General features: G+C 55.2%; 5 protein-coding genes and 1 pseudogene across 7 annotated transcripts in view; 3 read left to right on the forward strand and 3 right to left on the reverse strand.

The window, feature by feature from the left end:
- Positions 1–495: 495 nt before the first annotated feature.
- Positions 496–110398, forward strand: DNAH17 (dynein axonemal heavy chain 17; the record flags this gene model as incomplete). 2 transcript variants are annotated; one of them, XM_079725332.1, is made up of 80 exons in its annotated part: positions 496–840; positions 2005–2198; positions 2957–3149; positions 3329–3428; positions 3709–3794; positions 3998–4123; positions 4891–5043; positions 5167–5256; positions 6987–7154; positions 7563–7679; positions 14033–14298; positions 15043–15238; positions 17540–17686; positions 22256–22364; positions 22683–22786; positions 24636–24776; positions 27104–27247; positions 29101–29283; positions 31869–32123; positions 33664–33833; positions 34362–34584; positions 36226–36342; positions 36438–36524; positions 37935–38087; positions 41048–41296; positions 42974–43096; positions 44004–44351; positions 44451–44542; positions 44939–45065; positions 45849–46001; positions 47346–47471; positions 47613–47720; positions 48662–48793; positions 49126–49286; positions 49897–50053; positions 51137–51241; positions 52858–53015; positions 53479–53617; positions 53801–54028; positions 54456–54593; positions 55457–55589; positions 57147–57274; positions 57987–58135; positions 61710–61992; positions 62093–62266; positions 62506–62713; positions 63148–63313; positions 65751–65853; positions 66533–66680; positions 67054–67145; positions 68150–68311; positions 68808–68972; positions 69073–69264; positions 74670–74936; positions 75637–75798; positions 77711–77944; positions 78944–79108; positions 80786–80881; positions 81025–81242; positions 83612–83819; positions 84044–84159; positions 84944–85136; positions 85423–85658; positions 86197–86319; positions 87781–87985; positions 88574–88738; positions 89372–89512; positions 89723–89893; positions 91518–91640; positions 92215–92408; positions 95455–95603; positions 96403–96530; positions 98532–98759; positions 101747–101938; positions 105794–105973; positions 106339–106524; positions 107614–107796; positions 108107–108250; positions 108747–108972; positions 110040–110398. In XM_079725332.1, the coding sequence occupies 80 exons, from the start codon at positions 496–498 to the stop codon at positions 110285–110287; spliced, it is 13395 nt and encodes a 4464-aa protein (XP_079581458.1). In that variant the 3' UTR covers positions 110288–110398. The 2 variants fall into 2 exon arrangements, with proteins under 2 accessions (XP_079581458.1, XP_079581459.1); XM_079725333.1 differs by having other exon boundaries at positions 4891–5040.
- Positions 109499–148799, reverse strand: PGS1 (phosphatidylglycerophosphate synthase 1; the record flags this gene model as incomplete). Its single annotated transcript, XM_079725334.1, has 10 exons — positions 109499–110221; positions 114821–114949; positions 119369–119517; positions 129764–130285; positions 132296–132474; positions 133476–133665; positions 134467–134566; positions 136679–136756; positions 139675–139864; positions 148660–148799. 9 exons carry the CDS (start codon positions 148797–148799, stop codon positions 114830–114832), a joined length of 1668 nt encoding a protein of 555 aa, XP_079581460.1. The 3' UTR covers positions 109499–110221; positions 114821–114829.
- A 13291-nt stretch (positions 148800–162090) lies between these two features.
- SOCS3 (suppressor of cytokine signaling 3) lies at positions 162091–162804 on the forward strand (the record flags this gene model as incomplete). The annotated part of the gene is made up of 1 exon (XM_079725734.1): positions 162091–162804. One exon carries the CDS (start codon positions 162091–162093, stop codon positions 162802–162804), a length of 714 nt encoding a protein of 237 aa, XP_079581860.1.
- Positions 162805–241223: 78419 nt separating this feature from the next.
- Positions 241224–241605, reverse strand: LOC307067871 (transcription initiation factor TFIID subunit 13-like; annotated as a pseudogene). Its single transcript has one exon. The product of its transcript is annotated as a transcription initiation factor TFIID subunit 13-like (transcript).
- A 2722-nt stretch (positions 241606–244327) lies between these two features.
- LOC307067872 (uncharacterized protein) lies at positions 244328–248611 on the forward strand (the record flags this gene model as incomplete). Its single annotated transcript, XM_079725504.1, has 6 exons — positions 244328–244631; positions 246260–246343; positions 246948–247036; positions 247477–247662; positions 248346–248483; positions 248576–248611. Exons 1-6 carry the CDS (start codon positions 244430–244432, stop codon positions 248609–248611), a joined length of 735 nt encoding a protein of 244 aa, XP_079581630.1. The 5' UTR covers positions 244328–244429.
- A 13-nt stretch (positions 248612–248624) lies between these two features.
- BIRC5 (baculoviral IAP repeat containing 5) overlaps positions 248625–248721 on the reverse strand; it is a gene marked incomplete at both ends in the record, with an annotated part of 4034 nt that continues 3937 nt past the window's right edge. The window contains one exon of the mRNA XM_079725505.1: positions 248625–248660. Within this exon, the coding sequence (XP_079581631.1) occupies positions 248625–248660 (36 nt within the window). The remainder of the gene's footprint in view (positions 248661–248721) is intronic.

The raw sequence follows: 248721 nt of genomic DNA on the forward strand, positions 1-248721 counted from the left end.
TCCACCCCCTCCTGTCTGAGTTTAGCCCATATCCTGGGGGTATGATGTCACCTTCCTGGGATCTTTCAACCTGACCCTTTTGTTGCCTCATTTCACCTTTCCCCACCCCGTCACCTTCAGACTATCTTGCTATGATCCTTTCCTTTTCTCCTTTTCCCCAGAGCCCATCTCAACCTTTCCCAGCCTATTAACTTCCTGGTCACAGTTAACACAAGCACACACCACTGCCGTGTGGCCCTGCTCCATGGTGATACCCACAGCGGGGCAGAGGGCAGCCGTCCAGCCAGAGCAGATAGACACAGCCCCCTGGTCCTCCCTCACCCGCAGCCCACCCACAGCTGAAAACAGTATATTCACGCTGACCCTTTCGTTTCTCGATTGGTTAGAACAGGGATTTCAAATGGTTCCAGGGACAGGCAGGAAATGGAGATTCCCCAGGAGACTGTGCTGTGTCCGTGTCTCTGTTCATTTAACAGGTGTTAAGTGAACGTCAAGATGATGAGTACACCAGACGTCAGGTTAGAGTATTTGGAGAGTGTCGCTTCCATCATCCTAAAGTTCAAGCCGGACAAGTGGAGTAAAATGGTCGGAGCAGAAGAGAACATGGGTTTGTTCACCGAATTCTTTGAGAAACCGGACGTCCTAGTTCTGGTGCTGACCCTCAACCCCGCCGGCATGATCGTACCCTGCCTGGGCTTCCCGGCCTCCCTCAAGTCCAAAGGGATGTACTTCATCAAGAAGAAACCTGAGAACATCAGCAAGGACAACTACAAGGACCGTCTGGTCTATGGGGACATAAGCCCCACTCCCGTGGACCAGCTGATCGCCATCGTGGAGGAGGTGGGTGCATCTAGGCCTTGCTGGGGCGGGGCAGAGGGCCTAGGAGAAGCAACACCTGTTTCTCATACTTTGAGTGAGTGGCCTTGAGCGCTGCTACTCAGGGAGCAGGTCCAGGGGCCAGCAGCATCTGCATCACCTAGAAGGCGGTCAGGTATTTGAGAGCTCAGGCCCAGCTGCCCTGACCGCTGAGACAGATCAGCTTTCTAACATGGCCTCCAGCTGATGCTGTGCATGGGAAGGCTGAGTGGCCCTGGCCACCACCTGTCCTCTCTCGAAATCATTAGAACCTCCCTACTGCACTGGGGACATCCCTGCCTGTAGCCTCAGAAGGCATGGGCCAGTTGAGATCCAGTAGATGGGTCTCCTAGTTCTGAGACTTCAAGCAAAGAAAGGGAACAAGCAGGTGCTGCTCTACGTATCTCTCCACTGTTGGCAGGCATGGCAGGTGCAGCTCCCTCTGGAGAGTCAGACCAGCCAGAGTTCCAGTGACTTAGCCTTCCTAGTCATCGTTCTCCTCATCTTTGAGATGGGGCCGTGCGTCCCTGCCTTGCGCAGACTCAGGCCACAGGGGCCGCTCAGCCAGGACCCAGGCCAGCCTCCTCTCACATCCACCGAGGCAGCTGGCATGGCCCAAAGCTGGAGCACACGGGTGTTTGTCATTCTCTGCTCGGGCTGCCCTAACAAAGCACCACAATCTGGAGGCTGCAAGTCCCAGATCAAGGTGTGAGCTGGGCTGGTTCCTTCTGAGGCCTCTCTCCTTGGCGTGTGGATGGCTGACTTCACACGGCCTTGAGTCTTCATGTGGCCTTCCCTCTGTGCATGTCTGTGTCCTCATCACGGTCAAATTGGGTTAGGGCCCCCCTTAATCACCTCTCGAAAGGCCCTCTCTCCAAATACAGTCACATCTGGAGGTGCTGGGGCTCCCACGTGTGAACTGGGGGCGGGGGCACAATTCAGCCTATAGCAGCACTCTGAGGCAGCGCGAAATGTTTGCTTTCAGCCAGGAGTGTGTGCTCTTGGGGTTTCCCTTCATGGAGATGGCACAGGGGCTGGGCTGTCGTCAATGGCCTCAGCACCTCGACAGGCCCCACCTCCTTCTGCAATGAGAGAAGGGCTCGGTTCCCCCCAGGACCCGGGCACTGAGGACCCTGCTTCTCCTTTCAGGTCCTCTATTCCCTGTTAAACCAAAGCGAAAACATGAACGGATGGCCCCGCGTGGTCTCAGAGGACATCATGAAGCAAGTCCACAAGCTGAAGAACGAGATGTGTGTGATGGGCGGCAAGATCAAGGGGAAGACGCTGCTGCCCACCCCGGAGCACCTGGGCAGCCTGGATGGCACCCTTGAGTCCATGGAGAGGTAGGGACCCAGCCGGGGAGCTGGCTGGAAGGAGGGGCATCTGGTCCCCGACCACCAAGGATAAACCGTCTCACCGAAAACTTGTTTCGGAGCTGATGAAACCAAGGAGGGCAGGATGGTGCCTTTAGGTGCTGAGTCTGAGATCGAAGGCACAAGGTCAGAACAGGACAAGACACTGGAGCCCCCGAGACTCCAGCTCTGGCAACTGCTGGACACCTGTGCTCCAGCCCCTCCTCCATCAGACACAAGAACTAGGCCAAGCACGTCACATTGTCACATGTCACACAGGAAAGGGGATACCCAGCTTTAGGACATGGGTACTGAGGGACAGTGAGGGGCATGGAAGGGATTTTCAGCAGGTGGAGGCTGGGCTTCTAAATCGAGGCTGTGGCATCCCATCGGCCCACAGAAGCATGAGGACTCCAAGGTGTCGCCTTGCACCTGCCTGAGCGCCATTTGCAACTGCCTAGCGTGTGCGACGCTTGAAGCAAGTCACAGTGACAGTGTGTTCCCTTACTCCCATCAGAGGGCGACCGCTCCTGCAGGGCTTATCACCTGGCAGGTCCTCTGGGCCCCCAGCACGTGCCGCAGGGTGACCCCCATCAGAATTGCTGGAGGAGCCGTCATGAACGTGGATTTTGTTCCAGAGCTGGCCCTCCTCATCCTCTTTCTTGGGGGCACTGGCATCCCTGGCAACACCCAGTGTTGGCGCAGGTCTCTCCTGGCTGACAGCCTCTCCCCCCGACTCTGCCCGGCAGGATCCCCTCCTCCCTGGACAACTCGCTGCTGCACGCCATCGAGACCATCATCATCGACTGGTCCCACCAGATCCGGGATGTGCTAAGCAAAGACTCAGCCCAGGCCCTGCTGGACGGGCTGCACCCCCTGCCCCGAGTCGAGTTTGAGTTCTGGGACGCCCGGCTGATGAATCTCAAGTGCATCCATGAGCAGGTGACGCCTGTTCTGCCCCTGGTGACCGGGCGCCCACTGGAGTCCTGAGCGCCCAGCCTCCCCAAGGGGACCCCTGCGGGGACCCGGGTAACCTGCGTAGATCCCTCAGCACCGGCGATGGGGTCAGGCAGCCCCGTCTAGAATCTGTTGAAAGGCTAACTTTCTTCTTTCCTTCTCAGCTCAACAGGCCCAAAGTGAACAAAATCTTCGAGATCCTGGAAAAAGCCAAAAGCTGCTACTGGCCAGCCCTGCAAAATGTGTATACGAATGTCACTGAGGGTAAGCGGGTGGCCCTATGAGAACACCTCCCCGCTCCAAGAGGAAGGTATCAGCCCCTCCTGGGAGGGGCTGGGCAGGCCCCTTGCTGACCCTGGGGTGGAGGCGCCTTCCGCCTCCCCCATCAGCAGCTTCCTTGGGCCCTGCCTTTTGAGGAAGACCCATTCGTGAGGCAGTGGGTGTCCATAAACACACAGAGCTGCCTGTCACCATTTCTGACCATCGGGAGTGGGGTCCGGCTTCCGCTCCCCTGTGGATGAGCCCCTGTTCCTGTTTGGGGCAGGCCTGAAGGAAGCCAACGATATAGTTCTGTATCTGAAGCCTCTGCGGATCTTGTTGGAGGAGATGGAACAGGCTGACTTCACGATGGTATGTTAGCAAGAGAAAGGTCACTGGGCAGGGGCTGGGCTTGTGTCTTGGGGGAGCAGGGGCCGCGGGCTTCCTGGCTGTGGTCGGGCACAAGGACCTGACGAGTGCCTCTTCCTTCCCCTTGGGGGTCCCCTCCTGGAGCCGTGGGGAGGGGCGTGCTGAGGTGCTGAGACAAAGTGCCTGCCCGGCCCGTCTCTCCCCAGCTCCCGACCTTCATCGCCAAGGTGCTGTATACCATCTGCTCCATCTGGGCCACGTCCGAGCACTACAACACGCCCTCCAGGGTCCTCGTCATCCTGCAGGAGTTCTGCAACCAGCTCATCGAGATGGTAGCCCCCCGGCCCTGGCCACCTTCCCTGTCTCCTGATTGGTGCCCCCCCATCCCGCCCCGTGTTCCCCAGCAGTTTAAAAACAGGCAGAGATGCTGGTGCAGGGATTTATAGGCTCCGGGCTAAGGCTGGGCCCTCTGGGTGGCCACCCAGGGTTCTCCCAAGACCTGGACAGTGCCAGCCCAACCTGTCCCATGCCGGGAGTGGGGAGGAAAGAAAGTGGGGGCGGCCCACTGAATCCCGGCACCCCAAGACTCGGCCGGGGGCTTTGTAGGGTTTATCTGCTCCGACACCAAGCCTCCTCCCGTCTCCCTCAACACCGATTCCCTTTCCTTCTTCCGTTTCACAAGCACAGGTTGCACAGCCTCCAAGGTGTGAGTTGCAGCCTTGCCCCTCTGGGCTGCCTGCGTGTGTTAGAATCATGCTCGCAGCCCTGTCTGTAGGCCCAGAGGGACCTAGTGGCCCAGGATCCCGCAGCCATAGCAGGACTGCGTTTCTGGACCCCTAGAGGGCCCCTAGTCATCTACCGTCAAAATCTGGTTGTGCTGTGGCCTTAGCCCGGGGTGAGGGTCCCGGTGAGAGAAACAGCTCGGGCACCTGCAAATGCCCCGCAGTCAGCGGACGGGCTGGGACAGCGGATGTGTCAGAAGAAGTGGCCCAGGGGCCTGGGGTGGGTCATTCTAACCAGTGAAACAGATGTGGACAGTGCACCTGTATGTCACCCCTCCGGCTGGTCCAAACTTGGGGACACCTTCCTTTCTGCCCAGACTCGGACCTACCTGAGTCCCGACGAGGTGCTGAAAGGCCTGCAGGGTGAAACTGAGGAGGTGCTGAGCGGCATCTCTCTGTCTGTGAGCGTCCTAAAGGAGCTGTACCGAGCCTACGAATTCTGCTGCACAAACATGAAGCTTTTCTTTAAGGTACGGCCTGGTTGTAGAGAGTGAACCAGCGGAAAGAGGTCAGGGTGATGTTGGCCCCAGCGTTGGACCCCATGGACGTGTCGGAGGCAAATGCAGCCTTTTCTCTCTCTCTCTCCCCCCTAGAAAGACAAGGAGCCGGTGCCTTGGGAATTCCCTTCTTCCCTTGCCTTTTCCAGAATAAATTCCTTTTTCCACCGCGTCCAGACCATCGAGGTAAAGGTGGAATTTGGTTCACCTCCCCCTGCACCACTCCGGCTGCCCTCACCTTAGGAGAGCTGTGTCTTCCGTCCTTATCTCGCTTGCAAGTAGGCTGCCATTAGGGAAATAAAAGTCACACCCAAACGTCTGCGTCATGGGGAAACCGAGTCCCTGGGCCACCTCTGCCAGGCCCGGAGCTGCTAGCCCAGAACAAAGCGACCCATTTTGCTTGCTTTTCCCCTCTCTCCTGCTTTCTGTCTATGAGCAGGTTCATGACAAGGTCAGTGACCCTGGTCAGGAAGCCTGCAGGCCAAGGGAGAGAGTTAGTGGGACTAAGTTAGCCCAAGTGAAGATCTAAGAAGGACCCTATTTGGATACATGGAATGACACATGGCAACTTAAAATTTTTTTAAAGTTTCAAAATGTTTTCCCCTGGGGAGAAGAGGTGAGGGGTGAAGGCATGGGTAGGGCAAAAAAGCTTTCCTTTTTGTTTTGTAATCTTTACGTTCTTTTTATTTTTTTTTTAACTTTGTGCACATTACATCCTTTAAAAAAAAAAAAAAGGCGGGGAACCATTCATTCACTGGACAGTGATTTTATGATGGGTGCCATCAACAGTGGCTCCAGGAAGGCGTGTCTAGTTCTCATCTACACCCTCTGGGAGGCAAAGCAGGAAGGCCCCTTAAGACTCCCAAATTCCCATCATGGAGTGTTTCTTCATGCCTGAAGGCTCGAGCCCAAGAACTGGAAGGTCCCAGCCAAGTTTCTGGCCAAGTAGCCACTGGTTCCTACATTATAGATTGTGAATCAGGATGATGCTTCTAGGAAAAGGGGCTTTTGGGGGTGGGGGAAATGGCCGTGCCAGCCACCCCCTGCCTGAGGGCTGTGCCACCCATGCCGCCCTCCTTGGGTGTAAGGGCCCCAGAGCTCAGGGCATGAGGATGCTGTTACTTTGCGTTAGGTTTGCTTGGGTTATAGCTGGATACATCTTGGACATCTGGGGGGGAAGTGGCATCAACCTCGGCACTGGCTTAGGGGAGGGACACGAGTACCCTACAAGCATCTTCCGTCTAAGCAGCAACAGGCACTGGGTCAGGCACCTGGGGGCTGCTTGTCATCCTCAAGAAGCCTTTGGGGTCTCAAGCGGGGAATAAGAGCTACACACAGAAGCGTTAGATAACGTGATAGAACTGAATGGAGTTAAATGCCAAAAGGAAGAGCACAGATAGCAATTGGGGATTCTGGAAAAGAAGGCACCACCATGGGCTAAAATAGTTGGGACGGCTTCCAGGAGAAGGCGAGGTGAGACCCACACCTCGGAGGGAGTGAGGGAGTGGGATTTACATGCAAACATCCGTCAGGCACCCTGTACGTGAGGCCATCAGGAACCACCGCGTGCCTTTCCAACTGCTTCATCCCACAGCTGAGGAAGTGGGGCCCCGGTAAAGTGTGATTTATTTAGAGGCACATTTCGCCCAGTGTTGGGTCAGGACAAGAGCCCAGCCTTCACCTCTTCCTCCTCCACAATCACAGCTTGGAGATGACTCATGGGACCCTTCCTTCCATCTCCTCTCTGCTACAGCAACAGCTTTAGAGAACATTAACACCAATCCACAGAGGGCCCCTCCAGACTGCCGTGTGGCCCCGGGGCTCCTCCCTGCCGGGGTCAGAGCTGGGTGAGTGACTGAACCGTTGGCGTAGTTAGGAAGATGAACTGACGAGGGTGCTGGGGTTTCCTCCACCAGGATCTTTATAAAACAGCCATCGAGTTTCTGAAGCTGGAGAAAATTGAGCTCGGGGGCGTGAGGGGCAACATCCTCGGAAGCCAGGTGACTCAGATCTTTGATGAGGTCTTTGAGCTGGTGAAGGTTTTTGCCGACTGCAAATACGACCCCTTGGACCCCGGAGATTCGGTAAGTCGGGGGCCTTGGCAGGATGGATGGCAAATGCCCCGAGAGTGGGAAGGCACACGGAGGGAGCACGTGTGGCAGAGAAAAAATGGCGCAAAAGATCTGCCCCGGGACTTCCCTGGTGGTCCAGTGGTTAGGACTCTGTGCTGCCAACACAGGGGGCGAGGGTTCGATCCCTGGTCGGGGGACTAAGATTCCACATGCCGCATGGCAAGGCCGAAAGATAAAACAAACAAACACCAAAAAACTCTGCCTGTGGAGCAGCCTCCAAGACGGTGAGCTTGCTCACCCCAGATGTAACCTGAATCCTGCCGAGGGGGTGGGGGGTGTCTATGGGTATTAGAGTGAGCCCACCCCCCTGCTTTGCATGCTGGTTACGGTTACAAGGTTGGTGTTTTAATTCGCTTTCAGAGTTTTGATGACGATTACGCTGATTTTGAGACCAAAATTCAAGATCTGGATAGGAGGCTGGCCACTATCTTTTGCCAGGGGTTTGACGACTGCAGTTCTATTGAGTCCTGTGCAAAGGTAGGATGGGCGGGGACTCTGCATCGACTGAGAGTTTGTCACAGCAGCACTGCGATGCCCAGAACGATTGTAGAGATGGTCTAATCATGCAGCCTCATTCATAGATGAAGAGCTAGGCCCAGAAAAGCCCAGGGACCTTTCTCAGGGCCTTAGAGCAAGTCAGCAATCATCACCTTGAGTAGCACTGCCACATCTTAGAGTAAGAGAGGAAAGTGAACACGAGGTGATTCTTTTACTGAGTCCTGTTGTGCTCCATTTATCCTTATATGATTCAGTTCCCCCACTACTTATAAGGAACAGAAGTTAGAGAGAGGCAAAGTTGCTATAAAAATAAAACACATCCACATTTTGAGCCACTGAGCCACACTGACACTTTCTTCAACATTTGAGACCCAAGAAATAAACACAGTATCATTACGGGGGGCCGTCTCTAGGTGGTGGGGTGATGGCTAATATTTGTCTGTCTTCTGTGTACTTTTCTACAGTTTCCGAGTTGTGCGCACGAAGTGTGTAGTACTTTTACGGTTAGAAAAAAATAATGATGTTATAAAAACATTTTAAAAATAGATTGCAGAAAAGCACTAAAACCCCTAGAGAGTGTCAACTTGAAAGAGAAACGTAAATGTCCAATACAGACATAGGTTGTTGGTTTAGCCTCTCAGATAATCAGGAGAGTGCAAGTTAAAACAGCAAGGTGCCTATTGTTATGGGTCAAGCTGGCTGGAATTGTGAGGAGCTAGACACTCGTCCCCACTGCTGGTTGGCGCACCCCTCCCCGAGGATCCCTCAACAGCAGGCACATTGGGGGGCATGGAGACGGGCCCCTGGACCTGCTCGGTCCAAGCTCACAAGGCAGCCAACATTCAGTGCCAACACACCAGTGCCAGTTCACCAACTTGCAGGCAGAACACTCAACACCAAGCACACCTGTCTCTGCAGACAGACCTCTTTCCCGAGGGCACGCTCACCCTGCTATTCCCAGGATGGTTTTGAAACAAAGTCTAGCATTTCAGAGACACCCCCCCCCGACTTCTGTCCCAGGCAAACCAGGACCCTCACCAAGCAGTCAGGAGGGGCTAAATAAGCATGGGTGAGAATAGAGTCTGTGTGGTAATCAGATGTTTCGCAACATCAGCCTGTGTTACCTTTCCACTGCTGCCATAACAGATTACCACAAGGGAAGCCAGCTAATTTAAATAGTAAACTCAGAAGAACATAACGAACAGGGTAAATTTGCAGACCCCTTACTCAAACTAGCAGTGTTCAGAAGTCAAGCAGACATGGTGATTCTAGGACTTTCCAGTGTTTTGCATACATCACCGTCTCATCAAATAATTCAGAACTCGGGCATTTACACCCATTCGTCAGGGTCACGAACAGATGGTTTGGGCTGCAGAGATCACTGGTGGGTTTCTCCTGGCTCACGTGGGACTCTTGAGATATAGTTCACATAGCCTACAATCCACCTGTTTAAGGTGTACAGTTAAATGGTTTTTAGTGCATTTAGAGTTGTACAGCCATCCACAATCAATTTTAGAACATTTTCATCACCCCCAGTCATTCCCCGTTTCTCCCCAACCTCCCCAATCTTAGACCATCACTAATCTATTCTGTCTCTCTAGATTTGCCTATTCTCACATGGCACTCCTCTAAAACCTTGAATTAGTCACCAATTTTTAAAAATTGAGAGAGTGCACATAAAAACCCAGGTTTTCACTCTCTCTTGGAAAAACAGATCTGACCCCACGGGACACACAGTCCCTCATGGTAACAAGTGGCTGCAGGGAAGGAGCTGTTCCTCACGATAGACAGCACGTCAGTGCTTCAGTTTGCCCCACTCCTCACCACTCCTTATTGTCCTAGCCCAGCATTCGTCATGCCTTTATGTGACCTGCCTTGCCCCTATGATTGAGGGGGGGGGATCTCTGCAGGATGTAGTGGGTGTAGCTACAACTCATCTGGACAATAGATGTTGAGTATTTAAGTGGGCAATATATGTATATGCTTGGGCAGCTTTTTCATTTCTCTGTCTAGTTTTATGCATGTTTATCATCCATGACTCTCTACAGGTCAGAACTGTCTCTTCCCCTCACTTTGCAAGCCTCTGGGTTGCTGCCAGTAATGCAATGCCTGGAGGAGATGACCGATAATGAGCACATTACCTCATTTAATTCTCACAAAACCCAAGCTCTTTGTTAAATTCATTACCTACATTGTTTATCCCATTTTACCAGCTCAGACAGGTCAAGAAAGCTACTCAAGGTCACAGGGCTAGCCAGCAAGTAGGGAAACCAGTGCTCCACACCAGCTCCAAGGTTCACGGCTGGCAGGATCCCTGTTCTAAACCACTCGTTTGGACGGGCTCCCGTGGCTGGGAAGGCAGTCGGGTTGGCCTAGGTAGCATAGGGCAGTGGCTGCTCTTCCAGAGGATGCTGGGGCTGGGGTTGAGTTGGGGACCCAGGAAGCCCGCCACCCCTGAGCACAAAGATCTCTCTCATGCCAATGCCAGGCTGTCCTTTGCCTTTTAGATTCTTTCAAAAAATGCAAATGCTTGGGGATTTGAAGCTCTGCAAATGTAATGATCAATTAAGTCTTGGATGGAGTTGGTGCTCCAGGCAAAATATCAGTGAATGCAAATTAATACAGTGCCCCCATGCTGTTCCCTTCTGTGGAGCACCCTCCCCTGGAGCTGCCTCAGGCGCCTCTTTGGAGAGGCCTCCCTCACTTCCTCCTCCAGGCAGGAGCCCTCCCCTCACTCCGTGCTCCCCTCGCTGCCATCGCAACACTGACCTGCTCGGTTTTTCTTCTTCGTGCTTGCCTGACCCCCCGACCCCCGCCGCCGCCCCGGCATCTGTGGTGTATTGATCTCTATGAGTTTGTCGTCTTCCGAACTAGAATATAAACTCCCTGAGGGCAGGCGCTTGGTTTGGGTTGACTCAGAACCGAGCCTAGCACACAGCAGGTGCTTTGGAGCTTTCCCCTTGGAGGGAACTGGCCCCAACCGAGGAAGTGGAGCTGTTACCACTACTCACTCCCAGGGAAGACCTTAGGCAGAACAGAGAGGCTCTTACCCCCAGGGCTACCCAAGTGCAGAGAGTCCCAAGTAGGGTTTGCAGCCAGTGCTTTAATGTGGAAACACCAGGTCCTCCTCTATGGTGGGGTCTCCGAGAATTAAGACGATGCTGGAGCTGACGGACCGGGGTGCCAGGCGGTTAGTCCCTCTTGCCTCCTGTGCAGATGGAACCAGGAGAAGCACCCCCAGACCTTCTTCTGGCTGGGTGCCACGTTGCACTCTCTTCCAGTGATGGGGAAGGAGGTGGGTTGATGTATCCAAACCGAGACGCCTATTCCCCTCGCGATCGAGGGACTGTAGGTCCCCCCTCGGAGGGGAGGAGCTGGTCCAGGAGGAACTCCGGGTGGCACCTGAGGGACTGAAGTCCACCCCCAGGTGCTCAAACTGGCAAACGCCCCTGTTCTACCCCCGGGCGTTCTGGTGGGGAACTTCCCCGCTCCTGCCGTGGCCTAAATGGGCTTCTGCACTCCACAAGGTGAAGTCCGCTTCTAACGTGTAACTCTATGTCTGTGCTAGATTAGAAAGGAAATAAGGCAGAACACTCTTGTGAACCATTCCCGTCTCCGTCTGCTCATCTTCCTCTCTGCACCAAAGAACATTTCCTTCCCCCTTGACAACCCTGTACTCTAATTAGGACAGGCCCTTGGGGTCCCCTCCCTACCGTCCCCTTGATCCCCTGCATGTTCCCAAGCTGTCTGGATGCTCTTTCTCACTGTCAGTAATTCACACGCAGCCGGGAAAGTTCTAGAGCAATTTTCCACATGAACTCCTCCTGGCAGAAAATGAAATTAACCTCCTTCCTAGAAGCCAGAGGCCAAAAAACATGTAAACGTGAAATAAAAGGAAGAGGAGTGGGAAGGAAAAAAAGTCAAGAGGGTCAGCAACCTATAAGAGGAACATGTTTTTCCCACCTGTTACATGTCAGTTTTCAGAGAAATGACGCTGGTGACCTAGTATGTCAGGAGCCTCTCCACAGGTATCGGTGCTTAGCAACTCGGAGTTGCGGGGTCTTCCCGGGAGTCCGTGGCCGTTCCATCTGACTTTTGGGGACCTGAAAATCTTTCCTCCTTTCTCTGCAGCCATTATTCCACTGTTTCCCCAAAAGGCCATTTTTAGGGACAGTGGTCTTAGTTTTCGTACCAAAAACTAGGACAAATCTGAGACTTGGGTCCAGCCATTCCAGGCACCAAGGGCTGCAGCCCATATCCCAGAGAAAATAGGGCCGTGTGGTCTGAGCCCTGATGAATCCTCCCCGTCTGTCCCCTCTGCCGCGGGCACCCCCAGGCTCAGGTACCCCTCCCCTGGTGACCTCAGGCTGGCACGGCCTCTCTCTCCAGGCTGCAGTAAGGGCCCCTCCCTCACCACTCAGGCTCAGCCCCAGCCTGCGCAGCCCCTGAGGCCTCCCTGGGCACCCACCGCTGTGAGAGGATCTTTTAAGAAACTCTCCTCTATGGCCCAATTTGAGCCATCCTCTGATTCCAGCCAAGACTCTAACTGAAACACCCAGGTAACTCCACCTTATTCTCTTCTACTAAGCTTTTCTTTTCTTTTTTTTTTTTTTTTAACAATTGCCAGTGTGTAGCATCCGCAGACCACAGGGTGATGAGCTCATTACTTGCAAGGTGCTAGGGCATGTTTATGGTTACCACCCTCAGATATGTGAAGTGATGTCCCCCACTGGAGTAACCAGGTCAGGGCTCTCGGACTGACAGGCCATGGAAATGACACATTGAAGGGGACCCGGGCTGTCCCGGCTCCTGGGGGAATCAGGCAGCCCACGCTTGAACCCCTGGTGTCACAGCCTGGGAATGTGCCAAGCTCTCCCTGTACTTTACTCAAACCTCCAGGAGCTGAGCTCTCCCGGTCAGCGCTTCCTGCTCTCAACACCTATGCACGATGTATGGGCCCTGTCCCCACTGCCACCTCCACCTGGTCAGCCCAAGGCTAAACACGGGCCCCCAGGGGCTGGGACAGTCTCTCCTCTGGAGCCTTCAGGGTAGCACAGCCCTGTCCACCTTGATTGTGGACTTGTTGCCTCCAGGCTGTGAGAGAATAAATTCAGTTGTTGAAGCTGCCCAGCTCGCGGTGCTGTCATGGCAGCCCCCGGACGCTCCTACAGACCCTTCCCCACACCCAGCACTTGGCGACTTCAGTGGTTTGGGGACCCCACGTGGTTAAGATTGGCCTCCCTCTCACCTAGTTTGTTCCTGTTTTCCCCAGAGCATTTTTCAGAGCAAAACAAACTTCCCCATGGCAGCTTTTCTTGCCTGGGTGGGTCCTTGAGAATCAGTGCTCTTCCTAAAAGGAATAACTCTCATGACTAAGATATTTCTCCAAAGTGAGAGAGTAGCACTGACATATATACACTACCGAGTGTAAAATAGATAGCTAGTGGGAAGCAGCTGCATAGCACAGGGAGATCAGCTCGGTGCTTTGTGACCACCTAGAGGGGTGGGATAGGGAGGGTGGGAGGGAGATGCAAGAGGGAGGGGATATGGGGATATATATATATGTATAGCTGATTCACTTTGTTATAAAGCAGAAACTAACGCACCATTGTAAAGCAATTATACTCCAGTAAAGATGTTAAAAAAAAAAAATACAGAGGGCTTCCCAGGTGGCACAGTGGTTGAGAGTCCGCCTGCCTATGCAGGGGACGCGGGTTCGTGCCCCGGTCTGGGAAGATTCCCACATGCCGCTGAGCGGCTGGGCCCGTGAGCCATGGCCGCTGAGCCTGCACGTCCAGAGCCTGTGCTCCGCAAGGGGAGAGGCCACAGCAGTGAGAGGCCCGCGTACCACAAAACAAAAACAAAAACAAACAAAAAAAAATTCAGAAAAAAAAAAAAAGACATTTCTCCATCCAGTTACTTACGCTCCATCCAGCATAAGCCCTGGTTATATAAGTGCAGTATTGTGGCGGCTTTTTCTTTTTTTTTTTTCAGTTTTTGAAATGGTATTTCTTAAATGTTTAAATCTTCTTTGCCCAAACCCTGATTTCTCCTGGGCCCAGAATAAAATTTTCCAGACCTTGGACCTAGTTTGTACTCTTGGTTTATCAGCTAAGTATGTAGGGGACCCAGCGTACATCAATGTGGAAATCATTGAGGCGCCCGGTTAGCTAGTTGCCACACAGAGAAAAGCTTCGTTGTCTGGAAGGCGTGTAGCTTCCTGCTCCTGAAGCTGGGCTGCACATGTCGTCCCAGACACGCAGCTGGGGGTGACGCCGGGGATGGGGCAGGTGGCGGGCCCCGGCAAAGGAGCATCTCTCATTTCTCCCCAGCTCCTGCACATGTGTGGCAGCCTCTTGGAACGGCCTCTGATTCTCCCCGAGGTGGTGCCCAGGTACTCAGTCATGCTGGAGCTGTTTGACGCTGAGCTGGACAACACCAAGACCCTGTATGACACCCAGATCGCAGCCTCGGCAGACGGGAACATCCCCCCTATCCATAAAAACATGCCCCCATTGGCCGGGCAGCTCAAGTGGAGCCTGGAGCTGCAGGAGAGGCTGGAGGCACCCATGAGGGACCTCAAGCACATCAAGCACCCGTGAGTGATGGCCCCGGGTGGGCAGCGCTCCTCCACAGCTGTGGAGTTGGCGGTGGGTTGTGGGGACGTCTGTCCCAGCTCTGAGGCAGGCCCATGCTTACCATTGGCCAAGGCTTTCCTTCCCAGGGCACGGTCCCAGGAGAGACCCTGACTGCACTTCCCCCTCCTCTGGGTGCCTTCCCAGCGGGCATGTCGGGAAGGTGACCTTGGTGGTCACCCTCATGGAAATGAACAAAGACACCCAAATGAGAACAAGCAAAGGCTACTTCTTCGGTGCTGGCCAGAGCAGGGAGTCGGCCACTGTCGCTTGTTTTTAGCAGAGGCTGGAAAGCAGGCAGAGGAGTGGAAGAACCCACAGCAGAACAGAGGAGGCTCCAGGTCTCCCGGACTGGAGGCCATCAGCATGGGGACTGGAGGAGGGCGTCCTGTGTGTTTGGTCAGGAGGCATGTCTGGCTCTCTGGTTGGTCCTCAGTTGGAAGGGAAGACAGAAATTAAGGAAGGTGGCAGTTATGAATCAAGTCCTGGCCATTCAGGGCCAATATTACAAGGGTTATCATTTGACTTTCTGGGCTGGTTGCTGCCTGTGAGGGGCGTCATCCATGTGTATGTTCAGTGTCTCAGCCTGGAAGAAACAGAGAGCTGGCTGCCTGCTGCATCACCCCAAGGTCTGGCAGGCACAGTTGGGGTGCTAGTGAGGCCCCAAGGGAGACGGCACCTGACCCTCCTCCTAACTCTGATTCCAGGGTCATGTCCAGCGTGGAGGCCAAGCTGATCTACCAGAAATACGATGAGATGGTGGAACTGCTGAGGAGCTACCGTGAGAGGATCTACCAGCAGTGGGCGGCAGGGGTGGACCAAGACTGCCAGTTCAACCTGGGGCAGCCCCTGATCCAGCGGGACCCCGTCACCAGCCTCATCCACGTCAACTTCAGCAAAGCGGTGGGTGTTGTCTGGCCGCAGCATCGGGAGGGCAGCTGGGCCAGAGGCTGTCCCGGGGACCTAGGGTTACCCATGGGGCAAGCCCACGTGACCCTGAGGCTGACCCCCCCCAACACCAACAGCATGGACTTGTGGGGTTGATGTTTATGTCATATTTAGCTAAAGCTTTATTATTCAAGTGTTGCTTAAAGTATGCCCAGGATATATTTAAGTTATGAGACAGTCGTAGCCTCCTTGAAAATAGCTGGAATGAGTATGCTGTTTTAAAGCTGGGCCACCTTTCATGGGCGCTCCCAAGAGGAACTATCAATTTGAGAATTTAAAAGGAAAAAAAAAAAAGGTCTTTTTCAGGATCTGAATAAGTGGACCCTCTGGTCAAGTCGGGAAGGCTGGAGGGAATCCACACCGTCCAGGGCTAAACCCCAGGTAGTTAACCATGTACGCAGGCAGAAGCTGGAGCAGCCTGCATCTCTACAAGCACCTGCCTTACAAGAATGCATCTGCCCTGCTCTGAAGTCAGCGGTGATACCAGGAAGGCAGGGAACCCAGATGTGACTTTTCCTCTGAAACCTTCTTTCACCCAAGTTCGTTCTTTCATTCAACAGATAGTTACCGAGCACCTACTTTGTGTATGTGCTTGGGATAAATTAGTGAACCAACAAAGATCTCTGTCCTTCTGGAGCTTGCCTCCTACAGGGATAGGAGGAGAGAGAGAGACAGAGAGAGGGGGGAGAGTGGTGGGGGCCCGGTGGAAGGGCCAGGAGAAGAGGGGGAGGGGATGGTGAACCAGCATAACGTGTAACACATGAGAACGTGATGGTCGGTACCTCAAAGAATGGGAAAGGCAGGTAAGCGGGGAATGGAAAGAGCTGGAGGAAGGGGGCAGGTTGCGGCTTTGGATTCGAGCAGAGACTTGCAGGAGGTGAGGGTGTTGGCCAGCAAAGATGGGAGGAAAACCTTCGAGGAGAGCAAACAGCTAAAGCAAAGGCCAGGAGGTATGCGTGTGCCTGGCATGTTGTGGCAGCAGCGTGGAGACCAGTGGGGCCGGGGTGGAGTGAGCAGGGGAGGTGCAGGGAAAGGGGGTGTGGAGACGACAGAGCACAGAGAGCCTCTAGGGCCCTGAAAGGGACCTGGGTCTTTGTTCCGGGCAAGATGGCAGCCGCTGCAGGGTTTCGAGCAGAGGAGGGCCCTGATCTGATGGATGCTAGGGTCCCCCTAGATGCTGTGTGTGAGTGGACTTGGGGGGAGGGCAAGTCCAGAAGCACAGAGACCACTTAGGAGTGTTTTGCTGGAATCCAGGTGAGGGATGATGAGAGGGTGCTGGCCTGGACCAGAGCAGCAGCAGTGAAGGTGCGCAGAGGTTAGATTAGATTTTGATCACAGGGCCGATGAGATCCTAGATAGGTTGGAAATCACGTGTGCAGGAAGAGAGGGGTCAGCCCCAGCATTCTGGGGCTGGGCAACTGGAAGCGGGGAATGGTCATCAGATGAGACAGCGGGTGGAGGCGGCCGGTGGGCAAGACTGCTCTGTTTCAGTCACGTTGAGCTGGACATGTCAACTGGACATCCACGTGGAGACGCTGAGTAGGCAGGTAGATACAGGAGTCTCAAGTCAGGAGAGAGACCCGAGTGGGGACATGAGCATGGGAATCATTCCCACATAGATGGTTCTTAACGCTGTGACGCTGGGTGAGGTCGCCAACTTGAGAGCAGATCGAGAGGGACCACATCCGCGGTTCTCCAACACTTAAATCTCAGAAGCATCAGAGAGACTGGTAATGGGGACCAGGAGAGCCTGGTGTCCTGGACGCAAAGAGGGGACCATGTGCCCAGGAGGGGGAGGGACCAGCTGCTGAGAGGTCACGTGAGACAGGGTCTGTGAAGTGACCCATGGATTCAGCAATGAAGGTTACTGGGGCCTCTACAAGAATGGTGTTGGCTGAGCAGCGAGGGCAGAAGCTCTGTCGGAAGGGATGCCCTGCTGTTGGCCTCCTGGGCTGTAACCAGGGGGTGGACAGGGACGAGGGAAGGTCAGACCCTAGGGAGGAGCCTTTCTTTAGACACCTGGGGGGTTACAGTGATGGTGTCCACCACGATGGTGATGCCAGCACTTCTAGACATCAGGACCAGTCAGTAGGGTGAAGGCATCGTAATCTGCCAGTGGAGCCCATCCCCAATCAGACCTCCCCCCAGCTTTGGGGGCTGTAGAAGCATCCCAGGGACAGACCCTCACTTGTGCTGCTAAGTGCCATGCCACTGAGGCCACCCCCTGACCTCTTCTATTCTCTTCATTCACCTTAGCTGGTGGCAGTGCTGAGAGAGGTCAAGTACCTGAACTTCCAGCAACAAAAAGAGATTCCCAGCAGCGCCCAGAACCTGTTCTCACAGTACGAAACCTTCCGGAAGTTCGTGGGCAACTTGGAACTCATTGCCGGCTGGTACAATGAGGTGAGCTGGTGTTGCTTTGTTTTGTTTACCACGTTGGGGATTTTGTTTAGAACAAACACAGGTGTACGATCCCCACACAGAGTAGAACTGAGAAGGTTTTCCTATTCGAAGGTGGTTGGAGCCACCCTCTGGGGAGAATCCATGTCCTCACCTTTTCCACCTTCCAGAGTTGCCCGCGTTCCTTGGCTCGAGGCCACGTCACGCCACCTTCAGATCACAGCACCTTTGCTTTTGTTGTCATGTTCCCTTCCTTTGCTCTTCTTGGCTCCCTCGTATAAGGACCTTGTGATCGCATTGGGCCCACCCGATGTCAAGGTCCTTAACTGAATCACGTCTGCAAATTCTCTTTTGCCAAGTGCAAGGTGACATAGTCACAGGTCCTGTAGATTAGAACGTGACGTCTTTGGGGGGCCATTATTCAGCCTACCGCAGACACCTCATCCAAAAGGGGCCAATGAGATTCCCTCTCCTTGAACCCTGGGAATTTGGAATTGGGTCCCAGCATCATTCACACCGGAGTCTCAGGGGGAGCAGAGAAACCAGAATGAGCAGAAACATGGGCCATAGAAGGAAGGGAGCAGGCGGGTGGAGCAGACAACTGGAGAGGCCCCACGAGACAGAGGGGAGCCCGGACATGGGCTTTGTGGGTCCAGTCCCCAGGGCTCCACCAGCGCACCTCCACGGGACCTGAGCCAGCTTTAGTGGGCTTATGTTTCTTGCAGCCAACTTGCCCCCAACTGGAGCCACTGTGTGGAACCTGGAATATTTCTGTTTCTGGGTTTTGCATCTCGATCTGTTGGAGAGATGCTTACACGCTCCCAAATCCCTGATGTGACGGCCCTGAAGAGCATGCCTCGGTCGCCTTCCCTGGCCTGTCTTGTAGGGGCCTTGAACTTAATGCCCGGTTCCAACCAGAACGTGGAGAGGGAGGTTCCTGTCCTGCCCCTCCCCTGCCGGCTTGTTAAGTACCCTCTGAGTCAGTAGTAACTGGAGCACAGCTCTGCCATGCACCTCCTCCCTACGGTGGCCAGATTTGACCAAGCCCAGGAATTCCCTGCCAAAAAAGAGAACGTTGGAACATCAAAAGATTCAGAGCAAGGCCTTTGGGACACTGAGGAAGCCTCCCGATCTTGCTAGAAGTGACCGCCTCCTACCTGAACGTGAAGTGAAGCACGCCAGGTCATGCCATCACGTGGATTTGTCAAAAAGTATCACTCCCCCACCACTCACCCCGACACACCCACCAAAAAACCAACCATAGACCCATTCCTTACTCTGTTCCACAAATTAGAGCATGGGGGTGACGTACCCTGAAATGTGTTCAAGATAAACTGGAGTAAGCGCCTTTTCACTAATTTCATTTTTTAAGATAAAATTTTAGTTGACTCACTTATTGGTGCTGCGAACTGTGAAAGCCCAGGGCCCGCCTTAAGTGCGTTTCCTTGAATTAGCTTTCTCCAGAACCAGCTCTCTTCAGGTTCAAAGAACACTGTGTCCATCCATTCCCTTGAACGCCTCCCAGACACGGTGTTTAGGAAGAATGGAAGCCTTAGAGATACAGTCACGTGGAAAAATGTTTGTGGGTTACTTTCAATGCAAGAGCTTTTTTTTTTTTTTTTTTTTACAACGATGCAATCAGAAACAAACAAATCCAACAAACGTTATTTAGAATGAAACAAAAAAAATTGATCTTCCACTTCTGAATTTCCAAACAAAACCCAACCAGTCACATACGGGGAAAGCGTGTTAGCTTCCGCTGTGAATGACATTGTTCTGCTAATAAAAACATTAGACAGGGATGGGGAGTCGGGGAGTGAGACCCAGAGCTCAGCGCCTGCAGTGACCCTTATTACTGATGCCAGCTCCCCTCTCTGGAGATGCTCCTGGTCCCTTAGATGCGCTTCTTATTCTTAATGTACTTTCTGTTGCCGAGAGAGACCCCAGGCCCCCAAACTGCTAATATCTATTAATGTTTGAGCTAGGTGAGTGTTGGAGTGGGGCTTTAAGGAATCTGCTGGGGGGTCTGGGAAAAATGCCCTAAAGGTGTGGATTTATTACATAGGCTGCTGAAAAATAATAAACAGGGCATATTAAATGGATCTCATCGCTGTGAGCTTTGTTTACTCTGGGCAATCACAAAGGCATAATAACATTTAGCTCTTGTCTGGGCTATTCGTGTAATTGTTTAATATCCAAACTCTGATAAATGGAATCAAGATTTCACATTGACTCCCTTTATAATTCCGTCAGTGCTTTCTTTTTCTCCTGTCAGGTTTCCACTGGTAATAGCTGTTAAGCTTTATTTCTCTGCCATACCGTACCTTTTCTAAGAGTTAATTGTCTGAAAAGGAGGACATGGGTGGGGAGGGGGCACCATTTAAAGTACCAAATATATGTCAAGAATTATTGTGAGTGGAGCTGGGAAAACTGGACGGCTACGTGTAAAAGAATGAAATTAGAACACTCCCTAACACCATACACAGAAATAAACTCAAAATGGATTAGAGACCTAAATGTAAGGCCAGACACTATAAAACTCTTAGAGGAAAACATAGGCAGAACACTCCATGACTTAAATCACAGCAAGATCCTTTTTGATCCACCTCCTAGAGAAATGGAAATAAAAACAAAAATAAACAAATGGGACCTAATGAAAGTTAAAAGCTTTTGCACAGCAAAGGAAACCATAAACAAGATGAAAAGAAAACCCTCAGAATGGGAGAAAATATTTGCAAGCAAAGCAACTGACAAAGGATTAATCTCCAAAATACACAAGCAGCTCATGCAGCTCAATATCAAAAAAACAAACGACCCAATCCAAAAATGGGCAGAAGACCTAAATAGACATTTCTCCAAAGAAGATATACAGATTGCCAAAAAACACATGAAAGGATGCTCAACATCACTAATCATTAGAGAAATGCAAATCAAAACTACAATGAGGTATCACCTCACACTGGTCAGAATGGCCATCATCAAAAAATCTACAAACAAGAAATGCTGGAGAGGGTGTGGAGAAAAGGGAACTCTCTTGCCCTGTTGGTGAGAATGTAAATTGATACAGCCACTATGGAGGACAGTATGGAGTTTCCTCAAAAAACTAAAAATAGAACTACCATACGACCCAGCAATCCCACTCCTGGGCATATACCCTGAGAAAACCATAATTCAAAAAGAGTCATGTACCGCAATGTTCATTGCAGCTCTGTTTATAATAGCCAGGACATGGAAGCAACCTAAGTGTCCATCGACAGATGAATGGATAAAGAAGATGTGGCACATATACACAATGGAATATTACTCAGCCATAAAAAGGAATGAAACTGAGTTATTTGTAGTGAGGTGGATGGACCTAGAGACTGTCATACAGAGTGAAGTCAGTCAGAAAGAGCAAAACAAATACCGTATGCTAACAGATATATATAGAATCTTAAAAAAAAAATGGTTCTGAAGAACGTAAGGGCAGGACAGGAATAAAGACGCAGACATAGAGAATGGACTTGAGGACACGGGGCGGGGGAAGGGTAAGCTGGGACAAAGTGAGAGAGTGGCATGGACATATATACACTACCAAACATAAAACGGATAGCTAGTGGGAAGCAGCCGTATAGCAGAGGGAGATCAGCTCTGTGCTTTGTGACCACCTAGAGGGGTGGGTTAGGGAGGGTGGGAGGGAGACGCAAGAGGGAAGAGATGTGGGGATGTATGTATATGTATAGCTGATTCACTTTGTTATACAGCAGAAACTAACACACCATTGTAAAGCAATTATACTCCAATAAAGATGTTAAAAAAAAAAAAGAATTATTGTCAAAGGCCAATAACATCTAATGTACGATTTAAATTCTATGTACATCCCTCACTTTAGAGAGTAGACCTGTCCTTGAAAACTTACATGTAAATCAAAATGTTGCCAGATAGGAGAGTATTCCAAAGCACAACTGGTGCTTGTTATTTAAAGGAGTAATTAATAAAAACTGTATACACACTCTGTCTTTTTTTTTTTTTCTGTTCTGTGAATTGAGGTTTTCGAGTGTTACATGAATTTCTTAGCTCAGGGTAGACCCGTATCAAGGCTGTATGGAACCTACCCTACCGTTCACTCTGATGCTTTAACAAGTGAAACAGCTTCTCCACAGATCCTGGACCTCCTTTGTATAATCACGTTTTGAGCCTTAGATCATAGGCAAGGCGATGCTCTGAGAAATGTTCCAGAAGCATCCCAATTACCAGTGTGTATTCCTCTGATTTTCTTTTTATGATTCTAAGCCAGATATTTTAAGTTTTGGATTATGTACACACTGTTTTTGCATTAGTGAATTTCCTTCTCTTTCTACCCCATAACATGGGTGATTAGGAGTTAAGTATATGCATAAATCCTTGGTGATAAAAAATAATTTTAAAAGTTGGAATCTCCTGAACTTTGATGTACACATAGTTCCCAATTAAATAACACTAACTGTAATTGGTTTGGTTGGTACTGAGTAATAAACACCTTTACCAGGAGATGATTTTAAATCTGCTTGGATTTGGAACAAAGGCCCTGAAACTGTAGCCCTTGTTTTGCAGATAATGACCACTCTGAAGGACGTAGAATTTCCACTGATAAAGTCAGAATTGGAAGCAATCGATGTCAAATTGTTGGACGCTGAGACGACCTTATTCTGGAATGGCAAAGGTACAAAGGCGACATTCATTTCCCCTTAGGTTAAACTTGGGTGAGCGGGATGGAGGGCCGGGTCCAACCTGTCGGCCGTCTGGAGTTCCTGTGGAATTAGTGATCCGCCTGCGTGGGGATAGGGAGGCCCTGTTTCCGAAGAGACACGAAGTGCTTTATTCCTCAGCATTGCCTTTTAGGAAGCTCTCCGCGATTTCCTCTGCTTCAGGCTCCAGAGAAGCGGACAGACTCACCGAGCACTGTGTTGTAATAATGAGTGTTAAGCCAGCCCTTGCTAAATCGTTCATTTTGTAAGATCCCTTTATGCTTCTCTTTTAGGAGTGTTTGAATATATTCAAGAGATGCGAGAAATGCTATACAACTTGCAGAACAGGATACAAAAAGCAAAGCAAAACATAGAGGGGATTTCCCAGGCCATGAAGGTGAGTAACCTGCAAAGCACAGAGCGGGGCTTAAATGGGGACCCCGGAGAGCGTCCTGGGGAAACGGGCCCCCTCGAAGATGATCACGGAAAGTGCCCAAGGCAGTGGGGGCCTGCTGTGTGAGGCTCTGGGCTGTACCATGGTGATGTCAGGGTGGCCCCAAGGCAGAAGAGCCCCTGGTCACTCTGCAGAGCTCCATTCCATTTGGGTCTCTTGAGCTCAACAAGTGTGTAGGCAGGTCCCTCTGCCAGGTGGGTGCCAGGAACGAGGGTGGGGGTGGAGACGCGCTCAGACTCAGCCCCACCGGGAACACACTCATCCCTCTATGCAGAGCAGCACAGGTCCTTGCTCTCAAGCCTGATCCAGAAAACTGGGGGAAAGCCTTCACTAGCACTACCCTCCCCCACCATGGTTTGTCATCAGTGCCTGAATTTGCAGACACCTGCCGTGGGCCAGCACTAGTTTGTTCATTAGAAAACACCTCTTCTGTTTTGAGACTCCTTTGGCTTATCATGGTGTGAAACTCTTTCCTTCGTTACAATTGACGTTCATTTCATCACCATCCACTTAGATTTAACTCAATACATTGTAAGCAAAAGCCATTGCTCACCCCACTTTTTTTCTGATTTGTTTTCTGATTCAGTTTTCTTTCAGATTATTTCCTCAAGTAATTGCCTCAGAAAGGGTGCGTTGATGACCTACTTTCTGAGTCCTTGCTTTCCAAAACTATCTTTCTTTGGATCTCACCTATAGCTGTCTTGTCCAAGTAAAGGATTTTTTGATATGGTCCTTTTCTTTCAGTAGTCTAGAAGCATCCCTGTACTCGTCTGCTCTGGCTGCCATAACAAAAGACCAGAAACTGGGCAGCTTAAATAGCAGAAGTTTATTGTCTCATAGTCCTGGAGGCTAGAAGTTTGAGATCAAGGTGCCAGCAGGGTTGGTTTCTTCTGAGGCCTCTCTCCTGGGTGTGTAGACGGCCGTCTTCTCCCTGTGTCCTCGCACGGTCGTCCCTCTGTGTCTATGTCCTAATCTCCTCTTCTTATAAGAATACCAGCCGTATCAGATTTAGGCCCACCCTGATGACCTCACTTTAATCACCTCTTTAAAGACCTTCTCTCCAAATGCAGTAACATTATGTTAGAGGTTAGAACTTCAACATATAAATTTGTGGGAGGAGGCACAGTTCAGGCCACAGCCACCCCTGCTTAGGGCCTCAATGTTGAAAAAGCTGACAAAGGTATGACTTCCCTTTGCTGATATATTTGATATTTCCTTTGAATGGTATTTTTTGACTTTCCTGTTCTCTCCGTCCAGAGGTAGGTAGAGTCCTTGGTCATCTTCAGGGTTCAGACATGTCACCAGAGTGTATCCAGACGTGTGTCTCCTTTTGTTAATGTTCCCTGGATCCATAAAGTTCTTTCAATCCGAAAATGGCAACCTTGCCTCAGCCCCCGGGCACCTTCTCCAGTCACTCATTCTCTCCTGTGTGTCCCTTTCTGTCCTGGACTCTGAGCATCTCCACACGTGTCTCCGGATCTGGCTGCCATGTCCCCTCACCCCCAGCTCCTGAGGTTCCCCGACAAGAGGGTCGGATGCTCCTTCCCCTAGAGGGGCTCCTTTGGGGCCTGACTGGGGAACATGCACAGGGGTCTCTCCGTGGTCCTCCAAGGCCCTGGTTGGTTTTGAGTCACATCACTGGAGGCTCTCTGGCCAACAGTCCTCAGCGGCCCCTTGGCCTCTGCGAGGCCAGCCTAGGATGGGGACACTCAGTCTAAAGGCTGTGTAGGAGGGAGTAGGGCCAGAAGCTTTTTCTCCAGACACTTTTCTCCCGCTCGCCTTTTCCCTCCAGGACTGGTCGGCCAGCCCAATGTTTGAAAGGAAGGACAACAAGAAAGAGGCCCTGTTAGACTTGGACGGGAGGATGGCCAACCTCAACAAGCGCTACACCGCGGTCAAGGACGCCGGCCTGAAGATCCAGTCCATGGTCATGGTAAGGAGCTGCCCAGGAGGGCCTTGGAGAGGCCATGGGCTCTCAGCAGCCGGGGGGGGAGGAGGGAGAGCTCGAGGCTTCAGAAAACGTCAGGCGTCTAAGACCTTTAATCCAGGAGTCCGATCTTACAGTAGCAAACCCTGCTAACTGCTCACCCGGAAGCCTGATTCCTCTTCTCACGTGTCTGCCCTCCTCCCCTAAGGGTGTCAGAGCCCCCTCCCCCACCCCACATGAATCGGTGTGGACAAGTGACACCTTCGTACCAAGTCCCTGGGAGAAGCTGTATCACGGCTTCCCACCCCTGAGTGTGAGGAAGGCCCAGCAGCACGAGGAGAGAGAGGAGCACAGGATGTGGGTGCCCTGTGGTGTTTGGGTGCCAACACGTTGAAACTGGGATAATGTGCGGACACGTGCCCTCCGGGCTACCTGGCGTGCAGGTTATTCCTTTCTGCCAGCCGTCTCAAGGGTCCATGGGCCCAGGGCCCCACGGGCACGGGCACGGTTGGAGGGGGATGCAGAATGGGAGCCTCATGTCCCTGACAGCTCTGCCTGATTCCCGGCAGCATGGGGTTCTCACGCCTTCCTCCATCCGTGGCCACTTTAGCCAGCTTGCATTTTTGCCTGTTTCTGAGGCAAATGTGCAAGGTACAGCTCTGCGTTGGCCTGGAAAGGAGAAAACTGCCCGCCCTCCCACCCCACCGAGCTCAAGATATTTTCAGGACAGTTTTTCGGGGTTTCCCAGTGGATGGTGCAAATCATTGCTATGGCCTTAAGTGATGGGTCGCCACATCCAGACAGACCAGCAGGCCCCCAACGAGGAGGGTCTGTGCTGGGCTGTTCTCATGGTCAAGTCATTGATTGGAAGGTCTTTGCCCCTGTGGAGTGACTTGACTGGACCAAGAAATATTTTGTCTTGTTTCCAGATCCTTTTCCTTTCCCCTTTGCCCTGGTGCCAGAAGGTCCAATGAAATTAACATGTTAGACTGCAAAAAGGTTATTTGGAAGAGTTAACCGATTAACCTATTAACATTACCAGATGTGTTGGAAACAACATGGGAGAGATAAATCTAGCATAGCATTGGGAAGAGGTTCACAGCACACTAGCCCAGCTGGAGAGCGAGCCAGGAGGGATCAGGAACCCCAGTGAGGCAGAGGCCAGGGAGCAGTTGACAAGGCTTTGTAATCGCAACATTTGTCAGAGTCCTCTATTCCCATAATAGTCATTTGAACCATTGTTACACTGAAGTTATTTAAGCCTGTGTCTTCTCTCCCCTATTAGAATATAACTGCCTGAGGGTACAGACTGGGTCACAGTCATCTTTGTGTTTTCCTGTAGCACTCAGTGTCTTACAGTTTCATCTATCCACCCACCCATCCATCCATCCACCCAACAACCCATTCACCCATCCACCCACCCATCCACCCACCAACCCATTCACTCATCCACCCACCAACCCATTCACCCACCAACCACCCATCCATCCACCCATCCATCTACCCACCCATCCACCCACCCATTCACCCACCCACCCATTCACCCATCCATCCACCCACCCACCCATTCACCCACCAGCCCATTCACTCATCCACCCACCCACCCATTCACCCATCCATCCACCCACCCACCCACCCACCCACCCATCCACCCACCCACCCATCCACCCATCCACCCATCCACCCACCCGTCCACCCACCCACCCGTCCACCCATCCATCCGTCCATCCACCCGTCCATCCACCCGTCCACCCACCCACCCACCCATCCACCCACCCACCCATCCATCCACCCACCCATCCACCCACCCACCCATCCACCCACCCACCCATCCATCCACCCACCCACCCACCAGCTCCTGCTCTGCTCCAGGCATACTGCTTAGTGCTGGAGGTACAATGGTGGAAAGGACAGTCAATCCCTGTCCTTGTGGTGCTTGGCATCAGGGGAGGTACAGACCAAAGACAACATAATTCAGAATTGTCATCTGTGCCATCACAGGCACAAGTAACAAATTGCTAGAGGGAACACAGGTCGGGGGTCAGGGACAGGAACCAAATCTGAGATGAATGGGGGGGGTGTCAAGAAGGGCCTTTGTGAGGAGCTGACATTTGAGCTGAAACCTGAAAGATGAGAAGAAGCCACACCTGGGGTGAACGGGCGAGAGCAGCCTGCAGGAAGAGCCTGGAGCATTCAGGAAGCCAAAAGCAGACCCCTGCGTGTGCAGGGTGTGAACAAGGATGAGGGTCGCCCAGGGCGTTGCTGAATAAATTGCCTAAAGAGGGAAGAGGTGGACCAGTGAAACAACAGCCAGCCACGTGGTTCGTTTGCAGGAAAATGCGGAACTCTTCGGAGCGGATACGACGAGCCAGTCCTGGAAGGATTACGTCAGCTACGTTGACAGCATGGTCTTGGATGAATTTGACCATTTCATTCGCAAGTCTCTAAACTACCTAATGGACAACATGGTTGTAGATGTAAGTTACAAATGTGAGATACATATACGCATATACATGTATGTGTATTATGATATTATAAATATGAGAAAGGTTTACGCTGGAATCTATAATCTGTGGTTTCCTGATGAAAGAACGGACTGTCATGTTACAAATGAACAGACTTATTAAAGTCTTCCCAGGGTGACCAACTCATCCCGATTTTAAACCTGAAAGTCCTGTGTCCCGGGACCCTGCTCAGTCCCAGGTGCTCGGGACCTCTGGTCCTTAAATATGCTGCAGCGTAAGTGGGCTATAGCACACCTACAGGGATCTGAGTTGTCCTGTGCTGCTGCCAGGTGAGGAAAAGCAGGTACCACTGCCCCCTCCTTATGCTGACTGGGGGTGGGAGGTGCCCTCCTATCGGCAACATCAGCCATCAACTCACTCAGCCCTCTGCTGAATTGAGTAGAAGCTTAAACCAGGTCAGCACAGTGGGTTTGCTGGTTAATGGCATCCCAGCCTGTTCTCCAAGAACTATTCCCTGCCCATGTCCTTTTCACTACAGTGGTTCCCAAGTGATTTTGAATACTGCCAGGAGGGCAAGATGAAAGACACTCTCCCCCCTGAGCCTACCCGCAGGAAAGGATGGTGGGCACCGCAGTCAGATGCCCTTACACAAGCGGCAGAGGGCGGTTGTCCCCAGAAAATCACAGACCCCAGATTCTGTTGATGAAAGTAGTCGGCATTACCAACTGTTAAGTCTCACCAAGCAAGGCACAGTGACACGGTGTCAGCAATGAAGGTAGCTAATTTATAGTAAACTTATAAACTAATTTATCACTACAGAGAGAGGAGAGTCACAATCAAAAGCATGATGAGACCCTGATAACAAAGCATCCTCAAAACATCCCAGGGAGTCCCCGTATTTGCAAGTGACCAAGCAGCGGGAGCGGACCCCTGAGTCAGAGGATTTAGAAAAGTCTGGTCCCCTGAGTTTGTGACAACTGACCTCTCCCACTTAGCAACTCACTCAGGCACTAGTGCAGACCACCCCCCCTCAGTCATAGAACCAGGGGTCTCTCAAGCCAGCCACCCACAGGGCCAGCATGGGACTACGTTTGCAGGAAGATCAGTGGCCGGGGAGCAGGTCCCGAGGCCACCCCTGGGCCTTGGCCTGCACTTTGAGACTCGCCGGTATGTTGGGCGAGCCTCTACCCTGTCCCCTTACACATGAGGCTGCACCTCAGCCTTGCAGCCTCACAAGAGGGAGCCTCACAAGAGGGAATAGACAGGTTTATGGCACGTGTGGTTTAGAAACAGAACCTCCAAGGGACATGAGGGCTTGTCCTTTCTGGAGCTCAGAGGAGACCATCCTGCCTGTCTGTGACACTCTCTGCCCCTGCCCCACTGAGCACTGAGGCCACAGCTGCTGACACTTACACCTGAGACAGCCACCACCCACGCGCTCTATGTGTCAGCCATCCCTCTAGTCCTCACGGTAACCCAAAGAGATGGGGACAATGATTGCCTCTGTTCTATAAAGCAGCTATACTCATTTTGTATATTTGGGGAAACTGGGAAGCCGAGGGTCTCACCCAAGGCCACGCAGCTAGACAGTAACAGATATGGGCTTTGATCGGAGGTAACGGGTCTCCTCAGCACTCACGATCACTGCTGTATCCCGCCCTGGACACCCAACCTGTATTTGGCCCGATGGCGTTGCATTTGGTTGTGTAGTTCTCGCTCAAGGGCCCTCAGGAAGTGTGTTCTCTGCAGTGGCCCCAGCCAGCAGGAGTTAGCCATCTACCTTGTCTGGTGCTGGGGTGAACATCTGGGCACTGAAAATGGTTCAGCCGAGGGCAAGGCTTTGACCCCATGACGGCCTGTTTCAGGAGAGCATCGCACCGCTGTTTGAGGTCCACATGGAGCTGGACGAGGATGGGCTGGTCTTCAATCCGTCCCTGGAGGTGGGCGGGGACCAAGGCTTCCTGACGCTGATCGAGAGCCTGGTCACTGACATCTACAATGCAGCCAAGCTCATCCCCAGGCTGGCCAAGGGCAGGATGAGCTACAAGGTCAGTCTGGGCTTGGGATGGCCCCACCCCTTTCCCTGCCACCAGCTGCTACCCCTAATGGGTCCTGAATGTGAAGAGGAGCCCAGAGGCTTCCATTCCATCGGGTTCCCCAGGACGGTGGCCCGGATTTCTCTCTCCACTCCTGAGATCCCGTCTTTCTCCCCAGAGCGGCTTCTCCTCAGTCAACCTGGTTTTCATTCCCCTGACGCCTCCCCACCACCAATAAGACATCAAGTGTGCATCCCCCACCCCATGGCATTTCACTCCCTCCCGTAATTTAAACCCTGTGACCCTCTGAGCATGCAGGCTCTTTGACAAATGTGCCTTGCATGGGCTCCCGCACCCATTTGCCCTGAATGCATTAAACACCTAACGTGCACCTGACACATAAAATGCAGTCAGATCAGATCCTGGGGATGCAAAGGCGTGGGAAATTCAGCCCCACCCCCCGCCAAAGGGAGGTCTGAGAAGGTGTGTTTGTCAGAGCATGGTTTGTGGGGCAGTTAAACAAAAATTGGAAAAGACCTAAATGACCATCAAATACAGGTGTCCTTCAGTAGATTCCAGCCCATCCAGACAAAGGCATCCAGATGAGTCCCAAAAAGGAGCCCGGGATGGAAAGCTGCTCGTGACACGTTTGTTATTAAGTGTTTAAGTTGTGGAACAATGTTTAGAATGTGATTTCATTCGTTTAAACAAAACAAAAGCCTGCCCTCCTATGGATACACTCCAAACTGTTAAGAGTGCTTGCTTCTGGGAAACAGGATGGGGGTGAGGATGGTAGGAGGACAGGGGATGCCAAAGGAACTTTTTATTTTATATGCTTCTGCCTCATTTGAACTTTTTGATAATGGGCGCGTATTATTTGTAATAACAAATATTTACAGCAAGATGCTCTGTGCTATTAGGGACAGAGGTATGTGTGCATACGTGTGCATGTGTGAGTGAATGTAGTGATGTGAGGACATGAGGAAATACCTGGCAAGGTCAAGGACAGCTTCCCAGAGGAGCTGACGTGCGTTCTGAGTCTTGAAGGGTGGAAGGGGATTTCCAGGCAGAGAGAATGTCTTGAGGATTCCTGAGCTGCAGAAAGGTGGTATTTCCGGCCCAAGTGCACGCAGCAAGCTGTTCCACAGCTCAGAATAAAGTGAACTATGTCACCAGTGGTCAGCTCAGGAATAGACCCAACACAGAACTGGACTCCCACGTGTGCTCCAGAATCTGACAGGATGCGCGTCCGGGGCTCCTGCACCCACCCTGGTGTCCTGAGGGGCTTGGCATGATGAACAGGACAGAACAAAGCAGAATAAGGATCCTGGTGATCAGACCAAACCCCAGGCTGTGCACGCCCCGCTCTGGTCTCATTTGTATCCATGAGATTTTAATTTACAGAAGTGACCGAGTGACAACATGGAGAGGTCAGTGCCATTGATAGAAAACGTTAATGTTGCTCACAGTTCCCCTGGAAAGTAGAAGCATGACTGGCTGCTCAGGGTCTCGGGGGAGGCAGCAGGTCTGGTCAGAAAGCAGAAGCAGGACGGAGGGCGAAGCCCAGGCCAGAGGCTTTGCTGGGGTTTCTGCGGGAAGGCAAGACAGGACCAGGGAAACAGCTCGGGGCCAGCCAGTCTGCACATGGGCGGCTCAGGGCTATGGAGGTCGTCTCCAGTTATCTGGTACCTGGCCCTGGGTGATGGGCCAGGCTGGCAAAGGGTTAGTTAGGGTTAGTTAGATAAGGTAGGCGGTTGGGGGATTGGCTGGTTTTCACGTGAAAGGTGTGCTCCCACCCCAGCCCTTTGCTCTCTTAGAATTGGCTGGCCCTCCGAGGGGCAGTCCCTCCCCAGCCAGCAAGATTTTTTAAGATGCCAAAGCTTCTTAAGATACAGGAAATTTTAAAAACATGATTAATACACACCCTCCACCTTGAGATTCTCCAGTTACATAAGACAGTCGCTGCCTTTTCGCTAACACCAGTTTGGGTTGGGTTTTCTGTCACTTGAAACTCAGAACATCTTGTCCAGCCCGGGCCTCCCATGCTCCTACTCTGGCCATCCATGTGGTCTCCACTCAGGTCCTCACACATCTGCTTCCCTCCCAGCACAGGGCCTTTGCATGTGCTTTGTTGCTACTCTTGCTCTTTACCTACAGTCCATCAGCTCTCAGACCACTGGTCACTTCCTCAGGGAGTGTTCCCCAACCTCCTCCCTGTTACACCTGAATGCAAGGGTCAGAGTCAGGATGTCTCGTTTCTGTGATTTTTTTGATGAACATCTGACCCCACTCCTGGGCTGTCTACATCCCCATGAGCCCTGTCGACACCCCTAGGGCCCCCTCCCCCTGCGTGCACACAGCAAATGCTGAGTAACTACTTCATGAATGAAGCCATGTGTGAGACGTCCTGGGGTTTGCCTGGCAAAAGTCACATCCAGTGTATCTTCTCACGGGAGAACATTGCAAACATTGTTTGCAGATGTCCCCACATCCCATCTTGAGAGGTTAGCGACACGCACCAACAGGGAGCCGCTCTCCAGGGCGGGGAGACCACGGGCGAAGCGCTCACCCATCTGCGCCCCTCCTGCCCCTCGCAGACCGACCTGGAAGACATGACCGACCTCATAGAGATGCAGGAGGAGCTGTCCAGCCTGGTCATCAGTGCCATAAATGAGGCTGAGGAGTACCAGGACTCCTTCGAGCGCTACGCCTACCTGTGGATGGACGACCCCCGGGAGGTCATGAAGAGCTTCCTCACCTATGGGCGTGCCATCAGCCCGGAGGACTGGGACCCCCAGGCCGCGGAGACCCTCCCCAAGATGGCGCCTACCCTCGCCCAGTTCCAGCAGCAGGTGCGTGTGAACCTCGCCCACCGGCTTCCTCACCTCCAGACTCCCTGCCGTGGCGGGGCACTGGACTTGATTTAAAACTTGGGTGAACATGTTTTCTACGTTTTTATTTATTTATTTATTTATTTATTTTTGGCTGCATTGGGTCTTCGTTGCTGCGCGTGGGCTTTCTCTAGTTGCGGTGAGCGGGGGCTACTCTTCGTTGTGGTGTGTGGGCTTCTCATTGTTGTGGAGCACGGGCTCTAGGCGCGTGGGCTTCAGTAGTTGTGGCACGTGGGCTCGGTAGTTGTGGCTGGTGGGCTCTAGAGCACGGGCTCAGTAGCTGTGGCGCACGGACTTAGTTGCTCCGCGGCATGTGGGATCTTCCTGGACCAGAGATCGAACCTATGTCCTCTGAATCGGCATGCGGATTCTTAACCACTGCGTCAGCACGGAAGTCCAGGGTGAACATTTTTTAAATGTAAGTTTTATTATAATTCAAGTATGGAGAGACCAACAGATCAGCAGACTCCTGCTGTGAAAAGAGAGGTTGTGACTCACGGCTCCCAAGAGGAGGGGGGCACTCCATGCCATGCAGGGCCAAGTAGAGCCACGCGGGGAGGCACCAGTGTCGGGCAGGAGGCCGAGGGAATGAGGGGAAAGCGTGGCTGAGAGCCTGAACTGTGGTCTTCATGGGGAAGAATGGGCAAGGCGGGGCACGCAGGCTTAGGATGGGCTAGTTTGAATTATTTCAGTGATTCAGGGGCGTACTGGCAGTCCCGGGTTGTCAGGAACCTGGCCCTGGGGTGATTAGGGCAGGTGGACAGTGGCCTGGAGTGTGAGAGCCCCAGAGAGGAGGCGGTTGGGTTGTGAGCTCTGGTTGGTTGTTTGCATATGAAAGGTGTGGTCCTGGGGGGTTGTCTGCCATCTCTAGGACTTAGCCAGCCAGGGGGCAGGGGCAGTCCCTCCAGGGTCAGCGAGGCCCCCAGTACCAGAGCATCAATAATATAGAGCATGATGGGAATTCCCTGGCAGTCTGGTGGTTAGGACTCAGAGCTTTCGCTGCCATAGCCTGGGTTCGATCCCTGGTCAGGGAACTACGATCCCGCAAGACGTGCAATGTGGCCAAAAAAAACAGGATATAGGACATAAGAAAACATAGCGAATTTACAAAACTTCACCTCTTTTCCTGAAGCTCAGTGAGGGTGACCCAGCCACAGGGGAGATGCACATGGGGTGGGGGGACAGCTGGCTGGTGGAGCTTGAGAGCCCGAGGACGTGCAGCAGCATAGATAAGGGATGCCCCATGGGCGCCCGGGACCCCATTCACCCCTTGAAACTTTCAGCCTGCTCTTTTCAGAAGCCCTGCTGGCCTTGCTTGATGACATCCCTTTTTGACAGGCTGTCCCGTGTCGGGGATAGACTGCTGGGCTGCAGGGGACCCCGGGGGTGCTGGGAGAAGGAAACTAGTGCCTCGTAAGGGCCTCCCCCCTACACACGTGCTGTGCTGGCCCCAACCCCTGGCCCTGGCAGCCCGACAGGTGAACGGGGTTGTGTCTTCCAGATCAACTCCTATGAGAAGCTGTATGAGGAGGTGTCCAAGTGCGAGCACACCAAGTGGTTCAACGGCTGGCTGCAGTGTGACTGCCGCCCCTTTAAGCAGGCCCTCCTCAACACCATCAAGCGCTGGAGCCTCATGTTCAAGCGGCACCTGAGCAACCACGTGGTCAACAGGTGGGCACCAGGACCGCTGGCCTGACATTGATCATGCCCCAGAGAGCCATGTGCGAGGCGCACCTGCAGACGACCTTCCATGAAGTGTCGGTTGGACACCTCCTCCCCCAAACTGGGTGGGTGTTGGGGTGAAGGTCAGGCTCAGAGGCCGGCAGCCCCACGGAGGGTGGGTCCCAGCAGGAAGGTGTCACCTGGCAGGGCGTGGAGGCCCTGGTCCCTCGGTCATTGCTTCTTTACTGAGCACTTACCGTGTCTGGGCAAAAGATGCCAAGGAACCCTTCAGGAGCCCTGAGTCGGGCAGGGAAGCCTGGCGTGAAACGTGCGGGTGATACCCGTGCAGTTACAGGTGGGGTCGGGGCCGGGAGGGGCGTGGAGCCAGGAGAGCATGTAATCCAGCTCTTCTGTCCGGGAGGCCCAGCAAAGGCTGCCCTGAGACGTGGCCCCACGCGGGACTCGCCGACCAGTTGAGCCAGTGAGGCACGGCGGTGCTGGGCAGGTACCCATCACAGGCGGCCTCTTGCCCACCAGCCTCGCAGACCAAGAAGCCTTCATGAAAGTCTCCAGGGCGGGCTTGACGAAGCCTCTCAAGGAGGGGGATTATGACGGCCTCGTGGAGGTGATGGGGCATCTGATGAAGGTCAAGGAGAGGCAGACGGCCACCGACAACATGTTTGAGCCCCTGAAGCAGACCATCGAGCTGCTCAAGTCCTATGGGGAGGAGATGCCCGAGGAGACGCACGTGAAGCTTCAGGTAAACAGGCCTGGGGGGCCCCCCCGTGGGAGCTGGAGCTGGAGCTGCGGGCAGGGCCAGAGGAGGGCGGGCTCTTGTGACCCGGAGCCTGCAGGCTAGACCTCCTCTTCTAGACATGGGGTCCCCGTGGAATGGCAGGGTGGAAGGACAGGGCTCTCTGGAGACGAGGGGACGGTGAGGCGGCCTCCAGAAGGGGGGTGGGGCAGTAGCTCTTCCATTTGATTGGCGTTTCAGTGGATAAAAAGTGCCTTCAAGTCGCACACCTCCTCCTGAGTGCAGCAGGAGCCTGGGCACGAGGGATGGAGGACCAAGAATGGGGTCAGCAGAGACCTGACCGGGTGAGGGCGCCCCAGTAGGGCAGTGGGGCAGCTGCTCTGGGAATCCCCCAACCCAGAAGGCCTGCAGCCGTCCCCGTCCCCGCCCCCACGTGGGACAGGTGGGCCACAGCAGGGAGGCTGAAGGGGACTTCCAAAAGCCCAGTGCTTTACAGCTAATGCGCAGAGCGTCAGCTGTCGGTGTCAGAACAGCTGTATGTGCAGCTGGGCTGGGGCGGTGGCAGTGCAGAAGCTGGGTCCTGAAGCCATGGCCCAGCCACCCCCCTGGAGTTTGTCTCCTCCCAGACCCAGCTGCCCCCCCTCCTCTTCTCTGCCCTGGCTCTGAGACTGGTCAAACAGGCCTGACTCCCCCTGCCGGGAGGCACTAACTCCAGCCAGCGCCCGAGACCCCACAGCACAGGGGTGACAGGACTGTGTGTCGACTGTGTGTCCGTGGCCGCGGTGATCTCCGCGGTGATCTCGTGCTGCCCAGGCCCTGCTTTAGAGCACGTTGTATTTTGCCCCAGCTGCCCCGCCCGGGGCTCAGCTAAGGGCCAGGATTCAAGTGTTTGTGGCCGGGCCCCAGGGGCTCCAGGGCCATGGACAGGGCGAGTGGTGAGATAGAAATTCTGACAAACATTTGAGGTGTGTCGCTGCCAACAGACGGTTAGTTAATCGTAGAAGAATGTGAAACAATGTCTATTTGTGGGTAAAGAATTTGGGGGCTGGGCTTTTTTTCTTTAAAATATTTTATAATAAGTACAATATTTGCCCAAGTGTGGAGAACTTGGAAAATACAAAAATTCGTCTGATTGCTAAAGCCATCCTTGCCATGACAAAATCGTAGAAACGGAGGACAGGTTAGTGGCTGCCCAGGTTGGGATGGGGGGCGGTGCTGGGTTACAAGGAGGTAACACAAGACAGTTCCCTCACAGTGATGGACAGCGAGGTATGTGGATCACGGCGGGGGTTATGGGAATCTATACGTGAGATAAAATTGCCTAGGACTGCACACGCCCACGACGCATGCACTCACGCACACACGTGCATGCATGCACACAACACACGCACACATGGATTCAGCTTAAAACACAGGGTGAAAACCGACAAGTTCCATCACCTGCTAACAGAAACGCCCCATTGTCGGATGCCGGTTTGGGTATCAAGCCTCCGCTTTGTGAGATGCCACCACCAGGGGAGGCTGGGGGCAGGCACACAGGACTCTCTGTGCTATTTTTGCAACTCCCCCTGAGTCTGTAATTATTTCACTGTAGAAAATTTTAAAAAGAGCAGGAAAAGGAGTGGTCCTTGGCCTTTGCCTGTGTAGGAACTGCCGGAGCAGTGGACAAACACCAAGAAGCTGGCCATCCAGGTGAAGCAGAACGTGGCACCCTTGCAGGCCAACGAGGTCAGCATCCTGCGACGGAAGTGCCAGCAGTTCGAGGTACCACGGCCTCAGGGGGCGGGGCGGGGCGCAGCATGCACCGCAGCTGGGCCCTGGGGCCGGAGCCTGATGGTTTCCACGTGGTCCTCCTGCAGCTCAAGCAGCACGAGTTCAGAGAGAAGTTCAGGCAAGAAGCCCCATTCAGCTTCAGCGACCCCAACCCCTACAAGTCCCTCAATAAGGTACTTCTGCTTAAGGAGGAGATGGGGTAGTAACTCTGGGGACCCTGATGCTTTCTCATCCTTCTTCAAGCTGTCATTCTCATGAGCCCAGAAACAGGGCCTTGATGGGACTGGGCTCGGGGCCGTACACGTGTGCACGTGTGTGCACATCCTACGAGCCTCACAAACCCACCCTGCGGCTCAGCCCCCTCCCCCTTCTAGGTCCCCAAGTTCAGCAGTTTGCTGTCCCCTCGGGCTTTGCACTCACCCTGCTCCCTGGCACCTTCTTCACCCTGACTCGCCACGTGCAGCCGGTGGCCAAGCCTCACCTGTGTCCCCTGGTTCCCACTGCCCAAGTTCATGGTCAGTGTCCAACGTGCAAGCTCCATGGCCCCGGACCTGGCAGCCCATTCAGGCTCAGGCCCCATGGACTTCCACCTGGCAGGGGCGTTTGGGGTACATGGGGCCTAGGGGGCCCCCAGGAGCACAGGGGGGCACCGCAATGCTCCTGGCACAGTGCTCAGCCCCCACTGTGCCCGGGCCCCAGCCCACACCTCGACCACACTCTGCAGTACCACAGGCGTGAGCGCAAGGGAACCCCAAGATGTCCTTTAGGGCCACCCCACAGTTCCCCCCGAGCCTCTGCTCTTTCGCCTGCTCAGCCTCGAAGCCCACCCTTCCCAGAGGCCAAGATCCTGCCCTTTGTCCATGGGCATTTTCTCAGTCACGCCCCCAGTCCACAGCATAGACGCCACCATTCTCTCCTTCGAGCCTCCCAAGCACTTAGCCATGGATGCAGGCTAGGTTCTTTGAACAGCTCCCCTGTCAAGTCTGTTTAGGAACCATGTCCATGGTGAGAGAGGCCTGCAAGGCAGGGTGCAAACACTCGGGACCCCCCGGTGTACCCAGTCTAGCATGGTACACACTCCACACGAAAGCTTTCGCAGCTGCCCGCACTTAATATCCTACGAGCCTCACAAACCCACCCTGCGGCTCAGCCCCCCATGTGGCTCAGGACGAATCTTTTTTTCCTCCTCAATGCTTATCTAGATTTTTCTAGTTTTCAAAGCCATCAAGCATTACTTATATACATTTTAATACAATACAAATATATACAGTGAGAGAATGGGGGAGATTCTGGGAAGTCAGAAAATGTTAGGAGGAAGTCTGGCGTTCATGCAACGTCCATTAAGAGTCAGTCCTCACACCTGAGCTCGCCGAGATGACCCACCCTCCCATCAGAGGAGAAGCTGGGGGCGGGCCGGGAGGCAGCTGCCCTCCCAGCTGGAAAGTTTGCCGCCACCCTGTGTGCATGGTATTGGCTCTGGCAGCGTGCTGGTGGCTCTGGGCTTCACGGGGACGTGGCGGGGGAGACGGGGAAGGCTCCCCCGAGTCCCGGCACCCTGTTCACCGGCTTCTGCGTGCCCCCAGCAACAAAAGAGCATCGCGGCCATGGAGGGCGTCATGGAAGCTCTATGCAAATCCGGGAGCCTGTTCGAGGTCACAGTCCCAGACTACAAGCAACTCAAGGCTTGTCACAAAGAGGTCCGCCAGCTGAAGGAGCTCTGGGACATGATCACCATGGTGAGGGGGGCGCCAAGCCTCGGGGTGGGATTGGGGGGCGCTCCACGGGCAGCATCCCAGCACCAAGAGGGGGCGCTCCCGTTATCCTTCCGTAACAGCCACCTCTGATGGTTGATGGAGGCAAAAAGAAGAGTAGGAAGCTCACTGCTCCTGGTATCAAGGCTGTGTGTCCGCAGTAGATGTGCACGTGTTCACTCCCCAGTCTCACCTCTTGGCTCCTGTATTTCCAGAGATATTTTAGCTCCTCTCTCTTTTTATTTTTTATTTCATTTTATTTTGTGTTGGAGTATAGTCAATCAAGTGTTGTGTTAGTTGTGTTAGTTTCAGGTGTACAGCAAAGTGGTCCAATTATACACATACATGTATCTATTCTTTTTCACATTCTTTTCCCATTTATCACAGAGTATGGAGAGGAGTCCCCTGTGCTAGACAGTAGCTCCTTGTTGGTTATCTTTTTTTTTTTTTATAGATAATGGCTTAATTTTATTTTTTAAATTTTTTTTTTTGGCCATGCCACAAGGCATGCAGGATGTTAGTTCCCCAACCAGGGATCGAACCCGTGCCCCCTGTAGTGGAAGCACAGAGTCCCAACCACTGGACCGCCAGGGAAGTCCCTGGTTATCTTTGTTTTTTTTTTTAGAGAGAAATTAAAGTATTTATTCCATATACAATTCAGGGTTTTTTTTAACTTTTTATTTTATATTGGAGTATAGCCGATTAACAATGTGGTGGTTTCAGATACGCAGCAAAGCGACTCAGCCATACATATACATGTATCCATTTAATTTGTTTTGTTAATATATTTATTTATTTATTTTTGGCTGCTTTGGATCTTTGTTGCTCTGCGCGGGCTTTCTCTAGTTGCGGCGAGCGGGGGCTACTCTTTGTTACGGTGCGCAGGCTTCTCATTGCGGTGGCTTCTCTTGTTGCGGAGCACGGGCTCTAAGCGCGCGGGCTTCAGTATTCACGGCGCTTGGGCTCAGTAGTTGTGCCTCTCGGGCTCTAGAGCGCAGGCTCAGTAGTTGTGGCACATGGGCTTAGTTGCTCCGCAGCATTTGGAATCTTCCCGGAGCAGGGCTCAAACCCATGTCCCCTGCATTGGCAGGCAGATTCTTAACCACTGCGCCACCAGGGAAGTCCCTACACATATCCATTTTAAATACAGCAGTGTGTACCTGTCAATCCCAAACTCCCAATCTATCCCTCCCCGCTCTTTCCCCCTGGTGACCATATGTTCGCTCTCTGAGTGTGTTACCTCTTCTCTCTTGTGCTCTTGAACGAACTTCAGAGTCTCTGACAAATCCTCCTCCCTCCAAAAGAAAACCCTTACGACTGTAGCTAGAGTTAAATCTACTCCATGAGCTAATTCGGGGAGAATTCCCCTCTTGAGAACCATATTCACTGTCCCCACCCAGGAGCAGGCTCTGTCTTGTCAGTTATCTTATTTTTTTTTTTATTATATCATAGTAAAATGCTGTAAATGTCTTCATCCTGACCATGCTGAATCTACCTATTTCTCACAGAGAGGCGGAAAAAAATCTTTGGAGCCCCAGGCTACCTCACAACCACCCCCAAAGAGAGAGAACCCATCGATGCCTCTCGATGTTTTATTTTTTTCGCAGTTCACTGAATTCAAGTCTCTTTGTGCATGAACGACATTACTGAACAGTCGGTGAAGTCAGAGCAGGATGCTGCACTTTCCCTCGATAAACAACACTTAGCGCAGACTCAAGAATACAGGTTACTTTTCCCAGGAGATAACGATAAGCATTTCTGGTCAGGGTGTTGCAAGAAAATTTCTCCAAAACAAACTAGCCGGGACAATTTTATGATAACAGGATACAGAGCAGCTTAAACCCACCAGAAAGGGCCATCAATTCCTGTGGGGATTAAGGTTTCGAGTCTTGGGATTTGCAAGGTAAATCTCTTGTAAACACCCCAGTTGTTTGTCTTTATCTGACACGGATGTCTGTCAAGACCGCGTCTTTCCACCCCAAGCCTGTCTCAGCAACTTCTGACCCCCTCCAGGACCGGCCCATCCAGCTTCACAGCTGTTCTCAGCCTACCCTGAATTAAAGACTGTGGCTTCACAGGGTTCTGTCTCCACTCTTGGTAGGGTTGTCCCCCAGTAGTGCCTGTGTCTTGTTTCATCCTGTCGTGAGTGAAACATCTTCTAGTGTTTGTTTTGTTTTGTTTTGTTTTTGGGGTACGCAGGCCTCTCACTGTTGTGGCCTCTCCCGTTGCGGAGCACAGGCTCCGGATGTGCAGGCTCAGCGGCCATGGCTCACGGGCCCAGCCGCTCTGCGGCATGTGGGATATTCCCGGACTGGGGCACGAACCCGTGTCCCCTACATCGGCAGGTGGACTCTCAACCACTGCGCCACCAGGGAAGCCCTCTTCTAATGTTTTTAATCAGTCAGTATCAGCTAGGTTACTGTGCAGTGACACACAGCCCTAAAAAAAAAACCCAAAACTGTGTGTAGTTAACCACAGACAGGTATTTCTCGTTCACGCAAAGTCCACACTCCAGTTCCAAGCAACCCTTGGGCAGCTCAATGCACGCATCCACCATTGCCAAGGCAGACGGAGGGAACTGTGGGTCAGGCGTTGGCAACCCAGTGCTTCTGCCCCTAAGTGTCGGGCGTCACCCACATTCCATTGGTCGAGGCAACTTACGTGGCTGCACCAAGAAGTGGGACAGAGCTAGATCCTGGTGAGCAGTGACAGGGCCCACGTTTTGCCAAAATATCTCGTAACTGCTGACTTTTAAGTTGAATCTTTCATGATAGAACTGGGTTGTTGTTGTTTTTTTCCCCTGGTATCCACCCACTTTACCAAGCTCTGTCACTAGTTCTCAAGACTCATTGGATTTTGCTCCCTGAGAGCAATGGCAGGAAGGTGGCACAGGTGCCTTCCTGAACTGTCCCCAGTAAAGGAGACAGTGAGAGTTTCCATCTCAGGTCAACAGCAGCATCGGTGACTGGAAGACCACCAAGTGGAGGAACATCAACGTTGAGCAGATGGACATAGACTGTCAGAAGTTCGCCAAGGATGTGAGGTCCCTGGACAAGGAGATGAAGGGCTGGGATGCCTTCGTGGGGCTGGACGACACCGTGAAGAACATGATCACGTCCCTGCGCGCCGTGAGTGAGCTGCAGAACCCCGCCATCCGGAGCCGCCACTGGCAGCAGCTCATGCAGGCCACCCAGGTACCGCGCGTCAGGGGAGGAGGCCCTGCTCCTTGGGAACTCGCTACAGGATGGGCGGGGCTGATGCTGAGAAAGCCGGCTTTGAGCATGCTCGGGCTCTGCGCTCAGAGGGGCCCCGTTCTGGGTTGGATGCTCTACTGTCACCACGTTGAAGTCCTTAACAATTTTTTAGCAAGGGACCCCATCATTTTCATTTGCACCAGCCCCCTCAAATTATGCAGCCAGTTCTGGTTGTAAGGTGAATGTCCCTGGGGCTCAGGAAGTTTGGGGTGGAGGAATAGCTCCCCGGGTCCCCCATGCGCCACAGGAGCACAGAGTCCTAGCGCCCAAATTTTCCCAGGGATATTCCCCAGTGGGGGGTCACTGGCCTTGACACTCACAGAAGGCAAATAGGAACATCCCCACTGTCAGCAAACATTGAACAAAACTCTGTGGAACGGCTGTTCTGCAGAGGCCCCATGTAGATGCCAAGGATGCAGAGAGACAGAACACGGGCCCTGCTCTCAGGGAAGCAAAGGAAGAAAGAACAGTGTGGGCCACGGTGTTTGGGATGCCGAATGGGATGCTCAGGGGTGGTTCTAGGGGCATCGAGTAGGCAGTCACCTCCATGGCGAGGGAAGGGCAGGAACGGCTTCAGGGACACACGGGATGTGGCCTGGGTCTTGGTGGGGAGAAACAGACGAGCAGAAGGGTTATCCTGAGTGCTGAGACCACTGGCCAGCAGGCTCATGTACCCCATCCAAGGCCTGGGAGAGACCCCCGGGCGGTGATCAACAAGCAACTAAAACGTCCCAGGAACTGGGCATCACCAAGGACTGTTGAGACCCGGGCAGGTATTTTTCCAGCCATGATTGAGAGACGCTCGATTCTATCACTTGATTAAACCAGTTTCCATGGCAGGCTTGGAATCGGGGCCTGGAAATGTCTGTCTATGTGAGCAGCGAGAAGGATTTGAGGACTGGGTGACACCATGAAAATACCTGGTATTGTTACTGGAGTAATAGTACCCGTGACTTGGCCACAACTGTCACTAACACGGCAGCTTCCTGAGGTGGTGGATCAGGTCCTGCGACTGCTGTAACAAAGCCCCACACCATGGGGGACTTAAAACCACAGAAGTGTACTCTTCCCTGGCTCGGGAGGCCAAAACGCTGAAATCAAGGTGTCGGCAGGACCGGGATCCCTCTGGCAGTCTAGGCGAGGGCCCTTCCCTGCCTCTTCCAGCTTCCGGTGGCCCCAGGCGATCCTTGGCTTGTGGCCGCATCCCTCCAATCCCTGACTCAGTGGTCACGTGGGCTCTTCTGCATTTCACATCTCCCTCCCCTTTCTCTGATGAAAACACCTGTCATCAGATTTAGGTTCCGTGCAGTTGATCCAGGACGATTTCATCTCAAGATCCTTAACAGCTGCAAAGACTCTATTTCCAAATAAGGTCACATTGTGAGGTCCAGGTGGACATGAATTTGGGGGGGACACTACTCAATCCCCTATCAGTGGACTCTGCTGTTACCAGTTTTACAGGGAGGAGAGGCGAGGCCTGGAGAAGTCACAGAGCTTCCAATGCCCCCGCCATGGCCTGGGTTCCTCCCTCCCCTGCCTCTCCATGAAGGACAAAGCTGTCCCTCAACTGGAGAACATGTGACCTTACGTGGAATGTGCCTATTTTTTTTCCCGTAGGTGAAATTTGAAATGTCAGGTGAGACCACCCTGGCGGATTTACTCCAGCTGAACCTACATAAATACGAGGACGAGGTCCGAAACATCGTAGACAAGGCTGTGAAAGAGTCTGGCATGGAAAAGGTATCCTTTGTTGACAGCAGAGTGCGTTTTGTAGGGGATGATTCTGAACCCGATCCACCTGCCTGACCCTGCTGAACTCTCCTCTCCTACGAAGCCCCCTCATTTGTGGTCCATCCTGCCTCTGCCTTCTGAGAAGCTGAAGGGGGGGAGAGGGCAGGAGGGCTGGCGATCAGCCAGTACCTGGGGCAGTTCCAGGACACAGGGAAACTCTGGATGACTCCTTTGCAATTCAGACCTCTCTCCTCCCCTGTTTTTTGAGTTTGAATTGTCACATTTTGGCTTTCTTTTTTTAACAGACTTATTGAGCTCTAAATCACATACCATACCATTCACCCATTTAAAGTGTACAATTCAATGGCTTTTAGCATATTTACAGATATGTGCAACCATCACATATTAGGATTAGTCAATTTTAGAACATTTTCATCTCCTCAAAAAGCAATGAAACCCAGATGCTTTAGCTATGACCCCCCCATCTTCTCATACCCCCCACCCCAGCTCTAAGCAACCACTAACCCACTTTCTGTTTCTGTAGGTTTGCCTTTTCTGGACATTTCATATAAATGGAAACATATAATATGTGGGCTTCAGTGTCTGGCTTCTTTCACTAAGCATGTTTTCAAGTTTCCTTAATGTTGTAGCATGTGCCTGTGCTTCATTCTTTTGTATGGCCAAATAATATTTCATTATATGAATACACCACATTTTGTTGATCTGTTCATCCATTGAGGGACATTTGGGTTGTTTCCATCTGTTGGCCATTGTAAATAACATTGGCATGAACATTTTGGCTTTCTGAAAAGCCCCTCCTTTCTGAAGGGGTTCCTTCCATGTTCTAGGAAATTCTGGGTCCTTTTCAGCCCCTCATACCAGACACTTGCTGACCCGATTTCTGTTCCCCCAAAAGGTGCTGAAAGCCCTAGATAGTACCTGGTCCACCATGGAGTTTGAGCACGAACGGCACCCGCGGACAGGCACCATGATGCTCAAGTCGGATGAGGTGCTGGTGGAGACACTGGAGGACAGCCAGGTGCAGCTGCAGAACCTGATGATGTCCAAGTACCTGTCCCACTTCCTGAAGGAGGTGACGAGCTGGCAGCAGAAGCTGTCCACAGCGGACTCGGTCATCTCCATCTGGTTCGAGGTCCAGAGAACCTGGAGCCACCTGGAGAGCATCTTCATTGGTTCCGAAGACATCCGCGCCCAGCTGCCGGAGGACTCCAAACACTTTGATGACATCGACCAGGAGTTCAAGGTGAGCACAGCTCTCTCGCTCCTGCCTGGGCAGTTTCAAAAATGGCTCCGTTGGAGAAAATGGGCTCCTGATGCCATGGTGGTCCCTTTCTCTTCCCAGGCCTTGATGGAGGAGGCGGTGAAAACACCCAACGTGGTCGAAGCCACCAACAAACCTGGTCTCTATAACAAACTTGAGAACCTGAAGAAGAGGTGGGTCCCACACTGTCCAGGGGAGGGGCTTCACTGTGGCAGAAACCCGAGTCATGCGCCCCTTGTTGGCCAGGATGGGGAAAGCCCCAGGTTGTGGGTTAACACATCCCCTTCCTCAGAGTGCAAGCTCTCAGGCCACATCCTGCCACGCCGGCCACAGAGCAGGCCTTCAGCCTCAGGAGAAGCATTGACTGCAGAGATTAAACTATACCCCATCATACCTGGGGACACCCACCAGGTCAGGGGCTAGCAGAGAACAAGTGTGGAAGATTTGAATCAAACTGGAGCTGTGAACAGCCTGGGCGTCTCTGGGGCTGTCCGTCTAGCGCGTGGAAGGGTGGGCTGGAAAATACCCTCTGCTGAGCAGGACTCAGCAGCCTTGTTTCCTCCCCCAAGGTTGGCCGTGTGTGAAAAGGCCTTGGCCGACTATTTAGAGACAAAAAGACTGGCTTTCCCAAGGTTCTACTTTGTCTCCTCAGCCGACCTCCTGGACATTCTCTCCAATGGAAATGACCCCGTGGAGGTAGGTGGGCCCCTGGCATTGTGAAGAGAGGCCGACCTCAGGTGCGGCCTCCAGGCTCCAGGCAGGTCCCTGCTTGGCTCCATGTCCAGGTGGCCCTGGGATGTTGGAGGAGTGTCCACAGGTGTCCCCGTGGCACCTCCACGAGGTCATCCACACCTGAAACCACCCAGAGGCTGGGCCATGACAGAAAGACCTGGGACTGGTCTCAGACCCTGCGCTTCCCTCCCCGAGCCTCATCCGCGTCCTCTGGAAAATGGGTGAGATGCCCGTTTCTGAGAGACACGCCCGCTCATCCTAATACATCCCAGCCGCCAGGAAGAAAAGGTCCCTTGAGGTTCCTCTTCTAAAAGAAAAGGTCCCTTGAGGTTCCTCTTCTAAAAGAAAGGAGGGTTAGCTACCCCGGCGAAGGGAAGTGACTGTATCTTATTTTAAATCATGAAGTTCCAGACGCACAAGAAAGTAGCCACAGGGTGGCCCACAATTTAGGTTCTGAGCGTCTGACCTAGGGACGCGGGTCCCATGCCCGGGACAGAACCTTCTCAAGGAAAAGAAATCTTCAGGAACAGACATTCGGAAGGGTCCGCCTGAGAGCAGTTTTTGCCATTTGTTGGCTAAGTGCGTTCAGTCAACATCCCAGAGGCGGGGGTGGGGGGGTGGGGGGGAGTATAAGCCAAAAAAAAAAAGATGCTTAAAACCACCCGAGGAAGACCCAGGCTGCGTGTCTCCCGCCTTTGCACCCCTTGGCTGCAAAATCCAGTGATCCCCCCGCCCCGCCCAATCCAGGTGAGCCGCCACCTGTCCAAGCTCTTTGACAGCCTGTGTAAACTGAAGTTCCGCCTCGACGCCGACGGGAAGCCGCTCAGGTTTGGCCTGGGCATGTACAGCAAGGAGGACGAGTACGTGGACTTTGACCGGGACTGTGACCTCTCGGGGCAGGTGCGTGCGTGTGCGGACGGACGCCCCCGCCCCCACCCAGGACAACAGTGCAGCGTGTATAGGGCCACACGGCCTCAGACAGGCTGTCACCCCCAGCCTGGGACCACCCCTCTCTCCTCTTCCCTCTGCCTCTCAGAACAAATGCTTAAGGGGCTTCTCTATAGAATTTCCAGCACAGCCTTACCCACACAGTATGAGGTGCATTGTGAGGGAAAAAAAAGAAGAGAAAGGAGGGGAGGGAGGGGGAGAAAAGGTGTATTAATGCCACTGAGTCTTTATTATTTTATTTATTATTATTAACACCAAGGGGTTAGTGTTAGCGGCACCCGCCCCCCGCTTTGAAGGGGGCCACACACACCTGAACCAACCAGTTCTCATCCCTGCTCAGCATAAGGGGCTTTACTGCTTTGATTTAGCAGAGGGGTCCCTTTACCTTGGGCAGCCCGGCCCCCTTTCCAGCTTCCCCCCACCCCAGGAGGCTGCTCCCTTCTGCTGACAGCAAGCTTCCTGGCTGCCCTCCACACCCCCCGTCCCCCAATCTCTTTGCCCAAGTATTGATCAAGCCTCCCAGTCAATCTTGACATTAGCCTAAGCAAAATGTAATTCAGAGGTAAGTCAGCTTGGGGGGTAAAAATCTCACGCAAGAAAACCCGAGCTCCCACAACGTGAATTCAGAGAACCTGGCCAGATGGGGTTGGCGGGCCGGTGGCAGGATCCAGTCCTCAGTTTGTTCAGATGCTTCCCACACGTAACTGCTTACAGACATAAGCACGTACTACAGCGAGCTCTGCCTGCACTGACTTTGTAGTTTAAAAGAAAAATCAACCCAATTATCTCATTTGGGTATTTTCCCCCCGGTTGCAGTTAGCTGAAGTTTTGTATTTTAAGATAACACAGAAGGCTCGTCAGCAGGTTTGTCCACATGACAATCTAAGACCCTGAGATGATGCACCTGGGGAGCTAGTGGGGGCTCCACTAGTAAGGGACACGGGGCAGCAGGGCTGGGGAGACAGGCCCCGCGTCTCTGCACATCAGCACCACTTCATAGGGTCAGACATAGACTATCTTCTCCTCTTGATTTTTCTCTGGTTTCCCCTCCCTTCTCTGTGTAGAAACAGTTAATGCACACGAATGCCCAATGCAACTAGTTTTGCGGGTACAGCTGGGCTTGCTGACCACATTTTTCAAGCTGGTCATTCTTACTGCTCTGAAAACCTGGCTATTTCTACCCCTGGGATGATGAGGAGGAGGATGACAAATGGTCATTTAATTTTTAAATGACAAAGCAAGCCATCAGAATGAGCTGTGCTCACCCCTCTCTGGTCCCTGTGGCTCCGTCCCCAGGTGGAGGTCTGGCTGAACCGGGTGTTGGACAGGATGTGCGCCACACTCCGCCACAAGATCCCAGAAGCCGTGGTGACCTACGAGGAGAAGCCAAGGGAGCAGTGGATCTTTGACTACCCTGCCCAGGTCTGAGGCTGGGTGAACGGAGCTCATCTGTCCTGGGTTAGCCACAGTGGGTGGAGAACAGCCACCTTACTGATGTGAACTCTTCTGTCACACTGAACGATGCTCACGTTGGCGGGGGGCCGGGGGCCGCTCTGTTTTCAGGTTGCGCTCTCGTGCACCCAGATCTGGTGGACAACCGAGGTGGGCCTGGCGTTTGCCAGGCTGGAGGAAGGCTACGAAAACGCCATCAAAGATTACAACAAGAAACAGGTGTGTGCCCCCAGCCCATGTCCATCCAAAGCTTCTTGCTCTGAGGTGCCCCCTTGTGCCACTGCCATTTCTGTGGGTCAAAAGCAACCAAATACTGGCACCCCCCAACATCCTTCTGCCTGAGAGTAACTGCTTTAGAAGTACATGACTTTAATTCTCTCATTTTTAAATTAATTTATTTATTTATTTTTGGCTGTGTTGGGTCTTCGTTTCTGTGCGAGGGCTTTCTCTAGTTGCAGCAAGTGGAGGCCACTTTTTTTTTTTTTTTTTTTTTTGCGGTATGTGGGCCTCTCACTGTTGTGGCCTCTCCCGTTGCGGAGCACAGGCTCCAGACGCGCAGGCTCAACGGCCATGGCTCACGGGCCCAGCCGCTCCGCGGCATGTGGGATCTTCCCAGACCGGGGCACGAACCCGTGTCCCCTGCATCGGCAGGCGGACTCTCAACCACTGCGCCACCAGGGAAGCCCTGGGGGCCACTTTTGATTCAACTTTTTAAAAGATTCTTGGTTAGAAATTTAGAAACTAAAGATAACTTTTAAAATAAAAGCGAAAGCAACCAAAAACCCCACCACCCATATATAACCCCGTCAACAAATTCTTATCTAACATTCTAATCTTTTCGTGTGCATATAATCGATTCCTAGGCAAAGATACATAAACTGTCCACACAGCTTTAAAATCCTGGTTTTACATAAAGTCCGCCATCTTTCACGGCATCCGATCTTCTTCTACACCATTTGTAGTGGCTCCTTGATATTCCGTGTGGGGACCTGTTCCCCAGCGTTCCCCACCCCCAGTTGGGGGACAGCGAGAGCTTCTTTCTGTGTCTCGTTGTTGTGAACAAGAGCACGGGGGTCTTCCCTACCCAACCGTGGGGGACCCCCCAGCCCGGAGTGTGCCCCGCGATCGGTGTCCCAGCCGAGGCGCCTTCTCTCCTGCAGATCAGTCAGCTGAATGCGCTCATTACCCTGCTCATCGGAAACCTCAGCGCCGGGGACAGGGTGAAGGTCACGACCATCTGTACCATCGACGTCCACGCCCGGGACGTGGTCGCCAAGATGATCACTGCCAAGGCACGGGCGCCGGGAAGGGCCGGGAACCCCGCGGGGGGCTGGTGCCTGGGACCCCAGCGCACGCCCCCATCCCAGTTATCGCTGCTTCCTCCTGGGTTGAGGGAGGTGGGCGACATGACTCCAGGTAGCGGCTACCGCCTCCTGCATCCCTTCTCTCAGCCCTGGTAAGCGACTGGCCAAGCAGCCCAATCAGGGGTGCCCACGGTTCAGTGAGACTCAGTGGCGCACGGAGTTAGGCTTGACGTGGGCACCACGGGAGGGGCTGGAAGCCGGGGAGTAGTACCCCCAGGGCAGGGGCCAGCAGGAGGCACACCGGCCTGCCCCTCCCGCAGGTGGAGAGCGCCCAGGCCTTCACCTGGCAGTCCCAGCTGCGGCACCGCTGGGATGAGGAGAAGAAGCACTGCTTTGCCAACATCTGCGATGCCCAGATCCAGTACTCGTACGAGTACCTGGGCAACACTCCACGGCTGGTCATCACCCCGCTCACCGACAGGTGAGGACGCACCGGCCACCTTCCTGCCTGGCCCTGAGCAGTGCAGCGGGGGACTCACACTGTTCTCTGGGCCCTTCCCCGTGAGTCCTCGTGCTGTCAGACCCGAACGTGCCCTGCTGAGGCTGACGGGTCTGGGCATTTGGGTCAGATTCAGTCCTGCTACCAGCCAGGCACCCAGACTCGGGGGCCATGATCTTATTCCCTCCCTCCGACACTGGCTGTATGGCCTTGGGGGTGTTGCTCAGCCTGTCTGAGGACCTGCGCAGTGGGGACGTTACTTTATAAATCCTCAGCAGCTCGTTGAGGGTCAAGCGAGTCATTTAACAGCAAAAAGCACTCAGACCAGCAGCTGCTCAGAGCGAACCGTCAGTGCCTGTGAAGTGACTGTTAGGTTAGGCAGGGAGCCCTCCTCTAACGCCCTGGTGGGTACAGCCCCCACGTGGCATCCACCCCGGCAAGACGGTGTCTGCTCTTTGGTGACATCACAAGCGCTTCCCACCGGCTCCCTTTGGTGCCTCCTTGGGGCTTGGGGGGTGTCACTGAACCACAGTGAAAGAAAGCGGGCGGCTGTGGGGTTGCCGCCCGCGAGGTGATCGGAGGTCCTTTGCAGGTGCTATATAACCTTGACCCAGTCCCTCCACCTGATCATGGGCGGAGCCCCCTCTGGCCCCGCCGGAACTGGCAAGACAGAGACAACCAAGGACCTGGGCAGAGCCCTGGGCACCATGGTCTACGTCTTCAACTGCTCCAAGCAGATGGACTACAAGGTACGCATCCCAGGCCCCCCTGTCCCCAGGGAGGACCACCCACGGCCCCTCCCTCAGAAGGCACAGCCTCCTCGCCCCAAGTGAGCTCTAGATGTGTGGACACTGCAGGCCGGACCCAGGCAGGAGGCACCAGCTCCCCAGTTTGCTGACGGCGTCCACCAGACGGACAGACGGAGTAGTGGTGCCCCCACTGGCGGCCTTGGCCCTCCTGGGAGGCTGGGCCTCTGCAGCATGACCAGCGTGTCTGGTAGAGGCTCTCAGGGTGGGCACAAGCATCCCCAAACGTCCTGCTTCCCCCGGGGAGGTAACCCCTCCCAACCTACATTCCAAGCTTGTCCCCGGCAATTGGGGGCACCAGACAGAGTGAGCACCTTTGAGAGCTTGGGGGGCGGGGTAGCATGAGGGGCGGGTATAGGGTAGGGGCCGCGTCCTAGCGGTCACTGGACACTTTGCAGTACAGCCACAGCTCTCAAAGGGCCCGGAAGAAAGGTGACCATGGAGGTCAGGTCAAAGCAGCCCCTGGGGGCCGGGGGGACACTGAGATCAGGAGCTCGGGCCTGCAGGGGGCCTCCCTGCCCCACGCCCATCGGAGCCCCACAGTCCAGGGGACCCCATCTTGAGGCTGAGGGTGGGGACAGCTGCCCCTTCTGACTCAAGGCCACAGCCCACACTGGCCTTCTGTGTTTTAGTAAAGTGAAATCTGAAGCTGGATCCTCCCAGAAGGAATCCTGTATATAAACGTTGAAGAATCATCCTGATTATCCAGCTGGGGCCTGCTGTCCATCCCCCTACCTTAGAGGGAAGCCCCCTCTCTTGTGTGCTGGTGGAAAATGCAAGGGCTGAACTTTACACAAACTCACTTATCTGAGCCCAGGCAAAGCCCCCATGCCAGGGAGGGTCTGGGCTCTTCCTGGCACCCAGCCCCGGGCAGGATTAACCCTCCCAGGGAGAGAACGTCCTGCCTCTAGACTTCTGAGGGCCCCAAAGTTCCCAAGCCGGACCCTCAGCCAGGGGGCTGATAGGGCAGGTAGGGGCTCCTGGCAGGGCTCTCCACATGTGCTTCTCCCATCTCACCCTTTCTAGTCCTGTGGCAATATCTATAAGGGCCTGGCCCAGACTGGAGCCTGGGGCTGCTTCGATGAGTTTAATCGAATCTCCGTGGAGGTCTTGTCTGTGATCGCCGTACAGGTAGGGCCCACGTGGTCTCTGGGTCACGTACGGGAACTCACTGCCCTGATGGCTTGGGGCTCGTCAGCTTTCCTGTAGGCTCAGGTCAGCCTCACTGAGTTGGGGGTGTGGCACAAAGGTGAGCGGGACCCCAGCCCTGTCCTTCAGGGGCCCACAGTCTGGTGGGGCCCACAGAAGGGAAACAGTAAGGATCAGGCCCAATGTCACATATGTAACTGAATACAGACGAGGAGATAATCAGTTTTGCCTAGGGGACCAGGACAGAGAGGGCTTTGTCTCAATTACCAATGGAGCTGGGCATTGGAGGATGTCTAGGAGTTTATCAGTTAGACAAGGGCGCTGGGAGGGAGAGAAGGAGGAAATGAGCCTGAGTAGTTTGGGAACACCCATGACAGAGCGCAGGACTGCCTAGTTCTGGGCTTTATTTGAACTCTCTGTGCCTTCATCTTCTAATCTGTAGAATGAGTTTGCTGGCAGGATTAGGGGTGAGTGCAGGTAGCTGGCCTCCTCCACTGTTGTTTCCCCACCTCGGCATAGACATGGAACTATCCCCAAGCCCTGGGGCTGGAGGCCAGTACGGCAAAGAGAGGACGAGGGCAACCAGCGCCCCCTGGACCCATGGGCAATGCTGACGGCTGCCTTGGGGACCCCTGCCCCCAAAGTCAGTGCACAGACCCCAGGATAATTACATAGAGCTCTGTTGACTCAGATGGAGGAGCAGGAACTGGAACGGAACATTAGGAGAGGCTCCATGTGGAGGGGAGGGGTCCCACCGCCAGCCCCTGCCCTGCTGGGTTGTGAGCAGCAGGCTGCAGACCAGTCTGAGAGGGAAGTCCTGGACAACTAGGCGTGCGCTTTGCTCCAAAGCCCCAAGCCCCTAGGTCAGGGCTTAAACTGTGGCTGCAGGGCGCCCTCCAGTGGTGACATGGAGGTTTGCAGCTGCTCAGCACCACCGAGGGTCAAAGGCAGCATATGGTCCCTGAATTCAGATTTCACCTGGGGCTGACTTTCTGATGTGGGGATGGCTACCAATCAGCCCTCCCACGGGTCACACTGCCTGAGCAGGAACGGGACACACAGAACAGCTAGGGGGTGGAACGCCACTCAGTAATATCCAGGAACAGCCACAATCTGGAGGAATCCCCAGGGCGTCTCGCTGAGTGACCAAAGCCCGTCTCAGATGACACACTGTACCATCCCGCTTACTAACGTTCACGAAAGACAGAATCACAGAAACGGGAGAGGATGAGTGGTTGCAGGGGGTCGGGGAGGGCAGGCTGGGAGAACGGTGGGGGTGGCTATAGAGGGTGACAACACCTGAGGTCACAGAGATGTCCCATCATCTCCACGTTGCTGTCCTGGTGGTGATGCTGCACTACGGTCACCCTTGGGGGGCGCCGGGGAGGGGCCCATGGGATCCCCTCCACGTTCGTTCTTACAACTGCATGTGAATCTACAGTTGTATCAAAGTTTAAGGTTTAATTTTAAAAAAGAAAAAGAAATCAGGAAGGTCCTCTGCAAATTCACAGCCACACGCTTTAGCACAAACGAAGATCTGTCCAGCCCGTCGAAGGTGGTCATTCCCACGTGAATGCGTCTGTGTACCCACTGTTTAGGTAAAATGTATCCAAGATGCAATTCGGGCCAAGAAAGAAACGTTTAATTTCCTGGGAGAGATGATAAGCCTCATCCCCACCGTTGGCCTCTTCATCACCATGAACCCCGGGTACGCCGGACGTGCGGAGCTGCCCGAGAACTTAAAGGCCTTGTTCAGGTGTGTGGTGGGCGGGGATGGCATGAGGAAGTGCCCAGGAGGGGGCTGCGGAGGGCAGAGGGCGAGGCCGACCAGAGGGGGCTGTGGGAGAGGAGTCTGGAGACGAGGCCCGAGTGAGAGGGACCAGCCAGCCAGGGCCTCTGACACCTGCGGTGGAGGTCCCGTTTCAGGCACAACCGGCCAGTGAGGGAGCACAGGGCTCAGGTGAGTCTCAGAGGAGTTGAGTTAAAGGGATGCAGGGCCTGGAGACGCCCCTGTGCGGGGTGTAGGAGGAACAAGTGAGGTGGGGAGCAGCGCCAGGCGGCGGGAGGGGGCCTGGGAACCCGGCTCCGCGCCTAGACTCTCAGCCAGTGACGCTGTGCTCCTCCTGGCAGGTGAGGTGTGCCCCGAGGTGACCAGGGGCAGGTGGGGGCATGGTTGGAAGAGGGGGAGAAGCCAAGGCAGACCCCTCTGACCCCCTCAGGCCCTGCGCCATGGTGGTCCCCGACTTTGAACTGATATGCGAGATCATGCTGGTGTCTGAGGGCTTTCTGGAGGCCCGCCTTCTGGCCAGGAAGTTCATCACGCTCTACACCTTGTGCAAAGAGCTGCTGTCAAAGCAGGTGTGTGACAGCGTCCTGGGCCCGCAGAGCTGGGGTCGGGAGGGGTTACAAACGCAGGTGGCCCACATGCCTCCCAGGCAGCCTGGTGGAGCCTCCACACGTCCTAGCGGCAGGCTGGCCTCGGTCCCAGGCTCCCCCGCACCGGGGCGCTCACGCCCGCCCGCCCCTGCCCTCCACTCGCAGGATCATTATGACTGGGGCCTGCGAGCCATCAAGTCTGTGCTGGTGGTGGCCGGCTCCCTGAAGAGGGGCGACCCCAGCCGAGCAGAGGACCAGGTGCTGATGAGGGCACTCAGGGACTTCAACATCCCCAAGATTGTCGCCGATGACCTGCCCGTGTTCATGGGGCTCATCGGGGACCTCTTCCCCGCACTGGACGTGCCTCGGAAACGGGACCTGAATTTTGAGAAGGTGGGTACAGCCAGGGTCACACCGGTCCGGGAAGCCACACCCCCGCCTCCTTCCTGCCGAGGATGCCTATTTCCGCCACGCGCCGGATGGGTATCTGCCTAAGTGGCAGGTACCACACTGGGGTGGTGGTCACGTCTGCCAGTGGGTAATGGCCACACATGCACGCGTCCCTCTGCCCCGAGGAACGTCCTGAGGCCACGGGTTGCCTCTCCAGCCCCTCTTGCCACGCTGGGGGGTCGGGAGAGGAAGGGGAGGTTGCTTTGGGCAAACCCATTCTCCGCCCGGGGTTCTCAGCAGCACCCACGGCAGAGCACGTAAACATCCCCATGGGCAGGGCCGCTATTCCCTTCTGATCTCTCCGCTGGGCAGGGGGCTCCCTCGCCCTGCATGGTGGGCCCAGCGCCCCGTTCCCGCACGCCTTCCCCAGGTCATCAAGCAGAGCATCGTGGAGCTCAAGCTGCAGGCGGAGGAGAGCTTCGTGCTGAAGGTGGTGCAGCTGGAGGAACTGCTGCAAGTCAGGCACTCGGTGTTCGTCATCGGGAACGCGGGCAGTGGCAAGTCCCAGGTACATGCCCAGCCGGGGACCCAGCCCAGTGCGTCCCGGTAGGAAGTGTGTCACGGACCGGGAAGGAAGCTGTGACGGGGGGCCGGGGACGGCGGAGGAGGCGCGGAGTGGCCAGCGGACCCTGGTCCCACCGATGAGGCCCTTCTCCCAGATCCCCCTCTCTTCCTCCTCCTTCCCCCTTGAAATCAGTCACCCCGCCTCTCTGCAGCCAACCCGCTGCCCTCCTGTCCCCCGCCCCCTACCACTGCCTGGGCACAGTGGAAAGCAGAGGGCGGCGGCCAACATGACTGATACCCATAACATCGGAAAATTCTAAACCAGCCGAGTATTCAGCTAGCCACCCACAGGATGGACTATTACGCTATTATTAAAGATCATTTCCAAAGACTATGTAACATGAGGGGCGCTCACTGCAAGTTATTTTTAGAAGGCAGAAACTGTAGGAACCAGTTTTCTAAAAAGGAATGTGTGTATATCTGTCTACACACATACCCACGGGAAACATCCCCAGATGTCCTCAGAAACCCTTTTCTCTGCAGGGGGAGGAATTACAGGTAGTTTCCTTCCTTTAATTTTTCTTTCAGCGAGCGCGTTACTTTTATCATCAGGGAACTAGCATGAACTTTACCCCGTCTGGGCACAAGCAGCCCTCCTCTGTGCACAGACAGGAACAATCGCAGGGTGTCTTCCTGGATGTTGTTTGGGGGTCGCAAAGTCACCCGCGTGTCACCAAAGCAAAGCAGGCCCAGAGCAGGGATTCTGCCTGTGGGTCTTCAAGGGCCCTTGGAGCTCACACAAGGGCCCTAGCTCAGGGTCTGGGTGCGGGATGTGGCCCTGAGTGAGCAGCCCCCGCCTCGGTGCAGGTCCTCAAGTCTCTGAACAAGACCTATCAGAACCTGCAGAGGAAGCCGGTCTCTGTGGACCTGGACCCCAAGGCCGTCACCTGTGACGAGCTCTTCGGCATCATCAACCCGGTGACCAGGGAGTGGAAAGATGGTAATGCAGGCGGCATCCCCGGCAGGGCCGAGAGGGCGAGGGCTCGGAGCAGGCATCCCAGGCCTGGGTCCACGGCGGGCCCGCTTTGCCGTGGCCGCTCGGCCGGCCTCTGTGCAGTGAGCACGTGGCTGAGCCCCCGAGGGAGGCCCTCAGCAGGTCCAGCTGTGGTGAGGGGGCCCACACGTACGCGTGGTGCACAATGATGGTGCTTGCGGAGAGCAGGGAGACCACAGAGGGGGGCTGCTGCACTCTCCCGGGCGGGAGGAACCGGGGGAGCCATGGACACCGGAGCATCAGCACACCTGCCTCAAGCAGGGCTGAGGGGAGACGGGCCCCCACCCCATGGTCCACAGGAGGAGAGCCCTGAAGTGCAGGCTGGAGCCTCGGGTGCTGGGAATGGTGTTTCTCTGGGGAAGGGCTTTGATGACATCTGTGCCTTATATACAAAAAAAACAAAACAACTCGGGACATTGGAGAAAGGACAGGTGAGGGGCTGGGGGAGATGGGGGGCCCCAAGGGTGGCCCAGGCGGAGGAAGGGGCGCTGGAGGGGTTGGAAGAGGCGGGTGTGTACTGCTTGCCAGGGGCCAGCCCCACCCCCGCCCCACCCAAGCTTCCATGCATCCCCCTCCCGGCACAGGAAGCCGGGGAGGTTCTGCTCCAGTCTCCTCTCTGTGAGAGGACCCTGCCCGCCACATCCCCCTCTGCCCCTCTCCCTGCTTTCTTTTTGTGACTTGGCATCTATTTCCACACGTGTATCTGGCGTCATCACCCCCTCCACTGGGATGCTAGCTCTGTGGGGTGGGCAGGGGCTTCAGTTGTCCCCACGCCCCCTGCTCTGAGCCTGACTTTTTTTTCCCTGTTTTTTTTGTTAATTAATTAATTTTATTTATTTTATTTTTGGTGGCGTTGAGTCTTCATTGCTGCGCGCGGGCTTTCTCTAGTTGCGGCGGGTCGGGGCTACTCTCCGTTGTGGTGCGCGGGCTTCTCGTTGCGGTGGCTTCTGTTGTGGAGCGTGGGCTCTAGAGCGCAGGCTCAGTAGTTGTGGCGCACGGGCTTAGTTGCTCCGCGGCATGTGGGATCCCCTCGGGCCAAGGATCGAACCCCTGTCCCCTGAATTGGCAGGCGGATTCTTATCCACTGCGCCACCAGGGAAGTCCCGGAGCCTGACTCTTTAAGACCACTCAGCAAACCTTTATTGAGTGAATGAATGAAAGAGGGAAGGGGTGAGTGAAGGGGTACAGGGCGGGGCAGTGGCCTTCCACGTAGGGCTGTTGAATCTGAGAACTGGACCAGACTTGAGGGGGATGTCGGGGGGCAGAGGCAGGGGTGGAGTCACAAAGGTGGGTCCTCGGGGTCAGGAGAAGGGCAGGAAATGAGCCAGGTCCCCTCCAGTCTGAGGGCCTCCACTGTCCCTCTGAAGTAGGGCACTGGCCACCTCTGAGAGAGAGGCCAGTGTTGGCCCAGAGGGGACAAGAGGGTGCGAGCTTGGTCTCAGCCCCTGTGGCCCCAGCGAGAGCCGCCCAGAGCTGGACCTGACAGAGCCCCACCACCCACAGGCCTCTTCTCCACCATCATGCGGGACCTGGCCAACATTCCTCACGATGGCCCCAAGTGGATCGTCCTGGATGGGGACATAGACCCCATGTGGATCGAGTCCCTCAACACCGTCATGGATGACAACAAGGTACAAGGGACCCCTGGATCCCAGAGCTGACCCCCCAAGAAAGGCAGTAACGTGGGGGAGGGGAGCATATGGGACATGCCACATGTCTCGCCTGCCGCACTCAGCAGACAGGACCCGCTGTGCGTGGGGACTCAGGAGGGGGCCTGCCCGGAGTTCTACACAAAGCGTTATGGACGAGGGAAAGCCCCCCTCCCCCATCACAAGACGCGTTCCTCGCAGGATGCAGGCCCGCGTGCACCCGGCTCACCTGCTTTTTGGCCGCAGAGTGGGGGAAGGATGCAGGCGTAGTGTTCCTGTCTGACTGACGCGTGGCACGATGTCGGAGGGGTAGCTAATATCTTGGAAGGCGCGGACGGCGTTGAGAATTATCTAGAAGCAGCTTAAGAAAGTGATTCTCAATTGGGTGGAGGAGGGAACCCCAGAATTCCTGGGGAGGGGTCAGGGTCATGGTTTGAAAGGCAAATTTAGCCTCAGAGTGAAGTCCTACGTCATCCACACACGTGTGGACGCTCTCCATGGCCCTGGGGTGGGAAGGGCCGGGGGGGCTGGCATCGAGTACGGCAGGGAGACGCTGGATTAGGGAAGCTGGTTGGTGGCTGGCGGGGATACGGGGAGTGTCCCCGACCTCCTCCTCTTCTGAGATGTGACCTGTGAAACCCTCAGGACGAGGGTGCTTTGGGGCTGAAACCCACAGGCCTGTGCCCCTCACTAGGTCCTCACCCTGGCCAGCAACGAGCGGATCCCCCTGAACCACACCATGCGGCTGGTGTTCGAGATCAGCCACCTGAGGACGGCCACACCGGCCACCGTCTCCAGAGCCGGCATTCTGTACATCAACCCGGCGGATCTAGGGTGGACCCCGTGAGTTGGGCTTTTGTTCTCATGCTCCAAACTATGCAGAGAAAAAGGAGGGCGTTGGCATTTCAGAACTTCCTGTGTATGCATTCATTCATTCACTCACTCACTCGTTCATTCATACGGTAAGTACCTTGTGCTGGGCCCTCCCCAGGCAGCAGCGTGGGGGCAATGAAAGGAGGTGAGACAGATGTGTGAATAAGTGATGTAATGCATGGAGACTCTGCATCATGGCAGCTAACGAAACAGAACTTTGTACCACATGCAGGGAACTCTGAGGAGGAGGGAGGGAGGGAGGGTCTGGGCCTGTTGTGGAGACAGGAAGTCTTCCTGGAGGAGCTGGAAGTTTGGGCTGACGCCTGACAGCAGAAGGAGCTTTCTGGGTGGACAGATAGGGGAAAGCATTCCAAGTGAGAACCAACATGTAAGGGGCATCAGGGCGAAAGTGTGAGCTTCCCAGGAACTGACGGTGGTCAGGTGTTCGTGGATGGAGCGTGAAGCGCGAGGATGCTCTTGGCAGGAAGGGACTGACCCTGGACCAGCCTCCAGGGCCGGCACAGGGGCCCTTTCTGACGTGACGAGGAGAGCTCATGGCAGCAGATGACGGGTGGCCACTGGGGACGGGTGGAGCGATGGATGTGAGAAATGTTTGAAGGCTTGCCATTGATCCTGGAGACATGCTTTTGTACTTGGACACATGGCTGGTAATTTACACGCCAGGACATCCTGCGTGGTCTTGAGTAGAAACCCCAGTGCAACATTCTGGGACTGACAGGCTCAGGAGAAACACCTCGGCTGCATTCATTCAGTTGTCCACTTCATTCATTCATTCACTCAACCAGTGCTTTCTGCCACCTGCTGTGTGTCTGACCCTCGGATGCTCCGTGCTGGGGAAACTGGGTCTCCCGGAGAGATGTGGAGAGTGGTAAGAGATGTTGGGAGGAAGAAGAATCCTTGAAGGATTCGAGAAGGAACAGGTAGAAGGGAAACCAGGGAGGTGACACCCCACATAGCCAGGGAGGAAAAAAGCTTCAGGAGGGAAGCAGCGTCGAGAGGGTCGCGTCCGATGGTCAAGGAGCCGAGCGCAGAAAGTTGCCACTGGATTTGGCAGCTGGGAGCTCACCATTAACTCAGGAAGAACAGCTTCCTGGCGCCACAGGGGCAGAAGCCAGATGGCAATTCACGGAGGAGGAATTGAGAGGAGGCCCTGGTGATGAGGGTCTTTCTGGAAATGTCTCATAGCAGCGGGGGCGAGATGAGCAGGCGTGGGTGTTTCCAGGCACAGGGAAGTGTGCCTGTGGGGAGGGGGGGGAGGTGGAGAGTTCCCGCTCGGTGCGTCTGTGCACCGAGTGGGAAGTGAGGCCGCCGCCTCCCGATGCAGCGAGGCCGGGGCTAGGCGGGTACCCGAGCGCAGCGACCCTGCAGGGACAGAACCAGAGCTGGCCTGACCCACAGGGGCCTGGGGGCCGCTGAGACCCAGCACCACTATGCCGCCTTGTCCAGCAACACCTGTCATCCTGCTTTGTTAGGGTCCTGTAGCCACCATGACAAAGGACCACAAACCGGGCAGCTTCAAACAATGGAAGTTTTTTCTCTTCTGGTTCTGGAGGCCAGAAGTCTGAAATCAGGTGTTGGAAGGGCTGGTTCTTTCTGGAAGCTCTGAGGGGGGATCTCTTCTAGGGCTTCTCCCCCAGCTTCTGGTGTTGCTGGCAGTCCTTGGCTTGTAGACACGTCACCCGTCGCACAGCCACCTTTCTGAGTCTCACGTGGTCTCCCCCTGCACATGCCCCTTCAGCCAGGAGTGGGTCTTGGGGCTCCAGAGGGATAACCAAGAGAGTGGGTGGCATCCTGGGGACCAGGAGGGGACCCGGGTTTTGCTGGAGAGAAGTGGAGAGGCTGAGAGCCTGCTCAGGCCCCCCCAACCCAGAGAAAGAGCAGCCCTCCAGCAGGGGCAGCCATGACTCAAGGCAGGGGTGGCTGAGCATATCCAGGAGGGGGAGGTGAAGCAAAGCTCCGGGGCCAGAGGGACCCCGTGGCCTCTGGGGACAGGGCAGGAGCCTGCAGGGAAGCCACTCGTCCTCCCAGGGTCTGGGTCTGGGTCGGCTTTTCAGATCAAAGCCAGCGCGCACATTTGCATGCCCTAAATGTCTCTAGCAAGGCAAAATTTAAAATTTGATATATCCGCCTTCAAGATAGAAGGCAAATGCAGCAGTCTATTTATAGGTTTGCAAATTGGTCTCCATTCTGAAGACCAACTGTATTTGGAATCCAGTTCTCAGCTGCACTGTGTTTGCTTGTGGACGTAGAGTGTTTAAAGGTTTCCTCTGTTACCTAGTGAGCCCAGGGGCAACGGGGCAGAGTTTTTGAGCCCTTGGTTCTCTGTTCTGCTAGGGGTGCAGTAATAGGCAGAGCTTCCAGAACGTGCACTCACTTGCAGAAAGGCATGTCTGCTGGGGCTGCGGAGGGCAGGCAAGCTGCGTCGGGTAACGCGAGCTTCCTGCTTACGTTTTGGGCATCCTAGAAAGGACAGCTCACTGAGCTCATCAGCCCGCAAGGGAGCCGGACGCTCTTTCCACTTTTAGCAGGCACTTGTTTAGCACTGACCGTGGACCAGGCTCCCCTCTATGAGCTTTAAAAATATCAGCCCAGGGCTTCCCTGGTGGCGCAGTGGTTGAGAGTCCGCCTGCCGATGCAGGGGACACGGGTTCGTGCCCCGGTCCGGGAATATCCCACATGCCGCGGAGCGGCTGGGCCCGTGAGCCATGGCCGCCGAGCCTGCGCGTCCGGAGCCTGTGCTCCGCAACAGGAGAGGCCACAGCGGTGAGAGGCCCGCGTACTGAAAAAAAAAAAAAAAAAAAAAAATATCAGCCCTGGTAGTCCTTCAAATATGGGAGTGATTATCATCACTCCCATTTACGGATGAGAAACCTGAGACCCAGACGTGTTGAGTAACTTGCCCAAGGCCATAGCTGGCCACACTAGAGCCCATTCAAGCCAGGCAGTCGGCCTCTAGAATCCACACCCCTCACAGCCGTGGTGGGCCACCTCTGTACAACCCACTCCAGAGATGTATGTGTGCCAGACAACCCAACGTGGCTCCTCAGGAATGCCTGTTGTATTGGTTTGGACTCTTCCATTGAATGTGTCAGTTGGCTCAATTCACCATGTATGCTTCAGGCATGGCTGGATCCAGGAGTCCAGCTAATGCAATGATGTGTCCCTGCTCCTCTCCTTTCCTTTCCCTTTTCTTCCCTTCCCATCCCCTCCCTCTCTCTCCCCCAGACGATGTTATGAAACTTCCCTCTCCTCTCCTCTTCTCCTATATCCAGCTCTACTGTCCTCAGTATTATCTGCATTTGGGGGCAGGAAGGATGGCTCCCGTTTGTTCTAGGAGGTCAGCACCCCACCGCTAGAATCCCAGGGAAAGAGCACACCCTCGTCAGATCCTCTTAAGGTCTGGGACCGGCCGCATCACCAGGCAGGAGTACCAGAATCACGTGGAAGCGTTCACCAAGCGGAGGGTCGCCAGGGGGCACCCAACTTGGTGGTCCAGTCCTCCAGCACCTTCCGTCTTCCCCAGGGTGGTGAGCAGCTGGATCGAGAGGCGCACGGTGCAGTCGGAAAAGGCCAACCTGATGATCCTCTTTGACAAGTACCTGCCCACCTGCCTGGACAAGCTTCGCGTCGGGTTTAAGACGATCACTCCGGTGCCTGAGATCACGGTCATCCAGATGATCCTGCACCTGCTCGAGTGTCTCCTTACCAAGAAGAACGCACCACCCGACTCTGCCAAGGAGCTGTACGAGCTCTACTTTGTGTTCGCCTGCTTCTGGGCCTTCGGAGGGGCCATGTTCCAGGACCAGGTGAGCAGCCGGCCGCGACGGGTGCCTGGCCACCCAGACTCGGTCTCCTGGCATCGCTCTCAGCTGGGCCGTTTCTGTGCTTTATTTTGTTTCCCAACAGCTTGTAGATTATCGGGTCGAGTTCAGCCGATGGTGGATCAACGAATTTAAGACAATCAAGTTCCCCTCGCAGGGAACGATCTTTGACTACTACATAGATCCCGACACCAAAAAGTTCCTGCCGTGGACGGACAAGGTGCCCCGCTTCGAGCTGGACCCTGATGTCCCACTGCAGGTAACTGCCCAGAGCGGTGACGATTTAGGAGCAGGACTCAGAGCCCCATCCCACTCGCTTCTCAATGGGATGTCCAGCCGCAAACGGTTTTCAACAGTAGGACCTTTCAAGTAAGACTGGGGATTTGACAAACTGTCCAGGTCTGCAAGTTTGTTCGGAAGGTGGGAATTGGAGGCTCAGGTGTGTCTGGGGTTACAGCTCCTCCCTCTTTCCCCCCATCCTCCTGCCCCCTCCCCCAGGCCTCACTGGTACACACCACGGAAACCATCCGCATCCGCTACTTCTTGGACCTGCTCGTGGAGAAGTCATGGCCAGTGATGCTGGTGGGGAATGCAGGGACGGGCAAGTCGGTGCTGATGGGGGACAAGCTGGACAGCCTGAGCACAGACGACTACTCAGTGCAGGCCGTGCCCTTCAACTTCTACACGACCTCGGCTACACTGCAGGGTGAGGCTGAGGACAAGCGTGGGTCCTCACAGCCCGGCCTCGACATATCCCATCACTCTCATCCGACGCGACTGCCCCCCAGTCCCACCCTGACGTTCCTCACCGCGCCTCCTTACTGCAGACCCGGGAGCTTGCCAGCTGCCTCTCCACTTCCCATGCCCCCACCCACTGCTCCCTATGCCCAGAGCAGGGGGACGAGGGTGGCAGATCCCACAGGGAGCTCCCCTCATAACCAGTCTCAGGTGGCCCCGAGGTCGATGAGCACACGGTTCCTGTCTCCGTGCCTGGAGCCAGTGGTGCCCACCACCCTCTCCTTTACTCCTGAGGTGGCTGGAGTCCAACCCACCTGTCTTTGGTGCCCCAGGGCTACCCTTTGGGCCACCGCCTCTGAGATCTACCAGGCACCGTGGTAGTCACCCCATTCCCTTCTCTAGGTGTTCTCGAAAAGCCGCTGGAGAAGAAATCAGGGTGGAATTACGGGCCACCAGGCACCAAGAAGCTGGTCTACTTCATCGACGACATGAACATGCCCGAGGTGGACAAGTACGGGACAGTGGCCCCGCACACCCTCCTCCGGCAGCACATGGACCACAGGCACTGGTGAGTGTGTGTGTGTTGTGGGGGTTGCCACAGGGAGGATGCAGGGCTGGGACACAGGACCACGCTGATGGGGTCACAGGTCTGGGGAGCGGTGGGGGGTCAAGGTCTCCTCCTCTACATTCCGCAAATACGCCCTGGGCATCTGCCAGGCCCCGGGCTAGCGGCTGTGGCCTGCAGTTCCATGGATCAGGGACAGACAGGTACCCCTCCGACTGAAGTGTCCATATGGCAGAGAAGACAGAGGGGTGCAGTTCCAGGGTGAAGGGAGCAGTCACAGAGGACCCCAGCGGCTGGGTCAGAGACCCAGGATGGGAGGAGGCAGCTGGGAGCTCCATTACTGGCCTTAGTGTCAATACTTTGGCGGGAGATCATCTCGGGCACAGCAGATGCCATGGGCAGAGGGAGCGTGGCCCCTCGAGGGGGCCATAGGAGCCCAGCGTGGCTGGAGCATGAGAGCCAGAGGGAGAGGGTGACCAGGGCAGGGGCGGCCAGACCCCAGGACTCATGGACCACTGGACAGAGAACACTTTCTCCCAAGGGCAACGGAAAACCGAGGGTGGCCTGTTTACATTTGCAGTCTGGAAAGGTCAGAACATTCAGTGTGGTTAAAACAAGTATCACTTGAAAGAAGTGTGCCATGGTGACCTGGCAAGTGGCCCAGGCCAAACCTGGGGGTTTTGAGACCAAAGGAACCTGAGAAATCTCATCAGGGCTCAGTGAGGGGATGCGTGGAGCCTGCCTCTTACTGCCGAGAAATAGGGCACAGAGGGGATAAGTGGCCTGCTGGCGGTCACAGCCCTGATGAAAGGCCCAGCTGGAGGTCAAGCCCACATGTCTGACTCCATGGCTGGCCTTTCCCCGTGACATGACACTGACTCCAGGGCTCACGGGCTGTAGGAACCCAGCAAGGACAGCAGTGAAGCCATGGGGGCTGTGGGCTGTGACGTGGAAACAGGGTGTTAGGGATGGCTCCCTGGGGAGGTGACAGAGCTGGGCCGGGGCGGGGCACACTTGAAGTGCAGCCCTGCGAGAGTTCGACATCTGTGAGGACATGGAAGTGGTGTGGGATGGTCAGGGCCCAGGACAGGTCTGGGGAGGGACAGGGCAGGAGGCCGAGGGCAAAGCAGGAGGGATGCGTGAGGACTGCCCGCGCCCCCACGGGAGGATCTGCTGGGAGGCCCAGGAGGGCCCAGGGGTGGCCCCTCACTCTCCCGGGCCCTGGTTGCATGCTCTTGAAATGGCTCACCAGGTCGTGCATCCGTGCAAAATTTACAAAACTAAGATGCATTGTACTCTTCTTTAAGAGGGCCCTAAGAGCTGTGAAGCTTCAGCCCTGGGTCCACACCTGCCCTTGAGTTTGTCCTGAAGAATCTCTCTAGGAGGGGGAGGCATAGTCAGATTTGGAAGATCCCTCTAGAATTTCAGATGAAGGGGCCCCACAAGCAACAGGGAAGGCTGGACTATTCAGAGGCTCTGTCAGCAAGGGCAGAAAAACAGCAACACAGACCACCCCCTACCACATAGATCAGGCGGGCCCCACGTGGAGGGCAGACCCACAAGCCAAAGGAGAAACTGCCACGTTGGTGGAAAAAAGTGTGACCCGGGGAAAGGTGGGGAGTGGGAAGGACTTCTCAAACCTAGGTTTCAAAAGCACAGACCAGAAGGCCGAAGAATGGTTACTTTGACTTACCTGAAAACTGAGGAACATTGTTTGCCAAGAGACACCATGGACGAGCACGGTGTGGAATTAACGGGAGAAATTACTTGCAATGCCTGACACTGGCAGTGGATTGCTATGTGGGGCATACAAGGAACCCCCACAAATCAACAAGGGTCAGCACCAACTCCCAACAGAAAACAAAACAATGGGGGGAAAAGCCAAAAGGTAAAAGGCACATGAAAGATGCACAAGCTCTTTATAGCCTTGGACCTCATCTGAGCCCCTGGAAGTGTCAGCAGTGCCCTGGCACCGAGGAAACTCTTCAACTTATTTGATCATCGTCACCATCACCATCCTTGATAATTAGAGTGATGATGGGGGTGGTGGTAAACATTTATGGAACCCTTGCTCTATTTCAGGTGCCCTTCTAAGTTTATTTTCATGCATTAGCTCCATTCATCCTCATAATGACCCATTGCACAGATAAGAACACTGAGGCACGGAGGGGTTAGCCAGCCTCCCCAGAGTCACGATGCTACTGAATGGAGGAGCTGGAACATAAACCCAGACCTGAACACTGAGCCACTCTGTTGCCTCCTGTTTCAAAATTTTTCTTAAGAGCATGAAGTACAATTGGCCATTTCACATGTCATTGTTATTTTGAGGTTTTTTTTTTTTTTTTTTAACCATATGCAGGGCAGTACTGGGGTGGGTGGGGAGCCGGGGGTGGCTCCTGGGGGCGGGCAGCAGGACTTTACGCTGGCCTTGCCTGCGCAGGTATGACCGACAGAAGCTGACACTGAAGGAAATCCATAACTGTCAGTACGTAGCGTGCATGAACCCCACTGCTGGATCCTTCACCATCGACCCCAGGCTTCAGGTAGGTAGGACCCAGACTCATCTCGGTCAGCTGCAGGAGCCCAAGGCTTGCTTTGGCAAATGAGAAGGAAAGCATTGATTTGGGATTGTGGGGCTGCGGGCTGGCATTCCCCGGAGGACGCCCCAGCCTTTCAGAAGATGTCAGGACATTCCCAGTGGGTGGGGGGGGGCTGTTGAGAGGCTAGTCAGCTCTCCCTGTGAGCCCATAGGGCTGCCAGACTTAGCAAATAAAAATACAGATGCCTGCTCAAATCTGAATTTCAGATAAACAGAAAATCATGCCCCATACGATGTTTGAGACATATCTGTACTAAAAAAAAAAAAAAATTTCCCATGTGAAATTCAGAGTTAACAGGAAATCCTGTACTCTATCTGCAACGCCACCCAGGCAGGACCTCACCTCTGAATTCCCTAAGCAGATGGAGACCTGGAATTTAAATCCAGGCTGCGCTATGAGGCATTCTTTGGCCTCCTCCAAGTTTTTTCTGAAGAGCATTACACGACTTTGGCTGTTTGAGATGTAATCAATATTTAAGGGGGCTTTACCTCACACATGGCATGAGGAGGGAACCTGTCCATTCTGACCATGCCCACGAGACATTAGGCCACCAGGAAGGTGGCCCCGCCCCAAGCTGGTCCCTACGAGCAGCCTAACGAGGGTCCCTGGTTGTTCCGGGCAGCGCCACTTCTGTGTGTTTGCCGTGAGCTTCCCGGGCCAGGAGGCTCTCATGAGCATCTACAGCACCATCCTGGCCCAGCACCTGGCCTATCGCTCGGTCCCCATGGTAGTCCAGAAGATGAGCAGCCATCTGGTGGCGTCCGCCCTGGGTAAGCTGACCTGCCTTGCCCCCTCTCCTGTCAGTGAGGCCCGCTGCTTTTTGGGGCTGACGGAGGCTTCATATTTTCCCCTGGTGAATGTTTTGTTTATACTTCCAAGTCAATATTTTTTTTTAACGATGCTGTTGAGGTATTGTGAAATCCAATTGCTTGAGGGGGAGGCAGAGGATAGGAAATTCAGTATACAGAAACAATTTACACATCAGTAGAGTAGCTAACTTCCTCCTTCCTCAGCTCTGCAGATTTCTTACTTAAATTGTCACCATCTCACAGTCCATTTGCTTTAGAAACTATAGCTTAAGCTTTGCACTTCCTGAGGCCATTAAGAGTGTGCAAGAATCGATGTGTCTTTTTCCTGGAACAGCCCTGCACCAGAAAGTGACATCAACGTTTCTGCCCACAGCCATTAAGTTTCATTATGTCTTCAACCTCAGGGACCTCTCCAATATTTTCCAGGTACTGCTTTTAGCGCTATGTCATGTCACCTTATGGCCAAGGCCTGACCCACAGATGTTCTCCTCCTCTGCTGCTCTCAGGAGAGAAAGCAAAGTGATCTGTGGACTGATTACAGTGATGATGTTGATGATGATGGGGACTGTGGTGATAGTGATAATGATGGTGATGATGATGGTGATGGTGGTGGTGATGGTTGTAGTCTTGATGGTGCTGATGGTGGTGATGATGTTTCCTCTTATGTATTGACTGAGCTAGCTGATGGGTTTGGCCACTTACATCCCCATTTTCTCCTCCAAACAACATGTAACGCTCGTATATCCCCATTTTACAGATGGGAAGTCTAAGGCTCCCTCCACTTCGAGCGCCAGCTCAAATGTCGTGCCCTCAAGAGGCCCCTCCTCATCCCCACACACTCTGTCTCACTGTCCCTGTTTATGTCACTCATAACACACATCACAATGTGTAATTACCTTGTGATTTTGTCTGGTTACATCTCCCCACTAGAAGGCAAACTCCATGAAGGCAGGGTCAGTCCCATCATCACTGTGTCCCCAGAGCCCAGAATAAGGGCCTGGAAAAAAAGCACCTGTTGAACTTGCCAGGTCACTTGCTTAGTAAACGGCCAAGCCAGGACTGGGCCTGGGCAGGCTTGCCGCACAGCCCAAGCTCGCCGGCCACTCCATGGCCTCCCGTAGTCGGGCTTCTGCCTGATCAGCCCCCTTGTCCCTTTCCCCACCGTCCACCCCCTTAAAGGGGGCAGCCCTTAACCCTGTCTCATGAGGAGAATCCCCCCACGTCTCTCAGGCCACAGACACAACCTCCAGCCTCCAGGATTTGCGCGGCCTTGGCAGTCCGTGGCTTCCTGGACCTCCAGTGGACACTGTACCACAGCCTAAAGGGTCATCCCCTGGGGAAGCGGCCACTTTCTCGTTTAATCCACACGCGGTGCTTGGCTTGCCTCCCAGACACAACTAAGGATGCCGACCATCCCGCATCTGGGGCAGGGGCTCTTGTTCTCCACCACAGAGATCCTCAAAATCCCACTAGACCTTGTCCGCCTCTGGCTGCACGAAGCCGAACGTGTGTACGGCGACAGGATGGTGGATGAGAAGGACCAGGAGATGCTGTGCAGAGTGGCCATCGCTTCCACCAAGAAGTTCTTCGACGTACGTCAGGCCGCCATGTCCCCCTGCCAAGCCCAGGAAGGCTCCGAGGGGCAGAGTGTCGGGACCCTGTGGCAATCCCCGCCCCACTGCGAGGGCCCTGGGCTGGGCATGGGAAGGACCACGTTGGGTCCCACGAGATGACTCTGCCACGTGGGTGTGGCCCGAGCGAGGAGAAGTGGAGCCCTCAACAGGTTAGGATGTGAAGACCTCCCTCCAGCCACTGGGCACAGACAGCTCTGCTGGGGTCCACGTGCTCCGCTGGTGTGTCCTGGGTTTTCGTGGTAGAATCATTTTTCTGGACTCTCCGTTTATTCCTGATGTGGCAGGGACCAGGGGATTTTGCCCAGTGGTTTGCAGGGCCCCTGGTAGCAGCAGCGTGGGCCCCTGCAGACGTGGCCTGACATTCTGAGGCCGCCGGGCAAGGTGCTCGGGCTGCTGTTCGTGATGTGTGTGCCCGAGGCAGCGACAACAGGAGCATCTTGTCTCTGACGTCTAGGATCTTGGTGACGAGCTCTTATTCACCAAACCCAATATCTACTGCCACTTTGCTCACGGGATCGGCGATCCCAAGTACCTGCCGGTGACTGACGTGGCTCCCCTGAGCAAGCTCCTGGTGGAAGTCCTGGACAGTTACAACGAGGTCAACGCAGTCATGAACCTGGTGAGCGGGGCTCAAGCAGGCAGCAGGGGGGTGGGGAGGGACGAGGGAGGTGTGTCTGCACGGTGAGACGCCCGGGGTCTCTCTGGTCTGGTCTCTTCAGGTGCTGTTTGAGGATGCGGTGGCCCACATCTGCAGGATCAACCGCATCCTGGAGTCCCCACGGGGCAACGCCCTGCTGGTGGGGGTGGGCGGCAGCGGCAAGCAGAGCCTCTCCCGCCTGGCCGCGTACATCAGCGCGCTGGACGTGTTCCAGATCACCCTCAAGAAGGGCTACGGGATCCCAGACCTCAAGGTGAGATGTCGCCTTTCAATAAGCCGCCCTTCGGGAGGGGGAGTGGAGAAGAGTCTCCCCACTCCCATTCCCCAAGCGAAGCATCCAGCGCAGAGAACATGAAGGTCACCAGCAGGGTATTTATCTTAGACGGTAAAGGCCAGGGACATATTCGGCCGGTGCCCACGGCCATGTGACGAAGGTAAAAGGAAGTGTGGGTTTCCAGTAGATTAGAGCCAGTAGAGAGTCACCTCAGATAACAGTGGCAAAGGGATTTGGTTCTCGTCTCTGGTCATCAAACCGTGCCGCATCTTTCCCAGTTTTCCAGATTAAATAATTCAGAACCAGTACTCACTAGCTGTCTAACTACCTGCTCAGGGTTCTGGGAGGCTGCTTTTTTGTTTGTTTGTTTGTTTTTTGCGGTACGCGGGCCTCTCACCGCCGTGGCCTCTCCCGTTGCGGAGCACAGGCTCTGGACACGCAGGCTCAGCGGCCATGGCTCACGGGCCCAGCCGCTCCACGGCATGTGGGATCTTCCCGGACCAGGGCACGAACCCGTGTCCCCTGCATCAGCAGGCGGACTCTCAACCACTGCGCCACCAGGGAAACCCCGAGGCTGCTTTTTTGAATTAATCAAATAAATATAAGCTTGACTCAGGTCTCCCATCCCCAAGATGTGCCGCCGAGGCTTTTTATTGATTTCTTTTTCCTGAAGATTTGCTCTCTTGGGGACCTGTGTGCTAGTCAAACACGATCAGTCTAGAGCTTACCATTGTTGTGTCTCGGATTAGAGCTGAAATTGATTGGACCACGTTACATGGCTCATCTCTCTTTGCCTTGGTGTCCAGGCTGCTTCTGTGGGCCAGGACAGTGCCAGACCCAGGGGACCCTCCCCTCCGCTCACGGCTCCGAGGCAGTTGCTGGCCAGGTGGCCTTAGGGGGATGGCCTGGACCCCTGCCAGAGCCTGGCACCCTGGGACCTCAGCAGGAGGGGGTGGTCTGCGGGTAGAGGCCCCAGGAAGGACGATGGGGACGGTGAGCTAGTTCTCAGCCCTGCTCTCCCAACGATGCCAAGCAGGCTGTGCCAGGGACAGCGGCCTCCAGGTAAGCGTCCAGCTTGTCATTGCCCCCAGTGCGTTCTACTCTTCCTATCAAACGACTAGCCAGCTGGCTGTATTTTTAAAATCCCAGCCTTAAGGGAGAGGTCTCCCTAATGTAGGTTCTGCCAGACCCCGCCTCCTGAACTGAACTGGCGCGTCGTGGGTCTTAGCGGTGCTCAGCCAAGCCGAGCGAGTGGGTTTGCACTGACTCCCTGAGGGCACTCAGGGTGGTTAGAATCCTCACATCTGGAGCTGTACAGTTGTACTGAGTTGTCTCCACTGGAGAAGTTTCTAGTCTGTTAGCTTCATCGTGTTGCTTTATCTTCTTGATTGCATCATACTCTTTGCTCTGTCCTTGTGAGGATTTTGTTGGCCTCACTTTGGGGCCGACTGTGGCAGCTGCTGTTTCATCCCCTGGCATTAGCTGCAGCAACTCTGTGATGTTTCATCACAATTCATTGCTCCTACGCCCGTGATGAACTGGGTTTGTACTCCTCATTTGTTATCATTTATTAGGTATTTATTATTATATTTGTTATTTATTAAGTAGCTTCTGTGGATTCGGAAGTAAGGGCAGCCCTAAACAGGGCTGTAGGACCTTGCGTCAGACCTTGCGTCATATTAGGGGAAGCAGACTCCTGAGCAGTTATAAGATGTATTCTTATTGTTCTAATGATAGTGTCACAGTAAGAAGTTAACAATGTATACATTATTAGTGTAACAGATGCGTACGTGATGATGTAACATTATTATAAAGTCGTACCATAAGCCACGAGCACCCACTGGAGTTTGGAGACGCGGCGGGAAAAGGGTCAGGATCCAAACCCAAGGGCCATCGTGTGCCTCATGGAAAACCCTGGACTTGGTCCCAAGAAAACAAGATCCTGTCAAGGTCACTTGCGCAGAGGAGGGGCAGGATCTGGTGGTGTTCTGGGACAGAGCGGAGGGTGGCTTGAAGACAGCAGAGATCGCTCAGGGGTGACGGGTAGGGGGGTACCACAGGAGCCCCGGTGACCCCACGAAGGCTGCAACCGGGCAGTGCAACAAGAAGGGAGGAGGGAGAGCCGGAGCGAGACCCTCGTCGTGGGCGAGCGCTCTGCCCTGCACTGACCGGAGGAATGGGACCTTAGCTGGACTCCCACCTGCTGGGTCCCCCGGCCAGGCAGTGGCGTGCTTTTGACTTCTGTGAGCCCTCTTCCTGAGGCCCGAGTAGGAGCCCAGAGAGCTGGGCCGGACCCTCTGGAGAAATGCTTTAAGCTGAGTGAGGGGCCAGGCCCGTGTCCCAGCAGCTTGGGCGGCCCCCTCGACCTTCAGCAAATGCTGACTGGAGAGGGGCAGGCGGGGCGAGCGCTTGCCTTCCTGCAGCCGGCAAGGCAGGAGGAGGAGGGCGCCCCTGGCCACACCTCTTCAACCCTCTTCCCTGAGACTCACCCCCAACCTGGGCTCCTGGTTCCTTCGTCTCTGCCGGCAATGACGACGGCTGTGAGGGGCCCCGGAAGTGTGTCCCGGCTAGAGAGGGGAGTGTGCACCCCGCTCTGTTACCGCCGGTCCCGAGATGCGCCCAGACGCAGGCGGTCTTTAACATCCTCGGGTGCCGCTGTCCGGACCCGCTCCTTCCTCCTTGATGGTGAGTGAGGAGGGGACCCCCGGAGCTGAGCTCGTGGGGCTGACCGTGACGTTGGCAGCTGGAGCAATTGCTCACACGATGTCTCCCTCGAGCAGACAGGAGCTGAGGACGGGGGGACTGGGTGGGGGGCGCGGGCGGCCAGGACTCCAGTGCAGAGAAACCAAGATAATGTGCGGCCTCGTGGGCGTGGGCGTCGGAGGAACTGAGGGGACGCCTGGCAGGAGACGGCCACGGCGCACTGGGACCTGTGGGGCGGGGACGTGCAGGAGAGGGCGGCAGGTGGAGATCTCGGCCCCTCAGCCTGAGCGCGTGGGGGTGGCAGAGTCCATGCCAGAGAGGTGCAGAGGCTGAGGAGAACGGGATCCCGGGGCAGGCAGGACGAGGACCGCGGGCCGGAGCAGCGGTCAGCAGGGACGGAGCAAGCGCCACAGCAGGAAGGCCAGAGAGGGCCGAGCTTCACGACAGTCGAGGCCGCAGAGGCTCCAGGCAGGACAGTGGGCTGCGGCCGAGGAGAGGCCCTGAGGTCTCGGCCGGAGGAGGTTCCCCTGGGGGTCCCAGGAGAGAGCCCGGGAGCAGAAGCCAAAGAGAAAGGGCAGCGGCCAGAAGGCGCGGCGAACCCCGATTCTCCAGGAGAGGGGCAAGCGGGATAGGGGGAAAAGCAGTGCTGCAGGCCCGGGGCCGCCACGCTGGCCCTCGGCCTTTAGGGACCATCGGTCTTTCCAGAACCTTCCGCTCTGACCTGGGTCCCTGCAGCAACTAGCTTCCCTCGCTCCAAGCAGATCCCTTGCCTCAGCCAGTCGAACCGGATTCAAAAGCTGAACCTGGTGGAACTTCGCGGCCCTTCCCAAATTTGTTCATTCCCAAACCACAGGAGGGAGCAACGCTCAGGGGTCAGCATGACAGCAGTGCCAGTTGAGCCTGCACCAGCCAGGAGCTGCCCTCTGTTGTACAATCTCCACACTCGCCTCCCCCAGGGCGACCGCCGGGCTCACGCACGCAGTGAAGCTCCCGCGTTTAGATACGTACGGCTGATTCTGGCGTTGTCGGCCCCCAGCCCACATCCATGATGGACTGTAAAATGGGAAGAGTGATGTGTCTCAACACCAAGGCCCCGCCGCCTCTCCAAGTAGGACCTGCCTTGGAGGCCACGCCCAAGGGCGCAACCAGGGCTCGGATCCCACCTGAGGCCTCTGCTCTCCCAGGCTCAGGGCTTCCCTTTGATTTGTTTTTTAAGCTTGTCCAAAAAACCTGGAATTTGGAGCTTGCCTTTTGACCCCAGTTATACCCCTGTCAACTCCAGCTGAGGGACCTTGGTGATGTTTCTCTCTGAACAGATGTCAGGGAGGTGTGCTGCTTCCAAAGGGCAGAAGAGAGCTACTCGGGATGCCTACAATGGACATTTTAAAGCCTTTAAAATAATTACAGAGGCTCTCAGGTCTTCTTTAAAAATTAGACAGTAAAGGGCTTCCCTGGTGGTGCAGTGGTTGAGAGTCCGCCTGCCGATGCAGCGGACACGGGTTCGTGCCCTGGTCCGGGAGGACCCCACGTGCCGCGGAGCGGCTGGGCCTGTGAGCCATGGCTGCTGAGCCTGCGCGTCCAGAGCCTGTGCTCCACAATGGGAGAGGCCACAACAGTGAGAGGCCCACGTACCGCAAAAAAAATAAAAAATAAATTAGACGGTAAAGAAAAGCAAATCACCAAACCCCTGAAAATTCATATTCATACTTGGATGACACTGACAGACGTTTTAATATATATTTACAAGTTATACATGTAAATTGGCATACTTTTCAAACATAGCAAGCTATTCATACTGCTCTGTAACATGCTTTTTTTTTTTTTTTTTTACTATTCTCCTTCATTTATTCATCCAGAATTACCATGCAATTGTTTTGTCAAGTTATTTCTTTAAAACCTACTAGTAATGTGGTAGGAGTTATGAGAAGCAGAGGCAATACTTCGAGGCTTATTCATTCTTTCCAGCCTCCCCCTCCCAGCCTGTGGTGTATTTATTTGGGGCCTCTTCCAGGGTCTTCATTTAAGCTTTTTATTCCCTTTTTTGCGGTAAAGCTTACACAACACAAAATTTACCATTTTAACCACACCATTCAGTGGCATTAATACGTTCACATAATTGTGCCACCATCCCCACCATCCATCTCCAGAACTTTCTCATCTTCCCAAACAGAACTCTGTCCCCATGAAACACTAACTCCCCCTGCCCGCTCCCCACAGCCCCTGGCACCCACCGTCCTATTTTCTGTCTCCATGAATCCGACTCTGCCAGGGACCTCATATGAGTGGAATTGTACTCACATGAGGACAAGTCCTATTTGTCCTTTTGTGACTGGCTGATTTCACTCAGCATAATGTCTTCTAGGTTCCTCTGTGTTGTAGCACGGTCAGAATTTCCTTCCTTCTTAAGGCAGAATAATATCCCACTGTGTGAATGGACCCCATTGTATTTATCCATCCATCCATCAAGGGACGCCTGGGTTGCTTCCCCTTTGGACCTGTGGCGAGTAGAGCCGCCACAAGCCTGGCTGTCCTCCACTGAAGGCCCTGGGTCTCCATCTACGGACCCGGCCCATTTCTTACGGAGCTGATCTCTGGGTGCCCCCGTCTGGGTGGTGGTGGAAGATGCTTCTACACGAGCACCTTCTTGGCAAGACCTCTGAGGGTGTCCTCCTCGGGTCCAGCTCGACCTCGGTGCCCAGTACATCAAGTCAGCCGTAAAGAACGTTCCCTCGGTGTTCCTGATGACGGACTCCCAGGTGGCCGAGGAGCAGTTTCTGGTGCTGATCAATGACCTGCTGGCCTCGGGGGAGATCCCGGGGCTGTTTACAGACGACGAGGTGGAGAACATCATCTCCTCCATGCGGCCGCAAGTGAAGTCCCTGGGCCTGACGGACACTCGGGAGGCATGTTGGAAATTCTTCATTGAGAAAGTGCGCAGGCACCTGAAGGTAGGGGGTCCCGGGCTTGGGGTGGGGGGGTCCCGGGGACTGTCTAAGGGCTGGTTCTTCACTCGGTGGGGAGTTAGGGGCTGTTTCCGCAGAGGAAATGGAAAACTGTTAGGAGAGTATGGTGGACTGCCTGATGGAGGTGTGCTGTTAGAAGTGCCTTGTGGCCGAAAGAAGTGATTTCTATATGCACATCCCCGCCCCAAAGAGCACGTTTAAATAGATTAGTTCACCCTGACCTTCAACATTCCCCTTTGGGGAAGCTGGCTGAGCTACCCAAGTTAGACCGAGAGCACTTTGGGTACTTCTCTCCCTCCTCATCCGTGACCAGTAGGACAGCTGGCCCTGCTCTCGTTCCTCCCTCCCCCACAAGGACCAGACCTGCTAAAGGACCATAGTCCTCCCTGTTCTGGGACCTCACCTACCCAGTGTGGTTGCCCACGCCCCACTCCCTCCTGCACCCAGCCCTCCTTCCCCCTTTGTGGGGCCACCTCAGGAGGGCTCGGGGCTCCCCTGCACCCTCACATCGTGATGCAATGGCCACACTGCCAGCCCGGACCTGGGAATGTTCTCCCCACCCCCGCACTTGGAGACAGACACCATGCAGAGAGCTTTTCCTTCTAATGGGGCTTTCTGCAAAAGCAGCGCGATTCGGCCCCAGCACCGCCGTCCCCCAACCAGCAGCAACTGTGTCCACTTCTAGGTAATCCTGTGTTTCTCCCCCGTGGGCTCCGTCCTGCGTGTACGAGCAAGAAAATTCCCTGCCGTGGTCAACTGCACAGCCATCGACTGGTTCCATGAGTGGCCAGAGGACGCCCTGGTGTCCGTCAGCACTCGCTTCCTTGAGGACACCGAGGGGATTCAGGTGAATCACGGGACACAGAGCCGGGAGGGAGGGGCCCCCCTCGGGCCGGGAGTAGGGTGAGGCAGCTGAGGCACTCGCCTTGGGTGCAAAACTTAAGGGGGCACCAAAAACTTAATCAAGATCGGTGATGTTTTAATTTTAATGTAGTATTTTAAAAAATCAACATTAATGCTGAAATGCTCAAAAGTATCAAAATTGTAAACAAAGACAGGCTGCCGTTTGTTGGTTTTCTGGCCCCGAGTTACTGTGCCAGGGAAATGGTCGTTTCAATCAGCTGGGTGTTCCGGGCCTCATGCGGCCACGGGCCCACAGGGCTGGTTCCGAGGGATCCCACATGCAAACAGATTGAGTAGCTCGGGCTTTGAACATAGTCCCTGACTGGAGCCGACTGTAGAGCCCGTATGTACTTTGATAAGTGTATACGGGCGCACACTTTTTCCTCTTGCCTTGGGCTCCAACATGGCTCTGCCCCCAGGGCTCTGCCCAGGGCTGCTGCCTCACCTTTGACCTGCCTTTTATAGGGCATGACAAGTAAGACGGGGTGATATAAGCCTTCTTTTCTTTTTTTTTTTTCTCTTTTTTTTTTTCCTTTTCCTTTACAGTGTCTTTATTTTTTTTTAAAGGCTCTTTTTTTTTAACATTTTATTTATTTGTTTGTTTTATTTTTTGGCTGGGCCGTGTGTTAGTTGTGGCACGCAGTATCTTCTTTGTGGCCCACGGGCTTCTCTTCAGTGTGGTGCACGGGCTTCTCTCTAGTTGTGGCATGTGGGTTTTCTCTCTCTAGTTGTGGCCCACAGGTTCCAGAGCGCATGGGCTCTGTAGTTTGCGGCTCGCAGGTTCGCTAGTTGAGGCGCACGAGCTCAGTCGTTGCCTGCGGGCTTAGTTGTCCCGTGGCATGTGGGATCCTAGTTTCCTGACCGGGGATCGAAGCCACGTCCCCTGCATTGGAAGGTGGATTCTTTACCACTGGACCACCAAGGAAGTCCCTACAGTGTCTTTCTTTTATTGAAAGACGGTGCCCGCATTCATCGTTTGTGCTCATTGCCGGCCTATAAATGGGCATTAACCTGTGACCCAGCTGATGCAAGTGATACACAGGCCTAGAATAAATCCCACGTGGTTATCGTGTCTGCTTTATTTTGAACACATATTCAGTTATTAAGTGGAATAAAATAAGCCTGAAATTAACCTCTAACCTAGTTTTTAAAGATGGGTAAAGCCCCCTGCTTATCACTGTTAGAGCATTCAGTTGCAGGCCGAGCCTTTCCCAGAAATGCCGCCATCACGTGTCCTCCACACCCCGAGTGCCTGTAGAGGCGGGGGCCTCCTGGGACCGGCGAATGGCCCCACCACTGGCACCAGCGAGGGCTGCAGAGTAGATGCCAAAGAAGCATGTGTCAGATGAACACATTCCCAAATTAACCTGAATTACTGTTAATATCCCTTGAACAATTCCTGGGGCAAAGCTCCCAGTGCCTGTCTTCGGGCAGGTGGGGCAGGCCCAGGTGGTGGGGCTGTGACCCTGGAGTGGACGCGGGCCAGAGGGGGCTGGGAAAGGAGTTACTAAAACCCCAGGGCCTGGAACAGGAAATGTCCGATAAATGCTTGCAGAAATACCTGGTTATTCAAGCATGTTGCATATGCAAGTGTGTGAGTCAGAGAGAGAACAGTAACAACCTTGGCTCTGACTGGGCCCCTTGGTGGTGCAATACCACCATCGCCCATGGGAGCCCTGTAGGCCTTGTTGTCTTGAGCCTCATTTGACAGCTGAACTGCCAAGGTTGACAGAGGGGGTACCACTCATCCAGGATCCTCAGCGAGGAAGGGAACCCACCTTGTGGTCCACTGTGGCCAGCAGCCTCCTCTTCCATCAGGGCACTGGGGAATGAATGGTTCTGTCTTACCTTTGTAGCCAGAAGTTAAGGCCTCCATCAGCCTGTTCATGTCCTACGTGCACACGACCGTCAATGAGATGTCCAAGGTGTACCTCGCCACCGAGAGGCGCTACAACTACACCACGCCCAAAACCTTCCTGGAGCAGATCAAACTGTACCAGAACCTACTGGCCAAGAAGAGGATGGAGCTGGTCGCCAAAATCGAGAGGCTGGAGAACGGGCTGATGAAGCTGCAGAGCACAGCCTCTCAGGTAGGAGAGCTGGGGCCTCGGGATGTGCTTCCAGAACCTTCCCCTAGGCATGTGACATAAAGTAAGGGGACTGGGACCCCTGCCTCGGAGAAACTTCCACTGGCAAACCACAGCAGGTATACGTGTTTTAACCTAGACGGTGGATCCCAAACGCCTTCTGGGTGCCAATGTTACGTCGGGTGCTTCCCGGGGGTCCCGCATCTGGTGGGGTTTGCTCATCCAGTCAAGTGCAGCCCGTGGAGGCGGGTCCATCCCGGAGCCCCGTTCACACTGCGGTGCCCAGATGGAAGAGCATCTGCCGTACTTTCACGCCGTGTTAATTTTTAAGTTTTCTGCGTGGTTTTAAATATCCTCCGTGGTGTAGCCCCGGCTCCCTCTTTACTGCCCACTGTTGCCGTCTCCGTGGGAGCCTGGTAAACAGCTGCCGCAGGCCTTGGAGCTGCAAAAGCACAGGTGGAGGGTGGCCCCTGACACAGGCTGCTGCACGGAGCCAAGGCCACCCCACGGGGGCGGAGAGGGGAACACGGTGGTGGGGCTGTCCATTCCTTGGACAGAGCTTGCCGGAGCCAAGAAGCAGCCCATCACTTACCACTTCCCAGAACTCCCTCCACCTGGCTGCCTAGGGCCTCACCCGAGTGCCCGAGGGAGCTTTTTATCCCCGGCTCCAGACTCTCACAGCCCCGCCAGCCTCCCCAGAACTCCTCAGCACCCTGCCTCTGCTGACATTGTTTTTATCCGGCCACCTTGATTGCCACCCCCTTGAACAACAGGAATGGGTCTTATACTTGCGACCCTGTGTACACAGTCGGTGCTCAGTAAATACTTACCTTGGAGAAGCTGAAAAAGCACTTAGAAATGCGTCACAGGGAGTGGTAAGCAACCGGCAGGCCTGCTGTTCTGCTCGGCCCCGCGGCTCCCATGGCCACCAGCCCGGCCGAGTAGGGGGCAGCGTGTGGTGGCCGGGGCCCCAGCCTGCCTGTCTCTTACATCCTCCTCTAGGTGGATGATTTAAAAGCCAAGCTGGCAATTCAGGAGGCTGAGCTCAAGCAGAAAAACGAGAATGCGGACAAGCTGATCCACGTGGTGGGTGTGGAAACAGAGAAAGTCAGCAAAGAGAAAGCCATTGCTGATGAGGAAGAAATCAAGGTGGAGGTCATCAACAAGGTGGGCAGACGGGCAGCGGCATGTGGCTCTGCTCAGCTGGGCCCCTTCCCCTGGTGGCCAGTATCTCCTATGGGCCTGGGCAAACCAGCAGGAACCCCGCAGGGAGGACATCTCTCCCAAGCGCAGGGCCCCCAGCTAGGCAGAGGGCTGCCCTCCCAGGCCCCAGCAGTAGCATCTCCTGATCTGGTAAGAAATGCGGGTTCCCAGGCCCCAGCTCTGCTGAATCGGGTCTGCATCTTAGTGAGATGCCGGTGGCCTGTGAGCATGTTAAGGCTTAAGAAGCCTTCCTTGGAGCCCTGGTCCTCAAATTTGTTGCACCTGGAGCCCCGAGATGTTCCAGTGCCACTGGCCCTGGTGGGCTCCACGCTGAAGGTTCATGTGCTTGGGTTGATTTCTCATCGCCTTTTCCTGCATGCCTTTTTTGTCATTAGTCATGCACCTGTGTGAGTGTCTAAATTAAGAGTCCCAGTAATTGTCTGCTGTCTCTTGAGAGGGAGGACAGCAGCAAGTCATTTCTTTGCCTGAGACGGCCTCCTTCCAAGGCCAACAGGAGGGGGACCTGAGCCCTTCCCTTCCCACCAGTGCTGGAGTGCGGACGGTCCCGGGCCAGGTGGGGTGGCCAGGAGCTGTGCTCCATCCCTCGTTGTAACCTGCATGACCACAGCCCTGTTAGGGTGGTTGGCAGTGTGCCCGAGGTCTCAAAATTAGCAAGTGACATAGTCAGGATCCAAGCCAGGACCCACACCTGCACCCTGAACTCAGGGACCTGCCATCTGATACTCACATGCAGCTGTTAACATCTGGGTGCCCACCCCTCTCCAACCCCTGATCCAGAAATGGCCCAATCAGGCATGCTCCAGGGAAGCCTGGAGCTTCCCAGCACCACTGGCCAAGTCCGTGCCTTCCATGCCCTGTTCCCTGAGTCGCGTCCCATACGTCCCTAATGTAAGGTACGGAATGGGCTTCTCCAGGAGGTTTTCTGCAGAGAGACCCTCTTCTTTCTGTCCTCCTCCCTCCTTGCCCAGCAAAAGCTCCCAGCCCCGGCTGGCTTCTTCATCTCTGTTGTCACGCAGATGCTACTCCTGATTGATAGGTACCAAGCTTCTCCCGGTCTCTCTGCCTGGTGCCTGAAGGCTCAGAGGGGTTCTTCCTGAGCCAAAGAGCGAATGCATGCATGAATGAATGAATGCGTGCATGCGTGAATGAAGATGTTCTCACTTTAAGGGGAGGATGGGCTGTACCTCTGAAATGGTCCATCCTGGAGGGGTGACACAGTGGCACCAAGAAATAAGGCCTCAAAGCCAGGGAGTGGCCTGTGTGGCCCCAGGTTCCCCCTCTGGTCCTGGAAGCTGGAGCCAAGAGAAGGAACGGTTCCCCTCCCTGAATCCCAGGTCAGCTGACACCCAGCTCCTTCTAACCTGAGTGTTTTGGGGCAAAGGAGGCAGGGCGGGGAAAGGCGGGCTTCACATGGTGACCCAGCAAGCGAGAGCGAAGGGCGACTCCCCTCCTCCCCCCTCCTCTCCCCTCCTCCCCCCTCCTCCCCCCTCCTCCCCCCTCCTCCCCCCTCCTCCCCCCTCCTCATCCCTCCTTGCCCCTCACACCGCCCAGGGCCCCCCCTTCACACACGCCACCCAGATGGACCCCTGCATCCATCTTTCCCATCTGTCTTCCTTCCAGAATGTTGCTGAGAAACAAAAAGCTTGTGAAACAGACCTGGCCAAGGCAGAGCCGGCCCTACTGGCCGCGCAGGAGGCCCTTGACACTCTGAATAAGGTGAGGGCAGGAGAGGGAAGAAACGGGGATCACGACACCTGAGAAGAGAGGAAGAGAGGAGATGCGGTGGGGTCATCACCGGGGGCCTCCTGGTCCTGCTCGGGGCTAAATCCCCGTTCTAGTCTGTCCGTCTGTCTTTGCAGAACAACCTGACAGAGCTGAAGTCCTTCGGGTCCCCCCCAGACGCCGTGGTCAATGTCACGGCCGCCGTGATGATTCTGACTGCACCCGGGGGCAAGATCCCCAAGGACAAGAGCTGGAAAGCTGCGAAAATCATGATGGGCAAAGTGGACACCTTCCTGGACTCCTTGAAAAAGTTTGACAAGGAGCACATCCCCGAGACCTGCCTGAAAGCATTTAAGTGAGTTGGGGCTCGGCTCCCCACATGGGGTCAGCTCAGTCCTCATCCTGTTGGGAGCACGTCACGTCCAGGCACTGTGTGGTCTCGAATCTTCTCCCGCCTGCCTCTGGCCCCATACCGCATGGTCCCAAGGGAAGTCTATGCTTGCTGGAGTGGGCAGGGTCTTGGGCGGCACAGGGTCTTGGGTGGCACAGAGTGAGGTGTGACCCCCAAAGACAGCAGGCAGCAGTCTGGGCGAATCTGCCTGCCCCTGAGCTGCCCAGGCGTCAAGGTGAAGCATGATGCCAAGTTTGCGGGGAGCCTCATCACCCTCTGTCTCCCCAACCTTGCTTGGGGGGTGGGGGGTGAGCTGATCCCATAAATGGGGGGAGGGCAGGGGTGGATCAATGGGTGGGGTCGGAGCGGGGGCTTAGGTGGCCTGCCCACCCCCTTGGTGGTGCCGTGTGCAGGGATCATGCATAGGACCCTGCTTTTGCTCCAACACCTCAGAAGAGGCAGTTGGGTTTTAGCTTTTTTGTATCTTTTTGTTCATAATTTGCCCCAACTGTGCATGCATGTAGTATTTTTAGTCCCTTATAGCTTCTTTGTATTTTGCTGCTTGAGGAGATATTTGTCCAGGTACAAGCACTCCAGCAAAGGGTCCTAGTGGGACTTGGAAAGGGTGTACAGGGGGGACCTCCACGTTTTGCCCCATAAATCCAATGCACTAGCATTGGTGAGCACTGCACTTGTGAACACTCTTTGCCTGGCCATCCCCTGGCAACCCGATTTCAGGGCCGACCTGACCCCAACTGAGAAAGGGAGCCCCTCGCATGACCCCAGGTGAGACTCCAACCTCTCTCAGCTCCATCTGTTGAGGAAGAGGGCTGGACGATCGAAAAACATTTGATGACTAAGGAGTAGTTTAAAGTTTAAGAGAAAAGACAAGAAAAACACAGGCACACCTCCAGAGAGCGGCCTGTGTCAGCATTTGGCCTATTTCCTTTCAGTATTTTTTTCTCAAGTTTTTTTCCCCTGTAGTTGAAAGAATACTGTGTATATGCAATTATCTGCTCTGCTTTTTATCTTTTACTTAACATCGTGGGGGAAAAAAGACTTTTCCCTATGTTGTCAAAACACTTGATCAGCTTGATTTTTTTGCTGCAGATGAACCGTAATTTACTTACTATACCTGTGTTGCTGAGGGTTTAGGCTGTCTCCGTTTCTGCCGTCATAAATAATGCCATGATAAATGTCTTCTCCTTGTCACCCACCAAACTTCTCAACTGCCACCTCCCCATGCTGTCTGGAGTGTGCTTAAAAGATGCAGACCCATTGTACTCTTTGCCTAAATGAAGCATAAAATATGCCAGAGTGAGGAGGTGATGGGCCATGTTCCCCACCTAAATTCAAATCACACTTCAATTATTATTTTGAATTGTCCATTTAGAATTCTTCCTGCAGATAGCTCAGTCTGTTGTGCTCAATGACGTTGCCATTATTTTAAAAACTCTAGTTAAGATGCTCTAGTTTCTAGAGCATCTTAACTGCATCTACGGGCATTTTTCCTCATCCCTCTTGTACAATAACACCTACATCGTCACCCCTTTTTTTTTTTTTAACATCACCTCTTGTAAGTCTCATCCTTAGAGTCTTAGCCTCACTGGTGATCCCTGAAAACTGGGCACTGAGCTGAGGGGACGCAGAAGTGGCCCATTGTGTGTGGGGGGTGTGGGGGAGCGGGGGTGGCCTCTGGGGCAGCCTGGCTCCGTGTGAATTCCCGCACTGCCCAGTCCAAGCTGTGTCACCTTGGGAGAGACACTCAGCCTCTCTGGGCCTGTTGCCCAGAGTCAGATGGCGTGAGGACATGTGCCAGAGCAGGGGCGGCTCCAGGACCTGACATATGGGCAGGGCTCAGAAAAGCACCTGACACGCGGCCCCTGATGTGAGAACTTGGTGAAGAAACCCTGGTTCTGACACTTCCTATCAGCGTTACTCTGGGCAAGTTGCTGACCCCCCCGAACCCCAGGCTTCTTGCCTAGGACTGGAGTCGTTGCAGAATGAAAATGAGACCAGCCATATAAAGCAGCAGGAACAGAGAGATTAAAAAAAAACACAGGTTTTCTTCCATCATCTAGAATATAGGACTTGAAATCACTACTTCCATTGCCCTTCACCTTCCAAATTCTACTGCAGAGGCCAGAATTCTGGGTTTCATTCTTTTCTTTCTTCTTCTTTCTATAATCACTAAGATACAAAAAAACAAAGTTAAATGTGCTCCCGGTCCTGTTGCTGGTAACGGGGACTGGAGCCGCGGACGGATGCGGAGCTGGAGGCGGGACGGGGGTGGCGGGAGGTCTGCGTCCTCAGCACCCGCCGTCCTGCTCCAGGCCCTACCAAGGCAACCCGACGTTCGACCCCGAGTTCATCCGCTCCAAGTCCACGGCCGCCGCGGGCCTGTGCTCCTGGTGCATCAACATCGTCCGCTTCTACGAGGTCTACTGCGACGTGGCCCCCAAGAGGCAGGCCCTGGAGGAGGCCAACGCGGAGCTGGCCGAGGCGCAGGAGAAGCTCTCCCGCATCAAAAGCAAGATCGCTGTGAGTGCCGTCGGCAGGCGCGGCTGGTCCATGTCTCCGTTTGAGAGGGGTTGGCACAGCTGCTGCCATGAACTATGGAGCAGGGCAAGAGCACACGGGCCGATGTGGGGGCCTGATCGCCCCGGAGGCTGCCGGCGTCGGCCGTGTTCCCGGCCCTCCCGGGAGGAGAGCTGGGAATGCCCAGCGTTGCCCGATTTCAGGGCCTGTCTGTCTTGTTCCTTCAGGAGCTCAACGCCAACCTGAGCAACCTGACGTCAGCATTTGAAAAAGCGACAGCCGAGAAAATCAAGTGTCAGCAAGAGGCTGATGCCACCAGTAGTGTGATCTCGCTGGCTAACAGGTGCCTTACTCCCTCCGAGGGACCCCTCCTGTCCTCAGACACCGCCCCCCGAAAGGGATGAGCCCACAGAATGGCCTTTCGGGGGGGATACGCCCCAGGTGGAGGCAGCAAGGCCCCCAGCCCCCACTTTCTGAGCACAAAGTGATAAGATAAACCCTGGGTAGACCCCCAGGCTGCGTGCCTGGCCTCCCGTGGGATGTGGACTCACCTCTACCAAGGTAAAGTGGTCTTTTGGTCCCTGGCAAGGAAGGCTGCTCGGAGGATGCTAAAGCCAGACCTCAGGCTAATCAAGCACAAACCTGTCAACACTCTCAGACTCCTGGTGTGCCATTTAGGGTCAGGGACCAGCCCTCGAGCCGGTGGCCTGAGAAGCATGAGGCACACCCTGGAGTCCCCACTCCACACAGGGCCAGGTGGCTGCCTCCGGACTTCCCGCTGCCCAAAGCGTGTGCTCAGTGGTGTCCAGGCAGCAGCCTTGGCACATGGGTGATGTGGTCAGATAGCGTCAGCATCCACATGACGTCGGCACCTTGGGGAAGGGAAACTCGGCGTTCCCAGCCGCCTCCAGAAAGCATTAGTTTTGCTTCCCTCAAGCATTTATTGCCCAAAACTTCCCCCAAAGCATGTTTTTTCCTGAACCGCTGAGCAGGGTAAGGATTTGAAACTGGAAGGTCCCTGGCGTGTTAAAGGTGGAGGCGCGCCTTTCCTGGTCCTCCAGTCCATCCTCTCTCCCACCCGACACACATGCTTCTCTTTTGCCCACTGACCCCTGTCCCCATCTCAGGCTGGTAGGAGGATTAGCGTCAGAAAACATCCGCTGGGCCGAATCGGTGGAGAACTTCAAAAGCCAGGGGGTCACACTGTGTGGGGACGTCCTGCTGATTTCCGCCTTCGTCTCCTACGTGGGCTACTTCACCAAGAAATATCGAAATGAGCTAATGGAGAGGTTTTGGATCCCTTATATAAAGCAGTTAAAGGTAGGAGGTCCTGTCGCATTCATCACTCAGCACCTTTGGGGAGGTCCCCGGCAGGGCAGCCCCAGCCAGATGGCACCTTTGTTCTTGCGATGGGGGCTCCAGCCACTCAGGATATAGACGGTGGCCCTGCAAGGCCGACGCCGACATCCCTTCTGGCCGAGCTCCAAGCTGGTCCTCAGGGCGATGCGAATGGCTGTCTTCCCCCACGCAGCCTGGCGGCCCACGTGGTGCTCGGAGAGCCGCTTTCAGCTGAGCAGTGAGTAAGGCCACGTCGCCCCCTCGGCAGGTCCCCATCCCGATCACAGAAGGTCTGGATCCCTTGAGCCTGCTGACCGATGATGCAGACGTGGCCACTTGGAACAACCAGGGGCTCCCCAGCGACCGCATGTCCACAGAGAATGCCACCATCCTGTGCAACACGGAGCGCTGGCCCCTCTTCGTGGACGCCCAGCTGCAGGGCATCAAGTGGATCAAAAACAAATATGGCAGCAAGCTGAAGGCCATCTGCCTGGGACAGAAGAGGTGCTTGGCCGTGGCGGGTGGGGTAGGGGCTCTAGAGGTGGCGGCCGGCCAGGCCACGGTGCTGGGAAGTCCACCTGGGGCCTTTCATACTCGCTAAATGGATGGATGGGTCTTTGAAAACAAACACTGACCCACAAGTGGATTTTTTTAGTACTTGGCCCTGGGCAACAGCACTGGCAGTAAAGAATTACACTCGGGGCTCCTCTCTCCCCTGTTCCCTGCCGCTCCTGCTGGGGGACAGCACTGGCCTCGACTCCTGCTTGCGTTGGTCCTGCCTGGTCATTTGCCAGCTGGGAGGCTGCGGGCGGTCATCTTCCCATCTCTCATCGTCATAGATGAGAAGGAATGGCCGTGACACAGCTGCATGGGGAGCCTGGGGGTGATTGACGCAGAAGCCCTGAGCTCCTCTCGGGAAGGAGGCGTTTGGGAGAGGAATGAGCTCTTGGCCCCTCGGTCACCTCTCTCGGTCCCTCTGGGGCAGGCAATTGCGCCGTCACCGGGCCCCAGGGCGTTCACGGCCCCTGTGCTGTGCCCACAGCTACCTGGATATCATCGAGCAGGCCATCTCAGAAGGGGACACCTTGCTCATCGAGAACATTGGCGAGACCGTGGACCCGGTTCTGGACCCTCTGCTGGGCAGGAACACGATCAAAAAGGGAAAGTGAGTGGCAGCATCCACCTCCACGGGTTCACCCACGTGGTCGTCCTCAGTGGTGAGGTCTGGCCTCTGGACTGAGAGAAAGGGCGGGGCATTTCCTTTCCTGGGAGGCAGCAGGGGCTTCAGCAAAATGCGCGAAGGGACCCCCCAGCTCCCAGGGGAGAGACTGGCAACTTTGGGACCACATTCCAATTAGGAAGGAAGACCTACACCAACAGTTTATTAGCAACTGCCTGCAGGTCGTGATCCTTAATTGTCATCTTTTTTTTTCTATTTCCATGCACTTTGCAAATCTTGAGTCTATTTCTTTCTATTCAGGTGAGATTCACATAACATAAAATTAACCAAAAGTGACCGGTTCAGTGGCATTTAGGACCTTGGTGCCTGGCTTCTTTCACTGAGTATCTTTTCCAGGTTCATCTGAGCTGTAGCGAGTATCCATACTTCATTCTTTCTTACGGCTGAATAATATTCCATTGTGTGGATCTGCCACATTTTGTTTACCCGTTCATTTATTGATGCATTGAGCTTGTATTACTGTTTTTTCTTTGGCTGCACTGTGTGGCTTATGGGATTTTAGTTCCCCGACCAGGGAATGAACAACCCGGGCCCTTGGCAGTGAGAGTACAGAGTCCTAAACACTGGACCACCAGGGAATTCCCTGTATTGCTTTTCTAATATAAAAAATTAAATCAACTTTAAAAATGTAAAGGTCGGAGTTGATCTGAGCCACCTATAAATGCCAGGGTGCAGGCGGAAGCCCAGAACAGAGGTGACATAAATGTGCTGATGTCCTAGACTCTGAGAAGGGCCTGGCGTGAGTAGTGATACCCAGGGCTGAAGTTAGAGGCCCCCCAAAATGTGAGCTCAGCCAGAAAGGGGAGAGCAGAGTGGGGAGCCGGAGAGAAGCGACCCCCCGAGTGGGTGAGCCGACCCGGGTTCCCACCCTGGCCTCTCATCAGATTCACCTGGGGAGCTCCAGGGATGTTCCGGTGTTCTGAATTGGGGTGTCAATATCTTTCTAATGTTAATGGCTTTGGGGTGGAGCCCAGGCCAGAGTGTTTCTGCAGAGGCTTCCAGCCAGGGTCAAGTAAATGCTCCTAAAACATCAGAACCGGCCAGAGAGAGAGCAGGTGCATTTTCTAGAAGGGCCGGTCACAGTCCAGAGAGGGATGGTTGTGGTTGTTTTTTTTTTCCCAAGTTTCAGATTATTTATTAATCAGGGTAAACCCCAGCACAATATGCCAAATGATTTCGTGCATTTAGAGGGGAAATACTTCCCGGTTAAGTGGAAAATTGTGCCGATGGCTTCTGGAAGACCTTTATTCTAAGCAGCTTTATAGTGAAACATTTCGTTGAGAAGTCTGGACCTTCCTCCCGGGCTGGCGGGAAAGGCGGTCTGTCTGTGCTGCCACCCCTTGGTCGCCGGGAGCCCTCCTAACCCCTCCCTCCGCCGACCGCCAGGTTCATTAAGATCGGCGACAAAGAGGTGGAGTACCACCCCAACTTCCGCTTGATCCTGCACACCAAGCACTTCAACCCCCACTACAAGCCCGAGATGCAGGCCCAGTGCACCCTGATCAACTTCCTGGTCACCAGGGACGGGCTCGAGGACCAGCTCTTGGCCGCCGTGGTGGCCAAAGAGCGCCCAGATCTGGAGCAGCTGAAGGTATGTGGAGACAGGAGAAGCAGGGCAGGCAGCTCAGGACAGCAGGGGGCAGGCCACCGGGACCCAGGCGTCTGGCCGCTTTGAAGGTGCCCTGCGTGTCACACTGAGTGTGTTTGGTACGACAGAATGAGTCACTCCTCCTCCCCGCTGCCTCCCGCATCTACTTCTAAATCAAGTGATGGCTTCGCTGAAAGAACAGGAGTCACAGCAGTGCCCGGGCTGCCCTAAAGCACCGAACTCCTGCCCCACGAGAATGTCTTTGCCGCCGGCCCCTGTGTACCAGGCCCTTCCTTGGTTGGCTGAGCCATACACATGGGCTCACAGGGGTCCCGGGCCCCACTCATGTCCCATGGTCCCCACGTCCTTGCTGCACAGCTGCCCATGACAAGCAGCTGAAAGGCCCAGGTGCAGGCCCCCTACCCCACACTGCTTGGGGGCCTCCACTCCGGCCCCTTTCCTCCAGGCTTGCCGTGTTCCTCCCGTTCCAAGTCCCGGGGCCTTGGCCCTGAGCCCCCCCAGCCCCCCAGCTGGGGGACCAGGCCGTGCCAGTGACTGATTTCCCTTCCTGGGTCTCTGCCTCTCCTGCAGGCGAACCTCACCAAGTCTCAGAATGAATTTAAGATTGTTTTGAAAGAGCTGGAAGATTCTCTGCTGGCCCGTCTGTCGGCCGCATCGGGGAACTTTCTGGGAGACACAGCCTTAGTTGAGAATCTGGAGACCACCAAACACATGGCCAGCGAGATTGAGGAAAAGGTAAAAGACCATCTTGGGGGCTACCCCCTTGCACCCCCAGCCGGAGCACACAGGGGGCATGGGAGCTGGGCAGATGGTCACTGAGAAGAGAAGCCGTAGCCACATGGGGGCCCCTGGGGGCCTGGGGCAGGGTCAAGGGGCATGGATGCCCGCCAGGCACATCTTCATCCATTCATCTGTAGATGGACATTTAAGTTATTTCCATGTCTTGGCTATTGTGAATAGTGCTGCCACGAACATAGGGGTGCACGTATCTTTTTGAATTATAGTTTTGTCTGGATATATGCCCAGGAGTGGGATTGCTGAATTAGACGGTAGTTCTATTTTTAGTTTTCTGAGGAACCTCCATACTGTTCTCCATAGTGGCTGCAACCACCAACTTAACATTCCCACCAACAGTGCAGGAGGGTTCCCTTTTCTCCACACCCTCTCCAGCATTTGTTATTTGTAGACTTTTTAATGAAGGCCATTCTGACTGGTATGAGGTGATACCTCACTGTGGTTTTGCTTTGCATTTCTCTAATTATTAGTGATGTTGAGCGGCTTTTCATGTGCCTGTTGGCCATCTGTATGTCTTCTTTGGAGAAATGTCTACATAGGTCTTCTGCCCATTTTTTGATTGTTTGTTTTGAGGTGCAAGAGGCAAAAATCACAGAAGTTAAAATCAACGAGGCAAGAGAGAACTATCGGCCGGCTGCGGAGAGGGCGTCCCTGCTGTACTTCATCCTGAACGACCTCAACAAGATCAACCCCATCTACCAGTTCTCGCTCAAGGTGCGGCTGCATCCGGGCCTGGGGTCTGGAGCCACTGGGGCCCAGGCTGCAGGTGGGCTTGGGGGGTGGGACCCAGGGCACCAGGTCTGATCAGCACCAGCACCCGGGTCCAAGCGGTGCCCCAGAGCCCGCATGGGCAGCACGGAGCAGCCTCGCAGCCCACCCGCAAAAGCCCCCTGCATTCGGTGACCGCCCCCCACCCCCGACCAGGCCTTCAACGTGGTGTTCGAGAAGGCCATCCAGAAGACCGCCCCCGCCGACGAGGTCAAACAGCGTGTGACCAACCTGACGGACGAGATCACCTACTCCGTGTACATGTACACGGCCCGTGGGCTCTTCGAGCAAGACAGACTCATCTTCCTCGCACAGGTGGCATTTCAGGTAACATCTGGCCTCGATGCCCCATGTGTGGTCCTTGGACCCGCAGCACCGGAGCCCCGTGGGGTGAGGTGGGGTGCTGGGGGAGAGAGAGAGTGTGTGTGTGTGTGTGTGTGTGTGTGTGTGTGTGTGTGTGTGTGTGTGTGTGGTGGGGGGGTTGTTGGAAATGCAGATTCTCAGGCTCCGGCTCAGACCCAGTGGATCCAAACCTGCATTTTTAACAATATGCGGAACACACCTGGGCTCTTGAGCTGGTACCAGGAAAGGTGTCCCAATGGGAGCCATTGAAGGGGAGGTCAGTTAAAGAGAGACGTCATTCTAGTCCCTTGAAGTCATGCCGAGCCAACAGTCCCGCCTTAGCGGTTAGCCCGCTGTGGATGGGAAAGAAAGGTACTAATGAGTAAACATCCCCCCTGTTTTTACAGACCTGCTGAAATATTTAAAGATTCTGGTTCCACTAAATTGATTAAACAGCCTCTCCGCCCCTTTGTTTGCACCATGTTATAAGTGTTACTGGGAACACGGATTTCATAGCTAGCTTGGGCATCGATGTCAACCCAGCTTTCCATCCAAACTCCAACTTGGAATTAGGGGTCCAGGTTAAGGAGGTTACTTTTCCATGTGAACCTCTGAGTAACGGGTTCAGTTTCTCTCCCTGCTAAGAGCACATCAAGATAAGTTTCCTTGATGCTCCCCCTAATTTTCCAGAGTAGAATGTATTCTTTTCAGGCCCAAAGAACTTTTTATTTTACTAAGATAAAAAAAAAGAGAGAGAGACCCTGACTCAGGGGAAACTCTCTGTGGAATCTGAGAAAGCAGCTGTGTGAGATCCTGGCTGGGGAGGTTACAGTGACTGCGGCCCCGGCTCCCCCGCCGTCCATCTGAGATGAGGGGCTGGGCCAGTGGCCCAACAAGCCACTTCAGTGACCAAGACAGGGCCTGCTAGAAGCCCAGAGAGCTTGTGCGCACAAGTGGCAAGGTGACTTCGAATGTGACCAGAAAACGTATATACCCCAAAGAATTGCAAACATGTATTCAAACAAATACATGCATATAAACATTCATGGCAGCATTATTCACAACAGCCAAACGGCAAAAACAACCCAAACGTCCAACAACGGACTGTTGGGTAAACAAGATGTGGTCTTGCCATACACTGGCCCATTATTCGTCCATAAAAAGAATGAAGCCCTGACACACGCTACAACATGGATGAACCTTGAAAACACGCTCAGATGCAAAAGGCCTCATGTTGTATGATTCCATTTACTGGAAATGTCCAGAACAGGCAAATCTGTAGAGACAGAGAGTAGACTGATGGTTGCCTGAGGGTGGGACTGCTGAAGGGTAGGGGCTTTGCCTCTGGGGTGATGAAAAAGCTCTGCACCTGGACAGTGGTGATGGTTGTACAACAGTGTGAATGCACTAAATGCCACTGGATTTCAGACTGTAATAGGGTTAAAATGGTACATTTTTATGCTGTGCGTATTGTACCGCAATTTTAAAACAAGGTGCTGACCAAGCTTTGGGCTGACCCCAAAGGGGGCAGGGCAGTGCTTCCCCTGCAGGCAAGGGGTACGAGCCCCTGTTGTAGGGCAACATCTAAGCGAGCCCCACGGCCCCTCAGGTCTTGTCCATGAAGAAAGAGCTGAACCCGGTGGAGCTGGATTTCCTTCTGCGGTTCCCGTTCAAGGCCGGGGTCATGTCACCCGTGGACTTCCTGCCTCATCAGGGGTGGGGCGGCATCAAGGTTGGCCTTCAGACTTGAACACTGTGTTCTCTCCCCACCTCGCGGCCTTTCCTGCTCGCCCCAGACACGTTTACAAGGTGCTCCCGGCCGTAACATTCAGTAGAACGAGGAGGCCTCAGAGGTGGGACCAGGCACTGATGGGCTGCCTGCCAGCTCACGGGGACTGTGCTGTCCTACTGGAGCGCAGCAACTTCATCATCACGTCCCTGCAGGCGGCAAGCTGAGCCGCGATGGGCCCCAGGGTGGGTCCAGGGGTCGCCCCTCCGCCGCTTCCCCTCACTTCCAGGAAAATGCAAAGTGTCAAGGCTATTCCTCAGAATCCTGGGGCCCTCACTGTGTCAGTTCAGAAAGATCAGAGGAAGGCGGCCCCCTGGGATGAGCAGGGCCCCTGTTCCAGAGCCCCCAGAGAAGCAGCCAGGAGTCACATCCCTAATCAGATTCCTCCCTCGTCCCAGCCATTCATCCCCAGCAGCTCATCGTTTGAGCGACAGGCCCTATGGTCATGCTTTTCCCGGAGCCCGCGGGGAAGGCGCCCACTGGGATGGGGGAGAGCTGAAAGGCCGTCTGTCCCCAGGCCCTCTCGGAGATGGATGAGTTCAAGAACCTGGACAGCGACATCGAGGGATCCGCCAAACGGTGGAAGAAGCTCGTGGAGTCGGAAGCCCCTGAAAAGGAGATCTTCCCCAAGGAGTGGAAGAACAAAACGGCGCTGCAGAAGCTGTGCATGATGAGGTGCGTGCGGCCCGACCGCATGACCTACGCCATCAAGTGAGTGCCCCCACCCCACCCCACCCCCGCTCCAGCCTGGGCCTGGGCCTCAGGGCTGGGGAGTGCGAGCCTCGGTCACATAGTGGATGGGATCCCATCCCACCCACCAATTCCCGTTCTGAGTTCTCGTAGCTCTGGGGTCTCTGAAGGTGGCCAACAGGAACCCCCGCCTCCCCTGACCCTGGCCGAGGAGAGGCACCCCGAGATAAGCGACGGGAAGATAAAACTCCCCAGGTTGGCCACCAAGATTTTAAAAAAGCCTGGGCACGCTGCCAGTACAGGGGACACGGGTTCGAGCCCTGGTCCGGGAAGATCCCACATGCTGCGGAGCAACTAAGCCCGTGCGCCACAACTACTGAGCCTGCACTCTAGAGTCCGCAAGCCACAACTACTGAGCCCGCGTGCTGCCACTACTGAAGCCTGCACGCCTAGAGCCCGTGCTCCGCAACAAGAGAGGCCACTGCAATGAGAAGCCCGCGCACCGCAACAAAGAGTAGCCCCCGCTCGCCACAACCAGAGAAAGCCCGCACGCGGCAACAAAGACCCAATGCAGCCATAAATAAATAAATAAATAAATATTTTTTAAAAAAAATCCTGGGCGCTAATGACCTCCGAGGCCACGACCACGCAGGGTCCTTTAAGGATGCTGTGCGAAGAAAACAGTGGCAGAGCCATCAGCATCCGAGGACGTTCATGGCCTCAGTGGCTGGATTTAGAGTAAATCTTTTATTTTTATGGCTTGTTTGCAAAGAGAACCATTCTGCTTTCGTGAACAATCTCTCTGGATCTGAAACGCCTCCAGGACTGGAAACTTAACCATCGCGTTTCAGCGCCCGTTCCTTTCACTCGCCAAAGCACAGAAAGACTTCAGGAATATCAACAGCTGTAACATCTGCACGGCCGGCCCGGGCAGGCCATGGTGTCATGGGGGAGGGAGGGAATGAAACAGGCCCCATCCTCAGAGGGGCGTCTTGGTTCTCCGTTTGTCCTCGTGGCCTGAAAGCCACCAGATTTCCCAAAAGACGCCCACGTCCGTAATAGAATTCCCCTCTAACAAAGCAGAGGCCTGACTCACACCCACTGGTTGTTTACAGACATGTGTTTCTGTTTTGCTTTGTTTTCTCGGGACTGAAGAGGAAAGGGACCACGAGGGGCTCTGGGTGCAGGAGGGGAGCGGGCGGACTGAAGCAAGAAATCCCGTCACAAGGGAGAGTCGAGCTGGTCCAGGGAGAAAGGAAGTCATCCGGGAAGGTCGGACCTGGACACAGTGTGGGGAAGGCCAGGCGAAGGGCACTGAGCATCCAGGGGGACACCGCCTGCGGGTGAGCTGAGCACGTGTGGGTGTCCAGCCCCAAGGCCCCCAGAGCACCCTTGAGAGCCACCCGAGTCACCACGGCAGAAAACGCATCGGGACCACGTGGGCGACCGCAAACGCCAGGCAAACCCAAGTCATGCTCTGCAGCGTTTGCGAGGAAAGCAGACTCATCTCCCGAATCAAACAGGGCGGTGGAGCTGAAGAGCAAGGAAGTTCAACTCCAAGTCCACAGCGAATAGTAATGACACACAGTCGTCAAGAGCGTGGGTGCCAGGCGCGCTCAGAGCCTTCCCCCCACAAACCCCGGGTTCACTCCGCCCTCCGCCAACCTCTCGAGCCGGGCACCTCCCCTCCTCTGGGTCCACAGGCCCAGGGAGGGTAACTCGCCCATGGCGGGGCGGGGTGCTGGCAACGGGCTCCCCAGAACAGCAGCCCGGGTCTGTAGCACCTGCCAGCGTGCAAGCCGCTGGGGGCGGCTCCAGCACCCCTGTGCCCAGGACACAGCGCCAGGAGCAGCGGAGCCCGACCGGAACCAGGCGCCCTCTATTCTGCATCATCACTTCAGCCACAGAGAATGACCACATGGCCTGGCCACGTCAGGAGCAGCAGGGAGCTCGTGACATTCCTGCCCCAGGCAGGACCTGTACCTTCTAGAATTCCTTCCCGGGCAAGGACTCCAGCACTGACGTTCCGGGTCAATTCCAAAGGCCAGAATCAAGCACAACCAGGGGCCTTGCGCAGGAGCCCTCCCACCGGCTGTGGTCAGCGCTGGCTCAGGGGTCTGTACAGAAGCCAGCAAAGGCCAGACCCAGGAGCGAATGACAGGTATCACTCTCACGGGAGTGGGAAGGCCCGCCTGGCAACTGCCCGCAGACTCCCCGTTGACTCAGAGGGAAGCTTCTATGTGAACAGGTCCACCCACGGGTCTTCACGATGCTCAGAGCGCTCAGATCGCCGACTCCTTGGGAATAAGTGCGTTCGCTCCCAGGGAGGCTGCCGTCGGCCTTCTGTCAAAGGCCACACTGGACATAAGTTTAGCTCCTGTGGTTCATTCAGATACAGTGAGCTCAGCCACCTGTGGTCAAGGGAGAGGGGCAGAGAGCTGAGATCCCAAGGTCACCCTGAGAGGGGCCTCGGCTGACCCCAGCCTTATCAGGGTCAAGATAGAGTTTGGGGCTTGGAACAGAGGGGTGCTTATGTAAAGAGAAGTTTGGGTTTTTTCTGTGACTTTCCTGATGATCCATGTTTTGCAGTCCATGGAGCTCACCAAAGCAACTGTAATGCACGCGTCCTTCCTCCTCAGAGCCCCCGTCGGGGGAGATCCTCAGGACGCAGAGGCCGATCTAGGCTCTGTTGCTTGTTGCTGCCCTGGTCTGGAGAGCAGATAGGAAGTGTGTGGGAAACAGGAAGCCACTAGAAACATCCCTTCCTTGGGAGCGTTGAGATGTGGTCACCTGGAACCCTTGCAGCCCGGGTTCCCTCCCGGTTGACCCTGCACGCCTTTGAAAGCTGGCTGAGAGCCTCTCACCTGTCTGTGCACAGGTGGACGGGAGCAAAGGGTGCCCAGCGCGAACACCGCCAAATACCGCGCACGCTCCCCTCCACACCCTCCCTGCCTGCAGGAGGCCCCTGTAGAGACCGACTCTCCAGCTAGAGGCCCTTCTCTGCCTAAGAAAGTCCCCCAGAAAAACAGTCCCTTGCCTCGGGTCTGACCAGGCGTGTCCCCCTCAGGAACTTTGTGGAGGAGAAGATGGGCAGCAAGTTCGTGGAGGGCCGGAGCGTTGAGTTCTCCAAGTCCTACGAGGAGAGCAGCCCCTCCACCCCCATCTTCTTCATCCTCTCCCCGGGCGCTGACCCCCTGAAGGACGTGGAGGCCCTGGGTAAGTGCGGCCAGATCTGGGGAGAAGCGAGTCCAAACCGCAGTGAGACGGCCCCTCACACCCCCTAGCAGGGCAGGTATCAGACACACGGAAGTGACAGGTGTCGGGAGGGTGTGGAGGGACGGGGCCTGTGAATCGCTGGTGGGAATGTGAGCAGGTGGTCCCTCCCTAAGTCACACATCGAGTCACCACATGTCCCGGCAATTCCACTCCTGGGGACGTTCCCAACGGAGCCGAGAACAGGTGTCCAAACAAACAGGTCCCCTCATGACGGCCAAAAGGTAGATCCAACCCACACGTCCATCAGCTGATGAATGGCTGATGGCAAAGTGGTAAATCATAAAAGGGAACGGAGCACTGACACAGGCTACACCGTGGACGGAGCGAGAAAACACTGTGCCGAAGGCAGGAAGCCAGACACAAAAGGCTCCACGGTATACGATTCCTTGTATCTGAAACGTCCAGAACTGGGGAATCCATAGAGGCAGAAAGCAGATTAGTGGTTGCCAGGGGCTGGGGCGGGAACAGGATGCAGAATGACTGTTTAGTGGGTACAGGGTTTCCTTCTGGGGCGATAAAAATGTCCTGGAACCAGATAAACAGTTGCACGACACTGAATTATTAAATGTCCCTAAATCGTACACTTTAAGATGGCTTTTAAAGTGGTACATTTGATGTTATGTGTATTTTACCACAATTTTAAAAGGGGGAGGGTGTGGAATTCCCAGCTGTGGATCACAGAAGCTCCATTTTTGTCATTCAGCCGTCCCCATGCTTTTCCTGTTTTCCTTTCCTTTAGGGAAAAAATTGGGATTTACCATAGACAACGGGAAACTCCATAACGTGTCCCTGGGGCAGGGACAAGAGGTGGTGGCGGAGAATGCCCTGGACCTGGCTGTGAAGAAGGGACACTGGGTCATTCTGCAGGTACGGGGGTGGGCGGCACCCGTGCCTCTTGGGTGAGGGCTCCCAGCGTCAGCGCCCGCAGGGCTTGGCCTGAAGGCCTGAAAGAAAGCAGGTTATGGGATTCGCATTCAGAAGCGTGGCTGGGAATCCTACAGCCCCTGAAGGAGGGGGCAGGAGGCGCCCACACCAAGCACAGCTCTGCCTGGGTTGGCAGGTGGTGTGAGGCATCACCACGGAAAGTGTGGATTCTTCAGCAGTGAGAAAGACACCCCCTCCTCCCCCTTGTTGGCTCGACTGCCCCTCGTCGGTCCTGCAGCCTCTCCAAGCACAACCCCCCACCACCGACCACCGCCAGGTCCCGGCTGGTCCCACTGCAGGGCCCCCTCGGCTTCCGCAGACCCACGGCGTGGCTGACCTCAGTCCACAGGGCCTAGCCTGGTCCCATGCGGGGACCTCAGGTTCAAGTCATTTCTTTCTGTTCATTTTCTTTTACAAAATGATCGCCATGACGAGTCCAGTTACCATCTGTCACCAAAGACATGACCTCATATTCCCCACACTGTACATTTCATACCTGTGACTCTTCTATTTTGTAACTGGAAGTTTGTACCTCTTAACTGCCCTCACCTATTTCTCTCCTCCCCCAACCCCTCTGGCAACCACCTGTTTGTGCTCTGTATCTGTGACTCTGTTTTGCTGTGTTTATGTGTTTTGCTTTTTAGATTCCACGTATAAGTGAAATCATACAGTATTTGTCTTTCTCTGTCTGACTTATTTCACTTAGCATTATATTCTCTAGGTCCGGCCATGTTGTCGCAGGTGGCAAAGTTTCTTTTTTATGGCTAGTATTCCATTGTGTATATACACCACACCTTCTTTACCCACTCACCTGTTGATGGGCACTTAAGTTGCTTCCACATCTTGGCAATTGTGAATAATGCTGCTACGAACATAGGGGTGCACGTATCTTTTGGAATCAGTGTTTTCATTTTCTTTGGATAAATACCCAGAATTGGAATTACTGGATGACACAGTAGTTCTATTTTTCATTTTGTGAGGAGCCTCCAAACTGTTTTCCATAGTGGCTGTGCCAATTTACAATCCCACCAACAGTGCATGAGGGTTCTCTTTTCTCCAAGCCATTTCTTTTTTTTTTTTTTTTTCGTTATGTGGGCCTCTCACTGTTGTGGCCTCTCCCGTTGCGGAGCACAGGCTCCGGACGCACAGGCCCAGCGGCCATGGCTCACGGGCCCAGCCGCTCCGCGGCATTTGGGATCTTCCCAGACCGGGGCACGAACCCGTGTCCCCTGCATCGGCAGGCGGACTCTCAACCACTGCGCCACCAGGGAAGCCCTCTTTTTTTTATATATAAATTTATTTGTGTATTTATTTATTATTTTTGGCTGTGTTGGGTCTTTGTTGCTGCGCGCGGGCTTTCTCTAGTTGTGGCGAGCGGGGGCTACTCTTCATTGCGGTGCGTGGGCTTCTCATTGCGGTGGCTTCTCTTGTTGTGGAGCACAGGCTCTAGGGCGCGTGGGCTTCAGCAGTTGTGGCACATGGGCTCAGTAGTTGTGGCTCACGGGCTCTAGAGCGCAGGCTCAGTAGTTGTGGCGCAAGGGCTTAGTTGCTTGGCAGCCTGTGGGATCTTCCTGGACCAGGGCTTGAACCCGTGTCCCCTGTACTGGCAGGCGGATTCTTAACAATTGCACCACCAGGGAAGTCCCTCTAAGTCATTTCTTTTTACTCAAGCCTCTCAGAGGAGGGGTGGGGACCATATAATCTCAGCCCTTATGCCGGTGGAGGGTGGGAAGGACTCGCCACAAGGCTGGAGGTCCTGAACGAACTGAGAACAAACTTCAACTCTGGGGGCTCAGTTGCTCAGTGAAATTATCAAGCGTGGCCAGAGCCCCGGGAAGGGCGGACAGCAGGGTGGGGAGTGCAGGTGCCATTGGGGAGGGGCCTGCCCTGTGGGCCCGGGGTGGGGAGGAGTGTGCAGGCACTAAGCCCTGGTCTTGGCCGCAGAACGTCCACCTGGTGGCCCAGTGGCTGAGCACCCTGGACAAGAAGCTGGAGCAGTACAGTGTCGGCAGCCACGATGACTACCGCGTGTTCATCAGCGCCGAGCCAGCCCCCAGCCCCGAGTCCCACATCATCCCCCAGGGCATCCTGGAGAATGCCATCAAAATCACCAACGAGCCACCCATGGGCATGTACGCCAACCTGCACAAGGCCCTGGACCTCTTCACCCAGGTAGCGTGGCCTCCCCCCGTGTCCCGTGCCTGGCCCAGCGTCAGCGCCTGCCGGTTCTCTCCCACTCACGCCACCCCCAACGCGCACACACTCCTTGAGCCACAAAATGAACAGATCCCCGAAGGACTGTGCAAAATGCAAATGACCTAAAGTGCCTGGCGCACAGCTTCATAGAGCAGAAATGTGTATTGTCCATCAGTTTCATGACCTGCACGTCAGCCCTGGTAAGTGCGGGCCGGGTCCTCGGCTTGTCCAAGCACCTTAGGAAGGGGCCAAGCTCCCGAGGTGGTTCCCTGAGGGTCACTCAGCCTTGCTGGGGCCACAGTGCTGCCCAGTCCACTGCTCTCACTCCCCATGAGACGCGATGCTGTGGGAAGGCCGGGTGCGGAGGGGATGGGGCCGCAGCGCCCGGCTGGAGGGCGGTGGTGACAGACGGGAGGGAGGTAGTGCCCGCTGCACAGGGCTCCGTGCTCTGGTCCCAGGCCCAGTCTTCCTCCCTCGACAAGTAGGCCCCACTGCCTTGTGGAGGGACGCCGGGTGGCCTGGCCCTGCAGGGTGGGTAGGGGGGCCTTTGTTTACGTGACTCCTCCCCCATCCAGACCTCCCAGCCCCCAACCTGCCAAGTGTGTAGCCTTCCCTGGCACCCCCTCCCCTCCGCAAATCCCCAGCATCTGCGTCCATTCTTTTGGTACCTGATCTTCATCTGTTCTATACTAGAACTTTCTGGGTGCACGCATGTGGTCTCCCAAGTGAGTCTAAAACCGTTTTCAAGAAGGAACCCCGTATTCTCTGATAATACCCAGCAAAGATCTACGTATGGAGCACATTGTGCCAATGTAGCGTAATGTCTATATCTGATTTCTTTAATTTATGTGACAATATCTGAGTCATCCACTAACCTCTCCCTATGGGCTGAAAGGACCCACCAAGGTCAGAGTGTAAAGTCACAGAGAACGGAAAGCAGGAAAACAGATGTGCAGACTGGGTCCTTCCTTCAAACAGTATGTTCGTGTGCCCAGGACGTGGTAGGCTCAGGGAACAGACAATGAACAAGATCCGTTACGCGGGGGACTGGCCTAGTCTGGTGAGGGGCGTGGACACGTTCACAGGAGTGAGAACAGGGTGTGATGAACATGTGGGGACATGCACGGAGCCCCAGGGCGAGGCAGCTCACACTGGGGGCCGCAGGCCAGTGCGGGTTCCCGGAGCTGTTTGCTGCTGTCTGTGCTGAGTCAGTACGGAGGTGGAGAGGAGGCATGCGGTGAATTCTGTAGCATTTCGACATCGCTGTCAATCCAAGCACGTGATCCGTTTTTCATTTCTATCATATTTTGCTAAAATATCAGTCAGTGATGGAGTGGGGGAGGGTGGCGAGGTCGGCAGGGAGCTGGTCCCCCACTTGCAGGAGTCTGGGGCCTGCTTCAGGCCGCAGAGTGGCTCCCGAGCCAGGCTTGGCCGGGGGGTGGGTGTCGAGGTGGAGACAGCTGATGCGCGACGGGCAAGCAACAGAAAATGCAAGAGCCTCTGAGCCCGGGGAGCAGCTCCCCACGGCGCGTGGAGCCCGCTGGGGCCTCTGGCAGGGGACATGGGGGCCGGGAGGACGCGGACGGGCTGCTGGGCTTTGGGGAGATGCTCTGGCTGCTTGGAGTCAGCAGGAAGCGCATTCGCTGTCGGGCAGAAGCGAGGTGGGGCTGCCCGGCTGAGGACAGGTGAGCGGGGACGTGGCTGGGGCTTGCTGAGGTGCTCGAGGGCTCCCTAACTTTGTGCATCACCTAAGGCGTCTGCAAAGATCAGAAGGGAAGCTATGAGGAAAGCTGGGCCCTCTTGCTTCCTGAGGGGACCCTCCCAAGTTCGGGGGCCCACTGCCTTCACAGAGTTTCACAGGAAGAGGCAGTAGTGGCTGGGACGCGCCCAGACCATCCTCGGGCACATCTGTGACCACAGAGCCCAGAGGCCCAGGAGGCCAGTGATGAGCGGTCCAACCAGAGGGAAGTCTCTGGAGGCAGACGGAACCTGCCAGGCCTTCCCTCAGCCTCGGGCCTGGCGGGTTCCTCCCTCTGGTTGGTGGTCTCAGTCTGCACCCTTTCACAGCCGATGTCTGGAAGGGTCCAGCCAGGCCTGTCTCCTGGGCCCACAGCTGACAGGTGACGGCGCCATCTCTAGGACAGGCATTGAGGAAGGATCTGGGGGGGATGTTGGGGTGATGGAGCCCCCATCTGCGCCCCTCCCTCTCCATGTTTGCTGGAGGGGACCCCAGCCGGGCATCTGTGTCAGGGCTCCCATGGAATCAGGACAGGGCCCCTCCCTTGTTACACCTGGTGCATTTTTTCCTGGCACTTTTCCCGACGATGACCATTTGATAGGTGTCTGTCCCCTGGTCCAGCTTTCTGGCCGCCGTGCCTGCTGCCCCTGGCCACTGGGAGGCACTCATAGGGCTGAGTGGGTGAAGAGGAGCCCAGCTTAACTTCCAGAAGCCTCTGTGTTCAGAGGCACCCACTTAGCAAAGACTAACCCGTTAAAGTCGCACAAACCAGAGAGAACTGGGCTTCAGAATTTGGGCTGGGCTGGCCTTTCCGTGGGGCCACCTGCTTTCAGAAGGGGTTTGCTCAGCATCCCCTCCTCCCTTACAGATCGTTTTTGGCGCGTTTGGGGTACCGCTGGCGTGCAGATGATGAGGAACGTTGATAATTGCGGGGGAATTATATTGGGGAATATTTTCTTAGGAAGATGTATCAATAATTTGACTTGTAACCAATACTTAGTGATACAGCTGCATTTCTGCAGGAAGCAAGGACAAGAAAGCGCCCTCCACCCGACTCTACAGGTCGGGAGAGACTCGGGAAACCGGCTCAGAGCAGTCGATGGCCTTAGGCCCCACCCCTCATCCCCACCTGCACCCCCAGCGAAGCAGCTGGCAAAGACGGCCCTGGTCCTGCCGGGGCCGTCTGTGCAGACCGTGCTGACCCGGGGTGCTTGCCCTCCTGCAGGACACACTGGAGATGTGCACCAAGGAGATCGAGTTCAAGTGCATCCTCTTCTCTCTGTGCTACTTCCACGCCGTGGTGGCCGAGAGGCGCAAGTTTGGGGCCCAGGGCTGGAACAGGTCATACCCCTTCAACAATGGGGACCTCACCATCTCCATCAATGTGCTCTACAACTACCTGGAGGCCAACCCCAAGGTAAGGGCCCACCTGGAGCCCAGCTGGGTGGTCCTCCCGCCCTGCCTTCCTTTCAATTATTCTGTCTCACGTTTTAAGAGACACTGAATAGGTTTCATAGGCCAAAGAAAATCTGAAAACGTGCGACTCTTCTGTGACCCCAGCAATCTGATATAATGATTACCACCCAGGCCCTGGCCACCACCTCCAGCAGTTCTCAGCCGTCTGGCAATTTTTCTGACTCCACGGGAGTCAGTATCTTTGGGGACCTGCCAGTCCTACACCCGAACAGGGACTCCCCCAGAAAGGCCAGCCCCCCCGGACAGCATGAGCCTAGAGAAGACACGAAAGGGCTGCCTGGGCTGCAGGCCTTGCCGACAGAACACAGGTTCAGAGGGAAGGCCAAAAAAAAAATCTCCCTGGAGACACAGAGCGCTTCCTTTCATTTGTGTTGAAAATTAAAACCAGAGTGTCCGGTGCTGTGTGAGCTGTTGCGAGGGCTGCCGCGAGGCGGCTCCGTGGCCGGGAGGGCCTGTCTGCGGGCCCAGAAGGGAGACTCGCGCCCCAGGTGGGGTGAAGCCCGCTGTGAGCCCCCATCCAGATGTGGCCACCCCCTTGGGAACTGAGAGCCAGCCGTTCTCCCCACCTGACGTGGCTCCTCTTCGGATCTTACGTGAAGCATGGCGCTGGCACAGGACCCGTCTCCGTGACCCCCAGGGGGAGGCAGAAGGGAACCCCGTAAGCCCAGGGCTCCTCCGTGCTCCTGCGGCCGGCGCCTTCCTACACCGACAGAGCTGGACGTTCCGCTTACCCAGGAGGCTCCCGAGAACCTGCCCAGGGCGTCCGGACACACCCCTGCATCACCCCCTCCCTGTCCCAGCGCCCCAGGGCCAAGGCGCCCACAGCTTTGGGGCACGGTGGGCGCCCCAGGGGCATGGCTAGAGGCCTGAGGCTCACACACCCTCTCCAAGCTTTGGGGACTGAGCGACCAGGGGCGGAGGGTGTCTGGCCCATTGTAACAAAGCTCAGACGCGCTGGGAGGGGAGACCTGGGCCAGCTGCCCCCAGACCCCGGAGGAAGACAACCCCCCAGGACAACCGCCACCCCAGCCTGAGCCTGGAATATTGTTGGCTTAGTTCCTGGCCAAACACCGGAAGTCGGCCCTCCTCGGGGGAGGGTGACAGTGGTCTCCGTGGGCAGGTGCCGGGGGTCAGTTCGCCTATGACAGGGTCTGAGCTGAACGCCGGTGGCACATCTTACAATAAACGCACAAGTAAATAAACGCAAGAAGATGTGAAGAAAGAATTTCCTCATCACAGCAGCTTCGTCAGAGCAGTTCTCTCCAGGGAGATTCCAGTGGGAGGAGCAGTCTTGCTAGAAGTTTCTAACGACATTTACGCAGACGCTTCCCTCGTTACACACCCACAGAACCCTAGCTGGGTAAGAAACTGCTCGAGAACGCACACCGTGTGCCCCAGTGACCAGCACAGTGAGGCGTGAGTGACGCTCGGTGTCCGCTCATCAGTGTGTGATCAAGCCGGGGCCCCAGGCCTGCGCAGCCTGACCTTCCCTTTGTCCCAGCTCGCAGCAGGGAGGCAACGTTGAATAACCTCCTGTGAGGATGTCGCCCTCGGCCCGCGACGAGCCAGTCTATCCTCCCAACTCTGAGGAAGTCGACTCAGACTCTGAGGGCGAGGCCTGGCAACGTGTCTCTGACAAACGCTCTGGGGACTCCATCCGGCAGGTGCGGGCACACGGACGGCACCCGTCCCCCGGGGGTTAGTCCCACTACCCTGCATCCCAGGAGGCAGCTCACGGGGGCCGGAGAGGCAAACTGAGGTGTACCCAGCCCCACTTTGCAGGAGAAACAGAAGCTGTCCCCAAAGCAAATACGCAAAATGCAGAAAAGGCAGCTCAGCACATACCCAAGATAACCAAGCAGAGAGAAAAAGTGCAAGTCACAAGATGATGATCAAGAGGATATTAATGGTTTGTTGATTTATTTATTTTTGGTTGCGTTGGGTCTTCTTTGCTGTGCGCAGGCTTTCTCTAGTTGCGGCGAGCGGGGGCTACTCTTTGTTGTGGTACGCGGGCTTCTCATTGTGCTGGCTTCTCTTGCTGTGGAGCACGGGCTCTAGGCGCGCGGGCTCCAGTAGTTGTGGCATGCGGACTCCAGTAGTTGTGGCTCGCGGGCTCTAGAGCGCAGGCTCAGTAGTTGTGGCTCGTGGGCTCTAGAGCGCGGGCTCAGTAGTTGTGGCACGCAGGCTCTAGAGCGCGGACTCAGTAGTTGTGGCACGCAGGCTCTAGAGCGCAGGCTCAGTAGTTGTGGCTCGCAGGCTCTAGAGCGTGGGCTCAGTAGTTGTGGCGCACGGGCTTAGTTGCTCCACGGCATGTGGGATCTTCCCGGACCAGGGCTGGAAGCTGTGTCCCCTGCACTGGCAGGCGGATTCTTAACCACTGAGCCCCCCTGGGAAGCCCCAATATTAATGTTTTAAGTCAAAGTTCATGAGAGCACATCAGACACTTGATAAATCAGCAAGTTCTTATCCAATTAACTTCAACTTGCCCGCATTTGGTAAACAGCGGCCATCCAGGCAGGGCACTGCGGGAGTTACATAAATGCCCACCTTGCCCTTAAAGAGCCACAATCCTCAGAGAAACTCGCGTGTGTGCTGTGCTGCCCAGCGCATCAGCCGCCACCACATGTGACATGCAGCAAGTCCCAGCCGAGGGGAACGAGACACTCTGGATTTCAGAAGCTTGGTCTAAAACAAAAGAAGAACATAAAATACCTTATTCATAGTTTTTATGCTGAGTGCCTGTTGGAACAATCTTTCCACTTGAGTGGCTGCTGGCAAATCGGAAGTTACGTGCATGGCTGCCCTGTGAGGCTCCTGCTACCGGACAGCGCCGTGCAGGAGGTGCAGCTACGTGCTGGGACCGGGGCAGGAGAATGGGTTCCTGGCTCTGTGGAGGGGCTGCGCTCGAGCCGCTCTGGAGAAGGAGCACGGTCATGGCCATGTGATGGCCAAAGGAGCGGCATCCCAGGCTGAGGGCACAGCGTGGAAGCAGAGGCAGAACAGAGGGCAGTGAGAGTGGCCGAGGGTGGGATGCACGGAGAGGCCCAGCCGCCAGGGGGCGCACTTGTGTGCACTGCCCGGTTTGGTCCGGTTCCCTCGGGCCCGGGAGCCAAGGTTCTGGCGGGGAGGCTACTTGCCAGAGCTGGCTGTGCCACCGAGACCTCAGGGGCACGCGTGGGCAAGGCTACTGGAGTATAATCGGAACCAGGGCCCTTTGGGGGATCACAAAGTAGACCCACTCGATAGATCCTGAAGGCACGACGAACTGGGCGTGATTCATGGCCAGAAAGATCTATGGTGCCCAAGAGCCAACACCCCATCCACAAAGAGTTACCGCCCTTGCTGGAGACGGCGGTGAAGGGAGAGGTCACAGGTGGCTCCACACTTCTATTTCCAAGCGTGGGGAACAAAGTGGGGGGGCACGGGCAGAGGGAGCGTGTGGGAGCTGGTGGGGGGGCGGCCTGCGGGGTCTGCAGTGCCGGTGCTGGGGTCGGGGAGGTCACGTCAAGGGACAGCGCAGAGAAGCGGGGCGGGCACAGGGCCGGGCCGGCCTGGCTGAGGGTGGGGTGGAGGCAGGGGAAGCTGGCAAGCCCCTCACGCGAGGAGCCCGGCAGGAAGAGGGCCAAGGAGGAGCTGGTGGCCGAGTCAGGGGGCAGGAAGGGCCAGGCTTGGGTCTGGTGCCCGAGGGTAGCAGGTGACCCTGCAGACCTGGGGGAAGCAGGGGTGACAGGAGGGGCTGGCAGACCCAGGAAGGGGTGGGGCACAGGGTCCCCTGACGGCCACCACCCTTCTGAAGGTGCCCTGGGACGATCTCCGCTACCTCTTTGGGGAAATCATGTACGGCGGCCACATCACCGACGACTGGGACCGCCGGCTCTGCAGGACGTACCTGGAGGAGTACATCCGGGCGGAGATGCTGGAGGGAGAGATCCTGCTGGCCCCGGGCTTTCAGATCCCCCACAACCTGGACTACAAGGTGAGGGCTCCTTCCAGGGACGGGTAACACATTAAACATTAGCTCCCTCTGTGACGCAAAGCAACAGAGGTCAGTGCCGTCCCGCGGGCTCCCTGGCAAGGACCTCCATCGCAGATGGACCACCAATAATCAAGCAAGTGGACAGGCAGCCCAAATAAGAGGGCTTGAAAGACAGCCTCCATGGAGGAGAGTGCAAACCCTGTGTGGCTGGGGAGCAGCCCCAAAAGGGGGTCAGGGAAATGAGGTTCGGTACAGAGGGTGAGACGTGGACAGAACGTTCTGGGAAGCGACACTTAATAAACGGAGGACACGGGTTCCGGCCTGCACAGCTCTCCCTGCCTACCCAGCCCCCACCCCTTTTGCAGGGTTACCACGAATACATCGACGAGAACCTGCCCCCCGAAAGCCCCTACCTGTACGGCCTGCACCCCAATGCAGAGATTGGCTTCCTGACGGTCACCTCGGAGAAGCTGTTCCGCACCGTCCTGGAAATGCAGCCCAAAGAAACCGAACCGGGAGCCGGCGGCACCGGGGTATCTCGCGAGGAGAAGGTAGGAGCCTGACTACCCATCGGGCAACAGAGGAAGGGCAGGGCCTGGGGCCTGGGGGCACAATGACCGGCAGCAGCCCCTGGGAGCTTGTTAGCAACCTCATCGGGCCCCACTCCAGACCTCGGGATCAGGAACGTGGGGGTGGGGGAGGCTGCAAGCGGGCTGCTGCAGCCCAGACGGAGCACCAAGGGCTGAGCTAGAGAGAGGCGGGGCATCTCGGCGTGCTCGCCCGAGCAGCCTCCCTCCCTGCGGCTCCTCACTCCCCTGGCTGGGCTCCCGAGAGGGCCTGCCCCGCGAACACAAGGGCAGCAGCCGAAGTCCTGGGAGGGCAGCGCATGTGGCTCAGGCAGGGCAGTCTAGACGCTGAAACCAGTCCCCCCAAGATGTGCTTAGGTGAGCACGGGGGAAAGATCCCATGAACACTCACCGCAATAGCACAGCGCAGACGACGCAAGAGCATTTAACAAATTCCCAGCTGCCAGGGTTACCTCTGCCCTCTCAAAAGGCATTGGCACCTTGGCACTTCTTAAAATATTCCGGACAAGCTCTACTAAAACTTAGCTAAGTATTGGGCTTCCCAGTTAAGTAGACCAAATTCTTGACTGGAAGACTCTCAGTGCTCTGAGGCCCCTTGACCTTTTCTTTGTCTAATGACTGAAGCCAGAGATCTACTGATGGTGCTCTGGTGGCAGTAGTGCTCATGACCACCATGTGGGCCGCCCCTTGAGAGGGTGTGCCCAGCACGGTCCCTGCAGACAGCCCACACCAAGCACAAGGTGATCTGATGGGGGAGGGAGGCAGTGCATTCAGGGATGTCTGAAGGCACCAGGCTAGGGCCGCCTGATGCTCCCGTGGCCAGAGCCATATGGCCTTGACAAGGAAGCCAGAACACTAAAGCCTGCTGGCCAAGACTACCTTCCCCTGATCAAACGCGAGGCTGCACCTCCGTGATCCCATTTTTCTGGCAACTCCGCCTGCCTTGCCCCTGGGCTCGGAGTTGAACGTCGGGGCAGCACCCAGGCCCTGGCGCTGGGGGAGGGCTGGGGGTGCGGGCGCAGTGACATGGGCTGGCTGGGGGCTGGCTTCCAGGTGAAGGCCGTGCTGGATGAGATCCTGGAGAAGATCCCGGAGACCTTCAACATGGCCGAGATCATGGCCAAGGCCGCCGAGAAGACCCCCTACGTGGTTGTCGCCTTCCAAGAATGTGAGAGAATGAACATCCTGACCAACGAAATGCGCCGCTCGCTGAAGGAGCTGAACCTGGGGCTGAAGGTAAAAACGGGGGTGGCAGGACCTGGGGTGTGACTTGGGACACGGGCTGCCCACCGCAGGCTGACTTCCCTTGGCCGGCCGCAAGACCAACAAGCCCCAGGCCACTGGGGGAGGGCGGCACCTCGAGTTCCCCAGTCTGGAGGAGTGGGCCCCTCAGGGCATCTGCAGGGGCACTGCACAGACCCACATCAACTCACGACACGGGGAGGGGGGTGCTCGCCCACCTGAGAGCAGGTGAAACAAGGCATAGGACTGACCGGGTCTGCGTCTGTGCCGAGCGCCCCAGCACCCCTGTCTGCGTATCCCTCAGGGAGAACTGACCATCACGACCGACATGGAAGACCTGTCCACGGCTCTGTTCTATGACACTGTGCCCGACACGTGGATGGCCCGGGCCTACCCCTCAAGGATGGGCCTGGCGGCCTGGTACGCCGACCTGCTGCTCCGCATCAGGGTAAGGACAGGCTTCTGGGGGAGCCGCTGGCCTGACGCTCAGCAAACCTGCCCCCAGGGCCTGAGGAGTGAGGCTGGGTTGGCGGGGGAACATGCATCCCCGTCAGAGGCCTGGAGGCCCCTGCTGGCCTGGTCTTGGTCGGAGCACAGCCGGAAGGGCCTGGGCCACACCACGAGCACGCAGGCCCGACAACGCAGGAACTTCCTCCCCGAAGGAGAAAAGGGCGAGCGCGAAGCAAGAGCTGCTTCTGTGGCCGCAGGTGCAGAGGCCCTCCCAGCAGAGCCCAGGAGGCTCCAGGGACACCCGTCAGGGGAGCCACCTCCTGGGGGAGAAAGAGCGCAGCAGCCTCTTTCAGACCCAAATCCTCTCAATTGTGAGCCCCGCTCCTGGACCCTGCTCTCCCCGTCCAGACCGTGAAGGGGCGTCTCAGGCAGGCGGCCGTCCTCTGTGCAGAGGCGGGGAGGCTCTAGCACGGCCCCGCTCCCGTCCCCTGCAGGAGCTCGAGGCCTGGACGACGGACTTCACACTGCCTACCACCGTGTGGCTGGCCGGCTTCTTCAACCCACAGTCCTTCCTCACGGCCATCATGCAGTCCATGGCCAGGAAGAACGAGTGGCCACTGGACAAGATGTGTCTGTCTGTGGAGGTGACCAAGAAGAACCGGGAGGACGTGACCGCGCCCCCCCGGGAGGGCTCCTACGTGTACGGGCTCTTCATGGAAGGTAACGGGCACTGGCAGGGGAAGCACTGGGGGCACGTGGGTTCACAGTGGCCTGAGGAGCCCAACCACGCGCCGGCCTCCGCTTGGCTCTGCTGCGGTGCAGGCTCGTCCGCAGACCTGAGCCCCCGTTTTGAGGCCATAAGGAGCTCAGCCCTGGAGCCCAGGACAGGCATATGTTCTGGGGGTGAGGGTCCAGGAGCCCACCTCTGTCAGGGCTACTGTCCAACCACCGCAACCCCAAGGCACAAGTTCAAGGGCAGGGAGGCCCGGCCGGCCCCCTCCCCTGAGCCCAGTGCGAGGCCATCCCATGGCCAGGTCCCAGCAGCAGGGGTGGGGGTGGGGGGCGAGGCTGGCACTCATTCAGTTCCGCCCACGTCACCCCCGTCCTGCACCTGGCAAGGTCGGACAGGACCGGACGGCAGGCCCACTCTGAGTTGGGTGCCAGCGACTCCCCCACCCTCCTTAGCGACTGATGTCACCCCTTTACCCCCGCCCCGTGCCCACATCACCCAGACAAGCACAGCAGCACCCGTTCTCCATGTTTATTTTGGAATTACAGACAGGAAATGTAAGCATCATTAAATAGGGTGAGTAGAAATAAGTCTGGTTCAAGGCAATAACAGTTCTATGTGCATATACGTATTTATACTGTGCAGGTACACATAGGACAGTCGCTACATAGGGAGGGAAGCAGGGAGCTTTAGTCTGTCATTTTCAGCTAGAGTTGTTATGATTTCCTGCCACTGAAATGAACAAGGCTGACACATGAGGCTCTGAAACCACCAGGCACGTAGACAATGGAGCCCAGCGCTTTAGGGCTGATCTGTCCCTCAGAGGTGCACAGCGAGACACACAGGCAGTCACGCCGTGCACACGACCCCCACCCCGTCCTCTGCCTACAGCGCCCCCTGCAACAATCCCTGTGCGGTCCAGGCCCTGGCACCTGGCCTATCCCTGCAGGGGTGCGGGTGCAAGCCAGGCCCCCCACTGCCAGCACGACAGATGGGAACTGGGAACCAGTCACCTCACCCTGGGCCACCCTGACCCTCGGCCGTGCTGTCCCTGCAGGAGCTCGCTGGGACACCCAGACGGGAGTCATCGCCGAAGCGCGGCTGAAAGAGCTGACGCCGGCCATGCCCGTCATCTTCATCAAGGCCATCCCTGTGGACCGCATGGAGACCAAGAACATCTATGAGTGTCCCGTGTACAAAACACGCATCCGCGGCCCCACCTACGTCTGGACCTTTAACCTGAAGACCAAAGAGAAGGCAGCAAAGTGGATCCTGGCAGCCGTGGCGCTGCTCCTACAGGTCTAGCTGGAGCCCCGAGTCCCGCCACGAGGCCCATGCTGCCCGGGGCCAGGTACTGACTGCAACTTCAAATTTACAGTTAGTTAGGAACTCAGCCTTGCAACTATCACTTACTTTCACAGGAACTGATGATTGCTTTTTTGTTCTCCTAAATAATCGAGGCACTTTATAACCATGCACATCTAGACTAGCCAGAGGGTGGAGGGCAGCCTGGGAGAGGGGTGTGGATTGGATTAAAACAATGAAGCCACTTAGCCAGGTTTGTCTGATTCACTTGAGCCGGCCTGATGGCCACCAGGGGCCTGGCACAGGCTTGGGGGTGAGGCCCCAATTCCCAGCAGCCAGGGGAGCATCCCAGGAACCAAACCCCCAAATCCTGACTTCCCACAGGGTCAGTTGGGTTTATCTTTTCCCACCGGTGGCATGTAGGGTTAGAGCTGGAGGCAGTCACACCCTTGCCTGATGCTACCTGCAAACACCCACCACTAAGGGCCAGGGTGTTCCATTCCCGTACAAACAGGAGCGGCCGCTGCCACAGGCACTGTCCCCTAAAGCACTATTCCTTCTCTCAAGCAAGAAAACCTCCTTCGATTATGGTAATGCCGCCTCCCTGCCCCAGAATTCTGAAAAGCAAACTATTCCACGGAGGGGCCATTTCCATACAGCTCAAGTGCTTCCCTGTCAACTGCCCACTTTCTGAAACTGCTGGGAGCAGGAGGGACCACTTTAAACACGTCTGTGTCCCGGGAGGCTGCGATAAGCGGTCGTCCCCTCTTGGTTCTGGGCAGCGTGTCCGTTGTCTGTTGTCTCCCTCCCTTCTCCCCCGCATCAGTTCTCACTTCCTGCCACCAGACAAAGTAGACTTTAAAACAAAGTCTACAATAGTAGACAAAGAAGGGCATTATGTAACAATAAAGGGATCAATACGAGAAGACAATATAACGTTCATTAAACATATATGCACCTAATATAGAAGCACCTAAATGTATAAGGCAAATATTAACAGATGTAAAGGGAGAAACTGACAATAACAACAAAATAGCAAGGGACTTTAACACCCCTTTAAATCAATGGACAGATCATCCAGAAAGTCAATAAGGAAACAGTAGTCTCAAATGACATATTAGGTCAGTTGGACTTAATAGATAACTAGAGCACATTCCATCCAAAAGCAGAAGAATACACATTCTTTTCAAGTGCACATGGAACATTCACCAGGATGGATCATGTGCTAGGCCACAAAACAAGACTTGACAGATTTAAGAGTACAGAAATTATATCAAGCATTTTTTTCCAACCACAACAGTATAAAACTAGAAAGCAATTCTAGGAAGAAAAATGGAAAAATACATACACACGGAGACTAAACAACATGCTACCAAAAAAAAAAAAAAAACCAATGGGTTAATGAAGAAATCAAAAAGGAAATCAGAAAATACTTCCAGACAAACAAAAATAAAAACACAACTGTCCAACATCTATGGGATGCAGCAAAACCAGCTCTAAGAGGGAAGTTCATAGCGATACAGGCCCACCTCAAAACAAGAAAAATCTCAAACAACCTAACCCACCATCTAGGAATTAATTAGAATTAGAAAATGAAGAACAAACAAAGCCCAAGTCAGCAGAAGAGGGACAGGTGCTCAGCAGCCAAGACACCCTGACTTCCATCTGCAGGCACTGCGCCCCAGGGCTGAGCGCTGCAGCACCGCAGTGGGCACAGGGAGGCCAGGGCACGGGCGACAGGGCTAAGGAGAGGTGGTGTGTACACACACACACACACACACGCACGCACGCCAGCAGGGACAGGCCCCCATCTGACGGACCTAGGTAATGGGTGCAGACAAAATGAGACGATGATGAACTAGAAAACCAGGGGTACAGGAAGGCAGCTAGCAGGGCCCACAGACTGCAGCGGGGGCCCATAGGCTGGCACCTCGGTGTTTTCTAGCTTCAAAGCAGAGTAAAGCAAGCACCACCCCGCCGCACCCCCCCACACCTGGCCTCCTTCTAAGTTCAACTTGATGCTGAAGTAGTTTTGTGAAAACTTTTTTCCAAGTATTCACCCAATCCATGGGTGAAGAAGAGGTCCTAGAAGCCCTAACTCCAAGGCCAATAATTTACAACAATCCTGGGGCCTGGTGGGGCTAAGAGGGAGAAGGAAAAATGCCCCTCAAATCCTCCCTTCCTGGGGCCTAGAGACTCCACCCCTTTGGAAGGCAGGAGTCCTGCCCCCAGAGCCTGGCCACCGGGCAACCACCTCTGCTGGCCAGGAGGGGTCACTGTAGCCCTTTGTGTCCAGGCTGGAGGGCCAGGAGAGCCACCACTCTGCTGGAGGACATAAAACTGCCAGTGGCCACCAGGCAACTCATTTTAATCCCTGGTAATAAGCACAAAATGGGGAGATTTTCCAGTTTTGCCTAAAGCCTGAAATAAAACATTTATTCCACACTCTACACATTGTGGGTAGATGACAAAATTCTCTTCGAACTTTGCGAAAGATGATTCACCTTGCTTGGAGTTGCAATCCAGCCTTGGGGAGACAGAGCCTGGGACAAAAGCTATGCTGCGTCTAAAGGTGCCGTGACGCCTGCAGCAGTCCTGGTGGGTGGAAGGGTAGGGGCCCTGGCTGGGGCGAGTGCCCGGGGGAAGAGGGAGGGCCCCGCCCAGGACCATCCCAAAGGCAACCGGCAGAGACAAAGCGAGCAGCTCGCAAAGGGGGCAGCCGCGGATTGCTCAAGCCCAGCCGTGGCACGGCACAATGCTCACAATGCTCACTCTGGCCCCACAGCATCTGCAGGAATGCAAACACTGTTTACTGAAAGCCTCTCTCCAAACAGAAACCCAGTGCCCCGGCACAGGCACATTCTTTTGGCTTCCCTCCTCTCACTGTCCCACAGGACAATTTAATAACTGGTTTGGAGGCAAACAGTGTTCACTGATGGGCTGCTGCCCCCAGGCAGCGTGGCGTGGCCACTGCTCCACCCAACTCCCCACCACGACAGCCTGCAGATCTGCCCAGGCCCAGGGGAGGGGCTGTGGCGCGCTGTCTGACGGGGTGCCCCCCGGCGCCCCACGCACACAGCAAGGTGGCGCGGGCTAGGCCAGCCACGGCCGCCCAGGACCCACGGACGAACGCCACCATCGGAGCCACCAGCCCTTTGGAGGGAGACAACGAGAAGCTGCCTCCAGAGCAGATGGGCAGGGATGGAATCCCGTCTGCTGCCCCCAGCCCCAAGGATGAGCTGCCATGCCCTGGGGCTGCGAGGCCTTCTCTCTGGGCAAGGTTCAAGGACCTGAAGGTCTGGGGACTGGGCAGGGAGGTTCTGAAATCTGCTCCTGGAGACACTGGGGGCGGCGCAGGAGCACACGGGTAGATACCAGAAGAAGCAGGTAAAAGAGTCAAAAGTGGCTGCTAGGGGGAAGGAAGGGCCGCTGCATCTTGCTGGCCTGTCGGTTTTACTCTCTAAATTCGCAGGTTATCTGAATGAAATTTAAAGTAATTAAAATGCTGAGGAAAAAATGAAACCAATAAAATTTTTTAAAGTGAGGCTGAAAAGAGAACAATGGTACCAGGCCGCAGGGGCCGCGGGCCGCACACAGTGCCAACGCGGACAACGCTCGGCCGCTCAATCCTTTATCCTTGTCCTCCCGCCTCCTCTCTCCCTTCCCCACAGGCCAAAGGCCCAACCATTCCCATCCCCCCCCACCCCCTAGCGTGGGCTGGACCAGCAAAGTCTGGCCCAGAACATCTCACCCGGGAGACTGATCCCATCTGGGGCCACACGGGGGGAGGTCAGGGTCTAAAGTGATCTGGAACCCACAGAGTGACTCAGGAGAGACCCCACCTCCGACAGCAGCTGCACCCTGGACGGCCTCCCGGGGTCCGAACAGCCAAGGGGCAGCTCAGGTGAGGCCTCGTCTCGTCCTCCCGTGGGACACGGCCAGAGGCCCGGCCGCTAGGGGGAGGCTCCTGGGCAGGCGGAGCACGTCCTGCTACCAGCTGCCAGCACGACAGCATCTCATCTCCGTAAGCGCACGTCACAGAAACGTCAGGGAGATGAGGCAGCAGCCCCGGGGCCTCTCATGCCGGCAGCTGCGGCGGCCCAGGGCAGCAAGCCAGGACGCTCCCGACCAAGAGCGCTGCCCCTCCGCTCCCACTGCCTTCGGAACGGCGTGCTCAGCAGCGAGGAGGGGGTGCAGAATCTACCTCTGTACCCGGTGGCCACCAGGCCCTCACGCCAGGGCCGCCTCCGGCCCCCGGGGACGGGAGAGCATAAGCGGGCCCCACAATGCTGACCGCACCACAGCCCCAGGACGTGGCAGAAGGTAGAAGGGCTGCCTCACTTAGCACCAGGCTTCCAAAACCTCCACACCCACCCACGAGCCCAGACATACACCCCTGGACATGTAACCAAGAAAGGACGAAAGGGCCCTGGAGTCCCTGCGAGAGGCCCCGGGGACCCCCACTGGGGGGAGCCCCCTGTACCCCTAGTGACCCCCTGGGAAACCGCACTGGGCCGGCCCGGTAGTCAGTACCTGCTGTTCTCAGAAGAAGTTCTTAATCAGCGGAGTCACCATCTTCACCCACAGCTTCACCTGCCGGCTCGGCTGCTCAAAGGTGGCAGAGGACACCATGCCCGACCTCAGGTAGAGCTGCTCCTGCTCCTGGGGAAGAGGAACAAACAGGAGTTAGGGGTCGGCTCCAGCACCAGGTGACGCAGCCTGCCGGCCCAGGGGCTCCATGGGGGCCCCAGCGTAGGTCGCCCCTGTACACATTCCTTAGAAAAGCCAAGAAGCCAGTGTGTTTCAATTTTTAAGACCAAGCAAGACGTGTGTGGGACAGGCAATTTAGAGTTGAAGAAATACAGCTGGTGGAAAAAATATTTAAAAGTTCGCCCTCACTAAATGAGGTAGTGCCAATTAAAATAATGAGATTTTCTTTAAATGAGACACAGTTTTTTCTTCTCTCAAACTGGCAAAGAGTTGTTTTGTAACATCATCGCCCTCTGCTGATGAAGGCCGAGGGAACAGGCACTCTCGGACACTGCTGATGGAATGAATGGAAAGGGGGCGCGAATCATCTGTCTGTAGAGCAATTTGGCAACAAGTACCAAAAGCCTTAAAAAGCTCCACTTGCAAGAGTTTGTCCCAAGAAAATAACTATGCACTAAGATTTTTGTGTACTGATATTTATCACACCAACATTTATGACAGAGAAAACCTGGAAACCCCCTAAATGTCCACCAACCAGCTAATTAAATATAATAAACACACAAGACAAATCAGCATTCACCATAAGATAATCATACTCTAGAAAAACATTTACTTAACCATATGGGAAAGTGCAAATATATTAAGTGAAAGACACTGGATATGAGTTAACATACACAATATAATCCTACTTTCGTTAAGAAGAAAAAAACAAGTTACACCTCTCCATATGCACACAGAACAAGACAGACAGGAGCAATCAAAGCGATTTCAGTGACTCTCTCTGGACGAAAGGGTTATAGCGTCCTGTAACTTTTCTCGATTCTTACAATGAACGACTATTACTTACATATTTAAAAACAGGTTAAAAAACACTGATATAAGCCTCGTCTTAAATTGTGTTTAGAATCTTTGAGAGGAGAAACTGTCTCTTTTTAAAACATTACACCCTACAAGTGCTGTGTTTCCCTAATAAGGTATCGAAGCTTTCAAAGGGCAAAAGGCAGCAGTCAGGGGATGTGATTCTGTGTCCACCACCAGGAGTGGTGACATCCCTCTCTGAACCTTGTGTCCCTTTAATCTATAAAATACTGACTTTACCCACACTATGGTGAGGATCCCCCAACGCTGGCTTTGCAAACACCCTGTCCACTGCGGGACCAGGAGCCCCAAGGGGACAGTGGATGCCACCGCACCATCCCACTGGGAGCTGGACACAGGAATGGAAGCCACGTCCCTCCCCAGGGAGGACAGGGGATGAAGGACACCGCGCCCTCCTGGACATTACAGAATCTGTCCACAGCTCTTCCCGTCACGGGCTGGGGAAATCTAGTGCCCGACTTCACATCTTCCTGCACAGTTTTTGTGCTCACTCCCTTGTGAGTGGTACTCCCAGGGCCGGGGTCCCTGGCGCTTCAGGTCTGAGCAGACTTTGCCGGCCGCCCGCTGACCACGGCTGGATGGGCCTCATGGAGGAGCCAGCCTCGGTCTCGGGGGGCTGCTTTGCAGAAGTCTCCAAAGACCCGGCTCCAGCTTTATGTTTTCCAATGAATACACAGCCAAGATTTCAATTAAATTACCAGAAACACTTAAGTTTCCTCACAGACTCCACACGGGGATGGAGAAGGAAGTCAGCTGGTCAAGGTTACAATGCTGTTCAAGGGAGTCTTTCTTAGGTCACAAGTGGTAAACCGTGTCCTCTGAACAAAACCAGGAAGCTTTCAGTTTTTATTGTACGTACTAAGTGAAGGGAGGGACTTCGGATTCGGATAAAAATATCTCCCCACTCCGGTGCCCAGTGTGACATGAACAGGGCCCTTCCCTGGATCCCCAGGAGGACTCCAGAGGCAGCTTCTGAGAGCAGGGACCCGGGCAGCCGGGGTTTCAGGGACTTTCTGGGCTCGGGGAAGGTTGTGTGGCTGGGCAGTCCCAGCATCGGGCACCGTATGGGCCTCTCCAGAGGGTGGCTGCAGTCCCAGTATATAAATACACAGGTGGAGTTATCCAGAAATGCATTTTTGCATTTCAAAGGCACAGAAATCAACGTGCCTCTAAAGAAAGGAAGGACTGCAGTGGCATGAACTGCCACCCTCCCACCATCAAAAGCCGCTGGGATTCAGGTTTGGGAAGAAAAACAAAATATCCCAAATATGTCATTTGGGAAAGCAGCTCCTGACCACAACCGGCCTAGCTTTTCTCAAGATCCAGGATGTGGGTTCAGTCCCCTTACTCAGGAAGTGGGGGAGAGCGGCCAGCACCGGGACCCTGGGCAGAGACTTGCTCCCCCAAATCAGTCCAGACCCACAGAGACCTGGTCCTCGCCAGAGGCCACGTTCACACTGACCACTCGCTACCGTCTGAGGAAACCCGGCTCTCAGCAACCGAGGCGAAAGTCCAGGAGACCCCACTGTTCCTCTCAACCCAGCCCGCTCTGAGGCCGGCCGGCCCCTATTGGAACCTCCTCGGTCATTTGCTGGAAGCCTCACCATAGCATCTGTGATCTGCTGAGGAGATCAGATTCTCCCGCTGGCCACCCAGAGCCCGACCGCTGCCACTTCCTCTCGGCCTTGGTCGTGAAGTCCTTCCCGGCACCAAGGCCCCACTCAGTCACTGACAAGATTCCCAGATCGCAGGAGGCAGATCCCAGGGAACAAGGCAGTTACCATTTCCTCGTCCATCAACAAAGGCTCCAACAATTTCGCAACAGTAGTTCCCAAACACAAGAATAAAAGCTTAACTCAGTCTATATGCTTCTGAGGGCTGGCCTACGGCAGTGTTATCTACATTCCCATGACTCAGGAGGGAAGCTGGCACCTTCCCTGGAAAGGCTTTGTTGTCAAGGTCACAAATTTGTGAGCCCAAAGGATCACCTAGGTTTCACATACACAGGTGCTGTGCTTGCATTCTCGAAAGTTCATCAGCACTGCTGCAGGTGCTCAAATGCGAAGATTCACACAGAAGCACTAACTTTCAGTTATTCTCGACTTTAAACAGAAAGACCATCACGAAAGGAGGCCGAGACCGCTGCCCCTTGGGGAGTCACTGCCACGTTCCTATCCCGGGGAGCAAAGGGCGCTCTCCCCTGTACCCCCTCCCCGACCTGACCGTGGGTTTCCAGCAGCCGGCAGCAGAGGCTCAGGGTCCCGTCCCCCGGGACTCTCCAGCCCCACCTCAGAAGAAGGGGCCGCTCTCCCGTGAGCCGTGCCGGGAAGTCTCTTCCCAGGGGAGCGAGAGGTCCTTGGTGGGCCACGTAACGCGCCCACCGAGCCGGACAAGGCAAGTTCTGTGTTCTCTCGGGCTCCAGGTCCCTGCTCTCAAGAAAAATGCCTGCCTTCCCCTCTCATAACTGTAAGGAAAGAAATCCCATTACAACTAGGAGCGTGACAAAAACAACACAGAAATTCCAAGACACCTTGGAAACAGGGGCCTGCCTCGCCCAACCTCCGTCCCCCGACACGGGCAGGAGGCGAGGCAGCCACAGCCTTCCACTGCGTCCCGCCCACCACCGGCCCCCACAAACATGCCACACGGGGCCCCTGCGCCTGGCCAGGCACACCTCTGAGCAGTCCCTCCACCATCTCCTCTGTAGGTCAATCCCAAACCAGATCATTACCAAGTGAAACAATCTGAACTAAAATAAATAGAATTCAAGTCCTCGGCGCAACAGGATCGTGCATGCCGACTCAAGGGCACAGACAGAAATCTGTGAGCGGGACTGTCAGAGCGCTCGCGATGGCTCAGCTCCCCATGAACCACCTCTGCCTGCACGGGCCTCTAAGTTCATTCTAAGGTTTGGCTCTTTTTTCCAGGTTCTCTGTCTCCACGTGCAGAGATTCTGGCTTCCTGCGTGCCCCTTCCGCCTGGGTGGCAACCCTGCCTCCTGCCTCTCCCTCCCCCGGCTCTGAAGCACCTCCTGGGGAGGGTCTTCATCAGAAATGACCGAGGCCACTTGAGGCTCTTCCCTAACGGACCCAGGTCCTGTGTAACCCTGGCTCCTTACCCCCTCTCATAGTTGATCCGCAGTCTCAGAAGAGGTTGGGAACCAGCGCTGTATTCACATGCCAGTGAGAACAGTGTTCTCTTCCCGTGCAGGGAAAGAAAATGTCCTCCAGGATGTAAGGGGTGGGGGTGGGGGGAGCCCCTACAGGGCAAGAGCGAGCCCCGGGCTGGAGGCAGAAGGGCCCGGGCTTCAAAGGACAGCCCTGCGGCAGGTGTCCCTCAGGACCGGCCACCAGGACACGCGAGAGGACCCCGGTTCTTTCCCACTCTGCTCAGCCCCCGGCAGGAGAGGACGGCAGAGGCAGCCCTCGGGGACCTGGCACCCAGCTATGCCGCCCCCACCCCCCCGGGGAGGTCCCACCTGCCCCAACCAACCTGGTGAAGCTGCTGCTGCAGGGCCCGGCTCTCCGTCACAATGGCGATCTGGGCCTCCAGGTCCCGGTGAACTGACCTGTACCCAAAATTAGGAGAGCCAATCAACGTGAGACAGGGCAGGCTGCTCCCTGCCAGGTACAGCCAGAGGCCTGCAGGGAAAAGGAAACGTGCAGACAGGAAGTGAGCACAGCAGCTGCCATAGCCTCTCCAGTCGCGCTCCAACCTAAGAGGAAAGCAGCCCCCCACGGGGTTTGCGTGAACAAGACACCGAGGGGATGGGCTAAGCTGGGGCCACGTCTGCCCAGCCCAGGGTGCTGCCAGGAGGCACAGGGACCGCAGTGTCTGCGGGGCAGCCCGGCACTAGGGACGCTCACTGGGACGGCTCCCCTTTCCGCCGCATGGCACGCTGTGGCCTCTTTTCCCGACAGGGCGAGAAGTGGGTTCTTAAAAGGACCCTGGTGATGCCCATGCTCAGGCTCTGTTCTCACCCCCACCCACCCCGCGATGCTACCAGAGCCCCTCCCAGAGAGCGCAGGACCTCTAATCCCTGCTCTCTGAACTGCCTCAGCCACGTCCTGGCCACCATCCAGCCTCCCATGTCCTTCCGCAGGCCCGGAGGGAAAGCGGCCCAGCAGAGCTCAGGTCACACCTGCTTCAGGAAAGAAGCCAGCTGACCTGTGGGCTCGGGAACAGAGATGCTTTCACCCAAGCCAGCAGACGTGGGGCGGTTACGGGGTGACAAAGGACTGGGTTTAAGAGCGGGTTACATGGCAAAGCAGGCCGTAAGCAGCCTGTGGGGTGGAGGGCATCTGTCCTTCCTCCTAGAACTGGCGTGAGGATGCCCCCACCAAAACCCTTGCAAGAGCAGAGGGCAGAGATGCGAGGGGACTGGTCCAGCTCCCACCTCCTCCCAGAGGAGCGCTCCGTGGGCCCCTGAGTCAGAGCTCTCGATGTCTGGGCTCCTATGGGATTTTGTCCCAAATCTCTTAAGGTGGAGCCTAGGTCTGACCGAGCTATTAAGGGTCCCTGCAAGGGGAGGAGCAGCCCAGCACGGGCCCTTTAAGAGGGTTTTGGGGCGGGGGACAGCCGATAGAGCCCCAGCCTGAAAACAGAGCTCAGGTTACTCCACTGCTGCATCTACCTGCTGCATCTACCTGAAGACGAGCTGGGCCCTGCCTCCCCAGGGCCACTCGACTCTCCCTCGCTCAGACTGCTGACTGTGAAGCCCACCAGGGCGCCAGAAATGAGCCTGCTGGGGGCTCGGGGCTTTAGGCCAAACAGACAGACGAAAGGTCACGAGAGGCCAGCACACGAGAGAACCTGGGAGGCCCTGTCCGTTTCAGTCCCACCCCAGAGAACACTGCTTCCCCCTTTTTTGCTAGAAAATGAGCCAGTTAATACCACAGACAGAGGAAAAAGCAGGGCTCGGTGTGAGCAGCCATGTGGTAGTGGCTCCTGCCTTGCCCGCCACCCTCCCCCAGCACTGGGAACTCGCCATCTCTGACACCACGGTGACATCTCTGTAATGAAGGTGATGGATTCTCTCAGAATCCTACATGTCACCTGAAACACAGCAGGCAGGTCCTCTGCTTTGCACCCCATTCCATCCCCTCCGAGTTCCAGGCCCCATAAGGACTACTTCTCCTAAAAAGACTATTCCCCAAACCTAACCTCTCAAGGACATCTGCTGCCCAGACTTCCTTCCTCCTACAGCGAGCCCAGGCTTGCATCTGGCCTCTATCTTTCCCTCCACGCTGCACCAAGAGCGCCCAGGCCAGGACACCCAGTGTGGCCACGTCAGTCCTAGGCTTCTCTGCAGGCCACCCCGCACAGGGCCGGCCTCCTCGCACCCTCCCACCACCACGGGTCTCTCCCCTGCCAACATGACCCTTTCAAAGGGCACACAGGCACGCAGGAGCAACGCAAGCAAATCAACAACATGTAACACACACCACACTCCTAAAATAGAAGGCCATTTCCTAATTCTCACTCAGACCAGGAGCATTTCCAAGAACGTCTTGGGTAAGAGGTGATGACTCTCTGCTGCCTGTTCCTGTAATACGTCTGCCACCCCCCCCAACACACACACACGCAGGGGCCACATCAAAGCCACTGCTTGCCCGTGTGTATCGCTCGATCAACTGCAGCCCGCTCCGCTGGGCCGCTGCATGTAAGCAACCGTGTGGCTCACCTTAGCACGCGGCCAGACCACGCGGGTGGGCAGGCTGGCCCTGGCACTCTGCTCCAGATGCCCAGGGAGGTCCGAGCCTCCTTCTCTGCAGTAAAGGCCCTCCATCTGCACTAGGCTCAGCCGCCCTGCCCCAGCCCTCCATAAGCCCAGGGCTGGGCGGGACAAGGCGAGATCTCCACCTGTTGTTACTGTTCCAACTCTTCTTTTATTCAATGTATTTTATTATTTCATATATTTTTTTTGGCTGCACCACGCGGCTTGCAGGATCTTAGTTCCCCAACCAGGGATCAAACCCGTGCCCCCTGCAGTGGAAGCTCGGAGTCCTAACCATTGGACTACCGGGGAATTCCCTGTTCCAACTCTTCTGATGCCAAGATTGGCCCCTTAAAGACACTGGGGGGCTTCCCTGGTGGCGCAGTGGTTGAGAGTCCGCCTGCTGATGCAGGGGACATGGGTTCGTGCCCCGGTCCGGGAAGATCCCACATGCCGCGGAGCGGCTGGGCCTGTGAGCCATGGCCGCTGAGCCTGCGTGTCCAGAGTCTGTGCTCCACAACGGGAGAGGCCACAACAGTGAGAGGCCCGTGTACCGCAAAAAAAAAAAAAAAAAAAGACACTGGGTCTGCTTGGTGCTACCTGTCCAGCTGGCTTGCCCAAGCCCACTCAGAGAGGGGACAGGTGAGAGCCAGGACTAGGGAGGCCCAACACCCACATGGGTGACGTGGGATTAGGCTGGTGTAAATCACTTGCCACCATGACCCTGTGTCCCTCCAAGGCTCCCAGACCACAGGGTCTGGCAGGGAAGGTGGGAAGGGCCTGGTCTTACACGTACTTATTTGTAAAATCTGCCTAAACGCAGACCACTCCCTCTCAAGGCAACCTATGCGTCAGCCATCAGAGCCAGGCAGCCCATCTCAGCCTGGCCCGCAGCTCCCCAGTATGGACCACTGCTTCTCAACCTGTTTTCATTCCTGATCCCTGAAGGAGCTTTTTAGCCCCGCTGAAGACTTTTTCAGCACCCTCCCCAAGAACCAGTCTCTGCTCCGTGGGGCAGCATCAACCCTGTTGGTTATGTACGACATACACCTATTTCTTCTCTTTTCTCTCTTCCCTGCCACCTCTGCCTCCCTCAGCTTCTTTCTGCTCTGGCCCAGGGTGGACTTCAGGTGAGTGCTTGGATTAAAGAGGCAGTGCTTTTTTACCTACTGACCACTTTGGTGAGGCCTGCAATCACCCAACCAACCTCCCCTGTAGACTCATTTGCACGGTCTTTCTCCATCAAAAAGAAAATAAAGACCATAAATGGCGCAACGGCCACCCTTTGGCGTGCCGTGATGGGGCGGGGCTTAGTGCAGCGTGGGAAGCCAGAGGGGGATGCCACGTGGTGCCACCAGCAGCTCCACACGATGCCCACAGCCTCAGAGAGCCCGGGACAGGGGGGCTGCTATGAACAAGAGTCCTTCTAGACAGAAGATCACCAAGTCAGGAGTTTTCAGCTATTGGTCTGTGCCCTAGAGACAACTGGGAGACTCTCACTCAGGGAGGGGAACGCACCACCCCCCCAAAAGGCCCTTTGAAGCTCCCGAGCCGTCAGAACCTCCAGCCAGACACACACGCCACTCAGGATGTCGGGGTGAACACACACACACAAAGGGTGAGACTGCCGGGCAGGGACTCACTGTCGGGAAACACAGCACTTCCCAGCCCGGCCATAAACCTGTTATCAAGCCCCAAGTCCTCATCCCAGGGCCCGACCTTTGGGCCCAACACCTCCAGCATTCCTGGAACCAGTGGATCAGGGAGAGACTCTGCAGCAGCAAGGACAGCACAGCGGGGGAGAAAGTGCCTTTGCGGGGGTGGGTGGTAGGGGGGGCGGGCACTGAACTTCAGCACCGGGGACAGCGGGTCTCACCACAAAGGGAGCATGCCGTGGGTACAGAGATGACTGGACTTGGAGGCCAGCAACTTCCGCTGCCTCCCAGCTCTGCAATGAGACATCCTGCCCCACGCCCTGGCCTCCTCTTTAGGGAGAGAGACACCTGCTTCCGCTCTGCTCGCGCCGACGGTCCTTCACAGTCCCAGCATCATGCTGAAGGGTAAACCAGATAGTCCCAGGCTGCCTGCAGCCCTGGCTCACCCTGGCCTCCAAGCCCCTTCCAACCTCAGTGCCCATCCTCCACTCTGACCACCCTGGCCCAGGGGGTGTCCTTCAAGCCTAGTGTAGCCTCGGGGCTCCACGCTTCTGTTCCCTCTGCCCAGACCTCTCCTGCCCGGGGGTCTCTGCTCAGTGTCACCTCCTCAGAGAGGCCCTCCCTGACCCCCATCTAACAGACCGCCATTCACCTGGAGCCCCCGCCTGCTCTGGTCTTCTTCAAAGCCCTTTCCACGACCTGACATTGTATTTGGATAGATTCATCCACTTATTATCTGCTTCCCAGTAACCTACACCTTATGAGGGCAGGGAGTTAGTCTAGTCCCCAGTGATTTATCCCCAATGCCCTGAATGCTGCCTGGCACATAGCAGGCCCTCAATAAATACTTGTTTGAACAAAATAAATAAAATGTGGATAAAAACACCTCTTCCAGGGCTTCCCTGGTGGCGCAGTGGTTGAGAGTCCGCCTGCCGATGCAGGGGACACGGGTTCGTGCCCCAGTCCGGGAAGATCCCACATGCCGCGGAGCGGCTGGGCCCGGGAGCCATGGCCGCTGAGCATGCGCATCCGGAGCCTGTGCTCCGCAATGGGAGAGGCCACAACAGTGAGAGGCCTGCGTACCGCAAAACACACACACACACAAAAAAAACACCTCTTCCGGGGCTTCCCTGGTGGCGCAGTGGTTGAGAGTCCGCCTGCCAATGCAGGGGACACGGGTTCGTGCCCCGGTCCGGGAAGATCCCACATGCCGCGGAGCGGCTGGGCCCGTGAGCCATGGCCGCTGGGCATGCGCATCCGGAGCCTGTGCTCCGCAATGGGAGAGGCCACAACAGTGAGAGGCCCGCGTATCACCAAAAAAAAAACAAACACCTCTTCCAACAAATGATTAAGTATAAAAAGGCCTTGGGTTCTACAGCAGGAGCACGTGAACATTTCAGGTTAGAGACCTTCTCTGAGCATCTCTCCACGAAAAATTCAAAATTATGCACCCCTCCCTCTCCTCCCCCCACCATATTCTGCAGTAAATTTCAGAGGGCTCTCAGATCCCTGTAAAAACAAGAGGGAACAGAAGACATCACAGTCCTAACCTCAGATGAATGAATAAGCATCACCTATTCTGAGGCCAGAACAGAACCAAAACACTCCAAGAGGCCCGGAGGCTGGTGCCTGCTCGGTCCAAGGTGAGCAGCACTGGCCCAGGCACACCCCCATCCCCAGGTGAGAACTGCCTCACGTGGGCCCCACAAACAGGGTGGAGCTGCCCTGGTTCTCACTACAAGTTCACCTTTGGGCGCCATGCCAAGTGGCCTATCGGGAAGGCAGTAAAAATAGTGACAATTCTCACAATCATTAACAGGTTCCTCTGTCAGCAGGAGCCAGAAATCTCTTAATCCAGTGGCCCTGCCCCGCCCTCGCCACACACATCGTGCTGTTAATGCTGGAATATTGCATCCAGACGAAACCAAAGTCAACATCTCAACAGCAGGCAGAGCCCACGTCCCCCAGCATGGATGTGGCCCTTGCTCTCACAGCAAGAAATCCCATGATGGTGCATACACCACCTCTCAGCCCCCTCCTCTCCATGGAGCAGAAAGCTAGGAAGATGCGAGAACTAGGTTTGCCTCACTTCATACTCACTCAGACTCCCCTGAAGTTGCTGCCTCTCCAAGCCCTAAAGAGGTTAGTTCATCGGCACAAGGTAGACACAGCACGCACAACCGCTGACACAGCCATCCTGCTTCTGGTCCCCTGTACCCTACTCTCAACCAGGATCAAGTTTAAAAGGGGAACCCCTGGAAGCAACTGAGATGTTGTTCAGTAAGCGAGAGGATAAACCATGGTCCATCCATACAATGGAATACATTCAGCGCTAAGAAGAAATGACCTATCAAGCCATGAATAGACGTGGAGGAAACTTCAATGCATGGCAAGTGAAAGAAGCCCATCTGAAAAGGCTTCAGGCTGTATGATTCCAACTATATAATATTCTGGAAACGGCAAAACTATGGAGACAATAAAAAAAAATATATACGGTTGCCCAGGGCGGAGGCTGGGGGTTGGGAGGGAGATAGGCAGAGCACAAGAACACAGAGCGGGGGTGTCCCCTGGTGGCACAGGGGTTAACAACCCACCCACCAATGCAGGGGACACAGGTATGAGCCCTGGTCCTGGAAGATCCCACATGCCGCAGAGCAACTAAGCCCGTGCGCCACAACTACTGAGCCTGCGCTCTAGAGCCTGCATGCCACAACTACTGAGCCCACGGGCCACAACTACTGAAGCCCGCGCGCCTAGAGCCCGTGCTCTGCAATGAGAGAAGCCACCACAATGAGAAGCCCGCATGCAGCAACGAAGAGTAGCCCCCACTCACCACAACTAGAGAAAGCCCATGCGCAGCAACAAAGACCCAACACAGCCAAAAATAAACAAGTAAAATAAATTTATTAAAAAACAAACAAACAAAAAAAGAGCACAGAGGGATTTTAGGGTAGCGAAACTAAACTACTCTGTACATTTGTCCAAACCCACAGAACGTACACCACCAAGATGAACGCTGATGTAAACTGTGGACTCGGGGTGACAATCACGCGTCTCTGGGTTCATCAATTATAATAAATGTAGTGGGGGGGCTGTACATGTGTTGGGGGGCAGGGAGAACACGGGAACTCTCTGTACCTTCCTCTCAGTTTTGCTGTGCACCTAACACTGATCTAAAAAAACTAAGTCTTTAAACTCCAGCTAAGCTGGTGGTGCTCCCCATTAGGTCGGAATGCTCCCCCACTCCCAGAACCCTGTCTGACCTCACCCACCAGGTGAGGAACGAAGGCCGGGCAACAGGAAGCTGACAAACCATCAACCAGAAGAGCTGCCAACTGACGGATGTCGAAGGTGGACCCCTACCCTCCCACACCCCCAAAGCCCTCCTGAGGCCAAGCAGATGCTGGTAATAAGACTTTCGGGTTCAGTGTCGCCCTTCACTGAGCCACAGGGAGATCAGCAACAAAGCTACAGGTGAGGACGATGGCTCTCCTCGCCAGGGGCCCCAGCCCTCCAACGCCACGCACGGCGTCCCCGCCACCACCCCTGGGACTCCACTCCTCGCCCATGAACCGCATGGTCATTTCACAGAAACTCCAACGCATGCATGTCACCATTCCCTCCTGAGTACAATCCAAAGCCATCGCCCCAGTTGACACGGAAGTTGAACCTGGTCCCTCCACTTGTGCCAAAGGCAAATTTGGGCTGAGAACCAGGCTTCGAGACTCCCATCCTGGTAACCTCTCCACCACATCATGCTTACCCAAGGTCTCCTTGGCATATCAAATACGCGCCCTTTGCAAAACTCCAAATAAAAACTAACCAGATGGGACCACATTGCCAAAGGGGTCTCTAGTACATGCCTTTAAAGAGTGGAAGGTCCCTCTGGTTCTTTGAAGCAGCTCAACTTATTAAAATGGGATATATATTCAAGTCTGCTAGGAATCAACAGAGTAGTCAGTAAGGCGGCCTCCGCTCAGGCCACTGGGCAGAGCCAGCGCTGCTCCAGCCGAGCACGCACCCCTGCTCCATGTTCCTGGCGACACTCGGTGAGCAGAAAACAACAAAGAGTACACCCCAGCCCTCGGGGCCTCCCGTCACCAGACTGCACTGCTATCCACTAGCACCCGTGGACCGGTGTGGCCATTGCCCACGAGAAGGCTGTTTCTCCCCACCCCGCCTGCCAGCGTCCACAGGCCTGGACCGAGCGCAGCTTTCCTGCATCGCCTCACACGAGGCCACCAGCAGGTTCAACACATAGTCAGGACCCAGAGCCTGGGGGTGCCTGACTCCCAGAGGCGTGCGGCGCTGACAGCGCTCTCGGAGGGCAAGGATCTGGAAGCAGGAACACGGTGTCCCCATTCCCCCTCATCGCCCAAGGGCTTCTGGGAGCAGGAAAAGCCGCGATCAGCCCCGGCCTGCCCTGCAGGAGCCCGGGGAAGGGAACTGTAGTATAGGCTACTCAGCCATGGGGAAGAATTTTCCAGGGCCCAAATGCAGACACACCGCTTGCACCCAGCATGGCCCCTGCACAGGGCAGGCAATCAGTAGCTGGTCCACCACTCCACAGTCCAAATCCAGCGCCACCTGCGCTGCCTGCTCCTTGTCCTAGGTTGCTTTGGGGGAAGTGACCATCAAGAGATGAGCCAGAAAGGGGGGCTGACTTAAGACCCCCCACTATCGAGCACAGCCACTAAGCAGGGAAGGGCCTGGCCTCTCATTTCAGCGCTGAGTGGTCTGACCTTTGGCTCCTGCTGTTAGGGTGAGGTGTCTTCTGCGCAGAAGCCCCTCTCCACATGCCCCGTCGTGCTCTCCCCCTCCCCCTCTACTGCACACACCCTGGGATTCCTGGCCTTCCCCACTAAGCCAGCTGCCAGGTGGCAGGGCTCCACCCAGGCGGGCGTGCGGCAGGAGGGAGCGGCTGGATCACGCCAGTCCGGGAAAAGGCGAGACACTGGAAAAGCCGGTTGGGTGTTTCTGTTTCAACGGTAACTGGGGAGTCACTGCACGTTTATCAGCGCAGCTTCACGGAAATAACCCACAGCACACTCAGAACTGATGGGCCAGGCTACGCTGGGGGCCCCAAAGTGACAAGGGACCCCCCGCACCGACCCAGCCACAGGGCAGACGAGGAGCGAGCGCTCTCGATGTGCCTCTGCGCAGCTCGCCAGGCACACAGGTCCCCTCAGAGCTCAAAGCTCCTCCCACTATCCAGCTCTCTGTCTCCACTACCCCCACCCCAGGCACCACTGTTATTCTCAGAAGTAACAGAGCCAATCCTAAAATACCTTCCACACCCCCGTGGGCTGACCTGCCTGCCTGGAGACACCTAACCACCGGCCGGGCTTAGCCCATGACACATCCAGGATCGGTACAATGGCAGAGCTCACTTCCCACACCAGACAGTGCCACCTGCCCGAGCAGGCACGCAGGCCTCACAGTAGCAAGTGGAAACCACCCAATCCCAGAGGGCTGGACCCAGGAGACCTAGGGTGGCCTGGGGGGATTTCCTAGCATACCTCCAGATGGAAACCAATGGTTTAAGGAAACAAGAGTCCAACCTGAGGGTTCAAAGTGACCTCAAGTCTAAACAACACAGATGAGTGGCCGTGACAACACCATCCCCCTCCCGCCTCGCTCAGGCTCTCTGGAAGCCCCCAGGACCAGCGCAGGAGCAAAATGGGTCTCTGAACCGCCAGCAAGAAGTCAGGAAAGCCAGGCACTTCAGTCGGGGCTTGGGGTCCCCACGCTGTCCACTATTCCTTTAGACACAGGACTAACCGAGTTGGCCATGGGGTCTCCCGGAGCACAGAAAGGAGCAGTCACACTCGAGAGGCAGGTGCCCTCGGCATGGAGAAGGCACAGGGTTCTAAACCCGTTTGTTCACATCGTGGCTATCCCCTGGGATTGTGCCACATGTGGGCTGCTCCACGGATGCACACAACTGTACAAGAGAGACCATTACAATATGCAATTCACACTCTGACCCATCCTGGGGCAGTCCTGTACATATAAACATTCTAAGTAGATAGCCTCAGTTTTCTCAACTATTAAAAAAAAAAACAAAACACGAAGGTTTGGCACATAGGGGAAAAAACAGGACTGGTGAGGAAGGGACTGAAAAAGTGGGCTGATGCCAAATGAATGATCCCTAACGAATCCTCTCTGTCCCCAAGAAGGGCAGGGCCAATGCGGGAGAACTCAGATGATCACAGAAAGACTAAAGCACGTGCCTTTTCATCTACCTGAGGGGAGAGCTTACGTGTACATTTTTTAAAACAGCCCCCCAAATGATCTGAGTTTACAAGCTTGGGGAAGAGATCTTGCATAACTGAAATGCACATAAATGCGAAGACTGTGATGCGCCCGCAGGGCTGTCATGCAGACAGACGGGGGAAGGGGCAGGGCTCTACCAGGCAGGCACCGGCACCACGGGCGCTAACAAGCGGGCCAACTGCCCCATCCCCCGGCTGTCCCGCATGGGGGCCGTCCTCTGGCCAGCCGGCTGCCACGTACCTTTGGCATGAAACGTCCAGCCCCTCCGCCAGTACTCCTGCAGCTGGACCCGCTCCTGCTGCCCCAGGCTGCACACCTCACTGTAGAACTGCCGCTCAATGTGCACGTAGGCGGCCGGGATGGCACCTGCCACCCCCTTGGCCCCGAAGAAGCCGTTCACCTCCGGCGAGGCCAGCAGGATCTGGTACTCGGCTCGCGTGCCCAAGACCAGGTCCATGTAGGCCTGGGTCAGGTTGAAGTAGCCGGTGGTGAGGTAGACCTTAGCGCCTCGCTCGGCCTCTGTCAGCAGGGTCTCAGTGACAATCTCATCTATCTGAATCTCAAAGGGCTTCATCTGGATCAATGGGTAAATCCAGGTGTCTGGGGCTGGCCTCCGGTCTCCAGCGGCTGCTGCGTCTTCCTGGGTTAAGAGGGAGTTGCTGTGGAAGGTCTGGGCATGCAGCATCTGCTGGCGGGTCCTGGCTGAGTTGATCACATCCATAACCCTCTTATTGGCTGCCTTGCAATACGCAGCCCGGTCACCTAGAGGGAGACATGGCAAAGGGGAGTCAGGAGCAGAGAAGGGAGGCTCTGGACTCCCATTCAGCACGGGAGACACACCACATGGCACGTGACAGGCAAGCACAGATGCCACAACTGATCCTTCACCAAACACGTCTCGATTGAGCACAAGACACCAGGCCCATGTGAGGCTCCCCTGTGGACAGAAATGCCCGGAAAAGGGTCCTGCCACAAGAAGCCTGCACTCAGGGGGAAATGAAAAGGCCTCTACCAATCCACTTACGAAAAGTTCAAAAACAGGCCAGACTAGTTGAGGGCGACCGTGGTCAGGATAGCGGGCACGCTGGGGGCTCAGGCCTGGCTATAGGGACCCGAGGGGGCTTCTGGGAGCCAACCCACTATGAACACGCACATAAGCTGCACACCCGTGGCTAGCGTGCATGTTACACATCAGAAAGAACATGTGTCCGACAGAGACACGCTGAAGTCTGACCAGAGAGCAGGAGAGCGAGCCACAAGGGTCAGAGGTGAACGGGCAGCTCTGGGCCTTGTTTCCACACGGACACCAGTGACAAGTGGCTGCATGGACACAATGAAGGGAAAAGAAGTGAGTCTAAATTCTATCACTAGATGATAAGAGAGTTAATGAGCTAAGCATCCAACTCAAGAAGTTAGAAGGAAAAACAACAGGAAAAGCCAAAAAATACAGTACAAGGAAGGACGTTATATAAAGCAGAAATTAACAGAAAGAAAACAACAATATAAAAACAGGGAACTTCAACACTGTCCGAAGTTGATTCTCTGAAAAAAACTGACAGGATAGCAAGCCTTGGGCACGGCTGACCAACAAGAGAGAGACGGGCAGCACGACTGTCCTGGTCACCCCTCACGCGCTCTGGGCTGGGAACAGGCGCACACGCCCGAGTGCCTTCCAGGGCTGGGCAGCAGCCCAGAGAAGGACTGCTGCTTGCGGGGATCCCTCCTAGCCGACGGCGGCCACCACCGGGGCCGCTCACTCACTGCTTCTCTTGAGCTGCCCTGGTCCCGGACACGGCTGTGCCCAGCCCCCCACGCCCTCTGAGCGTGCTGACTCTCAATTCTTCCCCGAATGGGGGCCCTTTTTTCTGCATATTCATGCCAGGCCTGTTAAGTTAGATCAGGGGTCAGCCAGTGTTTCCTGTACGGGCCAGACAGTAAATATTTCAGGCTCTGTGAGCCAGAGGGTAAAATTGAGAACACTATGTAGGTACTCATATAATAAAAGAGAAAACAGACTTCCATAAATTTTTCTTGTTGAAATTTAAAACATAATAGTAATTATCATACTACTCTATAGCACATAGGCGTAGTGGCAGCAGGCAGGGCAGGCACACAGATCACGGGCTGGCTCCACAGTGCACAGATCCCCAGGCCCCAGGGACAGGGTTCCCACCAGACATCCCCACTCAGATGCTTCCTTTCTGGCTCTTCTCCTCACATGGGCTAGGTTTAACCCGTTCCCCACATTGCTGACACGGTTGCAAATTCAGCAGCAGCCCTCCTTAAAGGCCACCAGGAAGCCACGGCCACAAGAATCACAGGAATGCAAATAGCCCGGGAATGCTAGCTGCCAGGGTTTGCCTGTTTCCAGTGAGCAGGATCGAGGACTCTCCCATTTCACGTTCCAGGCAGGAGGCCGCAGACCTCAATGGAGCCGAGAGCCACAGACCCTCTGTGCTCCAGAGTCACGGGAGGTGGCCCTGAGGGGGGTGGCCATTTAGCAGGCCGCTTCCTGTAAGTGCAGGGCAGGCTCCCGGCTCACTCCCACGGGCACCCAGACCCGAAGCCCACAATCCCACCTTCCCCGGCGGCTCCCTCACCCACAGAGCATGACCGATAGCCAGTGAGTCACGTCTGTCTGGCTCCAAAGACAAAAGCAGAACAAGGCTCTGCCACCCAAGTCTCCTAAACCCGTGGCAAGGCCCCCAGAGGCGCGCCCTCCTCACCCTCACCACCCCCAGGCTCAGGAGGCCGAGGAGCCCGGGACCCTACCTTTGTAAGGATGCACCATCCCCTCCACCACCTGCACCGTGTCGTCCCCCTGCAACTGCAGGGACACGTCCCCCACCGCGTCCACCAACTCCGTGAAGAAGTCCGCAATCTCAGGACAGTCCTGCAAGAACACGTAGCGGTCCTGCCGGTTGGTGAAGTAGGAGTCACTCAGGTTTGCGCTACAGGGAGGAAAGCGGCAGGTGAGGACTCAGGAGATTGGGTGCAACAGCAAGTGCTGGTGACCCCGGTCTCAGGGTGCACCAGCAGCAGCAGCCAGTTAACAAACAGCTACTGACGGGCTTCCCTGGGGGCACAGTGGTTAGGAATCCACCTGCCAATGCAGGGGACACGGGTTCCAGCCCTGCTCGGGGAAGATCCCACATGCCGCGGAGCAACTAAGCCCGTGCTCCACAACCACTGAGTCTGTGCTCTAGAGCCCGCGAGCCACAACTACTGAGCCTGCGTGCCACAACTACTGAAACCCGCGTGCCTAGAGCCTGTGCTCCGCAACGAGAAGCCACTGTAATGAGAAGCCTGCGCACCGCAATAAAGAGCAGCCCCCGCTCGTCGCAACTAGAGAAAGCCCGCGTGCAGCAACGAAGACCCAATGCGGCCAAAAATAAATAAATAAATAGATAAAATAAAATAAAACAAACAGCTACTGAGCCTGGCTGCTCACGAGAGGTGGGCAAGAGTGACACTAAGGTGACACAGAGGAGCGACCGCAAGGCCGTCCCCTCACCGAGCTGACCACCGAAAGGAGATGCGGACACTTACAGAGCCAAGCACCACTCGGGCTCGGCCCCAGTGTCCCCCAAAGGGCTTGGATTCCCACCCGGCCCTGCCTGACAAAGTTATTTGTCCTCCCGGGTTTCTTGTGTACAAAGTGAGGGAAAGACCACGCGGGGTGACAGCGAGCATGAGCTGAGACAGTACACGAGGGGCGCACCCAGGAGCAAACACAGAGTAAGGGCTCAGTAAACCACGGCCAGCTTTCAGTCGCCCTTCGTGGCTTCCAGCTTCCGTGGCAGACAGGACACCGGGGAGACGCCGGGAGGGCCAGGCAACCAGACTGAACACGTAGCAGCAGGCCCTCGAAGGCTTGCAGGGACGGACCTTCCCTTCTCCGCGTCCTGCTGGTCTCTGCCCTGGAGACCCCGAGAGAAGGGAGCCACCTCACCCGCTCAGGATGACGCTGTTGTCGAAGAGGTACACCTTGATGTGCTGCAGGCCGATGGTCTCGTTGAAGCGCTCGGGGATGAGAAGCCGGAAGAGCCCACGGAGGTTAGGCGTGTGGAAGAGGGACACTCGGACCTGTTCTGGAAACCTCTGCAGGAGTGGGAGCAGCATCGTGCGAGAGTTCTTCCTTCCTGAAGATGCGGGCGAGCAGGAGGAAAAGGACGGCAGAGTCACACCAGGAACAACACGCAGCTCGCCAGTGCAGCGCCACCCACCAAGGGCCTGCGCAGCCGTCCAAGTCAGACCGCCGGGGGCTGTTTTCAGCCAGAGGGGCTCCAGGACAGCTTCTACCCGGACACCCACCACATCTCAGGGCAGGACTGAGCAGCCCGCATAGCGGACATCCGCTCTTCCAGCCCCACAGCACCCATCTACCCGCCTCCTGGTAACTGCGCCCAGTCTCCTCCCGGGGGCACCATCCAGCCCCGCTCTCACATTTCTGCTCTGGGTGAAGATGGCTCTGTCCACCCCGGCTCTGGGGAGGCGCGCAGGCCCAGGCTGGGCCGGTCAGCACACTTGGGAGCCCCGGCACGGAGCCCGAGGCAGGCTGCGCAGGAGCTCCAGGCTGACCGCGAGGGGAGCAGACGCTCTTCCAACAGACAAGATGCGGCAAGACGGGCCTGGGACTGCCAGAGGCTGCCGCAAGGAGCCAGAGGATGAAGACAGCCCCGAGGTCCAAGCCCCAGATCACGACCCACCCGAACCAGGTCAGACGTGGAAGTCAAAACAATCCTCTTTTTCCCAAAGTCATTTTTACTTGGACTGTCGGTCACTTGCCGCAGACAGAATCCTGACGGACAGGCCGTCCTGGGCCAGCCCAGATGGGCTTCAAATAGCCTTGCTGCTGGCTGAGGACAGGGCAGTGAGGGTGTAATTCCTCGTTCTTCCTGAACGAGGAAGAATCAGGGGGCCAGGGAGGGCGTCAGACCTACCTCTTGAGCCCCGCGTGAAGTCTAAGAGAATGGACACCCTGAGGTCGGAAGGAAACTTCGCCTGGAGTGACTTTTCTAGAGTGCTTTCCAGGCAATCCACCTGCCAAGAAAAGACCCCAAAAGAACAGAGATGAAAGATCTGAAAAGATGGTTATATATTAAAGAAATGAACCAACCTGTCAGCAAATGCCCCCACGGTCCTCTTTGAACACACACACATATACACAAGCACGTACACGCACACACCAGCCACGCTTGCCCAGAAGCCAACGCTGCAGAACCTCTTCGCCTGAGGCCACCGCGGGAACCGTAATCCGAAGACACGGCGTCTGCGGCCCGGGCCTGGCAGGATGAGGGCTCTGGGGGTCAGGGACGCGGTGCCCAAGGGTCTGGACCTCGCCGCTCTTGAAAACACTAAGACACCAGCTCCCACACACGTTCCAATGGATCATCCTTACAGGCACACAACAAACAGCACCCCACACACGGACAGCACTCGGTAAATATTTGCTGAATGAACAAATCCAAGACACAACCTGCCCACTGCCACTCTCCACAGGCTGGACGTGGCATTCTTCTCCCAGGAGAACAAACACGCTTCCCAAGCTGGCAGCTAAGAGCACGTCCTGAAAGCGGGGCAGCCTTTCCTCAGACAGGAAGGGAAGGGGTGGGCTCTCTCCTGCCCCCCACCCTTCCCCCTCGCCCCTACACAGTCCCTGTTCTCTTCCAGCTATGCCCTGGGGGTTTCTGAACAAGGCAAACCAAGAAACAACACTTGCCACGGGCAAGGGTCCATCTCACTCCCTCAGAGTAGAAAGCCATCCAGGGACTCCGACAACACAACGACCTCATTCACACTCACTTCAGCTCAACCTACAGATTCTGCGCTGGGCTCGTCCTACAGGAAGCACCCGCTGCACAACGGGTGACGTCTGCTCCTTCCCAGCCCCGCATGTCTCGTTGGAAGGGACAAGCACGGCATGACAGCAAGTCTAGGTGGAGCCAGGCTGGCCGCAGACCCGCACCCGACACCAGCCCTGGGCAAAAGCAACGGCCAGCTCGACCTGCAATGCTGGTTCCTCTGTCTAATACAGACTCAGAAAGCCTTCTCTATAAAGGACCAGATAATAAATATCTTGGGCTTTGCAGGTCAGATGGTCCCTGTCACAGTTACTCAGTTCAGCCACTGTAGCAAGAAAGCAGCCATAGACAAAACAAAAATTAATGAGAGTCACTATGTTCCAATAAAGCTTTATTTATGGACACAGAAATCTGAATTTCACATGCTTTTCATGTGACGCAATTACTACTCCTCTTTTATCTTTTGCCAAACATTGAAAATGTAAAGCAGAGGAAACAGGTTTGAGCCCTGGTCCAGGAAGATCCCACATGGGGGAAGATCTAGGTGTACGGGCTTCAGTAGTCGTGGCTTGCGGGCTCTAGAGCACAGGCTCAGTAGTTGTGGCACACGGGCAGAGCAACTAAGCCCGTGCGCCACAACTACTGAGCCTGCACTCTAGAGCCCGCGAGCCATGACTACTGAAGCCCGCGTGCCTAGAGCCAGTGCTCCGCAACAAGAGAAGCCACTGCAATGAGAAGCCCACGCACCACAATGAAGAGCAGCCCCCGCTCACCACAACTAGAGAAAGCCTGAGCACAGCAACAAAGACCCAACGCAGCCGAAAATTAAATAAATAAATAAATTTATTTTTTAAAAAAGAGAGAAGCCACCACAATGAGAAGCCCACGCACCACAAGGAAGAGTAGCCCCCACTCGCTGCAACTAGAGAAAGCCCGCGCGCAGCAACAAAGACTCAACGCAGCCAAAAATAAATTAATTAATTAATTAATTTAAAAAAAAGAAAATGTGAACACCATCCTTAGCCCATAGGCCACACATAAATAGGCGGTGGCCAGATTTGGCCTGCGGGTCACAATTCTCGGAGCCCCAGCTTGGCAGACAGACGGCCTACGGCCCCTGTGCAGGGTGAGGACGACACGGGCCAGCGAGGTCAGAAGGCCCAGGATCACATCTCCCTGCACCCCTGGCTGATCCTCCTGATGTGCCCAGAATCTGGGGCAACAAGAACAAAACCTGGCCTGAGACGCAGGCCGAGAAGGGCGGCTCCACCCCAGCTCCACGGCTCTGCGCAGCCCGAGGCTTTAGGGTGACTCACTACTGCCAGTAGGACCACCCCTGCTTAAACCTTACCAGTTCCTGTTCCAAAGGACCTGTCCCCAGGTAGAGGGACGCCATCACGACCCGCCTCTTGGCTACTTTTATCTGCCCCTGAAGAGAAGAAACAATTCAAAATTCATAATCACCATTTTCACAGTTCACTGAGAAAGATACAGTCCTTTGGTATTGGAGGCAAATAACACTCCAAGCTGAACTATCCTGTATCTTCACCAATTAATATTTAAAGCAAGCCCCAAATGTGTGTGGTAACCTACCAGATAAGGACCCACAACCCTAATTTAAAATACTCAGCCTGAAAGGAAGACATGATCTAGCCATGCTATAAGATATGGCACAGCCACGAAAAGAATGAAGGTCTGTGCACACTGACCTGAGCGGATGTCCACAGTGCACTGCAGGGACAGAAGAAAATCACTGAACAGAACGTAAACCATGCTCCCCCGTCACCACCCCATGCACCCCTGTATGGGTGGGTGGGTGGGTGGGTGTGTGTGTGTGTGTGTGTGTGTGTGTCCAGGGAGCAGAGCCCGATGAGGGAGTGCGGGGGCAAACTTGCACTCCAGCCCCGTCTGCACAGCTGGGGTTTTATAATGAGCGTGTAATTTTTTTTAATAAATGTATTTATGTTTATTTTTGGCTGCGTTGGGTCTTCGTCGCTGCGCGCAGGCTTTCTCTAGCTGTGGAGAGCGGGGGCTACTCTTCATTGCGGTGCACGAGCTTCTCATTGCGGTGACTTCTCTTGTTATGGACCACGGGCTCTAGGCATGCGGGCTTCAGTAGTTGTGGCACGTGGGCTCAGTAGCTCTAGAGCACAGGCTCAGTAGTTGTGGAGCACAGGCTTAGCTGCTCCGCGGCATGTGGGATCTTCCCGGACCAGGGCTCGAACCCGTGTCACCTGCATTGGCAGGCGGATTCTTAACCACCGTGCCACCAGGGAAGTCCCAAGCATGCAACAGTTTTGAGATGCAGGCAGACAGGTACCTAGCTAGACACACAAACAGAACACACCAACATTCAAAGATGATGTGTCAGTCCCAATAGCCAGCGTCCTCTCCCTAGACCTGCTCCAGCCAGGGGAGGACACCGGACCCCTCACACACGCGGCCAGGCCCCAGAGGAGGTCAAGAGCAGGAAGAAGGGCAGCACCACCCTCAGGGCAAGCTGGCGAGGGCACCGGGGAGGCAGGACACACACACTTGCTGGCTTTCCCACATGGCCCCCACAGCCTGCACTGTCGACGGAGGAAGAGGGGCATCTTGACTAGATAAACACACCAACACACCACTGGGAAAGGCTTATATGCAAGGAACAAATAAAAGAATTTCCTATGTTTGCTGTTGCCTTCGTTTTGTTATTTATTCAGATGGCTGCTTGTGGGGAAAGTGAGTATGAAGACAGGAAAGAGAGGAAAACAAGTAAGGTGTGAGGCAATCAAGTTCGGGCAGCAAAAGTCTATGCAATTGTTTGCCATGGCGCCAGGTCCTCTGGTACAAGCTCAGCTGTCACGAAGGCCTGGGCCCAGGCAGAAACCACGCTGCACTCTCTTCTCAGGGAACACAGGCCACTCTGTCCCAGGAAGAAACACATCCCGCTCCACACAGAACGTGCCGGAGAACCCGCCCATGACTCAGTGCAGAAGGCAGGGAACGGTAGCCTCGGCTTCTTCCTGGCCTGCTGGGCTGAGCCCCTCGCGCGTCCCTCTTGGCTGTCACAGCTCCACCCACCCCGGGCAGGTGCGCCGTGTGGGCTCACCTCCAGGCCAGGGGACCCCCACGTGGAGACTCAGTCCATCCTTCACCCGGAGTTGATTGGGACACTAAGAACCACCTCCTTTGAAAAACCTGTTTCTTCAAGCCAAGCAGAGAACCAAGCAGGAGTAAAGAGCAAACAGCCTCAGCATCAGTTCTACACAAACAAGGACACACAGGAGAGTCAAGCAGGGCAGGGAAGTGAGGGAGAGCATGCGTGCGTGCACACGCACACACGCACGCGCACATGCGCACACGCACACACCATACTGGAATAAGCCAGCCGGAAATTAAGCTAAGAGTGGATCTACAGAACAACAGGGCAAAGGAGAGAAAATGTGCAAGCATTCAAATGAACTAGAGTTTTTTGTGCAGAAAAAGGAACATCTACATATATTTCCTGTTATGTCCCAGCACTTCTCCTGACCGCATCATACCTTAATTCTAACATCACTGAATTAATACAAACTCAGAATTCATGTAACTAAAAATTAATTAGCGTTTAATTACTTCATTCCGATGAGCAGTTTTACCACAAATAACTAGACGTGGCATGAACACCTGACTAATGTATTGAAAGTTGAACCCCCCCACCAAATGCAAAGTTTAGCATCTCTACCAAGAGAGAGAAGGTACAAACTTTAGACAGAGTTACGGAAAAGAACCAGGATCACGAGACCTAAAACCAGACATCCAGACTTTCCAGTCACCTGTAAATACTCTCCACTGAATTGAGAGGCTCCCGGCCACTTCCTACATATCAAATCCCATCCATAGGTCATTATGTCTCCATTTCCTGTCGTCTACTTTATGGAGCTACTGTGTGTTGGAGACATTGCCAGGGCAAGAGTGTGCCATGCCCTAACCAGAATGAGGTTCATTCCCTCCCAGACGTCCTCAGCGGGGAAGTGCCTGCTGAGGTCCCCAAGCTCTCACTAACCTCCCGTCTAGCCTACATCTCCAACATGGAACGAAGGGAATTAATCTGTCACAAGAACCAAAACCCAGGACCTGACCCTCAGTGCCCGCAAGCTCTGAGCTGCTCCACCTGAGACATCAGCCACCCAGGGGAGCTTCTGATCACGGCTCAACTCAGCCATCTGTGAAGCTGAAACCTAACAGGTGGAACCCACAGGAATAAACTGAGCAGCCATCAAAAGTTTCTAGAACAGAAGGTGCTTCAGCCCAGGACTCGGCCAACCTTATGCCCCCAAACCTCTAATCCCATGTCTGACTCTCTCTCTCTTAGACACAACTTACCTTCATGAGCTCAAAAAACTCTGCAGGTGAAGAAAGCACCCTGACGTGAGAGCTGGAGACTCCGAACTCTGGAACCAGGTTTCTGATCCACTGGAAGCGATGCACGGCCTCTGGACACAGGCAGCAAGGAGGCGAGGTGACATGGGGGACAGCTGGAGACAGCAGAGGAGCCAACAACAGCCATGGTGGCCTGGGGAAAGAGACATACAAAGGGTCACACTTCTCAGATACTTCCTCACAAGTCTCTCTCAGCTCCTGTGGGCAAATAAGAATTTTTCGGTGGCGGGGGCAAACTTCAGATTTCCTAGACCATCTTAAGTGAGCCCCAGTCAAACTCTGTAAAAGAATTTTTCAGCCCCTACAAGTTGAGCAACTTAAGAATTGCCAAAGCCTATGGATAAACCCCAAACTTTACGCTGACTCCAAACAACTCAAAATTTAGAGCAGCCACAAGTAAATTCAGAAAAGCCATTGCCTGGTTAATGCCCCCAACGAACCCACCCGCAGAAAGCCGCCAAAGGTTGCCTGCAAGGGCAGGTCTGGTCTCAGTCTGGTGAGTACAACCCAGACCCCCGGTTGTCTGACTGATGAGATAAATGGGCTTTTATTCAAGGAAGGACCCAGAAAAAATTAAGTTTTCTCTTTGACACTAGGATGCAGAGAGAAAAGCTGGCGCTGGAAGAGGTCACCTCAAGAGGGGCCAGCAGTGACGACAACTGCCCCTTCACCCCTGGACACATTCTCCTCAGAGGTCACACCCTGTCTCTGGCTGGTTCCCGTTCACTGAGGCCAAGACCGCAGTAAACAGTCCCCTGCCCGCTGAGCCTCATCTTTGTCCAGATGACAAGACACCTGCGGGGGCCGGGGGAGGGCAGTGCACACCCAGAGCCCCACACCGACCAGCCCCTCATCTGACTTCCAGCAAAGAGCAGCAGGAAAATCCTTTCCAGCGTGTGACCTTCACCACGACCTCAAGAGGGACTCTAGGGAAAGGACGCTTAAACACCCCAAGGCCTGAAGGGCCACAAATTCCAGGAAGATGATTTCATTCACTTGCCTCCTGATAAAACGCTGAATCTTCCCAGGGTTCCTGAATGTCCCTACACACACGCCAGATGGCCCGCAGCTGTGCTTCCCAGAAAGCCCACCGGGCTGTCACGGCGACTCATTGCCAAGAAAAGTTTAGTCAGCGGGTGGAAGACACCGGGTCTGGACCCTGGGGAGCCAGGGTTCACCATGGGCCTCCGGGCAGAGGTGGGGACCACACTCCCAGGCATCAGCTTGCTACACTTCTCCTCTGGCTTCCGGGTAACAAGCAGCAAATGAAAGGTCTAGACGTGTAAACAAGGGATTGCGGCCTCGATTTCCCCAAAGTGGAGGCCATGCTCCTGCTGTGCTCAAGGCTACCTTCCAGAGGGGAGAGGGAGCGCCTTCAGTCCAACGGAAAACCATGAGAACGGGAAAGGTGCGCAACAATCTATCAACGTGAAGCCGCAAAGGGGGCCTAAAGTCTAACGTTCATTAATTAAACATAGTCTGTTTGAGGAGGAAAACCCCACAGCACTGTAAGATCAACTGATCTCCCAATCTCACAGCACTTATCGCTCAGACCATATAAAAAATATCCAGGGTGTCGCCTGCAACCCAGGCCATGCAGTCAGTCCCCACGCGTTCTTCAGATGAGCCAACAGACTCAGAGCCGCTCCCAAAAAGGAAGATGAGGAAACACCTCTTTGGCACACAGCAACCCAGGAGAGGGCAAGTGCCAACCTGGGCCTCAATCCAAGTGGTCATGTGAGCACCGATGGTGTACGGGGGAGGCACGGCCGGCCTGGGCACCACTGGCGGGCACCACTGCCCACAAACCTGGTGGCCTCACCAGCGTACACACCTGAAATCATCTAAGAACACAAAAGAAAATGCTAAGGCTAATGAAGGAAAGGTCAAAATATACATACGGTGGATGTGCTTCAAGTGACCAAAAAGGGGAGCTGCTGATGCCTGAGCTGCTGGTGAGGCCTCACAACACCCTCCCTCCAAATGGGCTTTGACCGCCCGGTGGGGTTCAGACAGGAAGTGCGGGGGGTCCAGGCGAGGAGAGGTGCGAGCAAAGGGAAGAGGCAGGAACTGCCAAAACCCACCAGCGCCAGAAAAACCCAAGAGGGGCTCAACAGGCAGTCCAGAGAAGACACACAGCGATTGTACGGGGGTCGGGCCCCGCCACCCAGGAGAGGGGCTCGGCAGGACAGGCTTGGCCTTGGGCCACTGCGGGCAGGTCGCGGGCCTGTCGGGCAGCTCTCCTGGGAAGCTTCAGTCCAAGTCCAGGGCCTCAGTCCAAGATCTGCTGAGGGCTTTTTTATGTTGCTTCCTGTTTAACCTGTGTACTGACAGGTTTATTTTTGTTAGAGAGGAGAAGAACTGAAAGCCAAATAGGTTTCAGGGATTCATCGTGGAGGAGACCCAACCCTCGAGGGGTAACCTCACATTCCAAAGAGGAAGGTGCTTGGAAAAGGAGCACAGAGTTTTATAAAGGCCCCACAAGGTCGGCAAAGGTGGGGAGACCACATCCAGACCCCAGACACTCAAAATCTAACTGCAGCACCTGGGCCGGGGCAGAAGCAGCCAGTCCCCGTGGGAGCCAGCGCAGGGGCCCACGTTCTCCGTGCATCTCAGCCAGATCCCCACGGGGGCGAGTTCCCGCTTTCCATGACGGACGCCTGGGAATCTTCTCAGAAAACACTTCTCCCCGTGCCAGCCACGGCCCCTGCTGCACAGTAATCCCAGCCTCCAGGGGCTGACCACCTGCACAAGCAATTCCCCCCTCCAGGCAGCTGTCCCAGGTCAAAACCCTAACCCCCAAGAGACTGGAGGAGGCAGGGAGCTGTGGTTACTCTACAAAAAAAGCAGGGCTGTCACACTCACCATTTAGAGAACTAAACAAACACACACACAGTTTCCACATCTAGGCCTGCACTCCCCTGAATCATCTCTTTCTAGATAACAACTAGCTCCCATTTCTAGTTATAGGGAGGAGGAAGTGGCAGGGGCCGGGGGGCCAGATAGTAAGGTTCTGCTGCCCTCTCACTCCCTTACTCCGGATTACCAGGGAAGTTTGGAGGACAGAGCTAGGGCCCGGGCAGGGGCACGCCCTGGTACTCGAACTCAGGCAAGCCTCACTACTTTGCTACAGCCCTCAGCTGGTGGCAGAGGCGGCAACAACAGTGCAAAACAATCCTCAGCCCACAATTCTGAAGGTGAAACTGACAGCATCCTCTCCAAAGGGTGGGCTCCAGCCACCACCCACACAGACACCTGACTCTGGAGAAAGGTTCAGCCAGATGATTTAGGGCTTCTGTGAAATTTGCAGACAAATTCCCTGAGCTGGAGAGTGGGCTGGGCCTAAATGCTGAGGACCCCTGACCTGGGGCCACTCCCTCCACCTGGAGAGGGGCCTGGGGGAATGGGATGAGAGGATGGGGGGGTGACGCTAGGAGAGCACAGTGAGTATGGAGGGGGAGGGCAGTGGGGAAGAGAGGGAAGTTTCTTCCCAGCATCTCTAAAAGGAATCTGTATCTGGACTGCCTTGACCAAGAACAGCATGCAGTAACACTCTTGCCCATGGTCCGGGGGCCACCATTAAAGCAGGGACAGCAGAAGCCTGCCCTAGACAGGACGATGCACCCAACCTACTCATGAGAGGCACAGGACAGCAGCGGGACTTGAGTTCAGAGTGCCAGCCAAACCGAAAGAGCGAGAGCAGAACAGCTGCTGAGAGGCCGCGAACACAGCTATGTGCAAGGGAAGCTTCAGGAAACGGGAGAAGGCATTTCTCCTTTGTGTGCAGAGACAGGAGTCTTCCATTCCACCAAACATTCTGAAGCTGCAAGTGCTCCATGGAAAAATACTGCCACACCTTGCATTCTCCGTTCGTCAGGATGCACAACAGTGCGCCTGGAGGTCCAACCGAGCTCTCACGGGGGCAGTGGAGGTGCTACTAAGGAAAGGCAACACCAGAGAATTCCACCTGGGTCTGCACTTCACCTCCACCAGGCCCCGCACAGCTCTCGTGGCTTCAGAGGACACAGGTGCTTCTCCCGGGGCTACAGTGGTGTCACCCACCCTATGGGACACGAGGAAGCAGGCCCACCTCCTAGCGTCTTTTCAAAACAGGGTCTGCAGGGCTTTGAAGGAAGAAAACGGTGATGCCGAAGGACTATCTCCTACACTAACCACATATCCACCGGGGACGGCACAAGAGTTCTGTCCCCTGTACCATGCCAGGGCACTAATTAAGTGTCCTGCACTCAGGGTCATGGTCTAAAGGTCCACGAGCTCTCTGGGGACTATAAGATTCGTGGTACACACTCTGTGGTTTGTATCCCACCCAAATCTGTACAAAACGACGAAAAAAGAAAGCAGTTTTTAAAAGAAACTGAGCTCTCCGGATTGCAGTATTTTCAGAAACTACTTTTTAAGAAAAACCCACCCTCCCCCCGTCACACACATTTAAACGTAAAGAGGTGAAGTGATGAGAAAAGACCAAGTCATAACACTTCCTGAAAAAGGCTCGAAAAACTACACGAAAGGACGAGACTTCCTGCAGCCCCGGCAGCAGGCAGCCCTTCCTGACTAACGCAAGACCTAAACCCAAGTAAGGGAAATGAGTGTGAATTCCCGTAGGTCACAGAAGACCAACGGCCGCTGAACTCCCTCAAGTCCAGCACGAGGCCAGGGCTGCCAGCATGTGGCAACACGCTGACTCTCCTCTTGGCTTGTCCAAAAGAAAGTCGATTACATCGAGGGGCTAGAAACCTAACATATACTTATAACCCACAACACACCTCCACAGCCAAAGGCACCAGGCATAGCCAAGTGCCTGCCGAGAACCCACTCACACGTTCTACTAATCCAAACTGCTGCAACCAGCCTGACTTTCCCGGCAGTGAAAATGACTCGTTTACATTACTCGGCTCACATGTTTACAAGGGAATTATCTATCAGAGGCTTCAATCCCAGGCTAGTTTCTATCTACGAGCACACAGCTGACTGACGAGCCTAATTCAGCAGCAGCAGCAATGTGCTCAGAGGGTACTCAGGTTAATATGAACCTAATAAAGCTACAATTTACAAGTCAGTCAGCTGCAAATCTTATTTTAATTCTCTGCAAGATCAAATTTGAATTATTTGGGCAAATCATGCTTTGATTCTAAATATCCCCCCTCCCACCCATTCTACTGCTATAATACAAGAGGTGGCGCTACTGAACTCTAATGAATAAGGAGGACTGGGTCCCAGCATCAGAAAACTCAGAGAAAAAGTAATTTCTGGAAATCTGGTGGCCCCTCAGAGTAGAAACCACTAAGAAGTTGAATAAGAGTATGTTGAGCTGGCATTACAAGGTAAGGAAACCTAATAAAAAGAACAGTTTGCTGGTTATGTTTCCCTCTTACACTCAGGAAAGTTAGGACACCCCACCACCACCACCACCACCCCCCACACACAAATACACATATACACACACACACACACACACACACACACATACATACACACACCTAGAATAAAGAAAATAGAACTTGGGTTTCAAAAATAAAGACTTTTCTGCACACATAGCTCAAACTGAAAATAGTTTTAAAAAAAGAAAAAGGAGACCACAGAGAAAATATTTCCTTGTATGGCAGCAAACTCAGTTAGGAACTAACGCCCTCTTGACACATTTTCCACCAGGTCTCATACGTCAAATAACAAGTCAGTTCTGTGTAGTCTGATGACTCCAAGAAACTACCTGAAGTTTCTGTCTTCCTCGCCTGAGCACTGGATCTGCCCTTCACCTGAACAGGGAGCGCCTCCACTTGGGCCCACCTGGATACTAACGGACATGCCCCGGACTCACCTTATCGGCACCCCCCAAACCTGGTCCTCTTTCTCGCTCCCTGTTTTAGTGAAGCAAGCCACCATCCATGTGGTCACCCAAGTCAGAAACATGACCTACCTCCTCAGCAGCCCCCTACACAACCCCCACCAGAGCTGATTCCAGTCCAGCCCTCTCTTCTCTTCCCACTGTCCATGACTTCATACAAGCCCCACCCCCTCAGGCCTAGACCATTATCAGGAGAAACTGTACAGGGACTCTCAGAGCTTGCCTCACTCGGTCTCAGTCCAGCTGCCCTCTCCCTCCTGTCCCTCCTCTGTACCCAGTTGGCTCCTGGAAACGGTTTGAGTACCTGTGGCACCTCAGAGCTGCTTTCCGCTGCTGCCACCATCAACCTACATCACTCACTATCCTTCCTTGAACACTGGCTCCCCACCCACTTCCTCACCTAGCCTACTCCTACACGCCTCCGAAACACAGCTCCAAGATCATCACCGCCAGGGAGCCTTCTGTGACTTCCAGGCGTGCCTTAGTGCTGCCATGACCTTTCCTACCTTACTTTACTATTGGCTGTTTATGGGTCTGAGCACCATGAAGGTGGGACTATGTATGTTTCCTTGGTACCTAGCACAGCACAGCAGTGCTCCATACACGCATGCTGAATAAGTGAATGAATCCAGCTGTCCATGATAATGAGTCAGATGCCTGCTTAAGAAACAACAGCAGTCTTTCCAAATCACTAATTAGAAGTAATTTTTTAAAATTGATTAATTAATTTATGGCTGCTTTGGGTCTTCGTTGCTGCACGCGGGCTTTCTCTAGTTGCGGTGAGCGGGGGGCTACTCTTCGTTGCGGTGCACGGGCGTCTCATTGCCGTGGCTTCTCTTGTTGCAGCACGGGCTCTAGGTGCACGGGCTCAGCAGTTGTGGCTCACGGGCTCTAGAGCGCAGGCTCAGTAGCTGTGGCGCACGGGTTTAGGTGCCCCGCGGCATGTGGGATCTTCCCGGACCAGGGCTCGAACCCGCGTCCCCTGCATTGGCAGGCAGATACTTAACCACTGCTCCACCGGGGAAGCCCCTAGAAGTAATTTTAAATAGACTTCTCTGTCACTATGGCTGTCTCTATAACTGAAAGGAAACCACTGCAGTAAAGAACTGTTCCCTCTCACCACTCCCCTTGCTAGTCACGAGGATTCACCAGGCACTGAACAGTTGAGTCAGACTGGCAAGCTAAAATCTAAAATAAGTTCATGGCTACACAGAACTATTATCAATGAATCAATGATCAGAGTTACAAGAAACCACATCATTCGGGGAATGAGGAATTGGTTGGTGCAACTGAACAATGGAGAAGAAACGAAAGTCAGCAGCCACTGGAGGTGAGTGGCCATACAGACATGAGTAACCCCAAACACCCAGGCCACAGACAAGCAGAAAAAATCTGCAAACCAAATAAGGCAAAGAAAGGGTCAGAACCCCACAGTACTGTAGTAATACTGCTCAAAACATTTATCCTCTGTCCTAGCATAGGCATCACCTCCAAGGATTGTAAGACGCAAATTTCAGACATTTGTGTTTCTATGTCTGTGATTTAACTGAGTTCCTGGTTTAATTTTTGACCCAGAGCCTTAACCAACTTAATCAAGAAGAAATATGGAGCCACAAGTCCTGCATCCACTAACGCTATTTACAAAAAAGACTTTTAAGAAGTCAATTTAGACTATCCCCACGGCCACACTGCCCTCCCCTCCCCACAGAAAAACACTCAAGAGAAATGTCTTTCTTAAAAGAATTTGTGGCGATTGCCCCAACAGCCTTTAGTAATCAACGCCAATGTTAAACAGTGATTAATCATGAAGTGCTTTTCTGTATAGTTTAAATACATACAAGGGAAATGACAAAATGGCCTAAACATCTCGTCCTTGAGAACATTTTTTGAAACTTTAAACCAAATTTCTCAGTGGTTTGATACCAGGACGTAGAAGTCATCTGACTTCACTACCCACTGGAATAAACAGGTCTTTGCTAAGCACCAGTTACAGAGAACAGAGGCCACCTCTTCTACACGCCACTCCCACCGGGTTCACTGATGTGAAACTTAAAGCCGTTCTGATCAGTAAGCTTCCAAGAGTTCCGTCCTGGGCTGATTCTATCACAAAAAGTTCCCCTAAGTCAAACCTGAATTTTTGCTGAAAATCTTCCAAAGTAACCCAATAAGAAGCAAGTTCCTTTCCATACCTAGAATCAGCACACATGACTGGACCACAGATCTCTCTACCAAAGGCCAGAAGATCACATCTCACCCTAGTAGCAGATAAAAATCTAAGGCGCAAACTGCAAAAAGACGCAGTTCCAAGATTTTTTTTCTCAAGAAACAAGTGTAAGGCCCGAGTCTCTCCAACAAGAAAACTATTTGCACATAAGTCTTTTTTTTTTTTTTTTAAATATTAGCAACAGCAGCAGGCCTCTTAGGTCAGCATGTACTTGGCAAATGTTTACTTCGAAAGACCACTGCCTGAACGAACTGCTTCAAAGCCTACTTCACTATTTCCATAACTCACTTCAGTTCTTTTCCAGAACACAGGCCCTTTGCAAAGGGTAAAAGGGGTTTCAAGTGGTTCCTCTTCCCTGGCCTGAGTGTTCCTGACTCAGGATTGCTTCACAGCCCTCTCTGGCAGGATGTGAGAAATGCTGCAGGCACAGAATCCCAGCAGGGCTGATTCACTCCCGTCAAGTCACCTCGCTGCTAGGATTACTTAAGGAAAAGACCCCTCCGGACCCAAACAGTGTCTCTCGCGAAGACTCTCCAACACACACACCCCGGGGCCCAAAGCAACGCACGAACTCATCCCCCCGCCCCGGGTGTGCACACACAGCCCCTTCGCGCCAGCGTACGAGTACGGAGGCCGGAGGCCGGAGGCCGGGCTCAGCCCCCGCAGGCCCGACCGACCTCGGGCGGGGTCCCCCTCCCCTGGAAGGGGAGTCCCGGCGGCGAGGCGGGACTGCAGGGGCCGGGCGGGCCCGCGCGCGGGGACACGGAGAGCTCACCGCGACGCCGGGAGCGCGGAATGAGGGTCGGGGCCGGGCGCGCCCTCAGCCCCACCGCTCTCTCACCTCCTGCGCCGGCGGTCCCGGTTCCTGCCGAGTCGGTCGGACAGGCGCCCCAGGAGAGCGGCCAGCCCGGGGCGGCCAGGGAGGAGGCCCAGCAACCGCCTCCAGAACACGGGCCCCGCCGCCGCAGCCGCAGCCGCCATGGAGACTCGCCGCTTCCGCTTCCGGCGCGCGAGAACTTTATTGACAACCGCGCGCGCGGACACGGGCTGCGCGCGGGAGCCTCGAGGGGAGGCGGACCCACCCCGCAGCCTCCGTCTCCCGCCAGGGGGGCGCAGGTGTGCTGCGCGTAGGGGCCAGGCCGTGGAGGAGCAGGGCGTGGGCACCAGCATCCCCTGACTCGGTCTCGATACCGGATGGGGGTGGAAAGTGAGAGACATCACCTGTCAGACCCCACGACCAAGTTCAGGCTGGACCTGACAGGCCGAGCCCCTGCTCGAAGGTGTTAGCTAAGATGTACAGAAGTGGGTGTCCGTTGACTCACCCGGGCGCACTGAGAACGGAAAATCCCCACCAGACCCAGGCGGGACCATCCTTCACCTTGTCAGCCCCGGGCCTGCAGCTCCAGGGCACAGAGCAGCTCACCCAGTCTAGGTGCAGTAAAGACCCCTCCATCCTCCCCATGCACCCAAATGCATACACATGCTGTAACCCGCCCCTGGGAACTACGGCTCCATGGCCAAAGAGGCTGAAGGAGCTCATTCCTACAGCCAAGAACACTTTTTTTGTAGCTGATTTTAAAAGGTAACGGATGACTCTCATTTGTATCACGTGGTTCCTTGGCAGGCTCCACATAGGCTGGGACTTGGAAACTGGAAAAGCTGTAGGAGATAATTGTATCCTACTTATGGCGGGGAGGGGAGGTGTTGTGTGGTTAAAAGGATATGGACACACAGGATACAAAACATTCCGAATTCTGCTTTCAACAAATTACCCGAGGAAATGAATTATACATTCCCTACAAGAATGTTCATCTCAGCATTGTTCATATCAAAAGTCTGGAAGCAATCAACACTGGGGAGTTGGTTAAATAATGGTAAATCACTATGTTGGAAGACCATGCATTCATTAAAAAAAAAAGTATGTTCGGGCTTCCCTGGTGGCACAGTGGTTGAGAGTCCGCCTGCCAATGCAGGGGACCTGGGTTCGTGCCCCAGTCCGGGAAGATCCCACATGCCGCGGAGCGGCTGGGCCCATGAGCCATGGCCACTGAGCCTGCGCAGGCGTCTGGAGCCTGTGCTCCGCAACGGGAGAGGCCACAACAGTGAGAGGCCCAAGTACTGCCAAAAAAAAAAAAAAAAAAAGTATGTTCTAGAAGAGTGGTTAATGGGAGTTCCCTGGCAGTCCAGTGGTTAGGACTCTGTGCTTTTACTGCCATGGACCTGGGGTTCAATCCCTGGTTGGGGCACTAAGATCTCACAAGCCGATCCTGCAAGCCATGCGGTGTGGCCAAAAAAAAAAAAAAAAAAAAGAATGGTTAATGAGGGCTTCCCTGGTGGCACAGTGGTTAAGACTCAGCCTGCCAATGCAGGGGATGCAGGTTCGAGCCCTGGTCCAGGAAGATCCCACATGCCGCGGAGCAACTAAGCCCGTGCGCCACAACTACTGAGCCTAAGCTCTAGAGCCCGCAAGCCACAACTACTGAGCCCACACACCGCAACTACTGAAGCCCGTGCGCCTAGAGCCTGTGCTCCACAACAAGAGAAGCCACCGCACTGAGTAGCCCGCGCACCACAATGAAGAGTAGCCCCCGTTCGCCACAACTAGAGAAAACCCGTGCACAGCAACGAAGACCCAATGCAGCAAAAATAAAATAAATAAATTTTTAAAAAAAAGAATGGTTGGGCTTCCCTGGTGGCGCAGTGGTTGAGAGTCCGCCTGCCAATGCAGGGGACACGGGTTCGTGCCCCGGTCCGGGAAGATCCCACATGCCACGGAGCGGCTGGGCCCGTGAGCCATGGCGGCTGAGCCTACGCGTCCGGAGCCTGTGCTCCGCAACGGGAGAGGCCACAACAGTGAGAGGCCCGCGTAACGCAAAAAAAAAAAAAAAAAAAAAATGGTTAATGAAATTAAGAGTAAAATCCAGATTTCAAAGAGTAGTATAGAGCTTATCCCATTTTGTTAAAAATTTGAGAGTGTGGGTACAGACAGACTGAAACTAAATACACCAAAATGTTAACATTGGTTATTTGGTGCTATTTAAGAGTTTCCAAATTGTTTACAATCAGAAAGTACTTCAGATTTTAATTTTTCCTTTAAGTTCAGATAGCTTTACAAATACAGGGCAGAATTTGATTCAACTCTTCCAAGTTAGAAGTGGTGAATCATCAAATTGCCTAATTTCCAGGAACTAGAATGAAACTATCCCTTGCTTGGTTCCACTTTTGCACCATGCCTGGCACAGGGTAGTTGCAGGGTCAAGGTGCTGAATGGCTGCACCATGATGCTGGGCAATGAGTACCACGTGGACCACAGGAGCATCCTAACCATCCTGAAAAGAGCTGGCAGCTTCTTTGCGCAATGTGATGCTTTGCTGGGTGAGGTATTGAGACAAACAACCATAGTACCATCCCACTGGGAATTTCTGATCTCAAGTAAACTATAGTAGCACACAGAGATATTGACAGTACCGTAAGTTAAACTAAGGAGTATTTACATTAAGTATAAACAGCAGACAATGACCCCAGTCCTTTCTGAAGCCACACACCGAGAGCCTCTGGCCTTCCTGGCTACTTTGAAACACTCAGAGCTACAACCAGAGTGAGGCAATTATGACTTTGCCCTACAACACACACATTTAGAGTTGCAAAAATTTTAAATAATGGTTTTCAGGGATTGAGCAATTTTTTAGATGGTTACATTTTTACATGATGACAGCACACAAACACTGTTTCCTCCAAGAAGTCTCATCTGGGCTAGTTAGGGAGAATAAGTAGAGGAGATAAGTCATGCTCAGCTAACACAGGTGGCCCAGAAAGTCTGCCTGGGAGCACCCCCAAGCTGCTTGGAGGACAGGCAGTCTGGACAGACATGACGACAGCTGCTGGGGGTTCTCAAGTCACACCTTGATGACCCCAGGCGAGAAAGCATCTGTCCTCTGAAACCCCTCGGTGGCTCGGAAGCCCATCCGCTGAGTCCCCCTCATCCTCCTGTCTGCACCCACTGCCTTCTCGTTAGTCTGCTTGCTTCTTCCCAAACAGGAGGTGCCAGGGTGAGAATGACAGGGTCGATGGACTGATGACCGAGATCATCCAAACGGAAAAGGAAACCCATTCATGAAAAGGAGAGTTGACGTCAGGGAGTGGTGGGCTGCTGCCCCTGATAGTGGGGCTGCTCTCCCAGGCAGGAAACACCAGGAAATCCTGAGCCAAGGGCCCGTGCCTCACTGCCTGTGATTCACTCCCTGGACCGAAAATCACACCAGTGTAAGAGGAAGGCCCCTCCTTCCAGAGCTTGCTTTGTGAGCGAGGGTCTTCCAGCAAGCACCCAGAAGAGGACCTGGCACCAGAAGCCGACTCATTCATGCTGGTTTGGTAAATGCATGCATGGCAGGAGGTGTGAGCTCTGGAGCCTCCCGGCTGCAGGAGGGAACCAGCCAGTTTGTGCTTTTCCACCAAGGGTGGGGCGACGGTGGTTTGGCCTCCTGGGATTTTACTGACCTGCTGCCACAGATCACTTTGCAAATGTGGCAGCTCACAGAGCCCTCGGTCTCCCCTCAGGCCATCAGCCCTTTTCCTGCCTTCATTCTCCCTGGGATATGCTCTCCCCACTGAGCTGTTACCCTGATCTTTTCCAGCTCTTGATACTCTTCCTCCCCAAAACTAAGACCTAACCCCAGTCCTCCCTGGCATGAGACAGGCTTCTGTTCCCCCAGAGCAGAGATTGCCAAATGTTGTCTTAAAGGGCTCAGTGGTAAATATTTCACACGTTGGGGGCCAGTCTCAGTGGCAACTACTCAAGTCTGGTGCAAAAGCCACAAGCAGTAGAAATGAGTGTGGTTGTATTTTCAATAAAACTTTATTTACAAAAGCATCCTGCCAGCCCTGCACCATAGTTTGCCAACATCTGTTTCAGAAAATGGCTTTTCCCTAGGCTGCAGCAGTGGACCTGGCATGGGCCCCACCGGGCTTGTATGGCCCTAAAACAGGGAGAGATGAGGTCTTCTGGCACCAGGGACCTGAGAAAGTTGGAGTTGCGGGTTGTGAAGAACAAACTGGCCAAGCACTGAGTTCAAACCAGCAACCTCGCTGGTAGGGGTGGAGAAGCGGTCAAGGTTCTTGCATTTGTCATTTAAACTTTTCAGTGTCAAAAATCTTGTCATCTGCAAAACAAAATACCTATTGCTCAATGGCTCCCTTGCCACAAAGAGGCCCAGGATAATCTGGCATTTCATCAGCAAGAAGTCAGAGCCCAAATTTCTGGAAATGCCTCCTGGGCAGAGCAAGCCAGTTTGCTTCTCTGTCCCGGTGAGAGATAAATGCAGCTCTCAGCTTCAGGGGAATCTCAGCCTCTTGTGGTGTGGCAGGCAGCCAGCGCCACCCCAACCAGGAGCTGCGGGCCTCCTTGTGATCCAGCAGCCCAGCCCGTGGGGAGACACGGCGGCCCGTGGCCAGTTATGTCCCAGGGAATCCCAGGCTCCCCGGGAGCCACTTGGGTGGCGGAGGTGAGCTGCTGGGGGTGGGGGGCTTCCTGGCAAAACCCCACCCTGCCCCACCTTCCTCTGCTTCTCCCTGCCCAGCCCTCACGATGCTTTGAAGCAACAGGCTAGGTGTGCCCCAGGACTGGCACCAGAGTCTCCAGCACGACAAGTCTCCTTGTTGAGATGAGGCCAAATCAGACCAGGCCCCAGCAGGTGGGAGAAGAGGCTCCGGACTCCCAGGCTCAGGCTTGATTTACTTCCAGTCTCCTGGAAGTTAGGAAAGAGACTCAAAGGAAATCCCCCAAAGTCAATTGTCCTTCTTCCCCCTTAGCCTAGAGAGGCGGGAAGACAGAAGCCAGGTAGAGTTGCCACATCCACGCCTGCAGCTCCTGGCAGGAGGGGAGTGGGGGGAGGGCAGCCATCCTGGGTGGTGGGCTGTGCTGAGCTGGAGAGCCCAGGTCCCAGCTAGAGGGCCCACCAGACCTGCCAGATTGTTCCCCCAAAGCCCCCAATTCAAATGTGGATGTGAAATTGCCAGATTTTTAAATGTTGTCTCAAAAATGTTAAATTCTGTACAGGTCAACCAATGCATCTGTGGGCTTCGTTCAGCCTGAAACTCACCACTTCACAGGCATCTTTTGATCTGTAAAAAAAAAAAAAAAAAAAATGCCCCAGATACCACAGGAGGAAGGGTAACTGTAGAAGGTCACAGTTCATCTGTACCTTTTGCCTTTTGAATGTTGAACCTTGAGGCTGTCCTGCCTGTTCGTGAAACATCTTTTCGCTTTACAAAGTTCCAGAAGTCAGAGGTTGTGCCTGACCCACCTCCCACGGTAGAATGGAGTAGAATATTCCATCTTCTCTGCTCATAGCTGCCTCAGGTTGAGCTCGGAAGCTGGGGACTAAGGCCTTTAGTGGGTGGGAGAGTGAGAAATGAGACAGAAGTGGACAGTGGGAAAGATGCTTGGTGGCAGAGCCCAGGCGCCCTGATGCTGGTGGCGCACCTGTTGCGGACTCTGCTTGCTCCTAGCACCTACAAGGTGGGAGACGTGGGGAGGTGACCTCTCCAGACCTCGGCTTCCCATCACTCTGCACGTGTCCCTTCCTCAGGGGTTCCCTTCAGATGTCCCCCCCTATAGACTGGGTGTCCCCATAATATGCTCACACAGCCCCTGAAACTTCTCCTGCAGAGTACTTGGCACAGTCGAAATTAATTAATCATGACATCAACTGTGGGAGAACCTTGTACTTCTGGAAAGAGTCTAAGCTCCATGAGGGCCCAGAGTGATAAATTCCAAGCACCCAGACCAGTCTCTGACACATAGCAGGTGCTCAAAAGTTACCTCTTAAAGAAACGGATGAATGGGGACTTCCCTGGCAGTCCAGTATTTAAGACTCCACGCTTTCAATGCTGGGGACACGGGTTCGATCCCTGGTCAGGCAACTAAGATCCCCCATGTCGTGGGGCATTGTCAAAAAAAAAAAAAAGGAATGAATGAACGAATGGTTTTGTAAAGTAAGTCTTGCAGGAGCAAGAAGCGACTCTGAGTAGGTCCACTTACCCCAGAAATCTGGACTGCCACCAGCATTTTGTTTATAATTATCGGGGTCTTATGAAATCCTGGGCAGGGGGCAGTTCATGTACCCAGGTGAAGACACTCTGAACTCCACTCATGTGAGGCCAGGTGAGTGCAGCAGGGGCAAGAGGCAAGGTGGAAAGCAAGGGACTCGGAGAGCCAGCCCCCAGTGTCATACCTTAGAATCTCACCTCTGTCCCTCCTGGAGACTCCCACCTCCCACTCCTTCCGAGCCACTTCTCTGCCATCCCGGCTGGTTCCGGGCCTTGGGAGCCTGAGAGAGGATACATCACATCCCTTTGAACTTGTCCAAGAATCAGTGCGTGCCACTGTGTGCTTCAAATTCAGAGGAGCCAGGGACCTTCCTAGGGGTGTCACACACCTTGATGGGGAACTCAGGAGGTTTTCGTGGCAACCCTGCCACTGCAGGGAGCCTGAGTGCAGGCCCAGGAGGTCAGTTCAGATGCTGCGTGCACGCCCGGGGAGAAAGGATGAGCAACACCTGACCCAGGAGGCTGGTAGGTCGAGGGCTGCCCACTGCCGTGCTCCAGCAGCCAGCCCATCTGGCTACTGTGGGGCAAGCCGGACCCTTGCATCCACCTGGCCCCCCACCCATCCTGGCTCTCCAAGGACATCTGGAGCCCAGGAGCCTGCCTCCATCCTCACCCCCCTGCCGGCTCTCCCTCTCGGGGCACTGCCACTTCAGCTCCAGGCGCAGGGCCAGGCCTCATTTGCATTACAGCCCAGATGGTTCACCACAGCCTCGCTTCCCAGAACTGCCCGCTACCCCGGTGTCTGTTCCCGGGCGCAGGAAAGGGCACGGGTGCGTGCACAGTGGCCGCTTCAGAGCAAACAGAGACTATTCCCATCCCAGCTCAGGACAGAGCAGGGTTGGTCCGTTTGGGGTCAGGGGAGATAACTGGCTAGATGCTAACGCCCCTCCTTTTCTACCCCCGACTCGGAACTTGGAACAGATGTGGATTCTTCTTCGAGCCGGTGGAAGAAACTTCTCTCCCCTCCCAGATACCCCCACACACACTTCGTACTCTCCAGGCCCTCCTAGAGTCACCCTCCCACCCCCTACCCCCTACCCCTTACTCCCTCTGTGGGTGGAGGACTGGGGCCCCCGGGCAGGGGTCTGAGCTCAGACCCAGCCCGAGTGCCAGAAGGGAGAGGAATCTGAGAAGGCAGGGTGGGTAAGTGGGTGGGTTGGTAAAGTGTTTTCTTTCCCTCCCTCGGCACTTTTTCTGGGAAATGCCAGAGGCCAGCTGGGCCTGGAATGTCAGAAGGAACTCCTCCACTGCTCACAGACATCTGAGCCATAAACCTTTTCATTAGCTCTGCCGCCCCTCCCGGCAGAAACAAAGGCCTGCAAACTGGAATGGCTCTTCCGGCTGCGGGCCATTGTCCAGGCCTCCCCCGCCCGCCCCTCAGGATTGTCTAAAGCAGGAGAGAGGGAGGTCGGGGTCAGCCTGGGATGCGACCCTCGGACCTTTCCTCCTGCACAGGAAAGGTCAGCCCTGCCATTGCCCTGCGGCCAGCAGTCCTGGTGGGCAGGGGCTTCAGCTAAGAGGGGCTAAGATGCCCAAGGAAGCCCAGCCCTGGGAGAGACTCACTGGGGCAGCGAGGGGCAGGGCTTCCAAGAGGTCAAGTGAGACACTCCCCGCATCTTCTCCAAATTGTCCAAGAGAAAGGGGGGCAGGAGAGGAGAGACCTCATTGCCTCCTGCCTATTTCCTGTAACCATCGGCACTAGCCTAGAAGCTCCAGAGGGAAGGAAGCACAGTCTTTTCCCCACCATTGTATCCCCAGGCTTCCCCAACTAACTGGCATGTAGTAGAAGCACAATCAACGTGGGATAAGTAATATCAGGCCACCGGGCAGTTGAACCCAGGGTGCCTCCATCTCTATCTGCTGTAGGAAGCCCATCAGTCTTGAGACAGAGGGAGGCCTTGGGCTTGGTGTTGAGCAACTCCTGTGGTCTGAGGCCAGTCTCCTAACCCATCTGGCTGCAAAGCCACCAAACAGAACAATGGCACCATTAGTGCCCACGCCCAGGCTGGCCCCGGAGGCTATGGAGATCATGCGTGCAAGGATGGGACCTTGTGATCACCAAGACGTGCCAGAGCTTCCTGCGACCATCCCACAGGCACCAGCATTCCCATCTAAGAGGCTTGGGCAAGAGCTCATCATCTGTCACACACCATGAGTAAGTGAAGCCCCACGGGCCGCTGAAACCGCTGTGTACTTCCCCCCCATCATGAATGAATGTCTTTATTATCTTTATGACCAAGCACCTTTGCCTGGAAATGGGATTCTGACTTCATAAGAAATTCTGCAAAGGGAGAGATTCTGAAAAGGCAGGAGGCTCCTAAATCCCTTAGCCAGGGAAACAGCGTGGAGGGGCAGAGGGGCCAGACCTGGATGATGGTTTCTCACCTCTACCCATCCCCAGCAGACAGGGAAAGTGCCTTAGGTCAGGTCTGCCCTGGTCTGGGCATCTCTCTTGCCTGGAAGAAGGTGTCTGGGAGTGTGCCCTGTATTGTCTCGATCTCTCCTCCCTGACTTCTCCAGCAAAGTTTGAGTCTTCACTCCCTTTGTCTTCTGATTAGCAGGCCTAATATTCTCCACCAACCACACAGGGGCTTCTATACCCTCCTTCCCAGCTAAACAGCCGCTCTTGAGCCCTTCAGGGAAAACACCAAAAGCTACTCGAGAAGAAAGCAGTCAGTAGTATCTAAAAATGATGGAAAACAGAAGTCAACACAATCCCTTACTTTAAGAGCCATTGAGCACTTTCTATGTACCAGTTTCTAGGCTTCCATAGGAAAAAAAAAAATCAACTATAGTCCTTTTCCTCTAGGTTATCAGTGGATGAGTAGGGCATGTTTTTCAGCATAGAAAGAGCTGGAAGTTTAGACTGATCTCTGTCAAATCTCAGAGGAAAAGTAGAAATCAGCCAAGGTGTACAAGGTAGTTCCACCCAGAGGGAAGCAAACATGCAAAGACCCAGGCCTGGGGAACGTTTTGGACACAGCCTGGAGCTCCATGTAGCTGGAGCTTGAAGTGTCAGTGGGGCAGAGGCAGCTGATGAAGCTGAGAGGAAGCAGAGAGCCTTAGACATATACTCACTGAGAGGTTTGGGTCACCACAAAGGCAGTGGGGACCCCCTGGAGATATTAGAAAACCAAAGGGAAACTTGGTGACTGGCTGAACCGTTTGAAGACAAGCAGCTTTTTGGAATATATCTTATATAGGAGATATATAGCTCTCCAAAACATAAAGCCATTTATAGCCATATGCATCTCCTAGTAGCCCAAGCTGCAGCAGCTCAGCCCTCCTCTCCTCCCTCTCCCCAAAGACTCCTCAGTGCTTTCAAAATAATTACAGCTAACATAAATTGAGCATTTAATATGTGCAAGGCACTGTTCTAAGCATTTTGCATGCATTGGCTCAGTCCTCACAACCACCTGATGAAGTAGGTACTATTATCAGCCCGTTTTACAAATAAGGAAACTGAGGCACAGCTGGGAAAGTCAGTGGCCCAAAGTCATACAGCTACTGGGTTGTGGAGCCCGGACAGCAGTTCAGTCTCCTGAGTCAGTATGCAGGGAGCCCTGCCCCTCTCCAGCAGGACAGCTTCTTTCCGGCCCCTGGGCATGCATGATGACCCTGCCCCTCCTCTCTGCTCTTTAAATCATCCAGGTACTCTTGGGCCCACTCTATGCTCCCCGACAGTCATGCAGCCTTTGCTCCTGGCCCTTGGCAGAGCCCTGGCTCACTTAGGTACCGTGCTGTTGACATTAGGACTTACCTATTTCAGAGCTATGAGTCTCTCCAACCAGACCGGGGAATGCCAAGCTCAGGGGCTGTTACTTCCTCCTTATCTCTCCCGCCCCCATTTCTGACCCCCTCTCCGCCCAAGAATGAATTATCACAGTCTCATAGGATCATAATTACAACCACTTCTTTCTCATGATGCTCAACACTTGGGGGTCCCATGTCCCCTCACCTCCCCTGTATCCCTGCAGGATTCACCCAGCACTTCTGTGTTCCCAGTGCTTTGCCCCATGCCTGGCAAAGGTAGGCACTCAATGAGGGTTTTTGGAATGGATGAATGAATCTAACTTGTGTCAGAGCCTTATAACTTACAAAGCAGTTTCTCATCCATTAACTCAAGGGCTATTCCTTGTGAGTCTTCCTTGTCCTCCACGGGGCTCAGCACAGAAGTGGATGGTCATGGTGGCAGCCTCCTAAGCAATGGATGAGAAAAAGAATGAACTCCTGACTCTACAGAGAAAGAGAATCCATTTCATTAGCCCGCAAGTATCTGGAGGGCAAAGACTAGGTCTTATTCGTCATTATATTTCAATGCCCAGCACAATGTCTGGTACATAGAGTCCAATATTTGTGAAATGTGTTGAATAAATCAATTTCCCCCGCTGCAGAAGTAACAAGACTTCCTCCTGACTACCGCTCTCCTAACAGAATCCAAAGGGAGAACTGGACTGAATTACATCCATGTCTAGCACATTTTGATGTGCAGAATCTTTTCTTGTCTTTTTAATGTCAGATCTCTGATGGGAAAAGATTATTATTCCTACTTTACGGATGGCAAAGCTGAATTCCAGAGAGACTGGGTGTCCTGACCACATCTCACTTAGTCCCCTGACATCTGTGGGGGAGAGAAGTGATGGCACAGACCGAAGACACAGCGGCAAGTTGGGGGCACAGTGAGCTGCCTATCAGCTCCTAGAGAAGCAAAGGAGCCAGGTCTCTGAGTTCTAAACCCCCGAGAATCTCTCCCTTCCTTTCTGACTCCTTATCTTCTGTGGTATGGCATCTGGGAAAAGGGCAGCGTCCACAGCTCTCAGCCCCTGCGTCCTGAGAGCTGACAATCTAAGTGCCACTTAAGCTAGTTCTCAGGTGTCTCCAGCACCCCACTGCCTGTTTGGGGACAGATGGCAAAATTTTCCATCCTTTGTAAAGCTGGCCCTGGTTAGCTCAGACCACCCACATCCACGCCGACGTGACCAAGAACAGGTCCGTTGTTCACCTCAATCACCTCCTCTTCTCACCCCCGGGGAGAGATCGGGCCCCGACACTCAGAGGAGGCGCACATTCTAGGCGATCCCGGGCTATCTGAAAGCGGGCTGAACTGAAAACTGCTTTCCGGAAATCCTCCACTGCTGGACTTTTATTCCCAGGTCTAACTCCAGACTGTGATGTGAATTCTCCTCGGTCCCCCGAGAAGGTTCCCCCCGCCCCAGCTCCTGAGCCAGCCTCCCCACCGCCCCTTCGGGTTCCCGTTCCAGGGCTTGGGCGGGGGGTGGGGGTGGGGGGTGAGCGAGCAGCACCAAACTCCGCTCCAACTAGCAGACCCCAGGGCGCCCTCTAGCGGACGCGGGGCGCGGGGTGGGGCCATCGCTCGCCCTCGGGCCAGTCCCGCCGCGTTAAGAGCACCTGGCCGGACCCACACCTCACCTCGCAGGTTTGGAGACCCAGAAGTGCGAAAGCGGTTGTTCTTTGCGTTTGTGTTTTTTTGGTGGTGGGAGGCGGCACCCGTGTTGCGTCGGCAAAGAACCTAGCAGTGGGCCGATGGGCTGAGGCCGGACGGCAGCCACTCAGGCTGCGTCCCCTCCACCCTTAGGACTCCCGGCTTCACCTCGGGGACATGCCCACAGGTGACTGTCGCGCATCCCCACCCCCCTGGGCTCCCAGGTCCGGTCCCAGTTTCGCGGCCCGGCCTTGGGGTGTCCCCAGTTCCCCTGAGGCAGGCATGGGCCTCCTGGGGCGCGGGAGGGGGGTCTCCCCGCGAGGTCCGAGAAAAGGGAAGGGGAGCCGGGAGCCTCTCCCGCTCGGCCTCCTGGAACTGCCCGCGCTCCGGGAGCGGCGCCCCCGCCTCTGCCAGAAACTGGCCTTCTTAGAAGGGAGGGGGAAAGTGTGAATGAGAAGTTGGGGGCGGAGCGCGCGCGGGGGAGGGGCCGCTGCCAGGAACGCGCCGCCGGGGCTGGCGCCTAGCCCGCCGGCCGCCCCGGCTGCCTCGCGTTGCGCTTTGTCTCTGCGCGCGTCTCTGCGGGTCTCTGGCCCTGCTCGCGGCCCGCCCTCGGTCGCCCGCGGCCCCTCCCTCCCATCCGCGCACAGCCTTTCATTGCTGCGAGTAGTGACTAAACATTACAAGAAGGCCGGCCGCGCAGTTCCAGGAATCGGGGGGCGGGGCGCCGCGGCCGCGTATATACCCGCGAGCGCGGCCTCAGCGCCGGCTCCGACTCGGACTCCCCGCGCCGCCGTCGCCGCCGCCGCCGCCGCGACTCCGGCCCCGCACACCGCCCGCCCGGCCCAGCTCCCGCCGCGATCCCTCGCCTCGCCCCCGCCCGGCCAGCCCGGGGGCGCGCAGGGGGCAGGGCGGGCGTCCCGGCGAAGCCCGAGGGACGCGCGCGCGAGGCCCCTTTGTGGACTTCACGACCGCCAACATCTGGGCGCAGCGCGGGCCACGGCTGGCCACCGCGCCGCCGCCGCGCCTTGGGGACCGTAGGAGGGGCAGCCCCAAGGCCAGAGACTTCGGTTTGGGACCAGGTAGGAAGGAGGGGCGCGGCGTGGAGGGGGGGGGCGGTTCGCTAGTCCCGGGAGCTTTTCCCGGTTTCCCCTCCCCTTCCCGGGTCATTCCCGGCAGGGAGGGGACGAGATAGGGGGCAGAGCGGATGGAAGCCGGAGATCCCAGGTTCCCGGAATACCCAGGCTGGGGCCCTCGGGCTTCTCGTGTCCCCTCCCTACCCCCATGCCTCGGATTTCTTTCTCCGTCCCTGCCGCCCGGGGCCACCGGACTGAGCGGCGCCCAGAGCGTCCCGGGAGCCCTTCTCCCGCTCCCCACCCCGGCCACTCTCCGGGAGACCCAACTTCCGCGCCCGAGTTTCCCACTCGGCGCCTTCCCAGTGCGCGCTGGGGAAAGGGCTGCCTGGAGGCGGGGGCTGGGCGGGCTCCGTGGGCTGTCTGGGTCGGAGCGAGGGCCCAGGCGAGCGCCTCCGGGGCAGCTGGTGTCCCGGCCGCTCGGCGGAGGCAGGGGAGCCGGGGTGGGCCGGGCGCGCTGGAGGGTTCCGGGTACTCACGCGGCGCGCGCCTTCCTCCCCGCAGCCCCCCGGGATGCGGTAGCGGCCGCTGTGCGGAGGCCGCCGAGCAGCTGCAGCCGCCGCCGCGCAGATCCACGCTGGCTCCGTGCGCCATGGTCACCCACAGCAAGTTTCCCGCCGCCGGGATGAGCCGCCCCCTGGACACCAGCCTGCGCCTCAAGACCTTCAGCTCCAAGAGCGAGTACCAGCTGGTGGTGAACGCAGTGCGCAAGCTGCAGGAGAGCGGCTTCTACTGGAGCGCCGTGACGGGCGGCGAGGCGAACCTGCTGCTCAGCGCCGAGCCCGCCGGCACCTTCCTCATACGCGACAGCTCGGATCAGCGCCACTTCTTCACGCTCAGCGTCAAGACGCAGTCGGGGACCAAGAACCTGCGCATCCAGTGCGAGGGGGGCAGCTTCTCGCTGCAGAGCGATCCTCGGAGCACGCAGCCAGTGCCCCGCTTCGACTGCGTGCTCAAGCTGGTGCATCACTACATGCCGCCCTCCGGCGCCCCCTCCTTCTCCTCGCCCCCAACTGAACCCTCCTCCTCGCCCCCAACTGAACCCTCCTCCTCGCCCTCCTCCGAGGTGCCCGAGCAGCCGTCGGCCCAGCCGCTCCCGGGGAGCCCCCCCAGGAGAGCCTATTACATCTACTCGGGGGGCGAGAAGATCCCTCTGGTGTTGAGCCGGCCCCTCTCCTCCAACGTGGCCACTCTCCAACATCTCTGTCGGAAGACCGTTAATGGCCACCTGGACTCCTATGAGAAAGTCACCCAGCTGCCTGGGCCCATTCGGGAGTTCCTGGACCAGTACGATGCCCCCCTTTAGAGAGCAAAGGGCAAGGGTAGGGGCTAGGGGCCCGGGTCCCCTCTCCTCCATGGCACATGGCATAAGCACAAGAATCCAGCCGTGAGAGTCCTGCAGCTCTGGGTGAGCTAGGGGGCGGACAGGCCCCGCCCTCCGGTCCTTCCCCCGCAGAACTGGGCGGGTGGTACCTGGAATGTGTTTGAGGGGAGGGGGAGAGCCACCTGAGCGCCCCTCCCCAACGCCAGCTTCTCCAGAGGAGCCGGCTGGCCCAGGGGGACCACAGCAACGACCTCAGTGGATTCTCTCTCCTCTCCCGCTTTCTCGAACCCCCTGCGCTTCCAAACAGGGGACACTGCGGGCGTGTTGAACTGGTGAGAACTGCCGGGGAATCTTCGAACTTTCCAACGGAACTTGTTTGCTCTTTGATTTGGTTTAAAACAGAGCTTTAAACCTGAGCAGGTCGCGGGCCTGGAAAAGGGTGGACGAGAGAGAGGGCGCCTCAGGGGCCCAGGGCTACCGGCTGGCCAAGGAAACGGTCACCCCCATCGCGCAGCCCAGGTGAGGAGGGTGGCTGCCTGCTCCACCTCTGGCACTGGGGAGAAGGGCAAGGGGTGGCCTGAAGGGGAACTTTCCACTCCCCCCTCTTCCTCCCCCGTCGGGTAGCCACCAGAAACACAGGTCCTAGAGTCCATCTAATGCGGGAGAGCCCAGGGCCCTTCCCCCGTTTTAAGGGGGGAGTGGCATTTGGAAGGGGATGGACGGCTGGTCAATTCTTCTTTCCCCACCCATGCTATACCTTTCGGCACCTGGGGGATGGGGCTGGAGGAGATGGAGGAGATGAGCCACCTTTGACCCCAGATCCTGGACAGAGAAGATGGGGGATTCTACTTTGTGCCTCCTGACTATATCTGGCTAGGAGATTTGCCTTAAATGCTCCCTGTCCCATGGATAGGGACTGGCACACAAGAAGCCACATACTCAGCCAATCCAAGCAGAGGCCAAGAGATTCTCAGAGGGGCATACACCGGCCACACACCATTTGGCGGAGGAGGTCGGAGATGGATGGGGGGGTGGGCAGAGATCCATGCCTTCCACCTGAGCGCAGGAAGAATGGCAGCCCAGTTGGTACTGGCCGGCCAGTGGTGCCTGGGCTCTGGCCAGAGCAGAGCCACCAGGCTCCACAGCGCCCCAGACCCTGCACAGCCCTCCCTCCTCACCCTGGGGGACTGGCACAGGCAGGAAGTCATCGAGAGGCCCTGCCACCCAGCTGCTCCCGCTCTGCAATAGCACTGATCAGTGAAAACTTACAGGAATGTAGCGGGGATGGAATTACCTGGAACTGTTCTTTTTTGGGGAAAACTAAACACACAAAGTTTTCTGTGTCAGGTATTGGGCTGGATGGGGCAGCTGTGTGTTGGGGTGTTTGGTTTTTTTTCCTGTTATTTTGTTTGGGTTTCGTTTTTGTTTTTTAATAATGTTTACAATCTGCCTCAATCACTCTGTCTTTTATAAAGATTCCACCTCCAGTCCTCTCCCCTCCCCCCACCCAGGCCTTCGAGGCTGATAGGAGATGCTTGAAGAACTTAACAAAATATCAATCCAAGTCAAACTTTGCACATATTTATATTTATATTCAAAAAAGAAACATTTCAGTAATTTATAATAAAGAGCACTATTTTTTAATGAAAAACCTGACTTGAGCCTTTCTCCCCCGCCCCTTCTGCCTTGCTTGCTCTTTCACCCACACCTACACTCTACATCAGAGGGCGGTGGCTCTACCGCCTTGCTGCCCTGGCGCTCCTTGTGATGGAATCAAACTCGGCTTCACGTCACTGACAAGCTAAGGCAGCCACCTAGACTGTACCGAGATGGGTAATTCCTGCTAGTCTGATTCAGATCTGACCAGAATATGCAAAGCAAGTTCGAAGGAAGCGCTTCAAAGGGCTTCAGGGAGTATAAGCTGAGCTGTGGTCAAAGCTTTTAGAGGCTCCAAGCTATTAGAGACGCTGGGCTCCTTGGCAGGGAGGTGTTCCGAGAAAGCCCAGACTATGGGGTCCTGGCGGTGACCCGTGACCTCAGCACAGCGGGGTCCATGGGAGGTGGGGGGAGGGGGAGTCCCGATGCAAACCCTGCATGCAGTGGGGCCCTCCCCAGGAGTAGGAGCCCCAGCCTGAGAAGTGGATGGGGCCACATGCCTCCCAATAAGAGCAGCCATCTATTCACCTATTTTCAGCCACTCCCACCCTCCAGGCACTCAGAGACCACCTGGGTTGGTGGTCACCTTCCCAGCCACCCCCACGAGGCTGGTGTTATCACCGCATATTCTCAGGCCCAACTGTGTGCTCCATGGGAGCGGGGACTTGGACTGGTCACTTCCGATGCCTAGAACGGTGCTCAGTAAATATTTGTTGGCTGAGTGGGGGCAGCATCTCGGGTTCACGGAGGTTAAGCAACCTGCCCAAGGACACACCTCTTGGGAATGTGGGAAAGACACAGGTTAGGAATCCGGTAGCCTTTGATTTTTCCAAAGCCCAGGAACTCTCTCTGCTTCCCTTAAGTAAGCACAAAGTATATGCCCGGGGTTGCCCCTAGGTAGGTCCCCCCTGCAAAGTCAAGGGTTGGTAACCGCCCCACCGCCCCCCCCCCCAGTCGGCACTAGGGTTCTGCTAAAAAGACAAACTAAAAGTGCCTGCTCTGTGACATTTTCCTTCCATGCTGGATCAGTGTTCTCCCCAAGTCAGGGGCCCCATCCCCTCCTCTGCCTCAGATGCCTGAAACAAATGCCAGAGCCCTCTTCCTGGCCCCCGATAAGCTGCTCAGGAATCAGTGTCCAAAAGGCAACTGAGAGTAAATAAACAAAGTCGTTTTTCTTTCCCATTTCCTGGACTTTTGGGGAAAATAACCTAAAGTGACGAGAAAGGGCCAGGCCAGGCGTGAGACCGCTGAGTAGACAGAGCACGTTAGGAACCACACCAGAGAGACTACCACCTCTGGAACTGGGAATGCAGACCCAGGCAAGGTCACCTTCCCAGAGCACAGGGTCAGGTAAGGGGACCCAGTGGGGCCTGGCTCCCCAGCGCCTCATAGGAGGACGAGAGCCCGGGAGACTTTTGGTAGGCTCTTCCCCACCCCACCATCTGCTGGCCTGACAGCCTCGATGGAACCTTGGAACCCAGAGCACACGAAGGCCCCGTCCTTGGCCCAGAAGGCAGCTGTTTAGCCAGGATGTCTAGTGTTTAGAGGGTGCTAACGAAGGGGCTTGCAGGGGGGAAGTGGCTCTCCCTACCCCTTGGAGTTGGAACTCAGAGGCAGAAGACCCCTGACTCCTTTCCCTCGCTGCCCACCCCACACTTCTTCCTTCCCATAGGTCTCTCCATTTTCAGACCACAGACCGGACCAACCTTCTTGTTTGCAGACAAGTCAAAGTGACTCCCAGAGAAGGACAGCAACTTACTGGACTTCACACAGCAAGCTATCGGCAACATCAGGACAAGAATCTCTCAGACTGGTCTGCTCACCAGCACTTGTCCCTGTTTTCCCTCCTCATACCAACCCGTGTTGCAGAAGTCTTTCTGTACTTCTCAGTCCTTTCAGAGGCAGACACCGCTCCTCCAGAGGACTTTGTGGGCGACCCTCTGTCCTGGCCGCCAGAGGAGGGGTGCGCCTGGTTCCCAGATTTGCTAAGAAGCGTCCTGCAAGGCATAGGGAAAATACTTTGCGGCTTGAGCCTCAAAGGGGGTTAAGCCCAGCTGGGGGCCCCTGGCCAACAGAAAGGGAGGAGATGGAGCTCCCCAGACCGTGGGCCCTATTACCCTGCTTCAAGCGCTGTAGGAATCCACCCCCAAGAGGTCCTTAACCTCTCCCCGGTGGTGCTGTCTTTGGGCAGGCCTCCTGATGAGTTAGAGCCAGGAACGGGAACTCTGAGGCCTGCTCTGGGGGAGGGAAGGAAGGAGGCCACAGACAGGGGAGCTGGAGATGGAAAATAAGCGGGCACGTGTGTCCTAGTCTAAGGATGTTTGGGAGGGGGCACTGCCGGAGTACCAGGCAGAGAGAGAGGGCAGAGTCAGATAGCCACAAAGGGAGTCTAAGCTGAGACAGAAGCCTGCGGGGTGGGGGACAATGTGCACAGGGGCGGACCGGGAAGACCGAGGCCGAGGTGGGAAGAACCCGATCCCGGGCGCACCTTCCCGCGCCGCGTCCCGCCTCCTCCATATCGGGCGGCCGCCGGGCGAGCGGGCAGGCGGGCGCGTCGCTCTGGAGGCCGGCCTCTGCCAGGAAGAGTCACTTCCCGGACACCGCGGGAGCCCTGACGGAGCTATGCGAAGAATGTACGCGCGGAGCCTGGCGGGTGGCATCTCCCGGCCCCGCGCCGCCGCCGCCGCCGCCGCCGCCGCAGCGGCCCAGCCGAGAGTGAGCTCGGAGGGCAGGCCCCGCCGCCCGCCACGCCCCCGCCGCCCGCGGAGCGGTCGCCATGGCAACGGAATTACAGGCGCAGAGTGCTGTTTATTCTCAGACGAGTGCCAGGAAATTCGGCCGGGAGGTTGCCAGGCGCACCTCCCTGGGGTGGGGGGCGGGAGAGGGAGGAGAGAGGATGGACCGGCGCGCCCGGGGCTCCTGGGGGTAGAGAGGGAGGGAGGGAGGGAGGGAGGCAGTCCTTCGTCCCTGGGGGTCACTGACCCCTCCGAGGGGAGGCTGCTCAGAAAACCCTGACTCTTTGCCGGCCATGAGTGGATCAAGTTTTCCCAGGGGAGCCGAGATCCCCCTCCAGGCCGGCAGTCCCTCTCCCCCAGACCACTGTCCTTGGAGCCCCCCAGCCCCTGCCTGTCAGTCACTCATTCACTGACTCATTCATTCATTCACTCAGCGGGTACCCATTAACACATCCTGTGTGTCAGGGGATTAAGTGTGAACAAGACAAGGCCCTGCTCCTCCTGCTCTCCAGAGATTTAGTGGAAGTGACAGACACTAGTTAAAATGTAAATAAAGTGAACAGTCTGCTATTTGTGCCGCAAAGACTCATCTTTAAGTCACATTTCCAGTACCTTGAACATCCACAGTCCTGTCTCATCCTCAGGTACGGTGACCAGCTTGTCCTGGGTTGGTAGCCCTGAATGTCCAGGACATTTGATCACCCTTCCCTCGGGTCACACATCCATTTCAGTGATAGTGAAAGTGAGACTTGGATTACAAGGGCAGCTATTCCAGGGTCATGGAGCTCATTAGAGAGAGCCAGAGGTCCTACCTGAGAATACAGGGCGTTTTTGGCTCAACCCTTCTCACCTCCCAGAGCTGCCTCCCTCTCAAGGCTCATGAAAGCCAAAGAACCACCTGCGGCTAGCCCCCAGGGAGTGGATGAAATTGCTGATTCCCGGACTCCAAGCCCAGCTTTTCTGAATCAGAAGCCCCAAGGAGAGTGGGGAATCTCAATACTCAACACCTCCTCAGGTGACTCTGAGACCACTCGCTTCCTTTGCGGAAGACAAGCCTGGATCCTCCTCGCTTCCCGGGACAGGGAATTTCCTCCTTGAACCTTGACTAAGCCAGAGCTGGGAAATCAGCAGGGAGGGAAGGCCCAGGATCACTGCCCGCACTGGGGCAAGTGCAGACAAGTGCAGCCCTTCCCTCTGCTGGGCTCCAGCCCCTGGGCCCCAGCCTGAGGATGGCAGGGGGAGGAGGATGGTGCTCCTTCCCCCAGTGCTGAGCCCTCCCAGCTGTGCTGTGCTGGGAACAGGCCAGGCATTTGTGAAACCCTGGGTTAGCCTGACCCACTGTCATGAGGACTGCCTGTGGAAGCTGGCGCGGGGAGGGGGATGGAGGGCTGTTCCCAGAAGTGGGGAGAACTCTGGACTTCCCACTCCTGAGTGCTCCAGATTGCAGCACAGCCTTAAGCAACAGCAGTGGCCTGGAAGGCTGCATTGCAGAGAGAATCAGAGGCCCCCGGCTCTCATCTGAAGAGAAGCCAGGGCTCTGAATACTAAAACTGCGCGCTTTCCTCGTAAATACGATCACAGCTGCTATTCGTTGTAATAATCAGGCCCAGCCTTAGAGAAAGGTGGAAAACCTAGACTTAAAAGAAGAAGCAAACAATGCAAGTTCGTTATTTACATTACACAAGAAAATGTTTCCTCTCTTTCACCTCCCCTCCCCCAAATCTCAAATCTTCTTTTCATACAGAAAATGCTATTTGGTATCCATAATGTATAGGATGATGAAGGTATAAAATAGGATGATGAAGGTATAGACATGAAACATAAAACCCATGAGGGGGGCTTCCCTGGTGGCACAGTGGTTGAGAGTCCGCCTGCCGATGCAGGGGACACGGGTTCGTGCCCCGGTCCGGGAAGATCCCACATGCCGCGGAGCAGCTGGGCCCGTGAGCCATGGCCGCTGAGCCTGCGCGTCCGGAGCCTGTGCTCCGCAACGGGAGAGGCCACAACGGTGAGACGCCCGTGTACCGCAAAAAAAAAAAACAACATAAAAAAACATGAGGGGGCTTCCCTGGTGGCGCAGTGGTTGAGAGTCCGCCTGCTGATGCAGGGGACACGGGTTCGTGCCCTGGTCCGGGAAGATCCCACATGCCGCGGAGCAGCTGGGCCCGTGAGCCATGGCCGCTGAGCCTGCGCGTCCGGAGCCTGTGCTCCGCAGCGGGAGAGGCCACAACAGTGAGAGGCCCGCATACAGCAAAAAAAAAAAAACCATGAGGATCCGGTCCTCCAGGAGGCTGATGTGATGTGTACACAACCACAGGGGGCGCTATTCACAGTATGATCTTTGTGGGTGGGGGTCCCACGAAGTTGTGTGATGGGGGCTGCAGTGTTTCTGAGCTTTAGGGTGCATTAGTACCCGATGCTTACCTGCCCAGTGACCCAGGTGATATCAGTGCAGGTGGGAGCCCTGTTCTGGGCACCGTGACCAATGCTGGAGAGATCATTGCCAGCCAGGAAACATTCAGACTTCAAGAGGCTTACAGTCTGAAAGGGGAACCAGACGTGAAAACCAAGAAGTATCCTAAAAAGGAATGAGTATAAAAATAAAATGGTATACAGGGTACAGCTGGAGGCCCCCAGGAGGAAATGACCTACAGTGGTTTCCCAGAAGAGGTGACTCTGATGATGGGAAACAGCAGGTGTTCCCTTGGCAGGCGTGGGACAGTGGGGCATTCTAATGATCAGAAACAGGGAAATAGCCAAAAAAGGGAAAAGAAGACTTTGGGGAACTTCAAGAAGTTTGGTGTGTCCCCATCTGGCACTTCCATGCCAGGCTCATCTTCTAAAAATACTGCTTTCATCATCATGTCACACACACAGCCCTTCCCCATAGGATGCACACTGGTTCCCATGGCACTTTCCTCTAAGCCGCTTCCAGCTTCCAATACATTCAGACTCTCACCCTAGAGGAAAGCTCATTGTCTTCAACTCCCCCACCCACTCCACTCCACACTGGGAGACTTACTTCCTCCCATCAAGGTGGTCTCCTTACCTGCCCACCATAGGCTTCACACCTGTGCTCACCTGTGAGCCCGTTTCACATTGGGGTTATCCCACCAGCCCAGACAGCCCTCCTCCCTCTTCCAATTCTGCCTCTCGTTGGTGGTTGCCAGTTTCCTCCAGACTGGACTATGAACTCACTTTTTTTTTGCGGTACGCGGGCCTCTCACCGTTGTGGCCTCTCCCGTTGCGGAGCACAGGCTCCGGACGCGCAGGCTCAGCGGCCATGGCTCACGGGCCCAGCCGCTCCACGGCATGTGGGATCTTCCCAGACCGGGGCACGAACCCGTGTCCCCTGCATCGGCAGGCGGACTCTCAACCACTGCGCCACCAGGGAAGCCCACTATGAACTCTTTGAAGGAAGAACTCTCTTATTCATTCCTTCGATGATAATTTATTGAATGCCTACTCTGCACCAGGCACTGGATCTTCCAGCTTTTTATATTCATCACAAAATCCGACAAAGTCGGTGGTGCCCAGTGGAAGCCCACCAAATGCTTGACCCCTGACTGTACAAAAGAAAGAAATGTCTTTAAATAAAGGGGTTTCTGGAGTCGTTAAAATATGATTTAAATCGTTTACAACTTTTACTTCGGGAAGCAAATAGGCATCTTTTACTTTTAATACCTTGTGTTGGCATGAATAGCACTTTTGGGTTTTTGAAAACACATCCTAATATCTCGCTCTTCCCTCCTGATATAACTCAGAGGTAAGTGAGGCAGCTCAAATGAAATATGTTGCGTTTTCCAGATGAGCAAACTAAGGTGTCAAGGGATTTAGGCGTGCCTCAAGTCACACAGACGGTTAGTGGAAGGAACAGACTTAGAACACTGATCACCTGCCCTTTCCACCACTACCTGCACCTGTGTGTGGGTCCCCACCATCCAGGACCTCCACTTAGCAGCTACTGTGAAGGCTCCCCAAGGGACCCAAATGGCAGCTGGATCCACACTTGGCTCTCATCAGAGACCAGTCAGCCCTAGGGGACAGTCCTGGGGCTGCCATTCCATCCATAGGGACTTTGGGTGGTTGCAGGGAATGCCAGGGTCATCCCATCTCCCAGCGTCTGGGAGCCTCAGACGATCAGGGCTGGTGTTCCCAATGGACATAGAATTGCCAAGGAAACTCCAGCGAGACCTCTGGCCAACCCAACGTGCAGAGTTTTGCGCAAAGCCTCAGAGAACCCCAATATCACTCTAAACTATTCCTTCTGGAAGCCGGCGGGGGGGATGAGATGACCCCTATATCCCCTTCTGTAATACAATTCTATGAAAAGGAGGCTGGAGGGAAAGGAGCCAGCTTGGGAGGAAGGCAGGCTAGCTTTGGAGCGTGGTCCCCTAGCCCTTCGCTGCCCTTTTCAGTGTTCCTTGGCACCTGGTGAAAGTAGGCAAGGGGGTCTGGCGGGAAGGCCACCCAGAAGCTATTCAGAGACCAGCCAGCATTGCCCAATCAGGGGGTGGGGACAGTCAATGGAATACTGCCCTACACACTGGGGTTTCCCCACTGGACTCCTCAGGCCATCACTCCAGGGGTTGGCTGGGAACTCAGCAAGGACCCTGACCAGGCTCTGGCCAGAGTCCTGGAGTGGAGGGGAGGAGCCTGCAGGCATCCTGCCAGGCCTCTCCAGCCTTAGAGAAGGAGCGGAGAAGGTCAGCCAAGGGGCCCAGCTGCAACAAGAGACCTTGTGCCCACACCAGGTTAAGGACTGAGCTGGTCCATCCTGAGTGCGCGAGGGGACCCTGACAGAATATACAAGGCCCTGGGACCATCAGGCCGGACTCTGTCACTGGTAGGAGAGACATCTGGAGGGGAAGCAATTAAAAGGGCCAGAAGACCGGCAGAGGCTTCAGGCCCCCGAGAGAAAGATGGAGAAATGGCCAGAGATGCCTGGAGGACTTCCTGGATGTGCCCGGGCTGGGCACGTTGCTGCGCGCACAAGCCGCTCAGCACATTTTGAGCTCCGTCTGTAAACGCAACGCCCAGTACCATCCCTCTGACGTGCGCTGTAGATGAGCTTTCCATGGGGTGATGCGTGACGGTGAATCACCCCAGTCTAGCTTCCCACTGTGAGCAACACAGTTAACTGGCAGATCACTGACCAGGATTCAGCGGCGAGGTGATGGCAGGGGTCCAAGCTTTCCTCTGGGAGGAGAAAGCTGTCCGGAACCAGGATCACAGGTGTTCTTGGCCTTGGAGGGAGGATTTGAGCAACTGAGTCAGCCTGCCCAGGACTCTGCTCTCTGGTCTCAGGGGCCCTCCCTGCTGGTCTCCGGAGGGTTCAGTGGGAAACAGACAAGGACTGCATGAGAATGCTTTTGGCCTTGGTCTCTCCCTGGCCTGTGGAGTAAGAATAAAGAAAGGTTCACCGTCCCATAGGCCCTCTTCTTGGCCCCGACCCTTCAGGGAAAGAAGCTTCACCCACATATTTTATTTATTTCACATACTTTCGTGGCCTGCTTCTGATGCACTAAGCACTATTCTAAGCACGTGGAAGGTAGGAACGCATTTAATTCTCCAGCAACTCCAGGAGTGAGTTGCTATTATTATTTTTTTTAAATAAATGTATTTATTTTTTGTTTATTATTTTTGGCTGCATTGGGTCTTCGTTGCTGTGCGGGCTTTCTCTAGTTGCGGCGAGAGGGGGCTACTCTTTGTTGTGGTGTGCGGGCTTCTCACTGCGGTGGCTTCTCTTGTCGCGGAGCACGGGCTCTAGGCACACAGGCTTCAGTAGTTGAGGCACGGGGACTCAGTAGTTGTGGCTCACGGGCTCTAGAGCGCAAGCTCAGTAGTTGTGGTGCATGGGCTTAGTTGCTCTGCAGCATGTGGGATCTTCCTGGACCAGGGCTCGAACCCGTGTCCCCTGCGTTGGCAGGCAGATTCTGAACCACTGTGCCACCAGGGAAGCCCGTGAGTTGCTATTATTGTCCCCGTTTTTATAGTGGAGGGAACTACAGAACAGGGATGTAATGTGACGTGCCTAAGGTCACACAGCGAACCAGAAGCAGAGCTGGGTCCAAACCCAGGCAGTTGGGCTGCAGCATCCCTGCCCATGGCCAGCATCTGCCAACCCTTCCAAGACACCGGACATGGGCACAGGAGCCCCGGACCGGCAGAGGGCAGAGCGCCACTGTGTGGCAGGAAAGCTGGGTGTGTGTCCCAGATCACTGCTTCCTGGCAAATGACCTTAGGCGGGTACTTAACAGCAGGGTCTCCCTGGGACCAGCAAGATTCAAAATGACCTCCCACATTCACCCCCATCCAACCCCCCCACAGCCCTGCTCTGAGGAAAGTGGAGCCTGGCAAGGCTTGGCCACCATTTCCTGTCCCGGGTGGGAGGAGGATGCCTAGGAAGTGTTCCTTCCTGTCTCCTCCTTGGTCTCATCCAAGCCTTTCCTTTCTGTGCCTGCTGCATTTCCTCCTTGTTTTCCACAACTGCCCTCTGTTTGACATTTGGTGCTCGTATGAGTTTCCTGGGGCTGCTATAACAAAGGTCCACAAACTAGGGGGTTTAAAACAACAGAAACAGATTTTCTCACCGTCCTGGAGGACAGAAGTCCCAAATCAAGATATCAGCAGGGCCATGTGCCCTCTGAAGTCTCTAGGGGAGAATCCTTCCCTGCCTCTCCAGCAATCCTTAGTGTTCCTTGGCTTGTAGACTCATCACTCCAGTTTTTGCCTCCGTCTTCACATGGCTGTCTTCCCCATGTGCCTATGTCTAAATCTCCCTCTTCTTGTATCCAGTCATTGGATTAGGGCCCAAACAAATCTAGTATGACTTCATCTTTAACTACATCTGCAAAGACCCTATTCCCAAATAAGGTCACGTGCACAGACTCCCCATGGACATGAATTTGGGGTATACTATTCAACCCTGTACTGCTGGTTGGTCCTGCAGGATCTAAAATTAAGAACATTTTTTTTTTCTTTCCTTGCATTTTCCAGGAAGAGCCTAACAAATGTGTCTTTCTTTGCTCTTGGGCAGAGGAACAAGAGGAAGGCCCCTTTATACTCCATCCAAGACACCTTGAGCAAAGGACAGGCTTCAAAGGTGCCCAGGGATGGGCTCAGCAGATGGCCTGGCCAAGGGCAGGGCTGAGAGGCAGTCTGCACAGCCAAGGGCAGTGCCTCTTGGGGAGGAGGGAGCATGTGTCTGTAGCCTGCTTGGCATGGCCTGGTCCTCTACAGACATTGCCTCATTTAGCTGCAGGGATGCTTCCTACGTTTCTCTGGTGAAGAGCTTCAGTATTAGCAAAACCTCAGATGACGCTACACACAAGAAAGAGCAACCTCTAGAAAGCTTATTCTGAGCTTCCATGGGCAAAAGACAGGGGAAGGTGAAGCCTCGGGGCTGGGCGTGGGAAATCTGGCCAGTGCCACAGTTCCTTGGCGACGTCACCCAGGGAAAAGTCCAGGGGATGCCCAACAGCCAGCTCCTTGCAAAGCCCTGGGTTATCTGATGGTGAAGTGGACACAGGAGCGTGGCAGCCTCCATCCCTCAGATGATCCAGACAACCAGGTTAGAGAGAGCTGGGGATACAAAGTTAAGGGACTTTCATCTGCATCTTTCATCCCTGCATCGCTATCATCATCAGAGAGGAAGCGTGAAGAAGAAAAAGCTCCAGGTGGTCTGTTAGAGCTGAAAGGAGAGTTCTCAGGTCCTCCCCTCAACCAGGGCCTGCAGCGCCTTCTCTCTGCCCCCTAGGCCCCTCGCCTACATACAACTGGAGACTCCGGACAAATCTCTGGCCCTGAGAGGCTTTCTGGGGCATCCAGTTCTGTCTGACATCTAGAGCCTGGGAAAGGAGAGAGGGAGGACGCCAAGAAGACATGGGGTTATGCTTTTACCTGAACCACAGGAAGGGGACTGCCCTACCCCAGCATACCCGCAGCTGCTCTTCCAGGGACAGGAAGTCAGCTGAGTACCCAGCAAACAGCATGTCTGGGGGGAGGGGTTCAGACATCTGGGCGGTCCGATGGGCCATCCACTACTCTTCCGGGCCACACTGGTTCCCACACTCAGGAGGCCAGACGGAATGGGGATTAAGAGCCTGGGTTTTCATCCTGGTTCAGTTCACCTCCTCAAAGTTAGGAGACCTGGGCAGGCCTCTGAATCTGCTCGCCATCTGTTATAATGGGGATAATAATGGTCCCCACTTCCTAGGGTTGTTGTCATAGATCAGTGAGTGAACACCCACGTTGCCCGGGACATAGCGAGTGCTGGGCCACTGGCTGCTCTGATGCCCCTGGGAAGGGGCTGAGCCCTGGACCAACTATTTCTTGCAAATAATCTGGCATTTAACTAGCGGCCTGACCTGTTTAGGGGAGAAATGGCGCCCTCTTGGCACTCCCACCTGGTCTAGTAACTCTCCTTGGGAAAGCAGTCATGCCTATCTCCACTTCACACACTGCATGAGCTCTCCCTACACCAGGGCCCCTCTCTGGCTGGCCTGCCCAACCACAGGACAATCAGGCTTTTAGCCAGGCAGTTACAGTAAGCCAGGCCCGCCCTTCCTTACAGGGGGTACCACTGCTCCCCTGCCCGAGCCTCGGTTCCCAGAGAGGAGACAACAGGGGATCAAGAGCCCCTTACCAGCCTGGTATGCTGGGGTTGGCTCTTAACCCCACCCCCAGGACATGCTGGTTTTCCCAGCGATTTCCAGGGGCCACTTAGTCCTGGCAACCAACCGGTCCAAGCTGCAAAGGGCAGCTGAAGCAGCAACTAATGTTCAGGAGAGGCTGACTCACTTCAGCCAGGCTGGGCCCTCTGTTAATATTCTTGGACCTCAGCCTGGGATTCCTGCAGGTTCCGACAGCAAGTTGAACCATCCTTTTGTATAAGGCGGGTTCCAAGGTAACCCTGAGGGGAAAGGAGGTGGGGAGAGCCCTGGCAAGGGTGTTGATCCACCCGAAGCTCCAGGCCTGGGGGACGGGATGTTGACAAGGAGGACCTAACTCATCCCAGGCCTGATTGAGGAGGGAGGGGGAGAAGGGAAAGAGGACCCCATCTACAGCGCACAGGGCACATTACATAATTATTCTATTTTAATCACAACCACCCTGTATGGTAGATATGACTAATCGCTGGTTAATAGATAAGGAAACTGAGGCTGGGAGAGGTTAAGGAGGTAAGCGGGTGGGTGGAGGTCGGTGAGGGCTGGTGGCTGCATGGGCAAAAAGTGAGGTCAGGCACCTTTTAAACTCTCAGCCTCATGGTCCAAGGAGGGTAACAGCGGGCAGCCTGTGTTGGTCCCCACCCTCCCCCCGCGAGGCGCACCTCTTGGTGGGCAGGGCAGGCACAGAGCCTCCTCAGGACACCCTGGTCCAGGACTGCATCTGCCTGGGACACCGCGGGGGCGGGGGGCGGGCTCGGGTTGGGGTGTCCCTGGAGGCGGGTCCCTGCCACCCTTCCCCCGCCGGCGGGATCTCCCGACTCCCCTGCCCCGGGCGGGGCCCCGCGCCACGACCCGGAGCAGGACCGGACCGAGACCTCGGTCCGGGCGCGCCTCGGTTTCACCACCCCCCTTCCCGGTGCGTGCCCATGGCAACCGCTCCTCTCCGGGCCACGTTTAAAGGGGAAGTCTACACACACGCACATGCCCCATCGCGCCGCCAGCTGCGGATTCCTCAGCCCTTCCATCAGCGCGGCCGGCCCCCGACGACGGGCTTCCTCGCGGACTGTGAGGTCAGCGCCCCGCCCCGCCACCCCGCGGCTGGCCCCGCGCCCGTCATCCCGGCCCCCGGTCCCCGATCCGTGCCGCGCACCCGGGTGCCCGTTCCCCGGCGCGTCCCCGAGCCGGGGCGGTCCCTCGCGCCCGCCGCCCCCGGGCCTCCAGGCCGAGCCCTATTTCGGGCGCTGGCGCCGCGGGCCGGGGCAGCCCTGCCCGGAAGGGAGGCTATTCTGGGCCGGGCAGCCCGAGCAGCTGCGGCCCCAGGGCTTCCCGGCAGGGTGCGCGCCCGGGACAGAGGGCACTCTGGGGCAGGGCTCCGCTCCCTCCCCACCGTCCCACCTTCCTCCCAGGCCGCGCCCAGCTCCCTCCTCTATTTTGGCCAGACCCAGGTCCTTCCCTAGGCCGGGTACATTCTCTGGTGCCAGGTCACTGACAGAATGTCCAGAGCCTGTGGCCACGGTGCTCCCTCATCCAGTGTCCACCACGCAGGTAGGTGCTGGCGCCTGAGCCTCTCCACCCCTCTGCTCCCATCTCTCGGTCTGGGGTGGTCTTCCCAGCACCCTGTGCTTGCCTGGGCACAGCCAGTGTCCCCATGTGTCCCATTTGCCTTCCCTTCCTGACTACCGCCCATCACCCATGTGTCCATATGGTTCAGTGTTGAATTCCCAGTGCCCAGCACAAGGATGGGTGCCCCCCAAATGGTCATTAAATGAAAGTTGTTAAACTGTCACATCGAGGACACCAAACTCCAGCCCCTTGGGATCTTTTTACATCCTATCCAGCTAACCCATCAGATGAGCATATGCTCCAGCTGGCCCCTGGATCCCTTCCCCCACCAGAGGGAGTGGCCGCTTCCATGGGTAGCCTGGGCTTGGTGGTTGAAGCCTTGAGCATCTGCACATGTGGCCCTGGTGCCCTTGGGTCTACTCTGTAACCGTAGGACCCATTGCTGGACTCATCAGGGCCACACTCTTCCATCTGTGAACCAAGATAAGAATATTTGTGGCCTATCCCACATCATGGTTATAAGGAGACAAAATATATGCGACACCATCAGACCGCAAGTCACATTCATTATCTAACCTAACCTAAATCCCGTCTGAGCACACTCAGGGAAGAGGAGGGAAACTAACATTGCCAGATTCTCTGCTAGGTGCTTTATTTATTTAAAAAAATTTTCTTTTAGGTGTTTTAAATACGTCATGTTGTTTAGCCCAGCACTAATCAAACTTTGTCAGCAGAAGCCACTTGGATCTTGTTAAAATGCGGAGGCCCTGAGATGCTGCATTTCTAACCAGCCCCAGGTGGTCTTCATCCTGCCAGCACCGTGTGCACCACGTTAGAAGAAGGGAGGGGGAATCCACACAGGGGCCCACACAGTGGTCCTACTGGTGTTCAGATGAAGCATTTGAGGTTTAAAGAGATTAAGTGGCTTGCTTCAGTAACGAGGCCAGCGCCCAGGCCCAGCTGGCCCACAGAATGTCCTCTGCCCCTCGAGCCTTAGGTGCTGGGTCCTCAGATGCCCCACTTTTAGCCCCAGACTTTTCCCCCCTGCAGTTTACGCCCCACAGCTTTTCTTTCAAATTATCGCACTAATACCTGTGAGTAAAACACATGTACCAAATGTATACTTAAACTCAGTGAAAATAAATTAAAAAATCAATTGTATGTTAATAAAAAATAAAACATCCCCATGCCCAATTCCTCTCACCTCACTCCCCAGAAAAAGAAGTATGGTCTACAGGACTTCCCTGGAGGTCCAGTGGTTAAGACTCCGCGCTTGCGATGCAGGGGGCACGGGTTCAGTCTCTGGTCGGGGAACTAAGGTCCCACATGCCACGTGGCATGGCCAGAAAATAAAGTAAAATAAAAGTCATCTTAAAAAAAAAAAAGGAGGGCTTCCCTGGTGGCGCAGTGGTTGAGAGTCCGCCTGCCGATGCAGGGGACACGGGTTCGTGCCCTGGTCCGGGAAGATCCCACATGCCGCGGAGCGGCTGGGACCGTGAGCCATGGCTGCTGAGCCTGCGAGTCCGGAGCCTGTGCTCCGCAGCGGGAGAGGCCACAACAGTGAGAGGCCCGCGTACGGGGAAAAAAAAAAAAAAAAAAAGGAATATGGTCTACAGTTTACCACCAATGCTTTATGGTGCCATATAGTTTTGTTTACACCTTGGGTTGGCCAGGGTTAACACTGTGGGATATGGGTAAAAGGTCAGGCAAAAAGCCACCAGACCTGGGATGGAAATCGTGAGAGAGAGAGAGAGAGAAAAAGAGAGAGAGAGAGAGAGAGAGAGAGAGATCAAGCGAGGGAAGAAAGTGTGGTTCAAATATGGGCCCAGGACGAGTCAGGAAACCACTTTCTCCCCAGGGCCCTTTACTTCCATCTTTCAGGGCAAGCTGGAACAGGTGAGGGGAAACCCAGCTACAGGGGCACCCTGGCTCATGAATAAGTAACGGTCACCAGATGCTTTGACTCACTCGTCAATAGATAGTTGACTTCCTGACAGAGAGGCTAGCGCCTTCACACTGACACATGTAAGTGAACGGGGAATCAATTGACAATTAATTACAAGCGGAAGTTACTGGGAATCCAGAACTGCTCATTCGAAACTCCGTGGGGAAGGAAGGCTGCGTTTTCCAGATGTGCATCTGTGTCAAAGGCCAGAGCTGCAGCGGAAATACTCCAAGTGGTGTCCTAGTTTCCTGAAAGAATAGCATTTGCCCAGTCTTGAGGGGGCTTACTGTCCGGGGGGGGGCAGTGGCCCTGGGGCCAGAGTGTGTGGGAACTTGGCTGGCGAGTGGCGAGGTCAGGTCCTGGTCCCAGCAGCCACTCACTGCCAGTGAGGGTGGGGACACCCTGCAGAGGGCCCTGGATCCCTGGCCTGATACTTGGTAGGTGCTCAAGGTGGGGGAGGGGGAGGGGGGTTACTCCTTTGCCCCTCCTTTCACCTGCTCAGCCCCACTGGGTGCCCCAAATCTATTCCTCAATCCTGGGGCTGAAAAGAGGCTTACAAGTCTAGTTTCCTTTCAAGACAAACATTTCCTCAGGCTTGGGTAACTGGGGAAAAGTCACAGGTCTCATTTCTGAGAGGGAAGGAGGCCCACACCATGGGGGCAGGGCTGGGGGAGAAGGGGAGGGAGGACTGGGAAATCTCACGGCTCTCACTTCTGCTTTGCGGGTTATGGGCGCTGAGCTGCCCATAGCCCTCTCCTCTCATAACTTCCTCTGAAGAGCGCACTGACCATTTGCATATGTCTCATTGAAATTCCCGATCAGAGCTCACCGTCTCCTCCCCTCGGCCCCCAGAGGGTAGCTGGAACTTCACTGGGGAACCAAAGACTGGGGACAAGTGGCCCTGGGACAGCGCTGATAGCCCCAAACCTTCCCCGGCTGATTCACCCTTATTCAGTAGACGGACCATTTTTCCTAGAATGTTGCAACAGGGGTATTAGGGTTTTTCCAGAACTTTCCACCCTTGATGACCCAACTCTGAACCCCTCAAGTGGAACTCAAGATGACTGTCACTGGCAAGGGCTGGGCACTTGCCCTCTGACCTCGGTGTCCCCTCCGTTTTATGCTTTCTCACAGAGCAGAGCTCAAGTCTCCTGAGAACGGCCCCATTGTGCATCCAGCCATGCACACAGCAGGCTCTTGGCCTGTGTTTTGCTTTCTTAATACATATTTGTTTAATGGATGGGATGACTGGAAATTACTTACTCCTGATGAAGAAACAGGAAGGCAACACCGCTTTAAAATTCTTTAAAAAAAACACAAAACTATCCTGATTTTACCTGCTTCATCTTTTTGCTCCTTCATTTTAGGTTGTAAGCTCTCCAATTCCAAACCTAAGTTCTTAGTCATTAGATTCTAAGCTCTTTGAGGGCAAGGCCAATTCTCATCTATCTTTTCTCTCCCCAATCCCCGGTTCATAGTCACATAGTCAGTGCCCAGTAGATTTTGTTATATTGAATCACGTTGCCTTTCTTAGCCATTATTTAGAAAGCCAACCCCTTATAGAGCCAGGCATAGCATCAACAGTTAATCTTGGGCTGAGTTGACGGATCACAGTGGCGGTGGGGATGATGATGGTCTTTATTCCAGTGAAGAGGCTGATGTTTGAGCTCCAGGAAAGGAATTTTCCTTCTTTCTTTCTTTCTTTTTTTAAAAAAAATATTTATTTATTTACTTGGCTGCACCGGGTCTTAGTTGCGGCATGCAGGATCTTCATTGCAGCATGCAGGATCTTTAGTTACGGCATGCATGCGGGATCTAGTTCCCTGACCAGGGATCAAACTCGGGCCCCCTGCATTGGGAGCATGGAGTCTCAACCTCTGGACCACCAGGGAAGTCCCCAGGAAAGGAATTTCATTGTGGGGGGTCACTTGCAGGTGATTTCCTGTGGGTTAATGATAGCTAAGGGGAGAGACACTGGGATTTTTCAGATGGGTTCCCTACACTTTAGGGGACGTTTTTCCAGAAAGTTCAGGGAAACTCTGGCCCAAAAAAGCTATAGGCCCTAGGAGTGAAAATGGGTCAAGGAAAATCATGAACTAGGAAAAAAACCCCACAGATCAGACAATCTAATCGCAAGTGAGCTCTATGAGAAAAGAGTGCTGGTGGCTGGGTTACTAAAGAAAACACTTCTAGGGACTTGCCTGGAGGCCCAGTGATTAGGACTTGGCGCTTTTCACCGCCAGGGCCCGGGTTCAATCCCTGGTCGGGGAACTAGCTGCATGGCGAGGCCAAAAAAACAAAAAACAAAAAAACCCACACTTCTAGTGAACTGAGGTCATATTTCAAAAAGATGAGGAGAGAAGGGAGGAAGGGATGGAGGGAGGGCCCTCCACCAACAGTGATCCCTCAGGGGCAGACCCAGTCCTTAGGGGAGAAGACTGAATTGTGTCCAGTAAAGGAAGAGGAGAAGAGAGAAAACTGCCTTGATTGAGCACCTACTGTGTACTGGCCCACCCCCAAACTCTGTCAGTCTCACCCAAGCCCTAAAGAGCAGGGGCTTTTGTTACTTTCTCACTAGGGAGCCACGCAAGGCAGCCACAACCTCACCCCTTCCCCAGATGGCCTCCCAAGTCCATGCGGACCAAGCTTACCTGCTACTCAATCAAATTCAGAAAGAAAGGAGGGCCGGGGGAGGCTAGAGAGAACTGAAGTCCGAGAGAGGAGAGGAGACCGACCATGAGAGTGGGCAGGGAGGCTCTGAATCAACTTGTGTCAGCCCAGGGCAAGGCCATCACCATCCTGAGACCGTGGGGATGGGAGGGGGGAGCTCACAACCCTGGCTGCACTTTCTCTCATCCCTGAGATTGGGCGAGGGACCAGAAGATGGGCAAACCAGGCCCCACTGGGGCCGAAACCAGACTTGGGAAACTAGAAACCAGCGAGTATGATGTTAATCACCAGCAAAACTCTAGACTGGATCATTAAATAAATTCATTTACTCATGCCCTTAGTCAACAAATATTTACGGAGTGTGTCTAAGTACAAGCTACTGTGTTAGGCATTAAATTGGGGTGGACTGTTCCCTAAAGGATCTTAGCGGCTACGAGCAGGGAGAAGATTGTGTATCATTTTTGTAATGGAAATAGGTTCACATGAGAAGTATAGATAAACACTGTGGGGATCCAGAGGATACTTAGAAAAGGCAGAGTATAAGATCTGAACTTAGTTTCAGGGAAGGAACAAGGCATGTTCATAATAGGTTTATGTAGCAAGGTTTATAAAGGCAAAAAAATTGGAATCCAGTAACGTAGGGTCTGTTGAATAGATGTCCTGATAATGGAATACGACACAGCCGATCAAAATAGTTTACCTGTACACTTATTCATATGTGAAGATATTCACAAAACATTAGTAAGGTAAAGAAGCAGATAACAAAAGAGTATTTAGGTATGATGGCATTTTTATGAGTTTTTTGGCATACATACTTCTAGACGTTTTTAGAAACTTGTAGAAATACATACCAAGTGTATGCTTATCTCGGCCTACGGAGATTTGGAATGCTTTACAATTCTTTTTCATCTATCTGGAAATGATAATAAAATGAATACTGACTATCCTTTTTTCGAGGATAAAAAAAAATTGTAACTTACTATTAGCAACTCAGGCCAAATAAGTCCTTTCTTCTTTGACAGGATTGTCAGATCATAGAAATATTATGGATAGGGAATTCCCTGTTCCCTGGCAATTCAGTGGTTAGGACTCCACGCTTCCACTGCAGGGGGCCCGTGTTCGATCCCTGGTCGGGGAACTAAGATTCCGCAAGCTGTGCAGCTCGGCCAAAAAAAAAAATTGCTATGGATATAGAATACCTTGATTCCATTAGAACATTCAGCTTTCTGTGATCGCCTTATGGAAGACATTGAAACAGTTAGCCTTGAAAATGGCATGGTTAGGTTGTAGCAGGTAGAAAGAATTACTAAAAACAAAAGAAAAAGCATAGGACTTCCCTGGTGGGCCAGTGGTTAAGACTCTGTGCTTCCACTGCAGGGGGTGAGGGTTTGATCCCTGGTCAGGGAAGTTCCGCATGCAGTGGTGCAGCCAAAAAGGGAAAAAAAAAAAAAAAAAGGAATTGTATGGGACTTCCCTGGCCATCCAGTGGTTGAGACTGGGCGCTTCCACTGACAGGGACATGGGTTCGATACCTGATGGGGGAACTAAGAGCCCGCCTGCCTCACACTGCGGCCAAAACACAAATAAACAAACAAACAAAAAACCAAACAAAGCAATTGATTAGGAAACAATGTCCACCTGGAGGTAAGTCTTTAGAGATGTGCCACAAGTCTCTGGCCTTGCGGAATATTTTCATCCGCAACCTGGATGAAGACCGTGAAAGCGTATGACCAGATTTTCAGATAAAACAAGGTCGGGGGGTGGGGGGATAATCCAACTCATCTGGATTCAAAAATGATGACAGGCTGGAACACTAGCTTGAAAGAGGCAGATGAGATTGAAAAGGATTGAATAAATAGTCCTGAATCAGATGCCCCAGGGGCCCTAGAACTGGGGGGTCTCGGAGGAAAGTCGTGGAAGTATGAAAACTCACATTCTGTGAGGGGCAGGATGTCTCCCTGAGAGAAGAGAAGGATGATGAGTTTCACCAGCTAGTTGACAGTCATGGGGAGATGGCTTCCCCCCAGATCAAAGAACAAGGGAAGTATCCAAGAGGCTGATTTCAACTCAGTACAATGAAAGGGGAAACAGTGTTCCTCTGAACGCCAGGTACTCAGAGCACTGTCTCATCCAGCTGTCCCAAGAGCGCACCCCATTGTCCCTGCAGGAACCTGGGGCTGTGAGGGTCCGGGAGCCTGCCATCGACAGGACTGCTCCAGCAGAGGCCGGCTCACCCCCGGGAGGCTGGACCAGAGGACACCCAGCTCCCTTTCCAACTGGGTGGGAGCACCTCCCCTGGGTCTGCTGGCACCAAGGAAGTGCCGAGACGGGGCCCTTGAGTGGGGGTGGCCCTAGGGAAGCCACCACTGGCCCACTGGCTGTTGGAGAAATGACAATAGCCTGCCTGATGACAGCACAGAGGAGGGCAGGCAAGGGAAGGAGAGAAAACAAAAGAAACAAACAAACAAAATTAAAAAAGAAAGAAAAAGAAAGGAAAAACACAAAAATTAAAAAATGAAGAAACAAACAAACAAAAAAACAGAAAAAAAAGGGAAGGAGCGAAAGATGGAACAGAGTGGGAAATCAAAGGAGAGAAAGAGAAGCAAAGGTGAACACACAGGAGAGGGACAGTCGGGAACAGGGGAACAGATCCGGGAAGTGAGCGGCTAGGAGGCTGCAGAGGAAGCCAGAGAGAGACTGGCCTGGAGGTGGGCACCGGCACCAGGCAGCCCCGGAAGGGATCTCTCACCCACCAAGCGGGGTAAGAGGAACAGGCGCAGGGTCGGTGTGGGTGGGGTTTGGGGCCAAGGACTGGTCCTGGGCCTGAGTCACCCTCGATCACACACTCGGTCTGCCTGAAGCCATGCCCGAGCACCCGACGTGTCAGGGAGTGTGGAGTGCTGGGAAGCTTCAGAAAATAAGGAAACCCTCCTCCCGGCCACCCTTCTTGATCCACCCTGGAGCTGGTAGACAAAGTGTGGACACAGGAAAGACCATGAAGAGTCAAGGAGAACGCACAGCCCACCTCAAGGAGTGATAAAGGCGGGGTGGACTCGAGAGTCAGGAAGACGTGAGTTTGAACCCAGACTTGGTGCTGTGTGGCCTCCAGAAGTTCCTTAACGTCTCTGAGCCTCAGTTTCCCTCTGTGTTATGAGGATACATGAGACAGCAGATGTGCAAGCACTGGGTCACTTTTATGACTACCCTCATAAATGTGGTCATGCCTTAATTTTGAAGTGAGTAATCCCAGCCCTGAGTGAGAAGAAAAGCTGGAATGGTCAGGGTGTCTTGGAGGGAAGACACAGCCTGGGCCCTGAGCAACCTTCATTCACTAACTAGTCCAGGTGCTGGTTTTGAACCCACCGATCAGAGAGTAGACGGTTTCCCAGCACAGGTGTCTCCAAGGCAAGCGGGAAATGCCATAGAGCTTGAGCCTTCGCAGGCTGGAAGGGCCTGGGCCCCGGGGACCCGGGCACCTGGGTGTCTGTGTGACTTCTGGGTGCTAACGAGGTCCCTGGTGAAGGCACCTGGCTGGGGCATCTGGCAGGGTCGGGGACTGTGGCAGCGGCTGCCAGCTTTGCAGACAGTGGGGAATCCTTAAGGAGTGTCCAGCATTGCCTATATGCCCACAGATGGCCATGAAACGCCATAGGCTGTGGGCAGAGCTGGAAGAGGGCAAGTTCAGCCAGCCCCCAGGGGGCCCGGCTGGTGGAGTGCTCCAGGCCCGGCCTCTAGAGTGGCACTCCCTGGGCGCATCACTGTGGGGTGCAGACCCCCCTCATTGGGGGCCGTGTCTGACCTGGGGCATCAGCTGCTATCCCAGCCTCCAGGTGGGAGGGGGCAGAGCCCTCTGTGAGTCACTGTGCCCACTTCCTGCCACATGGAAGCCATGGCTGAGTCACCGGCCCCCCAAAGGGAAAGACTGGCCACAAGGCCGGAAAGCTGGAGCCCGATGGTAGCAGGAGTGGTGCGGGGCCGGGGCGGGGGGCTGGCACTGTGGTGCCACTGCTGCCCTGTCCCACGGCCGAGGTGCCTCCTGCAGAACCTGGGGTCCTCCAAGTAGCACCGACCCGCAGCCAGCAGGACTAGCTCTTTGCTGGTATTTCCACACCCCCAACCCCCCCGCAGTAATAATTGTATCATGCCCTTCAAAGCAAAACAAAACAGAAAAGCCCAACTTTTTGTTTTGAAATAACTTCAGGCTTACAGAAAAGTTTCAAAAATACTACAATAAATTACCGTATACGCTTCACTCAAATACCCCAAATGTTAACATTATACCACGTTTGTGTTACCATTTTCTTTCCCCCTCTCTCCGCATTTTTCCCCTAGGCCATTTGAGAGTAAGTTGCAGACACGATGCCTCTTTCCCCTGAAACACTTTGGCGTGCGTGTCCTAAAAACAAGGGCATGTCTTACAGAATCAACATCAATGTCAGGAAAGGGACTTTGCATCAGATGCTTTTTATGCGCCTTCTCAGATGCTCCTGGCCTACAGGGTCAGCCGTGGTGGGGGTCTCCACCTAGCCACACCTGGCGGGGGGCCAGCACCCCGAGCTCTTCCCTCCCACCACGCCTGGAGTGCTGAAGGACCACTCGGCATCCGTGAGGTCTGGGACGTCAATTTGCTGGAGGGTGAAGCCGTGTATAAATTCTCCCTTCCTCCCGGCATCTGTGCTCCGGTCCATGTTATTCAGTCTCTTGGACGACATCCCAGGAGACAGCAATCAGTCACATTACATTCTCAGGGGCAGGCTGTCACACAGGACCTCGCACTCAGAGGAAAGCCCCGTGCTTGGGCTTTAGTGCTCTCTAGTCACCTTGAAATTCTTCATAATTTTATCTTTCAATCTGTGTTTTCTACAGACGGGACGATGGAGCTTGCACTGGGGATTGCACCTCGGCTCTCAGGTGGTCCTGCCTCCTGCCTTCCAGGGATGGGTTCTTGGTCACGGCTCTCCCACCCCCCACCGGCGACCCCTGCCACCAGCATCCCAGCCTTACTGCTCCCCGAACCCTTTGTCAGCATCCCCCTGAGTGGGTACTGTTCTGCTACCCATTTTACACATGAGATAACAGAGTCTCAGCAAGGTTAACTTGCCCAAGGTCCACCGGCAATTAATGAATCTGGATTCAAACCTAGCTCTTCCTGCTCTGAAGCCCGGGCTGTCACTCAGCCATTGACCTGGTTGTTTATGAGGTCTCTCCTCTGATCATCTAGAAGCAGTGTAATTGATCTCATTCTGTGCACCACGCTGGGACTGTAGATGCAAGAAAAAGCACGGGACTTGGAGCTGGGAGTTAGGTTGCTGAGACCCATGGGAGTGCCGCTGGCACTTTAGGCCACGTGGGGCCAGGACAGGCTCTCCGAGGTGGCCGAGCCGGGGGCTGGGCCTGGGCCAGTGCTGCGTTCTTTCCTGAGGCCCAATTCACATCTCTACCAGCTGCAGAAAGCGGGTCTGAGTCATCGGAGTCCCTGTCCCTGACTCCTCATCCATACATCGTGCATTCCGGTCCCTGGATCTCGGCAAAACCCCACTAATTTCTTAGTTCTCCCCACCCTCTTCCCTGAAAGAAATCAAAATTTCAAGCTGGGGAGGAGGTCACTTGATCCAAGCTCTTCAGTCTGCAAACGGAAGACCTGGGTTTCAGACGCTTGCATCTGGGTGGAATCCCAACCCTGCACCAATCAACCTCTCAACATTCTCCCGACTGGGGCTGATAATAGTAGTAAGTTATAGGAAGAATCCCCGGGACCATGAAATACAAGGGCCTTCTTGAGAGAGCTCCAGTGATTGCACCTGACACTTTGTGACACCATTACCCACTGGACAGATCTGTTAGGGAGGCACTATTAGCTTCCCCACTTTACAGAGGAGGAAACAGAGGCTCAGAGAGGTTAAGTAACCTGTCTAAGGCAGCCCAGCTAGCAAAGCAGAGCCAAGGTCTACCAGACAACTGTGCAGAGTAGCCCAGAGTCCAGGGCTGCAGCCATCCCACAGCAGCCAGCCTGAAGGAGCAAGGAAACTGACCCCCTCCAGATAAACAAAACACTTCCTCCCCAAAGCCTGGGCCCAGAAGGAGGAGGTGCCCTGCACAACTGTTTATAGAGACAGATGTTTGGGACGGAAAAAGAGAGACAGCCCTCCTCCATCCCCATGGAGACAGAGGAAGTTTGCAACTTGGGCAGAGGCAACTGGAATTGAAAAAGGAGAAGGGGAAAGAAGGGAGGGAACCAGAGCTGACCCGCTGGAAACAGTCTGACATTTTCAGATGCTGGTGCCTAACAAAGAGGCGTTGCCATGGCAACCAGGCCTGCGGGCCCCGGGGCTGCCAATCCCAGCTGGACCTGGGGCCAGAGCCAGAAGATAAATAAGCACACGTGGGAGAAATACCGCCGAAGAGCAAATAAATAAGCACATACCCACCTAGGGGCCTCTCAGCCCAGGGGCCTCCCAGGGACCACCACAAAGTGGGGAGGCTGCTCAGGGCCCCCTCCCCTTCTCTCCTTCCCTCCTCTCTCCTTTCATCCCTCTTTATTTTCTTCCATCCCTTCTCTCTCCATCTTGCTATCCCTCCCTCCCTCCTTCCCTCTCTCTCTCTCTTTCCCCACCTCCTTCCTTCCTCCTGCCTGAGCCCCTCCCTTCTTTCCTTCCTTCCTTCCTCCCTAGGTCTTCAACCTTGCTCCTGCCCCCGCCTAGGAACCACATCCCCATCTTCCCGGTGGCAGTTGGCAGATGGTTTCCAGCACAGCTGAGAGCAGAGGACTGCTTTTGCAGTAGAGTGAGGCCCCCGGGGGGCCCAGCATAGCCATGTCCTCTCTCTCTCTGGCTGGAGACCCTGGGCATTTCAGGCTGTAGTTATGGGGAAGGAGCGGGGAGAATGGGAAGAGAGCTTCGGGCTTCTCCTAAGGGATCTGGTTCCTCAGAATTCCTCTGCCTGGCTCCCCAGCCCCTTCTTCTGCACTCACTCCCCGTTGTCATCTCACTGCCCCCAAAGCCGTGATGTCCACTGCGGGACCTACACTGTGGCTACCAGCAAGCCGACCTCTCCCAAGACCCTGCTGCCTCACTACACCCCCCTTCACCGGAATCCCAGGCTTCTCCTCCTCCAGCCCCGCTGGATGATCCTGGGCTCTCTCCTCCTTGCCTCTCTCCGGGGGAGAGGGGAGGGGGCGGATGGGGGGGATGTCTGATGAACTCTGGCCGAGGTGACGGGAATCCCTGAGGCCAGGATGTTCTGTGGGAAAGAGCTGGAAGGGAGAGCTGAGCTGCAGTGGTCCCGGGGCCAGGGCCTGACAGTCCAAAGGAGGGGCCCGTACCTTCCTGCCCTCAACCTCAGAAACCTCCCGAGATGTCCCATGATGGGGAGGCAGGCCACAGCTGGACCACACGTTTATCCAGCCTGGCCCGCCCAGGAGTGCGCCCCAATTCCCAGGCTGACGATGGGACTGGAAGGTGTCGTGGTAATCATCCCCCTTTGATATATGGGGAGATTAACACTTGGCAGTAAGGACTGGGCTGGAGGCCGAGGAGAGGCCTTGGCCAGTGGGGACGTGTCCACAGCTGGTGGGGAGGGGAGGACAGCTGTTGCAGGCTGTGTTACGGGTGGCTCAGATGGGAGGCTGTGGTGGGGCGACGGGTGACTACGGAATGGGATCCATTGTTCCTGGGTCTAGCCCTGAGAGGGAAGCCCGGAATCGAGTCACAAAGAATGCCACCATACGGAAGGACAGGGGCCTTTGGGAGGACAGAGGCTGTTGGGAGCCTCCATCAGCTGCCGAGCAAGCCTGGTACCCAGGATGAAAGGTGGGCTGGGCTCCCTGATGTCTCGAGAAGCCTGGCCATGCCTTCTAGAAGCCTAGCTTCAGGACAAGAGGCCCAGGACCAGGCCCCTGCTGCCCGGCCACCCAGGAAGCAGTCTGCAGGCTCAATTCCTCCTCTGTCCCAGCTACCTGGGTGACCCTGGGCAGGTTACTTAACCTCTCTGGGCTTCAGTTACCTTGTCTATAAAATGGAGATGATAGCTATGTCTCACTCAGATGTTGTGAAGATCAAAAGAGACAATATGTAGGAAGCACGCTTAATTGTCAAACACTCACTGAGCACCTACTGTGGGCCAGGCTCAGTGCTGGGCTGTCTATTAGGAAAGAAGTAGTGCAGGGCATTGTGGATATGTCCAACCGGATGTTCCCACCTGGTCAGGGAAGGGATGTGTGAGCTGTGGCCTGAGGAGGATTTAGCCAAGGGGGCAGCCTAGAACAGGGGGCAGCAAACTGTAGCCCACAGGCCAAATCCAACTTGCTGCCTGTTTTGGTTCAGCCCATGAACAAAGAATGTTTCTACATTATTATTATTATTATTTTTTTTTTTTTTTGCGGTACACTGGCCTCTCACTGTTGTGGCCTCTCCCGTTGCGGAGCACAGGCTACGGACGCACAGGCTCAGTGGCCATGGCTCACGGGCCCAGCCGCTCTGCGGCATGTGGGATCCTCCCGGACCGGAGCACGAACCCGTGTCCCCTGCATCGGCAGGCAGACTCCCAACCACTGCGCCACCAGGGAAGCCCTGTTTCTACATTTTTAAACAGTTGAAAAACAAACCAAAAGAATACTATTTCATGACATGTGAAAATTATATGAAATTCAAATTTCAATGTCTATAAATAAAGTTTTATTAGAACACAGCCACACGCATTGGTTTGTTAATTCCCTATGTCTGCTTTTCATGCTACAATGGCAGAGATGCAAATAAGGACCACCTGGCCCTTTTCAGAAAAAGTTTGCTGACCCCTGGCCTCGGGGAAAGCATGTTCAAAGGCCAGGGGGTGAGAGAGAGAAGAACTTCCTGGGCCCTGGGAGAAGCCCACTGGGGATGGAGTGGAGCGATGGAGAGACTGCAGGTTGGCAGTAGGGGGAGGGAGGCCACAGAGATGACCCGTCCACCATATCCCACCCAGGAGAGGACAAGAGCTGAGGGTGGGTAGGCTCTGCTCAGCTGCCACCAGCCGGGTGCCAACCTGCACTAGCCTGCTGGGAAGGGGCAGGAGAGGAGGGAGGGGGAGGAAAAGAGGGAGGGGAAGAGAGCTCCCTAGTCCTGTATCGGCAGGAAGCAAGGAGCTGCCTATGGGGCCATGGGAAGGCTTGGAAATCAGAACATTCCCTATCCTTTCCAAGGAAACTGGGAGAACTCTCTCCTTCTGTAGAGCTCGACTATGCCTTCCTCTCTCAGGAGGCCAAGACTGGGCTCAGGGCTCAGGGAGGGAGGGATGGGGAGGGTACCAGAAGCTGCTGTCCTTATTCCAGGGGGCCCCCAGTAAGGCCCGGGGGGTATTCCCTCTACCTTTCTCCACTCCTGCTCAGCCAGAGCTGGAGGGATGCTGACACAGCAGATGAAGGGCTGTCCCAGGGGCCTGGTGTGGGCCCACATCTGGCCAGGGGATGCCGAGGTCACATGGCCTTCGGATGAGGGCAGAAGGGAATCAATGTTCAAGGATCCCCTTAGGAGGCTGGGACCATGGGGGGCTCTCAGGGTACCCTGGGTATCTATGGGGCAAACCATCTAGCTGGGGGAGAGTGCTGCCTTCTGCCACCCCAATGCACTTGGGGGCTGCAAGACTGGGCTTAGGCGGGAAGAGTGGTACAAGCCCACGAGGTTGGGTGGAGGTGCTTCTCCTTTGCGTGGCGTCGGGAGCTGGCCTTTCACTGGAGTGCGCGGGAGAGATGCATTCCTCCAGGGGTCTCCCCTCACCCCACACAGAGCTGCAAACCAGGGGTGGCGGGGGTCAGGCCTCCTCAAGAAGCCGCCTTTGTGCATTTGTCTCCGAGCTCCCTTCCAGAGGTGGGGCCCCTGGGTACCTGCCTGAGGACTAGACCGCAGGCCACCTCCTCCCCTGAGTATCTGGGACCAGTTAGAGTGACCCTATCAAGCCCTGACCCTCAGTAGTCTCAGGCGTCTTCGCTGCAGGCAAAGGGACTGGGGTGGGGGCGAGTCGCGGGACATGCAGGTCCATTCCTGCGACAGGGCTGCAGGAGAACAGAGTCCTCCGGTTAGACGGAGAGAGCTGGCTGGAGGCAGGGATTCCTGCTGCTCGGGCTGAGCCTGCCTCCGGGCCTGACTTCAGAGGCTCCCTCCTCCTCCGGCCTCCTCAGCAGCACAGCTGCAAGGAGCGGAGCCTGCGAACTCAGCCCTCTTGGCCTCGCCCCACCGCCCCGTCCCGGGCAGCAGGCCCTCCCCAGGCGCTGGGAGGCCTCGATCGGCAGGGCCGAGGCTCCAGGCCAGGTCTCCCGCCCTCTCCTCTGCGCCGTACCCAGTGGGCTCCATCACCCGGGGGAGCCCCACCTCCCGCCATCCTTGGCCGGGGAACCGGAACGCTCAAGTCCCTAGATGTTGCCTCACTCTTCGCAGCACCTCCCAGCCAAGGTCCCCACCCTGGCCCTTTCCCACTCCTCCCTCCCTCTCTCCGAACTTCCTAAAGCCCCTCCCCTGCCTGCCTGCAAGTCACCTGACTGGGTCGCTGAAGCCCAGCCCCACCCGGAATCCCCACACAACTCTCCCAGCTCTGGAAACGCCTGAGAGCCGCCCCAGTGCTGCCAGCCCCCATCCAGTCCCAGCTGCACGCTCGCCCTCCAAGAACGTGCATACACCCACACAGGTGCACTTGCACACGTGTACATAATGCACGCACGGTGTGCACAGGAGTGCACACGCGCCCACCTGTGCACATGCAATGCACGGTCATGGGTGCAATATACACACATAGACACGTGCACACGTTCACGTGTGCCTGCACATGCATGCGCGCACACACACACACACACACACACACTCTTGCACCATCCAGTTGGTTTCTCGGCCCATGCTCCTTCCTCCCAGGCTCCTGCAGTGCTCCTTCTTGCATCTCGAATCCCCTCCAGGGGCCTGCACTTGTGACTTGGGGTCAACGTTAGCTCCCCAGGGCTCTTTCCAAAACGGCACCCGCCTCAGCCCTCAGGACAGTTGCACTCTCCTGCTCCCAGGAACTGGCATCTTAGGCTACAATCCATTTTTTGCAGCTGAGATGAAAAGAAACAAAAACCAATCCCCTGTCCCTGTCCAATATTGGTGAATGACTGGGGGGAGGGGGAGAGCCCTGCCCACAAGGCTCAGCTTCACTGGGAAAGGGACTTTCCTTAGCAGGAGCAGAGGCATCTCGTATCAGCTCTCAGCGATTTGGGAAGGGAAGCTGAATAGCTCTTTACTGTAACTCGAACAACTAAATTATTCATCGACAGCGGCTGCCAGAGATTGGACAGTGACCAGAGAGCCAGGAGACCCCGGCCCAGCCCCGTGACCCAGGCCTGTGGCCGCCTCCCTGCTCCTGAGGGGCTAGTGAGAGGGGTCTGGGAAGACGGTGGCCCCAGGGGTCCTGCACCGATTCCATCTGGGAGGTGGGGAGGGGGATGGGAGGAGACTGAATCGAAGGGCCCTGGCCATGTGGGGAGCCACAGGGCCCCTGGCCCCTCAGGGACTTGTCTTAATGGAGGGGTCTCACTTGCTCTGGCCAGACGTCCGGACCCCAGGCCACAGCAGGCTGACACTGTCCTGAGAGGCCAGGTGCACAGGGGCCTGGCTCCCCTACGCCATCCCCTTCCTCAGCCTGGAACCTTCCCTGCTGCCCTCAGAGGTTTGGGTTGGAGGGGGCATGCCAGAGTCCTGCCCAAAGCTGAGGCCTGGCCTCCTCCTCCCACAGGAGGCTCAGGATGGGGGGGACAGGGAACAGGTGGCCATGAGATCCCATCTCTCAGATTCAAAACACAGCCCAGCTCCTCATCACCCCGGCTCTGGGTACAAGGAGGAAGAGTGGGCGGGAAAGGCTCCCCCCGGCTCTCCTGCCCTGCGTGGTTGGGCCTCCCCAGACACCCCCTCAGCCTGTGGCCCTGTACTCTGATGGGGAGGGAGGCAGGGACAGAGAGCTCGGAATGAAGTCCTCAAGCAATTGGTTGGGGGCCCAGCTCTGTCAGTCCCAGCGGAGGGAGTGACTGGAGGAGGGGGGTGGGTGGAGGATGGAGTGTCCGGTAACACCCTCTTAGGTCTCCTAGTAGGAGTCTCCTTTCCCCACAAGCTTGGGGGCGGGGGAGGCTTTCTCTCTTTCTCTGCTCGTCTTCCCTCCCGCCCACAACGCCCGGACCCGGCAGGTGCTCTGTAAACACGCATGGAACTTATGAACGCACGAACGACGCAAACGGGGGCCGAAGGATGGAAGGCGATCAATGCGTGAGTGCGCATGCGTGGGGCCACAGCCTCGGCGAGGGAGGCGAGGCAGCCGAGCAGGAGGGGAGAGTCGCGAGAGGACAAGAGGGAAGTAAAGGAGAAGGAGAAAAACAAGGGGGAGCCTCGTGGTGGCAGAGAACGTGCTGAGACGGGAGGTTAAAGTCGGTGTCCCCGGAGGGGGGACAGGGAGGGGCGGAGGGGGGCAGGGGAAGAGGGCGCAGCCTTTTGGAAAGTGGAGCCCTGGGGGCAGCACGTGCTGACTCACCCGCCTGCCTTCAATTTTCCCTGTTTCCTGGGGATTCTCATTTTATTTTCGGGAAAGCTGCCTGCTCCGTGACTAATTTGTTCTTAAACAAACCAAACCCAGGCGGTGGGGAGGCTGGGCGGGGCCTGAGTCACTCTCCGCCCAGGGGGAACCACACCTCAGCTCTGGGCCTGGCTTCCCCCCAGCTCCTGGAGGCCCCTCAGCCCTGGCCTGAAGGTGGCTCCGATGCTCCCTGATGGGGACACCCTGGGTTTCTAGGGATCCCAGGCTGCTGAGTGAGCACCCTGACTCTCCACTGCCCAGAACAGTGCCGACGCTCGGCTCACGTTCGTTGACTGACTGACTCTGGTCCCTCGTTCTTCTCTCTCATCAACTCCTCCTTGAACCCCTCCTCTCTCCTGAAGCCCTTCAGTTTGGTGACACAGGTTTTTACTAACAGTTACCCTTCACCAGAACCATACCCTAAGCTAGACACACAATAAATTCCTTCAGTCTGAATCTACATATCCTTGTCTGGCCCCTTGGGATGTGCTTCTAGCTGCTTTGCCATTTAGGGTGGCTCAGGGGTGTCCATCTGGCAGCAGAGCCAAATCAGGGGGCAGCCTGCAACCCAGGCATTCTGCTAGGCAGGGGGGAGATGCTGCCCCCTCAGGTTTACAGAAGAGGACACTGAGGCTTAGAGAGGCCCGAGGTCACTAAGCCAGGAAGCAGCAGATGCAAGATTTGAACCCAGACCTCAGAGCACCTCCCAGTATACCAGCCTGTCATCTGCTACCCTCCACTGAAGTGGGATCCAGAGCCCCAAAGACACCTCAGCCTTGGGCCTGGTGGGGCAGGATGATATGGACCCCAATGGGAGGATCAGGGTGAGAGTGGGGGTGTTTTCTCCAACTCCAGGTCCAGCCCAGATGCAGCCACTAAAATAAACCCAGGTCTCGGAAGGCGGGGCATGTGCAAGACAAGCCACTGGCATATGGAAAGAAACACAACCTCTCTATTTCTACTCTTTATCTCATCCTTTGAAAATTTCAACTTTTGTGGGTACATGATATATAAACCCAGTAATAGGGTGCCTATGGTTTATAAATAAATAAATCCACAAACTCTGGGACATTTTCCTGAAGGGGAGAAACAGCCCCCCACCCCAGTCGGCTGCACCCGGGGACTCACGCATAGTAGGTGCCCAATAAACATTCTGTGCCTGAAGGTGTGCCAAGCGGTTCTGGTTGGGAGGCAGCGGGTAGGGGGTTCTTGCTGCGTCGGGAGACCGGCCCCGCCGGCCCATCATGGGGCCCGGGCCCACCTGCAACCTCGAGGGACGCGGCTACGGCCGGCCCCGCCCCCTCCCGCCGCGGCACCACCCCCCTCGGCGCGGCGCGAGTTTACCCGGAAAGGAGGCGGGCTCGCCTCTCAGCAGCTGAGATACCGCCCCACGGCTTCCCCGGCGGGTCCCCCTCCGCCTCCCGCCAGCCCGCCCGCGCGCCGGATCCCCTGGGGCTGACTCGCGCCCCGGGCGGCCCTGCGGCGGCGGCAGCCCGCGGGCGCCGCGGTGCCCAGCCCGGCCCTCGGGCGAGGCGGCCCGGGGCTGCAGTCACCGAGCAGCTCCTCGCCAGCGAGCACGTTTCCAGGAAGCACGAGCGGAGCCAGCTCGAGTTCCCGACAGCCGGTCGGGCGCGGGTGCGCAGAGAGGCTGCGTCTACACCAGCGATCAATGCGCGCCCGGCTCTCCTCCCGCCGCGCGCAGCGGCAAGGGTGCCTCCCATACTCCTTTCTTGGTGGGCAGGTCGCTTCGCCTCCTTGCCTGTCTTTAAAATGAGAGTGTCAGTCAGCCCCACCCCAGAGCCGTGTGAGCATCAGCGGTGCAAGGGCCCAGGACCGTGCCGGCCAAGCCCTCAGAAATCGCCGCTTTTATTGCAAATCCGAGCGCAGGCCTCGCGGGCCAGGCCCACTGACCTGCAGTTGAACCAGCCAGCTCCTCCCCCTGAACTAGAACTAGTCTCTCCCCGCTCCTCGCTTTTTTTAAGGGGTTCGAGTGATCAGCAAATATTCCCTTGGAAAAAAACTCCTTAAAAGAGGGCGAGCAGGGATTGCTCTGGTCAAGGGTTGGGGGCCTCCGATTTGCCTTCCTAACACGGAGGCTCGCGGTTATGGGGAGGCTAGGAATGACGGGGTGCGGGGCAAGGAGGCCCAGGTGCCCTCGGATCATCTCAGCTCGGGCTGCTGGAAGTGCCCGAGACCAGCTTCAGCTCAGCTCACCGGCCCCCACTCCTGATTTGGGAGGCTGGTGGGGAGAGGGAGAGGAGAGAGAGGAGAAAGGTGGGGTGGAAGACCTTTGGGAAGGCCCAGGGATGGCACCCACCCTCCTGGGGAGGTCTGACAGGGGAACAGAGGAGGGGGCTACAGGGCCTTTCCCCCCACCCCGGGCTAACTCTGGGACCTAAAGCACGAAGGAAAGAGGGGCAGGGGGCGGGGCTCCTGCTCTTACCAGGCCACCTGTGTCAGCCCCTGGTTTCCCACAAGACAGAAAGGGGGGTTCTAATGGAGCCAGGCAGCAAAGTCAGAGTAGGAACCCTAAGGCTGCTGAGCCCTGCACAGGGTTCCCCATCCCCCTTCCCCTCCCCTCCCCCCCCCCCCCCCCCAGGTAGCTCTCTGCTCACCTGGATGGGGAAAGAGGCCTAGATCTGGGAGGAAACCTGGATCTGAGCCCCCACCCCCAACCGCCTTAGACCCCACCAGGCTCAGGGTCCTGCTTCACAGGGATGGCGGTGTGGAGGGGAGACCCCAGGTATCCTCAGCAGGATCAGGAGCCCGGGGCTGGGGAGGTTTGGGGGTGTTTGCGATGGGCTAGTAAGAAGTGTTGCTGTGAATTCACCTCAGGGTGTCTGGAAGTGGCAGATTGGGGACCTGAGTCCCTTGAAGTTAGTTGCAGGCAGGGTTCCTTTGAAGGGGACCCTGGTCTCAGGCCAGGCATGTGGGCAGGCTTTTCGAGGCGCTGTCCTGCTCCAAGGTCCAAGCAGGGTTACCCTCCTGCCCTAAGCCTTCCTGTCTTTTTCATCCTGCCTGGAATGCATCCATTCATGCATTCATTCATGTATCCATTCATGCATTCATTCATTCATGCATGCATGCATTCATTCACAGATTCACTTCACACATTCATTCACCCATCCATTCATGCAATCATTCAGTCTCTCACCCCACCTTTGCTGAGTGCCCCTGGTGGGTCAGACACAGGCTAAATCTGGAGATACCATGAAGGAGCTCTGACTGGTGGGGGCGGAGCTCCCCTTTCAAGCCTGGGCAGCCAGGAGCACAGGGGAGAAGCCCCTAAGCCCAACTTTGGCACCAAAAATAAATTCTTTTAATGGAAATTTGTATTGAGATCAATGTAGATTCACAGGCAGTTGTAAGCAGTAACAGAAAGATCTCTTTGCTCAGTTCCCCCAACTTTCTCTAGTTGCGGTGAGTGGGGGCTACTCTTTGTTAAGGTGCGCGGGCTTCTCATTGCGGTGGGTTCTCTTGTTGCGGAGCACGGGCTCTAGGCACACGGGCTTCAGTAGCTGTGGCTCATAGGCTCTAGAGCGCAGGCTCAGTAGTTGTGGCGCATGGGCTTAGTTGCTCCGCGGCACGTGGGATCTTCCCAGCCCCGGGCTCGAACCCGTGACCCCTGCATTGGCAGGTGGATTCTTAACCACTGTGCCACCAGGGAAGCCCCCAAGGTCCTTAAACTTAATCACACCTGCCAAGTCCCTTTTGCTAACTAAGGTAACATAGTCACAGGTGTCTGGGATTCAGTGTGGACATTATTCAGCCAACCCTTTTCACATCTGAATTGTGAACCATATGAATAGATGACCTATTCAAAATACAATGTCAACTAAACAAACTAAGGAGACCCAAGGTGAGGCGAGGTGCCCAGGACATGGGGAGAAAGCTCTGGGATCGACCCCTTCCTGGGCCTCGGCCTCTCCTCTGAGTGAGGGAATGAGGCAGCATGAATCTGGGACCAGTGGGACCGCGAGGGCTGATTCCACCCCCAGAGCCTCAGCCTTCTTCCTGTTCAGGGGGGATGGTGACATTTCCTTTCCTCCTAGGGCCGTTGTGAGGCTTAAAACACTGAGTACAAATCATCCCAAATGCACCCAAAATGGTAACCGGTGGTCGTGGGAAAGCTGGTAACAGAGCCACCTGCCAGCTTTGTGCGCGTAGTGACCTGCTGTATTCCCCCCAGCAGAGAGAAAGGAGTGCTCCACCCATGTCCCACGTTTCTGCAAAGGCTCCTCATGGCCCCCTCCCCCTGTGGCACCTGGCAGTCCCCTCCCCCTACTGAGACCCGGCTCCCTGGGACAGCATCCCAGCCACGCCTGGCACCTCATCCCTACTCCCAGTCATGGAGGTGGCATGGGAGGCTCAGGAACTGACAGCATATGACCCTGGAGTCAGGCGGAACTGGCTTGGAACCCAGTTCTGTCCCCAGACTGGCCATCCACTGCCTTTGTCTGCCCAGCGCCCCTTCCCCTTCTTTCGGTAAAAGCCCCCAGTAGGCACTTCTCCACCATTCTTGGTCTTTGCGGCTCATTGATGGGGCTGAGCTCCCCCACCCCCTGGGGGGGAGTGACCCAGGATGGCCCCATCAGAACATGCACACCCTTGCTGGTCCCAGCATGGGGACAAGACCCAAGCAGCCCCACGGCCAGTCTGGACTTTGCCCAGAGCTGCTGCAGCCATTTTTGTCATCACTAGTGAGAGCCTGCCTGTGAGTGAAGCCAGCAGAATGGAGAGATGGAGAGAGACAGGGTTTAGGTGACACCAGTGGTGAATCTGGATCCAGTGGTGCCTGAAGCCCAGCTCTCATCCTGTGCATTTTTGTTGTGGGAACCAATAACATAACCCCCTTCTAACTGCTTAAGCCAGTGTAAGTTGGCTTCACACAGTCCTAATAGTTGCTAGTTAAATGACCTTGGGCATTTCGCATATGTTCTGTGCCTCAGGACATATAGTCAGTGACAAAGTAATACATGCTCATATGGTTGTTGTGATACTTATATAAGATAATGAATTAAATTACCTAATTAGGCACATAGTAAGCTCAGTTGTTATATGATACGAGAGTTATTATTTTGTAGGAGTTGGGTTAGAGCTGCGTTAATCAAAAGAATAAGCATGACACAAATGAGACTGTGCCATCTTACCAGGGAGAAAAGCATAATTATTAAGAATCCAGCCATACTGGACTGAGATCAGAACACCTGTGCTGGGAGGCAGACACCCTCTCCCTCTCCAGAGCCAGCAAGACTCTGGCAGGAGAAAACCCCCAACAGCGTCTGTGGACACATGCTAAGGTGACCCCAGAGCATCACATTTGTGTATAGTCTCCTCTTTGTGAGTGTGGGCAAAACCTAGGACTAGCTTCCCACCAACAGAATATGGTAAAGGGGATAGGATCTCACTCCTGCGATTACCGTATATTATTTAAGACACCATCTCACAGCCTGGAGCTAGAGCCTCGGTTCTTCTTCCCGGGAGCTTCTCCATGGGGTAGTTTGAGTATCCTCATGGAATGGTGACTGGCTTCCCTGAGAGCAAGTGAGCCAAGAGACCACGATGGAAGAGGCTATGCCTTACAACCTTGCTCTGGAAATCACACGCTTCCACTTTGTTGTATTCTATTGGTCACGCAGATTGGCCTGACTCAGTGTGGGAGTGGCTACTGGGGGTGTGAATACCAGAAAACAGTATCACTGGGGCCATCTTGGAGACTGGCCGCCATACAAGGGAGGGCAGTAGGGACAGGGGCTAGTGGGGGCTTGGAGAGGGCTATGGAAGGAAGATCCAGGCACTTGAAAAGCGAGAGCACATCCCAATGCCTTAAAGTGTGAGGCCACCCCCGGCTCCTTCCTGAAGCAGTTCAGGGAATGAGCTGATTCAGGGAAGAAAATCACAGCTCCCAGTCTTGCTTCTCCGAATAGGGACGTGGACCCCGCCAGGGAACTGGAGCCCTGCAAGGGGAGGGGCAAGGGGAGGGGTACCCCATCCAGGCCACCCCTCTTTGCTGCGTGGTCCTGGCTGGTAACTCCCTTCTCTCAACTTCTGTTTCACCGCTCTCCATGCAGGTCAGCTTATCTCTCCCTCAGTGCAGAGACAGGGGAACTGGGGAGGGGAGACGGCGGTTAACATCTACTGCGTGCTGCCATGGGTGGCCCTCTACAGCGCTCTCCCATTTAACCCTGAAGGACTCCCATGCTGGGTGCCCTCCAACCACATGATCCAGATGAGGAAACTGAGGCTCAGAGGTCCCTAGGTGAGTGGGGTGGAGACTGGGGAAGACTCCGCCCTGATGTCCTCAGGTGGCCGGATCAAGGCTCCTGCACCCAGGGCCCCCTCCCTGGACTGAGCTGGGACTCAAGGGAGGAAAAAGGGAAGGAAATGGTCTGGAGAGGTCAGTGCCTGGCAGGGGGTGTGGGGCTGAGGCTGGGAGAGGGTTGGAAGCCCTGCCCAAGGCAATCTGAGATCCAGGCTCTGAGGCTGCTGGCCAGCCTGCTGGCTGCCAGCCTTCCCCCCATTGATCTGGGGAGTTCAGGCTCACATCTCTGGCTGCACAGTCTTCCTGGAGCCATCCTGCTGTCTCCTTTGGGGCCAGCCCAACCTGGCTGCAGCAGGGAGGCCCCTGGTGGAAGGAGGAGGGTGGCCAGCACACTTACAGTCAGCTGGACATTCAGACCTCCTCTGCCCACTAGAAGGCCCTGGGCTCAAGGTCCCGGAAAAGATCTGTCTACTTCAAGGAGAGGGCCCAGCAGGAGTGCTGAGGCCAGATTTGAGCAGGGAAGGAAGCGTGTGGACCTGGAATCCCAGGGCAGAGAACAGGATAATCTCCTGGTCACGTAGGTCAGGTAGCCCCACGAGAGGATTCCTGAAGGCTGGCTGGGGAGCCCCGAGGAATGATATAGGAGAGGGCGCAGAAGTGAGGAAAAGCTGAGGCGTCCCCTACAGAGCCCGGGAGGGCCATTTCTGCCACGCCCTCTGGGCTCACTGCCCGGGCTGAGTCCCACTGAGCCCCACCGAGCGCCACCCATGCATTCTCACCACGGCCCCATGGGCAGGGTTACTCCCACTCCCTGAGGACCGGCCGTGAGAGGTAAAGTTGCCCACTTCTCTCCCTCCCCACAGAGGTGCAGATTCCGAATCTAATATGAAGGCTGACCTCTGGGAGGACTGTGCTCACTGCTTCCCGTGTATGACCTCATCCAAACATAAGAACTAGGAGGTTGGAACTGGTACAGATCCCATGTCATGGATGAAACGTCCAGAGGCGTCCTGTCATGTGCCCAGGACCCCACTGCCACTTGGTGCCAGGATTAACTTCCAGGCGTCCCACAGTAGCCAAAAGGTGGGAGCAACCCAAGCACCCATAGACGGATGAATAGATAAACGAAATGTACCCTATCCACACAGGGGACCCTTAGTCCAGTGGAATCTTAAAGAGGAAGGAAATTCTGATTCATGCGACGACATGGATGACCTTGAAGACATTATGATCAGTGAAGTAAGCCAGTCACTAAAGGACAAATACTGTAGGATTCTACTTAATACGGGGTATTCAGAATAATCAAATCCACAGAGACAGAAAGTAGACTGGAGGTTGCCAGGGGCCCGTCCTGGGGAGGGCGGATGGGGACTTAGTGTTGATGGGTAGAGTTTCAGCTGGGCAAGATGAAAGAGTTCTGGAGATGGGTGGTGGTGATGGCTGCACAACAACATGAACGTGCTTTATGCTACTGGACACTTAAAAGTGGTTAAAATGGCAAATTTTACGTTATGTATATTTTACCACAATAAAAAATATGAAATGAAAACAGAAAACCCCAGGCATCGATCTCGGTATCCATACCGCAACCACCAGACGGCACGAAACTGGCTGCTGAGTCCAAACCTCTGCTTCCCCCTGTCCTCACAGTCCTGGGGCAGCGGGATGAGGATGCCAACACACTGGAACACAGGATCCCACAATCCGGGAGTCCTGAAGATGTTCTGGAACAAACTCCGAGGGCAGCTGTCCCTCGGGGCCCATCGGTAGCGGACTAGGCAGCCAGACCCAAACTGTCCCTCCCCTCGAGGGACGCAGATCCCCAATCTAATACGAAGGCTGACCTCTGGGAAGACAGTGCACATTGCACCCGTCGGGGCATCCCCACAGAGAAGACAGGGCACGCCCACGCCCTTCACACTCACCTACACACCCTGGGATACTCAAGACAGACGGAGGCCTCTGATCCCTGGTTTCAATGCAGCGCACACACCGAGGTCCCCGCCCCCAGGTCCCTTGAGCTTCCAGAACAGCACAGGGGAAAGGGAATCCTTGCCCCACAGGAGCCCATCTCAACTACTGCCCCAAATAAGAGATCAAGTGACCCCAAACATGGGCGCCATGGCACCAGACTCAAGGCAGGCCAGGGCCAAGACCTATACAGAGACCGCCTAGAAACAGGAGGCCAAAGAATGCAGTGGGCAGCTTGGCAGAAAGACAGACAGAGCTGCCGGGCTTCCAGTAACACGCTGGCCCTGCCCTGACCTCGCCCACCAGCCCAGAGGCTCAGCCAATGGATGCCCGGTCCTGGGCGCCAGCTCCCAGCTGCGCCCGGCCCAGCACAGCTGCTGCAGGGCCCTCCTGGTCACCACCCCCTGCCCCCCGGTGACAACAGGACAGGAACTGGATCCCTGTCCTCTCAGCGTTCCAGCCATGCCGGGAAGGGGGTATCTTTAGCTTTCCTTCCTGGAAGCCCACTGGCTCCCGTCCCACCATGGCCCAGCAGCATCGCCTCCAAGCCCAGGCCACCTCCCCTTCCAGCACCAATTCCCTAGAAGAGGGGCAGGCACCCCAGAAAGGTCTGCTTGGCTGTCTCATCCCCCACCCAGCTCAGGACCCCGTGCCCAGCCTGACCTGAGTCTGCTGACCCCAGTCCTTCTCTCGCCCCATCGTGAAGCTGCTGCACTGCACGGGGGCACTGGCCCAAACACGCACTTCCCCCCACCCCCCCCCCCCGCATCTAATTAGAGGACCTTAAATAGGATCCAGGTGAGAGGGGATGGGAGTGGCCTGGGGTCACTACAAACAGGAGCAGGACAAGGCCCGGGGCTGTTCCCAACAGCGCCAGTCTGTCTTCCTGGCAGCAGGGTCTGAATCACAACCTGAACAGCTGTCCATGAAGTGACCTGGGGAGGGGCTCCTACCTGCACACCTCCTGATGCAGGGCCGGGCAAAGTCGGGGTGAGGCTTTGAGAAAGTCAGAGTCTGGAAAACAAAGGAGAGGGAGGGACACGTTTGCCAGGGCCATGGGGCTGCTGGGAGCAGCCAGAGGAGAAACGCTGGAGTCTCTAGAGGGAAGAAACAGTACCCTGCAGGAAGAGGGCCTGGGGCTGGACAGGGGATAAGGGGCTGAGTCAGCCACAGGGCGGAGAGGACTGGCCCATTCTCAAGCTGCAGGGTGGCCCTGGGGCCTGGAAATGGGCTGAGGGTGCAGTGAGTCCCTGGCCCAGGAATGAAACCAGGCAGGTCAGGCCTGGCCTCACTTGCAGGCCCAGAGAAGACACTCCAGCCTGGATCCCTGGATCGTTAAACCAAGACCACGTTTGGTCCACTCTCGTGTGGTGTGCTGAGACTGCAATGGAGGGAAGGTTGAGAAAGTCACTCTGTGTCCCTCTCCCAGGGGCTTGTAGTTTGTGTGGGAAGGGAAGGCGGAGGGAGCAAGTAAGAAGAGAAAGAGTGAGCGCCCAGTTAGCTGCAATGCAGGCAGAGAGCAAGAAATGTCAGAAAAGAGGAGTAAAGCAAAATGCCTCCAAGCAAAGGTGAGGGAGCTTGCAGCTGGTTGAGGAGAAGCTCAGGAAGCCTTCAGGGAGGAGGTGGCACTAGAAGGAGGCCTGACAGGGTGAATGCAGAGCGATGGATGGCAGACATGGGGTCAGGGGGCACAGTGCATGGAACAGCATAAAAGGATGGGAGGTGTGCAACGCTCAGGCCTGTGATTTCAGCCACAAGCAACAAAACAGATTTAAGTCATAAAGACAATCACTGTGGGGGTTTTATCTGTTTTCTTTTAAAATATTTTTATCTTTTTTTAATACAATTTTAAAGGTTATACTCCATTTACATTTATTATAAAATATTGGCTATATTCCCCGTGTTATACAATACATCCTTGTAGCCTCTTTTACAACAGTCATTGTTTATATAACAAAAAAATCCAGAGGTTAAGGGTTCCAGGGCTGGTTAACAGCTCAAGGATATTGGTAAGGGCCCAAGTTCTTCTTTTTTTTTTCTTTTTTGCGGTATGCGGGCCTCTCACTGTTGTGGCCTCTCCCGCTGCGGAGCACAGGCTCCGGACGCACAGGCTCAGCGGCCATGGCTCACGGGCCCAGCCGCTCCGCAGCATGCGGGATCCTCCTGGACCGGGGCACGAACCCTTGTCCCCTGCATCGGCAGGTGGACTCTCAACCACTGCGCCACCAGGGAAGCCCCCAAGTTCTTTCTATCCTTCCATGTCACCAGTTTAGGGTGACCAATCATCCTGTTCCCTAAGACTTTGCCAGTTTTAGTGCTGAAAGTCTTGCATCCTGAGAAATCAAATCCAGACTTTTAGTTACTCTAGTACTGAAGATGCTGCTTCTCAGGGGCACAACATAGTTGCCACAGCTCCAAGCATCACACTCTCATTAAATGACAGTGCACTGAGCAAGAGGAAACAGGGTGCAAGCAAAACATATTTCTCCTTGAACTGCTCAGAAGCCTACAGAGACACTACCCTTACGTTTCATTGGCACGCCTGGGTCTCAGGGTCACCCTGGACCCATCACTGGCAAAAGAACAGGGGGTTGGTATGACTGGCTAGGCCACATCACTGTTCATCCCTGGGGCCAGGACTCTGTTAATGAGGAGGAAGGGGGTAGGGCTGCTTGGTGGCACCCAGCGGCGTGAGGACTCGTTGGACAAGGCACCCTGGGAGACTCAGCCTGCTCCGAGTGCCAGCTCCGGCCCTTCATGGCAGGTTACCTGTACTTGCTGAGTTTCACACTCCTCACCTGAAACAGGGGGACACTAAGAGTGGCTGTCCTTGCAGAGTCTTGGGAAGAGCTAATTAAATCATGAAGAAGAGTGTTGAGCGCAGTGTCTGGCAAACACAAAAGAGGATGGCAGCTGGTGTCAGTGTAGACCAGCCACGTCCACCGCTTTCGGTTCAGTTCCCAAGACGGCTGATGCTGCAGCACAGACCCCCTGCTCTGGGGCCTCGGTCTCCCCTCTGGAGGAGGGTGTGTGGGAGGGTGGGTGAGGAAGGGGCTTCAAGGGGGGCCTTGAATCTGCTCCACTGAATCTTGTTCTTCCTGTACAAGTCTTTTCGTTTATGTAGGATTATTTCTTTGAGCTGTTTTCCCAGAAGTGCAAATATTGAATCAAAGAGAATGGACTTTGAAATGATGCTTTATTTTAAATTATGTATGTAATTGATGATCCTTGTAGAAAATTAGAGCACACAGAGAAGCAGAAAAACTAATATTAAAACCATCTGGTTGGGCTTCCCTGGTGGCGCAGTGGTTAAGAATCCATCTGCCGGGCTTCCCGCGTGGCGCAGTGGTTGAGAGTCCGCCTGCCGATGCAGGGGACATGGGTTCGTGCCCCGGTCTGGGAAGATCCCACATGCCGCGGAGTGGCTAGGCCCGTGAGCCATGGCCGCTGAGCCTGCGCGTCCGGAGCCTGTGCTCAGCAACGGGAGAGGCCACAACAGTGAGACGCCCGCATACCGCAAAAAAGAAAAAAAAAAAAAAAAAAAGAATCCATCTGCCAATGCAGGGGACACGGGTTCGAGCCCTGGTCCGGGAAGATCCCACACGCCTCAGAGCAACTAAGCCCGTGCGCCATAACTACTGAGCCTGTGCTCTAGAGCCTGCGTGCCACAACTACTGAGCCCGCGAGCCATAACTACTGAAGCCCACATGCCTAGAGCCCGTGCTCTGCAGCAAGAGAAGCCACTGCAATGAGAAGCCCGCGCACCGCAACGAAGAGAACCCCCCGCTCGCTGCAGTTAGAGAAAGCCCGTGTGCAGCAACGAAGACCCAACCCAGACAAAAATAAATAAAAAATAAAATAAAACCATCTGGTTGACTTTTTTAAAAAATTAATTTATTTATATTTTGGCTGCGTTGGGTCTTCGTTGCTGCGCACAGGCTTTCTCTAGTTGCGGCGGGCGGGGGCTACTCTTTGTTGCGGTGCGCAGGCTTCTCATTGCGGTGGCTTCTCTTGCTGTGGAGCACGGGCTCTAGGCGCACGGGCTTCCGTTGTTGTGGCGCACGGACTCACTAGTTATGGCTCAAGGGCTTAGTTGCTCCACGGCATGTGGGATCTTCCTGGACCAGGGATCAAACCCGTGTCCCCTGCATTGGCAGGCGGGTTCTTAACCACTGCGCCACCAGGGAAGTCCCTGACTTTTTATTCTTGGAAAAAGTAAATCATTTTTAAACGCAGGCCCATTTGGGGAAAGAAGTGACTTGTGCCTCCCCCCAGTCCTGATGGAGGCCCCCAACCTGGCCAACCAGGGGGCCAGGGATTCACTTTCTTGGGTTGAGCTGGAAGAGGGAGAAGTTGGAGTGCTCCGGCCACAGTGGACTCAAGAAGTGCCCAGAGGAGGGGCAGGGGAGCAGGGTGTGAGAGACACAGGCTGGGCCCCCGGTGGACCCCGGGGCGAAGGAGGGGCAAGGGAAGGTACGGGGTTTCACTGGGGCTGAGAGAGTGGGGCTCACGCTCACAGAGGGGCTGGATGGTGGAGTGGAGCCACGGGGGGTCTGGAAGAGGAGCATGCAAGCAGAAGAAATGGAGCCTCTTGAGCTGGGAATGCACTAGTGAGGCTGGAGTCCAAGGAGGCAGGGGAGAGAAGAGGCCGAATCCCGTAGGGCCTGGGGAGCCCTGCAAAGGAGCTTGGGTTATTTCCCCCATGTAACCTACCAACTTTGGAGACAAATAACAGAATAACCAAGTGTATGATCAGATTTGTGTTTTTATTTTTCTTTTCTTTGGCCGCACTGTGCAGCATGAGGGATCTTAGTTCCCCGACCAGGGATCGAACCGGCGCCCCCTGCAGTGGAAGAGTAAAGTCTTAACCACTGGACCTCCAGGGAAGTCCAGATTTGTGTTTTAGAAAGATCACCTCTCCTGCTGTCGGGAGGAAACCCCAAAGGGGCGTGAGGAAGGAGGACCAGGTGGTTCTGCAGCTGAGAAGCAGAGGAACCAGAACCAGAGAAAGTGAGGAGGGTCTGGCTTCTGGATCTACCCTGAAGGCAGAGCTGACCTCACTGCTGGATTGAATGTGGGATGTAAGAGGAAGACAGGGGTCAAGGACAAAGGCACTGTTGGGGGCCTGATAACTGGCAGCATGGAGTTGCCTGGAAGACTATGGGACGGGGGCGAGGAGAATGTGGTTAGAGCAGTGGCACCAGTGGCTGGATGCTGACGGACGCCAGGACTGTGTTGGTCTAATTCTATGTCAACACTGGACCAGCAACCCAAGCTCCACACCCAGTAGAGTGAAGCAGGCTGCTTTTTGTTTTTTAATCTTTTTTTTTTTAACTGAAATACAACATATATACAGAAAATGCAGAAATCCCAAGGGTGCAGGTGGGTCAGTTTTTAAACTTAACACACCTATAACCAGCACCCAGGTGAACCGAATATCACCAGCACCCCAGAAGCCCTCTAGTAACCTTCCCAAGATATTCATAACCACTCCCTGGACTTCTAACGCTGTATCCTTTTTTCCTTTTTTTGGACTTTTTACATTGATGGAATCATACAGGGTGAGCTCTTTTCTTCCTGGCTTCTTTCGCTACCATCATGTTGGAGAGATCCGCCCATACTGATAACGCAGGCCCTTGTTTGTTCCCATTGCTGGGTGGCTGAGTCAACATTTATTTATCCATCCTTCTCCTGTGGACGTTTGGGTCATTTCCACTTTGAGGTATTACAGGTAGTGTCGCAATGAACATTCTAGTCCATATCTGAGCGCACACCTGGGAATGGAATCGCTGGGTCATGGGCTATGAATAGATTCAGCTCTAGGAGCAGTTTCCAAAGTGGTTACATCAGTGTAGCTCCCATCGGAAAGAATGAGAGTTCCATGGGCTCTAGGTCTTCACCAGTGCGAGGGGTCTCCTGTCCTTTTCACTGTAGCCATTCTGCAGGGTGGGCAGTGGTAGTCCACTGTGGATTTAACTTGTGAGCCTTTTTTTGGTTTACTAGCCATTTGCCACGTGGGCACCCCCTTTGCCAAGTGCCTCTTTGAATCTTTTGCCCACTTTCCTTTTGTATCCTCTGTCTAACCGATGTGCTTTATATATTCTTTATATATATAATCTGGGTCCTTTGACAACTGTATGCAATGCGGTGGTCTCCTTCCACTTGTGACTGGTCTTTTGCTCTCTTACTAGCCAGGCGGAGGCTAGGGATGGCTCAGGGGACTTCAGCACCTCTCCCAAATGTCCACCAGGCCTCCCCAAAGAATATTCCATCTGAGTGGAACAGTGCACTTGCCAGACAAGCAGGTCCAAGGTCCCTGAGCCCCAGCTCTCCCTGGAGGGCAGCCCTCTAACCCCCTTTGTAGAATCTTCATAGAAACTCAGGGATCATCATCGTCTGTAGCTAAGCAAGCATGTGTCCATCTGGACTGTATCCAGGAGAAGAGGTAGGGGTCCAGGCTTAGACCTGAGCATGTCCCCAGTTCCTCTGCTGCGAGCACCTGAGCGGGGCTTTCTGTACATATATGGGCAGAGATCTGGGGGCCGTAGACCCCCAGGAATCCTATGCCCTTTCCTGAGGCAGTTCCCTTGCCAGCTCACTCCTTGTGACTATTTCACACCAGCAGGGACCTTTTCTGTCTCCTTACACCTCCCTGCCCTCTTTGTTCACAGATGAACATAAAACTGCATCCATCTCCAGGCCACCCAGCCTCCCCAGCTGGGCCACCTTGCACATGAGCAGGACCCTCCCCAGTGCAGGTCCTCTCTCTCATGCCGGGGACTGTCCCTCCTCCCCTCTCACTGTCACCTCCCCAGCAGTCTTCCCTCGACCTCCCGCTGCCCACCCCAGACCAGACATACTGGGCCACCTCCCGTCTCATAATCCCTCCCAGGACCCCATGCGGCGCTCCTCTCCCTACCCCCTCGACAGAGAAACTCCCCGAAATTGGCATCTGTGTCCCTCCCCCATCCACACACAGCCTCTCCTCACCCCACTCAGGCTGGCTTGTGTCCTCACCACACTTGTCAAGGTCACCAAAAAGCCACCCCTCATCCCATCCTGGTCCCCCAGCGTCTGCAGCAGCATCTGACACTGCTGGTCCCACCCTCCCCTCAGACCCACACACTCTCCCAGGGTTTTCTTCCTCCCACACCAAGCAATTCTCGGCGACACCAGCTGGCCATCCTACAATTTAACTCCATTCTGACACTGTTTACCTGGAGATCCCACAGGTTAAGGGCTCAGTCCCACGAGACTGCCCCCCACTTCAGATACCAATCACAAGCGGTAGGTCCCTGGGTTACCCACAGCTTCTGTGTAACTTGCCGACGAGTCAGAGGTTCCCATGACCTCCTCCTCAATTCTTCATTAGATCAGCTCACAGAACTCAGGGAAACACTAACATTTACCAGTTTATTATATAATAAAGGACATGAAAGGACACAGATGAACAGCCAACAGAGAGATACACAGGGTGAGGTCTGGAAGGGTCCCAAGCACAGGACCTTCCATCCCCATTGGGGTGGTCACAACCCAGAAGCTCCCCAAACCCAGCCCTTTGGGGGTTTTTCTGGAGGCTTCCTCACGAAGCCGTGATAGATCATTAACCCCATTCCCAGTCCCTCTTCCCTTCCCGGAGGATGGGGGATGGGCTGCACGTTCCCAGCTTCTAACATGGCCTTGTCTTTCTGGTGACCAGTCCCCACCCAGAGTCGCCTGGGTGACTATCACCCAGGAAATTCCAAGAGATTTAGGAGCTCTGCGTCAGGAACCGGGGTCAAAGACCAAATATTAGAACAAAAGATAATCTGAGTGCCCTTAGCATTTAGGAAATTACCAGGGTTTTAGGTGCATTGTGCCAAGAACTGGGGTCGGAGACCAACATATATAATATATAGTCATAATAATAAATATACATATATTTCTATTCACACAGATTCCCCTCACCTTTTCTGTTTTTTTTTTTTTTGGCCATGCCACACAGCTTGCAGAATCTTAGTTCCCCAACCAGGGATCGAACCCAGGCCCCCGGCAGTGAAAGCAACGAGTCTTAACCACTGGACTGCCAGGGAAGTCCCATCCCCTCACCATTTCAAACACCACAAAAGGGCAGACAGACGCAGGAAGCAGCATTCTCTTCTAAACGGTACAAAGTACAACGTATGGGTAGTGTCCCCACTGCAGTGCTCCCCGGGGTTTCTCACAAACACAGCCCAGGGCCAGCGTCACCATCCAGGCAGCTGACCCCTAAGATTGTGTGTTTGGGGCGTTGGCCTGGCAACCTGGCCAAACCCATGACTGGCCTTATTTCTGAGATATTCTCCCCATTTAAGGAGTGAGGCCTCATCCTGTGGTCACACTCAGGGGACATCAGCTGGGTCACAGGCCGATAGCCAAGACTGGCACACACTTCGCCACCTGGTGTCTACGTGTCCCGGGAGCTTCGCAGAGTCCCGTGTCCAGCGTTGCCATGTTCCCAGCTGTGCCTCGCCCTCGAGGGGAGTCCTCTTTGTAGTTTATGCTCCATCTGCCTCCTGCACTAATTATGGTCCCTCATTGGCCCCTTGAAAGCCTCCAACCCTTGGAGCATCCCTTGGAGGACCTCTCATGCCCTCCCTCGACACATCATTACCTGTGTCCGTCTTGCCCCTGTGAGATTGCCCTGAGGTCAAGCAGGGCAAGCTGGTGTGGACTTGAAGACCCTCTGGCAGAGGGATTCTGGAGAGACCCCAAAGGGCGTGGGCTGAAGCAAGGGTTTCCAATGTGCGTTCCTGGGCAGAGATGGCAGAGAATTCCGGGGGCCAGGACTAGGTGCACACTGAGTTGGGGAATAACTGATCCAAGACTAAGGGTAGAAAGGTCAAGAAAGCAAAATGGCAGATCTAGGGTCAATATTAGTATTCTCTGGAGTCAGAATGTTCCAGAAATCAAGTGGGCTGGCTGCCTTGCCCAGCAGCAGGCTCCCCGTCGGGGGGCACTCAAGGAGGGACTGACTTCTTCTGGGAATACAGAGAACTGCCTGCTAGCATGCTGTGGATCACAAGGACACACAAGAAAAAACAAGTTCCACCCAGCTTAGACCTCGAGGGGCAGTGACTGGCTCACGTATCTGAGTCATCCAGGGTCCTGGGAAGGGGTCTCCACCAGAGGGGCGGCTGTGAAAGGGTCCGTGCTTCCTGGGAACCCGCTCTGTCCTGCCAGGCTCTCCTGCATGGCGGAAAGATGCCTTTAAGCAGCCCCAGGGCCTGTGCCTCTGGGTCCAAATCCAACAGAAAATGAACACGTTTAGCTACTGCCAGCTAAAGCAGAAGTCTGGGATTTACATCTTATGGGGCCCATCTGCCCTGAGTTGGGATCTATGTCCTGAATTACTGTGACCAAGGGACTGAGATATTGTTAAACTGGCTTAAACCAATCAAGGCTCACCCCTGTGGGTAGAGCTGGATCAATGGGGAAAGTGGATGGTGGGGAGGAAAGCAACAAATGTCCACTCTAAGAGGGGGTTGGGTGGATCCTAAAACTTCTATGATTATAAACGCCCAGAGGACACATGTAGCGGCACAGGGTGTCCATATGATAGATGTTTAATAAATGATTGTTGAGTGAATAAAATGAAAGAAAGGAAGGATGGGAGGAAGAAAGGGAGGAAAGGAGGGAGGAAGGGAAGGAAGGAAGGAAGGAAGGAAGGAAGGAGGGAAGGAAGGGAAGGAAGGAAGGAAGGGAAGGAAGGAAGGAAGGAAGGCAGGAGGGAAGGAAGGGAGGGAGGGAAGGAAGGAAGGAAGGAAGGAAGGAGGGAAGGAAGGGAAGGAAGGAAGGAAGGGAAGGAAGGAAGGAAGGAAGGCAGGAGGGAAGGAAGGGAGGGAGGGAAGGAAGGAAGGGAAGGAAGGAAGGAAGGAAGGAAGGGAAGGAAGGAAGGAGGGGAGGAGGGAAGGAGGGAAGGAAGGGAGGGAGGGGGGAGGGCAGATTAAGAGTGGAGGGTCCCAGTGACAAGGAGGGAGTTCCTTCTTTTTTTTTTTTTTTTTTTTTTTAGGGAGTTCCTTCTGAGCGCTCTTCCCAGGGAGGAAGCCAAGCCAAAGGTGGAGAATGAAGCAGGAGGGTGAGACCCACGGGAGGCGATTGCTTGGACCACCCACCAATGGTATGGGGCCTAAGTGGAGAGGGCAGAAGTGGCCTGAGGTGGGCTGACCAGGGCTGATCTTGGGAGCTGTGGCCCCGACACTCCTTTGAAGTCCGTCTCGGCCAACTTGGCAAACCCGGAGATGAATTCTCGAATCAGAGAAGGGTGGGGCAGGTGTGAGGGACACAGCTGGACCAGGCTGCTGTGGGTGGGAGGCCAGGTGGAAGGGACTGGCCCCCGTTCCCTCCTACCCAGTGACCTCAAGCCCTCCTCGGCGGGTCTGTAACAGGCGAGTACCCATGGCACCTGGGGAGGCCTCGGGGGCTCCGGGTAGACCTCGGAGAGCCTCCAGCTCTGGCTGCTCTCCTGGCCAGGACACGGCCTCTTCCCAGAATACTGCCTGCCCCAAAGGCCATTCACCCTGGCCGGTCAGGCTGGGCCAAGGGCAGGGGCCCAGCCCAGGAACCAGGGATGAAGAATGAAAGGTGCCAGCTGAAAGGCCCCGTGTGCCCACTCGAGCTGCCAGATGCGGATGCTGTAGGTGCTCAGAGATGCAGGTCTGGAGGCGAGTGGACAGTATGAGGGGAGCCGGACACAGGCTTCCGCTTGGAAGCATGAGAATTTCTCTTTCCAAATGGTGCAGCACTTAGCCTAAGGCGCCAGACGTTGGCCTCGGGGCTCCCACCAGGGTGAAGAGGGGGGTGCCGGGGAGGCCCAGAAAGCTTAACAGATGGTGGAGGCCGAGATCCCTGCTAAAAGCCCAGGGTGAATGGGTGTGGGCTCAGAGATGGCACCACTGCAACTGGGGGACCCAGAGGTCTTCCACCTTCAGCCACGGTTTAGGGGGAGCAACTGACCCGGATGCCGAGTGAGTGTGAGGCCGAGAAAGAAGGGCTGCCCCTTGGGGAGGGGAGGTCCTGCGGCCTGGGGAGGGCCACCTCTGCTGTTCTTTGCACACTTCTCATACGGAGGTGGCTCCTTGCCTGCTGCACCCGATGATGCAGGGATGGGGCAGTGACAGAGACAGGAGAGCTGGCCTGGCTGCCACATGTGCAGGGTCCAGCGTAGAACAAAAATGCAGGGCCCTGGGGTCAGAAAGTATTGAGAATATCAAGATGGTGACAGCAGAGCATTAAGCACGGCACAGGGTCCTTCTGGGCACACCCAGAGGGAAGAAGAGGAGAAAAGTCCATGGTGGGGGAGCCAGGACATTACAACAGGCACCTTAGAGGCACACAGCATACATACCAAGGCCCTGAGGCCACATGCCAAGGGTCCTAACAAGAGCCCTGGAGTCTGCCTCCCTTACCATCTCATGTCTCAGTTAAGCCTCTAAATAATGCCCCTCCCACCCCAGATAGCTGTTCCATTTTACAGAGGAGGAAGTGAGGCTTGGAGGTGAAGAGACTCACCGGCATGCAACAAAGAGCTGTCTCAGGCCTGTGCTCCCCTCCCCAGAATTTTGGGGACCAAGCCCTGACTCCCCCTCCCTGGGTTCAAATCCCAGCGCTGGCCTTACCACAGCTCTGGCAAGTTATTCAGGCTCTCTGGGCCTCAGTTTCTTCATCTGTAAAATGATCTTGTATTAATAGCCCCTACCCTCCATAGGGTTATTTCTCATAATATACACAGAATGCTCAGCAACAGCAGTGGGCATAGCATAGGCCCCCAGTACATGTCCTCCATTGGACCCACTGTGGTTCTTATCTGCTGAACTTCCTTCCCGGTGCCAGCTTCCACAATACCCCCCAGCTTCTAAGTAAGTCTCAGCCACCGTCAAGTAAACAGACTTCCACCTGGAAGTGGAAGCCAGACCACTGCCCATCGCCCAAGTAGGACACACACACACACACACACACACACACACACACTCTCTCTCTCTCTCTCTCTCTCTCTCTCTCTCTCTCTCTCTCTCTCTCTCCTGCACACATTCACCCCCTTTAGCCCGCTGCTCTCACCGCGGCTGTACCGGGCGGCTGCACCCAGTGGTTTTGGTGGAGCACAAAGCTGGGCCGAGAAGGTCTCCCTCTAGTGGCCCCAGAAACAGCAGCTGTTCGCTTGGGCCTGACGCCAGACCCTCAGCAGTAGGCAGCAGGAAATGTGCTTTGACCCCAGGCTGAAGCGGAATCCTGAGGGGCCCAGCTCCCTCCCACCGCCCAGTCCGGCAGGGACACCTGCCTTCGGTGCACTCATTCATCTGCGCAGTGGGAACCCAGCACCTGCCAGGAGCAGCCCCAGCCGGAGGCTCACATCTCAGAGCAGAACGACAAGGTCGGAGACCTCCAGAAAGTCCCAGGCTGTGGGGAGCAGAACAGGTCACTGGCAGGTGCTGAGTGCCACGCCAGGCTCACACCAGATCCAGAGCATCAGAGGGACGAGCACAGCGGGGATGGCGTCCCACAGCCCCTGACATCCCACAAAAGGAGAGAAGAAGGGCGGGAAAAGCACTGCAGCCCCTGGAGGCAAGAAGCTGAGGAATGTTTGGCACTCCAGGCCGCTGGGCTTTGCTGAAATGTAAGGAGGCTGGGGGTGCAGGAAGAGAGCGGGCGGGAGGGGTGAGCTGACACCACACAGAGTGGGCCTAACACGGACCAATGAAAGAGAACGAGTGAACTGTGGGCTTTGCCATCCTTGTATCACACGAGTGCCTCGGCCATTCCTGACAATAGATTCCAAGGCACCTTTCCCCAACCTGCTGATTCGGACTCAGCAGGAAAGAAGCCGGAGAACCCATGTGTTGACAAGCAGCGCAGGTAATTCTGAGATCAAGTCTGGAAATTACCAGGGTTCTCTGTGGCACCGTCAAATTGCCTGTGAGGGCCCCAGGCCCGAGATTCTGAGCTGGGGGTTCTGGGGTAAGCCCCGGAAGCTGCCTGTGTAACAAACACCCCAGATTCTAGAGCAGGAGGTGTGGCTGCACTCTGGGGACTCAGGAGGGACCCCAGGGCTAAGGGTTTAAGAGGGAACTAACCCAGGCTCTGGTGACCTCAGCCACTCCCACACTCTCTGGGCCTCTGGTCCCACTCGGGAGAGGAGGCACCCTGTCCCCAGCCTGCTCCAAAGGTGCTGATGGACATGGACCAGGCTGGGGACCTGCAGCTCCTGCCTTTACCACGGAATAGCCACGTGTCCAGACAGCCTTCCTCACCTCTCTGAGACCCGGCTTCTGCACAGCCAGATGGGACTGTAAAAGCCCATGTGCTCTTATGAAGCTTCCTTTTTTCTTCTTTTAAAAAAATTATGGTAGGGCTTCCCTGGTGGCGCAGTGGTTGAGAGTCCGCCTGCCGATGCAGGGGACACGGGTTCGTGCCCCGATCCGGGAAGATCCCACATGCCGCGGAGAAGCTAGGCCCGTGAGCCATGGCCACTGAGCCTGCGGGTCCGGAGCCTGTGCTCCGCAACGGGAGAGGCCACAACAGTGAGAGGCCCGCATACCCCCCAAAAAATAAATTAAAAAAAAAAAAAAAAAATTATGGTAGGGCTTCCCTGGTGGCGCAGTGGTTGAGAGTCCGCCTGCCGATGCAGGGGACACGGGTTCGTGCCCCGGTCCGGGAAGATCCCACATGCCGCGGAGCGGCTGGGCCCGTGAGCCATGGCCGCTGAGGCTGTGCGTCCGGAGCCTGTGCTCCGCAACGGGAGAGGCCACAACAGTGAGAGGCCTGTGTACCGCAAAAAAAAAAAAAAAAAAAAAAAATTGTGGTAAAACACACATACCATAAAAGTTGCCATCTTAACCATTTTTAAATGTTTTAACTCAGTAGCATTAAGTGCGTTCGCATTGTTGTGTAACCACCACCACCACCCATTCCCAGAACTTCTGCAATTTCCCACATGAAACCTCTATCCCCATTTAACACTAATTCTCCATTCCCCCCTCCCTCAGCCCCTGGTACCCACCATTTTACTTTCTGTCACTATGAATTTGACTGCTTTAGATGCCTCATATACGTGGAATCAGACAGCACATGTCCTTCTGTGATTGGTTGGTTTCACTGAGCACAATGCCCTCAGGGTGCATCCGTGTTGCAGATGGTGTCAGAATTTCCTTCCTTTTCAAAGCTGAATAATATTCCATTGTGTGGACGGACCACATGGTCCCCAGGGTCATCTCCTACTTGATTCCATCCATGGGGCTGGAGCTTCTCAACTTGCCCATCTTACCTCCCAACTGGCAATCATCATCATCATCATCATGATAATAATAATAATAAATGTTACTTAAATTGACCCCCCCCAAAAAAATATGTCCACCAAGAAGCTATGAATGTGATCTCATTTGGAAAAAGGGTCTTTGAGGATGCAATTAAGTTAAGGATCTGAATGAGGTCATCTGGATTAGGGTCCACCCTAAATCCCATGACAAGTGCCCTGAGAGGAGGGACAAGATGGCCGAGCAGAAGGACCTTGAGCCCACCTCCTCTCCTGAGCACACCAAAATCACAAATAACTGCTGAACAACCAACAATATAAAAAGACTGGAACCTATCAAAGAAGATATTCTACATCCAAAGACATAAAGAAGAAACCACAATGACAAGTATCCTTATAAGAGACAGGAGACAGATGCAGAGACACAGAGAGACCTGAGACCACAGAGGCAGAGATGAGAGGGACGTGGCCACAAGCTAAGCAACGCCGGTGGCACCAGAAGCTGGAAGAGATGAGGCAGAATGCTCCCCTTGTGCCTTCGGAGGGAGCAAGATCCTCCTGACACCTCGATTTCAGACTTCTGGCCTCCAAAACCATGCAGAATCAATCTCCATTGATAAAAGCCACCCAATTTGTGGTAGTTTATTCTGGCAGCCCCAGGAAACCAACACAAGGATCATCCAAACAGAGGCCACTGCATGCCCTGGTGACCAGCCCTTCTAAGTCAGTGTTTTTGGTCCCATTTCATAGGCCATGGAGGCTCTCCACGAGGCCTGCAAAGAAGTTGCTTCATCCTTTTGAAGTCTGCCCAGGGATCCCTGACTGCTAGGCCGGGCTCCTGGTCCCGTCAGTCGAATCAGGGGAGGCACAGAGAGGCCACTTTTTCTGAGAAGGATGTTTTATGCGTTTTACAGGCATTCTTTTATTATGTTTATTATTTACGGCCAGTTTTGGGGACATAAAATGGCAGCTGTATTGTTGGGAGTAAATTTTGTTTCCATGGCTTTAAAACACAAATGAACAGTAACCCCATTAGTAGCTGCATATTGTCATAATTCTGTAGAATATAAATTTTACTGCAATAGTAATTGTAAAATACCAAGAACCCACTGCAGCAAAATTTTGGGGAATAAATGTTATTGTTGGGCCTCAAACACTAACCAATAATTCCATTCTGGCTGCAAAGGAACCTCATACTGGTGAGCATAAAATGTTCTGGGTAGGTAACTATAAAGCACCAACACTGAGGGAATATTTAAAAACTGCAGTGGTGTGACTGGGAATCCATTTTATGCCTCTGACACAAATACAACAAATGATTCCCGTTGCAGTTAAATTTTCAATCATCCTGCTGACAAGAATTTTTTTTACTGCTGCTACTGTGAAGCTATAAAAGGCAAAAAGAAGTCATTTCAGCTCCAGGAAAGGTGGAATGATAAAAATGCAGCTTCCATGCGAGAAATCTTATGGGGTGGATGGGACTATGGTTGCCAGATAAAAGACAAGATGCTCAGTTAAATGTGAATTTCAGATAAACAATGAATAACTGTTAGTATATCCCACATATTGTGTGGGATATACTTATCCTACAACATGTCTGTTGTTTATCTGAAATTCAAATTTAACTAGGCACCTGGTCTCCTGTTGTTTCATTTTACTAAATTTGGCAACTTTTGGTGAGACTAAAGAACAAGGATGAACCTCCACTCCCCACTAAGTGAATTCTTAATGTGAAGAAATGCTGGGATGCCAGGGAACATTCACAGGTGCAAGTGCTCAGAGGTGGCCAAGCGGGTGTTCTTGGTCTCAGTGGCCTTTAAACACACTGGAATCCTTACTTCCTGGCGGCGAGTAGGGCTCCAGCTAGAGCACCAGCTCACCAGGCGGGCGCTCCCGTCTGCTGTGCTGCCCCAGCCCCTAGAACAGCACCTGGCACATAACAGGCACCAAGCCGATGGTTCCAGAACAGATGAAGGAAGGACAGAGGGAAGAGCCTGCTTCACAGTGGCCATCTCTGGGCACCGTTCTTCATCACGGAGGCGGAACCACCACTTGCCGGCCCATCACCTGCTGGTGCTGCGTCCCTGTCTGCCCCTTGTCTCCCCACTGGGATTAAATCCTCTAAAAGCTGCCACTGCACCTCCCTCCTCACGGCCCCGGCCCCGCCCGCCCGGAGACCCTGCACACCGTAGGTGTCCCTGCATCTCTGCTGCCACAGCTGCTGGTGGGGACAGGCCAGCAGCTGCAGGCACCGGCTTGAGCGGCCCTTCTCACCTGGAGTGGGGTCCCTGGTGGAGGCGGGGCCCCCTCCTCATGTGCTTTGCATATGCTTTGCGTAAACACTGCCCTTGGTGGGAGTTGAAAGATCTCTCTCCACCACTGCTGGAGCCTGAAGTCTGGTGCAGTCGGAGAAAGGGCCTTTTGTGCATCCCCAGGCGGGAAGGGCAGGGGGGCGGGTGGGCGCTGCGGCCAAGGGGAGGGTCCTCAGGGCAACCTGCTCCCTGGGGCTGGGCAAGGCTTGCCATGCCAGCCAGAGGGCAGAGGGCCAATGCAGGGCCCTGGAGAACTGGGAGAGTCCAGACGCCCACCCCTGCTCACGCTGGGCCTGGGAAGGTGGGCACAAAGGAGACTGGCCCCGGCACCCCACAGGGCTGGCCCCTGAAGCACAGAGGGCAGATGTCCTCCCTGGGGGTTCCTAGGGGACCGACTCCACCCCCAGAGCTGGCCCCTCTCCCAGAGGCCAGGTCACAGGGTGAAGCTTCTGGCCACAGAGAGGGTAGGGATGGAGGCTTTGTCCCCAGATGCTGCGCCTTCCTTCCTCTTTCTGGGAAAGGAGAGGCCGCCCTGCCCTGTAGGCCCTGGGAACCTGCCCAAAAGTCTCCCCCAAGGCCACTCCCGGCTCCCTGCACCTGAGTGGCGGGGAGGGGGCATGGAGTGGGCAGGGGCAAGCAGCACCCACCTCTAAGGGTGAGCCCCAGATCCCAGGGAGCACAGATGAGGGAGGGGGGGCGGGAGGGAGTGTCAGCTCAGCGGGCAGCGCTGCAACCTCTGCCACGTCCCCTCTGCCATGCCCCCGCAGAGTGGCGGTGAGAGGCCAGGTCCCCCAGGGGAGGGTCACAGGGAGCTCTGGTGAAGAGCCCTGTCCACCAGCCTGGGAGATGACCTCTCCCTTTCATGCCCGCAGACCCTTGGACGGAGGCCTCCCAAGGGCCACCTGCCCCCTCAGGGCAGGCAGGGAGCAGCATTCATGGAGCTGGGCCGCGTGGGGCTGTGGGCTGGCAGGCGCTCACTTCAGGCCTGGCTGGGACGTCATCTGGGCTGGTGGTGAGGTTGGGAAAGCGGGGAAGGGGGCCTCCCCCGACCCCTCAGCAGGCTGTGCCAACCCGGGCAGGATCCCTCACTGGCCCCTGCTTCTCCTCCCAGCTGTCATGAGAATGGTCCTGCTGTACCTGCCATCTTCCAGGGAGGGGTTAGCCTGGGATTCAAGCCCAAGGGGAGGGTGCGGACTGTGGGGAGGAGGGGGAGGAGAGGAGCTCGGTTGCGGTTGCGAGGGGAGCAGGTGGGAGACGAGCGAGGGGAGGGGGCGGCCCTGGGCGGGCAGAAGCTGGCGCCCTACCCCGCGTTCTGTCATTACCGGAATCGAGGAGGGCCTCCTGGGGTCTCAGCAGAGCTGCCTGCTGGGAAGTCCCTTCCTCAGAGGCCCCTCCACCCCTCCCACAGGCCCAGCTGTGCCTGCTGCCCCAGCCTGGCCCCTCTCCTGGTTCCGCTGCAGGTGATCCCCCTGTGGCCCTGAGGCTCGGGGTGGGCGTCCACGCCGGCTGGCTCTGCCCTCTCGAAGGAGGCCTCCTCCACCACCACCACTTGGTTTACAGGACACCAGGCACTGACGCCCAGGCTTCTGGGCCACGCGGGGAGCAGAAAACCCCTGCTGAAGGGTGGGTGGGGCCGTGGGCACTGCGCAGGCGGGAGGCCCTGCCTGGCCTGCCTGCCTCTGAGCCCCCAGCAGGCAGGCTCTCCTCCGCGTCACTTCTGCCCACGAGATCCACCCAGCAAACCCGTTCCACAAGGAGCTCGATAACAGGCCAAGGCCCTGGGGACCAGGCCAAGGAGCAGGGTTTTAACTGAAATCTAGCAATTTATCTGAACACAGTCAGCTTATTGGTGAGTAGGGGGTGGGCAGCTTCCTTCTCAACCCTGCTTCCCAGAAGGAAGGAAGTCCATATTTTTAGATGCCACAGCAACCCTTCTGGGCAATGAGTTCCTCTTCCCAAGATGCTCTCAGCCTCCAAATGCCTCATCTTGGGAGAGAAGGAAGGAGTCTCAGTGCCTTCTCTCCTCCCAGTCTCTCCTGCACCCCGGTGCTGCCCAGAACCCTGACACCAGTTCTCCAAGTCTTGGGCCAAGGGAACAGGCAGGCCTCCCCTGGCAGTGACCTGACAACGCCCACCCTACCCTGGCAGGGGCCCAAGGTCACGGCTCAGGTGTAGACCTGCCTTTGAACCCTAGCTATGTGCCTCTGGGCAAGTCATCTATCCACCCTAGCCTCACCCTACACTGTGCGTCAAAGCACCCCCCTACCCCCGCACTGGGTTGTTGGGGGGTTGAACTGGGATGGTGCTTGGGAGTGAAGAGCCTGGCTTGCAGTAAGCTCTTAGCACACGTTAGGTAGAACCACAGGGCACTTGCCGTTAAACCCACCCTAACTAGTACCAGTTACAAGAAACAGAAACCCGTCTCAAAAGAGAGCTCAAGGCAAAAGGAGATTGATACACAAACCAAAACCACTATTAGACACTACTTCATCCCAGTAAGATGGCTATGATGAAGAAAGAATGAAAGGAAGGAAGGAAGGAAGGAAGGAAGAAAGAAAGAAGAAAGAAAGAAAGGAGGAAAGGAAGGAAGAAAGAAAGGAAAAAACAAAATTGGAACCCTTGTGCATTGCTTAAAGGAATGTAAAATGGTGCAGCCACTGTGGAAAACAGTATGGCAGTTCCTCAAAAAGTTAAACATAGAATTATCATATGATCCCGCAATTCCACTTCTGTGTATACACCCCAAAGAATTGAAAGCAGCATCTCAAACAGATACTTGTACACCCATGTTCACAGCAGCATTATTCAAAATAGTCAAAAGGTAGAAGCAACCCAAGTGTCCATCAATGGAAGAATGGATAAACAAAATATGGTCTATACATACAATGGAATATTATTCAGCCTTAAAAAGGAAGGAAATTCTGACACACACTACAACATGGGTGGACCTTGAAAACATTATGCTATGTAAAATAAACCAGTCAGAAAAGGACAAATATTGTGTAATTTCTCCTAGATGAGGTACCTAGAATAGTCAAATTTATAGAGATAGAAAGCAGAATAGTGGTTGCACGGGCCTGGGGGAGGGGAGAATGGGGGGTTAGTGTCTAATGGGGACAGAGTTTCAGTTTAGGACGATGAAAGCGTTCTGGAGATGGACGGTGGTGATGATTGCACAGCAATATGAATATCCCTGATGTCACTCAACTGCACACTTTAAAATGGTTAAAACGGTAAATTTCATGTTATGCATACTTTACCTCAATTTTTTAAAAGTTTAAAAACATCTTACCAAGAAAAAAAAAAAGCAGATCAGACAAATATAAGAAGATATTTACAGTTATGGAATCTGGGTGATGTTATATGGGGATTTGCTATGCCCATCTGCCTACTTTTGTTTTCTATAATTTATTTACTTTTGGCTGCGTTGGGTCTTCGTTGGTGTGCACGGGCCTTCTCTAGTTGTGGAGAGTGTGGGCTACTCTTCGTTGCGGTGCGCATGCTTATTGTGGTGGTTTCTCTTGTTGCAGAGCACGGGCTCTAGGCTCACAGGCTTCAGTAGTTGTGGCACGTGGGCTCAGTAGTCGTGGCACACGGGCTCAGTTGCTCCATGGCATGTGGGATCTTCCCAGACCAGGGATCGAACCTGTGTCTCCTGCATTGGCAGGCAGATTCTTAACCACTGCGCCACCAGGGAAGCCCTACTTTTGTCTTCTGATTTTTAAAAAACTTTTAACAATTATTATGATCACTTTCTTTTTTAAAAAAATTTTATTTATTTTTGGCTGTGTTGGGTCTACATTGCTGCACACAGGCTTTCTCTAGTTGCGGCGAGGGCTACTCTTCGTTGCGATGCGCGGGCTTCTTATTGTGGTGGCTTCTCCTGTGGCGGAGCACGGGCTCTAGGCACACGGGCTTCAGTAGTTGCAGCACTTGGGCTCAGTAGTTGCGGCACGCGGGCTCAGTAGTTGGGGCTCGCCAGCTCTAGATGCAGGCTCAGTAGTTGTGGTGCACGGACTTAGTTGCTCCGTGGCATGTGGGATCTTCCCGGACCAGGGATCGAACCCGTGTCCCCTGCACTGGCAGGCAGATTCTTAACCACTTTGCCACCAGGGAAGTCCCGAAAACTATTTTCAAAATAAAAAAGAGGGAATTGAGTTATCAATCCTGCCTCTTCACTCCCTTCTAGCACAGTTATGCATCCATATCCTTGACATTGGGCATAGCCATCTGTCTTGGTTTGTATAAAGTACCATAGACTGGGTGGCTTATAAACAACAGAAATTTCTCAGTTTGGGAGGCTGGAAATCCAAAATCAAGGGGCCAGCATGGTCAGGCTCTGGTGAGAACCCTCTTCCTGGTTCATAGTCGGCACCTTCTCACTGTGTGCTCACATGGGGAAAGGGGCTGGGGAGGTCTGTGGGGTCTCTTTTATAAAAACACTGATCCCATTCATGAGACTGGAGCCCTCACCACCTACCAAAGGCTCCACCTCCTAATACCATCATATTTGAGGGTTAGGATTTCAACATCTGAATTTTCAGCGGACACAAACCTTCAGACCAGAGAGCCATGTGACTTGCATTGACCAATGGGATGGCAGTGATATGCACTGAGCAGACTTGAAATGCGCTTGCACAAGGAACCTGCTCTCTTGCATGGCTGAAACAGCCCCAGAAAGAACACACTTAGGGGCTCTTGCTGGTCTAAGGAGGACAAGAAACATGTGCAGCAAACCTGGACCCAACCCACAGCCCGGAGCCAAGCCTGGATCTGCTGAACCCCAGCAAGCTCACAGACATGACAGCAAAAATCAGTGCTTACTGTGCAATGCCACTGAGAATGTGGGGCTGTTTGTTATAGGGCCTAATTATGGCAGTAGCTGACTGATACAGGGAGTTGCTCATGGAACACAAGAGAAGTCACTAGTCTGTACTGCATCTGACAGACAGGTGCTCTCTGGCTAAGACAAGCAGAAAAGTAGCTTGTGGGTGTATTGGTTAGCACTGACCAGCCTGCATAGAATAGCACTGCTGGACCCACGTTGCATGCTGTCTGACCCTACCATAGGCCCTGGGAAGGCTGTCTGGACACCAAACAACCAAGAGGACAAATGTCCACCACCAGCGGGAGTGCAGGGAGGGGCTGGAGGCAGGCTTGGGCTCTCAGCTCTGCCTCTGCTCCTTCCTGGGACGCAGACTTCATCACACAGGCTCCTCCTCACCTCCTGGGCCCTGTGCATCCACATGAACCAGCTTCCCAGGCTTCAGCCTCCTTGAGGGAGACCTGCTTCTCTTCCTCAGCTGAAGAACCCCTTAGGTGAGGTGCCCATGCGCTCCTACCATAATCCTGCAGAGGGCAGGGAGGGAGGTTCCCGGAGGCGAGGAAGAGGAGAAGGCAGGGGAAGCAATAGGTGTCACTGCGGGGTGGGGGGGGTCTCACAGACGTGGGTTCAAGCCTCCACTCCGACATTCACTCACTTGTGACTTGGGGTCATTGTCTAAGTCAGGTGTGATATGAAAGTCAGTTGTTCGACAACCTCACTCGTAGAACTGCTAGGATGTACGGAGACCCCTGGCACATAGCAGGTGCTCAAGAAAAGCAGACAAACAGCAATGCTGACAGCAGCTCTGGAAGGAGAGCTGAGTGAATGGGGAGGGCTGCCGACAGGAGCTGTAGGTTGGGAAGGCGCACCCCCCCCACTGAGCTGTGCTCAGTGCACCCCATCTCTGCCCGCACCTCCCGTTTGTTAAACACAACAGGAGGCAGAGGAAGAGGGAACCCACTGGCGTGGACCATAGGGCAGCCTTCGGGTCACAGAGCAGGAGGGGGGTGGTGGGGTATGGAAAGATGACAGGGGATGTCTGGCCGGGGACATCCAGTTCCCTGAGGGCTGCCCAAGTGAGAGCCCCTTCACTGTGCCTCCTGAGCTCTCCCCTCACTCGCAGACACACGTCCTCATTTGAGGTCCCCCGGGGTCATCTCCAACCCTCTGTCCCCTCATCTCCAGGTCCATGAGTCAGTCAGTTCCATCCCCCCTTTCCTCCTCCCCACAGATCAGAGCTGTCACTGGCTTCTTCATCCCCATTGCGGTGGTCTCGGCCCAGCCCCCGCCATGGCTCATCTGGACCAAGCACTCTGGTCTCCAAACAGCTCCCCAGCTGCATCTCCCCTCCCCGGCCCGTGTGCCCCACGGCTGCATGGCTGGGGTTTCTAAGGCAGGTCTCTCTGTGCCTGCAGGTGCCTGCTCTCCCATTCACTGAGGTCCAGCGGCCACAGAGGCAGGGGCTGACACCCCCCCACCCTGCGCAGGGCCCCCACCTCCCCTGGGGATCACAGATGCAGCAGAGCATGGGTCCTCGAGCCAGACAAAAGGGGGTGTGAGCCCAGCTTTGTCACTCAGCTTCCTCACATTCATTCGTTCACTCATTCATTCAACAAACCCTCATCTGTGCTAGGTTTTGCCCTGAGCTCTGCAGACCCATCAGGGAACAAGTCCACGCCCCTGCCTTCATGGGGTCTGCACTGAAGGGTAAGGGAGTTAGTCCTCGTAATGTGCTTAGGACAGGGCCTGGCGTGGAGTAAAGGCTATAGAGATAGTTGCTGTTATTATGAATTGCTAGCACCCACCTAGCGAGCCAGCAGTCTCCAGGCTGACAGCGTCCCGCCCTCCTTGGTCCCACAGGTGCCCGGATGTTTACATGTCTAATCCCACCACCACAGCCTGAAGGGCTGGACCGCTGCCTATTTTCCTGTCACCCCCTAGGCCCACACAGGGGCTGGGGCACAGTGGGCGTGCTGGACTCAGCGGAGAGAGACCCATGGAGCCCAGAGCCAGCCCACAGGTCCCCTGCAGTGGGGTGCCTCTGCCCCGAGGGACATGGGACCGTGCCCAGAGCCTGGCCCCAGGACAGGAGTCCAGGTGCTGGGCAAGTGCTCCCAACGTTGGGACATGCCCTGTCCCCACTCCTTGGGGGGAGGAAGGTCCCTACTTGCCTCTTGGAAGATAAATGAAGCAGAGCTGGGGCGGAGGGGCAGAACCTTGCAGCGAGGGGCCAGCGAGTAGGGGCTCGCAGGCTGTACCCTTCTCTGGGCGAAGGCAAAGCCTGAACCCTGGTGGCGCTGAGGGAACCCAGAGTGCAAATTCCACATCTAGCTGTGGGCCGGCGCAGGCACAGTCGGGGGGCCTTCCCTTCGTCATCTGCAGCAAAGCATTTACAGTCAATAAATGGGCTAATTAATTCTCTTCAAAGACCTCTCAATTATTCATCCTGGGCTACAGACAGAATAATTAGAGCATCGCCCACTCACAGCTCTGAAAGTAGAAGCAGGCTGGGCCACAGAGCTGAGCCCCCTGGACCCGCACAGCCTCAGGGGTCCCCAGGGGCCCCTCCCCCATAGAGACAAGGCAGGCTTTATTCCTGGGGCTCAGCAGGATGGAACCCCTCTTCTTCCTCAAACTTGCAAGCAGCCCAGATCATTACCCTCATTTCTCAGGGGAGGAAGGCAAGACCCCAAGCAGTCAGTGACTTCTTTTGCCCAACAGCCCATCACAGCAGACCTATGGACACAAAGCCAGGCTCCGGGCATGCAGCCTCCCTTGGGGGGCTGCCAGGTGTGGGCAGTGGGGCTGCTGGACTTGAGCTGAGCCCTCTCTGCCTCTAGGAGAGAGGTCTGTGCTGGGAGGAGGGGCAGAGGAGGGAGAGGGGAGAGCGAATCCGCCAGCAACTGCAGGCCAGGCTAGGTAGGTCTGCTGCCCCACCGACTGCAGCGGAAGGCACCCTTAGGCGGCTGGAGCCCAGCGGGGACCCTGGGGTTCCACCGGGAGCAGTCCTGGCGCCCCAGCAAGACTCCTCCAAGGCGGCAACGGTGGGGAGCTAGCTTCCCTTCTCCACTCCAACTTCCTGGAGTTGCTGAAGTCCCATCCTGGGGCCCTGAGGGAGAGCGCAGCCGGCCTGCCCCTGTCCACCTTCTCCTCTCCAGCCCAGGTCCCCCACTGCCAGCTCTCACTCCCCTGACTCCCCCAAAGAGCATCGGCTGGCCGGCAGGCGAAGGGTTAACTCCCAGCCGCTCCCAGACCGCGCCGAGTAGGGGGTGGGGGGCCGGGGGCGTGCCTGTCGGGAAGTATGGATTTCTGCAGTGGTTTTACTGGAAAAGCTGTAGCTGTAGGTGGGAGGGGGTCACCATGGCAACTTCTGGCTATGGGAACAGGTTGGCTGGTGGGAACCAATTCTTCCAGGGGCCCAATGGGGCCCGGCTGGCGCTTGGCACCGGGCCGGGGCGGGGGGGTGCCTCGGCTGCCTCCCGGAGGATCCTCACTTCTTGGGGCGGCACAGAGACCCTCCCCAACCTGGAATTACCGCCTTCCCCGCCTCCCTCCAGCAACCCTCCCCCAGGGCTGGGCCCCAGACTTAGCCGCCCCGCCCCCACCCGCTGAAGCGCGCCCCACACCCGAGCTGTTAAATCGTTGAACCAATTACCCTGGGCAGCCCGGAGCTCGCAGGAATCTCCCTCTGAAAGGGCTTTACCTCTGGAGACATCCTCGACTCCGAGGCCTGGGGTGAAACTCAGGGAATGCCATGGATGAGACTCCCCTTCCCTGGTCCTGCCCAACCAAGGGAATCTAGATTCCAGGGGGCCCAAGAGCTCACCCCAACGCGGCCCCTACCCAGCCCCGACCGGGAAGATTCCGCCCAAAGCGGCAAGTTCAAGGAAGTCCTCCCCACCCGCAGCATAAACATGCACACCCTCTCTGCAAGGGACAAGGGCCCCCGCCCCCGCGCCCTCGAAGCCCCAGATGGGGAAGGGGAAGGCAGCCCCCAGGCACAGGGGGCTCCTGGGTGCAGTTCCAAATCTCGATGCCCTCTGCCCCCGTGGAATTCCAGGCAGCTGGGGTAGACGCCACCCAGCGCCCCTCCCCACCGCGGGCGCCCCCTACCCCCGGCCAGACCTCCCATCGGGACCCTTTGCCGAGCCTTCCCAGGCCGCTGATTCAGCCCTCGGCCCCAGAGGGCCTCGTGGGTGCGGCTGGGACCAGGGTTAGGCCAGGGCTTGCCGGGCAGTGCCGGTGGGGGAAGTCCGGGGGGCTCCCGGGCCCTCCATGCTCAGGTTCCTGGGGGCCCGGAGGATTGGCCTCGGAGACCCCCCTGCAAATCCTGCACACGTAGGGGGGGCGGGTGCAAGAAGGGGTGTGTGCACGGGAGGCGCTTCCAGGAATCTCCAATGGCGCTGCCCAAACGGCCAGGAATAGAGGGCATATACAGGACATAAGCAGCTCGAGGGACCTACTGGGGAGGGGGGCCAAGTGAAGGGGCAGGCCCGGCCCACTACCCTCCCGTTGCTCCAGGAAAGACCACCCGCCTGAGTCCACGTGGGCACCAATCCCTGCTCTGCTGGAGGTCCTTAGGCTGGTGACTCCTCTGAACCTCAGTTTCCTCATCTGTAAAATGGGCAGGAAATGTCTCCAGGGGATGGTGAGCACTAAAGAAGACCATAATGCCCCGGCTCATTAGCAGGTGCGGGGTCCCAAGGTCACGCCCGTTCTCTTCTCCTGCCACCTCCACCAGGAAAGAGCAGAGACCCTTCTTAAGGCTTCTGCTGAAAGATGTGGTTCTCCACCGTCCTTCACGTCCACCAGGGACTCACCGGGGAAAACTGCCCCCCCCGGAGTGGCGCCCCCTGTTATCCGGATCCGGGCAGGTCAGAGCCCAGAGAGGTTAAGCCGCCCCAGGTGTTAATTCCCGCAGGCCGGATACCCGTTGCGGTTTCCCAACGCCCATCAGGGCCTGAAAGAATCAAAGCGACCGTGAATGGGGTCCTTCCTTCCTTCACCCCCGGGCTGATTTAGGGGACGCCTAAACTAGCTTCCTCCGGCTCCCCACTGCTCCTCCACAGTCCCCTCCCCGCCGCCGCTCCTGCCCTGGGCTTCCATCTCGAGCTCTCGGATCTGCCGAATCCCGATAAAACATTTGGGGGAGATAAGTGCTGCGTATAAATAATTAAGACCACATGCATATTCGCCAACAGAAAAAAAGTTTAAAACCCCCATTCCGGGAACAGCTGCCTGCGTGGGGTCGGGTGAGACTGCCGAGGCCCACCCCTACCCCAGTTGAAGCCCGCCCCCGCTTACCCCCCCCACCACGTGCTCCTTGTGGAGGGTCTGCCGGGGCTCCTTCCCCAGAGAGCCCCTCCCCCAACCCAGGGGGACTGTCTCCCTGCTTGGCCCAGAGTGGGCCAGGAGAGGGTGGCAGAGGGGCTCTGAGCCCACCGGTGGGGTGAGGGAGACTAGCACCACCATGGGGGTGGCCCTCACACACCCTCAGAGGCCAAGCCCCTCGGCAGGATCCGCCACCCCAAGGCCAAGCACCCAAGGGTGCTCAATAAACATTTACAGAATAAACGAGTGAATGAACCAGCAAACTAACTGACCCCAGGTTTCAGGGGAGTGTCTGTCCTGAGCTCTGGCAGAGGGCAGGCAGCCCTCATCCTGCACCAGCTGCTGGCAGACACCTTTCCCAGGTGCAGCTTGAGGGCCTTAGGTGAGAAGGCTGGAAGAACTTCCAGAGGGAGTCAGGCCACAGGCCAGGAGAGTGGAGCTGCCCTCCCACCCCCCCCACACCCGCAGGAGGGTCAGCACAGGATGGCACAGGGCTAAAGGGAGGCTTGCCCTGTCATGCCCCTGCTCAAGAACCTGCCCTGGCTCCCTCCTGACAGCAATGTCTAACGCCTGTGCTGGAGCTGTCCCCGCCGGCAGCCTGCCCTCTCCCCACAATGCGTGCAAATCCTGTCTCTCTCCGGGTGCGCTTCCCATCTTCGGAAGGAAGGCTCTCGCACCCCTCTATTCTTGCTTTTCTCATCCACATCTATTCAGGTATTTCCTTAACACCCATCATGTTCCAAGCCCCATGCTGGGATCCTGAGAACAAAAGACACAGGTCTTGCTCTCAAGTAGCCTGCAGCCCAGTGAGGGACACAGGCAAGTGACTGGTAACAAGGCCTGCTCTGAGGTAAGCCAGGTGCAGAGGGAACAGGGAGAAAAAGGTGTGTCTTGGCAGAGGGTTGAGGGCTATCATGGAAAGCTTCCTGGAAGAGGAGACAAGCTAAACTGAGTCTGGAAGACAGATAGGATTCCTCCAAGTGCAGAAGGGAAGCAAGTCCTGGGGGTGCCTCCAGGCGCTTCCAGCACTGCCCCCTACTGGCTCTACACACACCTGTGGTGCTCGCAGCCAGAACTTTAAGGTATGGGTTCCAGTCCTTACTTACCAGCAAGTTACCCTCCAGGACCTCAGTTTCCTCATCTGTAAAATGGGGATCATGGTCCTGGCCATGCAGAGCTCCTTGTGATCTATCCTTGGCCCTCTGTCATCGGCAGGAGACAAAGCACCCGACCCCGAGCCCCCAGCACCAGCTGGTAAAACTAACAGGTGCTCAGTAGATATTGACTGGTAGATGGATTGAGGACCTCAGCATTTTCTTCCTGATCTTCCTTCCTCGGCACCAACAAATCCCGGCAGGGAGCACTAGCCTCTGCTCACCCAGCACTTGGGGAAATGCACTTACACTCCAGATCACTGGCATCTTGTACTGTCACCCACCTACCTGACCAGGAACGTGTGATGGCACAAGCTGTGCCCTGCCCCTGCTCTGGGCCCCACAGGAGCGTGACAAATATTTGTTTATGGAGTTAAGCACTCTAGTAACAAAGCTCCTCCCAGGCACCCAGGGCTGGAGAGACAGGTGGGTGTGCTCAGAAGGTGCCACTCCTGTGTGCTGCCCTCCATCCTCAGCAAGGGGTTCTTGGGTTCCTGATCAGAGGGTCCAGCCATGGCTGCCTCTCCCACACCCCGTGCCAGGGCGAGCTCAGTCTTGTCTCTGTTCCAGATGGGAGGAAGTGCCTACCAGAGAGAGGCCTGAGCCCCATCTATGCCCATGACACCTGCTGGTCCTCAGACCTCCTCCCCATCACCCCCATCAAGCCAGCTTGAGACTTTTCACTGATGCCAGCCCTCCAAGCCCCTGAATGTAGGACCTTCCTTCATCCTGCCATCCTGGACTTCAAGCTCAGTAGGAAGGGGCCCAGGATAAAAGATCATAAGCCCTAAGAGACAGTGACCTTCAAACCCTCTCACTGTTTGGATCATGCACCCTCTCATAAGAAATATTTGAACTCATAACTCCGTATGAGCTCATAACTATATATGTACAGTTATTTATAGGTTTCAAGTTTCCATGACTGTATGAATCTATTCCCTGCATTATAAAATATTCACAAAAGATAGACATTTTAAAAGGACGAAATGTAAATCCTAAGCATAAAGTTCTCCTCCCCACCCCAGTAGATTATCCTGTGTGTCCCACTTTGGAGACCAAAGTCAGGGAGAGGCCTCTTGGACTCCCCAGATAAGATGGGGTCCTTGGCAGCTCCCCCGCTTTGGCCCATTCCCCAGCCTCACGTCCCAACCTTCCTCCTTCCCAAAGACTCCCCTTCTGAACTCTGCCACCATGAAGACCTGCTTTCCCTGATGCCAGTCATCCTGTCGGAAGCTGGGGACTCAAGCCCAGGATGTGCAGGGGGCCCCCCCAAAAAGGGCCATCTCCCATCCTCTGCAGGGCTGCCAGGGGAAGAGAAACTAGACTAGTCTGTGGCACAGGGGACAGAAACAGGCCCACTGGGGACAAAATAACAGAAGGATTAGGGTTCCTTATAAGACACACTTCCTGCGGTTAGGGCACAGAGGGAGGGCGCTCTTCACTACGGGTTTCAATTGTACCTCTGGGTAAATGACTGATGGAGGGGCTGTCTCTAGGGCACGAGGCAGGTGTGCCATCACCAGGAATACCGTTTGTAAACAAGGTGGGATCTACACCCAGGGCGCCGGATGTCTGTTCCTGGATTCAGAGCCCGGTGGACGCTGGGCCGCCATTCTCGCCCACAACCCGTGACCTTGCAACTCCTCTGGGGCAGTTGGGGAGGCCCACCCCAGGTGCACATGGCAGGGAAGCCCTGGAATTCTGCAGCGGAAGCCCTTTCCCATCCTTGTCCCTGCGGATAAGGCCCAGGGAAGCGCTCGGGTAGCGGACCCCAAAGCCCCGACTCCTGTCCACGTGAGTCCCGTCCAGGTCTGCTCGCCGTGGGTACTCTGCCCAGCCGAGGGGCAAGCGGAGGAGCCCGGCCACCCACCACGCAGCACCTGGACCCCCAGCCTCCGAGCCTGTGGCCCCTCGCCCTCGGGTCCTCCACCCCCAGCACAGGGTCAGCATATGCGGAGCCGGTCCCACCCCAGACAGGCCGCCAAGCCCTTGCCCGGCATCTGACCCCTCTGTGTTCCCCGCCGGGTGGGCTGAGGGGCCAGAGCAGAGGCCCCGGGAACAGGCGAGGGCCCGGCCGGCGCGGAGCTGACCCTGCGCCTCGGCCTGGCCAAGGAACAGGAAGCGAGAGGCCGATGCCGGTAAGAGAGCAGATTCGAGAGATTAGCGGTCTGCTGCCTGATCAGAAGCCGCCTGGAGTTGGAGGACAAGTTACTGGAAGAAGGAGGAAGCTGCGGCAGTAAATAACGCCAGGCCCCCAACACTGGCCTCCCGCTGACGGGGCCCAGCCGGGGCCTGGGGGTCGGGGGCGGCAGAAGGTGCAAGGGTCTGCTCTGGTGGCAGCCAGAGCTGGGGGGACCTGGGGAGGCGGGGAGTCCAGAGGGTCCCCTGGGCCCAGCTGGTGGGTCCTGCAACTCAGGGAGTCTCCAAAGCTCTACACCCCGCTCTCTCCTGCCCCTACTGCCTGTGCACACCCAGCTCCCCCTCAGGGAGGCCCTTGAAGTGGGGACCCAGCCCTGGGCTTGCTTGGCTCCCCCCACAATCCTCCCTGCCCCCACCCCAAAATGATTCCTGGAAGGCTGGCTGCTTCGCAGCAGAATGGAGGGTGCCCTGGGGGTACTGGCCCAGCGGATTTCCCAGGATTCCAGCCGCTCGGCCCACCCTCCTGCCAGGCTTCACCCTGGGCTGTTCTGTCCCCCGAGGTCCCCCAGGCCCCTGAGGAGCCCTTAAGATCCAGAGCTCCCTGTGGCCCAATCCCTGGAGCCCAAGGTGTGGGTGCTTCTGTGGAAGGGGTCGGACCCTGACCCAGCACGTCCAATCCCGAGAGGCTGAGCCCCCAGCCTTGCACACTCTGGGAGGGGCCCTGAGAGGCAGCAGAGGCCTCCCACCCGCACAGGGGTCACGGAGCTGAAAGGCCTGTCCAAGGCCACCTTTGTCCCCAAAGCCTTGGTGGCATGTGCCTCCCATCTTCCCTTTCACTTCCGACCAAGACCTTCCCCAGCCGCGTCTCAAGTGCTCCCTCCCCCAGTTAGGACACTCCGATTCCCACTCTGACCCAGGCAGTCCCCCAGTGCACGCCTGGGCCACACCTGGGGTGGAGGGAATGCAGCCCCCATGTCACACGGGAACCTTCTCTCCGAGCTGCAGTTTCCACACCACAGGACAAGCAAGTGGCTCAATTTAATGGGAAAGCTGAACTTCCAAACTTCAGACAATTAGGAGAATGTCATCATGACCTTGAGGAAAGGAAGGTATTCTTTTTCTTTCTTTTTTTTTTTTTTTTGCAGTACGCGGGCCTCTCACTGTTGTGGCCTCCGGACGCGCAGGCTCAGTGGCCATGGCTCACGGGCCCAGCCGCTCCGTGGCATGTGGGATCTTCCCAGACCGGGGCACGAACCCATGTCCCCTGCATCGGCAGGCGGACTCTCAACCACTGCGCCACCAGGGAAGCCCCAAGGAAGGTATTCTTAAACAAGACATTAATCATAAGGTGGAGGGGGGATTTAATTACAGAAAACAAAGAGCTTGTAATCTATCAAGAATTCTACAAAAGTGAAAAGACAATCCATAAGAAGGGGGAAATTTTTTTTGCCATACACATAACTAACAAGGGTTAGTATTCAGCATACGGAAATAACCGACAAAACAATTCAAAGATACTTAATCAGGCTCCTCAAAGGAGCGGAATCTGAATGGCTAAGACCTAAGCAAAGGTGCTCAAGTTGGTCCGTTATCAGAAAGAGCAGATTAAAATCACAAGAAACTGCCACACGTCCACCAGAACGACTAAAGATTTTTTTTTTTGCGGTACACGGACCTCTCACTGTTGTGGCCTCTCCGGTTGCAGAGCACAGGCTCCGGATGCGCAGGCTCAGCGGCCATGGCTCACGGGCCCAGCCGCCCTGCGGCATGTGGGATCTTCCCGGGCCAGGACACAAACCCATGTCTCCTGCATTGGCAGGCGGACTCTCAACCACTGCGCCACCAGGGAAGCCCACGACTAAAGTTTTGAAGTCTGACGATGATGCAGAGTGATGGTGAGAACGACAAGCAGTGGGTACCATGGCGGCGTTTAAATCATTTCCGCCACTTTGGGGAAGGTTTGGGAGTGTGTAGTAAGGAGGAGATAAGGATTGCTGCCTCAGCAGCTCCTTCCCAGGCGTTTGCCCTGCAGAAATGTGTGCACTTGTGCCCCAGGAAACACGAGTGTGAATGTGCCTGCTCACAGCAGGGCTGTATGGAAACCAAGTCTGAAAACAGCCAAAGGTCCCAAAATGGTAGAATGGAGAAATATACCGTGGCACACAGTGGAAAACCACACAGCCGTGGCAAGAACCAGCTACAGCTGCAACACGGATGAATCTGGCAGGCGGAGCGTCAAAAAAGGAGCCAGGCACACAAGGGCACACATGACCCAATTCATAGCAAATCCAAAACCTAGCAGTACTCGGCTATGACTAAGGACCCATCCATGGTGGCAAAACCATAGAGCAAGGCAGGTAATAAGCAAAAAAGTCAGGCTGCAGCATAACTTCTGGCAGAGGGAAGGGGCTGTGCATAGCAAGGAAACTTACTGGAATCCTGGCCGTGTTCTATTTCTTGATCTGAGTGGCAACGACATGGGAGTTCGTTTTATATTTATTTGTGAAACTGTACAGATATGCTTCATGCGATTTTCTGTATTATGCTGTGTGATAGCGCATTACTTTTTCAAAAACACAAGTGCATCTGAGCACCCACTGTACCAGGCACTGGGAATCCGCACACAGACTTGCAGCCAGCCCTGCTCCTGGCACTCATGGCCCAGGAGCTCGTGGAATGAGGATGCAAGCTCTGTGGTTTCCCCTTGGCCAGCACAGCGTGGGGTCTCCTGGCTACCATAACGTCAAGCTCCCTGCGGGCTGCCGGCAGAGCCTGCCTGCTGAGCAGTGAGGCACAGCCCCCCACTGCTCCCGTTCTCTCCTGGTCCCCCACCCTGCTTGGAATTACAGAGATGGCTCTGGAGGGAACCCCTCTGATGCACTGTCACATTTCCCTCCCCAGTGGGGGAGGCACAGGGGCTGGAACAGGCTCCTCCCATGCCCTACCCTCCCTCCCACCGGCACATATGACCTTGACATGCTGTGCCCGGCCAGGGCCCCCAGGCCCAGCGCTCTGTCCCTTGTCACCCCCCAGTCTTCAGAGATGATGGTACAAAGAGCTTTCCCTTGACTCCCAGGCTGTTGGGCCTGGACCCAGGCCAGCGCCCTATAGATCCTGCAGGCTCAGGGCCAAGAGGATGGGATGGGAAGGACATCTCCCCAACCTGTTTACAGGACCCAGGCCGCTATCTCCAGCTCCAATCTGCTGCCTTCCTTTATCTCAGCGGGGCCAGCCCCGGGTTCCCAGCAGCGGCCTCGCCGCCACTCACTTCCTGCCAGCGGCCCAGCGTTACAGGAATACGCACACTGAACTTGGCTCGTGCGTGTGTGCATATGTGTGTGTGAGTGTGCGCCCACACCCCAGAGCCTGCCCCTGGAGGGGTGCCAGGGAGCCTGGGGGTGCCGCAAGAGGCAGCCACCCCAGGACTCAAATCTCGCTCCCCCGAGAGCCTGCCCCGTCCTCCCACTGCTCTGTGTAGGCCAGGGAAGGGGCTACCTCGGGGACCCCCAGCTTTCCCCAGCATCTGTTCCTCATCCACTCCTGCCCGCTCCTGCACAGGGCCCCACAGCCCACCACGGTCAGAGCTCCCGAGGGGGCTCCCCGCCTCACACCACAGTGTCCGCACTGCCTGGGGGTCCCTGGGGTCAGGGGAAGTTGGGCCATGTGTCCCCCTCATCTTCCATTCAACTGGAATTACCGAGTGCTGTGGGCTGGGCTGGGCTGGGCACACAGGACACCTCGAAGGCCAAGAGTGTGCCGGCCCTGCCTATAACCTGCGGTCAGTGACAAGAAGAGACCCTACTTGCACCCCAGAAGGACAGCCACCTCCCTCCCCTGCTGGACCAGGGTCAGGGAGCTTCCTGGATGGAGCGTCTCATCTGAGACAAGAAGACAGAGAAGGTGCTAACCAGGGACACGTGCCGCTGACTGGGGTAGTTTCCGGGCAGAAGGAGCAGCAGGTGCAAAGATGTCGGGGTGAGGAGGCCAGCACATTCGGGGAAGCAGAAAGGCTGCAGCAGTGTGAGGGAGGTAGCTGCGCGGAGGATGCGACCAGGGAGGGGCTGCATCTGGGGGCAGGAGCCCAAGTTGGCTTGACCCAGGGCAGTGGCTACGGGGTGGGGGGGGTCTACGTGGAGGCAGGAGAGGACCCCATGACCTCCGGGGTGGCAGCTGGGGAGGGGGCTGGACTTGCCCTCTGAGAAGAGGGGGAGGGAAGGGGATCAGCTCAGTGACCTGGGCGGGGGGAGGGGCAAGCAAGGCTGGCTGCACCAGGGGCTTCTGGCTTCTCATCCTGGGACCTGTGAACTGTCCCCAGCTTACCAACAGGGTGACTCAGATCTCAGACACAAACTCCAGGGACACACACACACACAGAGGCACACAGGCATACATATGTATACACGGGTACACACACACATGGGCACACACACGTACCCACCCCCAACCCCCACACACGTGTACAGGAACACCTTATTTCATTGTGTTTCACAGATACTGCTTTTTTTTTTTTTTTAACATATTGAAGGTTTGCAGCAACCCTGCATCAAGCAAGTCTATCGGCGCCATTTTTCCAAGAGCATTTGCTCACTTTGTGTCTCTGTGTCACATTTTGGTAATTCTCCCAATATTTCAAACCCTCCACCAGCAAAAAGATTATGACTCACTGAAGGCTCAGATGATAGTCAGCAATTTTAGCAATAAAATATTTTTAATTAAGGTATATACACTGTTTTTAGACATAATGCTATTGCACACTTTTAAAAATCTTTTTACTTTTTTCATATTTTATTCCTTATATTAATAGGTTAAGAAAGTAAAATCTTCCTAAGTACTGATTCACAGATAATGCTTATAAGCGGCACACAAAACATTCAGTTTCACAAACAGTAATATCCAATGATCCCCTTAAATGCGATTTTAATCCTTACTTTAAGCTAAGTGCAAGAATAATACAATAAGCTAAATACACACAAAACCTGTATAAGCTGAACTACAAAAGTGGTTTCCATAGCCACACATGGTCTTCACATTTCCACAATGAACAAGTACTAACAAATATGTTAATAAAACACTACCCCAAATGCTTATCCTGCCATCGGCTTTTTCCGCAGTGCCATTCCTGCTACTGAAAGCACTTTTTTTTTTTTTAATTTTTGAATTTTACTTAATTTATTTTTTTATACAGCAGGTTCTTATTAGTCATCAATTTTATACACATCAGTGTATACATGTCAATCCCAATCGCCCAATTCATCACACCATCACCCCACACCCCCGCAGCTTTCCCCCGTTGATGTCCATATGTTTGTTCTCTACATCTCTGTCTCAATTTCTGCCCTGCAAACCGGTTCTTCTGTACCATTTTTCTAGGTTCCACATACATGTGTTAATATACGATATTTGTTTTTCTCTTTCTGACTTACTTCACTCTGTATGACAGTCTCTAGATCCATCCACGTCTCAACAAATGACCCAATTTCGTTCCTTTTTATGGCTGAGTAATATTCCATTGCATATATGTACCACATCTTCTTTATCCATTCGTCTGTCGATGGGCATTTAGATTGCTTCCATGACCTGGCTATTGTAAACAGTGCTGCAATGAACATGGGGTGTATGTGTCTTTCTGAACTGTGGTTTACTCTGGGTATATGCCCAGTAGTGGGATTGCTGGATCATATGGTAATTCTATTTTTAGTTTTTAAAGGAACCTCCATACTGTTCTCCATAGTGGCTGCATCAGTTTACATTCCCACCAACAGTGCAAGAGGGTTCCCTTTTCTCCACACCCTCTCCAGCATTTGTTGTTTGTAGATTTTCTGATGAAGCCCCTTCTAACTGGTGTGAGGTGATACCTCATTGTAGTTTTGATTTGCATTTCTCTCATAATTAATGATGTTGAGCAGCTTTTCATGTGGTTCTTGGCCATCTGTATGTCTTCTTTGGAGAAATGTCTATTTAGGTCTTCTGCCCATTTTTGGATTGGGTTGTTTGTTTCTTTAATATTGAGCTGCATGAGCTGTTTATATATTTTGGAGATTAATCCTTTGTCCGTTGATTCGTTTGCAAATATTTTCTCCCATTCTGAGGGTTGTCTTTTCATCTTGTTTATGGTTTCCCTTGCTGTGCAAAAGCTTTTAAGTTTCATTAGGTCCCATTTGTTTATTTTTGTTTTTATCTCCATTACTCTAGGAGGTGGATCAAAAAAGATCTTGCTGTGATTTATGTCAAAGAGTGTTCTTCCTATGTTTTCCTCTAAGACTTAGTTTTATAGTGTCTGGTCTTACATTTAGGTCTCTAATCCATTTTGAGTTTATTTTTGTGTATGGTGTTAGGGAGTGTTCTAATTTCATTCTTTTACATGTAGCTGTCCAGTTTTCCCAGCACCACTTTTTGAAGAGACTGTCTTTTCTCCATTGTGTATCCTTGCCTCCTTTGTCATAGATTAGTTGACCATAGGTGCGTGGGTTTACCTCTGGGCTTTCTATCTTGTTCCATTGATCTATGTTTCTGTTTTTGTGCCAGTACCATACTGTCTTGATTACTGTAGTTTTGTAGTATAGTCTGAAGTCAGGGAGTCTGATTCCTCCAGCTCCGTTTTTTTCCCTCAAGACTGCTTTAGCTATTCGGGGTCTTTTGTGTCTCCATACAAATTTTAAGATTGTTTGTTCTAGTTCCATAAAAAATGCCATTGGTAATTTGATAGGGATTGCATTAAATCTGTAGATTGCTTTGGGTAGTATAGTCATTTTCACAATATTGATTCTTCCAATCCAAGAACATGGTATATCTCTCCATCTGTTGGTATCATCTTTAATTTCTTTCATCAGTGTCTTATAGTTTTCTGCATACAAGTCTTTTGTCTCCCTAGGTAGGTTTATTCCTAGGTATTTTATTCTTTTTGTTGCAATGGTAAATGGGAGTGTTTCCTTAATTTCTTTTTCAGATTTTTCATCATTAGTGTATAGGAATGCAAGAGATTTCTGTGCATTAATTTTGTATCCTGCAACTTTACCAAATTCATTGATTAGCTCTAGTAGTTTTCTGGTGGTACCTTTAGGATTCTCTATGTATAGTATCATGTCATCTGCAGACAGTGACAGTTTTACTTCTTCTTTTCCAACTTGTATTGCTTTTATTTCTTTTTCTTCTCTGATTGCCTAGGCTAGGACTTCCAAAACTATGTTGAATAATAGCAGTGTGAGTCGACATCCTTGTCGTGTTCCTGATCTTAGAGGAAATGCTTTCAGTTTTTCACCACTGAGAATGATGTTTGCTGTGGGTTTGTCGTATATGGCCTTTATTATGTTGAGGTAGGTTCCCTCTATGCCCACTTTCTGGAGAGTTTTTATCATAAATGGGTGTTGAATTTTGTCAAAAGCTTTTTCTGCACCTATTGGGATGATCATACGGTTTTTCTTCTTCAATTTGTTAATATGGTGTATCACATTGATTGATTTGCGTATACTGAAGAATCCTTGCATCCCTGGGATAAATGCCAGTTGATCATGGTGTATGATCCTTTTAATGTGTTGTTGGATTCTGTTTGCTAGTATTTTGTTGAGGATTTTTGCATCTATATTCATCAGTGATACTGGTCTGTAATTTTGAAAGCACTTATTTTTAGAAGCTTTAATTTGACCTGGGAAAATGAGTTCTCTTAAAACCTGACAAATAGTATAAGCCCCAAAGATTTTAAATCAAATAAGTCTTCCAACACAGAAGCAGTCATAGGAAACTTTTAGTTTCTCAAAAAATAAAAAAATTAAAATTAAAAAAATCACTCTTGTTATCTAAAGAAAAGAGTATTAAAACAAATTATCTTAAGACAAATAAGCACTCCTGAAAAAGGTTGTATTCTCTATCATTTTCTCCTTAAAAGAAACACAGACCAGTTCACTATCTTTTAATAACTTAAGACTACTGTAATCTAAAAACTTTAGAATACATGAAACACGTCTTAGCTATCAAAGGTACCATTTAGATTTCACATATTAAACAGCTACAGTACAGCCTACAATGGCACAAGTGCACCTAATACATAAATATTAATTCATCATTTAGATGGTCAAAAATCAGAAGGAACTGAATGGTTTGCAAGGTACTTTGACTTACATGTGGTCACTAAAATCCAGTAAGTAATTCAAAGTATGGTAATATAATCGCAGGCAATTAAAGGCTCAAATATCAGTCTAAAATTGAAGACATGAAAATAAAGACTGAAAACTTTGTGGTTCTCTATCTTTCATTCACATGGCTAGATATCAGAACCTTACTGTGGAAAATATAGTTATTAAATATGGTTTCCCCAGAAAATAATGAAGCTGCAGCAAGTACAAAAGGTGTCAAGATCCATAGTCATAGTTTGCTTCATCATATGCTTTTCTAGCTCGTTTCAGTTCTTCATTCATAGTAAACAAGTCTTTAACCCTAGCAAACTTTCTTGGGTCCTTTCAAATCAAGAAGATGATATCTTCAACTTGTGCCCGACCTTGTCTTCCAATTGACATTGCCTTGTGAGTCATTTCAGTGATGAACTCTATGATAAAGTCTTCAAGAATATCTACTGACTCCGTATAAGGATTCTGATCATCCCCAAACCCATACATCATACACCGTAATTCTTTAGAAAAAAAGTCTCTTTCTTTTACCCTGTCCACCTTCTGCACCTCCTCCAATTTCTTCATTTTCTTCCTCAAAGGTGGGGTCTTCTTCTTCATCTGCCATCACAGCAGCCAGCCACCTCCTGCGTGCACCCGCCTCCCACGGAGCTGCTATTGCACACTTAAAAGACTACAGTGTAGTGTAAGCATAACTTTTATATGACCTGAGAAACCAAAAAAATTGTGTGACCCACTTTATTGCGATACTCACTTTATAGCAATGGTCTGGAACCCAACCCACAACATCTGAGGTGTGCCTATACACTTACATAACAAGCACTTATACACACAGTTACATATACCCCCATGTGTGCGCACATGTAAATGCATACCTGTGCATGCATACCTGCGTGGACATATCAACATGCACGCGCACACAAATTTATACACGTATACGTGTACACGTACATACACAGACACATTCACACACGTGCATGTGCCTACACAACCCCCTGAGACCAAGCCTTGTTCAGAGGGTCTCCCCCCTTGATAAGACCTCAGAAACAGACCTCACTGGCCCAGGGAGACCCCCCCTCCTTCTCCCCTGATAGCCCGAGCTTTCTGGTCCCCCCACCCACCCCCCGCACTGGAAACCACCACTCGGTGAGGTGGGGGTGGCCAGGTGCCCTGGGACAAGATAGGAGGTGATAAGCAGCCACCTGGCAGAAGCAATCTCTGCTGGGCTCAGCCTTCCCCAGGAAGAGCCCACTCTCTGGGGAAACAGCTCTGCTATGGGAGGAGGAAGGCCCAGTTTGGTGAGCAGCTGTGTCACCTTGGTGGCATTCTTGGGTAGCCCCCAAGAATGGCAGGTAGCCCCCTGCCCAGCCCCCCTCCCTCGAGGCTGCTGTGAGGATTAGCTGGGAGGCTGTAGGTGGGAAGGCTTGGCAAACTGTGAAGTGACTGCAAACACAAGGTCACTCTGTGGTTCTGCCATGGCTGGGAGGTGCCTGGGGATCCAGCTGTTTGCCCCCTTCTCCCTGCTCCCTGGGAGCCACCATCACTGCCCCAGTCCCTCCCTTCCTTCCCACAGAGGCCTCTGCTCCCCTCCCCCCACTTCCCAGCAGAAGGGCTGGAGCCAGACACTGAGATAAGGGGCTTGTTTTCTAAGGGCCCGGAATTCGGTGGAGATTGAGGGTCAGGGCCTGAGGGCACTGGCGCTGGAGGGAGGAAGGGGGGCGGGGTTAGGGCATAGTGAGCCTTTCCTTGGGGCCCCAGACCCCAGGGGGACTTGCAATTTCCACCCTTTCGGGATGGCTCTGCAGGCACAAGGGGAGAGGTGGAGAGCTCCAGTTGTCGGGCTCCATCTCCACCCCTCCTGCTCCCTTCTCCTTCACGGCCTCAAACGTTCCAGCTGCCTCCTACTCCAATCCTTTGCCCATGCTGTTCTCTCTGCCCAGAACACTCTCCCCTCTGCCTTTGTCTGATTAACACCTTAATGTCTTCAAAGCTCAGCCCAATCACTGCTTCCTCCAGGAAGCCTGCCCTGATGCCTCAGCCAGGCCCAGTGCAGCTTCTCCCAGCGCCAACAGGCAGCATCCTGTCCCCATCCCGAGGACCTGACCTCCAAGGGCAGGCTGCTTTGCTCTCCTTTATCCCCAGACCCAACCCGGAGCAGACACATGGCAGAAGTCCGATGAAGGTCAGTGTCTGAGAGTCCTCTTTGCTGAGGGGTGCCCTGATCAGAGGTGTGGGTGCCTCTTCTGGTGACCTTCAGCCCCTCAGGACCGACTTCCTCCCGTGAGGAAGAGACATCTGTGGCCCACACTCTGCGAAGGGGAGCTGCTGAGTGGGGCTGGGCACTCAGAGGGAGGCCTGTCCTCCCTGAGTGAGGGAAGGTCACCCTGCAGGAGGCCCAGTCCAGGCTGAGTCAGGCTGCACCCCACAGCAGCACGAAGCCCCAGGGCCCTGGACTGTGACCAGTAACCATGATAAAGCAGCAGCAGTAAGAGAGCAAACACGCATACACAGTACTTACTACCAGCTAGGCACCAGGGTCAGCATGAAAAACCTTAAGTCATCAAATCCTCAACAGCCCATTTTGCATTTAAGGAGACTGAGGCACGGAGAGGTTAATTGAGTTGTCCAAAGCCGCACACCTGGTAAGTTGGGACTTGAGTCAGTCGGGTCCTTTTACCAATACCTCGCATGGCCCTGGGTGGAGGCAGCCCACCCGTCAAGGGCCGGGGGTACGGAGGAGGGGGCTCTCCGTGCACCCCTCTAATTCCACCTCCATCTTAAGTCGGACGCTCAGATGGGTTGCACCATCTTTTTGTCCCTCTGCCTGGCACCTAGACAATGCCTGACACCGGTGGGTGCTCAATAAATCTGTATTGAAAACAGTAGATAACGGGAAGCTACTTTTTAGGGGCAACGTAACACAGTGGTTCAGAGCTGGATGCTCCTCGCCAAGTTCATTAGCTCTGCGCGTCTCAGTTTCCCCATCTGTAAAACGGGATGAAAAGAGTACTTGTCTCCTAAGAGCTGTTGAGAGGCTTTACTGCGTTCACACTTGTAAAGTACCTGGGACAGTGCGGGGCACACGGTAAGAGGCACATGAGCGTCTGCTCTATAAAAACTTGCCTGGTTTCGGTTTCTTCTTGGGTAAGCAGAACCCTTCCTCTCTCTCCCTCATCCCTGGTTCGCGCGTCGCAAACCGCGACGAAAGTCGTACTACAACTCCCAGCATGCCGCGGGGGCCCTCTCTCGGACTTGCGCGGTGCCGGCCGTGACGAAGGCCGAACTACAACTCCCAGCATGCCGCGGAACCGTCCCGCCAGCCACAGTCGGCCGCGGCCGAAGTTCGGAAAGTCCTGCCGCTGGGATCCCGCCGCTTCCAGTCGCCCTCGCCGGGGAGGGTCGGCGCGGGGGAGCCGAGCGCTGCACCCGCCATGCTCCGCAGACTGGCCCGGGCTGCGACCCAGCAGCAGGGGGCCCTCTGGGCGCGGGGATCTGGGAGCCAGGCGGGGATCCCGACGCACGTGGTGGACCTGCGCAGCGACACGGTTACCAAGCCCGGGCCGGCCATGAGGCGCACCATGGCCGAGGCGGTTGTGGGGGACGACGACTACGGCGAGGACCCCACCGTCCGCGGTGAGCCCGGCGTGCAGGCCGGGGCCGGGGGTCCTCGCGGCGACCCCCAGTGCGCTGTCCATGGTGCTGGCGGGGGGAGAGGTGGCCCAGGACTCGGGGTAGCGGCTCAGCTGCAGGCTAGGCATTGCGCTTGGCGTCCTTGCGGCTCAGTCTGACGCATCACTCGAGAGCCTGTTAGAAATGTAGATTCTCGGGTCCCACACCGGACCCCCTGAGCCAGAATCTGCAAGTTAAAGCAGAATCGCCGGGTGACTTGTGTGCTCATTGAAGTGTGGCCCCACTGCCCGATGAGATGGGTGTTATCTCATCTTGCAGAGGAGGGCTCTGAGCAGCTGGGCCAGGCACTCAAGTTCCCATACCGAATAAATGGCGAAACAGGACTTGAACCCAGGTCTTCTCACTCTAGCACCGTTAGCTATTGTCCTGCACCCACCACCTTCCCACATGAAGACAAAGAGAAAACCCATCTAGAAAAGGGGATTCTCCACAGGCTGCACCGCCCCCCAGGAGTGGGTTTTAAAAACCTAGGGAGTGTTTTCAAGATGGTGACTGGTGCCACCACCCTGGGTTGAGAGTTGCTGCCTTAGTGAGCCATTGCTATTGTTGGAGTGTGTAGAACCGTCAGCTGTGCCAGGGGCAAGCCTGAGGGTTACCACTTGAGCCCTGAGGGCCTGGATGTGGGGTCAGGTGGTGATGGGGCTGATCATGCATCCAGCAGACACCCACTTTTGCCTGGAACTTCAAAGATGCTGACCCAGTGCTCAGCAGGCAGCCTGATGCATAGACAGTCACCCCCACTGAGGTGAGGGAGGTGCTGGGGTTAACGTGCATCCACAGAGAGTGCCTTGGGGACTGGCAGGTGGGGACATGGGACTCACAGGAAATGGGGACTTTGTGGAGGAACCTCTTAAAAGATGAGTGAAGTGCTCCACCCCCAACCCTGGGCAGGGAAGGGAGTGCTGGCTCACCGGGCAGGGGAACTGCAGAAGCAGAAGCATAGTGGTGCAAAAGGTGTCTGGGATATGGAAGGAGAATGGGGCTGGAGTGGGTGTGCAGGAGAGCATTCCTGTCCCTGCAGCGGAGGCAGAAGGCAGACCCCACCGGTCTTGAATGTCATGGCAAAGGCTTCATACTGTATGCCACAGGCAGAGGGGAGCCACAGTGAGCTTTAAAGGCGGAGCCGGAAGCCCCGCCCCCTCCAGCCCCCCACAGTCTCCTTCTGAGGGCTCCAGTCCTTCTGTTCTGGGAGAGGAAGTCAGCAGAGAAACCGCAGGGCCCCACCTGCAAGGGACTGATGGGAAAGGAAGTGAGACAGGTGTGAGGTCTGGGTGGGACAGGAGGGTTCAAACCACAGAGTTTCAGTGTCGGGTGGTGGGGGGAGAACATGGCCCGGGAGGAGGCGGGGCACAGAAGGTGGACTGAGGGGCCCCTGGACCCAGATGTGCAGCCACCAAGACCACAGGCTGCAGCTGGCAGACCAGGGCTGGCGTCCTGCTTGGCTACTCACCACAGCCTTGGGCAAGATGCCCTCATCCGGACAAAGGGCTCATGGGGTCGGCAAGGAGAGGAATTTGAAAAGTGCCATTGTTGATGGGCACCCCCCCCGCCCCCATCCCTTCCCACCTCAGAGCTTCAGGCCACGGCGGCGGAGCTGCTCGGGGTGGAGCGGACCCTGTTCGTGCCCACAAACACCATAGCCAACCTCATCTCTGGTGAGCACGGGGCGACTTCCATTTGGCCTCCAGGCCCTCCCTCCATGCTTCTCCCTTTTGTGCTGGGGGCTGTGACAACATCAGTGGGGCTCCGAGCCATCTGGAACCTGTAACCACACCCTCCTCTCACCCCTTCCGCCTGGGGGTCCTGCACTGAACTTTGTGACTTCCCAGCATGCTGCCACACCTTTGTAAATTGTCCCTTTATCAAATACTCTGGATTCCCAGGGTGCGTGTGCCCTCTGTTTCCTGCTAGGGCCTGATGACTGATGCCCGTGCCCTGGGCTGCTTATTCCCCAAAGAGCAGCATCATGGCTGGCTTCCCCACGCAGGAGATACCCTGCAGGTGGGCTGCAGGGCACAGGGGTGTAGGGTGTGCAGCGCCCAATGATCCACAGGGTCACCGTCTTAGACTTGTGGACTTAGTGTGATGGTTTTCCAGCACATGGCAGGAAGGTGTCTTGAAGGGGCGCTCTTTCCTAATTGACATAAGGCAATTGGGAGCTAGCTGTGGCCTTGGGGGTCAGTCCGTCTGAGCTGGCTGGGGACAGATGGGCCCCATGGGACTCGGTGCCAACGTTGTCCCCCACCCCATCTACCTTAGTGATGTGTCACTGCCAGCGCTGGGGCTCCCCGCTCCTCCTTGGGCAGGAGTGCCACCTCCACGTCCAGGAGCAGGGCGGGGTGGCTCAGGTAAGGGCCCAGCACCGCTCGCCTGGGGCCAGCACAGGATGCTCAGCACTTGGGGTGAGAACCTGCCTGCCAGGCACCAAGTTGGGACCTGCAGAGGGAGAAATGGCCTCTCCAGGGAAGGCAGTAAGGAGAGCCATTCCCAGATTGACCACACAGGGGCGGGCTCGGCTCAGGCCAGCCGGTTTGCTGGCTGTGCTTGTAACCCTGCTGCCCCCTAGTGGGAACGCAGAGCACTGGGCGCTCAGGGAGGAGGGACCACAGCCTCTCAAGCAAACATGGTGCCTCCAGTCCTCCCCCACCCTTAGCTGGGATGTCTATGCCCACGTCCACAGCACAGGGGGAAGGCTCCACGGCCCAGAACTGGGGAGGAGCAGACAGGACAGGGGTAGGAGGTGCTGCTGGACCCCTGGACCTCATCCTTTGCATGCCCACACCTGCAGATCGCTGGGGCGCACTCCCACCCCCTCCCAGACCTGCCCCATGGCACCCTGGACCCGGCTGAGCCGGAGGGGCTGGTTGCATGGAGCCTTGGGAGCCGCTCCCACCCGGTCTGTGAGCTCATTTGCCTGGAGGACGCCCACAGCAGCTCAGGGGGCTGGGTGCTCCCCATCGAGTGCCTACGCCAGGCAGGCCTGGCCCCGCCACTGTGCCCCCACCACTAGCCAGCTGCTGGCCCCTCAGGCCCCTCTCCTGGGGTTTAGTCCCCTCTGATACATGCCTGGGTGCCCATCAGTGGCCAGAACTGCTGTGGGAGACATGGGTGCGGTTCTAGGCGCAGATGCAAAGGGAATTATTGTCCCAGTGCCCAAGCTTTTCTCCAAAGAGCAGAGACTCGGTCCTCAGGGAGGCGAGTCCCCAGGCGGCACCACCTTGGTCTGGTCTTAGGGCCAGGTGCGAGGGCTGGGCTCTGCCACTCTCCCCTGTGAGAACTTGAGCGCTAACTAACCCTCCAGACCTATTCCTCACCTGGGAAACGGGACTGAGGGCATCCTTCCAATAGGGCTGTGGCGAGGCTTCGGTAAGATGAGGCATTCGTCGCTTGGCCTGCAGTGAGCCTGCCATAAACAGGAGATAAAACCCTTATCCTCGACCCCCTTTCACAGAGGACAGCCTCAGGCCCAGGCCCAGAGTGACTGTTCGGGTGCCAGATGGCCAAGCTTGTCACCAGCCAGCTCTCCTGACTCAAACCCCTCATGCTTCCTCAAGGACACAAGCCCAGTGACTCTCCAGTGATCTTCTGGAGACGCATCCTCCCTCTGCCCCTCCCCCCCAGCCTGGCCCTCTGACCCCTCCTGCCTCTCGCCCCCAGGTGCACCTGCTGGCCCGGAGCTATGGGGTCCAGGTTCACCTGGATGTGGCCCGGTTGATGAACGCCGTGGTGGCTCTGTGCATGCCCCCTGCCCGCATCGTGGAGCACTGTGATTCTGTGTCTCTCTGTTTCTCCAAGGTAGGGAAGCCTCTGGGCCGCCTCCGACACAGGAGGGTTGAGATGCCCACAGCAAGAGGCCGAGTTGGGTCCCCGAGCTCCTATGTTGGCAGCCGCTCACGCTGGGCCCCTCCAACCCCCTCCCCTGATGAGGCCACAGTGTCACCCATCCCTGTCCCTTTTGACCCCTCCAGAGCCCTAAGGACAGAGATCACACCCATGGGCAGGCAGGCAGGACTCTCCTCTCTTCCCCCAGGGC

Source organism: Hyperoodon ampullatus (assembly GCF_949752795.1).
Source record: "Hyperoodon ampullatus genome assembly, chromosome: 19".
NCBI lineage: Eukaryota > Metazoa > Chordata > Mammalia > Artiodactyla > Ziphiidae > Hyperoodon > Hyperoodon ampullatus.